Source organism: Strix uralensis, chromosome 8 (genome assembly GCF_047716275.1).
Source record: "Strix uralensis isolate ZFMK-TIS-50842 chromosome 8, bStrUra1, whole genome shotgun sequence".
In the NCBI taxonomy this organism is placed as follows: Eukaryota; Metazoa; Chordata; class Aves; order Strigiformes; family Strigidae; genus Strix; species Strix uralensis.
The window spans coordinates 184,930-471,999 of NC_133979.1; the positions used below are offsets into that span (position 1 = coordinate 184,930).

Genomic DNA, 287,070 nt, shown 5'->3' on the forward strand with positions numbered 1-287,070 from the left:
ACCACTTGCACCTGTTCCCATCATCCAGACCCGCAGGCGCTGGGCAGCCCCGGTTACAGCGAGGATTTGGAGAGCCTTTCCCGGCAAGTGGGAAGTCCTACGCGGTGCGTCCACCCGTAGGTGAGGCTTCCAAAGTCGCTGTGAGCGGGTCCAGCCTTATATACCCAAAAATCAGCAAGCCAGAATAGCTGGCACCTTTTGATTTGAGCGGAAATATCTGGTTTCAATCTCACATTAGATTCCCCCAGAGCCTGGCCAGGGCTCAGGGGAGAAGCTAAGGGAGTTCCTCGGCTTATCTAATTGCATTAGGCGCAAGGTCTCGCATCAGGCCACAGCGACAGACAACGGTCTCCATGACCCTGTTATTTTATACACACACAAAGAAAGATAAATATACATTCAAGATAGCTACGTCTTCCATACGTATCTCGCTAATGATTACATACTGAGTTAGCAGCTTCGGCTCAGGGCCTGCTGCTCAGGCTTCAACACTTCCACTTTTTACATCAGAACCGTGCAGGTGCTGAAAGAGAAGCATTCAGAACAGGGGAAACCACCTCCAAATCCCTGCTCCCGACTGCTCTTCCCCCGGCATGCCACACAGCCTCAAAGGACACTTCGGGTGGCTGCAGAGCCCTCCCTCTCCCCACAGCTGGTGCGGCCACACCAAACTAAAAAAAGGAGTTTACTGACAACTTCAGGGAGTCGAGTCAACTTCAGGTGGATTTGGAGCAGTTTCTAAAACTCTGGGGAACTGCCAAGAACCAAGTACCTGCTTGAGAGGCACAGAAAAAATCCCCAAAGGGGCAGGTATACTTGAAGACTGCTTTCTCTCGCTTCTTCGGCAGCCCGCTGCCGCTCATCCCCCCGCTCGCTCTTACCTTTGCAGGTCCTTCTGCACGCGATGGTCGTCTCTTCCTTGTTCACCACCAGCTGCTGCAACGGCAGAAGGACGCCGTCGGGTCTGAGAGGGACACCGGCCCCCGGACAGAGCTCGCCACAGCACCACCCGAATCCCAGAGGCCCTCCCACCCGCAACCCCGTATAACCTAACACCACCACTCCCCCCCCCCCCCCCCCCCCCAAAAAAAAACCTCACAGATCGGCTTTTCTCACCCAGTCGACGCTCCGGGGCTGCCACGCGTGCAGTGCCGGCCGGCGCTGGAGCTGGGCTCGGAGTTGGGAACTCTGGACAAAGGGGAGCTGGGCACACAAAAGCGGCGGCCAAGGAAGCTGCGCCCCTCCTTACGGGGGGCTCGAGCCGCTGCCGGCACTGCAGAGTGCCCGGGCCTGCAGGTCACTCACTGGCCAGCCCCGGACTTACAGGGCAGCCTCTGCTGGCTGCCCACAGCAGCCCGCCCAGCCCTGATTACAGGGCGGCCGAGCGGCTCCTGGGGACAGAGGGCTCCACGGCTCGTGGCACTCGCCCCGAGTACGGGGCGGGCACGCTGGCAGGTCGCCAGCCAGGACAGGCGGCCACCCAGGCAGAGACCCGGGCCCTGAACACAGGCGGGTCGCACGCTGGCCGCGCTACAGCCACGGGGCTTCGCTCTCTCCTTCGAAAGGAGGGGCAAGGAGGGGCAAGCCGAGACTCGCCCTCCGCTCGCGGGCTCAGAGGGGACCGACCCCCTGTTGCTGCACAGAGCCCTTCTTTCCCTCCCGGGAAGTTTAAGCTAAGTACGCTGCAGTGATTTCAACAGGGGCCTAAACGAGAAGCTCATTCGCTCGCTCACTCACACCCACAGACACACACACAGACACAGGCAGGCACACACACACAGACAGGGACAAACAAAACTTCCTGGAAGAGAGAGCGAGCTCTGTGCAGCCAGTGTCTGGGGAGCCATCCCTTCCCACGAGCAGGAGAGCAGAGCCCCAGACCTGCCCCCCAGGACGCACGCAGGCCACAGCGACTCAACGTGCCACGGGGCTTCACGGGTGGCCAAGGGACAAACGCCGTGACACGCCCCGACTCCAGGGGGTCACGCTGGCCAGGCCGCCAGCAGCCAGAAAGCCGCCGGGGCCGGGGAAACGGCCCTCCCCTGCTTACAGGGCGGGCGTGGGGTCCGGAGAGCCCCATTTCCCCCTCGGCGCGGAGACAGCGCCGCTCACTCTCCTGACAGGGCCGCCCTTCTCTCCGGGCAGCCAAACCGTGGGGCAAGGTGGCAAAAGACCAGAGACCCGAGCCCTGCTTACAGGGAGGTCACCCAGCGCAGCGCCGGCCAGGGCACCAGAAGTGCCGGCAACGGTCTCGTGCGACCGCAGCCCCGGTAACAGGGAGGTCCCCTTTGTCCAGAGCTTCCTTCTCTCGCCCCACTCCTCTCTTCAGCCCGCCGCTCCTCACGATGCCTCGCCTTTCTTCTCCAGGAGCTGCTGCTTGGAAGGGGGGCACAGTCAGGCGCCAGCTCCCCCACCCGGAGGATGGAGCAGAGGCCCCAGCCCTGCTTCCAGGGCGCTGGCCCAGCTCAAAGCACTGCCAGGCCTGCCCGGGCCGGACCTGGGCCCGGCTCGCAGGCACCGTTGCCTCCCAGCCTCCTGCCTTCCCCCGTGCCTCTCTTCCTCCCAAGCTGCTCCTGGGGCTGACAGCACACAGAAAGAGGGCTAGGGCAGGGCACGCCCAGCCCTGCACGTCTCAGCCCCACGCCTCTGAAAGGCCGGGGCCAGGGACACCGGCCTGCTCACAGGGGAGGGTCCCTCGTCCCTCCCAGCACCTCCCCTTAAGCACAGGGGATGCTCACGGCCTTCCTTACAGGGGATTCTCCCTTGGCTCGGCCCGCTCAACGAGCCCCGTGCACTTCAAGGCTCCCATCTACGCCCGAGTTACGGGCTGGCCGTCCTGACTGCAGCTCACCACCACGGTGGGCTTTAGGAGCCCCGCTTCCCGCCTCGGCTGCGGAGACGGTGCTGCTCAACCCCCTCAGACGCTTGCCACCTGCCCGGGCAGCCGAACCATGGGGCAACGTGGCAAAAGGCCGGCAAAAAAACAAAGACCCGAGCCCCGCTTACAGGGAGATCACCCGGCACAAAGCCGGCCAGGGCACAATGCCGGCCAGGGCACCAAAGGTCCTGGTGACACCCTTGCGCGACCAGAGCCCAGTGACAGGGTGGTCCTGTTGCCCAGAGCGCCCTTCTTTTGCCTCCACTTGTTGCCCAGACTTCCTCCGCTCCTCCCCCCGCTCTCTCTTGCCTTTGAAGGTCTTTCCGCACACAACGTTTGGCTCTTCCTTCTTCTCCGCCAGCTCCTGTAATGGCAGAAGGACGCCGTCGGGTCTGAGAGGGACACCGGCCCCCGGACAGAGCTCGCCACAGCACCACCCGAATCCCAGAGGCCCTCCCACCCGCAACCCCGTATAACCTAACACCACCACTCCCCCCCCCCCCCCCCCCCAAAAAAAAAACCTCACAGATCGGCTTTTCTCACCCAGTCGACGCTCCGGGGCTGCCACGCGTGCAGTGCCGGCCGGCGCTGGAGCTGGGCTCGGAGTTGGGAACTCTGGACAAAGGGGAGCTGGGCACACAAAAGCGGCGGCCAAGGAAGCTGCGCCCCTCCTTACGGGGGGCTCGAGCCGCTGCCGGCACTGCAGAGTGCCCGGGCCTGCAGGTCACTCACTGGCCAGCCCCGGACTTACAGGGCAGCCTCTGCTGGCTGCCCACAGCAGCCCGCCCAGCCCTGATTACAGGGCGGCCGAGCGGCTCCTGGGGACAGAGGGCTCCACGGCTCGTGGCACTCGCCCCGAGTACGGGGCGGGCACGCTGGCAGGTCGCCAGCCAGGACAGGCGGCCACCCAGGCAGAGACCCGGGCCCTGAACACAGGCGGGTCGCACGCTGGCCGCGCTACAGCCACGGGGCTTCGCTCTCTCCTTCGAAAGGAGGGGCAAGGAGGGGCAAGCCGGGACTCGCCCTCCGCTCGCGGGCTCAGAGGGGACCGACCCCCTGTTGCTGCACAGAGCCCTTCTTTCCCTCCCGGGAAGTTTAAGCTAAGTACGCTGCAGTGATTTCAACAGGGGCCTAAACGAGAAGCTCATTCGCTCGCTCACTCACACCCACAGACACACACACAGACACAGGCAGGCACACACACACAGACAGGGACAAACAAAACTTCCTGGAAGAGAGAGCGAGCTCTGTGCAGCCAGTGTCTGGGGAGCCATCCCTTCCCACGAGCAGGAGAGCAGAGCCCCAGACCTGCCCCCCAGGACGCACGCAGGCCACAGCGACTCAACGTGCCACGGGGCTTCACGGGTGGCCAAGGGACAAACGCCGTGACACGCCCCGACTCCAGGGGGTCACGCTGGCCAGGCCGCCAGCAGCCAGAAAGCCGCCGGGGCCGGGGAAACGGCCCTCCCCTGCTTACAGGGCGGGCGTGGGGTCCGGAGAGCCCCATTTCCCCCTCGGCGCGGAGACAGCGCCGCTCACTCTCCTGACAGGGCCGCCCTTCTCTCCGGGCAGCCAAACCGTGGGGCAAGGTGGCAAAAGACCAGAGACCCGAGCCCTGCTTACAGGGAGGTCACCCAGCGCAGCGCCGGCCAGGGCACCAGAAGTGCCGGCAACGGTCTCGTGCGACCGCAGCCCCGGTAACAGGGAGGTCCCCTTTGTCCAGAGCTTCCTTCTCTCGCCCCACTCCTCTCTTCAGCCCGCCGCTCCTCACGATGCCTCGCCTTTCTTCTCCAGGAGCTGCTGCTTGGAAGGGGGGCACAGTCAGGCGCCAGCTCCCCCACCCGGAGGATGGAGCAGAGGCCCCAGCCCTGCTTCCAGGGCGCTGGCCCAGCTCAAAGCACTGCCAGGCCTGCCCGGGCCGGACCTGGGCCCGGCTCGCAGGCACCGTTGCCTCCCAGCCTCCTGCCTTCCCCCGTGCCTCTCTTCCTCCCAAGCTGCTCCTGGGGCTGACAGCACACAGAAAGAGGGCTAGGGCAGGGCACGCCCAGCCCTGCACGTCTCAGCCCCACGCCTCTGAAAGGCCGGGGCCAGGGACACCGGCCTGCTCACAGGGGAGGGTCCCTCGTCCCTCCCAGCACCTCCCCTTAGGCACAGGGGATGCTCACGGCCTTCCTTACAGGGGATTCTCCCTTGGCTCGGCCCGCTCAACGAGCCCCGTGCACTTCAAGGCTCCCATCTACGCCCGAGTTACGGGCTGGCCGTCCTGACTGCAGCTCACCACCACGGTGGGCTTTAGGAGCCCCGCTTCCCGCCTCGGCTGCGGAGACGGTGCTGCTCAACCCCCTCAGACGCTTGCCACCTGCCCGGGCAGCCGAACCATGGGGCAACGTGGCAAAAGGCCGGCAAAAAAACAAAGACCCGAGCCCCGCTTACAGGGAGATCACCCGGCACAAAGCCGGCCAGGGCACAATGCCGGCCAGGGCACCAAAGGTCCTGGTGACACCCTTGCGCGACCAGAGCCCAGTGACAGGGTGGTCCTGTTGCCCAGAGCGCCCTTCTTTTGCCTCCACTTGTTGCCCAGACTTCCTCCGCTCCTCCCCCCGCTCTCTCTTGCCTTTGAAGGTCTTTCCGCACACAACGTTTGGCTCTTCCTTCTTCTCCGCCAGCTCCTGTAATGGCAGAAGGACGCCGTCGGGTCTGAGAGGGACACCGGCCCCCGGACAGAGCTCGCCACAGCACCACCCGAATCCCAGAGGCCCTCCCACCCGCAACCCCGTATAACCTAACACCACCACTCCCCCCCCCCCCCCCCCCCAAAAAAAAAACCTCACAGATCGGCTTTTCTCACCCAGTCGACGCTCCGGGGCTGCCACGCGTGCAGTGCCGGCCGGCGCTGGAGCTGGGCTCGGAGTTGGGAACTCTGGACAAAGGGGAGCTGGGCACACAAAAGCGGCGGCCAAGGAAGCTGCGCCCCTCCTTACGGGGGGCTCGAGCCGCTGCCGGCACTGCAGAGTGCCCGGGCCTGCAGGTCACTCACTGGCCAGCCCCGGACTTACAGGGCAGCCTCTGCTGGCTGCCCACAGCAGCCCGCCCAGCCCTGATTACAGGGCGGCCGAGCGGCTCCTGGGGACAGAGGGCTCCACGGCTCGTGGCACTCGCCCCGAGTACGGGGCGGGCACGCTGGCAGGTCGCCAGCCAGGACAGGCGGCCACCCAGGCAGAGACCCGGGCCCTGAACACAGGCGGGTCGCACGCTGGCCGCGCTACAGCCACGGGGCTTCGCTCTCTCCTTCGAAAGGAGGGGCAAGGAGGGGCAAGCCGGGACTCGCCCTCCGCTCGCGGGCTCAGAGGGGACCGACCCCCTGTTGCTGCACAGAGCCCTTCTTTCCCTCCCGGGAAGTTTAAGCTAAGTACGCTGCAGTGATTTCAACAGGGGCCTAAACGAGAAGCTCATTCGCTCGCTCACTCACACCCACAGACACACACACAGACACAGGCAGGCACACACACACAGACAGGGACAAACAAAACTTCCTGGAAGAGAGAGCGAGCTCTGTGCAGCCAGTGTCTGGGGAGCCATCCCTTCCCACGAGCAGGAGAGCAGAGCCCCAGACCTGCCCCCCAGGACGCACGCAGGCCACAGCGACTCAACGTGCCACGGGGCTTCACGGGTGGCCAAGGGACAAACGCCGTGACACGCCCCGACTCCAGGGGGTCACGCTGGCCAGGCCGCCAGCAGCCAGAAAGCCGCCGGGGCCGGGGAAACGGCCCTCCCCTGCTTACAGGGCGGGCGTGGGGTCCGGAGAGCCCCATTTCCCCCTCGGCGCGGAGACAGCGCCGCTCACTCTCCTGACAGGGCCGCCCTTCTCTCCGGGCAGCCAAACCGTGGGGCAAGGTGGCAAAAGACCAGAGACCCGAGCCCTGCTTACAGGGAGGTCACCCAGCGCAGCGCCGGCCAGGGCACCAGAAGTGCCGGCAACGGTCTCGTGCGACCGCAGCCCCGGTAACAGGGAGGTCCCCTTTGTCCAGAGCTTCCTTCTCTCGCCCCACTCCTCTCTTCAGCCCGCCGCTCCTCACGATGCCTCGCCTTTCTTCTCCAGGAGCTGCTGCTTGGAAGGGGGGCACAGTCAGGCGCCAGCTCCCCCACCCGGAGGATGGAGCAGAGGCCCCAGCCCTGCTTCCAGGGCGCTGGCCCAGCTCAAAGCACTGCCAGGCCTGCCCGGGCCGGACCTGGGCCCGGCTCGCAGGCACCGTTGCCTCCCAGCCTCCTGCCTTCCCCCGTGCCTCTCTTCCTCCCAAGCTGCTCCTGGGGCTGACAGCACACAGAAAGAGGGCTAGGGCAGGGCACGCCCAGCCCTGCACGTCTCAGCCCCACGCCTCTGAAAGGCCGGGGCCAGGGACACCGGCCTGCTCACAGGGGAGGGTCCCTCGTCCCTCCCAGCACCTCCCCTTAGGCACAGGGGATGCTCACGGCCTTCCTTACAGGGGATTCTCCCTTGGCTCGGCCCGCTCAACGAGCCCCGTGCACTTCAAGGCTCCCATCTACGCCCGAGTTACGGGCTGGCCGTCCTGACTGCAGCTCACCACCACGGTGGGCTTTAGGAGCCCCGCTTCCCGCCTCGGCTGCGGAGACGGTGCTGCTCAACCCCCTCAGACGCTTGCCACCTGCCCGGGCAGCCGAAACCATGGGGCAACGTGGCAAAAGGCCGGCAAAAAAAACAAAGACCCGAGCCCCGCTTACAGGGAGATCACCCGGCACAAAGCCGGCCAGGGCACAATGCCGGCCAGGGCACCAAAGGTCCTGGTGACACCCTTGCGCGACCAGAGCCCAGTGACAGGGTGGTCCTGTTGCCCAGAGCGCCCTTCTTTTGCCTCCACTTGTTGCCCAGACTTCCTCCGCTCCTCCCCCCGCTCTCTCTTGCCTTTGAAGGTCTTTCCGCACACAACGTTTGGCTCTTCCTTCTTCTCCGCCAGCTCCTGTAATGGCAGAAGGACGCCGTCGGGTCTGAGAGGGACACCGGCCCCCGGACAGAGCTCGCCACAGCACCACCCGAATCCCAGAGGCCCTCCCACCCGCAACCCCGTACAACCTAACACCACCACTCCCCCCCCCCAAAAAAAAAACCTCACAGATCGGCTTTTCTCACCCAGTCGACGCTCCGGGGCTGCCACGCGTGCAGTGCCGGCCGGCGCTGGAGCTGGGCTCGGAGTTGGGAACTCTGGACAAAGGGGAGCTGGGCACACAAAAGCGGCGGCCAAGGAAGCTGCGCCCCTCCTTACGGGGGGCTCGAGCCGCTGCCGGCACTGCAGAGTGCCCGGGCCTGCAGGTCACTCACTGGCCAGCCCCGGACTTACAGGGCAGCCTCTGCTGGCTGCCCACAGCAGCCCGCCCAGCCCTGATTACAGGGCGGCCGAGCGGCTCCTGGGGACAGAGGGCTCCACGGCTCGTGGCACTCGCCCCGAGTACGGGGCGGGCACGCTGGCAGGTCGCCAGCCAGGACAGGCGGCCACCCAGGCAGAGACCCGGGCCCTGAACACAGGCGGGTCGCACGCTGGCCGCGCTACAGCCACGGGGCTTCGCTCTCTCCTTCGAAAGGAGGGGCAAGGAGGGGCAAGCCGGGACTCGCCCTCCGCTCGCGGGCTCAGAGGGGACCGACCCCCTGTTGCTGCACAGAGCCCTTCTTTCCCTCCCGGGAAGTTTAAGCTAAGTACGCTGCAGTGATTTCAACAGAGGCCTAAACGAGAAGCTCATTCGCTCGCTCACTCACACCCACAGACACACACACAGACACAGGCAGGCACACACACACAGACAGGGACAAACAAAACTTCCTGGAAGAGAGAGCGAGCTCTGTGCAGCCAGTGTCTGGGGAGCCATCCCTTCCCACGAGCAGGAGAGCAGAGCCCCAGACCTGCCCCCCAGGACGCACGCAGGCCACAGCGACTCAACGTGCCACGGGGCTTCACGGGTGGCCAAGGGACAAATGCCGTGACACGCCCCGACTCCAGGGGGTCACGCTGGCCAGGCCGCCAGCAGCCAGAAAGCCGCCGGGGCCAGGGAAACGGCCCTCCCCTGCTTACAGGGCGGGCGTGGGGTCCGGAGAGCCCCATTTCCCCCTCGGCGCGGAGACAGCGCCGCTCACTCTCCTGACAGGGCCGCCCTTCTCTCCGGGCAGCCAAACCGTGGGGCAAGGTGGCAAAAGACCAGAGACCCGAGCCCTGCTTACAGGGAGGTCACCCAGCGCAGCGCCGGCCAGGGCACCAGAAGTGCCGGCAACGGTCTCGTGCGACCGCAGCCCCGGTAACAGGGAGGTCCCCTTTGTCCAGAGCTTCCTTCTCTCGCCCCACTCCTCTCTTCAGCCCGCCGCTCCTCACAATGCCTCTTTGTTCTTCAGGAGCTGCTGCTTGGAAGGAGAGTACGGTCAGATGCCAGCTTCCCCACAGGGAGGACAGAGGGAAGCCAGCCCCCCCTGCCCATACCCCAACACCCCCCTCCGCCCCCCCCCCCCCCCCCGAGAGAACCTCACAGATCAGCTTGTCTCACCCAGTTGATGCTTCAATGCTCCCTGCAGGGACGACTGCGACGGCCACTCATCTGCTCCAGGCTCCTGGCTGCATCCAGCGGGGCCTTGGACCCTCCTCAGCCCCTGCGGCGACGGTGCTCCTCCCGCTCCTGCCTCAGACGGCGATGTTGCTGCTCCCCTGTCCCAGACTGCGACCCTCCCGCATCGGACGGCGACGGCGCTCCCCCCCCCCCCCGGGCGGCGGTGCTCCCCCCACAGACGGCTCCACACCACCCCCGCCCGCCCCGCGGCGACGACGCTCTTCCCCCCCCCCCACGGCGACAGCGCTCGCCCCCGCCCCAGACTGCGACCCCGCCCCCGTCGGACGGCGACGGCGCTCTTCTCCCCCACCCCTCCCCCCCCCAGCGGCGACGGCGCTCCCCCCCCCGGGCGGCGGCTTCCCCCCACCCCATGCGGCGACGGTGCTCCCCCCCACAGACGGCTCCACACCACCCCCCCGCCCGCCCCACGGCGACGGCGCTCCCCCCCGCCCCAGACAGGTCCCACTACCCTTCCCCTCAGGTGGCCGCTCCGCCCCTCACAGCGGCGCTTTGCCCGGAGCGCCCTTCTCTTTCCTGCACTTGTTGCTCAGACTTCCTCCGCTCCTCCTGCCGCTCTCTCTTGTCTTGCGGGTCCTTCTGCACGCGATGTCTGTCTCTTCTTTCTGCTCCACCACCAGCTGTTGCAAGGGCAAGAAGACGCCGTCGGGTCTGAGAGGGTCGCCGGCCCCCGGACAGAGCTCGCCACTGCACCACCCGAATCTCAGCGCCTCCCCCCCCCCCCGCCCCGCCAAAAACTCACAGATCGGCTTTACTCACCCAGTTGCTGCTCCAGTGCTTCCCGCAGAGACGACTGCGACCGCCACTCCTCTGCTCGGACTCCTGCCCGCGTCTGGCGGGGCTGGACCCGCCCCCTTCCCCTCAGGCGGCCGCTCCGCCCCTCACAGCAGCGCGCGACTTTCCCGCCCTTCCCCTTCCCACAGGCGGGTCCCGCCCCCTTCCCCTCAGGCGGCCGCTGCGCCCCCACATGGACTTTCCCGCCCTCACAGTCTATTACCTGGGCTACAGTACTTGATCTTGTCCAGAGAGTGGCGGTGTGGTTGCCTCTTGCCTCTCTGCCTATAAGCAGCGGATGCCATAATCCAACTATAACTGAAGCGAATTTTGTGTTTTATTAGCTGCTATTAAAAAAAAAAATATTTTAGGGAAGCATACACACAGGTATACTTTTGTAACTGAGTGATCTGTTTAACCATCCTCCAAACCTTAATATACAATACTATTAGAAGTAGTAAACATAATAAAGTTAGAATTAGGAAAATCAGACCGAGTCCTGTTGGTGGTGGTGACCACCCAGATAAGCTTTCCCACCATCGATGTTCTTCAAGGAAAGAAAAGAGAACTGTCTCGGGGCGGGGGGGGGGAAGGCTGAACAGGTTACCCCTTAGGATGCAGGATAAATCCATCTCGTACTGAGTTTCTTTTACTCCATTGTTGTCACTAGCATCCCATGCTAGAGGTAGGGGGGGTGCATCGAAAATTGGTGAACGTTTAAATGGCTGCTGTAATGCTCGTGGGTCAAGTATTAATAGGCATTTGTAATTTAGATATGTTTTTAATTCGAGTATCAGAGTTTTAATCGCTTCTTCATGTTCTGAATGCCAACTCCACCGTTTTCCTTTTTGTAAAAGCGAATACAGTGGACAGGCAATGGAGAATCCAGGTACCTGTTTTCTCCAATATCCTAAAGTACCCATTACAAAGCTGTTGTAATTTTTTTTCTAGATTGGGGCATTTCTGATTGTTTCTACCCCCCTCTGGGAGTCTGGTAAAGGTATGCTGGCTACCCTCCCATGTAAATGCAAATTTTTGTTTTGCCTTCTTCCCCTAAGGGAAAAACCATGTCTTTGACATGTAGCACTGCCAGCCAAGGACGTGCAGGGACTTGCAGCCTAGTCGTTAAGGCTGCATTGTTGGGGTCTGCCGCTGACAATGGGGCTCTATTTAAGCACTTAAATGCCCATAATGGCCTGTTTAACGCCACCTCCCCCTCTGGTTTACTGACTGGCCAAACAGGAAAATTGTAGGGGGGGGGGGGGGGGCGGCGCGAGTTCTGGAAGTAATCTGTCGTTTTTCTAAATCTGCAATAGAAAGCTGCTTAGCAACTTATTTACTTACTTCTAGCAAGTTATAGTACTACTTATAGTACTTTTTAATATTGCTAAGAATCCTGCTTGCCCAGACTGTTCTGTGGAATTTTACCAAGGACTGATGTGTTCATCAAAACAAAGCGGTTTTCTGTAAAAATCTACCAAGAACTGCAGTGTTCAGCAAAATATCATGGTTTTGTCCTCGAGGAACAGGTGTGCTCTAACTAGTTGGGCCTCGGTAATGAGTAAAGATAGACATATACGGATGGTAGAAGTTTCACTGCTTCCCTTAAATAAGATAGCATGAGTAAACCAGCTGAAAAACATTTTTGTTTTTCAAGAAATTGGCTAAGAGAATCTGCGCATGCTCCGGGGAAAAAACAAGGTGAGAAAGACTACGAGCCTTCCTCCCAAAGACCCCGAAGACGCCCCCCAGGAGGCAATGCACAGGTGCAAAGATAACATAAACTGCTGACACCAGCCTCTAGAACTAACCCAGCCTTACTCATGCATATGTATGTTTGTGTTATGTAATCCAGTGAATAAGTGTATCCACACTCTGTAACGTTTTGGTAAAATGTGCTGTTGGTGTGCAAGGTTTGTGGAGAAATCCCCTTGCACCCCGGCCGGAGTAAAACATACCTGCTTTATAACTCCATTTCGAGTTGTAGAGTCTTTTTCCGCGAATCAAAGACCACTGCAGATCCACTGCAAGCAGCAGCGAAAACGACAGTACAGCGAGGCCTGTGCTGGTCATTATCAGCATCCCGTGGCGCTGCAGCTTCCAAGGTGCTGCTTGGAAGGAAAGTTCAGTCAGGCGCCAGCTCCCCCACACGGAGGACAGAGGGAAGCCGGCCTCTGGAGGGAGGTCCCCAGAGCGCTTCCCCCACCCCCACCCCCACCCCCCCCCACCCCGAAAAGAAACTCACTGATCAGCTTTTCTCACTCAATCGGCGCTCCGGGGCTGCCACGTGTGCAGTACCGGCCGGCGCTGGAGCTGGGCTCAGAGTCGGGAACTCTAGACAAATGGGAGCTGGGCACACAAAGCGGCAGCAAAGCTCCCTTCTCTCGCCCCGCTCCTCTCTTCAGCCTGCCGCGCCTCAAGATGCCTTGTCTTCCCCAGGAGCTGCTGCTTGGAAGGAGAGTACGGTCAGGTGCCAGCTCCCCCACCCGGAGGACAGAGGCAATCCGGCCGCCCACCCATACCCCAACACCCCCCTCCCTCCCCCCCCCCCAAAAAACCCTCACAGATCAGCTTTTCTCACCCAATCGGCACTCCGGGGTTGCCACGCATGCAGTCCCGACCGGCGCTGGAGCTGGGCTTGGAGTCGGGAACTCTGGACAAAGGGGAGCTGGGCACACAAAGTGGCAGCCAAACAAGCTGCGCCCCTGCTTACAGGGGTCTCCAGCTGCTGCCGGCACTGCAGAGTGCCCGGGCCTGCAGGTCACTGGCCAGCCCCGGACTTACAGGGCAGCCTCTGCTGGCTGCCCAACGCAGGCAGCCTGCCCAGCCCTGATTACAGGGCGGCCAAGCGGCTCCTGGGGACAGAGGGCTCCACGGCTCGTGGCACTCGCCCCGACTACAGGGCGGGCACGCTGGCAGGTCGTCAGCCAGGACAGGTGGCCACCCAGGCAGAGACCCAGGCCCTGAACACAGGCGGGTCGCACGTCGGCCACGCGGCTTCGCTCTCTCCTTCGAAAGGAGGGGCAAGGAGGGGCAAGCCGGGACTCGCCCTCCGCTCGCGGGCTCAGAGGGGACCGACCCCCTGTTGCTGCACAGAGCCCATCTTTCCCTCCCGGGAAGTTTAAGCTAAGTACACTGCAGCGATTTCACAGGGGCCTAAACGAGAAGCTCATTCGCTTGCTCACTCACACCCACAGACACACACACAGACACAGGCAGGCACACACACACAGACAGGGACAAACAAAACTTCCCGGAAGAGAGAGAGAGCTCTGTGCAGGCAGTGTCTGGGGAGCCATCCCTTCCCACGAGCAGGAGAGCAGAGCCCCAGACCTGCCCCCCAGGACGCACGCAGGCCGCAGGGACTCAACGTGCCGCGGGGCTTCACGGGGTGGCCAAGGGACAAATGCCGTGACACGCCCCGACCCCAGGGGGTCACGCTGGCCAGGCCGCCAGCAGCCAGAAAGCCGCCGGGGCCGGGGACACGGCCCTCCCCTGCTTACAGGGCGGGCGTGGGGGTCCGGAGAGCCCCATTTCCCCCTCGGCGCGGAGACAGCGCCGCTCACTCTCCTGACAGGGCCGCCCTTCTCTCCGGGCAGCCAAACCGTGGGGCAAGGTGGCAAAAGACCAGAGACCCGAGCCCTGCTTACAGGGAGGTCACCCAGCGCAGCGCCGGCCAGGACACCAGCAGTGCCGGTAACGGTCTCGTGCGACCGCAGCCCCGGTAACAGGGAGGTCCCCTTTGTCCAGAGCTCCCTTCTCTCGCCCCGCTCCTCTTCAGCCCGCCTCTCCTCACAATGCCTCTTCTTTCTTCTTCAGGAGCTGCTGGTTTGAAGGAGAGTACGGTCAAATGCCAGCTTCCCCACAGGGAGGACAGAGGGAAGCCGGCCCCCCCCGCCCATACCCCAACACCACCCCCCCCCCCCCCCCCCCCGAGAAAACCTCACAGATCAGCTTGTCTCACCCAGTTGGTGCTTCAATGCTCCCTGCAGGGACGACTGCGACGGCCACTCATCTGCTCCGGGCTCCTGGCTGCATCCAGCGGGGCCTTGGACCCTCCTCAGCCCCTGCAGCGACGGTGCTCGTCCCCCCAAGCGGGTCCAGTCCACCCCCCGCCCGCCCCGCGGCGACGGTGCTCCCCCCGCTCCTACCTCAGACGGCGATGTCGCTGCTCCCCTGTCCCAGACTGCGACCCCCCCGCGTCGGACGGCGACGGCGCTCGTCCCCCCCCACCCCTCCCCACCCCAGGCGGCGACGGTGCTCCCCCACACAGACGGCTCCACACCACCCCCGCCCGCCCCGCGGCGACAACGCTCTCCCCCCCCTCCACGGCGACGGCGCTCCCCCCCGCCCCAGACTGCGACCCCACCGCGTCGGACGGCGACGGCGCTTTTCCCCCCACCCCTCCCCCCTCCGGCGGCGACGGCGCTCTCCCACCCCAGGCAGCGACGGTGCTCCCCCCCACAGACGGCTCCACACCACCCCCCGCCCGCCCCACGGCGACGGCGCTCCCCCCCGCCCCAGACAGGTCCCACTACCCTTCCCCTCAGGTGGCCGCTCCGCCCCTCACAGCGGCGCTTTGCCCGGAGCGCCCTTCTCTTTCCTGCACTTGTTGCTCAGACTTCCTCCGCTCCTCCTGCCGCTCTCTCTTGTCTTGCGGGTCCTTCTGCACGCGATGTCTGTCTCTTCTTTCTGCTCCACCACCAGCTGTTGCAAGGGCAAGAAGACGCCGTCGGGTCTGAGAGGGTCGCCGGCCCCCGGACAGAGCTCGCCACAGCACCACCCGAATCTCAGCGCCTCCCCCCCCCCCCCCGCCCCGCCAAAAACTCACAGATCGGCTTTACTCACCCAGTTGCTGCTCCAGTGCTTCCCGCAGAGACGACTGCGACCGCCACTCCTCTGCTCGGACTCCTGCCCGCGTCTGGCGGGGCTGGACCCGCCCCCTTCCCCTCAGGCGGCCGCTCCGCCCCTCACAGCAGCGCGCGACTTTCCCGCCCTTCCCCTTCCACAGGCGGGTCCCGCCCCCTTCCCCTCAGGCGGCCGCTGCGCCCCCACATGGACTTTCCCGCCCTCACAGTCTATTACCTGGGCTACAGTACTTGATCTTGTCCAGAGAGTGGCAGTGTGGTTGCGTCTTGCCTCTCTGCCTATAAGCAGCGGATGCCATAATCCAACTATAACTGAAGCGAATTTTGTGTTTTATTAGCTGCTATTAAAAAAAAATTATTTTAGGGAAGCATACACACAGGTATACTTTTGTAACTGAGTGATCTGTTTAACCATCCTCCAAACCTTAATATACAATACTATTAGAAGTAGTAAACATAATAAAGTTAGAATTAGGAAAATCAGACCGAGTCCTGTTGGTGGTGGTGACCACCCAGATAAGCTTTCCCACCATCGATGTTCTTCAAGGAAAGAAAAGAGAACTGTCTCGGGGCAGGGGGGGGGGGGAAGGCTGAACAGGTTACCCCTTAGGATGCAGGATAAATCCATCTCGTACTGAGTTTCTTTTACTCCATTGTTGTCACTAGCATCCCATGCTAGAGGTAGGGGGGGTGCATCTAAAATTGGTGAACGTTTAAATGGCTGCTGTAATGCTCGTGGGTCAAGTATTAATAGGCATTTGTAATTTAGATATGTTTTTAATTCGAGTATCAGAGTTTTAATCGCTTCTTCATGTTCTGAATGCCAACTCCACCGTTTTCCTTTTTGTAAAAGCGAATACAGTGGACAGGCAATGGAGAATCCAGGTACCTGTTTTCTCCAATATCCTAAAGTACCCATTACAAAGCTGTTGTAATTTTTTTTCTAGATTGGGGCATTTCTGATTGTTTCTACCCCCCTCTGGGAGTCTGGTAAAGGTATGCTGGCTACCCTCCCATGTAAATGCAAATTTTTGTTTTGCCTTCTTCCCCTAAGGGAAAAACCATGTCTTTGACATGTAGCACTGCCAGCCAAGGACGTGCAGGGACTTGCAGCCTAGTCGTTAAGGCTGCATTGTTGGGGTCTGCCGCTGACAATGGGGCTCTATTTAAGCACTTAAATGCCCATAATGGCCTGTTCAACGCCACCTCCCCCTCTGGTTTACTGACTGGCCAAACAGGAAAATTGTAGGGGGGGGGGGGGGGGGGGGGGGGGGGGCGCGAGTTCTGGAAGTAATCTGTCGTTTTTCTAAATCTGCAATAGAAAGCTGCTTAGCAACTTATTTACTTACTTCTAGCAAGTTATAGTACTACTTATAGTACTTTTTAATATTGCTAAGAATCCTGCTTGCCCAGACTGTTCTGTGGAATTTTACCAAGGACTGATGTGTTCATCAAAACAAAGCGGTTTTCTGTAAAAATCTACCAAGAACTGCAGTGTTCAGCAAAATATCATGGTTTTGTCCTCGAGGAACAGGTGTGCTCTAACTAGTTGGGCCTCGGTAATGAGTAAAGATAGACATATACGGATGGTAGAAGTTTCACTGCTTCCCTTAAATAAGATAGCATGAGTAAACCAGCTGAAAAACATTTTTGTTTTTCAAGAAATTGGCTAAGAGAATCTGCGCATGCTCCGGGGAAAAAAACAAGGTGAGAAAGACTACGAGCCTTCCTCCCAAAGACCCCGAAGACGCCCCCCAGGAGGCAATGCACAGGTGCAAAGATAACATAAACTGCTGACACCAGCCTCTAGAACTAACCCAGCCTTACTCATGCATATGTATGTTTGTGTTATGTAATCCAGTGAATAAGTGTATCCACACTCTGTAACGTTTTGGTAAAATGTGCTGTTGGTGTGCAAGGTTTGTGGAGAAATCCCCTTGCACCCCGGCCGGAGTAAAACATACCTGCTTTATAACTCCATTTCGAGTTGTAGAGTCTTTTTCCGCGAATCAAAGACCACTGCAGATCCACTGCAAGCAGCAGCGAAAACGACAGTACAGCGAGGCCTGTGCTGGTCATTATCAGCATCCCGTGGTGCTGACGGCTGCAGTCTCTGTTGTGGCATAACTTCGTCAGCCAGAGCTTTCTGGGGGGAGGCAGAGTAAAGTCCACGACCCCCACGGCTCCCACAATGCCGACACAGCAGCTGAGGTACTGGCACCCACGGGCACACCGCCCCCCAGCCTGGGGCAGTCTCTCGCCAGCTCTAACCCCCCGGTTTCCTGCCTCCCTCCACCCTGCAAGGGCATTTCAGATGCCCTCTCGGACTGTCCCTTCAAACCACCCAACCACGCAACCCACTGAGCACGACCACTGAGCCCTAAAAGCCCTGACCACTGCAAAATTACCTTCTCCTCTTCTTCAGGAGCGCTGCAGCCGGACTAAAGCAGCAGGCGCTCGGGATGGCCTTGAAGCCTGGGGCAACCTTCTCACGCCTGTGGTAGCTCACCGCCCTGGATGTGACAGCTGTGACTCCAGAACTGCAGAACGGTTTGAGGTGGGAAGGGAACTCTTGCAGGTCATCTGGTCCAACCACGCCCTGGAACTAAAAAGTAGCCACAGCGAACAAAAGAGGGGACGATTTAAAAAGACAGAGAGGGCATTAAGGAAAGAGAAAAACTCACTAAAAAGACACTGAAGGGAAAAAGAACATTTTAAAAGCAACAGGTGTTGGTGAAATAAAGGAAAAAATGATCACACAGGGATACCGAACTAGAACAGAGGCACAGAAAAGAAAATTTAAAAAGCGGCAGCACTAAGGAAACACGAAATAGCGACAGCAAACTAAAAGACGTAGAATGAAAATTTAAAAAGCGACGACACTAAGCGCAGAGATGGAAGATGAAAAAAAGGAGGGAGAGGCAGGACAAAAGCACAGAGAGAAATGAGAAAAGGGAGCAGTAGGACAAGAGAGAGAAAGTGAGAAAGGAAGGGGGAGCAGGACAGAAGAATAAAGAAGAGGAGAGGTCTAGGAAAGGGGTGGGGGCGGCAGAAATAACAGCAGCATGGAAAAAAGAGGTCCAGGTGACGGGCAGGAAAGGACCGGGACGCACAAGACGTGTGACAGGGCCCTGAAGGCCCAGGACTCACCGCAGCTCTCGCTCTCGGCACTGCTGGGAGAATTTGACGGGTCAGATGCTTCTTTCTCCTTCCTTCCTCCTGCCCCTCTTCTTCTTCTGAAACTCCAGTCGCCTGGCTGTCCTCACCCTAAAAGAATACGCGAGTGTCTCTCACCTCTTACAAGACCAGGCTTCCGACACACGCAGCCTCGCTTGCTCGCGCACTACGCGGCCGTACCGCGCTTGGGGTGACGCACGCAGACCCTGGGTGCACGCTGGCGGTCTGACTGTGAAGAGGGCTCCTTCCTCACCCAGAGAGGCAGGCTCTCTCTTCCTGCACTGGGAGGTGGGTGCTGCGCAGATGGTCTTGATTTTCTCTTTCTTCCGCTTTCTCTGGTCTCTCCAGCTTCAGCCGCGGCAGCTCCTGTCCACTGTCCACAGCCGGGAAGGGCTCCGCCTGTCCCTTTTTGTCCCCGTGCCGTGAGAAGCGCAAGGCCAGGCAGAGACACCCCACACAAGCCCGAGGCGGGTGCAGTCAACGGCACCCCAGGGCAGGAACAGACAAGCGCAGCCTCAGCACGGCCTCTGGAAGAGGGAAAGAAACAGCACTGACCATTATTGCTGTAGATCGCACGTGGCCGGAGCCCCACCTTCCACCTCCCACCGCGCAGCAAGGCATCACAGATCCCATGGACACCTACCAAGGTGCATGCACCGTGCAGAGAGCCCACGGGGCACCACAGAGACGTGGGGAAGGCACCGCACACAAGACAGAACACAGACACCACAAATGACACGAGGACACAGACACAGGCCAGAACATGCACGTCCTGTGGGACAGACCCTGCTCTCTTCCCACAGACTTAAGGAAGCCTAAATAGCCCTCTCCACAGCCCTGATGGTAGAGCCTCTGCTGGCCCCACCCTACCCACGGCTTTTGCCCCTTGACTTACCTTTCAGAGAGCACGCTCCAGAATCCATCCTCATCAGGAGCACGTCATCTCACTGGGATGCTCCCGCATTCACCAGGTTCCTCTCCATCACCCGCAAGACAGAGCGCCGCCAGTCACCGACACGCCAGCCAGCACTGACCTCTACCGCAACAGCACCCTCCCGGGAAGTGCCGTGTTGCCCCCAAAAAGCAGGTGTTGCAGCCAGCATCTCCCGTGGAAGCCAGGAAACCACAGAGATAAAGCATCCGTTGTACTCAGAAGCAATCACTCGCTCTGTGGCTCCTGCCCGGCTGCTCCTCTCTCTCTCACCAACTCGCCTCAAATCCTGCGCTCTTTGAGGAGCCTCCGCCGTCGAGCCAAGGGGTGCTGCAGCCAGTCGACAGCCCGACTGAGCGCAGCTCCTGCTCCTCACAGCCGCAGTTCTGGCTAATGCCGGCTCCAGACAGCGGACACCCTGTCTCGTTCCAGCTCCTGCTGGCTACAGGTCTGGCTCAGTGACGCTTCAGCTCTGCACTGAAACTCCGCTTCATTTCAGCTCTTTCTCCTCACAGGCTCCAGCTACCGGCAACAGCCTGGGCTTTGACAAGGCTGTAAAACAATCACTGTCAGAGCTTGAGTATTAGGAGTAAACATCCACCTTGTACGTTCTCTAAGCATTCATTACTTTGTATTATTAATTAGGTCATAATTATTCTAAGCAGCGTACAAATAATTGCTGAACTCGAAGAAGGCACGTAGGGTCTGAAAAGCGTGTTTCCCCCCCGAGACCACCTCAGACGTGGAGTTTGGCCTGGTGCACGCCGGCCTCCCAAGCTTCGGGGTCCCATGCCACCCCGACACCCACCCCCTCCTTTCCCCCGCAGCCCCCAGGGCCTTCCCACAACCCTCCGCCTCTCACCTGCCTGCAAAACCAGCCAAACTGCATTCTGCTTTTGGCCCCCAAACCAGCTGCCTTAGTGCCTCTTTATGAGCCCAAAAACCAGCCTGCTGAGCCTCTTCTCAAGTCCAAAAAATGCACGACTTGACCTTTGTTTCTGAGCCCAAAGCCACACAACTCCGTCTGTTTCTGAGCCCCTCAATCAGCCACACGCGTCTGTTCTCAAGCCCCAGGAAGGCAAAACGTTGCCTCCATTTCAGGCCCACGGCACAGCTCACCCCGTCTGCTCTCTGACCCCCTCCGCAGTCCCCACGGGCGATGCCGAGGGGTTGGGGGGGGGGGGAATGCAGCCACCCCACAGCCCTGCACTCCCAGAGACCCACGGGCAGCTTTGGGAAGCGCTTGGGGATTGCAGCACTTCCGGGAGACGCCACCGCGCATGCGCACTGCCGGGGCACGGGCACACCGGTCCTGGGGGAGCCGCGGGCAGCCCGCGGGAAACCGCACGAACCCGCCACAAAACCGCGCCTCGCGCTGCGCCGTGGGGCCGCGCCGGTAGCGAGGACTGTGCCGTGCCGCGCGCGCGCGGGAGCGACGCAGCTGCCGGGCAGCCGAGTGCCGACAAACTACAGCTCCCGGCGTGCCCCGGGGAGCCAACATGGCCGACCGGAAACTCCGATCACGTGACTACAGCACCCGCCCGTCGCCCACGCACGCGGAAGCCCGGCCGAGCGCGGCCCCGGGAAGCGCCGTCGTCTCCGCCCGGCCCCGACCCGGAGCGGCTTCTGCCGCCGGTCCCGCCGCACCGCGTGGGCCCCCCCGCCGCGGCTTTCCCCGGCAGCTGCCATGCGACCGACCGCGCGGCCCAGCTCCCCTTCTCTCTCCTGCTCCCTCAGCTCGCACCGGCTCCTCCTCCAGCACTGCCCCGGACAGGGAGGGAGCGCTGTCCGCAGCCTCACTGCCCGCCCCGGGGGCTCCTCCAGCCCCGGCCCGCGGGTGGAGCCCAGCAGGAACAGTGGGCCATCCCCCCACCCCCACAGTGAATCATCACCCCTCCCCTGGGCTCCCTCACAGCCCCTCGCCCGGGGCAAAGGAAGCACAAAAGGCAGCCAGCAGACAGCAAGTGTTTATTCAGTCACACACATAACAAGTCCCAAAAGCGAGTCTGCTCCGGGGCTCGGGGCCCCTAATGCTCCCCCTGCACCTGGCACACCCGGGCGCTTGTTCCCAGAGCCACGCTCCTCAGGCCGGCCGGGAACACTCAGTCAGTCAGTTGGCTCCTGGAGCAACGGGCTGCTGGGCAGAGCTGGAGACTGCCAAAAATGAGGAGCAGGGTGCAGGACACTAGAAGTCAGGAGAAAAGGGGCAGCCGGATGGCCAGCGGTGGGGGGGTAGTGAGAAAACATCAGGCAGGAACAGACAGCAAGCAAAAGACAATAAAGACAGGGACAACGAAAAGGACAGAGGCACAGCAAGGTGGGAGGGGAAAGGAAAAACCAGCAGCAGGGACAGAGGATGGAGGAGGGAGTGGGAGCAAGACAGGAAAATAAGGATAGGGAGCAGCATGGAGATAAAAAACTGGGAAGGGCAGCATGACAGAGAACGATTAAAAAATTATAGGGGCAGGGAGCAGGGCAGAGGGATACAGTGAGAAACAATGGGACAGGGAGCAGCATAGAGCAACAGAATAAAAAAGGAAAAGGGAGCATAAGAGAAACTAGGGGGGCAGAGAGAAAAACAGGTAGGACAGAGCAACAAAGGGAAAGAGGGTCAGGGAGCCAGACACTGGGACAAAGGAGGACTGAGTAATACAGAGAGAGATGCAGATTGGGACAAAGATGGAGAAAGTAAAAACAGTGATGGGCTGGAGAACCTGCTTCTGACATTCTGTCACTCCTAATGTCACTTCCATGGCCTCAAGAATGCAACATGGCACAAGACAGAGGAATAGAGGAGTGAAAGAAAAGGAACAGATAACTTTTAAACAAGAAAAAACAAAGAAGAGCAAAACAGTTGTACGGAATGAGATAATGACATGGGGCAGACACAATGAGAGAGCAACGAGAGCATGAGGACACTGGACAGACAGTGGGAGACAAAAAGGGACAGAAAGCTCAATATAAGGATGGAAGAAACCCAGGAACAAAACCCAGTATTAATTACACAGTGAGGCTAATTAAAATGGAAATAATCTACCACCTTGAACAGAATGGCTCACCATAGCAGTTTAGCCTGTATCTCGTCTAAATTTAGCATCTGTTTCTTGGCAGGGTGTGCAGGACTATAAAACCCATGATAAAACATGGAGGGAGAAACATATTTACAGGAGCAAGATAAATGGATTAGCTGTACAAAATCTGATACAACTTAGTCTTAATCCTAGCTTGTGCAAAATAATACTCTGATCTCTGAACTTCCTTTCTGCAAATTCCATTTATCCATGCTTCTCCTTTAAAAAAAATAAATTGAATTATCTCAGTGTCAGATATATGGTTGTTTGAAGATGCTGTGAACATAAGGAGAGACTTCTCTTTTGCAGGTTCTTTGGAAATCCTACACTGACCTTGAAATTGAGCAAGAAGAGTGTGAGAAAACAAGAAATCTTTACCACAGATTATTTCAGCAGACGCAGCATGTTTACACAGAATTTGTCCTGAATCTGGTCCACAGTGCAGAGAAAGCCTCAACTGCTTTAGTTGTCCATATTTTTCAAGTCAACAGCAAACCTAATGTCAGTCCTGTGCCTGTGCCATGAGGACATTTCTACATTATAACAGGTTTATCTTCTATGCAAGTATTAATACATTGCCTTCCCCTGCTGTGTTTTTTGGGTATTGTGCAGTATTTTCATCGGTCATGAATAAATGCAGTTGAACAGTTGTTACTGTTACTGACTTCAGTTATTTTTGGTTTGAAAGAAAACAGCATACATGAGGTAATTCATTTTAATAGTCTCTGAATTTCCAATATTTGTAAGGAAAAATAATGGGTAAGTGCAGGAGTATGCAGCCATTACCAACAGACGCAGTATTAGTAAGCTTCTCAATATTGCTTTTTGGTATTTTATGGGGAAAAACACTGAGCCTAAGTTTTCTCCTCCGTAAGTTCTTGGGGGCTGGGGGTTGGAGGAACTTGATGCTCTTAGTAAGTTGGCTGAAAAAAATCACAGCTTACAGTTACTCAATGTCTTCTGGCCTCACAGGATGAGGCAGAGGTATGATTGATTTCTTCTCTGTATCTCTAGAAAGAGCTTTTCTCATATCTGTGGCAAAAAGAAAAAAGGCTATTACAGTAAGACAGTAATTTCACAAAGCCATATTAAGTGAATTCTGTACTACAATAAGATCATTTTAAATCAAGATTTCACAGAATATCTGGAAGGGACCCATAAGGATCATCAAGTCCCACTCCCTGCTCCTCACAGAACTACCTAAAACTAAACCATATGACTAAGAGCATCATCCAGATGCTCCTTGAACTCTGACAGGCTTTGTGCCGCGACGACCTCCCTGGGGAGCCTGTTCCAGGGACTGACCATCCTCTCAGTGAAGAGCCTTTTCCTAATGTCTGGTCTGAACTTCCCCTGACACAGTTTCATTCCATTCCCTCATGTTCTATTGCTGGTCACCAGAGAGAGGAGCTCAGCATCTCCCCCTCCATGAGGGGGAGGTTGAGGAAGTTGTAGACTGGGATGACGTCCCCCCTCAGGCTTCTCTTCTCCAAGCTGAACAAGCCAAGTGACCTCCTAAATCTTGCCCTTGAGACCTTTCACCATGTTGGTCACCCTCCTCTGGACACACTCCAATAGTTTCATAGAATCACAGAGTGGTTTCAGTTGGAAGGAATGTAAAGCCCATCCAGTCCCACCCCCCTGCCCTGGGCAGGGACACCTTCCACTAGCCCAGGTTGCCCAAAGCCCTGTCCAACCTGGCCTTGAACCCTTCCAGGGAGGGGGCAGCCACAGCTTCTCTGGGCAACCTCTGCCAGGGCCTCCCCACCCTTGCAGGGAAGAATTTCTTCCTTAATCTCATCTAAATCTCCCCTCTGTCAGTTTAAACCCGTTACCCCTCGTCCTATCCCTACACCCCCTGATCAAGAGTCCCTTCCCCCTTTCCTGCAGCCCCTTTCAGTCCTGGGAGGTCGCTCTAAGGTCTCCCCAGAGCCTTCTCTTCTCCAGCTGAACCCCCCCAACTCTCTCAGCCTGTCCTCACAGGGGGGGTGCTCCAGCCCCCCGAGCATCTTCGTGGCCTCCTCTGGCCCCGCTCGAGCAGGTCCATGTCCTTCTGCTGTTGGTGCCCCCAGAGCTGGACCCAGCACTGCAGGGGGGTCTCCCGAGAGCGGAGCAGAGGGGGAGAATCCCCCCCTCGCCCTGCTGCCCACACTGCTCTGGGTGCAGCCCAGCACACAGGTGGCTTTCTGGGCTGCCAGCACACGTTGCTGGCTCACAGTCAGTTTTCCATCCCCAACCCCCCCAAGTCCTTCTCCTTGGGGCTGCTCTCCATCCCCTCCTCGCCCAGCCTGGATTTGTGCTGGGGATTGCCCCGACCCATGGGCAGGACCTTGCCCTTGGCCTTGTTGAACTCCATGAGGTTTGCCCGTCCCACCTCTCCAGCCTGCCCAGGTCCCTCTGGATGGATCCTTCCCTCCCTCCCCTCCATCACACCACACAGCTCGGTGTCAGTGGGAACTTGCTGAGGGTGCCTCGATCCCACCGTCCATGTCCCCAACAAAGATGTTAAACAACGCCGGTCCCAACCCCGACCCCTGAGGAAAGTCACTCGTCACTGCTCTCCACTGGGACATGGAGCCATTGACCACAACTCTGAGTGCCACCATCCAGCCAATTCCTTGTCCACCGAGTGCTCCATCTGCCAAATCCATGTCTCTCCAGTTCAGAGACAGGGATGTTGTGTGGGACAGTGTCACACGCTTTGCACAAGTCCAGGGAGATGACGTCAGTGGCTCTTCTCATATCCACCAGCGCTGTAACCCCATCGTAGAAGGCCACCAAATTTGTCAGGCACAGTCTGCCCTTAGTGGAGCCATGTTGGCTGTCACCAATCACCTCCTTATTTTCCATGTGCCCCAGCATATTTTCCAGGAGGATCCACCCCATGATTTTGCCCGGCACAGAGGTGAAACTGACTGGCCTACAGCTCCCCAGGTCTTTTTTCCCTTTTTAAAAATGATGTCCTGAATGTCATTCAGCAGCAATGTTATCAATTGAAATATAACACCACATGAAACTCAACTGAATGGAAAGGAAATGCCAAGCTAAAAGGACAAATAGATGACTTAAGGCATCTGCAACAACAGTAGATGTCTGTCCATAGCTCTTGTATTTCACAGTACTCACGCATATCAAAGTAATAGTGCAAGAACAGAAAAGATATGCAGCATGGCCACGTAACCCTTCAGTGAGGATACTTAAAGAAAAGAAAGTCTAGAAAGAGGAAGCAGCTCGTATTTCAGTTTTGATAACAGAAGTAACATTAACGTAGTTTAATTTCCATGTTCCTTCCCTTTTAAATTGAAAAGGCCACCCAATTCTCTGTCACTGTTGACCACTGACACTTGTAAATTTGTAGTTAGACATCTGAGAAAAACAAAGTTTCAAGTCCCTGCTATGGGAAGAAACAAGGAAAGCACTGCAATTGCTTCCCCCAATAATATTAGCAAAAAGCCCAGCTACTGGGTGTGAGCGTTGCTCAAAAAGAAAAATTATATAAGAAACTGCATTTTTATTTTCACCTTACCTACACGATCAATGTCTTTGTACTTACTAATTTATTCTTGTTTCTTAGTTTATTTTGTCACAGATGCTACAAAACATGTAAACTGCAAGATTAAGTTTTGTAACTGATGTAATCTTCAGTAGGAAAAGCTATCTAAAGGAGTATACAAAATCCCGTTCATCAACAGCTATCTAAACTTGTTTCATATTTAAAAGAAAAAAAAAAAAATATCATTCAAACCAACCCAGGAACCCTCAACATCAGAAACTTACCATTCAACTTGAGGCAGAACAAGTACTTACCATAAGCATCTTCATCTGGCTCTCCATTGCTAGCAGAGTAGTACTCTAGTACTGTCCGGTACACACTGTAGCCCAGTTGCTTATACATATTTACTGCAACCTGATTTGATACTCTCACAAAGAGATCGACGAAAAATCCACCCTTTCTTTGAAAAAATAAAAAGCCAAAAGACCACAGTAAGTATAGCAGGTGAATGTATTTCTAAGTAATAACCCATAACTTGTAGTCAGACCCAAAGCAGGTCTGATGATGTGGTATGCTCATCAAACCTCTTTCACACTGTAATAACAGATGCACTCCTTTACCAAGGGACAAATCCAGTATAGGCACAAATTTAATTTTATTTTTGTCACATGACTATTCTTTTACACCAGCCAGTGGGTTCAGAATTATGAACAGAAGGAACAGGACAAGATAAACACCCACACAAGCCTCATATCCATGATAAATGATTTAATCCACATTTTAGATTGCATTGGTTTAGGGACTGCCTCCTTCAAAGTAGATGGCAGGGGGGAGTGGTGGAGTTAGTCACAAAATTCAGTTGCCTAATAGGAGACAGCCCTTCTCCTCACAAGGCAAGTTTTTCAAAACGGCATAATATTTTCCCATTTTACCATCTACAGTTGGGTTGCCCTACCAGCATGAGTTGAGGACACTTCCCTGTGGGTTCATCTGACACTAAATTAAATTTTCAGCAGGTACAAGCAATCAATCACAAGATAGAAAGTAAGCTAAGATACTGTCTGCCATCCAGAAGTTGTTCAAGATTGTGCCTACGGGAATCACACAAAGCCCATGATTACTGAGTGAGTACGTTGGGGGCCCTACAGGAAATAGTGTTGCTGTTTCATTAAGCACTTTTTCTGCCAAGAAAAGGACCTTTTATACAGTATTTCTACTGGAATTCAGGCTACTTCCTATGCATTCTGGCAAGCTAGCTTTCATAGAAACCTTGAGATCAAACCGCCATGCAACATTTTTAATTCTTGTTCTCTAACTATGGGGAATTTCAGCAAATCAGAACACTACTTAAAGCAAAATTCTGGGTCTGTTTCATGCAAATCAAATATCTAAGTCATGGACAGGTGGGGGTAGAAAGATTACTTTAAAAGATAAATTTAAAGATAAGTATAGTACTCACTTCTCTGAAATTTCTTCCAGTAGTTCCATCAATTTAGCAGCCAAACCCAGCCGTCGAAATTCTGGTGCAACAGAGAGAGCAGTAACGTGTCCATGCCATTCTTCCCTAGCCACAGAGCCTTCTGCTTTACCCATTACTGTGAACATACAGAGCATCAGAGCAGTAGCACCTTTGGAATAATGCACCACCCACAGCCACATGTCTTCACAAAAGAACCAAGCAGTATATAAACGAACACTGCAATGACTGTGGTAAAGGCTCAAACAGGGATGTCTATGCTATTACTCTGTGATTCAGCAACCACTAAAAATGTCATTTTGCTCAAGTATTGCAGTAGTTTCTTAACTACTGTAAAAAACAAAAAAACTTTTGCAAATTCATTGTTGAAGGCATGATTTCCAAGTGAAAATTTTAAGCAACTCTCATGAGTCTTTGAATGGAATTCAGGATCTGACTAAAATAAGGGAGGGATGAAGGCCTAGAAGTCCCAAACTAACTCACCATCCTGGCAACTACTGAAGATTTTTGGTGACTATGGGGCAAAAGAGCTTGGGAAGCTTTGCCAATCTGGCAATAGAAGGTTAAGGCCCTGCAAATACGGTATGTTTAAGGGGAGGGGGGGAAAAAAGGTTGTTTTGGGGAGGCTCCTTTGTAGTTCCTATCCTTTCTATACAGAGCCAAACCAGTGTTAGTTCACTAATGAATATTCACGCTTTCACACAGTACTCATAAACATCAGTCACTGCTAATATGCAACTGATGTGGTGAATATGGCGAAACCTTCTGTACAGCAAAAGCTTTAAGCTTTACTATATTAAATACTTTATTTTTCAAGTCTCCGCAAAGACACTTATTCTGCCCTGTTCTCCCCCCGCGCCTCTCCCAAAACAGGGGAAAAAAACACGGAAGGAATAAACAAACCAAGAGTTCTATTTGGAATGATTTCTCAAAGACACAAATATTCCACAGCAAATAAGCAAACAACATCTAGACCCAGCTCATTCGTTCCCTTACAATTCATTCCCTGTGCAAAACCCAAGCCCAGCACTTTTACTTACAGATGACTGACAGTGTGTGAGATCAGAGCTGAGTACAGGGACTTAATTCCGGGATAACAGAAATGCTTGTGCACATATATTCACCTGTATAAAACCTGGGTGGACGTTACCACAGCCAGCAGTCCTTGCCCTGCCAGGAACATCAAACTGAAAACTACTGCTGTGAGTTCTATGCAATACCCTTTGGCACCTATGAAACCGGAAGATGATACATAACGTTCCTCTCCCCTGCTGGGTGTTTGGAAAACGCAAAGAGTAAGAAAAGCTCCCGCGTTAGATTATGAACACGCACATCGCCCATTTATAGAAACACGCGATGCCGCGAGACGGTAACGCGGGGCAACCCGGTGCGGGGGCCCGGCACACTCACTGTAACCCATGAGCTCCCCGCCGGGCGCCTCGGCGACAATGAAATACTCGGGCCAGTGAGCCAGGTACTGCAGGTAGAAGGGGATCCCGTACTGCGGCCACGGGTTAAGGACCAAGCTGTCGCCGCCGCGGCCACCCGCGCCAGGCTCCGCGCCCCGCGCCAGGCTCCGCGCCCCGCGCCCGGCCTCCGCGGCAGCGGGAAGGATACGGTCTCCGTCAGCGGGTCCAGGTTGCTGCGGGGGAGAGCAACGCTCACCGCGGGCCCGGGGCTCGCCGGCCGAGGGGGCCCCGAGCGCCCCGGGGGGAAGGGGGAGCCCCTCACGTGCGCCCGCGGGCCGAGCGCGGCAGAAAGGGGGGCGAGGGGCCGGGGGGCGAGGGAGAGGCGGGCGGCACTCACATGTTGTTGAAGCGGAAGAGGTCGTCGCAGGTGAAGGCGCGGAGCGTCGTCATCCCGGTCCCGGTCCCGGTCCCTGGCGCTGCCACCGCCCCGGACGCGCTCCCGCCGCTCAAGGGCCTTTTCCGCCACCGGGACCCGGCAGCGGAAGCCGCGCGCCCCGGCCCGGCGCCTGGTCGGAGCTCCCCCCCGCAGGAAGCCACACCTCCCGGCAGGTGCCGGGGCGCAGCACGGCCGCCCCGAGGCCCGAACGCTGCGGCTCCCGCCGCCCTCCGCGGGCCCCGAGATTTGCCCCTGCGGGTCTTCGCCCCGCCGGGGCCGGGGGCTGCCCCGCGACCGGCCCCTGCCCCTCCGGCAGGGCTCCGAAGCGTCCCTTCCCCCGCTCCCCGTCACCCGCCGCCTTTCCTGCGGGTCCCCGGTCCGCTAACCCCGGCCGTCGCCGCCCCGGCCCCCCGCTGCGCCGCCAGCCACCGCCCCGTGGGTGTCGCCGCGCTCGGGACGTTCCCAGGCGCGGGGCCCGCCCGGCCCCGGCCCCGGCCCCCCGCGGCGGCTGCAGCCGCAGGGCCGTTCCCAGCGCCGGCGGCTCCGCTGCCCCACGCCGGCCCCGGCCAGCGCACCCGCCCCGCTCAGCCCCGGGACACGGGGACCCCGCCATCGGCCACCCGCCCCCTCCTGCCCTGCCCCTGGCCCAGAGCAGCAGCCCCGGGGAACACGGGGCCATGGCCGCCACCCCAAAGACACTCCGGTGTTCTGGGGCTGTGGAGGTGCCCCCCAGATCCTGTCAGCAGTTTGCTGAACGCTAAAAGAGCCTGGGGGTGCACCAAAAGGAAGAGTATTAAGGGGAGAAGAAAACAAATGCAAAGCTCTTGGGATGAAATAAAGGGAAAAACAAGAAAATACCAGGGGATGGCAAGGGTAAATGGAAGACTCTGGGTGCACAAGGCAAAGGGAGAGATACATGGAAGGAGAAACGGCTGATCCTGAAGCACACCAAAGAAACATCAGGAAAACTCGGAGACAGGAGAAAGCAGGAAACTTTGTGGTATGTTGCAAGACAAATGCACGGCTCAGGGGCAGACAGGAAGGCACGTGGAGGACTCTGGACCAACTCAAAATGTGAACTGAGGGATTCAGAGGGCAAATGCAGGGCTTTTGGGTACATCAAACTACAAATGAAGGACCAGGGCAATCCCCTGCAGCCCTGTGAACAGCACTGGGGTTCTCCCAGAAACCCCAGGGACCCAAAGGCATCTGAGACACTTGGGGACCAGCCCCCATCCCCCTCAGGCACAATGGGTACCCTCTTACCCTGCGCACTGTCCTCAGGCACTTTTTACTGAGTGCAGAGACTGCAGGAACCACAGCAAAGTGATAGAGTGCAAAGAATAAAACAACTTTTAAATTAATGCACATAACCACCACTCGGGAGTGACTGCCACAGCCCTCCAAGGGCCAGCACCCTCTCCCTTCCCCTGACACCTTCAGAGCCATTACTGCAGTAGCATTCCTCAGTTGGGTGGGTTCTTCATGTGACAAGTCACTGAGTAACTGCCAGACTCTCCTCTGCTTTTTCCTTCAGGGACAGGATTCAGTTCTGGTATTTGAGAGGAAAAAAAAAAACTCTGATCGTGCCTGTCTGCACCTCTGCCCTACCCCTAGAGCCCTGCAATAAACTTCCACAGCTCTCACCTCCCCACAACAGCCTCAGTGCACGATGCCCGCACTGCATCAAAGCGAGCCATCGGATCCAAGCTCAGAGCTGAATGCTGGGGGCACAGGGGGAGGTTACTGCCAATATTCTGACCAGAAAAGTAACATACAGTGAGGAGTTAGTGGTCAGCATAACTCTTTACCTGAAAAGGTGGAGGCTAGTGCTGTGCTATGGCCTACACTGGAAGCGCAGCAGAACAGAACACGCACACCAGGAACGGTTGCTCTTTATAGGCTTGGTTTTGGCCGCCATTCCTAAGTGACCTCACGCAGATGGCCCACGTCAAACAGACGTTGCTAGAGAGACCTATGACACAACAGCGTTTCAGAAAGCAGAGGCAGGTGCAGGCTAGTGCTGTGCACAGGTGGAAGAGGAGCAGAATGGGGCTAATGACACCGGTTTGCATTAAGAGAGAAATGTGGCTCAGTGACAGCATCACAATCACAATTCAAGATGCACTGGGTGGCAGTCCTGCCTAGGGGGACAGAGGCCCAGGAAGCTTGGCAGAGGCACGTAAAGAGAAAAAGTGATGCAGAGCTAGACAAACACAGACATGGATGAAGGGCTAGAAAAAGCTAAGAATGTATAGCCAGATGGACAGGGACACAGGTACAGAAAGAAAGGGATGGAGGGCCAGAAAGAGTAATGGAAGACCAGACAGAGGGACAGGGAGTGGAGAAGGGGAAAAGAGGGATGTAGAGGTGGACAGACAGATATAGGTCAGAAAAGATGGATGGAGAGCCGGGCAGGGGGTAAGGGAACTAGACAGACAAACTGAGTGAGACAGAGAGGTGTACAGAGAGATGGGCAGAGAAAGGAAGGGATGGGTTGCCTAATGGGGGACAGCAGGGACTGGGTGTGAAAGCAAAGCATGAAGAGCTGGACAGAGGGACAGGGAATGGAAGAGAGGAAAAGAAGGATAGTAAAGCAGAGGGATGGAGTGAGAAACAGATGAGGAGCTGAACAGAGGAATGGGAAGCATATTGTAAAATATGGAACTGAGTAGAGCTCTAGAACTGGTTTGACTGAATAAAAAGTGCAAGATTGAGTTGTGCTTGGAAGCAAAGATGGGTAAAATGTTGCTACAGAAAAAAATAACATTTATGAAATTCTTGAGAACAAGGCAAGGGAAAATAACAGAAGACTGGCAAGGAGGATTGTAAACATGCCCAAGTGACTTGCAGCTAGGGTGCAGAAAACCACATACATCGTACTAATTGTTTAGTCTTGTGTATTTGACAAGTAGAACATTTGTGTCTAGAGAACATATCCCTTGACAGACCCAGAGGCACTCTACTGACCACGCTCCAGATTCCTGCCCTGCTGTGGGAAAGGTCAAAGCACAGTGGTGAACTACGCCTGCGTGAATCCCTGGCACACAGGCAGCCCCAGCAGGGCCAGGGATCCTCTAGCAAGGACCCAGCTCCGCGGTGCCTGTGTCCCCGCTTGTGTACCTCTGCCCAGGTGCTGCTCTGGGGATCCCCTGGCCACGAGGTAACAAAAATAAATTTACTCTTTGCATTTCATCCATGGTTTTGAGGTTGTACCTGCGTCCTGCCTGTGCCAGCTCACACAGACCTGGATGGTGCTCTAGTGATTCTGAAGGAAGATTTGCTCAGTTTGAGGTTATACTGTGGGTTCGAGTTTTGTCTTTGAAAATTCTGGATGGGATGCAGTGGAAGGGGTTTGGGTACATGTTTCAGGATAGTGAAAGATGCCTCTCTTGACCTGGAATTTGAAATCAGGAGATGCTGGGAAGGTTCTGGCAGACAGTGCACGGCAATGTGAGATATGTCAGATTTGTGGTAATTTAAGGGACAAGGTTTTGGTAGGAGAAAATGGATTCAAAGTCTGTCATTGCAGTGGAACTGTGATGAGGATTTCAGAGTTGCCAGGAGCAGGAGAGACTGCTTTTCAGGATGGTGGTGGAGCTGTGATGGGGGATATGAAAGTTGTTGGGAACAGGAACAGACCACTTTCAGGCTGGTGGTTCTCGGTCCTTTGAGGTGTTAGTCAGTGGGGTATAAAGTTACACCAGTCTCCCATTTGAGATTCTTTTCCTGCAGAATCACAAGGATTATTTAATGACACACCCTTAAGAGGAGAAGCTCAACTGCTCACTTGAGTGCTGTGGTTATGACAGACTCTCCAGCCAAACTGGACTTTGGACTGTTTTGCTGCAAGATCAAGCCTTTATTTCTGAACTGCTAGACTAAAGGCACTTCTGTTACTGTGACCAAAGTTGGTTCAAAAACTGGTTATGGTTACAGTAGGCCTTACTATGTATCAGATTAATTCCCAGTATTGTAGCCTAAAGCAGTATTGTCTATTCAGTAAGGTGGGTTTTTTTAATGATTACACATCAATACATAGTTCTGTTAGTATTAAAACTGTACAGGTCAAGTCTTGGGTGGCCATCTCTGCTGACTGAAATACAGGTTGAAAATGTGTAGCCAAGTGGAAAGCAAATTTCAGAAGTAAATTTAGCCTTGGTCTTTCAGACCCAAAGGGGTGACAGTGAATTCTAGTGTCTTTTTGGTTTATGAGATTTTTGCTTTTTCTGCTTATCAATTGCCTTGTCCCTTTGCAGGCCTGTCGCTGCCAGGAATTTTGTGGAGGAAGAAATAAAGACCTAAGAAAGTGAGTGTATGTCTTTCTGTGCTGGCTTTGGATTCTCAATTCACACTCCAAATAACATTTCTTCTGTCAGGCAGCCTTGTCTCACAGACAGGTGGAGATAGCAGCCCTGGTTTTGAGGAAAGTCTGCGTTAAAAAGCTGAAGTTAGTGCAGACAGTAAATGCATTGTATACTTTTCTAGGACAAGACGTTTACAGACTATGCAAAATAGGAATCTTGTCACAGAGGTGAATGGTCTGTTCAAGTTTCAGGGGTTTATCAGACAGCGTTGCACGCCTTTTGACTTCTACTGTCAGCTGTTGACCAGGCTTAGTTTAAAAGCTTGCTCTTCGTGTTTGTCACTGAGATTGGCACCTTGAGCGAGCAACTGCAGGAGCAAGAGAAGGGCATTTAAAAAACCAGCAATCTGACTTGCTTCTCATGCAGTTGTGGAGAGGGGACAGGAAAAGACAAGCCTTCTGTTGCCCTCTGAGCCTTCCGTTTCCCTGCAATTCCCCCACTGTAAACTTCCTGAGATCCCCTTTGCTTCAACCAGCATTCTCAGATTGGCAATAAAGCTCACTGTACAGCCCTCGGAGGTACTTATTTTTTTTTACTTTCTCCATGGAGTTCTGGACAATGCTAGCAAAGACCCTAAAATTCAAGCCAATTTGTCTACTGAGGACTGTTTACAGGTGATGCAAAAATGAGTCTGAAAGTACCTGTATTATCTTTTTGTTTTCTGGTTGCTCTCCTTGGCATCCAGCTGTCTTTAAAAAAAAAAAAAAGAAAACCTCCATATTTAAAATCTGTTTCAAGAGAGCAGTATGCAGAGTATTTACACACCCAGTCCAGAAAGAGTGGAAGCAACCCAAAGTCTCTGAAATAAGGTGTGCAAAAGAGGGGAACAGTTCTGACAGGGTCAGACTACTCCAGGCTCCCTGGCACAAGCCCCTAGAAGGGTCCTGTTGGGTGCTGTGGTGGCTGACCCCAAGAGCGAGACACGCACCCTGTCCAGTCAATGCCTGAAACGTGCATCCCTTACTGCCTGGCTCCTCTTAAGAAACCTGAACGCAAAATACTTTTTTCTGCCATGATCCTCGCTGGGGTAGACAACAAATATTTTACTGATGGATATGAGTGATATAACTGGCAACATTTAAGGCCTGAAGAGAGGGGAATTGTGGTTAATAGCTTAAATCAATAAAAAAACCTTCTTAGGTAAAAAACCACAGTGCACCCACTACAAATGTTATTCTGTTGCAGTGGTATGTTTACAAAGGTAGATACATAAAAAGGAAATATATTTATAACTATATATAAAAATATATCTGTTGTTATAAAGTAGATATTGCACTGTTGCGTATTACCCATTTTAAGATACACACACAATAAATTATACACACATACAGATATATATAAAATACATATATAAGAACTCTTGGTCAAAGTTGGTTAGTAGGAAGTGAGGAAAGAATCCCTTCAAGCTGGACTACATGGCTGCAGTCACTCAATTAAGTTGTACTTAAAAAAAATAATCAAGGAAGGAGGATATTCAATTTTATTGATTTCCTGTTACTCACTTTCTAAACAAAAACTGACCAACAGTGTCAATACTACAGTAATTCGCTGTTACTGCGTTACAAAAAAAGCTCTGGCTGCCCAGTTCTGGAGAAGCAGCAGTCCTGGACTGCCTACATTATGTTGGACTAAACGTAATGTCTGAGAGAGCCAGAGCCCTCCCTGAGCAGGGAACAACAGGACTCATGGATGCACACTCCAGAGTGCAAGTAGAGCTTGCCTATGCAAGGCGAGTGGGGGGACCATCTATTTCAAGGACTGCTTTTTGTTAAGCAAGATCTTCAGTATCAGATGTAAGAGCTGTAATACTGATACACTGCATAGAAAATACTAAACATTACACAACTTTTTTGCCTCTAAAATAATGAGACATGTAGTTCATTATCAGAAAGAACTGTGTTCCTCAGACAAAGTAAATGTTTTTATTTCAGGTATGTTTTGGGGTGAAAAACCATGAAGGATGTGGTCTTTCAGTAGTGAGTATAATTTAGATTAAGAATTAAGAATTTTAAAACATCAAAAAACAGTGTTTTCTAATACTACGGAAAAAAAATAGAATAATCTTTCAGTCACAAAAATTCAAGCAACAGCCTATGTTACACATCACTGTTGCTCACCATTTTGACCGGGTGCAGGACAACTGGCTTCATACTTTTTCTTCAAGCCTTTCAAATATATACGCAAACTGTCGGGATCCAGTCGAGAATTTCTGGCAGTCTGAACCAATCTCATTGCTAAATGGTATACAGCTCTCTGTTTCATCATCTCAGGAGTACTCTTCTGCCTGTGCTGTTCTTGAAAACATACACATGCATTAAAATATTAAATCAATTATGTTCTATTACTAAAATACTATCACTAGCTATTTTCCAGCCTATTTCTGATCTCCTGATTCTTGGTTTGTACACCAACATTACACCTAATACTCCTTAACCCTAAGGAATGCTTTGTGTTGTCACCTAACTGTGACTTTCAGTATAATCTCTTATAACTGGTTCCAGAAATACAAATTTTAATTAAATCTATTTTCATAAAACCATAGGCAGTGCTTATCCTATATCCTTTCAGAAACTGAAAATACATGAGTTTTATAAAAACTGTGAATTACAACATTATAATTTTCTACTACATACCAAAATTTGTTTTGCAATACGATTTGTGATTTCCTTTGCATCCAAAATTACAGATGATGGTAGGGAGGAAACTTCTGCAGCTTTTAATCCTAAACATATAAAACACAGATCAGGATTTCTGATGTAATTTTTTTTTCCTACCTTCCACACTGTGTTTGCCAGAATTAACTTAGCCTATTTTTTTAAAGGGTGAAGTTTTAATTTTTATTAAAATAACTTTGATACAGATTTTCTCTGTGTCTTTTTTTTTTTCCTTTTCCTTTTAATAATAAACAACATGGCTTTGAGAGCTACACAATAAAATGTCTACTTTGTTGCAATGCTACATCTAAGATACACTTTCATATGAAGTTACTGCTGGTGGTAATACTGTAACTGGGCAGGATGAGACACATTAGAGGGTAAGACGAAAAAAATGGCAGTGGTGTTAACAGCTTTCTCTGTTTAGTTTTTTCATTTGGCAGGCCGGAAAATACTGAGGTTGTGCTAAACGTGCTCTCCATTAAATTCAGACATCCAGTGGGTATGGATGTCATGTTCCAACTTCCACTCTGTTGCCAGTAGCCAAGCTGCCAGATATTCAGGGTAAGAAACAGATGTAAAACATTTTTTTCTGCCCTAATACATTTTTCTTTACTTCTTCCTTTGCCTGTGGCCCTGGCTGTCCTGAGGAGATTCTGTGCTTCATCGTGTGCTTTAATGCTGTAGGGTTAAAAATGAAAAAGGGTTGAGAAAAGCCCTTGCACTCTTACTTAGAATCTAGCTTTGCTCAAGTAAAGCCAAGACACCAAGTTACTAAAGGTCTCCTCTGAGAATACTCTCTAAACATACAATTTTTCTGAGTTAATGGTGTTGTAGCATCTGAAATTGAGCTTGTGCTGCCAAAGGTAAAGAAACTTATTCTGAAATTCTGATAAAGACACATTTTAAATCCAGTTAATTGAAGCTTGACTGGAATAATTGGAGTCTTCAGTTACCACTAGCTTGCAAATGTCACGTGTAGCTAATTTCCTATTGATTAAATGTCACCTAACTCAAGGATCCAACTTCAGAATCCAGTATTTGGAAACATATGGATTTCCGTAACTCTTTAAAACATGTAGCTATGCCTTACTGTCACTCACTCATTTCTTTATTGACCCATAATCCATCAATCTGTACAGTCTTCAGTATGATTTATTCTGAAGTTAGAAGAGATGTAAACCCACTTTCCTGAGAACACCGATTCGTTAGTGCAACCTCTCAAAACAGCCTTAGTCTGATACACAGTAAAATTCCTGTCCTTTTTTAAAGAAACTTGATTCCTTTTTGCTAATCAAAAAGGACCAAGCCGCTATTTAACTGATACATCCTTACTTATGCCAGACATGTAAGAGTTTACATAACACAAACCTCAGCATTCACAGCTTTAAGTCTCTCTGAACTTTCACTCACTTCCATAAGCGGAGATTAAATCAACTCAAGAACTGTGTGCTCAGAATGGCTCATCTCCTTCAAACAGAGGTGAATCAAGTATCACTATGAAATTTCATGTAAGTTCTTCATACTACCCCAAACTACTATCCTACTACATGGTTACTTAAAACACACAAGTAATTGGAACATGTTACAGATCTGCAGTCGCTACTCTATGAGAGAGATACAAACTCAGCAGAAATCTGTCATCAGAAAAATATTGTTAGATGCCTGATAACTGAAATAGTATCTTATATAATCTTTACTAAGTTGAAGTCATAGTGGAATCCATTACCGTAGTTCTTTTCCTCTGTATATCCTCTAGAGAGTGTGTAAGTGTAAGCAATTTTCTCCTTATTTCCAGCACTGCTTCTCACATGTTGCACTTCAAAATGGTGATTTTCCACATTGGGATACAAAGCATCTATATGACACAATTCCAGGAAATGTGTAGCAAACAATGTAAATGCCTGAATAAGGAAACAAGAAAGAAAATTTATTTTGGAAATGATCCTGGAATAAATTACAATAAATAAGAAAAATTAAGTGATCTCACAGATGCCCAAGCTTTCCTCCAAAACACTGAAAAGCTGTCTTTAAATTACTAAAGCAAATTAAAATCTTTAAGTGATAAGTTCTACCATCGGCAACGCTATTTCTCCCAACTGGGGATTCTTCCACTCCTTTCTCAATAGAAGGAAAAGAATATCAGAAGTAACAGGAAATCCATGATGCTTACAAAATTTGACTAGGGTTAATTTGAATGACTGTCAAATGGTTGCATTAATACTCTCAGGGAATGTTTTGCCAAAAGTACAAGCCACAGAAAATATCTGAGCTTTTCAAACCAAACCACAGAAGTACTCTGAATAAACTCTGATGAGAAACTGAACACCTAAACACTTATCTCAAAAAGCTGACAACAACTTGAGGTTGATCACGTAACGAATAACAGAGGTGAAACTTCCAACCCATCTGAAACCATCTTCCACTCTTCTAAACAAGCCTCTAACCTCTGTGACCAATTCCTAAGTTGTGTGACACTACCACTGTACTTTGGGAAGGCAACAGCCAGGTAAAGAGGTTCACCTTCAGCATTCAGGCATACAAAGCTGTGCTAAGCAAAACTAAAGAGACTGGGTTATTCTCTTTCTAGACAGAAACACAAGCTTGCAAGCAAGTTGGAAAGAGACTGGCTGGGATAGTCTTAATTTTCGTCATAGTAGCTTGTAAGGTGCTATGTTCTGGATTTGTCACCAAAACAGTGCTGGTAACACAGGGGTGTTTCTGTTACTGCCGAGCAGCACTTGCACAGCATCAAGGGCTGTTCTGCTCCTCGCCCTGCCCTGCCAGCAAGGGCGCTGGGAGGCACAGGGAGCTGGGGGCGGGCACAGCCGGGACAGCCGACCCCAGCTGACCCCAGGGACGTCCCAGACTGTATGACGCAGCAATAAAAGCTGCGGAGAAGAAGAAAGAAGAGACACTCAGAATGACAGTGTTTGTCTTCCCAAGTAATCAGTTTGCGTGATGGAGCCCTGCTTTCATGGAAATGGCTGAACACTTGCCTGCTGATGGGAGGTAGTGAATTAATTCCTTCTTTTGCTTTGCTTGTGTGGGCAGCTTTGCTTTACCTATTAAACTGTCTTTATCTCAGCCCACACGTTTTTACACTTTTACCCTTCTAATTCTCTCCCCCATCTCACTGTGTGGGGAGTGAGTGAGCAGCCGGGTGGTGTTCAGCTGCCTACTGGGGTTAAATCACAACCACCAGTGAACAGAAGCGCAGGTTGGGCAGCATTTTTTCTCTATCACTGATTTTTGCTATTCACTAGTTAGGAAAAAATATCATATTTTGGCAAGAAATATCTACAAAACTGAAGTTAAATTATGAGAAAATACTGTATGACAAACTAATTATGAGGTTTAATTTTTTTTCAAAATAGAATTACCTTTAAATTCAACAGATATTCACAAGCAGCGTAACAAATGCCAATACCTTCTTCAGCACTGGTACCTCTACCCAGTTCATCAATTATGATGAGTGATTTGTCATTAGCATTTTGTATGATGTATGTTATCTAGGAAAATATTTAATATGTGTTATCAGTCCTATAAATGCATTCTTTAAAAACTCAAATAGGAATACTGCTACTAATAGGAATACTTTGTGTTATTAAGATGAAACAATGCAGAAATTTTTAAAAAATCTTGTCACATCCACAAATTTTACTTTTTCACAGCTTTCAAACAGCTGTCATTTCTAATCAGGCAAAGACTCACACTACAGCACTCTTTCTCTTTTCCATTGAACATATCACTTTCTCTCAAAATCATATCAGTTTGGGAGAGGCAACTGACAGGGCTTAGGCTCCTACAAATAATCATTTAAGGTCTAAGAAGTAACAAAATGTTGACACTACAGTTCAGCAGAGCACTGGTTTTCACTCGTATTGGGATATCTTTTTATATAAAATATGCCTGGTTTTCTGTGGTTTAGCATTAAGTAACAGATGAAAGCTGAATTTTTGACTGCTTTCCAAAGTACACTCTTTCAGTGGAAATATACTAGTATAATTTCTATTAACTTAGCAGTAAAAATGGGCCTTGGACCCTGGATTAGCTATGTTTAATACCTCTTTCATTTCCTTCATGAATGTTGATGCATTTGTTTCTATATCATCATCCATACCTATTCTGGTAAAAATTTGCTCTGCAATTCGAAAAGAACAATACTCTGCTGGGACATAAGAACCTACAAAACAAGTAAAATATGAGTTTTCTCATATCAGTGTGACAAATGGCAATTTGCCTGACTATGTCAGCAGGGGGAAAAAAAAAAATCAATCACTTTTACACTTGGTCTTTATGCACTGTAGAGAATGCATCTTATTCTATAAAGTTTCACAAGAATATGTTCTACCATTACTTTATAAGAAAAAATTATTATGTAGATACCATAATTAAAGAAGCTTATCAGTAAAACCTTAAGAAATCGTATGCCTGAAGCTGTGTGTCAGTCTGAAGGGATGCAAAAGTGTAAATAAACACTAGGATTAATTTACACTTCTGTAGCCACTAAATTACTAAACCCAAGGAATCTTAGTTTCCCAAAACCAAGATTATATTGCCTTTGTCCGAGTTTGAGGCGTATTAGTTTTACTGAATAGAAAAGAGCAGGAAACCTGCCAAAATAACTGTTACAGTCTCCTTTATTCATATTAAACTCATGTTTTTGAGGGCAATTCCTGAAGAACTTGCAGTTGTTGGGGACTGGACCCACAAACGCATGGTGGAAAATTTTATTCTCCACTGCTAAGTAGTTTCATTCTAGTAGAGTTAGGGTCAGCCTACTGAGGTCTTTTTCCTGTGCTACCAGACTTAATTTATCTCCAAGGTAAAAATCATGAGGAATTCCTGAGTATAGGGATGAGTCTCAGTTAGACTTTATAAACATTTGTTTTACTTTTATAATTTTAGTGACAGAACCTTGAAGTATTTATTACTACTTTTATTTTAAGTAGTTGTTTATTTATCTATTAATTCTATATGGCTGCAAGCATGTTTCTCTACATAACTGAGGTATGCTCAAGTTCATCTATTCCTTTTGGATGACTAACACATACGTAGCCCAGTGGGCATACTTCAAGGACACTCTCTATCAATCTAGCATAAGGTGCTCTAGAGAATTAAAGCATACAACTGTGCTCCTCCTAAATACAGACTGAGGAGGCTTCCAGACACGCAGACAGGGCCCCATAAGTTTCCAGTGGCAGACCCAAAACCTTGCAGTGGCCTCTGTCAGCAACACGAGAGAGCTGGTAGGAGCAAATGGACTAAAAATTGCCTGTTACTATTTAGACAGAATGTTATTCTAGAAGCCAAATCATTCAATCTCATAAATATTTTTAACTAGAAAACACTAAATGTGTTGCAGAAGATTACTAATATGGTATACTCTTACTCACCAATCTGTGCCATAATTTGACAGAGAGCTATCTGTTTTAGATATGTTGACTTTCCACTCATATTTGGTCCTGTAATAATGACAAAATTGTTACCCCCTGTCAGATACGTGTTGTTAGACACAGGTTTTTCCACAGCTATCTTTTCAAGAATGGGATGCCATCCCTGCTTGATCGCTAAAGTATCCGTAAATTCTGGACGAACTAAACGAGAAGAAGGATGTAAAACATTGCAGAGTTAGTATGAAAACCTTTACATTATTAAACTAGTGCATTCTGAAGTTAAGTAATTCTTGCAGAGTAGAAATCAAACTCTGTGGTCCTGACTCCCTGATCTTTACTTTCATGTAGTGAGCCAGACTAACATGCAGCATTTGGGAAGAATTACCAGCCACTTTCAGGCACAGATTCTGATTATATGCAAGTCTTCATGATTTATTACTACAAAAAGAATCCCATAACTAACACTTGATTTCTAAATTAACATTCTGTGCTTGTGTTCTGTAATAGGTAGGGTTGGACTCCAGTAATAAAGAAAAGTACTGAGACTGAAACTTGAGAAGTAATTAAAACAGAAAACCTGCAAGCCAGTTTCACAGTTAATATATTTTTAGTAATTTATTTTTATACTGCTATGAGTATATAAAGTACAGAGGTCATGAACCCTGTTACTACTAAATATGTACCTTATTATTTAAGCACAGGAAACAAGGAAGTAGGATTCCTTCTATTTTTGTTACATTTTATCATATTGATTATTTGGGTGTATACTATGCCTGCACAGATCCATTCCATACGGTGACTATCTGTATGTATTTCTGTCAGATTTCTGGACCTACTCTGTATGCCTCCTTTTTGTCTACCTCCATGGCAGTACCCCAGGCTAACAGAGAAGCATTGTTAAATCTGGTGGTCTGTTTAAATGGAGCAGCCTTCAAGCAAGAAATGCCAAAACAGTTTTCCAGGTTTAAACATTGGGGAACTCTTAATTACCTGGTGTAGGTTTTAGTCATTTAATGATTTCGATGAGAGAATCAAGTGGCAAAGAGGACTGAAAGCTACAAATGACAGTCCATTTCTTTTGGCGGACACACATTCATGCCTGGCTGTGCAAACTGCAGGTGTAGATTTATGGGGTAAGCTATGTGGCATTGGTCTCCTTACTGCTGAAGAAAACTTGTGCTCCGATTCATTTGGTGGTTAAAGGTTGTGATGACTCACTGTTCAGTTACATATCAATTCATGTGCTATGACTGGAACCATCAGCACGTGAAGATTCACAGGACATACTGCAAAGTGAACTGATCCTGCTCATGAACTGGAAATTACATTGCAGCATCAGTAATGATGAGCTAATGTACCCCCTGAGATGGCTTCCAGATCTACACAGTATCTACACTGTACTGTAGATAAGTATCTCATGTCAACATTAATTGAAGACAACGTGCTCATTTGTATGTTGCAGAACTGGGCTAAGGAAGCCCGGGATGAACAATATGCAGGTAAGCACATGATTCTGGACTCCTTAGAACACTCTACTTCCAAAAATGTCTAAAAGTGCAACAGAAATTGAAGCAGACAAATAAACGTAGCCACATATTTTATTTTACGGTATATACTTAATGTTGATCTGCTTATATTATCTTGTGCCCTTTAAACTCAGAATGTTCACAGACTTCATGCTTTTAAACAGAATATGCTTAAACCGGCTATCTTGAAAAAACTGGCTATGAAGGCTTACAGCAGCTGAATGTCAGAATGTAATTTCAATAAAAGGAAACAGAAAGAACATCAGCACAAAATGGGCAATGATAGAGCAGAGACACCCACCTAGAGCCTACCAAGACCCAGAAAAATAAATGACGTGGGCTTAGCAATTGGAAAAGTAGAAAAAACAGCCTGGATATTCTCCAACAGGAGGGTCTTTACCTGGCCCATGACAGAATCAAAGAAGAAACTTACCATAATCAGAAAGAGTGCAGGCATGGGCAAACGAAAGCAGCATATCCAGCATTGACACAATGTCAGACAGCTTGTACAGGCAATGGATGTGTTCATAGATCTCGTTCAGTAGTTTACACACTACTCTGAAATAAGACACTGATTTAGTTGTTGCACAGTACATACTGTCATTTTATACAACTTACAGAAATAAAGGAAGTTAATACTGTTCATAATCCATACATGAGTTTAGTCCTAAAATGCAATCACCTCTGCCAGATACAAGCAAATGAATAAATTTCTTTGAAGCAAATTAAGTTCTTATACCATCATCTCAGATCAAATTCTGCTATCAGACACGAGACACATAGCTCAAATACCAACAGCTCATAAGAAAGCTTCACAAAGAGAATTAACTAAAAATATAGCTATGGAATCAAGTACGTTTTATTAACATGTCACATGCGACTCTAATTCCCTCAGGCCTTCATGTTAATAAAAACCCCACATGGTTTCTAGAAAGAATTTCCATAAAATTGGCATGCAACATTACACTTAGTAAGTCTTCTGAAATAGAGAGCAGAGCAACATGACATGCAGTAAGGACAAAATACAGAAATAGACAGTTCTACTGTAAATGCAAGGAACTGATTGAAAGTAACGATAGCACATTACAAAACTAATGCATTCATTGTGTCATTTTGCGTAGATAATTCACCCACAAAAATCTAACAAATATGGTGGCCACCCTTATTAATAAATGCCTATATATTTGTAATCACGTTTAATACAATACACACTTTGTGGTGGTTTTTTTTTTGTTTCGGGAAGTACACTTGATCAGCGTCGCTCTGGATTATTTCTGTAAGTAGCCATAACTTAACAGAAACATAGCTTTAAGAAGACATGTAATGAGCTGTTACTTGGACAAAACAAATGTAGTTAGCAAATATTAAAGTTTTAAATAGTCTTACAAGTAGGTCATGTGATATATTTCTCTCAGAGACTCCTGACATCTCTCATTCATTTTTATTAAGTCTGCTGAAGTGAAGCTATATGTGTTTTTCATTTTAGTGATCTACAGGGAATTCAAACCAACAATAAGAACTTGTTGTATTATCAGAAACAAAAACAGTTTCTTAAAAGCTAACTGGGAACAATACAGTGGAAATAAAGTGGAAAAAACAATGCCTCATTTAATTCCTCCCATATAATTTTTTCTGAAAAATCCATATAAGAGAATGCAGTTACCAGCAAGATATACAACTTCATATTTATACACAACATAACTGCATGTAATTGCACATTTCTGACTGTATTAAGTGTAACTAGAAATAGGGCAGTTATAGAAACATACCAATTATACCTTCATTTACTTCTAGGTATCTTCACTGAAATTATTTTAATTGTTGCTTAAATTACTGTATAATGTGTACTTTTAATGTATTACACATTTTATAGACATTAAGTATACAAACATATTATGAAAAAACATCTAGTACAGATACCTTTGTAAATTCTGAAGGAAGTTGGCCATTGGGTAATGTTGCACAATCAGCATTCATCTGGATAAAAAATCCACGGGCAGAGCTGAAACTTGTTTTCATTGGTAGGTTGTACTTTTCTGCGAGCTGTGTTATCATACCTACATACCACAAATAAAGATTTGATCCAAATTACATATATTCATGTGCATACACACACATACGTGTTTGTGTTGGTACGACGATGCATACTGTTAATGTGATTTATAGGCACTGAATGCGTCAGGTAAGAGGAAACATGGCAAAAGGCCTTAGAGGTGGGTGTCCAGGGAGTTATTTAAGTAACATATTAATGTAACAAATCTGGCTGCATAAAGCTATTGGGAAAAAATTCCAGTGGGGAATCATCCCAGGTGGGCCTAACTACGGAAAGTTTGCTCAAGCACTTAGTGTCAGTAGACACAATATGAACTGTAGACTAGGGACTCAGTTTTTAACCAGTTCATGATTCTAAGCCATCTTCTTTCCCCAGACTGAGGGTAATGCTCTACATTTCTAATCTGCCCCTTAAATCCATCTTGTTCCTAGCTGAGAAGATACCGTATGCGGGTAACTGTTAGATGACAGAAGAGTATGTACTGTTAAATCATGGACATCATTCTGAATACTGCAAAGAGGGTAATAGAGTAGCACTCCTGTGATAAGAAAGGATGGAGTTACTCATTGGTGTTTCCCTGCTGCTCATTGCTCTAAGCTTGTCCACCCTCGTGTTCCAACCACTCACAATGTAGAGTAGCAACTTGGGACATTCTGGATATAGAACCACAGAATAGTTTGGGCTGGAAGGGACCTTTAAAGATCATCTAATCCAATCCCCCCTTCCACAGGCAGGGACATCTTTCACTAGATCAGGTTGCTCTAAGCCACATCCTACCTGACCTTGAATACTTGCAATGATGGGGCATCCACAACTTCTCTGGGAAACCTGTTCCAGCATCTCATCACCCGCATCACAAAACATTTCCTCCTTACGTCCAACCTAAATCTATCCTCTTTCAGTTTAAAACCATTGCCCCTTGTCTTGTCAATATGGGCCTTGGTAAAAAAAAAAAAAGTCTTTCTCCCTCCTTACGAGTCCTCCTTACATACTGAAAGACTCCCCAGAACCTTCTCTTCTCCAGGCTGAACAACATCAACTCTCTCAGCCTGTCCTTACAGCAGAGGTGCTCCTACCCCCTGACCAGTTTTGTGGCGTCTTCTGGACCCTAACAGGTCCATGTCTTTCTTGTGCTGGGGAACCCAGAGCTAGATGCAGTGCTCCAGGTGAGGTCTCAGCAGAGCAGAATAGAGGGGGAGAATCCTCTCCTTCAACCTGCTGGCCGTGCTGCTTCTTATGTAGGCCAGGACGCAATTTGCTTTCTGGGCTATGAGTACACATTGCCAGTTCATGTCCAATTTTTTTGTCCACCAGTACCCCCAAGTCCAGTATCCCCAAGACCTTCTCTTCAATCCATTCATCCCCCAGCCTATATTGATACTGGAGATTGCCCTGAACCTAGGTGCAGGGCCTTGCACTTGGCCTTGCTGGACTTTAAGAGGTTCACACAGGCCCACTCCTCAAGCCTGTCATGGCATCCCCTCCCTCTAGTGAATCAACTCCAGCACTCAGCTTGGTGTTGTCTGCAAACTTGCTGAGGGTGCACTCAATTCCACTGTCTACGTCATCGATGAAGACATGAAACAGTATTGGTCCTAGTATGGACCCTTGAGGGACACCACTCATTACTGGTTTCCACAACCATTTTCTGTAACTCTTTGCATACAGCCATCCAGCCAATTCCTTATCCATCTCATATCCATCTCTCATTCCTTACTCCATTCGTCAAACCCGTCTCTCTCCAGTTTAGCAACAAGGATGTTGTGGAGGACCGTACCAAATTTTGGAAGGTTTAGGAAATAAAAACCAGCCTCTTTACTTTTCACTGTGTACTATGTAGAATGGAAGACAAAAAAGAAACAGGAAGCTCACAACATATGACTGATGCAGCAGTTTCTGATGCTCTTTTAAGTTTCCAATTATATAGTAAACTAAGAAGATGGTCCTTTAGCTAGAAATCAACATTTTATACTAAAAAAAAAAGGAGATCCATTCCAGAAGGTAAGTTTTTTTCTTCTATTTTGACTTAATGAAAAACAGGAAGGTTACTAAAGCACAGTAACAGAGATTATGCTAAAATTATTTCTGTTCGTATTTTCCAACTCTTAATAGCTTGGCTAAAAAGTAGTCCACAGATAGATCAAGACTGCTTGAATTAAAATACCTGTTCTTTATATTTAAGAAGCTAAACCAAAGATTTACATGTTTTATATAGAATGTCTTAGTGGGCATATTTCTGTTATGTTACTTTAACTTTTTTGTACTTTCAGAGGATAAGTATAAGCAACAGAGTTTTAAATATAGGAATCAAAATATAGTTCAACTTCATTAAAATAAAACAGCTTTTATCAACAAAATGAGAATCTTAGTATGTATCTCAAAAGTACTTCAGTTACTTATCAATGACAATCAGTTTATACTACTAATAAATACTTTTTACATATGAGAAGTTTACAACATGTATGCCTATATGGCTTCTATATGCCAGGTGCAATGTACTTTGAACTCCAAATAAATAAAAATCTTGATTTAGAAATACCTGCTATGTCATCAACAATTTCTGTGTATGTTCTACGAGCTATGTCAAGGAATTCATTGATGTTAGGCTTAACAGCATAGCATTTCTGGGTCCTCATACTCAGACATCCTTTTGTGTACCTTGTATCATCATTAATTACAGTTGTAATCTTTTCAAGTATTATTCCAAATCTGCAATATTAGTTGTATTGTTAATTTGCTACATAATACTTTACGATTTTTATTTGCAATATCATCCCAAAATTACAAATAAGAGTATTACAAATAACTGAAGCAAATTATCTACTGTTAAAACCAAACACTAAATTTCATGTCTATTTTTGCCTCAAAATGAAGATGACTACACCCAAGTCTGACCAAAGATATCATTCAAATCTTCAGGAGATATAGATTATTTCTCAAATATGCACACAACAGTTGATTTCTGCATTATTATGAAGACTCTAGGAAAGCAGAATTATTTCTAATGGAGTGCAGTTCATCAGCAATTGCAGCATCATAGCTAACTTTCTGGTTTGCTTTTCTCCCTGTATTTATTTGTTAGTTGAAAATTACAATTTTTGACAAGTAAAATCAGCTTTTACACAAAAGAATTGAGCTATACCTATAACTACAAATAAGTAAAGATGCAACATCTTTAATCTTACAGACATTCTTAAGAAAGATGAGAGATTCTAGCATACTAGCTAAAGTATTATGATAAATACCTTGTATCTTCAAGAGAATTGTAATAAGCCTTTAGCAGCGGTGTGTTACAGCTACTTAAAGCAGCCTGTTGAAAAAATGGACATGAGCAGTTACTTCTTTTAGTAGCTCTTTTAAAGGACTGAAAGTTCTTAGATTCACTGAGGCTTATTAGCGGTTGCATAAGCATCTTACAGAATCTGAGCAGGTGTTTCAGTTAAATGTTTGTTATAAAACCAATTATTCAGGTAATGGTAGGAATTCAGTTCTTAAGAGTATTAGACTCAAACACGTATTTTCAATTGGCTTAAGAATTAACAGACTATGTCGGCAGTACTGTGTTCTGCAAGACATAAAATGTTTTTTTGGACTTGATGATCCTTATCGGTCCCTTCCAACTTGAGATATTCTAGTCTATAGTCTATGAAATTTAACAGACTGTACTATATAAAAATAAGGACAAAACGGTCCGTACTTTATTAAAAAAAAAAATGACAGAGACAGCTTACTTTTAGAGGCTCCACAAGTTCTAGAGTATGCTTCAGGTAGATTAAATTAGTTATTTTTGATTCAGCAGTTTTAACCTGTTGGAAAATTTAACAAATATTGGAGTGTTTGTATGTCTGCCTGTTTAAAAAAGTACTTAAGAACTAGCAGAACTCATACTGTTATCTGTAACAGGTTTATTGCTAAAATACTTTATAAGTTCACTTCAACAACTCCATGTGTAACTGCATAAAAAAATGTTTATCTGAGTTTTATGTTGCCTACTGTGATAGTTTTCCCACCAGTAGCTCATATTTTCACAGGTCTGCACTGATAACGATTGACTCTGAGAACACTCTGCTAACCCAAGCCATGAAAACTTCTTTTGGTCTTCTACATACACATAGCTCTATACAAGCTCTACATAGCTTGTAGGATCTTTGTACATGCTGCATTTTAGGGTCAAAGAGAAAAAATTAATGAATACCACCATAGTCAATAACTCTTCTATATGATGTTACTTCTTTATTATTCATTAATGACTAAAATGCAAGCCAATCCTTTACTGCATCTGCAATTAATTTGTTTGCAGTCACTCTGATACGTAAAGCATGATGATTCAGAGAAGCAGTTGACTTTGGTTTTGTGCTAGAGACTTAAGTCCTACAGATTTAAGTGCTATGTCAGTGGATCAGCCCTGGTTTAACTTTTGTACTTCCTGGAAATTAATTTAAACCAAAAATACTGGCACCTCCTCCCTCTGAGAGAAGGAATCAATCTGTCACACGTCTGGAACTTCATCAGGCACAGAATCTACTGAATTTTGTTCTTCAGATGGGTGACCAAGTAATCCAGAGCAGGTGGTCCTCATTTCCACCAGAAGTTGGATGTTCATCCAACTTCTGAGGATCTTTCATGATTGAGACAAGAGGGTCTTTACAGAAATCTGTGGAGTTTTGTTTGTCCAGATACCTTTAATTTGCTTATATATGCAGATTTCATAAGAGGAAGTGCTTGATTTTACTGATGACACAATTTTTCAAGTAACACATCTCAGCAAGATTGTTAGTTGACAGTCCTCCTTAGAATGAGAGAATACATACGTTGAACATACCACCCACACTTCTAGTGATTGAAACTGTAGACTTTCAGATGAGCGCCTCATCTGTGGACTGGTGGAACATTTTGCAATGAAAATATTTATGGATAGTGGGAGTGGAACATACTGAATAGGTTAATCTAGCATTTGATAAAAGCAACCGAGTTAGCACTTGAATGAACACGTCTGTTGCATGAATAGTAAGCTCTGCTATACTGGAGCCAGTCAAGATTGAAAACACTGCAATTAAAAGTTTGGTGTACATGGTCCTGTGTACATAAAGGCATCCAGTCTGACAGTTTTAGTCATACAGCTGATCCTTCATTCCCGTTACAGATCTCTACAAGGAAATAGAGGGCAATAAACATTCAGCTTTTTGGATATGACATTAAAGAGATTTATCTGCATTTACTACAGTCCTGCTGGAGTCTGTACCTGATTCCTTTAACTGGCATTAGACAAGGAATTTATCTAAGCAGGTTAGTCAGCAGACAAGCATAAGCCTCAGAAGCACTGGCGGAAATATCCTACTCAAGTACAGTAGGCAAATGTAACGTATGATGGAATGGTTACAATATGCTTAGTAGAAAAAAGTTGAGGTTCAGTTATCTCAAGCTCATTGTGGTTAACTGTTGTGCCTCGTCTCAACCAAGATCCAGTAGTAAGCTACATGTATTTATCCTGTTTTAATATTTGTATTACATGTGTTAACATACAGATTGATATACGAGGCAAGGTCTGATAAAAAAAAAATCTTTCTTTGAAACATGTTAATAGTCACTAGGAGGGAGAAAGCTTTTACACCACTTCAGTAATTTTTATTTACAGACTACTTAAAAAGAGCTGACCTCCAGTCTAACAAAAACACACTGGCACACTGAAGGAAGAGAAACCTTAGTTTAATTAATCACAACTATCTCCTGATTAAAAATGTTACCGTGTGATTTTCAAGGCAAAAGATTAAATCTGTCTCGAGCTCCTAAAAGACTTCAAAGGGCAAATTCGCTACAAATACTAAGGAGGAAAGAGGGGTTCTAAGGAACTTGAATCTGAAAGTATATTCAGTAATTCTCCCAAAGGTGATCTGTGATGGAAGCTTTCTCTGTTCATCGAGTTCCTGAATGCACTCTAATGGATGCAACATGAGGCATAAGGCACTCGCACAGACTGAAACCATGGCTGCCACTGTCAAGTTGGTAAGGGATAAAACACCTTCCTGCTGAAGCCTTAATATAAGCAGATAAAAGTATTGCTTGTCTTTCAACTAAACGATGTTCTTGTAAGCATTTACAGCTTTATTGTCTACTTATGCTTTTATGAATAATTGCTTTTATCTGCATTTCATTTTGGTCCACCTTGTAAGATGTGCGACTTAAGGTAACAGGTAAGAGCAGGGAACTCTCTTAATCCGCAAGACAGGACCCTGAGAAAATTCAAGAGTAATCAATTCTCCAATGCATTACTTATTCAAAGGTTAAGAGAGAAGCATGGCTCAAATTGAGAGAAGGGACTTCCAGACACCATTCATAGCCCAGGTATCCCTCTGTGTGCTCGAGAAAGGTTCTCTGCTTATGGGAACAGTCAGTGCAAGGGAAACTTCTGTCTCATTTGGTACTGCTTATGCTGTCAAGTGAGTATATTGTTTTCTGTAAGATGGTGGTTGTTCACAGGAAACAACTCCCGCATGAGAAAGTTGCCCTTAGCTCATACAATGTCTGTGTTTAACAGGTAAGTCCCATTTTCAGCTTTGTACGTTTACACAATTGACTTAACTGAATACAGATTTAAGTTGAACTGTATTATAAGCACAGCTAGCAAAGTCAGAGTGCTTCTTAAGAACCTTTTTCAAAATAATTTTTCAGGCAATAAAGACTAATTTCTATTGATTTGTATTACATGAAAACTAAGAAATTATTTCATTTCCAGTAAGAAAGACGCTCCAAAAATAAGAGAGTAAGTTTCTGTTATACACTTTTTCCTTTTACGCTGATGTGAAGAAAATCCCTCTCTCTCATCCTAGTACTGTCAAATAGGACGTACACTTATGAAGAATGAAGGTGGGGAGTGATGAAAAAGTAAACATTTTTGGAAGTCAATTTGCATAAATTAAGATGAATGTGATACTGAAGCAAACCCAAATTTTTCTAACGTTCTCCTATGAGAATCTTCTACAGCTGTAAAAGAAGATACGCTCTCAATCTACAATAACATTATTCCATGTCTTTTTAAGGTGCAGTCTTTTTCTTATCACATTATGTGTATTTATATAGATATCACATTTATATATTACATGTTATATAGCCAGATAACTGATCATCTAAGGTGTATTTCAAAACATACTGTATCCTGCTTTGGAATTTGTACCAAAACTGAAAGTAGTTGTTCTGTATCCAGGAATTTTGAGATAACTGTAAAACAAAAGCAAACAGATCAGAAATTGAACTGAAATTGAACAAAATCTATTTTATTTTAAATGCACACAATTACTTCGCAATACTTATGCTAATCTTTTTCTCTCATTCCATCTTCACAAATTACTTACCAGGGAAAAAAAAACAGGCTAAAAATAGCTGCTATCTAAATTATTTTGTCATAACTATACTTACTATACCTAAGATGTAGTGATTATTGTACAGCTGGACACACATCAATTCAGCAATATTCTTTTTGTTAGATCAAATCCTATTTCTCTTGTCATAAAGATTAAGATTACATGATCCAGCTTCAGGTGGACTAATTCATACTCTGATATTGTATTTTTTCTACATTTGTCTGGACCACTATGCTTTATGAAGCAATGGGAAAAAAAAAATAGGCATACACAACAAGTATCACATCAATGATGCCTTTGTTTTTAATGTATACATTATGTATTCTTGTATACTTCAAATGTAGTGCATATTTAGCTGTAGATGTAAAGAGAAAAACTCAAGTTCTTCAAAAAAGCTATTGACTCACTAGCTTCTATTCACTTTATCGGAGAAATTCACTTTTCTTAGAGAAATACTTGAGAAAAATACTGCTATCATAATAAAGATTATTTGAAAAAAATCGTGTCCACTATGTGTCACCTGACAAATCATTTAAAAAAACACTTTTCAAACATACTGAGTCACACTGCATACTTTCACAGATTATAAAAAATGTTTAAAAAGCAATATAATACTATGTATTAAAAGATAAACTACTACCTGATTGAAGACCAAAAAAGAGCTCCTCATCCTGGAGTAATTCCTGAACACAGTCCAGTCTTGTATTAATTGTTTCAGCATCAACTAGTGGCTCCAGGATATTGGATCTAAGTCTTCGACTTCCACCTGGAGTTTTAGTGTAATTTAGGACACCAAAAAGCGTGTGGCCATTCCTTTGAAAAGAAAACAGATGCAAAGAATACACTCACAAAAATAAAGATGGTAAATGTCAAGTGACATTTTCAGGTAAGAGTATCCTACAAATCTGAGGCATGCTTTTGGGATGCTTAGCACCTCCCTATTTGCCATATATATTATATGAACTACAGCAGTTTAGGAAGTCAGGTAATTTAATGTAATTTAATGTAATATTAGCCCTCATTATATCATTTTCCAAAGCACAGGAATACATTTGTACTCAGTATTTGCCTCATTTTTTGTAGCAGTATTCCACTCCTACTGCAGTGGTGCAGTTCACATTTTCCCTCTCAATTGAACTAATTAAAACCAAACAGACTAACCCTATGAAAGGAGACAAATTATAATCTGAGATCAAATATTAATCAGAACATTTTCATTAAAATACATTTCTGAAAATTATTTAAAATATTTAGAAGTCCAAGAGAGAAATACGCTTTGATTTTATTTTTTTAAATAACTGACAGTCAATACAGGAGCCAAATAATGGGTTTCTGCTTTATAAATACTATTTTCGTGTTCATGGCTTTTACATGTTACACATCCCAGGCTCTCACACTTAAGGGGTGATTGTATCTGTTTAAAATAAACAGTCTATAATGTTTATAACCAGTACATACCTAAACAGTTTTAGAAACCTTCAATGCTATTGGCTTGAAAGGCAGCCAGTGAAAACACTGAGGCCATGTAAGCATATTGATTGAAAACAGAACTTGAATAGGGAGAAAACTGATACAAGTATACAAAACAAACAGCATAAAAATATATGGTACAGAAACTCCTGAAATACCATGGTATTAGAGAACAAATCAAGAGTCAAGAGAATTAAAAAAGGAGGAAATTCAAGACCAGGTTTATTAAGGACTTATTCACCATAAGATGCAACTTACGACAACACTTAAAGGGAACTCTACATTTGGGGTAGTATCCACACTGCCTACCTTTAAACAACTGAGGGCTTCACAAGGCTCATTTCCCTATACAGTAAATGAAGAAAGACAAGTCCCTCCAGAATTACTATTGGCACCATAACTTGATTTAGGTGTTTCCAGTGCGTGCCTGTACTATTAACTTTTACCTGTTAATATCTGATACAAAGACATCTATAACCAGGCTTCAGGGGTAAGATCTATGCCATGGAAATAGCTGTGTGTGGCCTGATTCAAACTTGTCACTAGGTCAGCAAAAATTCTGCAGCAATAATGTTAAAAAAAAAGAGAATCTTAAAGCAGTTCACTGTTGCTCAGTTCCTCCTGTGACCTCCTTCCTCTCAAAACCACTTGTGGAATTAGGATCAGCTTTCAGAGGGTACCAATCTTACGAGTGGCTGGCTCCTGCAGTTACAGAAGCAGCAACGGAGCAAACAGGAAGGAACTGGGGGCAGAGCATGACAGATGAACAGAAAGAAACGACAGTTACCTCCCACTTCTGAAGAACAGATCTGTGTACTCTGTGATCCCCACAAAATATTAAAAAAAAAGAAAAAAAAAAAGAGCAGTGGCAGAAGGGTAAGGACAACTGATCTAGTCAAAGATGTCCCTACCCACAGCAGGGAGGTTGGAACTAGATGATCTTTAGAGGTCCTTTCCAGTTGAAGCCATTCTATGATTCTATGACATCTCTCCTAGTGGAAATACTTGGAGTGAGGAATCTCCAGAGTCCGCTTTTGATAGCAGGGCGATGAGTGGACTTCTAAACAGAGGTGGATCTCAGAACTTGGCAGGCAGCAAAGTGCAAGTTCCAAGCCTTTCTCTTTCTAACCTGAAGCGTAAGAGTAGTGAGAAGGTAAGCCTTGCAGTTTCTTCTGCCTAGAAGGCAGTGAAGGAAGTGCTGGTGAAGGAAGTGCTCCAAGCACTGTTCCCACTGGGGAGAATTACCATGCAATCAAGTACCATACTGCACATGACCATCATATTATAGAAATTACTTTGTTTGCCACTATTCCTTAGAGATAAAGGAAAACAAAACCACCTTTTGAGCCTGGTGAGTTTATCTTGTGTTAAATGAATAAAGTCTAGGCATTTTAATCCAACATAAGCAACTTCGCACAGAAACGTTGCCTCTTTCATTTCACAATCTGTGAAATTTTGCATCAGCATTATTTATAAGTTTGAATAAAATATATACATCAATGTAAAGATGACTATGTATCATCTCTTCCTGCGATTCACTTATAGGATTTCCTATGCTAGAAATTTTGTGCTGAATTGTAATGCATTTCTCTGAGTATTTCTTTTTTAAAAGCTCTGTATGGTATATAGTTCTGTCATACAGAAATAAATATAATGGTCATCTCTTTGACACAACCATTAAAGAAACTTGGTGAAATACAACTTTATAAAAGTGTAATTTGCAAACTTAAATATTCTTACCGAGAATCTCTGTTATTAATTACTAGTTCAAGATTTTGCGCTGATGATGAATCTATCATAGCTGTTTTCTCACTCCCCTGGAAACGCACCTTGAGTGATTTAGGAGCATAAACTGAATTTTGAATAAATTCCACATATTTTAGCAAAGCTGCAGCAGCTGCAAGACAGTAATACCTTGGAAAGAAACAATCTTTAATAAATGCTCAGTAGTGCTATTTAAATACCACAAAGCCAAGCGGTGCACTACAGAAATCACACTCACACTTCTACTTGACAATTACTGGAACTGATAGCACTGAAAAAGCAGTATGTTTTAAGTATGCACTAACCCATGTATAGTGTACATACATGCATGTACATCAAATAATCATGAATGTTTGAGTCTCTGTACACTTGACAGCCCACACTAAACAGCTGGTATTGTGAACACATGTATTTCAGCAGTTACATGTGACTTGAAATGAAGACCCAGGTCACCAAGTATAACTACTTAAAGTTGTTGGTGCAAGGAAAACATCTGCTGTGGCCAGAAAGGCAGGCAATCATAGCTGTTAAGTTGTATCTTTAAGGAAAGAATGAAAACGAGAAAGTGGAAAGTTGTAAAAACTCAACAAAAAACCCCATCTGTAACGGGCTTTCTATTTAAGTTTCTAGATATATCAGAAACACTGGAGAGCAAAATAAAAGAACAGCTCTGTTATGACTTTCTAATTTTTGCAACAAGCCACAGACTTGTGTACTAAGTATGTAAAAAGCTGTTAAAAACTTATCTAGACACAGTTTGGTTTTTTCCTTATTTATACATACTTTGACTGAACCTCCATGAAAATTGTGCTGAATTCAGACGCACACAATTGTTCTATGTATTCCAAACCCTTGGTTTCATTGAAGTATTTTCTTTGGACAGTTGTAAAAGTCACATTCTGTGAAGATGGGGGGAAAAGCAAACAGTTTAATGTGTTAGACAGTTTTTCATCATACAGGCTTCTCTATTTTTCTAGTGATATATGTTTCCAAGAAAATCTATCTACCGATTCAGCAATCTGTCTTTGTAGAAGTATTCACTCTAGCTTATGAGGACATGCAAGCCACACGACTCTCACTCTCACTCATCTTTCCTTCTCTCTGGTGATGAGTACATATAAAAAGACTCATACTACTGTTTTGAGCAAATTCATATAGGCTTTTTCTTGGATATTGCTTTTCCTCTCAAGAACTAGCTATTCCAAATTTTGAATTTAACCTGGATTTGGTTAAAATTGATGACTTTTCAGGAAGAGTTATTTTCATGATAGTATCGATGCTCACATTCAAACTGTAGCTTTCCCTTGCCATGGTTTAAGCCCAAGGGATTACTATCAAGTCTTCAATGGTAAACAGGGAATAAAGATATGCAGGTCAACGTAACTGAATCTGTGTGATGCGCGAGTGATTTATGCAAGAAAAAGAGGAGAGAGATCACGAAGTAGAAGATGACTTGTGAAAAAGCCATCAGCAGTGTAGACATGGAAGCAATTCAAGTAGTAATTAATATAACTTTTTAAAAGTTCTGAGGCTTTACTACTCATAAATTACATATACTAGTTAATCTCACCCTCTTTTACCCTGCCAGTGCTCTGTTTCCTATTCTGTGATACATTAGCCCCATTTATTTATCAGGTTGAGAGAAAAAAGGAGCAGCAAAAGAAAACGCTTGACTTTTTCATCTCTGAATCTCATCCTAGGTTCAGTATTGCTCAAATTACTTCAATGCCACAAATTCAAAACTTTCTCCTTTAATCAGTAATATACTTATGTCTGTAATTGTCAGGATTAGAACTAGCAGCATTGGAACTGCATTTAGGTTGTTCTCTACCATGGCAAAGTTAGGCCTGAAAATCATCGGAAACACAAAATCTGACTGCATTTAAGGTTTCAGAAGTTGTGGAAAACCCTCAAATCACCAATCGTATAGAAGTGATCAACACGAACTCTAAAATAGGGAATGAAATTTAAGAACTTACCTTGAAATGTTCCGTTATCAGACTGAACAATTTCGTTGTGTTGCCTGCATCACAAGCAGTGTTTGACATTATTATTTCTAGTGGTGTTAAAATCTTGAGTTTAGTAATAACCTGAACAAAAAATTCAAAATAATTCAGTAAAAATCCACATATAATCTAAAATATTTTACATGATAATGAAGCAGCAATGAAGAATTATAGAATCCTTGTATTTTAAAATCACAGTTCTAGCCTTGTAAATAAAGACCAAATTTTCTTCTAACTTCCACACTGAGTCAAATTTATCTGTATCTATAGATACATATATATAAATATACATGAAACAAAATTTAAACAGAGGTGTGTATTCCCTCTTACTTAAATGCAAACACATGCTTATTGTCAAAGCAAGAGATAAATATCCAAAATTATATTCCAGAGCTATGATGAAAGCAGGATTTATTTTCTACAGAAGGCAGCTTTCTGGGCTTCTGGGCTTACAGCTGAAAAGTTAATGGTGTTCTGGAAGACGAAGAAATGCAACAGGTCTGAATATTAGTAATATTTGGATTGAGACTTGTTTTAGACTCTGTTCTAACCTCCTCTTATAACATTTATCTCAGCCTTACCTTTTTCAGTATGGCTCAAAATGCACATATATAAACCAGCTTTGCTTTGATTGTTATACACACCTGCTGTAGGGATTTAAAGTACACTATATGCTTTTCTATTTGTTTACTGTACGAGAAAGGACAAACATCATTATGCATTTATATCATCGTCCACAAATTCTCAGGGAAGAAACATGAAAAAATGGGCTATATTTTAAGTGCTTAGAAGTTAAGATGTGAAAGCACAGATAACAATGGAAAGGGGAACAAGCATAAAAAAATACACAAAATAAATCATCTAAGGGTATTGGGGGTGGGAGGGAGAGCTGTTACTGCCAGTCATATCCAATAATCATCAGGAAGTTTTTTTTCAGAGGCATCATAGTTAAAGCAAACCTTGAGGAACTTAAAGAATACAAGAAAACTTTACTGAATTAATTTACAGAATATTCAAAAATAAAAGGGTGCACAAGAAAAAAAATACAATAAACTTGATATCAATCACTAGCAAAACACAGAGAGTGACACTGTAAGAAAACAGATGATCAGCAGATAGACAGTACTGTTAGAGATAAAAAGATTAAAAACTAGGCCATGTAGTGCATTTGGGAAAAAGTAGTTGTATACTAGCAGTTTGGTTTTTGTTTTTGGTTTTTTTTTTTTTTGGACTTGATGGTCAACCAGGTATGCCCACAGAATGGAGAACTCGTTATAATCTAGATGTAAAATTACAAAGATGTGTGTACATTTCTATTTGTACATCTTTTAGAATGGTAAGGGGAGGAAAACACTGAACTATCTGCCCATGCCCTGACAGGTGGTTATGAAAGATGTAAGCTTACCAAGTTACAAGCCTGAGTAACAGATAAGTCATGTTATCAGAAAGTATGAAAGACTTAAGAGAAGTAATTGCATTTTATCATTAAATTCCAGACAAAACAAAGAGGTGGGGAAGGAGTTTGGGCAGCTAAAATATTCTCAGTTTGAGAAAGAAATTTCATGGGACAATAATAGTTCTTAACCCTGAGGCAGTAGAACACGGGAGCCTCTAGACTTATAAACCCAGATACTGCTTGCTAAAAAGAAAGCCTTTTAGTCTTAGAAGTAACTGTAATCTTTATGAAACCATTAAAATTAGTAAAAAATTTCCATAAAAATAATCTGGTTTCCTTGCAGAATTCTAGTCTTCTCATTCTTTTGATTACATGGAACTTTTTTGTTCTAGGTACAAGCAAACCAATTTTTCACTTTCAAACCTTTAAGTGAACTGTTATTTAAGTTGCCGCATCATCACCTGAATGTCTACATTTTCTTATGCACCCACATTTTCAAGGTGCATGTCTCATTTTGATTTTTAGTACTGTATATTACAGAAGTATTTCTGTAGCTGCCAGGTTCAATATGTACTTAATGTGTGTTAAGATCAGGATAAGCTTTAAAGGTACTAATGATCAAAAAAAAAAAAAAAATCATAGAATGGTTTGGGTTGGAACAGACCTTAAAGATCATCCATTTCCAACCCCCCTGCCACGGGCAGGGACACCAAAATTACATTATACAACATATATTTTAGTGAATAGATTTAATAGCTGTTTATATTCTGAATCATATCTATTTATTCTCCTAATTAAATTTCATTTTTATTGCTTTGAATATTGTAAAGATGCTACAAGCTACATTATTTCCTAGCATGTGTAACTGCAACAAAACCATTAAATACGATGTTTTATTAATGCTGGTGATGCATAAACCAGAGAGCTTGCTCTCCAAATTGATGTAGAGTACGCAGTGCTGGTAGGCAGAACACCTGGATGTAAACTGAGTGAATTTCATTTCCTGAGAAGGAATATTTATGCAACCATACAAAGCCAGCCCTACAGTTACCCTAACACACATACACACACCCCCCTCCACCCACACACACCTATTTATGCAGTTCTGCTCTCAGAGTTGTTCTGCCTGATGAAAAATATTTGCAAGTTCTACCACCATGTATTGCCTGATACTCCTCAAAACAAGGCATCTCACTCCCACATAGTTCAAACACAGTATTTTTTGCAGAAAGGCTATTTTGCAAAACATTATTTCCTCTTCATCTAAAACCTGAGGCACAGTAAACAGCAGTCCTTTCAACACTGGACATTTTCTAGAACTTGTTACTTTGAATTTTGAGGAATTTCTTCTACAAACTAAAAATTTAATTTCCCATTAGTCATAAGCTTTTTAAGAAAGTCACAATAATTAGCCTGTAAGGGACACAGTAACTAAGTATGCAACAATACCTTGGCATAAGTTGTATTGTCTGCAAATTGTGATAAAATCACCTCAGGATTTTTTAAGTCAATACTGGCCATTCCTACTTCACCTCTGGCAAGGCCTCTTCCTTCTACTACGGCTACAATAACCGACGCAACAGTATGAGAAGAGACTGCAGATGAGGATGTAACTGTAAAAGAGTTGCACACATTCAGTTATGAGCCACTACTTTACATTCACAGAATCATACTTTGACATTCCAAGTGAAAAATGTGTCTATATTCCTATATCCATGAAAAGCCCTTTCAATTTACCAAACTTAGTTAAAAATGCTGGTTGTTGAACTCCTTACTTGCCATACCATACAGACAAGGCATGCTTTCCAAAGTACAAACACCATACTCTTACATTAAAAGGCTGACTGAATGCATTCATTTAAGATTGTCAGAACTAATCACATTTCTGTGAAAATACAGTTTGAGTCACTATCTTTGTACTAAACAAAAAGGATGGTTAGTACATGCCAAAAGGCAATGTATTATTAAACATATGCCATTTTAAATTCAAAATGATGCACAGCTATTACTGCTACTTAAAATCAGGTGTATTAATTGCAGAGAGATACTCTTAAGTTAATATTCCACTGAAAGCACAACTCCGAGGTGGCTTAGGTCTCATTAAGTTAGGAGAAACAAACGTCTATTTTTTTATATATATTTCATCTGATTTTACGTTAAGCTTATTAAACTACTGCAAAATATGTATCTCTGCAGTATGCTTGAGACTCAATAATTTGATTCTCATTTTGGTTGTTTTTTGAAAAACATTTTTAATATCTTAAAATTGGTTTGGCTTAAATTTTCCCAAATATCATCACAAACTCAACTAATCTCATCACCTTCTTCAAATACCCAGCTATCTCTCCAAGACACCCCTTACAAAGGTTAAGTGTGAAAATTAAGATTACAGCTCTTTAACACCTAATGTCTTTCTTTTGGAAGACCCTAAACCTCATTTTCTTATCTAGTCTCTTTGTTTTCCCATGTAGATAAAACCACCAACCCAGCTGCTCCAGCAATTTGCCCAACATAACATCAATCTACTTTGGGATTGTACTATAGACCTACAATAAACCTGATGTTTATACCTAAATTGAACTCTACAGACCTATGATTCCTAATCTTATGTCATTCAGATCCAAATAGCTAATTTTGAAAATGGGGCTATTTTGCGTGCAGCTGTGGTTTATTGCAGTATAGCTGAATGGAGATGAATTTTGACACATTCCTTCATCTCACTCCTCCCACACCACTGAACTTTAAATAGCACTGACTTAAACCCCAAGTGTCTTCTAGCACTACTGTTTTGGTGCCGAAAACCTAAGAACTGGGGGGATCTGGGGGGAAAATGAGCTGACCCTGCCACTTCCCTCTGGATGCCTGCCATCACAGATCTGTGCAACAACGTCTTAACCAACAGTAATAGAGTCCACACACAGCTAATTATGCTCCGCTATTTAAGCAGCACTGCTCTGAAGTGCTAAGTTACACTACTTCCTACATATGACATTTAACTCATGGAGTGTACTGAACTTCCTTTAATCTATGAAAGGCCAAAAATATGTATACAGTGCTTCTTTTATTATCTTGGCTAATTTTCATTTCAGCTTTGCAAATATTGTTGCATTCTTCCAAATTCTGCTGGAAAAGCTATTAATGACAGTTTGTTTGGAAAACTGCAAGCAAAGATTGTGAGACTGTGCTATTCAAATGAGCAAATGTGTAACCTGATGAGCAGTACTGAAGTAATTACCACACTGAAAAGCAGCAGCTACATACACTTTGGTATAACTTCTCAGACAAACTGGAAAAATCTTTCATGATCTCAATCTTCTTAACTTTCATCTGAAAGCCAAACTAAGCCTTAAAATAGCTGCATTGAACAGATTCTTCACTTAATCCTTCTTGAATTCACTTAAATATTCAGAAGAGATGCCATTATTAAATAACCATTAAGTCTAAAGTATTCAAAATAAGACAAAATACTTGCATATAAAAAGCATGTCCCATTTACACTTTCAAAACCATCTAAACCAGTATTGGATTTTGATAGCACAGACGTATCTACTGATCTGAAACACCAATAAACTCTACATGCTTTGTACTGATTATTTACATTCTTTTCCACCATTACCTTCCCTTGTTCCTCACAGAATTTGCTCTCAAAAAGCAATGGAGTATATTCTCAAAACAGAACGATCCTGCTGAGAAGGCACAATACACCAAACTTGCCATTTTCCTCTGAGTAAACTCAATTTGCACCCCAAGAATCAAAACTAATCCTACTAGGAATCCGGAAGGGCAAGATCAGAATTAGAGTTTATCCAAGAATTGAAGATTAAAAGGCTGTTTGAACTGCAACTGGCTACCACCTGAGCGAAATCTTTGATCCTGCACACAGCTGAATCTAAAACTTCATTTGTTTGACCTATGTTCTGTAGGCCACAGGATGTCAGCAACAGCACTCACATAAAATTTCATCTGAGCCCTGCTGAAAACCTAACTGTTATTCTGAATCTTCTACTCAGAACAACCCCTGGCCCATCATCATCAGCTGATCACAATACTAACTCTTCTTTTAAAAGCAAGTAAAAGGTAAAGATAATAATAAGTACTTTAGATTAGGTAAGGTAATTACACAAATTTTATTTGGAAGATGGTTAGTTTTTCCAGTTTGTCACACAAAAATAACCTACAGTGACCAACCAATGTTCTTCAGAAAGTGATATTCTGGATACGCTGTCTTCAGTACACATCCATGAAAGACTGATCAAGGGATGTCACATACAACATAGAACATATCAATACATAAGGATAAACAAGTATTCAGACCAGCACACACACAAACACAGAGCCATAGAATCGTTTAGGTTGGAAAAGACCTTTAAGATTATCAAGTCCAACCATTAACCTAACCCTGCCAAGCCCACCACTAACCACTTCCCTGAGCACCACGTCTACACGTCTTTTAAATACCCCCAGGGACGGCAACTCCACCACTTCCCTGGGCAGCCTGCTCCAGTGCCTGAAAACCCTTCTGGTGAAGAAATTTTTCCCAATATCCAATCTAAACCTCCCCTGGCACAACTTCAGGCCATTTCCTCTTGTCCTGTAGCTTGTTGCTTGGTAGACCAACACCCACCTCACCACAACCTCCTTTCAGATAGTTGTGGAGAGCAGTAAGGTCTCCCCTCAGCCTCCTTTTCTTCAGGCTAAACAACACACATGTAAAATCAAAGGAAACTGAAGACGTGGGTTTGTTTCATTGTTAAATTGCATAAAGTCTAGAGAAATCTGCTCTGTGGGTTTCAACATCATAGTAACTCTTGACTCCCCAATTCCTGGAGTAGTCACAAAGAAAACTGTGGATCAGCTGTAAGAAATTACAAGCTTCGTGTTACTTACATTTTGCAAAACAATAATTCAAGTCAGTGGCAAGTGGAGAGCCAATCTGTATTCTTACTGGAAATAGGTAATTTTTTTAAAATAAATTTTTAAATAATTTAATTGCTTCAGAGAATTACCATTAAATAACTTTAAGAACACTAAATACTGAACTGATAAGGATTAGTCAGACTGTGAAAGAACTTTAAACCCCATTACTTCTGCTCTACCAGAGCACAGATACACGTAACACGGCACAAGACATCATTACCCTGTAACACAATTTTGTTCATAAGAAGCACTACAAAATGTACACACAACGTGCTACTGTGTAAGTGTTCTTCTGAAGAACTAGCTTTCTACACCTCTGAAGATGCCAATGAAAAATGCATAAAACTTGCAAGAAGAAACTGGAGAATGACTTCATGATATGTGATGTACAATGCATTACAAGCTTAAAAATAAAATCCTAATTAGAAACGTGCATAAATTTGAGCTCTTCAGTCACCACACAAACCAACCCGTCCACAAAAATAATTCAATTTTGGACAACTTGAAAGAAGTCTGAACTCTAACTACATTGATAATTTATACATGAATGCAAAGTAAGCGACAAGAGGTTGCAGTGCCAGAACAATCTACCCAGTATCTAAAGCAGTATTTTCCCCCATGGGTGCATCCTCATAGGCAGGCATCCCCTGCAGTACAAAACACATTATGTTTTGTGTTTTGAATGTATTTCAGTATCTTACTGTATCACATTAAAAAATAAAAGTATGTTTAATAAAATAATGTTAGAAATGTAAGTAGGACTATTTCCTTTAAGAGCTGTTAACCTTACCTGAATACCCCATAAGAGGGGTATGGCTTCTGCAAACAGATCTACCACAAGAGACAGGTGTTTTTCCTACACATGTGCTATTCAGGCCTTGCACAGAAGAGCTCGTGACATTCAATGTGCTAGCATTCTCTACACAAGAACTTCTGTCCCCAAAATATGATTCTGAAGGGGGGGGGGGAGGAAGAGAAAAAACTTGTGAAAAACAGACACATTAAATTGTATATCATTTAGCTGAAAAAAAAAATTGAATCAGTTTTTATTCAGAAAACAATATATAAATATACAGCTTAGAAAATTTCATTTTTCTTACTAGAGATATCCAAGCAACAACCTTTAATGTCATTCTATAAAAACTCTCCCAAAGGATAAAATGAAATAAAAATCAGTCTCTTTTGAAAACAAGCTTGTATCAATATGGTTATTTTCCACAACAACATTACTTGAAGCACCAATAAAAATCTTTGATTACACTACTGAAATAATACAACGGAAGTCACTTTACAATGCATAATTTCATATTCTAATGAATTCTACATTTGTGAAAGAATGCTATACATCAGCTCTATTTCACATTTGCCTATGTTTTAAAATCCATATCTGAAACGGCACACATTTATAATTTTTTTTAAAGTTGAGCATTCTTTTTAAAAAAAGGACAATAAAGAAAATCAAGAACCATCCTCAAGAACCCCTCCAGCTGAGAATCATCTCCCTTTGCATTTATGGGGTTCAACTCTTAGAAATCATACAATAATCTGGGATGTGTGTTATCCACATATCTTACGCTTTATCTACATTTTTAAGTCCAGTAAAATTTCTTTTTCTCAAACCATTCTCTAGTTTCAATAAATTATTTAAAGTATTTTTTCTTATTTTCCATTCTCTTGACTGAAACAACATCATGTCCTTAACCTAGTTTGGATAATTGCTTTTTAAGATGAAAAATGAATTAAAATATAAACAGAGTTTTTCCACTTAAAACTTACAACATACCAGGTAATGAGTCATGCAAACCCAAAAGTTTCCCTTCTATTACATTAAAAATTGATCTACAAGACGAAATACTTCAGTATTGTTCTCAGATGATCCATTAACTGCGTGACATTTTCTCATGGTTGGTACAAAAATATTTACAGCACCGGGGTTTTGGGGGGGGGTGTGTATGGTGGTGTTTGGTTTTTTAAAATCTTACAAAACTGTGACAGCTGAAAAAAAAACCCCATTATTAGTTCAGATGGAAATATTTTTTTTTAAAGACTGGCCAAATCAGCATTGCAATGCATATAGATGATTTTTAAAAACAGCATTCACTTAGATTTTGGCTTAAGTTCATTCAGAAGTTTGGCAGAAAAGACTTTTCTATTACCTTAGAATGTACAGAACCTGGCAATAACATGGGGAAAAATGTAATTTTAAAGACCAGATGAACCAAACCATCTATATTTTTTTAAACCAACATCTAACAATAACTTATGTCCTACTCAAATTAGCATTCTATGTTTTGTTTGGTTATTGTTTGGGTTTTTTTAGGATGACTGATCACGTACGTTACCCAAAACCGTGTTACCTTCCTTCCCAATTTATACATAACGGACATGTGTGTACTTCAGAACGCATTTCTGCAAGCGTTCAAAGAATTTCCAATTCTTTTTACAGTTTTTCCCAGTGAAAAAAAATACCATTTGAATCATTTTTTTCAGCCTGCCAAGATACAGACAGTAGGATCAAGTCTGATGAACCAACAAACCAAACCCAAACCCATAACCAACTGAATGTGGTTCAGCCTCTAGCAAACCTAATACTGCGTTGCAATTCAAACCAGTTTGACTCCTGCAGGGAACTCGGATACTGCTATCTAAAAAGCTTACACAAAGACAGTAGTAGTTATTTAAAGAAGCGCGAGGAACGACTACCATTGTTCTGACGCGCTGAACGAAAAAAAAAGAAGCTGCTCTGACGAAGAGATGCTACTGCCCCTTCACCGTTTGTAACAGCTCTTTCGAAGCCCGGAGGAGGGCAGGAGGACAAAAGAAAGGGATGAAGACCCGGAGAGCGATGGCAACGCCGCACCCCACCTCCTCTTCCGGAAACCGGCGGCTGCGCCCTGCTACCACCGGCAGCCCGGCTGGGAGCGAGCCCTTCCCCGCTGGAGCTACCCGGCCTCGCCCCGCCGCTGGAGAAGTCGCCGGTGCTGTCGGCCGTGCTGCGCGGCGTCTGCAGCAGCCCAAGGGTATAGCGGGGCGTCTGCTCCGCCCGGCCGCCCAACCCCACCGTGGAGGAGCTGCGGCCCGTATAGGACTCTGAGGCGTCCGCCCGCCTCCATGCGTCCGCCCCGCTGCTCGCCCTCAGCATCGCCGCCAGCCCAGGGCAGGCACCAGCTGCGCCGCGGCGACCGCAGCCCCCCCCGCCGCCTCCCTCAAAATGGCGGCACCCGCCGCCCTCCCGCGCATGTGCGCGCCTCTCCCGCCAACACTGCGCGCGGGGCCCTGAGGCGGAGCGGGGGGCGGCGCTAAACAAAAGCAACGGTGAAGCTGCCGCTACCAGCACAGCCATGTAGGATACAATAGGAAATACAGATGCTGGGCAGGCAACAGGTTTCATTATAAATATGCAATTACAGACAATAAAGGGGTGACAGGAACACAACGACAGGGTCTGCTCTTTCAAACAGCAGTAAAGCATTTAAACATAAATTGTCCCACATTCACTCTTCAACATTCAGAAACTTCTAGCATGAGTTCACAGATGTTTTCCTCCTGCTCACGAGTTTAGATACCAAACATCCCCATTAAAGCCATAAAGCTTGTTTACATCTAGAACTGTGTCCTTCTGTGCATGTTTTATAACACTGTAACACTGCTTTATATATTACCATGTAACATACACCACTAACACTCTCAATTAATATGTTGACTAGACAACATTTTGTTTCTGGATTTTAATACATCTGCATTAGAAAACACTCCAAACCGAAGCCAGCCCTTACTAGGCCACAACTCTTTGTGGACAGGTGTAGCCTGATGGCTATTCAGCTTCACAACAGTTTTACCCCGTTGCAGCTCCTCAGCTGACATCTGGATGGCATCACCCCCGCCTCCTCATTCAGAACAGGCCTGGGCTCTCAGCAATGAGCTTTACAAATCTGAGCATCAGAAACTTTACGTTCACTGCAAACGATGGAAGACAGGAGGTGCCAATTCCAATTACCGCCACTGTCCTGAATTTCAAGTCCTACATTGAACTTCCCATATGCTGTTAGACCTGAAGCTGCTGTTAGACCTTCTCCTCTTCTCTGCCAGAAATCCAAGTGAATGGCAAGAAAAGCAGAAACAAAAGGAATGTCCATCTTCCATCTTCCTTCCTTTCTTATGGTCATGAATCATAAGGCCGAATTTGCCTAACCAAGCTATCTCAACAAAACTGAAAGGAAACAGCTTTGGAATAAAGCACGTACCTCTGGACTTAACCATGTTCTTTGAAAGTCACAGAATGGTTGTTGATTCCACCCCCCCCATTTTCTTTTAATAAACATATCCACAGACACACAATTTTATGTACCTGAATTACTCATTACTCTTTTGCACATTCTCATACAGCATCCTGCAAAATTTATTTCTGGGAATGCTGGCTACACTACAGTACTTAAGATCAAGTACTAAGATAACGTCAGTGTCCTGGTTTAGCCATGATGGGGTTAAGTTTCCCGAGCAGTGGGGGGAAGCTCTAGCCGGGTTATTCATATATCATGTTGACGTCACATCCTGGAGCGAGTGTGGGAAGAATCGGTGATCACGTGGGTTGGCGCAGATGGTTCTCTCGCTGCTGTATCAGTATATATTTTGCTCTGTTCATTGTTATCACTATTACTGTTATTGTTACTGTTTGTTGTGTTGCTGTTGCACTGTTGTATTAAACCTCTCCTTATCTCAGCCCCGGGGCTTTGTATTTCACTCCCTTTGTGGGGGAGGGGCAGCGGCTGCGTGGTCTCAGACCCGGGCAGGGGCTAAACCATCACAGTCAGGATCTTTCCATATAAAGACTTCCATGGGAAAAAAAGTTATGAAAGTACAAATTTCTGAAAGCCTTTAATAAAGGACCTGTAACTGAAGACTGAGAACAGCAGATTATTTACTGCAAAGTTTCTAACTACATAAACCAAGAAAATCTAATCAATACTTTTAACAAAATAGAGGTAGACAGTAACAATGTAATCTGCACCAAAATAATGTAAGTCTTAACATAGACACACAGGGCAACTAATTCTTTTCACAGTACATTTAACAGAAAATGTGATTTTGTTTGCATAAGAAAAATTGTGATGACTCTCCTCCTACAAATACAGTAGTTTGAAAAACTGATGTAAAGAATGGAAGAATATTCTTTAAAAGTTTTTAGTTTGTGCACATACTCACCCATTTTTTAACCTATAATCTTACAAGATCTTTACAAATCACAGCTGATGTAGGAAATGAAATTGACCAGACCTTCTTCAGAGAAAAACTCCAATAATATTAAAAGGATTTCAACCTACAGTGAAGTGTTCTACACTGTCATGCAGTGTCACCCACATATTAATTCCCAGGTGCATCAGTCTATACTAGACTAGAAATTCTGAAGAGGATTCTATTTTGTCTACACAAATTCCTATGTACTGAACAGTGCCTTCTTAGATGAACAGAAGTATCACTTGCAAAGGTAACCTGGAATGAGAAAAATTTATTTGAAAATGTTGTTAAACTTTACTGTTTAATAAAACCTGATCAGTGCTCATTCCCTCAGACTCAACACAAAGCCTACTCTAACTTTTTTCCAAACCTTGAAAAAGAAATTAATTCCAGGCGCTGACCAAAGAATTCATCAGGCAGCTGGACACCTAAAAAGAGTAGAGTTTTTACCTTATGTAAAACCCTGCTGAGAAGGGTTAAAAAAATCATTAAAAATACTTGAGCATTCAAATACACATTCTCTCTCTGAAATTCCCTACAAGTAAAGGTCTACCAAAATGTTACTTTGTCCAGTTCTAGCTTACCCTCTACTAACACAAATGGGCTGGATAAAACTAACCAGCTGGCTTTTAAAACTGTGGTTGAAACAATTTTAGACCTCCCTTAAGCATAAGTACAGAGATTATCAAAGATTTCCTCCCCTTCACAATTACCTTTTACTATATATTTCAACAGGAATATCATTCAGTCTCAGCCAGGGTGTGTAGAATGTAAATTAAGAGGCAATTTTAGGGCTTCTGTGAAGACAAATAGGACTTCAATCCTTGAGAGAACATGTATTTTCCATGGCTAGTTTTATTCTCAATTACACCACAATCATGTGTTGGCAATTATTGTCTTAAAAGCTATGAAAGCAGGATTTCAACCCAGCAACAAATTTAGGATCAACTCTATATTCAGTTATAAGTCACTGACCTACAGGGACCTTCTCTAGAATGCTTGATGTTAGCAAGTTTCACTATATGTACTCAAGGTATGCCCTACTTCAAATATCAGCGAAATTTTATCTAAGGGACTCATCAATAAATGAAGACATTTACATACTTAATGGAACCATAATTTTTGTTTTCACTGGTATCAATTACTATCAGAATGTTTCTCAGTATATAAAAGTGATGGCAAATGTCAACAAGAAGAACTAAATACACAAGTGTGTGGCATTAAGTGCATGGCTTAAGTAGGGTTCTGTTTGGGATTTTTTTTTTATATTCTTTTCAAGTGCTTTGTGTGATCCACCATCAAAACATGCTTGTGTAAAGACAGATGCTAGCATTGTTGATATCACAGGAATACAAAAATTAAGCATTCACACTATTGCTTTGACTTGAATATTAAAAAAAAATGCAAAGGCCCATATATTTAGATACAGAAATGTTTCTACATCTCTTATATACAACCAAAGAACACGTTACACTCAGATTATTACAGTCAGCCTGTTCTGATACAGTTTACAAAGTGACAAAGCCCACAGTAAAGCTATTGCTTTACTTTCGCAATGTAAACACATTTCAAAGAAGAATATGCTAACAGTTTCAGAGATGAGATTACTTAAATCAGTAAAACCAAAGCAACTGGGCATGTCAACCTTTTGTCCCTACGAGGCTTAGCTTACAAGCTCAGGTTGTACATTTATTCTTCGAAGGACATCTTCTGGCATACAAAAGACAGGGCTGACAGCCTTAATTTGTTCTTCTCCTAATAAAGATAGTCCAGCAATTCCAAATAAGGTGTGAAATGGATCCACCTGGGAGAAGAAAGAAATATTTGCATCCGTTTTCAAAAGTCAATCAGCTTTTTATCTGTACGGAATAAAGCTTTTGTTTGCTAGCAAGAGAACTGCAAATCTCCATGCTGGAAAAGACAAGGCAACTGAACAAACTTTCATTTGTGCTGACACATGTTGACAGGCAAGACAATTTCCACAGCATGCACTTACAATACTATGATTTACTCAGAGATGCTTGCTGATCGTCTGCTGCTAAGATGATTTTCAACTCTGAATTTGGCAGGAAGCACTCATGTGTCTCTATTAGCATGCAATGTCATAGGGCAGCAGAAACAAAGATTATTTTTAAAGTAAATTTGATCATTCACAAGTACCACTTCCATAAATTCCTCATGTGCTCTTTAGCAACATTATAATGCTCTTTAATGATCTCTGAATACAGAACTGTGCTGTAAAATCTTTAGAGGGGAGCAGCAACCTACTGTGCTAGAAAACTGAAAGGAAAAAATACAAGGAAGAAAAAAACCCAGAAGAGACAGGAGCAGTTATGTGGTATCCAAGTACTCCTTCACTGTATGAACCTTCCCTAAAAGCATGTATCACTGCATGCAATAGACTATGAAGTCTCATGACATAAACATCCTATCAGTGGAGTTAATTAGCCATTCTATAAAATCCTATCCAAAAGTACCTGTGCTGTCTGGTGCAGCATAGATCCTGTTTGCACTAGTGGAACTTCTGGATCTTACTGCAAAGGTCCTATACTGCAGTAAACTAAACTGGATTAGCATGTTACATACAGGATCTCCCATCACTTGATGACAGTCTAGAAGGCTCAAATGACACTGGCATCGCAAGTCTTGCTCCTCAAAGGTTTGGGGACCACATTACACGTGTGGTCAAGGCTCAGACATATGTTTACTTGCTCCTTCCCAGAATGAGTGTGTGGTCATTTAGAGGGGTAAAATAAGTAAGTATGTAGCAATATAATAATAATAAAACAGTACACTTTAGGAATAGCAAGACAGAGTTTCCCTGTACAGATGAACAGGCCCAGAAGGGAGATGGTTGCCAATGGGAAGCGTGCAAATGAAGTTACAGATTGGACCTCTCGATGAACAGTATTTATGTTCAGGGAAACCTAGATTCCCAGAAGATGTATCTACTGCTATGTTGTCTGCTCCTTTCTGCAGTTTTCTTTAAAGCAAATAAAGGAAAAAGCTACTGAATTATAACTAAGAGCTAATAAGCACAGCTACTAAGTTATTGAGAACTAGCTGCTTGCAACTTAATAAAAGATGACAGAGTTGTCTTATGGTTCAAAACCTGGAATACAGTCACAATGTCAAATCAAAAGACTAGAACCTAGAACTAATTAAAAAAAACCCCAAACTACACTCCCCCCTGAAACAAAACAAACAAACAAAAAACCCCTCACAACTCCCCCCCCCCAAAACCAAAACCAACACCCCCCCTCCCCCAAACCAGCAAACAAAAAACTGCCCAAAAAACCCCAAACCAACAGGGTCTGTTAGGAATGAATTTCTGTAGGAACAAAGCAAAAACCTGTAGGCATCAACGTTTCTATGGCAGTGCCTGCTTCAACAATGCATGACAGGTAAAAATAATACAAAATGCAAACACTCTCCCAAAGGTGCCTGCATTAGATATAGAGGAAAGGCTCTGCAAAGTTGTTCTTCTAGCAAGACAAAAATAATTCAATAGCTCAAGTTTAATCTTGAAGCCAGAAAAGCATTAAGACTAAGTGTTAGGCTTTTCTTGGAGAATTCTGAAAAGGAAAAAACTCTTTCTGTGAGCTCCTTAGAAATACAAAAATCCTCCCACTTTAGGAACACCAAAACACTTTCCAAATGACAGACAAGAATAAAGAGATTTCTCCCCCTCCCGAAAGTGGGAATAATGTATCAGCTTGCAAAGACATAGAAAGCTACTTCAGTTTTTAATGCATTGCTGGAGAAAGGAGAAGACGCAGTTAGCTAAGACTTCCCCCTGACTGTTGACAAATAAGCAGACAAGTGTTCTACAGGAATTGCATTGAGGTTTCATAATACTTTTATCTGTCCAACACCTTTGAAAGACATGAACTTTATTTGCCATTTTACCTGGACAATCTCAATTATTTCCACTTGAAACCAGAGAGAACAGACCAGCTAAACCACAATTGCTCTCTCAACCAAGCAGAAAATCCACACCACCAGCCTCTTTATAATGTTATCACAAAAGCTGCTTCCTCCCTCAGCTAAATGCCAGTGAGAGTATTTATTCAGTGGGTGGGCCGGCACATAACAGAAGTTAGCATATAAGGATTCTTAATAAAAACTTATGACTCATTTAGATCAGGCAAAACCACCAAGAGAGTTGAAGACTACTTAACCTGCGCTGGACTCTAGCTTGAGTATCATTTTACAAAACAAAACAACCCCCCAAAAAACCCACCCATTCTCCAAAAAACACCAAACACAGTATTTTTGCAGAGGTCTTCCAAGTGGACTTCTGAGAAAAGGTTTGTGCAGTCTGTGTTACGGGAACCAAACCAGAATTTGTAAGGAATGGCAACTGACTGCAGTGCGGGATACTACAGTGCAAGCGCAACACAAAACACGTGCTCCCCCAGTAAGCCTTCGAACGCGACTCTACCCTATTCTCTCCTTCAGAGTAAACTGCAGGCTCTGCAAAATGCTTGCACCTGGATCATGAGTTCAGTTACACTCAAAGGAGAAAACTTACTTTTTCAGTTGAAATTTTCACTTAAGTATATTTTATTTAATAAAGGATTATTTACCATATCTCCTGGTCTGTCAGCAAATCCTCCAGTCTCCTCATCCTGGCAAGCCAAAATAAAGCAGCGCAGTTTCTCTCTGTCAATCCAGTGTAACCTACCAATCATCTTCAAAGATGCTAGCACCCACCATGAATAACATACATCAGGTAACTGTCAAGTAGAGGAACAGATTGTTATTTGTTTTAAACATGACACTGCAAATTTTATTGGTGATTCTGCAAATTACTACGTGTGCTGTCATAATACTGTTGCAGAGAAACTACATAAAGAGTTTCTTTGGGGTAAAAGAAAACAAAGTTACTGGATGCAGTATCTTTCAGAGGACTTCCCTTTTTCAGGAAGGGAAAGTGTCTTTTTCAAATCTCTTCCCTTCTTCAACAAAACCGCAAGAATGTGATTTTGAAACAGCCTCCACCTTCTGTGGGAGAGTCTAAAAACACCCAGCGCCTTTTTCAGAAGTAAGTATGAAGAACTTCATATCAACTAGTTCCATTTTTAAAAAAAAATCTGTTGGTTGGTTATCTATTTGCCAGTGGAGATTATTCTAGGTTACACAATTTCCTAGTGTGATGTGGAACACTACTAGACCCAGGACTTATGTCCAGTAAACCAGTAATTTTTGTACAAATCCTACAGGAGTAATCATTCCCAATGTCAGAAAATATTCAAGTCCTGATTTAACAGGATACTGGTTCAAATGGTCAGCAAGATGTACTTCAGCATGTGCATTTTCCTAAACTGAGGACTCAAACTAAGCATAGCTGAGGACTGCCTAACAAGTATTAGTGACAAAATGAAGAATCAAAATGAAGGCGTGACTTCTTTGAAAAGTTTACTAATATTTCATAGAAGTCATGACATTTTCCAGAAGTACTTCAGCTTTAGAAAAAATAATCTCTATTGAGGTTTGAACAAAAGAAGCCACCTAATACCTTCTCTGGTCGTCCATTGAGGCCTCCAGAAGGTAACTGACGTTCACAAAGCCACCAACCCAGCAAGTCAACATTTATTTGATGCAACTGGTCTGTTATAGCCAGAAATCCTGTGCAACAATAGATCTAAAATTACAGACATAATTTTTTTGTGTATTTAAAAACTAAGTATAGTTTAGCAGACTAAATGCAGGAAGATCTCAAAGGAGGAATACAGTCATGCAAGCACAACACAAAATAAGCACACATTTCAACTCCTAGTTTCAAATGTGCTCTACTTTTCCATTAGAAAAGTATGTTATTGTTACAGTTGCTTTTGTATAAAAGTACCAGTTACACAATGTAATTATAGAACAGGAAGATTTTACTAGTGTAAGACACTAATGCAAGTTTTGGAAAAAGATCATAAAAGATCAGGTAGAAAGATACAGTTTTATTTTAAAAACATAGACTCTCAAGCCAGAGTACTCAAACTGATTTCTGCAGGCTGGGTACAGCCTTTATGAAAAATCTGCATCCAGCCTATGGTTTGCTCCTGTACGTGCCTCTTACCCTAAGGCTTGTGGAGAGCAAACTAAAGACCAAATGAATTCTCTAGCAGAAACAGATTAACCCTGGTCATGAACTATCCTGGCAATCCCACATATATCTAGTCATGTCAGGCTTACTTTCAATGTGCCACGTAATATGTGTGCATTGATTAATCCCTGTTTATTTTTTCCTGGACAATAACACTTATAGTGCAACAGGATATTCCAGTCACATTTCATGCAGTCACTAAGAAAGAGCTAAGCACAAACTGCAAGAAACCACAATATCAACTGAAGACTGCTCGTAATCGCCTTACAAAAAAACCCAACAAAAGCACACATCAACAGTGATGTGCCTATCCAAGAATACTGCAAAATAAATGGGCTATTCCCAGAAAACTTTTGAACTTCTGTGCAGAGGAAGGAGTTGCCCTTTACAGCATTTTAAGGAGCATGTGAATATGCACAGCAGATCTAATCCTCCCAGGAAATGCCAGCTGCAGACTGGGTTCAGCTACTTAATCTGACTTCCCTGAACACTAGAACACAGTCCAGCCATTTAGACTATATGGGCAATGCTACTGTAGATAAAACTCGTAAGATAAGGTATGTGTACCAGGTTTAATTTTTTTTTTTTTTCCTGATTTAAAAAAGGCAGGGGGACACACGACACACCCAACACTTTTTCTCAACAAAATACCTCTAGTATTTTCATGTGCTGAGGTGAATCCTGGCTATGGCATTGCTCACCATGATTATGCAAAATAAACAGGTGATTGCAACAGCATTAAAATATTCATTAGAAGTTGATTTCTATTAATAAATTCAGGTTAAGCGCAATAATCCCTCCCATGAAAAAAATAAAAATAGGAAACATAGTTTTTATCTAACTTATTTGCTGGAAGAAGTCATTGAGATTCTCTTCCTTGAGAGATCCCTTTATGTGTTCCAATTATACTACTGCATTCTCTTCTCAACTTGAGCATTTTCACAACTCACTGTCACTAGTAAAACACTCTTTAGTGCCTACAACAAAACATGATCAGTGTTCCCATGCCAGAGTTACGCATCTCATCCTAAAACTGACCTTCCTCAAAAAATTAAGCAAACCTCCCCTTGAGAAGGTTCAAGTCTTATTTTTATTTGAGTTCGTCAGCTGATAAATATCAAACATAGTATACAATTGACCTTTATGTTTCATTATGATTTGTGTCAGACACAGTGACAGATCTCGTCCAATGTCTGCATTAATATCCATTTCAAATTCTCTAAAAATCCTCATTCTACTGCAACTTCACTATGTGAAGATTGAAATACAGTCCTAAAAGTTGTTCCCTTATGATCTTTTCTTTTTTTCCCACACTACAACCTCCTGAGTCTCTACTCATCTCCTCAGATTTCTCTACCTATTTGTTCATTTGTTTTAACTAAGGTACTAAAATTAGGCATTTGGGAAACAAGAAACATTCACCAATTGACATCACTGATAAATGTTGTAAAGAAACATCTGCAGGCAGTACGCGACGCTTGGTAATTTAAATATCTCCATATAAAGAAACACTCACCTGTCCCGCATGTGATTCAGAACCCGGTCTACAACCAAATCCTCCATCAAAGTTCATACAGGACAAAACAAATTCTACTGCCTTCCCCACATCAATAGCATCCAGCTTTCCCTGCAAGTCAGAAAAGCAACTAATGCACTTTGTATTCTACCAAGCTCATTAACTACAGAAACTTCAGCAGTATTTGTGCAAGTAATACTATAGGACATACCTATATAATGATATAGGACTTACCAGAAGTGCAAGAGTTGCTGCAGCACAGAAGGAGAACCTTGTATCTATTTCTCCTAAAACACGGGGAGTAGAGAATGAAATAAGAGAATTTTAATTAACAGTAACAAAAATACATTTAAATCACCACTGAAAATACACAACAAAATGTTAAAATACTAGTTAAAAACTGCCCCCATACTGTTTCCTTTTCCAGCCCATGTATGTTTACTGCACATAAAAGTGTACAACTCATTTTGGGCTGGTGTGTAGTCAGATATATATCCAAACCAATTCAACTAGTGGTAATTTACAAATAAGTACATAATTTTAGAGTTTATCTGTAGTACTCTACTAGATAATTGCAGACAGTGGACTCAGAAATACTCAGACACAAGTCTTGATCTGCCTTAAATCCAGACAGCAGTAGAAGACATTTTTGTTTTTAGAGGAAGGCTGGTGAAAGTTGTGAGTTTTCTTTTGCATATGCACAGCTGTAAGCTAAACAGAAAACGCTACACCTACAGGAGAATGACTGCCTGGCAATTCCACACCAATACAACTCTCTTAGCACAAACTCCAAGCAATTAATACTTGAAGTCAAGATTTAAAATTGAACCCAGACACAAACATTCAGTTTTTTGGTCAAACTGATGCAAGACTTTTCTTCTTAAGAAAACCACAAGCTGAAACATATAAAACAAACACATGCTATTCTGTACTACACCAGGTATAACACTCCTTCAGCTGTGCTGTAACTGCCTTTCAGAAATAATGTAAATCCATTGTGCACTCAGTACGTTTGTTCAATACTTCAGCAAAAAGGATGCAGCAAACTATGAACCATTTTAACACATAACTGCTACCTTTACAGCAGCGTACATATACTGCCATGATCCTGATTACTGAATTCTACCAGAACAATAACATGAGTGATATGCAAGAAATTTTATTAAAATTTAAGCGTTCCATAGGGACAAGTGTTTTCAGAGTGACTAAATATTTGTGTTACAGTTTAAAAATACCATATCTGTTCATAAAGAATTTATGTGCAGAAACAAAATCAGTATTAACAGAAGTTCATGAGCACAAAACTAGTTTTTCTCATTCCCATATGATCCTTTCACAGCCAACACGGATAAAGATCATAACTGACTGACATTAAATAGCAAGTATGAAACATTCCTTATGGAATAGCACATCTAGTATATCGAAGTACTGTCAAGTTACAAATGCCCAAAAGCTTTCTTCTTTAAGAGCTGGAGAATTTATTTTTAATACAAAAATGGAAATGAAGTTTAGAATATTCATGAAAGGAATGAAATACAGCTCTGTCCTTCACAAAACCTCATTTTTCATAACTCAGAAAATAAAAGCGTTCACACGCAAAAGTGTTCATAAGCAAAAAGACCATCCAAAGAAATGTTAAGTTCACAGACTTACACATGTCAACCTAGTCACTAAATTTAGGTATCTAAAAATTACCCCATTTGTCTCCAGCAAATGATCCATCTTCTTTTTGCAAGTTCTGTATATATTCAACAATTTTATTTACATCAACAACATGGAGACTATCATATAAGATAAGAATCTGAAAAAAGAAAAAGACAGTAATAATCAAAGAGGCAAAAATTTTTAAAAATTATTTCTTTAAAAAGAAAAAATCCTGGATTTATAAAAAACTTTGTTTAATTGACTGTGAATACTATTTGGTAAGGCTTATTAAAATAAATTTTCATTCACTGCAGTTCATCTATCTCTGTCTAAAAACTTTAAGAAATTCTCAAATGAAAATACAGGCAAGTCAAGCTGAACTCTTTCATGCTTTGTTACTTTCCAACTTCCAGCTCTCCTTTCAAAACCATAATCAGGTTTATCTGTTTGCTAGCATTATGTAGAACAGTGACTTGATTATGGTTAAATTTTGTAATGAGGTAATGACATCCTAGACTTAAAAATCTGTAGTTTGTACACTGCTGCTACTTGGGCATGTGCAAGTGTAAGTCAAGCAGTTAGTCACTAATACCACTTACAGTCCAAGCGTGCAGCAATTTATTAGTTTTGAATTATAAGATTTTTATTTACATTCAATTTTTAAATGTAACAAGGAGAACCAAATTGCAGTAATTTAAGAAAAAGTATGAACAACATAGTTAGACGCAAACTGTACGGTCAATATACTCAGGAAGAAAAATAAAGGTCACAGTAGGGGATACAAAGTTTTCTGAGCTAGCACTGATTTGAACCAGTAAACCCACATGACACAACGTCATGCAAAACCAGTACTGTTTCCGAGCGCCAGCTGGCTTCCTGTTTTTACTCATAACTTGCATACTCTGTATAGACAGTAATTAAGGATTTATTATAAATAGCATAATAGAAAGAACAGTTGAAACTAAACAATATTATAGTGCAATCCTGAAAAATACCAACTATGACTTTGAACACCTAGAGTTAGCTGGAATCTTTTAACTGTTAGATAAAATTTAAGTCTTACTGAAATGCAAAAAATTTAAACTCCAACAGAAAATATATAATCATAGCATGCTCCTTAAAAAGCAAATCTGAACAAATTACTATGAACTGTGATCAAAGGAAGATGCGACCTGACCCTTTAACCATTCTGGATATGTAGATAGGACTCAGTGGTGTTTGTTCACTAAGACCATCCATGCTCACAGGACATGCTGGTTAAGTTTACCACAACAATTTTACATCAGCACTTGCTAACACTTCAACTTCACACATCTAGAGCTGCATTCAGTTAACATGAAAATATCTCCTAGTAACACCAAGTATTTAGAATCACAGAATCATCTAGGTTAGAAAGGACCTGAAGATCATCTAGTCCAACCATCAACCTCACACTGACTGTTAAGAACTAACATCTCTAATATGTAAAAGGAAACAAGCTCATAATTGTACCCCATTTTCCTTAATACTGGATTAGAACTCGTGAAAGGAGCTTGATGGGACAGTTTGGAAAAGTTCAAACCTCACAGCCTAAAGTTTTAGTTTCCGGGTTCTCAGAGTAATTCAAGAGCTAAAGCGGTGATAAATATCAACTTCAGAGCAGATAATACATGCCAACACTCCTCACTGACCCAAGAAAACAGCATTCTTCTGTTCTACCTAAGGGTTTCAAATCTAACACCTTAAATCCAACACACTTTCTTCCTAAAACAGGATGCTATCTTATTCATTTGTAACACCATTTAAATATTTCTTCCATAAGATCAGACTAGAGATATATTATGCAAGTAATTGTTTAGAAGCATTTGAGCCTTTTCGGTACTTTTTTCCAGGACGGTTCACATGAGAACAACAAAAACAAAAAACAAACAAACAACAGACACAAAAGACAGTGAGAAATTAAACCTGTAATGGTGATAGTATAAAAAAATAAGATTGAGAATTACTTTTTCTCAGGGGAAGAGTACACACCAAATAAATAAATAAAATGCTGAACAGACTGGCATCATTTTTAAGTTATATCCAAAAAAAGCAGATTGGAGGAACAGAACAAGAACTGAGTACTACAATGCTTTTTTGTACATTACTAAAGTCTAAACACACTACACATAATTATACATTTTACATATAGTTTATATAAATATTACATAATTATTAATTAATATGTTATATAGCAATCGTAATATATAGTAACATACACATTAAAAAATAAAATCCCAAACTGTACTCTTATTCTGGTCATACATATCTTTCACCTCAATGTACACTAAGAATAATTTATAAAATCCAAAATTATCTACAAAAAACTCCAGTAAAACCTGTACCTAAGAAGTATTTCAGGAAGACTGTTACTAAATTTATCAAGAATGTAGTCACCATTAAATGATCATTAAAAGCACAATGCTCCCAAATCTGACAATTTTTTAGGAAATGATACAGCTAAATCCTAAAGTTTTGTACATTAGGGGGTTTTGTTTGAATAAGGTACCAAAATAGTTTCTGTCATTGGCATCCAACAGTACCTGGTTCATAAATCAGAAGTCATCAAAATCATTCATTACAAATGTTTTTCTTCTAAAATTACCCTGTTACGTTTACCTGGACAGCACTGAGGGTATACAGAAGATGAGGATCATGACCTGTGCTGGCACTTATTCCACCACATTCATGTTGACATGATTTGATGAATGCCAGAATTTCTTCTTTGTTCATTCGGTGCAGCTGCCCCATGAGATCCATTGCTGTCAGCCCCCAGTAAACACCACTCATCCTCAAATACTCCGACATACAGTATTCCTAAATAGAGCATTATTTTAGTTCTTCATCAGATAAACACATCATCAATAGATAGCAGTGAAAACACACCAGTTAACATTTAGAAACAGCTTTCAATATGTCAACCATCTTCCATTCCATTAACAACTTACTATGATCGGCCACTCACAAGTATTCTGCACATCACGTGTGTGTACACACACGCGTACATACAGACACGCAGTACACGCATGTATCTACACATACTACACACCCTTCCTCTGCTGTATTTTCTAGTTCAAAGCATCAAGCTCAATGTCAAACACATACAAGCAGTGAGCCAGCAGTTCACTTCAGATCTCCAAACTACCACTCAAATTACCACCCCAACTAATCTCAAAAATAGCAAGTCTAACATTTAGTGAAACTTACTTCCAAGCGTCAGAACTGCCACAATCTAAAGTTGCACTAAGAAGTGACATTTCACATTGAATTCTCTTACAGTGATTACATCAGCTACACTACCCATAAACATGTTCTACATGCAGTACTTTTTAAGCACAAGAACAAATCATAAGCAGTAGTGCTTAGACGTCTTGTGGACAGTAAAGGTAACTGCAACTTTTCTTCAGACATAAGCAGTTATTGACATTTTTCACCTACTGGAGCTGGAATTCAATTATTGTGGGCTACATCTGATGACCTACGACTGTAAAACTGATGTTTGTTAAAGTTTTTATCAAACCTAGCAAGCACGAAGCAGTGCTGTGGTGAGATTCCATATGCTGTCCCATCAAAATGTATAAATGCAGCTATACTCCTCGTGCATTCTAGTACGTGAAGAAGCAACAAGCAGTTAATTTCTCAGGTCTCAGAGTAATTCTAGAGCTAAACCGATAATCTTCAAATTTATACTCAGATAATACATGCCAAAACTCATCACAGACCTAGGGAAATTAACAAAGACATCTTTCTTTTATACTTTGGATTGCAGGGCAAGGAACAATTAGCTTGTGAGCATGCATATAACCCTTAACTCTGAGCAAGTAAATAAGGGTCACTATCGCTGTTAATAAAACCACCGCTGTACTGAAACAAATCAATACCTACATAATCATCTTTCTTTGTTCCGTATGAAGCTATATAGTCCGCATGTTTCTCTGAAAGCAACGTGCTTGGGGCATCGGGTTTTATTACAACATCCTTTTGCGGCGTCCCCTGTAAAAAGCACCAACAAAACGTCAGTTTTATTGTCAGTTCAAGGGGTTTTTCCACCTCGGCATCCTTCAGCTAACGCTAGCAGCAGCCACTGGGAAACGGACGGCTCTGTCCGCTTTGAGCACGGGGCAGACCTCCTATCTCTCATCGTCACTCTTCAGTCTGGCTAAATCCTTCCCAGGAAAATGCTACGAACGAAATCTTTCTGTAAAGTTGAGAAAAAACACCCATCCGCCCGAAAAAACGGGAGCCGTTCACTGCACGCGCAGAGGACCCCGCGCCCCACCCCGCGAAGGCCCTGCCCGGACGCCGACCCCGAGGCCCCACAGCCCGGACCCAGCCCGGCGAGCGCGCTCCCGGGCCCGCTCGGAGCCGCGGTGGCCAGTGCTGCCAGTGCCGCCAGTGCTGCCGCCGCCGCGGCCGCCGCCCCGAAGGCAAAGGCACGGGCCGGGCCGGGCCGGAGCCTCTCCCGAGGCGGGCAGCGGTACCCACCATGTTGGCCGCCCGCACCGGAAGGAGCGGCGGGGCGGGGCAGGAAGTGACGCCCCGCGGGGCCTCGCAGGGGCGGCCTCCGCGCGGCTCCAGTCTCGGCGCCAGGCAGGAGCGCGCCGAGCGGCTCGGCCCGGACCCGCCCGAGGACCCCCGCCGGCCGCTGCCGTCAGTGCTGCAGGGCCGGTGCCGCACGGCGCCCGGGAGCCCGCGGAGGGGCCGCTCCGAGCCTGGGGTGCGTACGAAGGCGCTCGGGCTTGCCGCAGGGTTCTCAGGAGGGAGCAGATCCAACACGGACTCCAGCTGTGCGCTTCCCTGCACCACAGCCGACAGTCCAACGTTTAGAAACAGCTTGTTTCCTTCTGTTACCTCAGTTCTATGGAAAAGCAAATTTAGCCACAGAGTGGGTAAGGATAACTGCCCCTTTGTTCAAAAAAACCCCCTTTGCTTCCTAATTAAAACCATCTAGGATGATTATGCTATTGATTACCAGCACAATGCTGGCACATGTTCCCCACAGACCCGTGCCAGGGAGGAGCAACCATTCTGACTCTACAAGGAATATCCTGTATAATGCTGCCTCACATAGAACAGTCAACAATAAGTTTATTTTTAATATATGTCAAATACTTAGCAAGGATGTTGCATTTTTGGTCTACCTGCAGGTAAATAAGTTGGTGATTTATAGTCATTAAGCACTTTATTTGTGGCCTACCTGAGAAATAAGCACTGCAAAACTGATGCTGATGACAGTAATTGTACCATCCAGCACTAAATTCAGATGACGGATGAAAGAGGCCACAGCGAGGCAAGGGCATTTTGGTAAGAAATTGCAAATGAATTCACAGAATCGTTGAGGTTTGAAGGGCTTCTTGAGATCATTGAGTGCAACCCACCTGCCCAAGCAGGGTCAGCTGGAGCAGGTTGTCCAGGACTGTGTTCAGTTGTGTTCTGAGTGTCTCCACAGATGGGATCCCACAGCCGCTGCCAGTGTACGACATCCCTCACAATAAAAAGAAGTGTTTTCTTGTGTTCCAGCGGAATTTCACATGTTTTAATTTGTGCCCATTGCCTCTCGTCCTGACCCTCCCCCCTGCGCTGCACCCCATCAGGTATTTATGTACATACACAAGACCACCCCGAGCCTCCTCTCATCCAGGCAAGAGACGTGACAGATGCTCCAGACCCTTCATCCTCTCTGTGGCCCTAGGCTGGATTCCCTCCTGTTAAGTCTGTATCTTGTGCTGGGGATATAAAACTGGACGCAGTACTGCAGGTACGGCCTCACCAGCACAGAGTGATTCGTTCAAGGAGTCCAGGGACTGTCTCTTCTGCCAGCACAGCCAAGAAGGGGCTATCCAAGGTTAAAAAAAAATAAATCTCTCAACAATTCCTTCTTCTCAGCTGTTCTTGCTGCAAGCACAGGTAAGTAAATACACTGATGTAAAGGAGTAAGAGGTTTAAATATACTGGATTTGAAATAAACACGATCTCCTAAGTCTTTCTTAAGGAGAAGCTACAGACTCATTTGAAGTGAATCATCCTAATTGAACATTTACTTACTTAAGTGTGCAACAGTGCAAAAGGGCACATTCTCTCAAGCTGACACTGTTCTGTTGGAGCATCCAATCCTCAGAACAGACAGACGTGCAACCAACAGCAATGCTGAACGGGAAAGGCTGTTCAGCTGCTGGGGCAGCAGCACAGTGGGAACTAAAGTACAGCTATTCCCGTATTTCAGACACTGGACAGCTTACCCAAAACACAATTTAAGTGATGTGACAAGCAAAATGAATAAAAAACAAACACGGTTGTCTTAAAAAAAATTTATTAGAAGGCACCAATGACTCGGAAATAACATTCTGATATCTAATTTTATAGTGAGAAAACATTGCATTGTGAGGTTCTCATTTCTTGCCCATTTTCTATTTGAACAACCAATCACTTCGGAATTCAGAACATTTAGAAAATACCAGCTTTGTTAATGTACAGAATAAAAAGATTCTGAATGGCTTTTCTTTCCACCATACCTTTGTAATTCTATTGAGAAATGCAGTAAAATCCTCTTCTGTGAGAACAGAGAACACTACAGCAGCGCCACACTTTATACATTTCTTTAAGCCTTAAATTTGGCAACATGTTCACGAGCTATGATCATCCTTTGAATCTGAGCAGTTCCCTCATAAATCTGAAAAGAAGAATTGCAATAATGTTAGCTAATGATTTTTTAAAACGTTTTAACAGATCTACACTTTAAAACCCTCATGGCACTAATCCTGTGTGGATTAGAAAGACAGAGAAAACTGCGCAAATTCCAGGGTGACAGAGTAACTACAGTGGGCTAAACTGAATAAATGACATAAAAGATACTGGGAGACAATCTTGTTCTCTCGGGTGCTCTTATCTAAACTCAGTAAGGTTCTCATGAAAATAAACAGATATGGTGGGTGAAGAAAGATGAGGAAAATTTATCTGAGAAAGAAAATACATTATTTAGGTTTTACAAAGTAGGATTTAAAGCAATAGGTGGAGGGAAGGAGGTGACTTGTGCTGAAAGTGTATTTTCTTTGACTAGCCTTCCAAGGTCATGCCCAATGTTCGTTCCCTTTGATCCATTTATTTCCATTGCCTCTTGTTAACTAGTACTCTCTGCCATACAGTTTTGTCTGCTGTTTTGGTTTTTTAATCACTGTGGGAACACTAAGACTGGAAAGGAGGACTTGCAGCTGGGGTGTCAAAAACCACATATACCGCACTAATTGTTGTTTAGCTTTGTGTGCTTGATGGGTAGAAAGTCTGTGTACAGATAACAGAGGCCTGTGATAGACTGAGAGGCACCGTATTGAACACCCTGGAGATTCCTGCCCTGCTGTGGGAAAGATCAAAGCACAGTGGAAAAGTACACCTGCAAAAATCCCTGACATACACAGGCAAAAGCAGTGGGTTCAAGATCCTTTTCTTCCTTCTCTTTCTGGGCAGTAAGGACCGAGCTCTGCTGCACCTGTGTCCCTGCCCACGTGCCTCTGCCCGGGTGCTGCTGTGCAGATCCCCCGGTCGCAAGGTAACGAGAATAAATTTACTCTTTGCATTTCATCCGTAGTTTTGTGGTTGTTGCTGTGTCCTGCCTGTGCCAGCTCACACAATCACGTATTGCATTTTCTGCTAGAAACAGTCTGCATTATCCCTCTGTTCGGTTTGTTTCCCGGCAGCAAAGTCAAAGATAGACAACAAAGCATCTATGAAGCTCTAATGCTGAAGGAGGCCACACGCCCCACAGCTACACTGCAATGATATGTGAGGCCCTGAGGCAACATCATTTAGGGGTTTAAGTGTTTCAGCTCCCAGTTCTGCCAGAACTTGGTTTGGCAAATTGCTCAAATTCATGCAAATTCACTTTCTCATTCACTTATAGGAATAATCTTCCCAAGAACCTTACAAAGCTTTCTGAAAGTAAAGATGCTATAACCTGTGTTCACAATAGGGTTTTTGTTCAGAAGAAATTGCTCATTCCCAAAGGGAATTCTCTGACTGCTGCTGCTTACCCCATGTCAATCCAGTTCATAGAGCAGTCGGTGCCTTTTGGAGCAAACTGAAATGGAAGCTCCGCTTTATATACCAACTACCCACCAATCCCTAGTGAAGACATAATGGTCCAGGCCTACAACTGGATCCTTACAAATCCAGGTGTATGGGGGACGCACAGTTCAAGGGACCAGGGAGGCTTGCTCTGAACTCAGCCTGCCCAAACTGCTTCTGGTGTAGCTGTCGGGGCCTCAGCAGCTGTTCCTGCAACCTGCAACCTGCTCCTATTGCACTGAATTACTTGCTGATGGAGACAGCCATGGAATTCAAGTGTAAAGACATCAAAACTCACAATCTTCTTAAGTAATTACAAAAAAGGTTCTGGTTTATAAGTTGATGGAAATACTTTCAAGAATCGCTGACAATTAAAGAAGGGAAGTTTTCCAAATTTGAGAAAGGAAACTAAGTTAGAGTTTCTACCAGAGTAGCCTAGACTTGTAGCCGAACAAACCTAGCGCAGAGTAAGGACATGTAAAAATGTTACCAGTGAACACAGTATTATAAAACTGTAATACTGAAAAAGATCAAATATATGGAAGAAAAGTTGGAAACCCAAGTTTTTGTACATGAAACCTATGGCCAAAAGCATATACCATCTGGAATTGGGCAGCAATACAGTTAAGCACAGTGAAGTGTAAGGTATAATCAAGAGGCACGGACAAAATAATTGTAAAGACAAAAGCCTTTCCTGAATTATTCTGGGGATGAAGTGGAACAGAAGAACACAAAAAAAATTAATACTAAATCTGATTAATCTGAACAATTGAAAAAAAAGTCTACTTAGCCATGCATTTGTGATGGATCAGTGTAATGGAAAATCTACATAACTGGGATCCTGAAAAATCAATCTCGGCTTTCAAATAAAGTTCTAACTCTCACAGCACCTTTCTCTAGAAAAGCATGCAACCTGACAGGAAAAAAGCCCAATCATAATAAAGTCCAATTAATCATTTATTTCCTCACTCACAGAAGTGCAATTAGTTCTAAGAACCTTTAGATTCCAAAATAGTGGTTGTCTTTCCTTAAATAGAGAAAAATAAATTTTGGCTAGTGAGAACAATAGTTTTCATTTTAAAGTCAGCTGTAAGAGAAATATTAACTACCTAGAATCTTAAGAATGACAGCTGTTATAGCTAACTACACTACAGGTCATGGTCTGCATGCATCTCTTGATATCATCTATTTTGATCTGTTTTATCCAGTCACTAATAATGTCACAAAATGTCATAATGTCAATAAAGATTACTGGTTTTGCTGAACACATTTAAAATATTCTTGCTGAATAAAGAACTGTAGCATAGTATATGCTAATAGAAGAATTGTGACATGACATGGAGTAATTTCTTGGCAGTAACACTGCAGAAAAGAACCTGGGGATTACAGGTGGCTATGGGCTAAACATGAGTAAATATGAGAAGGTTTTGTTGTTAAAAAAAAGGACTAATCATTCCAGATGGTGTCACACTTCCATTAATACAACATATGCAAGATAAATCATTCCATGATACTCAATACTGGTGATATCTCAACCAAAGTATTCTACCCAGCTTATGATAACAAAGTTTCAAAGAGAAGGTTTAGAGCACAGCAACAAATGAGGAAGAGTCTGGAAACAGAAAGGAAAAAAAAAGAAAAACAACAAAAACCCTGCCAAAAACCCCAACCAAACAAAAAAACCCCACAACATAAAGAAAAGGGTGAAGAAGCTGCTTAAGTGTTCAGGCTGAAGGAAAGCTAAACTACGGGCAGGCACCAGTCCAGGATACATATGGAAGGTCAGAGAATTTCCATCACTGAAGGTTTTCAAGAACAGCATTATATATAAACTCACAGAATACCAAAGCAAGCATTGGTATTTTGATCAGGTTTTTTCTACGGTGTTTTTTTTCTGAGAGTTCAAAAGCTTCAAAACTGAGTCCAAGAACTTCAAAGAGTTACCACATTGGGGGAAAAAAAAGAAAAAACATAATTTATTTCTCTTATGTGGGTTCAGTTGTTGGTCCAGTGCAATGACACTTATATGCACGAAGATGCCCGATTTGAATAACTCTTTCTTTAAACTGAAGGATTATTGCTTTCATTCTAAAAACTTTTTTTTCATATGTGTACATCACGATTTGAAATAAGTAGCCATTAGTTTCTTTCATATAAAATTTATCCATTACTATAAAGATCACTCTCTCTTTTACTTACCTGGTAGATTTTAGCATCTCTCATTAGTTTTTCTACAGGATATTCAGTATTAAATCCATTTCCCCCAAAAATCTGTACTGCATCTGTAGCAACTTGGTTTGCAATGTCACCAGCAAATGCCTTTGCAATGGAAGCATAGTAGGTGTTCCTGCGACCAGCATCGACTTCCCATGCAGCTCTCTGGTAAGCCAACCTCGCCAGCTCCACTTTCATCGCCATTTCAGCAAGCAAGAAAGATACTGCTTGGTGCTGTCAATGATGAAAGAAACGAGGTTAACACTGCCCGCTTAAAATTCTGTGACATCTAGGAAAACCATCATCTTCTTAATACAGTGTTCTCTTCAACAAACTCCATAAATTGTGCTAGAGGAGCTCTACAGAATATAGATGAGGCTCTTGTAATTGTATGTTGAATTAGACTTTAAAGTTTTTAATTCTCAAATCCATTTAGTCACAGGGATTAAATACTGAATTATACATTTCTTCTTTACTATTTGTGAGATTGATATTTGCCTTGCTGTTTATTCATACTTCTTTAAAACTGGTAAGCGGTGTGATTGGCAATGTATTCTATTACTGTTAATACTGTGTGTCTTGTTTCACATACCTCAGAGGTTTTTTCCTTTCCTGAAAATCCCTGTTTAGTAGCACTGAAGAACTTAAGTATGTCCTGATAGTACACGGGTTTCAGGTTTTTGGGCAGAGTTTACTTTCTGCTTTTACTATTATCACCAATGATAAACTACAGAAAAATGCCTGAAGATACCACATAGATTAGCTTACTGAAATGGTGCTGACCTACATACTTGGAAACGCAAAAATGGCAGAGATATAATATAAAAATTAACGAACTAAAAAAATCAAGAAATAACCTTGAAAAAATCAGTAGTAGTACATGTGGTGTGAAAACATACCTTTTATTTATAGTCTCTCTCTCTCTACCCCCCCCAACCCCCCCCACTTACTTCAACAATTGCTTTCCCAAAGGTTTTTCTCTCCAAGGCGTATCTAGTGGCTTCATCAAGTGCTCTTTTTGCTAATCCAACAGCACCAGCTGCTACCTGAATTGAATACAGCACAAAATAAAAGATCAGAAATTCCTGCTGTATTTTATAAATTTTATTTCTGATACTTACGGGTGGTCTGGTCTTATCAAAAGCTCCCATTGCGATTTTAAAGCCAGCTCCCTCAGCTATTAATACATTTTCTTTTGGGACTCTCACATCTTCAAAGACAATACCTCTTGTATCTGAGCAGCGTTGACCCATATTCATTTCCTGAAATGGGAAATTTACAGAGGTGCAAGTACACTGGGTTATTCAAAGGTACAATACGTTTTCATTCTTTAGTTTACTCAAAGCATAAAGTATGCTTTTTCCCCCCAAACACTTCATCTAAAAATTACCACATAGCAACAAATACTAGTTTTGCACTTGCAGACCAGCATGCCCTTATTTGTCTAAGATGGGCAGTTAACCTTCTGCTTATATGAAATCAGTTCTGTAGCTGTAATCAGTCTTGTTGTCTTTCTCTAGTTCAACTCTATCCGTTGAGATGTAAGTGGAAAAAGTAAAGAATCTAATATGCAGGCAGTACAGGTGTACTACAAGTAAATAATGAAATAAATGAGCTTTACAAGTTTTCAGATTCCTTTCCAAATGTTCAAGATCCAGTTTTGCATAGTACTAAAAATAGTACTTTTAAAAAAATTATTTTTAAAGAGAGAAGTAGCAGCAGTGTCTCCAATGCCTTGTCCTCGACCAGCAATAGCTAAAATTAAAGCTCACTCTGTGTATTTGTGGTTAAAGTTGTCCAACTTGCTTCTTATCCTTCCATGGCATACTACTTCTCATTTATTGGCACTTGTCAATAAAATAGTTCTCAAAGATTCTTTTGCAGCTGTTCAAAGTCAACTTACTTTACACCATTCTGAATAATTCCTTACTGAATTAATAGCATCATAATTAAGTATGTCTTATGATCAGTTTCTGTATGTTGTGAATATGAAAAGATCATTGTACATGAGCATATGAAAATGTTCAGTTGCATAACAGTCTTTCTTCTTTAATGGTAATTTGTTCCATTATTGGTTTAGAACTGAACAGTAATTTCTGGCTTGTCAAGGGATACAGTCTTCACCTTTCTCCCAATTTGGATTCCAGGGCTATCTGCTTCCACAATGAATCCAGTAAAGGCTTTGCCTGCAGGAGCTTTTGGATCTGGATTGGAACGAGCCAGCAAAAAATACCTAATGTAAAATAAAGAAGAAGGATGCTGTTTATCCTCACAATTAACAACCAGATACTTGTTTAACTAACATTTTAGATGTTTTTATGTGCGTTTCTGCCATATACTAAATTCTATCTGTAAGTTAACAACCTTTTTTTTTTGCCCCTCCCAAAAATAAACTGAGAAGGAACGAGAGAGAGGAAGTTTCAAATATTCAAGATTTCATAAAATTTATGAATTTATCCAAGAAAACCAGCTTTTGGATAAATGTATAAAGTTTTTCCACTTGAATTAAGAAGAATTTGTGTGTTGCAAATCAGTGTGATGTAAAACACAATGAAAGAGGTATATATCGTAAAGCATGCTCCATAGACACCACAGCAATATCTGGATTCTTTGACAGCTAGAAGATGTCTTCCCTTCAGAAAATAAAATTCACAATCAACAGTGTTTCTAGCTTCACTAGAAGTGAGAGGGGCTTCTGGTACAATCAGAAGCAACTGATCTTAATCACCCCAACTACAAAGCAAGGTAGCTAGTAATGTGAGCCTCTTGAGTACTGACATCATACTGTTGCTGTCCTGCCCTGAAGAAAAAGCAGAACTAATTTTGTTTGGTAGCAGCAAGATTCGAGAGGTCTTCTTGAGTGGGGAGTTGTCATGTCATCGCTCATTTTCCTTTTTAGGCTTTGCACAGCACTGAGACTGCATTCTTATATCTATCCTGATAAACTGGTCAGAGATTAAAGTGTAGTGTGTTGAAACATGATGAACCTTCACACTTATAACAGATCTTTAAAGAATTTGACTTGGGATGGGGGACAGGGAAGCCACTATATAACATAACAACAGAAAGTATAACATGAGTTAACAGGTAACACACCAGTTTGCTTTCCCACCGTTTGTGATCCACATCTTCTGACCATTAATAACATATTCATCTCCTTTCTTCTCAGCCTTTGTTTTTATACCAGCCACATCAGAGCCTGCTCCAGGCTCTGTTACACAGTAAGCCTAAAAGAAAATAAAATGCAAAATCTTGAGGAATAAAAGTTCAATTTTTAGGCAACCACAAATTATTTCAGACTATGTGCATCAAACTGATCTGTAAAAGGAACTGAATGGTAAAACCCAAAAACATTAAATAAAAAAACCCAACAGAACAACCCAACCCAAAAACCTGGACACCAGCTGACTGAGCAAGAATCCACACATATATAGGTGAATTTTCTTTATAAATCCGTAATACAATATAAAATTGTCTTTTAATCAAACAGAACCATTCTGTAACCCTTAAGTCATTACCTTCCTCAGGCTTCACAAACTCTGATGTGAAACCTGAGGATCTTTAAAATCTGAAAATAAAAGCACTGAGTAACATTTTGTTTACTGTGTCCTTCATTTTATGAGGCTTAGTTGTTCAGATTTTAATGCACTGCACATGAATCTTCTTTCTATGTAACAAGTACTGCTTATATAATATTTAACATCACAAATAGAGTTTAACTCCCATCCAAGTTGAGTTTCTCCTTACAAACCTCGTATTTTTCTTAAACGCCTACACCCCCTCTTGAAAGGGAAATAAAAGGTATTAATTTTTGATAAGTGACTTGGGATGGGGATGACTTTGCAAGTAATATCTTCTATTTGCTTACTGAATGTATCTCATTAGCTATTCCCTGACTTTCAGTAAATGCCACTGTTTTATTTACAAACCAAAATGTGCTAAGTTTTGAGTACATGTCAGTGTTTTCCGGGCGGTGGGGGGGGCGGGACTGTGAAGAAAAAAAAAATTTTTAAGAAAAGAGTATTACTATGGTTAAGAACATTCTACAGTGTAGCAGTTATACTTACACACATCATTGGTTCCTCTGTCATTCTTCCTAAGTACTTTTTCTGCTGATGCTCATTTCCCGCAATGATTACTGGCATTTGCTGAAAGAAAATATTTCGATCTTTTAAAGTGCACAGATTCTAGTTTAAGGGACATAAGAAAAGACAACTTACCCCTAGGGAATTTGCTTCAATGGCGGTTTGAACCCCTGTACATCCATAAGCTAACTCTTCTGTAATCAGGCATGCTTCGAAACTGCCAAGGCCAAGACCACCTACAGTTGAAATATTTCACTTACTAAAATGGCTTTAAATTGTAACATATTAGTGATTTACACAAATTAATTAATAAAAACGTATTCCCCCACATACCTTTGATTGTGTACCGTGACTGATTATACATTCCCATGCAGGCTTTTTAAATAAAGTTTTGTCAGAAGAGTAACAGGTGATTTGAAAATTACATATCACAGTTCCAGGGTTTATGTGCGATTCACGTGGGACAGGTTGCACAAAGTGGCAAGAATGTACCACTCTAATTTTTCTACTACTATACTTTTGAGAATTAAGAGTTCTTAGGAAGCAGAGAAAGGGCTCCTGAGCTACCACAGCACTCAGGGGAAAAAAAAAATATCCATATTAGTCAGACAACCAACTCAGCAATCTGTTTCTAAGAGAAGCCAATGCTTTGGGAAGTACATATAAACACAGTAACAACACAACTACCTCAAAAATATTTTCCCAAGCCTTCAGGTGACTTCCTCAGCCAAAGAGATACCTCTCTTTGGTATCTTTGTTATGCTAACCCTTGACAGATATTTCTACTGTGAATTTGCCCAGTCTCTTTTTTGAATCTATGTAAAATTTTAGCATCAATATCATCCAGGGGCAATGAGTTTCACAAATTAACTACACACTGCATATGGAACCATCTCCTTTCGTTGTTCTGAACCTGCCATCTGCTGACTTAATTTGATGCTTTCTAGTTGTATTGAAAGGGACAGTGAACTATCAGTCTCTTTTCACACTCTCCATGACACCACCGTTTCAGTCATTTCTCATACAGAAGCTACATCTCACAGAGAAGATACATCTTTTATAATCTTTGTCATCCTTTTAGGAATCTCTTCTGTTTCCACAATACTCTTCTGAGATAGAAGGATCTGAGTATACAATGAATTAAAGAGGCAAGTGCAATTTGGACTCAGGCAGCACCGTAATTATGCCTTCTGCTTTTTTCTTCATTCCCTTAAAGGTCCCTACTGACCTTAAATTTTATGATTTTGACCACTTCTGAGTATTATGTTGACATTCACAGAGCTATATATTATAAACCCAAAAATAGCTTTTTTGAGAGGCAGTAACTAGTTCAGAACATACCATTTCTCTGTGAAGTTTGGATTGCTTTTTTCCCTTCATGTGTGCATCACTTTTCTGGTTTTGAATTGCATTTGCCATTTTGACAGTCACTCAGTTTCATGACCTTCTCCTTCAGCTCTTTGTACCAGCCACATCTTTTCTACACTGAATAACTCAGTATTATCAGTAAACTCTTATCCCCTCAGTATTGACCCCCTTTTCCAGTTTATTTATAGATATTCCAAATAGCACAAGACCCAGCAAGGTTGTGCTGCTAATTTTTCCACAATGAAACCTGATTATTTTTAAAACTCGTTTTGGATGTTCAAGCATTGTCTATCAACCAGGCATCCCTTACTCACACACTTACTAGCTGTTTCAGAGAACTCCAGTGATTTTATGAGGCATGACTTCCTTTCACAAAAACCCTTCTCTAGCACATCATGTTTATCTGTGTCCACTATTTCCATACTTCATCCTACTTGCTCTTAATTTAAATGCTGTATCAGGTTTACTATATGTATTTTCCCAGATCTCCCTTACAGACTTTTCAAAGCAATGGTGACCAATTTGCCACTTGTAATTTTTTATTTAATAATCAAGTGATTATACACTGCAGTAGTTCAGTTATTTCAGACTTTAGTTTTTGTAGAATTTGTGGCTGAATAAATCTAGCCCTCGCAATTGCTCCTTTGGTCTTTGTTCCTTAACCTCGTGTATTAACTTTTTGATACAAGATATACCTTCCGATTAGTCTTCCAAAAAAAAGTGTCTGCTATGGACACTTCCCTAACTTCTTTTTCAGGTAATACAAATGCAAAAAAAACCCCAAACAAAAAAAAAAAACCACTATATTTTTTCCATGGTAACTCATAGGCCTAAACACTGCCAAAGCACTGCTGTACTGCACCTACTCTAAACTGAAAAACTGTCCTTCTGGAATAAACTCTTAAATTGCTCCAGCCGGTGTCAGAGACCGGAACAAAATCTGACCTTCTAATTTCTCTGCCTAATCAGCTGACACAGTGCACTAGGGGAACATTAGGCAGTTGTAATCAGGGCAGGAAAATCTGGACATAAATTACTAAATCATAATCTGTCTAATTTGTCTCCTGATTACACCCACGCCTAGTAACACTTGTATGTATCAACCTGCCTACTGATTAAATTTAGATTATTCAAGCATGCAACTGTTTAGTTTATACAGAATCCATAATTACACATATAAATCTCATCTAATGCCTCTTCTTTGTTTCATTTTACAGACTAAAAAGAATGTTTACTTACCACAGCTTTCTGGTATGTGTGAATTCATAAGACCAAGTTCCCAGGCCCGTTTTATAAGTGGAAAAGGATACTGAAATACACAGGGAAAAAGAATCTTCTGATTCATCACAATCAACATTTTAAATTTTATGCAGGTTAACATAAAAGTCTATTTTTTTCGCTCACATTATTGTAGATTTACCTCTCCAGTTTTGTCATATTGTGCAGCAACAGGCATAATTTCCTCCACAGCAAATTTACGAGCAGTAGCTTGAAATTCTTTTTGTTCATCAGTAAGTTCTATTTAAAAAAAAAAAAAAAAAGAGGTCACAAATTCTCTACTACCTTTAATTTTGCCAGACGTCAGACTATGAGAAGAGAGAAAACAAGAGTGTCCTTTCAGGACAACCCAAACCACCACTTCCTGGGCCTCTCCAGGAAGCAAAAAAGCTCAGCTTCCTCTTCCTCCTGGGAAAAAACCTCCATTGATCTCTCATCAACACCTACAATGCATTTACTTACTTCTGATTCAATTATCCACAAAATATTGAAACTGGAGTAGAGAGGACTGTGTAACATAGAATGTATTACCAAAAGAAACAAGAAGAATGCTGTGCTAATTAAATGGAGTAAGAGAAGGAGGTAGATGTCATCTGAAGACCCTGGCTATTCAGTTTCAAACATCTAGCTGCTGACCCACTAAGTTTGCTTTATGTATATAGTATGCCAAGATGAGGATGAAATTCTTTGTAACATTTCTTTATAACCAAGTTCAACTATGACTACATTTAGTTACTTTAACATAGTGAACAGCAATGTGACATAATTATTCAAAGCTAAGAGACTCTGGCAATAAAAAAGCTTGACAGACATGACTTAAAAAAGAAGAAAATCTTATACACGCTACAGACATACCTGACTTGCCTGAGCTGAGAAAGAAAGCAATTTTGCTTTTCAAACATTTTCCTTAAAAGAACAGAAATCTATTTAGATTAAACATATTAATTTTAAATTCATGTTGAACTGCAATACAGGATTTTTTTTAACTCTGCAATTTGCCCTTCATTGCTGTATTTCTTCCAAAAACTGTAATACCTACCAAAGTTGACGCCAACTCCAGGTTTGCCTACATGTAAGTTTTGAGCAGGTTTACTAGAATGTGACCTCCATCCATGCCCTGCAATCATTGGAAGCATTTGCTAAAGAGGAAAAGAACATGAGGTGTAAGATCTTAACAGCTCAAGTCTCCTAAAGCTACTAGCCTGACTGCAGCACAACTTAAATGTAGAACTCCTCTTTAGAAACAATATCACATCAAGTATAATACAATTACTGCAGTGATAAAAGAATTCTTGGGTACCTGAAGTTTTGTTCCTGTGGCAGTCAGCGTTCAGATGAACTGACAGCTATACCAGGAATCCCAGGCTTCAACAGCACTGAGAACGAGTGAACTGCCGTATCCACTTTTAAGTACTGCACATTTGATTATTTAAAAATAATTAAGCGTAATAAAAATTTATGTTCACAGAGACATAGCAATATATATTTCCTTCATTCATACACACAGTCATCAAACCTGATTTTCTCGCCAACTAGTGAATATTCTAGCCAATGTTTACCCACATGCTGATTTAGCAAGACTTTAAAAACAACCTACCCATTAACCAATGTCTATCAGAATATTTTGATAACGTCCCAGACTCATGTCTGCTTTCCTTTAATAAGCTGGTGCCATGGTCACTTGGAGTATAATAACAGTAATCACTAAATAGGATAGAACTCAGCAGACTATCTGAAGTTTATTTTTCTTCCTAATACTTACCACAAATTTATTCTTTTCCATTGTAAGTGCTTTCTTTGCTTTTTTAAGTTTAGTGCCTGCAAAACCAGCTATTTTCAGAATGCCTAAATACTGTGCAAAAACATGTCTGAATTTGATATTAAAAGGTTGTTTTACTCTCATCCTTCAATAGTTATGAATCTCTGAAATGTTTGGAAAAAGTGAAAAATATTTAATTGGATAAATTTCTAAAAAGACCGAAATCAATACTGTGCAGAAACAAATTACACTAAACACTGAGAAAAAGCTTGTTCTTAATTTTCTTATGTGAAAATGTCGGAAGAAAAAAAAGTGCTATCAGACCAGACACTTATTTTGTAACATTAAAAAAACTGAATTAATCATAATAGTGCAAAAATACCACAGAAATTTTACTGAAAACTCTAGAAGACAAGGACATTACGGAAATTTACATAGCTGGGAAGGCAACTAGTAGCTTCAAAATAAAGTTGCAGTAGGTAACTGTGCTCTTAAAAATACGGATGCTATGCAGAGATGGTTAAAGTCACACCACACGAAGCATGAAGAACACAGGCAGTAATAAGTATCAACACTGTGAAAAAAGTATTTCCAGAGGGTATTGAAAACATCTATACAGTTGAAAGGAGAAGAAATGCAGAAAGACCACTGCTTGGCATAGCAGAGGGGGAGGCTATGACATAATTGAATACTCAACTGTTAGGCCAGTTTATTAATAGTTCAGGATTGCATTCTCCAGCAGGCAATATATAACTCAAGTTTTCACAAGCCACAGACGTTGCAAAATGGCATCTTGCTAAGGTCTATGTTACTGCTACCACTCTTATACAGAAAAGTAAAACAAACAAACAATACCAACAAACATCTAGAAAGACCCCGATCCTTCAGAACATTTTATACCTTAATCTGGAAAAAGACAAAATGAGGTTGAAAAAAAGCCAGATGATTGTAATATTTTTTTTTTTAAGGAGCAGCCCTTGATAGACACATACGTAGCTTTGCCACCAAAAAGTTTTGCCAACACTAGAAAAAGTACTGAATTCAAACTAAGAGTGACACCCTATAGGAAAGAAGCTGTCCAATTTATACTAGAGGACTTATACCTATTGTGGGTTTTGTACCAGAGTAGTATGCAAGGTCAACACTGAAGGTTACTCTGGAAAAACTCAACACTCCCCCCACAAATAGAAATATGAATTAGACAGATGGGATTCATACCTGGAAGTTGCATGAATGATCAAGTGACAAAGGATCATGAGTTGCTACGTGTAAGAATTTAGATGACCATCTGTCTACTCTGTCAACTCTTCTATTGTCTCAGAAGATCAGTTGCCAGTGACAAGCTACTGCTAGTGATGCTCAGATGCAATTCCTACTGCATTTTCTTGCACTACTGCGTAAGCTCTGTCACTATCAGAAATATGATCATTAAAGTGGCAATACTGGAATAACCTGTTGTCAGAAAAAGGGTATAAGAATACACATGGGAGTGATGCAATCTTTATTACCTTAATGCCAGAAGAACTACAGAACTTGTTCAAAAAGCTGCACATCCCAGAAGAAGTCAGGGCAACAATAAGCTGAGGTCACTAACCTTGACTGTCCCTCACAGGACACAGGACAAAACTGAAAAGAGTTGTCAAGAGGAGTTTGCTGCTGGGGTAACGTGTCAGGAGGCTGAACCCGAAATACCAGCGCCCTAGGGTAGGCATCCGCTAACTCTCTGCTTCCCTCCCTAAAGCATTACTGTGGGTCTACAGAACAGCAGCGGGCTCCAGATGGGGACCGCTCCCCCCACTGCCACGGCCACGCTCTGGACAGTCCCTCCTGGGCAAAACAAGGCGGCTGCCAGGGAGCCCTGAGGAAGGGCCCTGCAGGTGATTCGGACTCACGAATGCCTCGAGGTGCAGAGACCAGAAGAAGGCCTGTGTAAATGCAAAGCAAGGGACTACCTGAGTTTGAATAATTTTTACTTTCTAGTTTTAAGCTGGGGGTTATTGGTGGTTCAATATAGCAGAACGTTAGTACTTCAGAAAAACAATTACTATACATCACACATTTTTAAAAGTTAGCATAAGTAGTACAGCTAGGGATGTTTAAGGAAATGCATTGTGTAAAATATCCCGATGTCTTGGAGCCCTCTCCACCGTTCCCGTGGCGCAGGAGGTGCCAGACATACACAGGGTTCTCCTAACGCCTCCCCAGCCCGGCCTTCGGCACAGGAAGAGCCCCAAGGTTGTGCAACAGCTCCGGCGAAGAACAACAGATTGCAGCGCCCATTCACACCGCGAAGATTAAGGCCATAATATCGCGGACAATAGCGCGCAGACAGCGAGCGGATTTCAGCCCTGCGCGGCTCTGCCCTCCGCGGCAGCCCCTCGGCCTTCCGCTGCCAGGGCCGGGAGCGGGCCGGTCACGGTGGCGGCACCCGGGCTCGCCCCGCGGCGGCCGCCCGCGCCCCACGGCCCTGAGGCCGCCGGAGCTCCCGGCCCCTCGCCCCGCAGCGCTCCCTCGGGCTCCGGCCCTTCTTGGCCACCGGACCGCCTGCCGCCCGCCCAGCCTCCCCCCGGCCCGGCCCCCCGGGCCTCGTGTCCTCCAAGCGCTCCGGCCGCTCACCCGGGTGGCCCTCAGCGCGGACATCTTGGCGGGGGTGCCCGGCGGTCGAGGAGGCTCCCGCGGGGCGGGGCAGGGCGGGGATCCCGAGCAGCCGGGGGCGGTGCCGCGCAGGCCGCCCGTCTGGCCGAGAGCGAGGGGCGGCTGGAGGCCGGGCCCTAGGCCCTGGGCATTGAACCTTGGGCCCTGAGCCGGGAGCCGCGGGCCCTGGGCCTTGAACCTTGGGCCCTGAGCCGCGGGCCCTGGGCCTTGAACTTTGAACCGGGAGCCCCGGGCCCTGAGCCCGGTCCGGGAGCCCCGGGCCCGGTCCGATCCGCCCCCGCCAAGGCCGCGCTGCTCCCCGCGGGGGCCGGCGGGCGGCTCGTGTGCGCGGGCTCGCCCCGGCCCGCTGCAGGCGGGTTCTGGGGCTCAGCTCCGCGCGGCGCGGGCAGGCGCGGGCCCGTTGGTGGCGGGCGGGGCGCTTCGGCGCAACACAACCCTCTAGGCTTCTCAAATGGGATTTTCGTACGAATGTGAGCTTTAACACCATTCTTAATTTGAGATTTGAGACACCACAGTGATTATACTGTGTTGATGTGCTCACAAATGCTCTCGGTTCTGGCTGTATGTTAAAGCAAAAGCATGCATTTTGTAAATTACCTGCAGCGCATAAAATACATTCTTTTTAATATTACTGCTTCAGTGTCGTAAAGTGGTGTTATTGAGGCTTTCACTAAAATAACCCCTTGAAGACAAATAGCTACTTCGATTTATCCATGACTTTCTTTGATATGTAATTTTAACAGAATTACCAAAGCATAAAGCGCTTTTCTGGAAGATGGATTTTGGATAACATTTTGCATAACAATTCAAAGTAAGGTGTCCAAATATTTTTAGCACCATTATTGCCTTAGTATGTTTGGTTCTTAATTGCTTGGTTTGTTTCTGACAGTTCAACGTATTGATTTTGTACTTAATACCAAAGAAACACTTCAATAGGAAGCTATCCATTTTTCGGCATATGTATCAAGTGATTAAAAAGAAGCTGATTGTAATGTTGTGTGGGCTTTACACTGGCATGACTCCAGGTGTTTGCCGAACGGAGGCAGGTAAGCAGCTTTGACTTGGTGTACGGGCTGCTGATTTTTCACTCCAATATCAGTGGATTCCCCTGGCCTTTAAGGGTACTTGAGTAAAAGGCATAAGCATAGTTTATAACTTTATGTTACTTAAGTATTTAATGAAGATTTTTGTATGTTCGTCCTGTTCTAAATCTAGTTTCAAGTATACCATACCACTGGATTGTATGGCTGTAGGGCTTTTAAATACCAGCATTCAAGTCTGCATTATGTGTTCCTTTTTATATAGGGTTCTGTTCTGTAGGTCATGTTCTGAATATAGTGTGGGAGTTTTAATTACTGAGCAGTCCATTTTCTGTTCATATATTATTTGTCTATTATTTGTGTGGTTTGTGTATACGTAGTATCTCTGTATTCCTCAGTTTATTTATCATCACAACAGCCCGGTTTGTGATGATACATAAGGAAAAATATTAATCTCATTTTAATGTTTTAAAAGTTTAATTTTAGATCTGCAGCATGGATTTTGCTATGCATATTCTAACTAGGATGACACACATACCAAAGTCCTAAAGATGGGTAAATGGGTTCAGACTCTCACATACACTCTCACAGGTAACAAGCAACTCCAGCTGAGTCAGGTGCCTGAACACCTGTAAGGGTGTTATACACTAAGCATGTTTACTAGCTCTAGGAAGGGATTTAAATACTACAGTGCTCAGAACTGAGACATTATTTCTAGGTGCCTTTGAGATTAAGATCCCTAACCCTTCAGTAAGTAAATAAGCTCTTCTTTGCACTGAGGCAGAGAGACAGCCTGGAATGGGGCTGAGGACATCCCTAGGGCTGAGAGACTGAATAAATTGGTACACTGAGGGAACGTTGACATGAGGAAGGAATGAGGACCAATACTGCTGGATTTATAGAGTGAAATGGTTGGATTGAGACCTGATAAGCATTTTGGAGGGTTTTTGCTTTGGGCTGGATGTAATACCCCCTAGTAAGTGGTTGGAGCACATTAGGTGCACTCCTAGATCGTGTCTTCCAGTTAGTTTCATCCAAAGTTCAGTTCATGTGCTTTGAAAACTCTCTGTGAATCAAGTAAGGCGCAGTAAGGGGGGACAGTTGGGAGATTCACCCCAAAACTACACAGCTTACCTGAACTAAACTGTTCATGTAGACACAGACTGGGAAGGTGGTTGTCTGGAACTGTTCAGCTGAGGAAATTGAGTCAGGAATACACCCTAACATCTGCTGTTCTCCCAATTTGCCTTACACTAGAAGCATCTTTGTGTGTGGAATTTGCTACTTGCCCCCCGAAGACGGGTGTCTGTCTACTTTCTGGAAGCAAGCCTCTGTATTAAAAAGCTGCTAACTATCTGTGATCTCCTGCAGTGTTGTAGAGGTTAAAGAACAGTAAGAGTTCCAGAAAAAGGAAGGAAAGAGTGCAGAGGTATTCAAGGACATTTCTGCTAAATGACAGGAGCAACTGGGGTAAGGTACTAGAACCAACTCTTGATTAAGGTCACTAGCTAATGCAGCTGCAGTTATGCAGCTGTACCCTTGCTCACCTTTCTCCACTCCCTCAGATAATTTTCTCACTACTTCTCTTCACATCTCCTTCTTGGGTAGATGAATGAGAAATTTTTTGACGATGCCTTGTTAACAGAGTTTTTACCAAGCCAGCCTAGAGGGGAAGAATCAAAGCACCGGCGACCTCCACCTAGTGGTCTGTGTCTGGGATATGAAAGGTGGTGAGGTTATCTGTCAAAGCCTGAACCGCTTGAACTTGGAGGATCAAAATTATTTGCATAAGGAGTAGCATTAGATAGAAGTTTCTGTTGTTAGGTGCATCTAGCATTTTTAGCATTTCTCACAGATGCAAGAAATACAGCATCTTTCCTTCTTATATTCTCAAACCCTTACTACTCTGTCATACTTCTTATTATTCTCTGGTCATTTTTATTACTATAAAAATTGTATACTACACCATTTATTGCATTATTAACCTAGAATACTGTCTTTTATACTAACCACCAGAGTATGTGATGCTTATTGCTGAAATGTATAAATTAGCAAGTAAACATAGTAAGAATATTACATGACAAACTACAGCTCATTCCTTAAAGAACATCTGTGTTCTAGGCTTAAGTGTTATTTTTTTAGTAGTAGTTATAAATGTTTTACAGTTTATTTTTTGTTAACAACAAAATGTATTTTAGCATTTGCTAGTGAACCTTCATTTTAGAAATGGAGAGCAACTTGGATTTCCTGCAGTCATTTATGTAATGCAAGTTACCGAGGCTGCTGCAGTAGATGAACATGGTAAAATTGAGTGTGTAGGTCCTGCATTAATGATCTACAAAGTAGAATCCTTTTCAGTGTAGTACAGTGTGACAAGCATGGCAACATCTTCTTAATAAAATGATTTAAATATTTTTTTGTTTTCTGTGATCCCTGCTACAATAGTAACTTAAAACGTCTTAAGCCAAATATTTTTTTCCCTAGACTTCTGTTGCAATCTCATGTAAGTTTTTAACTTTGTCTTGGGGATTTTTTTTACAGCTTTTTCATGGACTTTAAAACAATAAATTTATTTGGGAAAAAAAGAAAGGAAAACACCTATATGGAAACCTTTGAATTATCTAAAAATGAAGATAATGTGATGCCTGAATTAAAATATTTTCAAGTATATTTTTAGCTTGTTTCATTCCTGGGTATCACAAACATTACTTAATTCCAAATTCTCAATCTTTTTTAATTACGAAGCCGTATCTGCTCAAAGTCTTGGAGGCTTTTGACTACTATATGTAAACACATCAAATAATTTTTTCTTTAATTTCATAAAAACATACTGAGTTGCATTTATGTGACTATCTGTTTTGCCGATCAAGGATGCCAATTAAACTCAGACACCAGAGTGGAAAGAGTAGGCTTATTTTACTGTTAATAATTAAAGGATGTAACTAAGTAATACAGAAAATAAGCAATAAGAAAAATACAGAAGAGTACACTTACTTATTACTACATACAGTTAAGCAAGGCAATGTACCTAATCATCACTACAGGTAGGGGAGAACAGTGATTGAGAAAGATCCCTCACCACTTGCACCCGTTACCAATGTCCTGATCCGCGGTCGCTGGGCAGCCCTGGGTGCAGCAAGGATTTGCTGAGCCTTTCCTGGCGAGTGGAAGTCCTGTGTGATGCATCCACCCGTAGCTGAGGCATCCAAAGTCGCGGCAAGTGGGTCCAGCCTTATGTACCAAAAATCAGCAAGCCAGAATAACTTACACATCTGGTTTCATCCTCCTGTTGGATTCCACCCAAAGCCTGTCCAGGGCTCGGGGGAGAACCAAGGGAGTTTCTAACAAGGCCAAACACTTGGGTTCTCAGCCCTGAACAAGGCTGAGCAAGGAAAGTTGGATACATTCTCTCAGCATTTCATCCTCACTACTGATTATATTCTGTGTAAGCTACATCTTTCACTAGTGAGCATACGTATTTTGATAATGATAACATACTAATAATACAGATTTTACTAATTAACAGATACTAATAATGGATAACGTTTAGTTGTGAGGTTCATCTAGAGGTCAACTTTGTTTCAGGGCCTATTATTCAGCCCTAGCACTACACTATCTAGCATGAACTATAAAAAGAAGGGACAGATACGCAGAGCTTGAGAACAAATAAACGTTCAGTTGCATTTTGTAATAATTTTGGCCTGTATGACTTTCTGAAGACACAGAAAGTCAGTGGAAAGCTCAGAAGATAAATTCTGAACCATGCCTTAGAGTAAAGATCACCTGTCCTGATTTTTTTCCAAAGTATGACAAAAATTCACTTTAGAATATTTCAGGACTAACTACTTTAAGAAACAAGTACTTACTTACGCAACCATGGCTTTCGCTTGTGTGAAACATAAACACGGTAGTCATTAAAAAAAATGGAGTGGGGTAAGGTCTATCTATGTGTAAAGGAAGCATTTAGGACATTTTAGCACCAAATCAATTTTAATCATCATACTGAGATACGCTGTAGCAGGCACTTTAGCAGCTAAAAATATCTTCAAGAGGTGTTGTTTGGTACACTTCTTGTCGAATCATATATTAATAAATGCCCGGTTGCAGTGAACACACCCCCCCAAACGTATTTAACACTTGTAGGTCAGATACCAGAGCGGTAAAGTCATAAAAACGGTGTTTTGTCAGGGGCATGCAGCTCCGGCGAGGCGGGAGGTGCCCTGCGGGCAGAGTAGCGGCGGGGGCTGCGGAGGGGCTGCCGTGAGCGGGGTTTTATTTCCTGAAATACCGGTGAGACTGTGCGTGACTGCACCAATGCTCACGTTAACAGCGTGCGGGAACGAGACCGTCTAAATGAGTGCTGATCTCAGATACAATGTAGGCACTAATTTTACAGCAAAATCTGTATAATTATTTTTAGCAAGTGCAGCAAGTGACAAAACACAGAGTAAATTCTGCCTTAAATCGCAAGAGTTCAGTTTCTGTAACAGCTGACAGAACTTGTGCCCGTGTACTGAAGACAGAATTCAGTGTAAGGTAGAGTTCAGAAAGACTAGCCGAGGTCACAGCCGAGGTCACAGGCACATGCAGTGAAAATGTAAAGAGAGAAATCTTGTGTTGGGATCCTGTGAGAAGAATGGGATGGAGAATACGGGCACAAGAGGGTGAAGGTTGAGATTTTCATCTAACATTCATGTGACAAACGATAGGACCTTTGAGATACTGATAGCTAAGTCATTTTGCCATTGAAGTAACAGGTCTTATCCTAGGTCAGATCAAAGGTCCGTCCAGCGTAGCATCCTGTTTGTGGCAGTGGCAACAAAGAAGGTGTAGGGAAAGGTTCAAGAACCCGAAGAGCATTTACCAATAATGTAGTGAGCAGGAAAAGGAGGAAGCCATAAACAAGAACATAGAGATGCAAAACTGACTGACAAATAGTAAGGGAGGCAGTGATGAGACATAAACCTGGTCAGTCATGCTAATTGATGAGGGAATGTTTATTTCAGTAAGATTATCTGATCAAAGGTCTTGTCAAATGGGATACCAATATAAAAGTGGGAAGCCATAAACAAAATATGGAGACACAGACTTGACAAGCAAACATAACAGCGACAAAGACAAGAAACAAACTGTCTCTCAGTAAACCGCAGGCAAACTGGGACTTTGCAACTGGTGAGGATGCAAACCTGAGGGTCCAGAATGTTGGAAAGGGACCTGTGGAGCTATACAAACTATTGAAGGAATGTGCAGGGGAAGGGCATCTGTGGGAGTGTCAGCTCTGCGCAGCTGTGGGAGATTCAATATGTTAAGAGTCAAATCATGTGTTACTGGTAAATGATTAAGAGGCAAGTGGGCATTGGCCTGTCAGCCCTGCACAGCTGTGGGAGAGTCAATACTTAAGAGCCAAATTGACATCAGCTGAGCAGCTCAGTTCAGCTCAGCCAGAGAGCTCAGTTTGGGGAGCTCGGTAAAGGTGGAGAACTTTGCTTAGCGAGCCAGGTAGGAGCTCTGTCCTGTGCTGGCTTGGGGAAGTGCCAGCTCAGCTCTACACTGGCCCGGAGAAGCAGCAAGGCTTGGAGGAGAAGCAGGCCTTGGAAGAGAGATAAGTCAGCTCGGAGAAAGTATGGAACTGTTTGTGGGAGAGAGAATTGATGACTGTCTAGTTGTTGATTTGCTTATCATGAAGTAAGAGTTAAGGTAGCGAGAGCATAAGTATGTACTATTGTAATAATTAAGGATTTTCTGTCTGCCCTTCAATGGAGAGTACGTGCTTCAGTTGCCACAGGCATCTGGAGGAACAAAGGAGGAATAAGCAGAACTGAGTATAAGACCAGACCAGTCGTGTGTAAAACAGGGCAGCCAGCACACTTGTCTGACTGAGCCCAGCACCTGATCACCACAGTCTTCTTAAATCCTGTCTTCTTATTAAATCTCTTCTTAATGATCTGTTTGTAATCTCACTATCTATCCCATGTGTATGTGTGTCATAAGGATGAAGTGCCAGCTACTGGGGGTCCCATGTGAGTGTGTGTGGTACCAACAAACGGAGTCAGACTGGGGCCGGGGGTGCCCGCTGCCGCAGCCAGTGAGGTCTGTGTCCGCTACCGGAGCAGGCAGAGGTGGGAACAGCCTGTGTCCTGAAAACCTGCTACTGGAAGGGACTGGTGTGGGTGAGGCGGGTGAGGGGCTCAGCGCCAGCAGCTGGAGCAGGACCACAGGCCATAGCTCGTGTGCCTGATGCTGACTGATGAGGGTGGTGAGCGCCAGTATCTTCCCCAAAGTAGGTGTGCATGTCCTGTTCGCTGACAAACTTCAAGCTGGACTCGCGGGTGAGTAGGAGACACCGTGTCCTTGCAGAGGTGTCAGGCAGGCAGGGGCCCATGCTGTCACCTGGGGTGACCCGGCAGTGCAGAACGCCCGTGGAATGAGTGTGGGTGCACCATCAGGCTGGACCAGCCAGCAAGTCAATGGCCCCTGAATGGTGAGAGGGCTGGGATGCGGGCAGGGGACTGGGCAGGGAGAGGGGCTGCGAATGGGCATGTGCTTGTGCGTCCTGAGGGTCTCGTGTGTGTGCCTGCACTAGTGAGCTTTTGCCTCTGCCAGCCCGGGAGGAGGAGGGGACATGGCCGCCTGTGCCACGTTAAACGTGGGTGCTGTGCGCAGGGGAGTGGAGGCAGCGCCTCGCCTGTGGCAGGGCCTGTGGCTGGCTGAGGCGGCATCCAGCGTGTCCGGGTGCACGTCTGCAGGACATGTGCTCGGCTCCGCTGCAGGAGGAACCTGAAGATGGACGGTGGCAGCCACATCCCTCCACCTGGGCAGAGACCCTGTGTCGCCCGGCAGCAGCCTGGGCTCCAGCAGTGGGGTGGGAGCGGTTCCGGGCCGGAGCTGCGAGAGGCCACGGCCATTCCCAACACCCTGTAAGCCATAAAAAGACTTTTCCTGTTCCCTCTATGGTGGCTTAATTTATGTAAGACTTTTTGATGAGGAACCTTGTGGAATGTTTTCAGAAACCCAAATAACTTGAAGATCAGCTGTATTCCCTCATCTTAATGCCTGCTAACTCCTTAGGAGGTCTCCAGTAGTTCTGTGAGCCCTGACTCCTCTTTACAAAAATCGTACTTCCCAATATATCATATATTCTGTCTGCATTATTGTAGTTTCTGCTATTTGCAACATGCAGAGGTGAGGTTTATCAATCTGCAGTGTTCTGGATTTTCATCAGAAGTATTTTCAAAAATTTCCAAAATGCTTATCACCTTCTATATATGCATAGGAGGCTTAAGGAAAAGATTGTATTGGCCCTGCATAGTCTCTTCCTGCTCTTGGCCTTTAAAATAAGGAGTAGTGTTAGCGTCCACACTTTTTGCAAATTAATGCTGAAACTCTTTTTTGGCCTGCCTTGTGCTTTCACACTTAACCTGCCAAATTTTGTGATCCTTTATAACTTACTCATTTGAACACAACTTTAACTTATCAAAAGATTCCTCCTTGTTTGTAGCAACTGCCCTTTTCATTCTGCCTAGACATGCTGGCTTCCTTTTGCCATTTCTCAGGCCCTTCTGAGAAACACAAATATACAAGGATGACCTGCTATATCTCAAATTGGTGTCCTTACATAGCCTTCTATCTACCTGAAAACCTCTTAATTCATGTAGGGTTTAGTGCTATTCTAGCTTTTAAATTCTTTTCAGCAAGTTTCCTCTTATTTGAATATATTTTTAAGTTATTCCTTGGTTCTGATAGTCAGAACCAAGTCAAAAGTTACTTCTCCTGGAGGATTCTACACTAACTTATTAATTTTATATATTATTCTTTAAAAAAAAAAAAAATCCTAATTTTCTATTGGTCTGTAACCACTAATGAAAAGACAGAAAAAACTTTGCTGAAGTGCATGTGAAGGGTTTTTTTTGCCAGAACTTGGAAGTGCTGTGTAAGTAAAAGCTTGTTTCTGGTGGTTAGCCATAGCCCAGTGTATATATATGTTCTGTTATATATAGCTTATATAGTATAGCATATGTTATATGTAGCATATATGTTAAATATAACATTTTAAATACAATACATAAATACTATATTATGTAGTATGTATACTATTATATATCCACAATAATACATATACACACGATATATGTGATCTATTGTGTAAGCTGTATATTGTATATACTATGTATAATATATGATACATATATAATATACTTTATATATTTATTTGTAGGACTTGCTGTACAAACTCCATTACCTATGTTTGTTATTGTGTAGTTTGTTGAGGTTCCAGTGCTTGTTCTTGGAAGTAGGCTGTGTATAGATAGACCCCCCTGCACAAAGGGAACAGAGCAGCACCGAGCTGTCAAACAGTACCGAAGCTTCTCTGAGAATCCTGCTTCAGCTCTGACTGGCAGATCCTGCCGTGCCCTGCTACCTCCAGGTTGCCACGCCTTATCAGGATGAGCCAGAAGACATTAACCCACCACCTTGCTTCTTACAAAGCTGCCCTAGGCAGATTTTCTCACATTTGACTCGATCTCTGACACAAGAAGCTCTTCCTTCTGTAGGTGAGATTGGCCGAATTGTTCTCCTAGTCATCAACACTGAGATGAAATAAGGATTTCTTCTTAGATAGCAAAGTATGTCATCCCTTTTCCACATCAGATGTTTACTCTTGGGAACCATTTCCTGGCAGACAGACAGGCATCTTGAGTAGCTAGACCAGGTAAGTGGCTTAAGAAGATAAGTGGACTGGGTTTAAGAAAGAACTCTCATGAACTTGGCAGACCACCAGTGGTGTACAGAATGCATAAACCTCTACTTAGGTAGTATTCTGAGGAAATGGGGTAACTGGAGGAAGCAGCTACTCATTGTAAAAGTGAGAAAGACAAATAAATCCTCACAAATGCAGATGGGGAAATAACTTCCCCAGTACTTCCACTCTTAGCAGACAAAACTGCATCTGTGAAATTCAGTAATTAGAGCAATTGGCCTGAACTGAGGCCTCTGGGAGAATGGATAAGGTGCTACATACACCCAATTTAGTTTTCTTGCAACTAGCCAAGGCAGCTAGAGCTGTGGAGGCACATTCCCTCACTGCCTCTGAAGCATATACGGTTGTTTTACATTTCAATGCAAGCACGGTAACAACTTTTATGACTTATGTGTATTAATTTACTCATAAATAAAATAAGCATGTGCTTTTGAGGGTCTTAAGCCAATTTTTGAAAGGGTGTCTTTATTTGCAATCCTTGAAAAGTACCTTTTCCTCAGATTGCTCATGTGTAAAAACATAAGCGATGGCCTACAGGTACACTTCTCTCAATTACTTAAGGTTATTTCAAAATTTTTTCAATATGAAATGTTATGTGTGTTGGAGTTAGTGACGTTTCCCTAACAACAGACTAATAGATAAATAGCAATGTGACATCTGAGTGTAGTGTCCTTTTGCTGTAGTGATGATCTGGGCTGTCACGACTGAAAAAGAATCTCAGCACTCGGACTACTTATCTTCAAGCGGCCATTGCCCCTCCAGATGGAGCGGAGAGAGGTGGGGAGCAGCTAAAGGGAAGTTTATGACCCGCGATCTGTATGTGTCAGGACCGGACTATGAGCATACCTCCCCCCCGCCCCCGCGAGGCCGGGGGCTCAGCACGGGCGGCCGGACAGCTCCGCCGGGGGCGGCGGCTCCGGGCCCGCTTCCCGCCAGCGGCAGAGCTTCCTGGCTCGGGGCAGGGGCACGGCGGGGCGGGGGGGGAGAAGCCTTCGCACCCCGGCAGCGGCACGGCCGCCCCCGCCGGAGCCGATCCGCGGGGGAGGGACCCGCGCTCCCCTCAGGCAGCGCCTGGCGGCGGGGCGAGGACGGAGACCACCCCCGCCCCCCGCCGCCGCGGACCCCCCCTGCGGTGCAGCACCCGCTGCCAAAGTTGCCGCCGGGAGCCGGGCCCGGGCGAAGTTACCGAGGCGCGTCCGGCGGGGAGGGGGGGGCCCGTCCTACCGCCCCTGCGCCGGCCCCGCTGCCCGCGGCCCCCCCGCCCCGCTCGGGCACCGCCCCCGCGGGCTCGGCGCAGGCGTCGGCCGCGGAGCCGTCGGGACGGGACGGGCGGGTCAGCGCGGGGCGCGGGCGGTGTTCGGGGCGGCGCGGAGCGGAGGGTGCCCAGAGCTGCCCGGCCGCCGCCGCCGCCTCCTCTCATGCCTTCACGGCAACAAAGGGCGCGCTGAGCGGCGGGCGCAGGCGCCGGGCCCCCGGCGGTGCCGGCGCGGAGGGCCCCGGGAGACGATGGCGAGGAAGGGAGAAGCCTCCGCGCCTCTCTACGGTGAGAGCGCGGCGGGCGCCGAGGCCTCCCCCCGGCCCATTCGCACGGCGGGGCGGGAGTTTGCCCCGCGGCGGGTGGCGGGGACAGGGCCCCCCGGTGAGGGGGAGCCCGCCGGGGCGCGCCTGGGCCGTGCTGCGGGGGGGGCCGGGGCGGGAACCGCCTCCGCGCGAGCAGGTGTGCGGTGGCCGCTTTGTCCGCGCTGCTGGGCGGGCAGGGCCGCGGGGCTGGCGGCTGCTTCCCCGGGGCTGTGGCGGCGGGCGGTACCGGGGCCGGGAGCCCGCCGAGCCGGCCGCACTGGCGGGGTACTGGCGGGGCACTGGCGGCTTTGGGCGCAGGGTCTGGGGGCTCCGCGGGCGCCGCCGGGGTGCCCGGCCGGGCCAGCCCCCGGCCCTGGGCGGATCCCGCCGGGCGGCGCGTCGGGGAAGGTCACCGGGGCAGCGCCGCATCCCGCGCTCCAGCTCCGCGCTAATTGCTCCTGGGAAGCTGATGTGGTTGCGACAGAGGACACGGGGCTTGCGAAGCTTCTTTAGCCCGTTTGAAGGTGTCGCTGCAAAAGCGATTTCCTCTTCCAACGTGCGCGAGATTTCCATGGCAAAACAAATCTGCAGAATGAGCAAACCCCCTTAGAAACAGGGGCTCTTTTCTGAGAGTCCCGAAGGCTGCTGACATTGGCTGGGTTGTACACATGGGCGAAGCCTTGGCATCGGGGCGTGCTGTGTGACATGTTCACAGCTCGAAAAACTCTATTTTATAATTCAGCTCTATGGTCTGAACCGTGGTCTGGCTAAAAGAAAATTCACAGCTTGGCTTCCTCCCAAAAGGAAAATGTAAAAAAAGCCTTTAGGGAGGGGAAAACAAGCCAGAAAGGAATTAGAGTGTTTCAAAGGTGAAATCTGAATAGGTGAGCCTGAACTTCTGAGAGAACCTGTTCCTACTCTTACGGAATTCAAATGGTTTTCCAGGTTACTGCAGAGGGAGTAGGCCTAGGACCATGGATATTCAGCACTGATGGTAGAAAGACAGGCATGGAAGTATTCTTCTGATGGAAGAGCAGGAATACGGTGTTCAGAAAGGCGAAATACCTTCTTAATAGAGTCCAATAAGTGCTAGATATCTTCCTCACTTGCCATTTGTAAGCAAGAATGCTCTGGTAAGAAAGTCATGACAGGAAGTACCGAGTGTTGTATTGTCATAATACGTTAATTTCTTCATTTTTCAAAGCATGTTACTCAGGTAAGAAGGGCTGATCCTTTAGTTATGCAACCTGAGGGAGGAGAGCAATGTATCTGTAATCAACTTGTAGTTCTGAAGAATTATTCTGACTAGAATTCTGTTTTAACTGTTTCATGTCATCAGTGTGTTTACTTCCTTTTATCTCATTTGCTTATGTGGATTTCGTTAGTGGTAGCGTGTATTGTATTACCCCATTTGCAGGAATCTTGAGTAATTAGTCTTGTATGGGGAAACAAGGTTTGAATTCAGATTTGGTTTTCCTGTTAGATCACATAATGTTAAAGACTTAGAAAAGGAAAGTGCAGCATTTCCAAATTCAGCATGCACAACGTGGTTTTCCTTTTAAATTAGGTTGCTGTTGTAATAGTTACTCTCTTGACTTTGTCTCTGCCAGTAACTGGTTATTTATTAGCCCACAGGTATATTTTTCAGAGATACAGGCATCCTAAAATTCTCTCCTTGGAATCTCAAGGATTCCTCAGAGTTCCAGCATTTATAAATGACAAAGGCAAATTCTTCTCAGAAGTTTTGGTCTTTTAACTTGTGGCATCAATCCAATTCTTTAGAAGAGATGAGTCAAGCCCATGGTTGACAGCTGACGTTAGGGTCCGTGAACAGTTCTGTAACTACCTCAGATTTCTCTTGGAGGTATCTAGTATGCTATGAGATGACTGGTTATTATCAGTTAGACTGACTGCTGGGAGCCCAAGGTATGGGACAGAATGGTTGGCTGCTCATGTGAATATGGCTCTGAAAGGTTTTGATAAGCCTGTAGGCATTTTGAAGCCTGTTCCTCTTCAGCTCTCTCAGTTTTAGCTGTGTTGTCTGTCTGCGTGCATGTGTGAGAAGGATCATAAATTCATCTTCGTAAACAAACTTCTTAGTGATTCCTTAAGTTCAATCTTCGTTGGGATAACTGTAAGCTGGCTCCAGGAATTGCATCAAGTTTTTTCTTAAAATGGGTTAAATACGAAGGTTTTGTCAAGAACAATGACATTGACTTTATGAGGGCCTCTCTCTCTAGCAGGGAACTTCCAAATGACAAAAACCAAAGTTCTTTCCCAACAGGAAGGTTTCCACTGAACCTGAGGAGGCAAAATACTCATTATTTCCTTTTCTCATTACAGCTGTTTTTTGAGGTTGTGGGATCTTTATTTTTTAACCAAAGTAGTATCTTCTTTCATGGAACTGCAATATTAAGAGCTGTCATGTGACTGTTGAAATCAATGGTAAAATTCTCTTTGACTTCATTGCAGAATCGGGCTCTTAGCAGTGATTGTACCATAAGCAATTGCATATAGCAGTGAACTGTAGTTCAGTTGTTAGCTTACAAATCACTGAGCTCCAGATGGGTGATGACTTTGTCTTTAAAGAAAGCTTTTATCACTATTTTAAGAAACATTATTGAGAGAAAGTATATGAAGTGTCAAATTGTATTACTTTCAACTCAAATTACTTGGCTTACTTTTTTGTATCTGCATATTTAGATCCTCTCTAGGAAGAACTACTTTCCTATGATTTCTTTTGCCAGTAGTGTGTGCAACCAAAGCTTGAGTATAATTAGGATTCCTAGTTACCGCTGTGAAGTGATAATGTCAGGTTTTTTACTAAAAAAAAATTTTTTTCTGGTAATATTTTACTAAAAAAAAATTATTTTCCCAAGTGGAGGAGGTCCTTCTGTTTACCTTGGAAGAGCTTTTGATGAGCTATGAAACTTTCTATCAAGATCTGTTATTTCTTGTAGCTTGGCCTGCATTTCTCTTTCTTGATTTCATCCAGTCACATACATGTACCATGCAGGAACGGCATCCTCGATCTAAGGAAAATAAGCTATTTAGCCGTAGCAGTGTCATGTGATGTGGAAGCTCTTGGCTGTGACACTGCTGCAGATAAAGCCTCCTTAGCTCCTGCTGGTAAATCCTTGTGTATCATGTTATGTAATTAATTTCACCTTCTGAGGTTCAGATTTCATACCAGTGGAGTACATTCATATTAAAGCTGAAACTTGACTTAACACTTTATTCACATTTGAATATACTCAGAAGCATTGGAAGTAGGTGGAACTCAGATTCAGACGGTTTAAACCTTTCTTCCTCTGACATAAATTTGGTCCACTTCACCTAGGATTTGCAGTGCATGTTTTAGGTGGGCTGGGCGAGGAGAGGATGGAGAGCAGCCCCAAGGAGAAGGACTTGGGGGGGTTGGGGGGTGGAAAACTGACTGTGAGCCAGCAACGTGCGCTGGCAGCCCAGAAAGCCACCTGTGTGCTGGGCTGCACCCAGAGCAGTGTGGGCAGCAGGGCGAGGGGGGGATTCTCCCCCTCTGCTCCGCTCTCGGGAGACCCCCCTGCAGTGCTGGGTCCAGCTCTGGGGGCACCAACAGCAGAAGGACATGGACCTGCTCGAGCGGGGCCAGAGGAGGCCACGAAGATGCTCGGGGGGCTGGAGCACCCCCCCTGTGAGGACAGGCTGAGAGAGTTGGGGTTGTACATTGGGGTGGAAGTGACAGAGCAATTTTAGGCCATTTATGTGGCTGCTGTTTCTCTCGTGACTTCATAAATATAAAATTAATGCAGCAGGGGACACATACAAGACCATCACGCTTTGTGTATGTGAGCTAGCTTTCTAATATCTCAAAGTATGAGGAACGTTTCTTCCCAGAGCAGAATTGGGCTCTAAATCAGGTGTCTAATGTGGAGATGCGTCTGCGTACTCTGAGCTGTATGACATATTTATTACTTGTAGTCAGGAAGTTCATGATCATGTTGAATGTTCTTATAATGAGTTTGTTTTCTTGGAATAGATAAGACATAAAGTATATATCATAATTCACTGAACATTCAGTGTGGTATCAAGAAAGAATTAGAATTGCAGTACAGATTTGTTTCATTTTACCTTTTTGTCATGACAAGGTTTTAACTCAAATTTCTCTCTAAAGAAGTCAATAGGAAGTTGCACCCCAAAACTTTAGGAAGCACAGGACTGATAATCCTGACTTTTTCTTATGCATATTAAATTATAATATTAGAGGAAAAAATGAAGATCCCTGTAGAACTGTGTGAGAGTGAACAGAAAGGTTTGTGATAGCTTTCTAGATAAATTACAGTCAATCATGTAAATATGCATTTCAGGACCATTTAAATACATATTTTCATAATCCATACTTTGAAGACTTTAAATGCACATTATTGACTGCAATAGGGTATGATATAAATATGTATCTAGACAGTGGTAAAGACATTTACTATTTTTATTGGACTGTGGTGACTATCTCTATTAATGGGTATTTTAAAAAAATGTATTTACCCAATAGACTAGAGGCTTTCTGAACAGCAGTGTGATTTATTGTGTATTATGGTAAAACCCTGATTACAAAGATGACTGGATGTTCTTAAGTTTTTTGTGCAGTTATGGTATTTCAGAAGCATCTGTACTTTGGTGATAGTGATACCTTTGTGGGATTCCTACATTGTGCTGATCTCGGAAACAGTTTAAACATCTTTTCCTCATTTGGATTATCATGGAGAATTTTATGAGATGAACTTGGATTTATAAAGCTAGGCCTATTCTAAGTTTTTGCAAGAGGTCTTCAACAGATCATTGATGAGATGCGAACAATAACTCAGTTAAATTTACAGACATCTCCTTTGATACAAGTGCTTACTTTATTAATATAAGTAGCTGAGTTGAATTCAATCTATCTTCTTAAAACATGCGAAGTACTGCATACCAGAAACGGTTAGGTCAGTAAAGTGAATGGGCAATAAAACCACCAGGGTTTAGTCAATACAAAGTGCTCATCTAGTGGTCTAGTACTTCTTTGTATTTCTTGAGCCAAATTAATTACTACACTTTCCAGTCCAATTAAGATTCTAGAGTATGTGAAACCATCCAGGCTCTGATTTATCATCCTTTAGAGCCCGAGTCTTGTCCTTCTTTCAGCTTATTGACTTAAGCTGAGCCATTCTTGGGAGTAAGGTATTGCTCAGCCATGAACAAGGATGATGCAATCAGAACATCTTTAAGTAAGGAGATTAACTTAACTGTTATGCATGGTTATACACTAATCTGTTGATTATTTACTGCTGAGCGGTATGACTGTCACTGAGCGGTATGACTGTCACTGACATTACCCAGAAAGAAATAGTTTAATAAACTAGGCTTCTTTATGACTAAATAAACTTTTTTATGTCTTTTGACAAACAGGCTATTAATATGTAGTTGAAGAAGGGAAATTCTCTCTGCCACCATACAATTTAACAGTGATGTAATGAAATCAACTCTAACCATTGCACAGTCCTCTGTCAGGTGGATTGGAGCAGTTTCTGCATGATATGAGCTCCAGGAAAGTGTGGGTGTGTAATGGAGTTGTCATGCAGGAGGAGATAAAGCTCAAACCCCCTGTTTTTAGAGGAACTCCCTGCGTTATCAAAACGAGGCTTTACATACATGTATGGGATTTTTAAAGCCTTTAGTGTTCTTATTTCCCTGGGCTATGTGCTCTGAAAAAGGAGACATTGCACAGAAACATAAAGCATAACTGTTGCAGTTAGAATTAGTACACTTACCATAACTTAGTAGTTTTGTCAGAGTTAGTGAATCCTCCTGTTTAGGAATCCATTGATATTTCTCTGCATCACGGTGCCGAGAGCACGAATAGGTCGTTGGCCTGACCAGTCTCACCTGGAGCTTCCACCCATGTCCCCTGACCAAGGGTTCCCTTGGAGCTCAGGTTGGTGCCGGCGGTTCCTGCCTGAGCTGTGTCCTGGGGGTGTCTGTCCCTCATCTTCTTTCTGTGCTGGGTGGGCCCTGGCCTGTTACCCTGTCTGGCCTGGCGGTCACTGAACTGTCAGTAGGACCCGTTGGTGTCACAGCTTCACGTGCCTGCCTCTGGTGCTGCAGGGTAAGCTCACTGCACAGCCTGTGTTTCAGGCGGGCCGGGGTCCAGGCTTGCCTTCCCTCAGGAAGCAGTCCTGCTCTCGCTGTTCCTTGACACTCTGTAGTCTGTCTCCACATCATTTTGTCTTCTCAATATGACTGTCAAACACTAAAAGCTGATCCTTTTTGAATTAATCGACATTTTGTGCATTTGCCACAAAGCGGTTGTTCTTACAAGTTGATTAAAAGAAATTAAAGAAACCTCTTTATAGCAAATGCAGAGACACTAATGGTTGTGTGAAAGTGAGACTTGGCATACCTGTTTGACATGTTTATGTTCTGGTGTGCTGGCAGTTAAATATCTTCAGGTGTTCCATCTCTCTATTTTCTCTCTTTCAAAATCAGGTACAGTCTTAAATGTAAAATAAAAGCAAAATATAGCCCTGCCTATTTTTCCCTGATGCACATACAAGTGGTATACCTGTTTACAGATTTTTAGAAGCCTAGTGGAAGTCTTGAAGACAAGAGAGGAGGCTCCTTCAATCAGAAAGCAGAGAAATACACACTACCTTCAATTTGTCCAGCTACAGCTGCATAAATAACTGATATGTTTGTGTTTCAGTGGGCAGTCCTGACAAATTAAAAGTTTAATCTTTTTAATTCTTTCTTCCCTTTTTAGTTCAGGATGGCTTACTGAATTCAGTCCCAAAACACTCAAGGTTTTGTCTGTCTTGTATTTAGAAACCCTTCCTCACTCTCATCCCCCCAAGCCATAGCTCAGCTGTTCTAGCCTTTCGTGGAAGAAGAACCAGTGTTAGGCTTTAGACTGTTGCTTAGGTTGGGGTCTGGGTTTTTCATTCTTTTCCTTTTTTAAATACTTTATATTATTAGGGTGTCTTGCTGCTTTAAAAACAGTATTGCAAGAGATGAGAGAAAGAAAGGCCTAAACATTTTTGCATGCTGAATGTAGTCATTATGCTACAAACTGTATCTCTGGTCCTAGTAGTACATTTCAGGCCTAGTTAATCAGAACTTTCTTGGAAGCCAAGGCTTTGAAGTGTATTCCAGGACGTGCTTAGGTCCCTTGCCATCACTGGACTGTCGTCTGCTGTCTGCCATCTAGAACTTCTCATGGGTTTGGGCTGGAAGAGTGTACTTCTGTACTTGGGAAGGAAGATGGGTATTTACAGACCCACGGAGTTAGTTCTTACCAGCATCGGACGGGTTGGCATTTAGGAGAAATTCTTAAAGGTGCCCATCCAAAGTGGTAGATGCATTTAGAGTGTTGTTTAGTTCTTGTAGCTTCTCTTTTGCATATTGTTTTTTATAATCTGTCATTGAACTAGTAAAATACAGTATCAACATAACTATTTTCATGCTTAAAATTCCTGGGCTAGAGTGTCATCTCAACTCTTGTTGTAGCAAATTTGTCAGTGTTTCTCAGAATGAACACTAGTGAAGGTGAGACAGTTTTCATAATTATTTGGCTCATTAGAGGTGCGGGAAGAGACAGGAAATAAAGAAAAGTTTGGTGTCTTATACTACAGTTGGTCTGTAATAAGAGAATGTGCTAATCTGAAAACCCTTTTTGTGGGCAAAGAGGAAACACACCTTATATATGAAGCCAAGAATTCTATTGTTAGAATAATTAAAATCCTAATAGTCTAATCCAGTGATTTTTATTAGTTCAAATCTAGTTATTACAGAAAAAGAGTAACTCTATGCAGAAAAAAGTCTCAGGAATAGTTACAGTTAAATAGAGTTTAAATTGTTACATTAATGCTTCTTAGTTTCTATCCCCTTTTCCTTTTTCCTAGAGATGGAAGGTTCATCCTTCCGTGGGTTACAGTAACTCACCCCCTGCCCCACCAACCTTAGGATGTGGAGCAGCGATGGAAGGTTCATCCTACACTATATCATCCTCCAATCCTGTGTTTCTACTTTTCAAGGTCTCTTCTGTCATACCAGGCCTGTATTCCTCTACACTGCATCCTTATGTTAGTCACAAATATCTCATTCTACACAAACTATTATCTGTAAAAACATGGTCGTGTTATACCGTAATAAGCAAAAATGAAACAAATTAGCCATAATCACTGGGTCAGAAGAAAAATTGCTGTTACAGTTAAACCGAATGAAAACAAACCTGGAGGTGATTTAGTAAATTCAGTAACTGATCTTCACTTGGATGTGAAAAAAATTGCTCTGCATTAGCGCCTGAAATGCAAAAGCACACAACATTCACAGTTGCTTAACTGTGTTTACCATTTATTTTTTCCTGTTGCTAGTACCTGGCTTGGAGGCAGTCAGATTTACAAAATCTGCTAGTGTGAGTACATAATTTTCCCTAGCAGCTGGGTATTATGTCAAGGAGACAGTGTCTCATTAATGACTATTAGCCTAATACAGTAGTACAGAAACATCTAGCAGGATAACGTAAATTAAGCTGACTTAGAACTATTAAAGCACATACACATAAGAGCTTTTCTGTGAGGTTAGGAGCAAGGTGTGTTGGATGAAATATGACTCTGCTTTGTTTAATATGATGAAGACAAACACATCCCCAAATTTGTTAACAACCTTGTTTTGTTACAGTGAAGGCTAAGCAAAGCATAATGGCTGTGCATTGTACAACATATATAGAAGCCTGGACAGTTAGGTTTTCATACGTAGTCTTCTGCTGAACTTGTACTGATTCCTTTGAAGAAGGTGTTTCAATCATAGGTTGAGGAAGCAGGGAAGAAGTATCAAAAAAATCCGTGAAGACAAACAGAATAACCTTTGAAAGTTCCTTCCAACTTTCTTTTCTATGTTCACTTATTTGGGAGGTGGTCAAGTCTCAGCAAGTTTGAGAGCTGGAAGCCCCAATAAAAAGCAGTGTTTGTGTGGGATACCTCTATTCCTGTCACCCTTTGCAGTGTTTGTAGCAGCTCCTGGTCAAGTTCAGACACAGTAGACAGTATTTCGCCTTGGGTCAATATTAATTGCTTAAAAATTCATTTCCTCTTTCCTCTTGGATAGAGAAAATAGGCAAGATGGGAGATCTGGCTCATAGTAGTCATTGGACTGTGCTGACCTAGATGAACTAATGGGATCTCATTCAGGTGGTGTGATACACAGGACATAAACTGGGAAAGCAGTGACAAGCCTAATAAGTAATTACTGGGAAAAAACAGGTTTATTGTAAACCAGTGTTTTACTTTTGCTAGAATGACAGGAAATAAATGCCTGGCAGCTATTAGAGTTATATAGATGTCTTAGAGATCTAAGTTTTCTTAGGCAACAAATCCCAAGAGTAACTGAGTATAATTTTGGACAGAAGACCTGTGCAACTTAAATTTTGTGATAATGTTGTTGTGTTTTTTCTTTCTTTTTTTTTCCTTTTTCCTCCATATTGCTCAGTCTGAATTTGTTGGTACCAAGCTTTTATGATCCTGGAATACCAGTCTCTGGAATTCACCTCTCTCCAGATATAGATAGAATACCTTTATACCCACCATTCTGAATAATAGAGCTGCAATCCATATGAAACATCAGGTTTGTGGGTTTGTTTTCATATCACAATAATCTGCTGTGGCATTTCACAGCATCTGGACTGCTATAGGCACCCATAAGTAAAAGTAGCCAGGAGGAAATCTCTCTAGTTTGTGGGATAATCCCACACAACCTATTGCTGATGTAGAAATTCAGTGCTGTCCGCATGCCCATACAAATTATGGGGAATTTTTACAGCCAGGGATGGGATGCTTCTGACTGTTCCTTCAAAGGAAAGGCCACACAGCAATATTTGCGCATTTCCAGCCTCAATCCACATAAGTGAAATCATCTTTTCCCTGCTAGATTGTGCTGAAGAGAGCTGCAGCAAGTGACCACGCTCCTTGAGTGTACTCTGTTGAGCAGCCACTTTGAAGTCAAAGCTCTTTTATTGTACTAAAACATGAAACCGTGCCTTTGATTGGCCTCAGACTGCTGCCAAGATGAGGAAGTTTGGCCTAAAGAGATCCTCTCCCTAAAGATGTAGGTGGGTTACTTCTCCAGCAGGAAGTCCCATGCTTGTACCTGTTTCTTAAACCAGGAGATAATCTGTTAACATACATGGTTTAGTGTGTGCTTCTGATGTGATAAGGGTGGGAACCTGTTTCTGCTTGAGGAGCATGTGTCGCCAGAAAGAGGAGCTCTAACACATGGGTGGGCCAGGACTGCTTAATTATCTCTTCTGCACCGCTGATAATACATAGAAGAAAGTAAGTGTCTTTTTCAGGTTAACAGGTTCCTGCTGGGCCAATTGCATGCAGAGCAGCTGTACTTGTACAGGCTGATGTGCCATGGAATCTGGTAGCTGAATTAGTATCCTTCATAATAAGTGTAGTTTGAAATAAATGAATATGCTGAATAATAGCTCTGTTATTTATTATTTAAGATTATCTGTACTGGATGTTACAGTAAAACTAATTGTTTTTTTAATCACTTATACTTTTCTACAAGAGTTAGAATTTCTTGGACGTGATCAGGTTGCTAAAAAACAGCTGACTAACAGTGTAGCAAAATACAGTATTTATTTTTAGATTTTTTTTTTTTCCCCAGCAGAATGGTAAATAGTTCCTATGCTGTTGCTTTGCTCTGTCTGACAAAAGGCAATGAGATTTATCTGTGAATAACCCTTTTTGTTGGTTTCAGTACAATGCAATATCTGTGCTAGCATCTAGACAACTGCTATAAACAGGAAAATGATAATAAGTGCTATGTGCCTGTGACCAATACTCTTGAACTCTTGTAATATTTACCCCATAAGTAATGTAAAGGTTTGAGTGGAATTTGTGATATAATAAAATGCTTAGATACATACATATATATGTATTTAGGAAAATATGTACAGAATATGTGCATACATATATATTTCCTTGTTAGCATTTTTCTGGCATCTGTCCAGGTCTGTACTACACCTAGACAAAACACTAGTAACAGAACTATTACAGCCATGAATTCAGAATTTCATTTAGAAAGCAAGTAACATAATATATGCCTACATTGTATTTCTGTTGGTGTAGTTCATGCTGAATAGACCCTTGCTAATTTATGCTGATGACTCTTCACAAATGACTGGGTGTTGTGGCAAGAAGAACGTAACACTAGTACAGCCTCTTGCCACAGGCTTGAGTCTGGCCACCATTTTGGGACTCCAGTCCTCCAGTCTGAGGGACAACATCCATCTCAGCAGCTCTCTTGAAGCTTATTTTGCAGTTGTAGAGAAAATAATAAAAAGAGCTCAGCTACTGGAAACTGCCAGCTTTTTTTTTCTGATTCTTTTGTACCAAAGGGCTTCCCTTTCAACTAAGGGAATAAAAAAATTGGTAGGTAGTGAGTGGTTTGGGATACTGAAAAACAAAACAGGAAGAGAAATCAATGAAGGTTTCTTAACAAAACCAACCACAAAGCAATTGAATCTGTAACTGGGGGTAGTAAACAAATAAACAAACCCAATAGAATTCTGAACCATAAACTATAAATGAAGTTGTATAGTACCCCTGGAAATGTGGCATTGCAAGCACAAGGAAATAAACCCCCCAGCTTCCAAGAGCTCTTTTCCAAGACTTTTCCCTGTTATGTGCACTGTAACCACTGCTGGAAAAAGATATATGAGAAAACCTATGAATGTTGTTTATTTATGCTCTATCTCACTCAAACGTGTAAGGAAAATATAGTAACAAAGGACGACACAGTAAAGGAGCAATTTGGAGAAGTGTTTCTTTTCTCCCCAAAGAATGACTTCTGTTGATGCTGGCAACTGCCCACAACAGCTGCATTTGCCAGTCAAGCTGGGAACTCGCATCCATGCAAGTATCAAAGTGGAATTAATACTTTCTCTCTGACAGTGTTAGAACATCTTAGCACTTGATATAATGTCAAAGTATAAACATCAGTGTTAGGAAACCTCAGTGGACTCACTGAACAATCTAAAGTGATGTTGGAATTGACCTAGAGTAAGGGCTGACAGACACACGAGCTAGTTCACAGCCTCTCCTGCCTTTCTTGTCTATGTCACAATGCATGTAAGCACATGGGTTGAGAAGAATTGGAGATAAACTGTTTTGCACATTGGTAATCCAGGAGATCTCTGGTAACAGTAGCATTTTTCTGAGATGGATCTGCCACCTATCTTGGAGGTTAACGGTATGCACCTGATTCAAATGGCCGCACCTGATCTGTGTAAAAATCCTTCATGTTTTGAGATTTTTTTAGTAAAAACTATTAAAAAAAAAAAAAAGTAAAAATATTCCAGCATTATGAATACAGTCTCTATGGCTGACTCTATGCTAGTAGAGTAAATATGGAAGTATGCAGGCTCAAGTTCTGGCGTGCAGTTGTCTGTATCATGTAGCTGTTAGGACCTTCAGTAGCAAAGTTCTATGATTCTATCATTCACTGATGGATTATTCTACAAGGAATTAAGAGATATCCCTAGATCAGCTCTTGTCCTTATGGGTGGTTTTAACTTCCCAGATGTCAGCTGGGAATATCATACAGCAGACACAAGCAGGTCCAGGAAATTCCCAAAACACGTTGGAGATAACTTCTTGGTGCAGGTACTAAGGGAGCCGACTAGGAGAGGTGCCTCCTAGATTTGCTGTGTGTAAACAGAGAGGGACTTGTGCACCAAATGGTGATTGGTGGCTGTTCTTGGTCACAGCGACTATGAAGTTGTGGAGTTTCAAAGAGTTGTTGACAGGAAGGAAACTGCCAGCAGAACTTTGGCCCTGGCCATGGGAAGAGCAGACTTGGGGCTGCTGAAAGAGCTGGTTAGTAAGGTCCTCTGGAAATCTACTTTTGAAGGCATTGGGGTCCATGATGCTGGTCACTTTTTAAGCGCTGTCTCTTAAGAGTGCAGGAGCAGGCAACTCCAAAGTGTGGGAAGTCAAGCAAGCAAGGCAGAAGGCTGGCTTGGCTGAGTAGGGATCTTCTAGAACTTGGGTAGAAAAGGAAGTGTATGGACATTGGAAGCAAGGACAGGCAATGCAGGAGGACTACAGAGATGCTGTTCACCACTGTACAGAGAAAACTTGTGCAGCCAAAGCTCACTTACCATTTAAGATGGCCAGCACTGTGGAGGACAACAAAAGGGCTTTTTAAAATATGTTAACAGCAAAAGGAGGATCAGGGATAATAGTGGTTTGTGAGGTTGGTCAGCTCACAAGTAGGGATGTAGACAAGGTGGAGACATTTAACGCCTTCTTCGTCTCTATCTTCAACACTGATGATGGGCCCTGGGACCCACGGAGCCCTGTGTTGGAAGACTGTAACTGCGGGGATGATAAACTCCCAGCTGACCCGGAACTTGTTAGAGACTTGCTGCTCCAGCTGAATGTGAATGAGGCTCTGGTGCCCAATAGGATTCATCCCAGGGTACTGAAAGAGCTGGCTGACATTATTGTGGGACCTCTCTCCATTATTTTTCAGTGGTCAAGGGAGTCTGGAGAGGTCCCAGTCAACTAGAAGCTGACAAATGGTGTCCCAATTTTCAAGAAGGGTAAAAAGGAAGACCCTGTTAATTACAGGCCTGTCAGTCTCACTTCAGTGCCTGGTAAAATTATGGAGAAGGTTATTATGAAGAAGTGTTACTGAGAAAACACTTGAGAGGCGATGCAGTCATTGGTTATAGACAGCACAGGTTCTCAAGGGAATGGCCCTGTCCAACCAACTTAATTTCCTTTTATGACAAGGTCACCCATCTAGTTGACCAGGGGAAGCCAGTAGATATGGAGTTTTTTTATTTTAGTAAAGCTTTTGATACTGTCTTTCACAGTATCCTTCCGGACTGAATGTCCGGCATGCAGCTAGACAAGTCCGTAATATGTTGGGTGAATGGCAGGTTGGGCACAAAGAGTTATAGCAAATGGGGTGACAGCAGGCTGGCAGATCTAGGAGGAGCGGCTGAGGTCACCTGGCTTGTTCAGCTTGGAGAAGAGAAGGCTGAGGGGGGACGTCATCCCAGTCTACAACTTCCTCAACCTCCCCCTCGTGGAGGAGGAGATGCTGAGCTCCTCTCTCTGGTGACCAGCAATAGAACATGAGGGAATGGAATGAAACTGTGTCAGAGGAAGTTCAGACCAGACATTAGGAAAAGGCTCTTCACTGAGAGCATGGTCAGTCCCTGGAACAGGCTCCCCAGGGAGGTCGTCACGGCACGAAGCCTGTCAGAGTTCAAGGAGCATCTGGATGATGCTCTTAGTCATATGGTTTAGTTTTAGGTAGTTCTGTGAGGAGCAGGGAGTGGGACTTGATGATCCTTATGGGTCCCTTCCAGCTGGAGATATTCTATGATCATTAAGACTCCTCACAGTAATCCAGAGCTTGATTACTTGCAGGGTCTGGTCCAAGGCCCGTAGTATGGAAAAAAAGGCGGAATAGGGAGAAATCCTCCAAAATCCAAAAGGACCTGGTGGTGATGTTCTCTTAACAGACAGTGAAGTTAGTGATGAATTTGACTTTGTGGACAGAATTTTCAAATTAAACCAAAATATCTCAAAGGTGTGTAACTACCAAACTTCATCATGCTGCCCTAGTTTATAGGGGTGTGGACGATGGAAATGTGGAGGGTCAGTTAATGTGTTTTTTTCACCTGTTTTTTGGCTTTTAAGCTGTTGGGTCAGTTCAGTTAGCAGGATCGGTTAATGGTAATATTACACTCAGTGTGAGAATGAAAACCCATTAGATCTGACTAGTCCTAACAGTCTCTAACTTGCACTAAACTATGTTGTCTTTAACCATTTTCTCTCATATTCAAGGGCAAAGTATAGTTATATGTGAGTGCCAGAGCTTTGTAATTATTCTTTAGAAGGCATCCTGCAGTGAATTTGCTATTAAGTATTTAATTTGCCTGTAAAATAATGGCTGAGTCGTAGCTGTCCAACTAAATAGGAGCAACTTAATGGCAGTGGTCCTTAATATAGGCTGCTATATATTTTAAAAGATTCAGTTTTCTCTTGTTTACAGTTAAAATTCTGCTTCTATTAAGTGAAACTGAAAGAGGAAGTGGTTTCTGTTCTTACTGTGCAAGCCATTGAGCCCCTACTTATACTTTTGTGTGCTACATTTACATTTAATGGCAAGTACATGTTATGTTATCTTCCTCTGCTGATTCAGTTGCCGTACAAAAGCAGTGGCAAATTACATTGTGGTTACTTGCAGCTTCCTCCTGCCCATTTGAGGAACCATCTCTCAACTAAATGCTGCTAATGTTACTAGTGTAGATGCTTCTAAGTAATTGTGAGGTTGCATTCCTGCAAGGATAAAGAAAGTTTATGCAAATTATTAGTATAGATGACAAGTTCTTGTCCTATAGCTGCTGTCATTACAAGCCTCTGTTTTGACATCATCTGCGACTGCTGCGCACCTTGCGTCTGGAGTGTCTGCTTTGTCTTTCAAGATTGTGTTCATCTATGTTCTATGGGTCTTTTTGTTACAAAATGACAGTTTTGCTTGAAAATACAGTTCTAGTTTTTTGCCTGCTCCTTTCCTCTGTTTTAGAGGAATTTTGTGAACTTTCCTCCCTACCCTCACTGTACTGGTTTCAACATTACGGATCTGACCTACAGCAAAATAAAAGTGAGTGAAAGGCAAGGAATTTGATGTTTTCTTCTGTGTTACATTTGCATTGTATATACGTCACCATCAGAACTATTTTTTTTTTAAAGGTAATTGCAGGTGGCCAAAATATAATCATATATAGAATACAAGATTTCTATCAGGATGAATTCGTACTTGACTTCCAGCTGTGAATTCTCTGTAATGCATGATTCTTCCCTCTAGAGAAAACTGCTGTTTTCTTTTGGCAAAACCTCAGTAGTGATAAACATTGATGAGCAAGTTGTTGGAGGTGATTTTGTTGATTTGTTTTGCGGCTTTCATAGCACTAGGTAGAAAGCAGTTTGCAGCAGATTTTCTATACAGCTGAAAGTTATTTGCAAATCTTTTCCAAATCTTCTGGTGAGTTAAGATGCTGAATCTGTAATAAAATAAACATTTTGGCTATGAGAAAAAAATCTTCCTTTGAAAGCACCGAGTGTGATGAATGTTGTCATGGATTGTCACATTAGAAAAAGATCAGGAAATATTTAATGGGTAAAGAAAGCCTCTTGTTTTCATCACTTAGCTTTTAATGACTTGTGTGTTGCTCAAGACAGGAAAACTTGTAGAATATGTGAAAAGAAGCTCACACTTCAGAACCATTTCTCCAGTCACTTTTCTTGAACAAGTAATACACTCAAAGCAATTGTAAATGTAATTGTACGGATGCAACTCTGACAAAGTATCAGAGTATCCCAGAAATAATATATCTTAATACCTAATGATACCTCTTGTTTGGCTTGATGTACTTGTTTCTGGTGATGCACTGTGCAAAACAACTGAAACACTAAGACTAGAAATATGAGTAGGATGGAATGTGAACTGTGGTACAGATTTTTGCTTGAATTTTCTAGTGAGTGGGCAGTATTTAAAGGGGGGGGGGGGGAATCCAGACATGGAGGTAAATAAAATGCCGTCTTTTTAATTCTTTAAGTCTGAATGATGGCTTTTATGCATATTGTGAAAACACATAATTGCTTCAGTGTTCCAGCATGAGTTGGATAACAGCTAAAGTAGGGCTTATCAGGGTAGGTATCAAAATCATAGTGAGGGAGATGGTGACCATGTCTTGACATAAAATAGTTGGCAAGCACATAGCTAAAAACAAAAAAATTGGAGATAGTCAGAAAGCATAATGACGCAGGCCAGTAATACCCTGATTACTTCCTTCTCTAAGGTGGCGCCTTCTATGTCATAATGGCTTTGCATGAAACTTGCTCAAATACTGTAACCTTTCTGCAACCGAAATAATTGTAGTTTTCTCAGATTAAATTGCATTTCCTAATTCCAGTAGCATTACCTGCTTTATGGGCTATTTAGCAAAGAACTATACTGTGCCTTCCTCTAAAGCCTCATCCTGGTCTTGATGTTAATTCAGCAGAATTTTATTAGTTCTTTGATAATGTTAACTGCAATTTAATATTTATTCACTGTAAGGGTAATCATTGCATGAGATTAAAATAGAGAAATGAGATTTGTATAAATTTACTTCCTCTCAAAATGATTTGGGCAAATTGCATTTCTAGACAAACATGACAAATTGCTGATATTTCAAAATACTAGGATGTGAATACTAGTTGTATAAAACATTTTTATGTCTAAGGTTGATCAGAATGAGAACCTGTCCAGGAGCAGCCCTGTTGCATAATATGGCACAGTAGAATGACAATAAAAATGTGATTAGGAAAGAGAATGGAGAAGAATTTGGAATTCAGGATGGAGGATTAACTAAGGACATGTGAAGTAGGAAAATGAGGATTGAAGGACATATGGTACAGAAGGAAAAGGATTACAGGCCCTGGAACATTGGAGGTCACAGATCACTGGAATATAAATTACGAATCCTTGCACACGTTCTGCTTATACTTTAGCCAGAGGAATTCCATGGAGATTTGCCTATTACTAAGGGATTGCTATCTTAAAAGAACAGTCATTTCTGCTGAACTGGAAAGGAAGTGTGTAGTTTGCTAGCTAAGTATAGGTGATGCAAGTGTTATCATGCAATAACACATGGACATGTCACCCTGGAGTGTTAAAATCTTGCATTTCAGGGTTGCAGTAAAAAAAGTCCTTCCAATTACAATTTTAAATCTATATACGTGTATGCTCGCAGACACACACGGAAACAAAATTGTAGGTAAAATACAATAATTGCAAAATTGCTAGTTAGTAGTATTTTTTTGGCTTCTCCACAGATTTGGAATATTTAGTGAGTGCTGATAATAAATTCATGCATTTCACACTTATATGTAGTATCGTACAGATATAGTGTCCTTCTCCTCACTCTCCTTTTTTTAAAGAGATTAGTGGATTAACAGAATGCTACAGAAAAAGTAGGGTATAAGCATGCACTGTGAAATCTCCCCTTCACACACTGACAGTTTAGTTTTGCGATACCTTTTGTTCGTATCAACCAGAGGCTCATCAGAGCGAATACTACGGTGTGGTGGTTCACTGTAGAAGGCAAATTCAGACTGCAGACCATGAAATTTATGTTGATGTGCAATTCTCTCAAGGTCGCAAGAGGCTAGATCAATGTGCTATGGTAATGCATTCTGTAAGCTCAATTCTAATGTAAGCATGGTATCTAAAGGCCTTGAAAAGAGTGCTGGGACCTGCCCTGTCTGCAAATAAATGTGTCCTGAGTGCCTTCTATCAGTGTACCATTGTGAAAGACATAGAATTCTTCATGGCACCACTAACAGAGTTACTAGCCACAGAAGCCTCTCTTACTGCTATAAACTTCAATGTAGCGAAGCAAGTTAGCAGCACTTTCATGGCTGAATGTTAGGCTTAGGTGCTTTGCAGCATTTGGCAAGAATCAAAGACAGACTGTACTTCAGTACATCTTTTTGGTAACTGTGTACTAGAACTGACGTCATACGTGGCAAAGTGTAAGTAACCTGAGTGTTAACATGTGCCACTCTAAATACATCTTTTGTTGGGACGTATAACAACAGCAATAATAATTAGTTATTGTTTATTATTATTATTATTATTCTAATCTTTCTTGACTATACTTTTCAGCACCAGATAGATACCCCTAATAGAAAAAAGCATTGCAGTGGATTCAGCAACAAAAATGAAATGCTGTAGGCTCAATTTTCAGGATTAGTTTGCTTCTAATTCCTAGGATTTCACAATTTTCACAGAATATTACAACTTCATCCTGATAGTCTTTTATAAGAGCAGGAACTCTAGTTTCCAGTTATAATCTATGCAATTATTAATATTTACTAAATAGAAGATAGCAATTTATAGGAATACATTGGAGATTAAACTAGAGACTAGCTTTCAGGCATCTGGGCCTAGTATTAACCATTTTAAGATGAGAAAATAGTACTAGAAATTCCAGTCAGCAAGTTCTTATATCCATTACAATTTTACTGTTCATTGTTGTTCCTAAAATGTTAGGGGACATCTGCAGTGCATAAAGCTGAGCCTAGGACTGTAGAATCCTCTTTGTGACTTTTTGTAAGGAGGTGAGGCATGTTTCACTTCTGAGACTGGGAAGGAATTTTCTGATCTTCCAACAGATCCTTATTTTTATGGCTTCCACTTTCTCTTACGTTTTTGCAGCTCTCCTAAAAAACTTTCTCAGTGTTGCTGAGATTAGTATGTATTCTGAGAATCTCCCCAAATCGTATTTTACCTCCTACTTTGGTCTGGTTCTGATTTATCTTTGAGGTGTTTCTTCTACACAAGTTACTTGTCAGTCTTTTAAATATTCATGTGTTAAACAGTCATGTTAAATATTCACATCCACAGTGGGCTGTGATTTTTATCCCTGCCCCCCCCCCCCCCCCCCCCCCCCAAGCTGGAATCACTTTTCATGCCATTTGTGTATAAAGTCTGGAGTTGTTACAAAGCCTGTCAGAGTACCTTTTCCCTCTTAGAGAACAGTGAGGATCTGAACCAGCATTTACATTTGACAAAATGACCAGCTTTTGGATCTTGAACATTCTCCTCGTAAGATGCTACTGAGGCCTATGCTAGCATTCCTGTAATGGAGCAGACATTGGGTTGGGTTAGCACTGAGTAGTCTTTCTGTTGAACAGCATGTTGTTTAGGCTGTAGAAAGCAGTGTAGAAATTTTCCTACAGGTTTTATCTTTTCTAATCACCTCTTCACTAATTCCACATACCTTATGGTTGATCCACATCTAATGATTCTTATATATGGGTTTTACTCCTACAATAATTTCAGTCTGGACTGAGCATTCAGGACTGTTATTTATTCCATTGTGCCGGTGAATTTGGTTCTAAATTGATACACCAACAGCAGTAGAAAATGTGTTCCTAATTGCATCACAAACTGGGAAATCTGCAAACCAGTTATAATAAACTGAGGCTTATACATTGAAGACATCATGTATTTTGCTTCTGAAATGGAGGGGAGAATCTGAGCCAGCTCAGTGTGCTCTAGAAAGGAACTTGACACCTGCTTCTGCAGGAACAGGTTGTTTCATAGAAAGACTTTTCTCATAATGCCTAGTGCTCTGTATAGAGGACTGGGGATGCATGTCTGCAGAATATCATTGCAAGTTAGCCTGTGAACCGGTTATTGAGCCACCATATATCTGTTTTTTCAGATATCTAGCTAATGTGAAGTTTTTCAAACGTAATCCTCTTACATTCAAAATCATTCAAGCAATTTTCAGATCACCATTCAAATAATGTGGGTGTTTTTTTTTTTATTGTAGCACCTAATAAATAGGTGTATGGAGACGTGATTTTCTGCATCAGTGTAGCAATATCTCATTAACTGTGTATGTTGGAAATGCTGACAAATTCCTTTCAGGTACGAAAACCTTTTAAGTAATGTTGGATTACTTTATTAACAGTCTTATTACTTAGGAATAGAATCTGGCTCAATGAATGCAGACCAGCTTGGCATAACATGTTGTGCCTTTAGGGGTCTACAGAGACAGAAAACATCAATAGTCACAGTCCCCTTCTTTTGTCTAAGAACACATTTGGCTTTGTTTAAACTGAAGCTTTTGATTCCAGAGGATTTTTAATGAAGACAAAATAGAGAATATAGTGGAAGTCTGTGTTTTATTAATAAGCGTAAAAAACTTGGAACGAAGGGTCTCTTCTGACCATTTCTAAGCAACTGTAAGGGATTTGTTTGCTCAAATAAATTCTTAAATTAAATCTGCCGGTGTTACCGTTATGTGAATAATTTTACTGTTCAGATACACAGAGCCATTGTTAACACCAGTAAGACTGCAGAGCACATACTACAGTTAATGGCAGTAGTCCCAGAAATGAAGGCAAAATAAATGAAAATGTGGCTGCCTATTAAAATACTGGATTTAATTAACATAATCTTACAAACTCTACTTGTAACTGCATATCTAATGGTTCAAAAATACCCATGGAGAGCTGGTGCTTTGTCCATTATACCAGGCAGTGTGCTGTACTTAGACGGCTTTCAGAAAGGCAGGCATTCATAATAATGCATCTTATGTACAGTGTTAGATAAATTTTAACCCCTGTTGAAGCAGCAATAGTCATGAATCACCCAATCTCCATCTGAATAGTTTTATTTATACCATTCTTTTTTTTAAAAAAGGGTATCTCTACAAAATATGTGTATCTATACAGAGAATAGCCAGTGAATTAGCAAGTGTATAATGATAAGGCTTTTTAATCATACCCGTGAGTCACTCATTTTCTGGACAAATCTATTGTTTGCCTGACGTTGTAATCAGTCTAAAGCATAATCAGTTATTTTTGTATTCAAATATCATGCCAGATACTAGTAGCCAGGTGCAAAAATTGGTCGTGCAGTTGGACAGTTAGACTTTCAGACAGAACTGTGTGTACATTGTTCAAAAAATGCCCTTTGTAAAGGGAAAATAAAACATTTTTTAGCTTTCAGAAATGCTTTAAATTATCAACATACTTGTGATATGTTAAATTCTCCAGAGCAATGTAGTGTAGTTTACCAGATACTGCTCTGCATACACCATCTATCGGTATTCAGCAATGTTCAGGTAAATCAACCCTTCAAATCATTGTGGAGGGTATTCTTTTAAGAGAAAATGTTTTACTTGAATAAGCTTGAATTTCTGATATGTTGTTCTTTTAGAAAAATTAGTGAGTCGCTCTTTATGTAATCATCCTGCTGCCAGGGCATGGTTTGCCTCGGGGAGCCGGGCCGCGCGCCCCGTGACTCGGCGGGCAGGGCCGGGACCTTGGGGCCGGGGCTGTCCCGGGGCGCCCAGGAAAGCCGGCAGGGTCGGCCGGGGGACCAGGAGCGAGCCCAGGCCGCTGGCACGGCCGTGGCGAGGAGGCAGGGCTGGCGTCAGGCCGGTGGCGCAGCTCGGCGGGCAAGGGTGAGGGCCGGCTCTGGTGGGACGAGCAGGGAGAAGGGCTCCATGGTGGCGGGCCGGGGGCGGGCAGCGCGCCCAGCACAGCCACGGCCGCGAGGCAGCGGGAGCTGCGCCTCAGGGCGGGGCCGTGGGCAGGGGACGTGGGGCTGGGCCAGGCCCCCCCAGAGGCAGCGGGTGGAGGGCAGCCCGCCGCCGCGCCATGCTGAGCTCGGCCAGGCCGCCCAGCCTGCGCGCCAGGCAGAGCTTGCAGGGCCGTCGCACTTGCGCTGCCCTTAGTCGTCTGTGGTCCGAAAAGCTGTGTGTATGGCTTAGACCTGAATTAGGGCGGAAACTGTGCTACTTTGTAAGAATGTACTTTGTAGATCTCTGTTCCCCTTCCCCCAGAATAAAGGACTGGGGGGGGTGAATATTTGTATGTTCTATTGAAAAACAAAGGCTGAGAGACAGTAGTTTGTTGAGTGAATCGGGATGTCTGCTTGAAATTTTAAGAAATTATCCTAATTTCTTAATGTTATTCAAAGAAGCGGAACTTCACGTGTTACTTCTGTCAGTAGATTACACCAAGGAATACCCTCATTCACTTCCCTGGTTTTGAACTGACCGACACTACAGAGTTCTTCTTCAAATACTTCTACTCACGTAGGAAGGAAAACATAATTTGTAATGCTACTTCCAGTACTCTATTTACATCTAAAAGAAATTCTGACTGCGTTAACTTGCTTTGTTTTAACTTGCAGGTACTGTATAGACTATATTGTTTGTTTTCTAGTGGATACTTTTTAGTATAAAAAAATGATAGGCAATAAGAGCCAATTTTAAATTACTGTTTGATCTTAGTTCTTAAGGGAACATCTGTGAACATCTGTGAATTGTCTCCATTTTGAAGTAATTAATCGCATAGGACCAAGCTTCCATCTTACAGAAAATTATAGTTGTTATTAAAGATCAGAGTCCGCTAGAGTGCTAAACATTTAGTGGAATAAATGTTGTTAGTCCTGAAAATGTATTTAGAGAAGTGTTAATAGTCTAATTTCCCCTTAACAAAAAATTACAACTTGTTCCAGAGCTGAAGGTTATCTTGCTTATTTTATGCCTTCCCTTTGATTTCAGTATCAGGCTCATTTAGATTGTAGTAATAGTGATGGGTTTTTTGTTGTTGTCTGAAAAACCAGATTATTTTCTGATTCCTGTGTTGACCTGCAGGAATACAGTTCCTCCTAAAAGTGGGGTCCTAGTTGTGAAAGTGAACTCACCAGTTGCTGAACGTGCTCAGCAGGCATGTTGTCAGAGGGCTGCTGAAATGGAAGAGTAGTACATGTGTACTACGCCAGGAACAGGGTAGTACACGCCAGGAACAGAGTCTCCAAGACGTGAAGAGCTAAAAAAGGGAGATAAAACTAAGGTAATCGTCTTTAAAATTTGGATGCCTGAAATGTTGTTTTCAAGATACAAGCTGCATTTTAAAATGTAAAAAAAAAAAAAAAAGGGTAGAACTTTACCTTACTGTTTTGCCTTCTAGAGAACTGAATAAGTAATCATAACTGAAAAATTAAACAATTGTTACATTTGGAATTATAGGGCAACATGAGACACATGATAGCTATGTACACTTTATGTTGGACATTTTAACAACATGTTACATTAGGATTTTTGATGTCTAATTTTCACAGATAATGTTAGCTCACTAGACAAATTCAGCTAACCAAAACCAGGCAACCATTGGCCATTCTTAGTTTAAATCAGCAGCCATTAGAAAAGGCCTGGTATGCGGAAGAGGAGAGATCTTCAAAACTATGCTTTGCTGTTAAGGCTCTTATTACTGCAGTTTCAAGATGGCTTTTGTGAATTAGACATTGGTTTATTCAGAAGGTTGTGGGTCTGACTGTCCTCTTGCTTGCAAAGTTATTGAATACATTTGTGCAAATGAAATAGTGGCAAATAGATGATGTACACAAAGTCCAGAATAATCCAGGTTTTGTTTCTTCCACCTGTCATTTTTATATCTGTAAAATGTGTATAATTGTACTTCCTTTCCCAGTAGAAACAGTGCAGTGGTTTAATTATTGATGGTAAACGCTGATAGATAATACCCTCCTTCTGAGGTTATGAAAGTGTTATTTTAATGATTTATAGAAAAGGTCTAGATGGTATGGTATCTGCATACAGCATTTTACAGCATAAGATAAACTAGAAAAGGTAGCAATGATATGTAATGATATAAAGCATTTGGGGCTAGAGAGTCAGCTAGGAGGAAAAAATCATTGGCTAGCATCTGTCGTCCTAGATCAACTGGAGTAAAGCAGCCTAGAAACAGAAACCTCTCGCATTTTCTGATCCTGGATAGGAAGCATTTGATTATTTCAAAACATCACTTTTTCTATTAAAGCATCATCAAAGACTATATTTTAGATGCTGTTTTTTCTAAAGCATGAGAGCATGTTTCAAGACCAAGCACCCTTCCTAGCTGGATTAATAAGTAAAAATGTTGGGAAAAGGAGATATTTAACAAAAACAGTTACATCAAACATAACTGTATCATGACAGCTTGCTTTTCTCTGGAGTTCACCCAGTCTTCTGGGCCCAATCTCACTTTAACAAAATGTCTCATAGAATCTCAGAATAGTTGAGGTTGCAGAGAAGTACTCTTCCCACACACTTTACTCCATTTTGGAAGAATCTTGGTAGCTGTGTCTTTGCTTGGAAATTCCGTGGAACGTGTGGCTGCAATAGTCCCAGACCAAGAATAAGAAATGGAATCTGGGAGACAAAAGAACAAACAGTATTTAATTTCTAAAGAAAAATTTTGGGGAACAGCTAATAAGATCATTGAAATGGGAGCCTTAATGATGCTGTGTAGGTGATCCAAACTGCTGGCAAGCTTACTGTTTGATGTTTAGAGAAATGTAAAATCTCCACTCTAGCTATCAGTATTCTTGATTGCATGGTAGAATTGCAGTTTAGTGACCAATTAAGTTGTAGTATATTAATTACACATCCCCTTTCTGTGGGTAGTTGTTTGAGAACCAGCATATTTCAAAATCTGCCTAATAACCTATGTTATCACTAGTATCAGAAGAATATTAGCTGCAGACCTTTGAAATCTGATCGTATAATGCTGGTCAAACAGATTTTGATATTTTGTCTATTCTTAAGTCAACATGGACAACATGTTAATTGTACAGGCATCAGCTCAGGAAAAAAAGGTTGCATAATTCTTGGGGAAACTGACAGTCAGCTGGGTGTCTGATGTGCTGTCATTCACTTTGTCTTGTGGCTATGACATGGAGAACATCATGCTTCTTCAGACACATGACTAATTAGGGTAATGCAATAACATTAATTTTAAAGTTTTGGATTCTTAGCGCTTAATTTAGTGCTTGGTGTTCTTACCATGGTGGAAAAAAAGGTCAGCCTTCTCCATTGGACTGTTGCTGACCTCAGGATTCCCAGGCAATTCGCTTTATGGTAGGTACGTATGTAGTGCTTGTGGCCTGGACTGCTTGGGAAGCAAAGGTTAGAAGTGACGCGGAACTACATAGTACTTTGGCCTTCTTGAAACCTCCTTAAACCCTTGTCTTTCACTGTGTTGTGTTTTTTCCCCCTCTTCTTTTATCATGTCCTTCAGTAAGACTTGTGGAGGTTTGTGAGCAGCGCTGAATGCCCTCAGCTCTGCTGTAGTCAGTGGCAGTCGTTTCTGAAACTCAGACTGAATGTGGGTGGACAACTGTGACTTGCATGTGAAGATTTGTGTCCTTGCAACTGTGTAAAGAAAAGGATGCTTATGTGATGGCCCGTTTGTCTCATCCGCCACTTCCTCTTCCTTCTTTGCCTTTCAATTTTTTGCAAGTCGTGGGCCGGTATCAGTAGTATAAAGGCAGTACTGGGTTCAAATATTGTTTGGGTTTCAACACTTTGCCTAGTTCCTGAGTGTGCCCTGGGTGACCATTGCCTCCCGAGTTAGCTCCTTGAACATTCTGAGTGGTGGCTGTCGGCGGGCAGATAACCTGAGCATCATGGTCAGCCAGCGATCACAATGTAATTCCAAAACTTCTGTATGCTTTGCCTTTCCAGAAAAACAGGGAATGTAGTGGAAAGCTGATGGAAAACTACAGGAGGGAAGGAATGTGTGGACATGGAAATGAATTGAATTGTGTGGGAGTGTTAGAGAATGTAGAAGACAGAGCATTTTGACTAGTGTCATTTGTTCTGCTGTTGCACTGCAGCTTTTCTTCCCATGTATTAATCTTTCTGAAAATTCCAGAGAGGGAATGAATTCACACCAGTCTAATACAGTAGCAAGTGCATAGCACCATGAAGAGTTGTTCCCTTGGGTGTGTAGTTTATTGGAGAATTCATTACACTGTACATTAATAAAAATTTGCCTGTTCTGGTTGCTATTTGTTACTGCAGTTCCTGATTTGTGAGTTGATCAAAAACCTCTTGCAAAATGTTTTGCTTTGAAATCTGGATGATTGTCATATGATAGAGCAAATGATTTTTCGTTACTGTTAATAACTTTCCTCTTGCAATACTGTTACCAATCTAAGTCACCAGTTAAATCTCTTTGAAGCTTTGTATTCTGGGAATTTCTAATACAATGAATGGTAAGAGTACTTTTGGCATTTGGTAGAAAAAACCTAATTGCTGGGTAATAGCATAATAAGAAATTTTCAGTTAAAACATTTAAAGGAAGGAATGATTATTTTTTCATATTGGGAAGAAAGAACTTACTGGTCTGGCTGTATATTACATACTAAATATTGGCGTAGGGGCAGGATTCTTGGTTGATCCACTCTGAGCTACCCAAACATGTACGTAATTGTGTTCTTCCTGGCAGTAACTCTTTACAGAGCTGCATGGAGTACCTTTCTGCTCACACATAAGGGGATGTCTTTCCAGCCTACTGTTCTGCACTGGATGCTCTGGTGGCTCTGGATTTAGATCTCTTGCATCTTGGGTTGGAGCAATCTATCTGTTTAGTTGCAGACAGCCACAATTATCTCTTCTGGCATCTCTGTTTTTAATGAAAGAATTCCTGGTTTGTTTTTTTGATAGAAACTCCAGGAAAGGATGCAGCAATGTGAATTTTGCCCAGAATTAGGTACCCAAGTACCTGTAGAGAACTGAGCTTAAGATGCACTTATTTATTCAGTGTTTTTCTACTGGCTAGTTAATCATCCCCCACCTCAGCGTGCGGGATGCTGCTATCCTGTTCTAATAGACTTCTATTTTGCTGTTGTTACATGGCCTAAGTGACACCGAGCTGTGGATTCCACTGTGAGAACCCAGAGTCCCTTTTTAGCCCTCACTTTAATCAGCTAATGTTGCCATTTCCTAAGTTATTTTATTGTCCCCAATAGCTTGTACCATTTTGTTCAACCTAAATTAGTTTCAGATGTGAAGGCAAATATTTTACTTAGGTTTTGGATATTTACTTTATTAGTTTGTAATGCTCAAGGTACCAGAGCTCATATGCATGTGTGGGCACATGAAGAAACAACCAAGGGGGTCTTTCCTTCCATGCAAGGTTTCCAACAAACATGACATACATCATAAGGACACGGACCTGCTCAAGCGGGGCCAGAGGAGGCCACGAAGATGCTCGGGGGGCTGGAGCACCCCCCTGTGAGGACAGGCTGAGAGATTGGGGGGGTTCAGCTGGAGAAGAGAAGGCTCCAGGGAGACCTTAGAGAGGCCTCCCAGGACTGAAAGGGGCTACAGGAAAGGGGGGAGGGACAATTTCTCAGGGAGCATAGTGATAGGACAAGGAGTAACGGTTTTAAACTGAAAGAGGGTAGATTTAGATTATATAAAGAAGAAATTCTTCCCTGTGAGGGTGGTGAGGCCCTGGCACAGGTTGCCCAGAGAAGCTGTGGCTGCCCCCTCCCTGGAAGGGTTCAAGGCCAGGTTGGATGGGGCTTTGGGCAACCTGGGCTAGTGGAAGGTGTCCCTGCCCGGGGCAGGGGGTGGCACTGGATGGGCTTTAAGGGCCCTTCCAACCCAAACCATTCTAGGATTCTGTGATTCTGTGATCTGGCCTGTGATTTAATATAGGATCAAGATAGTGAAACTCTACTACAATTATTTAATGCAGTGATATTGCTGACTCACATTTCTACGTGTGGCATCCATTCACTGAATGATGAATTCTCAACTTTTAAAAGACAAACACATTTAATTGTTCTCATGGAAAAAATCTGTCTGCATGAATGGCTAACAGGAAATAATAATAAAAGACAAACCACCCCACAACCCAAAGTCAGAAAAGTTTGTCTTCTTTGGGATTTAAAAATGGAATTCAGGGTGAGTTGTATTCATCCTCTCGTTAGCTTTTCTGGCTGAAGGAACAGCAAACAGAAAGGCTCATACTGTCATGATAAAAGATATTTCAAAGAAGGCTACCATTTATTATGATTTATTACACAAGAGAGGAATCATAAGGGTGTTTTTATTATAATTGAAATGTATGTCTGTATCAGTGGATGATCTCGTAACAAGCAAGTTATGCCTGAATCTTTCAAAGAGGAAAAGACTCCTGTATGTCTGTAAACCAGATACAAGACTTATTGGAAGAGCTATTTTTATACTAATGTTAACCTTTTGACTTAATAGATTGCTTCTACACATTTGTGTCCTGCAGTAATAAAGTATTATATTACTAGGATCATTAAGCTGTTTCTGTATAAGGAACATTAAATGTGACTTACAACATAGCTTAAGATTGACTAAAACAAAATATTTAAGTAAAATTAATTTGACTGCAGCTCAACAGCAGTATATCTCAAACATTTATTTGGATTCTTTGCAAAATTAGACTGTAAACCTTGCAAAGATTAGACTTTCAGATATGTTCAAGAATTTTAGGCTTCCTGAAAGGGATAGATGAATTGTGCAAGAGCTTGTGTTATTTTGTTTTTTCCTACTTCTGTCCAGAATAGAAGGGCAGAACCATCAAAATCTTCGTATGATTTTTTTAGAGAAACATCAACTAGGATGAATCTCTTCAATCCTAATGCACCCCGAGCATTTATTAGCAGCCTAATTTGTTGGCTTCTGCACTTGTATCTTGAGCATGGAATTGGCAGACTGCGTACCCTTGCCCTGAAGGAGGCATTACAATTGCCGAGGCATATTATAGGCACTTTTAATTATGTGAACATACCTGTTTACTCCAGTAGAGAGAAGCAGCACGTACACAGAGCTCCGACGCCTTTCTAATAAAAATACTATTCTCTTAAAAAGCCACACCTATTCTAGCCAGAGGCACATGTAATTGTTGACCAAACACCAAGGAAGAAATCTGAAGAAACTAATAGTTGTGAACGTAGAAATAGCATTTTATTAGAGTTGGATAATATATAGCTGGCCAACCGCCAGTTAGTGTACATCTGTGTTTAGCACTGTCTGTTCAGGGCCTTCTGTTACTGTACTATATTCAGATTTACTAAAGCAGCCTTTGTCAGAGGTGCAAACTTGAGTAGGAGCACAGCAGAATCATAGTCACTTGGCTTCTCTGCTTTTCTTTTCCTTTTTTTTTTTTTTTTTGTATTTGCTCAAGAATAGCAAGAAGTCTTGGGAGGTAGTTAAGTATGGGGGTTCAGTCAATGGTTAATATTTTACAGAAGATCAACCTACATCCTCATATTATTTTTACTTTTGTTTACTGATACTGGTTATGCTAAATATCTCATTTGGTAAATATTAGAACATTGCTGTTAAGTTCTGTAATAACAGAATGGGCTGTGGCTTCATATCACAGGCATCATTGTGAACGATAATATAAGATCATTCTTCTTTGTCATTGTGTACTACACTGTGAGAGGGTTGACTTAAAAATGTGATTTTTGTTGTTCCCGCATGTAGTTCAGCCCTGTCTTGTGAAATTGTCATAGGAATGCATATACAAGTGTATGTGTTTCTCATTACAGAATTCTACAACTGGTGTTTTAATCATTTTCCACAGGGAATGGAAGTTTCATGCTGATCAGGATCACCACACAAGGGTTCTGTTCCTTTGTGGCTTTTTTTTTTTTTCTTAAATGGCTTCAGGCTTTTGGATTCATACACTAACTACAATGCCTTGTACTTCCTTTCACTCTATAGGCATTACAGTATCAAAAGTAACAATGCTAACTCTTCTGTACTTTTGTGCTATGCAGAAATATGAAATGTACATTTTATTAAGAAAATAATTTAGTAAATTATGACTACTTCTACAGATGAATGTTCCACTGGACAAGAATGAAAGTTTGATATACAGCAGACAGTTTGCATTTTAGACTTAAACGTGCCAGAGTAAATCTTGGTTTTCCTACTTGCCTGACTTGTACTTTGGGGGAGCTAGTCCCATGTACAGGGGAAGAAAGACTTGGCCAGCTGTGACATGTAAAGACTGTTTTCTCTCACAGTAACACAGACTGCAAAAGCACAGTAATTACTGATGGTGTGTTATTCTCAGTTAGCAAATCTTCAGTAATTTTTCAGTTGTATTGACTTCCGTAATACTGTTTTACAAATGGTATTCAGGTGCAGACATTTCCCTTTCTGCTCATACATTGTATGTCAATACAAGCTGGTAAGAGTCATTCCTCTTCATTTGTGCTATCAGACTGGCTTGGAGTAGGCGGGCAAGGCGCTGGGTGATAACTTTCTGTTCCCAGGAAGGCCTGCCTACTTTGTGAGTTTCCATTCTGATTGGAGAAGTCCGTGACACTCAGCTTTATTTTAAAATCTATTTAAATAGTATTTTTGTGCTTGCTGGGGAAAGAGTGCTAGCAACACAGGAGTCCACAGTTAATATTTCACACAGACAGCTTGCTAAAGTGGTCCAGGTACAGTAAGTAACATGCATAGAGATGAAGAAAACTACTATGGAAAACATGGTAATTTACCTGCTTTCTTATGACAAATCATAAGCGCCTGATCTAAATCTCATTTCGTTCAACTGTGTTATTTCAATTGACTTTAATGGGCTTGGATCCAGCCCGAAATGATTTTTTTATAACTTCTTCAATTATTGGTGTATCTTAATTTTTTTCCAGCATGACATTTGCAAGCTTATTTAAATTACCTATCAAAGGTAAACTTTATATATATTATCGATTTTTATTTTAGATAAGTAATTTAGATTTATTTTTAAAAATTATTACAGTGATAAAGTGCAATAGTTAAATTCATATCCTGTTTGGAGTCAGAATTGATTAATGAAATATCTTGTAAAATATTTCTTGTAATGATACTATAATTCAATGTACAAAAGTTTCCTCTTATAAAGCAGCCTGTGAAATAGATCCGTCTCATCTGCAAAGAGTGAATACCATCTCAGTTTTTAATCTTAGCAAAAAAATGACAGTTGTTATTCCACACCACTGCTTTCTTCCTTATGCTTACCAAACTCGTAAAGCTTGAAATTTGTTTTCTAAATGTTTGGGCTTTTATAGCTAAAGAAGTAGTTTGCTTTTATCAGGAGCTATGTCAATACTAATAGCATAAATAATTCCCACCTTGTTCCTAAAGAATCTTCTCAATTTTTAAAGAATGGTAGTAATTAGGGAATTTGAAATCTAATTTGGAAAAATGAGAATGAAACAAACAGCATTTTTCTTTTTTTTGCTGTTCCATGAAGCTGTGATCACAGTTGGTGTGTCATGTGTTTTGGTAAGGAATTTTCCAGTGATGCTACAGACTAGTCCTGTCAGTGAATTTTAATGTATTTTTAACTTAGAAAATAGTTACCTTTTCCTGTGTAAACTGACATATTCTGTAATGGGTTTATATCAAGAGCTAGGTGACAGAGGAAGGCAGTTTGGGCAGTGTTGCACTGCACCGTGCCACAGTTAGCATAGCGACTGCTGGGAGCAAGGAGCAGTTCTTGGAAGAAGTTTGCAGTACTGCAATAATTTTACTGCTGTTAATGACTGTTACTATCTCACATCATCCCTCTTCTTGCCTGATGGAGATGAAAGACTCCATTTGAATCGGAGCTTGTTTTCTGGAATGCTTTGATTTTATTTTCTTGACTATTAGTTAGTGGATATTCGTTTTCATTGTAGCAGTATTATGGAGCTCACCTACTACACTTGAATATGCTCCATAAATACGCGTGTCTTTTGACATGCCTTTTCTTTGTTCCATGTCAGAAGCACACAGGTATGACATAAACATAACAAACAATGATAGACACTCTTGGGGCAAGGAAAATTCAGAAGTACACTTGGAAAACCTGTTCCAGTGTATAACTGCCCATATGTTCTGAAGGGTTTCCTAATGCCTAATCTAAACCGTCTTTGATGTAAACGAACGTAGCTTCTCTCTCTGGTAGAGGAAGCTGAGAACAACTGATCACTGTCATTTTTATATGGTATTTGAAGACTGTGGTTTTGTGCTCCTTCCCAATATCACAGTCAGTGAAGTTTGCACGCATTTACTGCTTTTTGTAAATACCTTAGTGTCTTCTTCTTAATCAGTCCTTCTACTCTCTCCAGTTGGTCTGTATCTTCTGAAATTCTAGTGCAATGATCTAGAAATAGTTTTTCAGCTGAGGTCTTATATGTCCCAGGCACAAGGAACAGTGACTTCACCAGTCATGCTCACACTTCTTGAATTTGTCCTTTTTTTTTTTTTTTTTTGCAAAGACATCGCTTTATTGATTCATTCTCTGTTTGTAGTCTGCCATAATCCTTTAGGGTTCTTCTCATCAGTGTTGCTGAAAGCAATTATTCTGCATGGATTTGTGAATGGAGTTTGTCTTTATAACTTTGGTCCGTTTATAAAAATCACTTTGAATTATTGAATTGTTTATCAAAATCCCTTTGATTCTGTCTCCAGAAGTATTTTAACCCTGGTCACCTTCACAGTTTCAAAGTGTTCATTCTACTTCATTGTTCAAATTGTTAAGGAAAATATTGAATAGCTTTGGAGAGTAGGTTTTTCTAGTAGTGGGACTGAGCTAACTAGTAACATTCAAGAGTGAGGATTTGGGGTCTTGGTGGATGATTCAGTGACAGTGTTTGCCCCCAAAAGCAAGTAGACTGTAAGAAAGAATTATTAGGAATGGACTGAGATCAAATGGAAAAAGTCATTACATGATTATATAAATCACAGCCAGTATTCGTGGTGAATATCCTGTGCAGTTCTGGCCCTTCATTTTCCAGTGATACAGTAGCACTGAAAAAGGTACAGAAAAGGAATATGTGTGACCAAAAGTATGGAATGGCTTATGTACAAGAAACAATTGAACAGACTAGGACTCTTGAAGGTAGACAAGTAAGGAGGAATATAATAACCCATCAGATTATTAGTAGCATGCCATGCTGTCATACAGGTATGAGCTGATTTATGGCAAGCTTAAAACAGAACAAAGGAGGTAGTACTTCAGTGTTTCATTAACCTCTAGTACTCTGATGTAGGGCATTGCAGATTGTTGAAGTGTATGCAAGTTAAATTGATGAAATGAATGAGAGAAATTCACCTACAACTATTAGATACAAAGTCACCACCTCTGGTTCAAAAAAGTGGATTTGCAAATCTCTGTAATCTCAATTTTAGGGAAACACCAGGATGTTTGCCTTGATTTTGCATTTCTCCTCAGGTATTCACTATGGCCCTTGTTAGATACAGGGTGTGGGTTCAGTGGATCTTTCTTGTGATCTTGTGGCTGTTCTTCATACATGCTTGGGTATGAGCAATGAACAAAGGTTCACTTCAGTATGCCTTATGGCCAGAACTTGTCAATGGGGGATAATGTTAAAGACTCTGAATTGTTCTGAAGGGAAATTATTTTGCAGGATTACTTACTTTGTAAAAACTGCTGTACAAAAAGGTTCTTCAAAATACAGGTTTTGACCCAGCATTAGCTATTGTGTATGACACACTTGCTTTCTGGACTGTGGTGGATTCCTGTAGCACCTGCGTAACAGCGTAACTTACATCTTCCACTCCCCAGCATTGCTGTCACACATCACTCCTCCACAGTTTTAGCTTTTCCAGTCTCTTCTGTGTTAAAATATGTTTGTTTTAGGAGCTTGGTAAGGTGGACCTGAACACCTCAGATGAAGGGCAAATAGAATTTTATTATTTGCTGTGTTTATTGTACTGGTCTGTGTGTATTTTGATAAGGTTTTTCTGATATAAACCAGGAACAAAGTCGGGCATTTAGTTAATAAGTAAATTCTGCTTTTTAGAAGTTGCTGAATTGTTCTCTAATTGAAGAAAATAAATATATTTTCTGCGGGTGGAGGAAATCTTAGGTTAGTAACACCCTTTAATACCAGGTATATTCAGAAGAGGAGATCCTTAAGAAGGCAGTGAGAAAGCACTCTGAAACAGTGATTTGTATTGTAGCATTGACATTTGAATGAAGAAGTAATTTTTCATTGCATAACGTTTGGTTCAGTAAATCTCCGTAATTACTGAACTTTAAAAAAACATATCCCATAAAGCTGTATAGCTACTTTCAAAAGGAAAAATCCCAATCCTGGTCTGTTGAATGAAGGACTGCTTCTTTCTCTTCATACAGTAGTTTAAAACTTGAAAATTTAAATTCTGCCATAAATTTTTGTTACTCTTTCCCAAGTGAAATCGTACTGTAATTCATCTTATTCAAGTCCACATCTGAAGCACAGATTGGTGGGTTAGTATTTGGCAGTTTCTTAATATAGTTTGCTTATGTGTAGAGCGAATCAATTGGAGCTATGCTAACCAGGATAGCCATGTGAAAAAAATGTATCACGTTCCACTCCTTCTGTCTGTAACTGGCCAGATGTTATTGCCAGTTTCTCAGAGGGACCTGGCTGGACCTTCTGGTCATTCTGAGATTCATATAAAGCAACAGCTGTGTTCAGGACTGTATGCATAGCCCAATTGAACTTTAAAAACCTGCTCTGCTTCCTACACTGGGCTATGTGGTAGGTGCATCCACTTGAGAGTTAGAGAAGATACTTGGAACACGTGCTCTTTGCCTGCCCTGCGGTGCTGCACCTCCTCTCCAGCGTGGGAGAAGCTAGTGCTATCACACTGCCTGTGCAGAGTAGTGCACCGCAGGGTCAGCACTGAATTCTGCAGTCTCCAGCCATGCTTTGTCATCTGATAAGCCCAGTGCAAAAAGGGCAAACCTGTAGCTCTGTAAAATCCTGCAACAAAAGCAGTGGGAAGTAAGAATAACTCCGCAAGACTGTAAGTATAATGTTAAATACAAACATGACTCCAAGCTGTACCTTTAGAGAAAAATCAGGAGGGCTGAGCCCATAGCTCCAGAGAGGCAGGTTCACTCACTTGCTGCCAAACACACTTAGCATATGACTGCGAGACATAATCCCTGTCTCTCAAATATCAGCAACTTTCTACTGTGAACTGTTCATAGGTGTAGTGATAGGATGTACATAAAAGGTAATTTATGTGTGGTAAATGCGAGGCCCTCAAAGTTTTAAGCTAGAAGAAAAAAGCTTTGATCTCATCTACAAAAAATAGGTATTGGTGAATTACTGATATTGCCTGCATGAAAGTATTTTAATAGAACTGTTTAAATAGGAATATATGGAAGATGTTTTTCAAAGACTGCTGTTAACACCCCTCTCTCTCTAGATTTTATTTTAAATAAGGACATATTTTTATACTGTTTTATTTTAAATGCAGGTGAACCAAGGAAATTTGACCCAAAGTTCAGAGGACCTATTCATAACAGGTAAATAACTCATTCTATTTAATACTTTCGCTTTTGCAGAGAACAGGGGATAAAAGATTTTGTTAACAAAACTGGTGAATTTGATTCTGTAATTCTTTTAAATCCAGAAGACAATCCTTACCGCCGTTGAGGTTGTATGATTACTCGGGATTATTTAACTGTGTGGTCTTGAGTTCTTTCAATTTGAATGCCAATTCTGTATGCCTCATGTGGTCTGGTACCTGCTGTCCTCCTTGTGCTGATATAAGTAGGACCATCTGAGGTGTCGTTACGTCCTGGGGTGCCATGGCCACGTGGTGCAGTCTGTCTTGTTTCCATAGAGCACAGGACCCGAACGCTGGCCCACTCTGTTCTTCAGTTTTGCAGCTGGTTTTGCTGCTCCCATAGTGACCTCCCCAAGGGCCTTGTTTCTCTCCAGAGGATGGCCTGGGTGTGCGCCGTTGCGTAGGTGCTGCGGCCTACAGGGTGGGTCCTTGGCAGAGATTCGGCAGTGCTTGAGCAGCCGCAGCAGGAAGGTTCTGTGAGCGAGGAGGCTGCTGCCGGCGTGGCTCAGCCTGCAAACCCTTGTTTGAGGGAACAGTTTTTACATGCATGAAGTGTCTCTGAAGTGAGTGAGACTACCTGTGGCGCTGTGCACTGCAGAGTTGGATCCTAAAATATTGCAATTTAATGGTATTTTTGAGAAGCCTATTACTGTGGCTTTCCCTCATGGGCATGAGGAGTGGTGAAACTCTGGCGATGGTATGTCAGGAGGACTTTTCTTGGTTTTACTGTTACTAAAACTGTTTTTGCAGTGTGGCTTGCTGTTACATCTGTGTAGCTGCTGGGACACCTTCTGCGATTCCAGGTGTATGTATATGTGCTATTCTAATTGTACGTTCCATAGCAGCTTCTTAAAATGAATACGGTGCAGTACTACTATACCCGTATGCTCAGTGCATTTTGTGATGTTTTGGTGAGATAGTATTGTCAGAAAAAATATAAAAAAGATCAGTTCCCTAAACGTGAAGGGTATAGCTTCATTGTAAATTAGACCATAAGGCAGTGATAGCTGCATTGCTGCTTACTGAGCATACTTTGCAATGAGGTGCTCTTGGACTTTGATTCAACATACTATTTCTGCGAGATATGCAAATGACTTGTCTGACCTTTTGGGGCCATCAGTGCAGCACTGTGCAGTACACTGTAGACATGCCCTTGAAGTAGTTTAAGATTATTATTAAATTTTTTTAAAGACAGTGAATGAACTGCGTTTTTTAAATTCATTTTTCCAATTACTAAGATTAAATGATTAAGAAACCTCAGTCTTTCAAGCGAATAAAGACTGTCTAGTTCCTATGAACAAAATGCCTTCTCAGAAGGTATTCCAAAGAGTTCAACAAGAGGAGAATGGACATCTTCCCTGGATTTGTTTCTGACTTTGGGGCTTCCCACTTTTCTGTAGGAGAGGAGATACTAGGAAGCTGAAAGCGTACATTTTTGTCCAGACAATGTGTGCTAGCAGTGGATATGTGGGTGAGGACATGGCCGTTTGTATGCCTTGCCATAACTGGCATAACTCTGTATACAGTGTGGGTGGGGAAACACCTGTCTTTGCTTTCTGCTGATAAAATAATTTGTCCTGCTCTTGATTTCACTGTCAGTTTTCACTGATCAGGGAAAAAGTTTGTCTTCATTTCTGAAAAATGCAGAGGATGGGTTTCTAGGGGGATAGGCTGCAAATTGTAGATATCTTCATTGAAAGATGCAGAGACAGCTGGAAAAGGTCATATCCTGTCATCATGACTGGTGAAGCATTTTGGAGGTGCTGTAGAGTAGAAATATGTTTTGAAGTTGTTGAGCACCAAGCTATCCCCCAAACCATTAAAAGCCTGAAAAACAGAAAGCCGTATCTTAGTAATGGTGTATTAATGTCTATTGAAGAATGGGTTACTCCCACAATTTTTGTCAGATGGATCATTTACAAGGAGATTCAGTTATCTGAACTTCTTTTTTTCAATTTTTTTTTTTTTTAATAGAACAGAGCTGTTGCCAGTGGTTAAAGTGTTGAACAATGGTGGGTAAAAGGAGTGTTCAACAAGGCAATGTGTACAGTGCTTTGCTAGTACCATCATTCTCAAGGGGGTTGTGTGTGGAGTTTGGTGTATTTCATGCAAACATCTTTTTATTAAAAAGGATTGAAATGCAGTGGCTGTGTTGATTAACTCTGACCCAACCAACTCATGAAAATCCAAAATGATGTTATGAAGGTGATGTCTTTTATTGGTATGACTACGTACTGCAGTCCTTTTTAGTTTTTTCCATTCTCATTCTGCACCGTTCAAGACTGTCTGCCTCTGTTCTCCATAGAAACATTAGTGTTAATATACATTCAAAAACTGGATTGTATCTAACCTAAAAGTAGTTCTGAAACATACTTCTTTGTTATAAACCTCCCATCAGAACAATCTGGCTTGACTTCACTTACTGGTCAGTGCTGCAGATGAAGGCATGTCTGTTACCTCTGGGAAGGTTCAGTAGTTTACAAGCAGAGTGAAATTGCTTAGAAAGCATCTAAGAAATCATGGGCAATTCATCAGTGTTTTTCCAGATGTAAGTGTAACACAGAGAATAAGTTCTAAACTAGCATTTACTATCCTTAGTAAGAAGAATAAATTAGAGGACCACAAGTTATTTATCAATTTTGTCTTTCTCAGCAGAGAATTTATTTCAGAGAACACTGCAGCACTGTGGTATTCTGACTTGAACACACACACTGTTATCATTTATGCAAGATCTATTTCTTCTTTTCCTGTCTGAAAGCTAATAATTTTAGAAATAAATGGAAATGTTTGTTTAGGGAGTTGATCCTAATTTGAGAAGTATCTTTATGATAGTGCCAGTGAGACTTTGTATGTACTGTGTGTAGGAATGAATTTAAGTGATAGTTTAGGCATGTTATTAAGTGTTCATCTACGTGCATTACGACTGGAAAATACTTGTAAGGTTTTGTATATTGTATCCACCAAGTGAGTAAGCTTACAGGTTGAAGCAGTAGCTCTGCAATTTCTCACCTCAAAATGATGTAGCAGGAGTTTTGGTAGACAACTTTCTAGAGGAAAATAGAAACTCCGGGTGTTTTCTGTCAGTCTGAGCTGGAGATGTATACCTTCCTCACACCAGATCTGATGATCAGTTTAACTGAATTCATGTGGGACAAAATCTAGAGCATCATATTTTAAGTCTAGGCTGTCTCTGATTCCTCAAAGGCAGAAATTTCCTCCAAGCCATCTTTCCCTGCCCCCAGAGGTTCACCCTTGAGTAAATTTTGCACCTCTCACTTTCCAAGTGTATGAACACTTGTCTAGTGGCACAGCCCTAAAGCTGTCTGTCTGTCTGTCTGTCTCCCACGGGCATTGCAATGGTCTCTGCTGCTGGACTTCAGGCAGATCTGTCCGTGAGGGGCGGGGGGCTCTGTTGAATGGTCTCAGTGCCAGATGAAGGGGGGAATGTTACAGGGAAGGCTTGTGAAGTTAAGGATTCATAAGGAATTTAGATAGAACGTGTTATGCTTCTTTAAGAATAATAATGCATTTCTTCCACCAACATTATCATAAGATATCTTAAATGTATTTATGGATAAATCAGTCAGGTACCATCATACAGGTGGAAAAACAAGCTTCTCCTCTTTCTTAATGCAATTATATTACTTTGGGTATAAAATGAACTGCCTTCCTCCATTTAGATTTTTTTCTAAATTCCAGTAATGGAATTTATACAGTCAATACAATCATATTTTTCTAAACTGCTTTGGCAAAATCAAATTAGTAAATCACACTTCTGACATCTCCAGTTTCGTGGAGTTTGTCTTAACTCTTTCCCTTGTCCCTTGTTATTTTTCTCCCTCCTGTATGTAGTTTCTTGGGTTTTTCCTCGTATTCCTCTTGCTGATTAGACACATTGTAGATTTTTTTTTTTCTTGTTATGTTTTAAAAACTTCTGACACCTCCCGGACTATCGTGAATTGTTCAACATCCTTCTAGAAATTCACTGTTCTTGTTAAGACAAAGATCATGTTTTCCTCTGTGATTAGAAAATGTAGTTAATGTGTTCTCATGCAAACTGAATATCAGTAAATTTACATAACCATTTAGCTATCTTCTTTAAGAGTTTGAAAAAATATAATAAAATTCCTGACAAACTTCACCTTCTCATAAATATAAATGTGCCACTCGCGGATATCTACATGGTACATCACTTGATACTGTGGTCAATATTGAAATAAGAAACAATTTTGACAAATTATCCTTTGTGCTTTTAAAACTAAATAACCTGCTCTAGATGTTACTTGGACTACACCAAGAGTCTACCATAGATAAATGTTGGTAGAATATAAAATTATTTTTCTTGCTATGGGTATTTTATTGATCCACATATGTTTTATTACATGTTGTTGTCTGTGTCAACATAACATGGTGTGCACTTGTTAATATGTTGGGAAACTTACCTTTTTCTTTGAGTTCGTGTTTCATGTTTCTGGTTTGGGGCATACATCGTCTGCAGGTGTTGCTCATTTGCATGTACCAAAATTGATGTTTTCCAGAACTAAACAATACTTCCTTAAGCATGGTGTCTGTAACTAAGAGATATCAACTTAATAAATCCATGCAGGTCAGTGCAGATCAGTCATACTCATTAAGAAAATGCATAACTTGAGTTGATGGAAAACAGCTTGTGTTGAAATATGGTATAAATATCTTTTTCTGTGCAGTTTTGGCCTCCACAGTAGAAGTGGCAATTCATGGGGGATTTTGAAAGGAGCTTTCTCTGCAAACATGTAGTTCATGGGCGCCTTGTACATTCATTCAGCTATGCAGGATGATGCCTTCAGTGTCACTGTGCTGACAGAATACCCATTTTGTACAGCAGATCTTGCTTCTCACTTCAGCCCCAGTGAAGAAGGGAGTCTTCAGAGTCACTCGTGGCATTGTATGGCACAGTGGAACATCACCTTTAGGGAAGTCTCGAAACACAGGCTGTTAGTCAAGCAGGGAGGAGGAGCTCGAAGCGAGGACATTAGTGGCTACCTTAGTGTGACAGCAGAGTTGAAAGTGGTAACCTGGAACTCTCACTGTGAGCATCTTGAGCCTTGTTTTGCTCTGTGGTTGCACAGTGCTGGGCTCACAATTGTTTGTAGGTGCCGATATACTGCTGGTGCTGTTTAATAAACATCATCGTTTCTTGCTAGTGCAGCATCTTCAGCAAATCGCACTTGCGACAGATTGGGCATGAAACTGCCAAACAGAGAGAGGTTCTAGTCAGTCATTAATGATTAAGTGCATGAACTGTCAGTGAATAAATGGCTTTTATGCGCTAACACTCTGTGTGGATGATTTTCTTTGCATTCGTTTATTTTCTAGGATGCCATTACACATGCATAAAGTATTGTTTGCATGCACTGACACATGTAACACAGCAAGAGAAGCCAGGAAGCCACTGTGTTTCTGAGAGATGGTGGAAAGCAAATCAGGCTCCGTAAACTAAGCTATGTGACAGCAGTCAGCAGTAAAATGTGATGTGGAAGCCTGAACTGTGCACTTAACCAAATGAAGGTCTTTTATTACGTCACCTGAAAATGATGAATCTGATGGTTTTATCAGCAGTTTATAGAAACTCCTGTGTTCAAATACATAGACTCACTGCATTTTGGTTCAGATTATGGAACTTGGTTATCTAAAAAGCATCCAAAACCATCAAAATTTCTAATACTGGCTATTAGCAAAAGCATTTTTAATGTTTTCATCATTATGCCGTAAGAAATGTAAAGTGCTTTTTCTCATTAATCTTTGAATGTTTACACATAATTATTATATAAATGTATGATAGTGCTCTCTGTAAGAAACGTTATAGAGCCTGTATGATAAGAGTGTTCTCAGTTCCTATTCTCACAATCATATTTCCATTAATCCATCTTCTTTAGGGTTCAGTTTAACAGTTCAGTCTCCTGAGTGATTTTGCTCTGCCTCATTAGCCTGAAGCAAACTGAAAAAGCAGATTTGCCATAACAGATCGCCTTCTTAGTTTGAAAAAATTCGTATCAAATCTGTTTTCAGGCAAAACATGGCTGGATAGTTTCTGATTAGGTTTCCGTAATAAGCACAGACTTCCAATATCATCTGTTTAGGAAGAGGCAATTCCCATCGTTCCAGTTCCTGCAACTTTGGAAACTCCCAGAATCTTCACAGTATAACCTTGTATCTTTACAGAGTTATTTTAATTTATTCATTTAAGACATTTTACATTTTTTTAACTCTCCTGTGGAGCCTTGTAATATGAGGTAATGTTATGATCTCGCTGTGAGCTACTTGAGCTAACAATGATGTTAAATGGAGTCAGGTTTCACCCGTAGCATCTACTAAAATAAGCAATTATTTTGCATGAACAACAATTAGTTTGTATGAACTGTTTCAAAATTTTCTGAAGCCACCCAGAAGAGAATTTATGTACCTCTTATATATTTTTTAAATATTTATATAACAGCAATACGTGGCAACAGTTGAGTTTTACTGGGTGTTGTACAGAAGTTTGTGTATTACAAAGAACAGAAAATCCTGCATTCTGGTAAAATGTTTATGGGCACTTGTTCATGGTGGCTCTACAAAACTTTAAAAGGAAGCTTTAGGACAAATGGGTGTAACCTTTAATTGCATTTAGATATCATAAAATGAGACCTGTGAGAATTGGACTGAAGAAGGTTTTTGAGGCTATAGGAGTTGTAATTAAAGTATTTATGCTGCCATATTTCTCCTGAGACATCTTGAATTAGATACTGTACCTCTTAAAAACTGCTCTGATGGGGTGAGAGCCATGAGCAGTGTCAGAACTGCTTCTGAATGGAGGCTGGGACAATGAGCAGCATTGTTTTAACATCGCTTCTACTTTAAGCAGTTGTCCTTTCTTAGATTACTGTCCTATTGAACCTGAATCCTGTACCACACTGGCCTCACTAAAAATTTATTTCAGTGAGGTGTTAAAACTGTGTCTCTCTAGAGAAGTGTACAGGATTTTTCATTCCTTTTCCACACCTGGAAACACTCTTCAAGTTCTCCAACTATTTAAAAGAGTTGCCATCTTTATTTCCTTTATGCTAAAGAGTAACGGTTCTTTGTAAGAGGAGACATAGACTGGAAAATGGAAAGAATGGTAGATGCTAAAAATGACTGTGTGTCATATGGAGTTTGGATTCTAAGATTTCTTTTATTGGCGAGATTCAGCTTGCATCCACTTGTCTTCTTGCATGGACTCGCAAGCAGAGATGAACGTCACTCACTTCATGAAGGTAGTCCTTTAACTTGAAGCATGCGTTAGCTTTCTTGGGGCAACTGTTGCTCACTCATCTATCACAGAAAAGTGGAACAGCATTTGGATCTGGTCAGAACAGCAGCAGTTTGTCAATATGGCTGTGGCAACAGCCCGGAGCAGCACCAACAGACTCTGCAGACATGAACTGTGTCCAGCTGGGGAGGTTACAGTTCATACACTTTTAGGTTATACAACCTAAAGTTCTTCACCAAAACTGTGTTAGATAAGTAGGACATGGTAAATAACAATAGCAATTGAAATCTTTCAGATAAGGAGACTCTAGGCAGCACACCCTTTTACGAGTAGTGCACTCCTTTGTCAATTAAATCCTGGTATAAGACCATTAGTTGCAACTGTTTCTTAACCAGTGAGGCCTGCAAAGGCCTGTGAGATGTAACTGTTTTGCTTCCACACATCTTTGGAAACAAGGGCTTGTGAAGTTGGCTTGTGAAGGAGAGAACTGCTCAGCCCAGCTGGAGCCCTTGGGGTGGATGGTCTCCACAAGTGCGTACTGACCTTCTCCTGCTTGTTTGGGAGTGTTGTACTTCATGTTAATTACACTCCCAGAACTGCTCTGATCAAGGTCAGACACTGGAGAAAAATTAGTCTAGTGATCCACATCTCCACTTTTCTGCCTGCCTGAACTTAATATGCAGTCCAAATAAGAAGATGACAGTAATTTAACTGAATACTCACAGTTTACTCACTGGCTCAATTCTCACACTGGAGATGCCTGTTCTTTGATTGCTTGTCTGTAATAGAGGGTATGTCTCTCCACAATATGTTGGGGTTTTTTGTCCTCTCTGTAGAGCATATTTTGGTTACATTAAATGAGGTCAAGCAGCAGAGTCAGAATTTTGTGCAGAGATCGGGGGTAGTTGCATATAGGCTTTTTTTTTCATTTCACGCTGTTATTTTTCCATTCATAAGCTATTCATAACACAGGTAAGTTGTGATGAGTCTTTCTTTCATCACATTTTTTGCAGTATTTGATACCAGCTTTAGGGACATGCTGATGCAGATGTCCTGTAGTAGCTTATATTATAAGTGATCTCTTGGATTCAGTGTTGTATTACTTTTTTAAAGAATATTTAAACCTGTTCCTCAATATGTTTTTATTGTTGTCTACAATGCAAAAGGCATACACATTTATTTGATGATTCTGCTGCAAAAGCAGGGCCTTACATCTCAAACATGATTTCTACTTCTACTAAGTGCAGATGCAGACATCTTATTCAGATGTTAAAATACGCTGTGACACTTGGTGTTTTCAAAGGGTCATTTTAGACACCTCATTTTAAAAAAGTGTTTCTTTCTGTCCCTAGGCACTGTACAGATGTAGTTTGCTGTGTGATCTTCATAGTCGTCATTCTGGGTTACATTGCGTTAGGAATTGTGGGTAAGTAAATGCAGGTGTAGTAGAGCTTTCTCATACGCAGGGGAAGCAACTTTGTGCATGTTAGAATTTTTAGCTGAGATGTCCCTTTTACTTATATCTGTGTAAAGCTCTCCAGTCAGTAAACAATGCCTTGCCTAGAAGCAAATAAAGAATTAACATTCAGTGTCTATAGCTTAGTCTGGAGAAGAGGAGGCTGAGGGGAGACCTCATCGCCCTCTACAACTACCTGAAAGGAGGTTGCAGAGAGCTGGGGATGAGCCTCTTTAACCAAGTAATAAGTGAGAGGACAAGAGGGAATGGCCTCAAGTTGCGCCAGGGAAGGTTTAGACTAGATATTAGGAAGTATTTCTTTACAGAACGGGTTGTTAGGCGTTGGAATGGGCTGCCCAGGGAGGTGGTGGAGTCCCCATCCCTGGGGGGGGTTCAAGAGGCGGGTTGACATAGCACTTAGGGATATGGTGTAGTTGGGATCTGTCAGTGCTAGGTTAACGGTTGGACTAGATGATCTTCAAGGTCCTTTCCAACCTAGATGATTCTGTGAAATTCTGTAAATTCTGTCTGTTGTAATTAGGGAGAAGTTCAAAACCATGTGTTTACTGATGTAAAACTCAAAATTAAGTGTGTTCAAGTAAAAATAATATGGTTTGATGATTTTTCTATCATAAAGTAACTGTGGTGGGAAAATTCACTTTCATTTGTAATTAATCTGACAGAAAAAGTTTGAGATAAACACTTTGGTTCTAAGAGACTTTTTGTTCTGTAAAATATTACTGAAAGAACCTATGTGAGCAGTAAGGAGAAGTAAGAGAAATTACTTCATTTATTGTGGGATCCAGAGTTGTTTGCACATCGTGATATTCATTAGGAATAGCCATTTTATTTTGTTTGTGTGAGGGATATTCAGAAGCTGTCTAGATCTGGTCCTGGGCAGCCTGCTCTAGGTGACCCTGCCTAAGCAGGGGTTTTGAACAGGGTGACCTCCAGAGGTGCTTTCCAACCCCAACCATTCTGTGAAAAGCTGCTGTCTGTAGCATGAAGATATGACTGTAAGCAAGACTGATTTAACCTATGTGATTCCAGTAACGGTCTGAGAGAATACTCTATCCTCCCACTAAATTGTATGGTAGCATAACATCCTCCAAGCCACAGTGCTGAGCTGTCTCCTCTCATCTTGCCTGTAGCAACTGAGCACTGAACACATTCTGAAAAGTCTGTTCTGTACAGCACTCAGAATTCTCTGTGTGTATTTTTTTTTGTGTATTTTTTTTCTTTCCCTTATTCACCTGCACTTACTGCCCTGTCATGAACCTTTATGTCTTCAGGAAGATGGAGAAGTGAGGAAGCAAATGGTATATACCAGGAATTGAGAGGGGCATGGAGGACCTTTGCGAGGAAGTGTGAAGCCCACACTAGGAAGTGAACATCAGGGTAACAGATGGCTGATGATGCTTGCAGGTGGAAGAAATTATTTCTTTTCAAAACTCTGTTTTTTTCTTGTCTAATCTCTCTGAGCCTCTGTTTCCCAAAAATGAATGATAACTTAGGATCTATGAATGTAAGAAAAGTGGGCAGAGCAAAAAGTGAATTCAGAAGCTGTTCAAGCTGTACTTGATTTTATGCCATACTTCCAGAGATTACAGTAGCTATAGGATTCTCTGGGGTTGGATCCAGAAAGAGAGTTCCTAACAGTACTGCATGGCATGATTGTACAGTCAGCTTCAGACTGACTTGAAATGTAGCCCTTTGACAATTTTTTCACAAGGTCAGTGTTTGTGACTGTGAGGCTTAAGTTAACATCAGTGGCATCTGTGTGGAGAAGAGTCCAGGATCTCTTTGTTTTGTAGCCACTGCTGGATTCTGTGTGTGGAAAATCATGCATGTACTCTCATCACAGTTCTGTCTGACTGCTGTTTGGATCCTGTGGGCCCTTTCCTTTGCTATGGAATGAAGCATCTCCTTGCTCTCAGGGCCTAATTGATTTATTCCCACTTTGCTTAATTCCAAATCGACACTAATGTTCATTTCATTTGTGAAAGTATTTGGAGGAGAAGTCGTCATGCGACTCCCAGTGATAGGGGATTGGAGAGGGACTTATCAGAATATGTATGCAATATATATCTCTGCTTAGTAAACCTGCTCTGGAGTAGAATGAAGAAAAGGACGTACATTATTAGTCCTAAGAAGCAACAGTAGCCAGTGGACTGTGCACAGCTGCTGCAGACCTGCCATGCCCCCCATGTGGTGCTGGGAGTACACCGTGTTTGAAGGACGTCCCTGTAATGTCTGTGCTGTTGTACTCTTCCTGCCTGATTGACTCATTTTTTCATGACTTGATGAGATGCATCCGCTGGTTCTGAGGGAACTGGCGGATGAAGTTGCTAAGCCACTATCCATCATATTTGAGAAGTTGTGGCAGTCCAGTGAAGTTCCCTTGGCATCCAGAGCAGTGTGGGCAGCAGAGCGAGGGGGGGGATTTTCCCCCTCTGCTCCGCTCTCGGGAGACCCCCCTGCAGTGCTGGGTCCACCTCTGGAGGCACCAACATCAGAAGGACACGGACCTGCTCGAGCGGGGCCAGAGGAGGCCACGAAGATGCTCAGGGGGCTGGAGCACCCCCCTGTGAGGACAGGCTGAGAGAGTTGGGGGGGTTCAGCTGGAGAAGAGAAGGCTCTGGGGAGACCTTAGAGCGACCTCCCAGGACTGAAAGGGGCTGCAGGAAAGGGGGGAGGGACTCTTGATCAGGGGTGTAGGGATAGGACGAGGGGGAACAGTTTTAAACTGGAAGAGGGTAGATTTAGATTATATAAAGAAGAAATTCTTCCCTGCAAGGGTGGTGAGGCTCTGGCAGAGGTTGCCCAGAGAAGCTGTGGCTGCCCCCTCCCTGGAAGGGTTCAAGGCCAGGTTGGATGGGGCTTTGGGCAACCTGGGCTAGTGGAAGGTGTCCCTGCCTGGGGCAGGGGGGTGGGACAGGATGGGCTTTACAGTTCCTTCCAACTGAAACCACTCTGTGATTCTGTGATTCATTGATGTTCTGCTCTCTTTTTCTGTCACTGCTCAAATGCAAAGCCAGAACTGAAGAAGCTGAACTCAGATCAGAGGAGTGTTTATTGCTTTCTTGATCATGAAAAGCTCTGGTGACTGGTGGCAGCTGCTGTGCAGACAGGCAATATTCTGAAGTGCTGCTACCTGGATAAAGGGAAAGGAGAGAGAGCACTGGCAGTTTCTAGCTCTACAGTATTCCTTGTGCTGCCAGATCTTGGCTCTCTTTCCAGCACTGTATGAATCTCCTACATTTTTTGGCTAGAGCTTTACTTCAACTTTGTATGTGCAGTTTCCAAAGAACCGCATACGCTAGATGTTGCAGCGGAAGAGGACTGACCAGTTTCTCGCTTCTTCACGTCTGTGATCTCAGACGATGTAGTTACTGTGATGTGAGACAGTGCATTGGTCGTAGTCCCTGCTCTGCACATGCAGTGGTTTCCTACTGGACACGAAGCGTCTGAACAGCCTTCTCTCGCAAACCTGATGCAATATTGGTTAGAACTAGAACCTGTTCCTGGAATCAGATACTGAATTTGTAGCTGGTGACTTTTTCTACCTTTCTTACAGAGAAGATTTGAATTGCCAGTCTAGAAACATTTAGTTCAGTTCCAATTCCAGATCCACGTGGTCCTTGCTTTTCATCATTCCTTGTATTGTGCTTCAGCTATTCTTTTTATTCTAATTTATTTCTAAGTGAAAAATGAGATCAGCTTTGGTACAGTTCTAGGGGCGAGCCCTGTACAAAATACATGAGAGTCAAAGAAGTTCACATTAAGAGAAATAGATTATAAATCTCATCATGAATTATGCCTTACGGCTTATTATAGAAAAAGAAAAAAAGTAGATTTCTGCAATTTCTTGAATATGTGTGAAGACCACTCTGGATCCCTGTTTAAATTGACTTGAGAAGCAAAGAATAGATGCAGGTTCATCACACAACTACTATGACTGAATATCTGAGTCAAATTTGGCCCTCAGTATCGTATATGTGGCTCACATAGGCTTCAGCTATATGTGTGTCTGTGTAACACTGGGGTGGAATTTTTTTATGTTTCAGAGGGGCTGAAATGTAGTCCAAGTAAAAGGTAATCAATTCTCCTTGAAAGATGAAACCAAAATCTGCTTCAGTGATGGCTGCTGTTGATTGCTGACTGTATTGAATAGAAATAGTTATTATTAATTCTATCATTCTTTTAACTTTACAGATGAATTAATAGTGCCAATTTAACAGTCCATGTAGTTTTCCTTTCTGTCAAACTGACTTAACTCTTCACGTTTATTTCAGAGACACTGGGCTTATCTGGGCAGTACTTTACAAATGTTTAGCCTCTTAATTTAAGGTCATTTTAATTCAGAAAAGTGCACATAAAAGGCAACAAATAAGTTATCATGGGAAAGAGCCTTACATTACAAAAGACAGGTTAATTCAGAGTAATAAATCTTGTTGTATTGCTCCAAGGGATGCTTATACAGTACTAGTGTTATCAACACAGGTTTACAAATTCTGTGTCATGTGTTCTATTACCTGTTTCAATACATCGGTAAATTGATTATGATAAAAGCCATAAGAACAATTTGGCAGGTCAGTTTCTCCATACACTAAAACATTTTAAAAAAACTTTAAAAAATTTACCTCTAAGGGAAGCAAAATAATGATATGAAAGACTGTCCCTTCAAAAATGCAGTAGAGGGAATGAGACGCATACTATAAACAGATTGGCAGTTCATTTTTAAGTATCACAAGATGCCATTTGTCTAATCACATTTTCTCCTTGACAGGGAGCTTTCCAGCCTTTATAACCACGTCAATAGCCCATAGAGCACAGAAAAAAGGAGCGTATCTGATAGACATTTAGTGACAGATTATTAGTTATTTTTGTTACTGTCCATGTGTATTGGCTCCACATCAATAAAAGGACTGACATAACTGCAGGCCTCCCAAAAATGCTATGGCAGTGTCATAGGATGTCACATTGCAGCTCTGAGGGTTGTCAACTGTGTACTATGGTTCAGCTGTTCTTTAGTTTTCTTTTTTAGCCCAGATGTTTGTGCCAGCACTCAGACTGAGGCCTTATGAGCATCAGAGCATGCTGCCATAAAAATTTTATGTGACTGGATTTTAGTGCTTGACAGTGAGTCACCAATAGTGCAGCAAAACATGGTGCAAAACACGGTGCTGCTCTGTCAGGCTAGTTCTTACAACCTTCTTCACTCAGGGAGAACTGTTGCATTAGGTACTTACTCTTCACTGACTAGGCCAGAAAAATTGTGTATTTATCACATGGATTCTTTCACTGTCATTGCTCTAAGTTTGTGAAGAAGGTTACAGAGGATTAAGTTTATTAATCTTGATGGTTAGTCCTGGCACAGGCAATGAAAGAAGCTGTGTATTTTCTCTTCTGTTGGTCATTCCCCTTCTCTTTCTGCTGCAGAGTTCATTAGATGCAAAATGTATATGTTGTAAATCAGACCCAATTATTTTTTGTTTCACTTTGGAATTTAGCTGAGAGGCATCTTCCTCCGCCTACCCATCAGCTGATCCCAGTGATGGAATTTTCACAAAGTGTGCTAAATCTATATTTTAAAAACAGATTATTTTTAATTCATTTTATTAAAAGCATGACTGAAGCCTTAGGCACACAGGACAACTACTGCCAAGCAGGAGTAGTTTTAGACAATTAGATCAGAGCAGGTACAGTCTGAACACAAACTCTATCCAGAAGTGAGCAGTGTGTTCCATTGTTTGTACTCTGATAATTTCTACTAATAATTGAGAAACACACTGCAAAAGGTGAGTGATTAAATGTAAGACCAAGGATTGATACAAACCCAGTGAAACCAAGGGAGCCTTTTGGAATATTTCAGCAGACTTTGTATTGGAACTAAAAAGATTGCGAGGAGAATACACTGCTCTGCCCTTTTGATGAGCTGAGTTTTATTCTTGTTGGCTGTGTTAGTCCATCCAAACAGGCTGAAGGAAGTAAGCCTGGGCCATGTGGGCCTTTCTTATGGAAAAATGCTTAATAAGACTGAGATAGCAAAAAAAAAACCAACCCACCCCAACCAACATTGTGTTGCTTGTTCCTTTCTCCCAGGTTTGTCTGAGACATGAAAAATAATTCCAGGTTTAATATGCTACTTAGGAAAGGGATACTGTTGGCAGTTACGACTACTTCCAGGTTATCTATATGAAGCAGGTATAAGTTTTGCTACAAAATTCTTGTCATACTTTGAATCTGGTATGGTGGGGCTTGTCTCTACTGCTTTCTGTTTTGCTGGTGTTAAAGAAAAAATACAGTCAAATGTGAAAAATTAGTCCCTTTAATAATGTGACAAACTAATTTAAAAAAACTAATTTTGGGGCTAGGAAAACACCAGTGTATCAGAGTCATCTAACATCATGCAAGTAAGACCTGAAAGGTCTTTCAGGTCTGTATAGGAGCTTGATCCATTTGGGACCAGGCTTTTATGTGTATGAAAAGCAAGGTCATACTAAAGTAGAAAAAAACCCTCCCTCTTGTCAAGAGTCATGTTGGAAGAAAGTGTACATGGCACAAGCTACATACTCACTGAAATCACCAGAGAGCTGTCTGCTTTCTGATGTCATGTACACATATGAGTTACCAACCGATCACAGGAATTCCGAAGAGAGAGTTGATGCCTCCTAGGTGTTCCTATTAAGTAATGCTACTGAAATGAGTAAGTGGGGGGCTAACAAATGAAAAAGTAAATGGGGTTTAACACTGGTGAAGCACTTTACCTTTCCCTGAGCTTCAGAACACCACAGTTAATCTGAAATGCGGATAATCTGAATGTTCAGAAAGTGTTTGGTACCAAGCAGCATTAATTTACAAACTCCAAAACACAGGACAGCTAACATAGGTTAAAAAGGATTAGCAGATTAATTTTGGTAACCTAAAACCATTCCAGGTGAAAGCATTACAAATTCTCTATAACTGCAAGCCATGAAGATATGTTGTGCATCTGTCCTGAAAATTTCAATAAATTTGCAGTCTGCTACTCTGAGATCTTACATAGGTTCTGTCTCTACTGCACATATTGTTGTTGTTAAGTGCTGTTATTCTTACTGAAGTGACCTTGAGGGAAATGACAGTTCCACAAATGACTAAATACAATGTCACAAAGTTGAGAGAAAATGGGGTAATTACAGAGAAGCAAGTTCAAGGTGGTTTGCATAGATCAAAGCCTAAAGTGTATGCTAAGTGGGCTCCTGACATTCAGTATATAGTGCAAGAGGGGGAAGGTTGGGACTAAAATCTTTGTAATACCTGTAATCTTTTCCACATAATACAAGCACAAGGAAATGTTTGGGAGAAGATCAATGGTCTTTTCTACAGTTCTCTAGCAACCTGATTTTAGGGTGTCAGCTCAGGGTAGTGATACAGAATTTATTTTGGCATTATATCTTACTTTCAGATGATACTTAAAAATAAATGAATTTTCCGCTATTTAGGGTCAAATAAGCAGTTAGTAGTCAGAATAGTTCAAAGGCTAGTCATTGGCTAGTCATGAAGGAAGCTTAGTCAGGTCTGCACGCTACAGCTTAGAAATAACAATTCTGATAGTAACAGCTAGTGTGTACTTGATCCTCAAAGGGAAATAATGGTGCAGGTGAAAATGGCTTGGAGAAGAAATCCTGCTTCGAAGTGGAGAAGAGAAGTTGAAAAGGTCAATATAAATCTCTCTTCCTGTTCAGTAGTATGGTTCATGCTAGCATATAATAACATAAGTTGCCAGGTGCAGACCTAATAACTGAAAAATGGGATAATTGCCAAGTGAGAGGTCAGGAAATGTTTTAGTTTACGAAGTGAGAGTTTGTTTCCATCTTAGTGCGAATGGAGTCCATTAGATTCAGTCACACTCTGTGTATTTCTGTCACACACCCAGGTAATCCCATTAATTTCAATGCCATTGTGGCTGCCTGTGAACACTCAGATTTGTCTACATAGTTAGCTCCTCTTCCATTATTTTTTAAGTCCATTATATCATATTTTGGATACAAGCCAAATATATGTGTCCTGAAGGTAAAAAGTGAACTGGTTTGCTTTCTCATCCGTATCTTAGTTCAGTTTAGTTTGGTTTATGTTTTAGTTTTTCATTAGGAAATCTGCAAATCAGTACTCTACAGTGGTGATCAACAAAGATTAAAATGGTACATTAGAGGTGATACATTTTCATGCTAGTCAGCTTCAGCTATTAGCTGTGTACACTTGACTGAAATGTTAAAAGATATGTGTATATTTGCAGCTTGGGTGCATGGAGACCCCAGGAAAGTGATTTATCCAACTGACAGCTATGGGCAGTTCTGTGGTCAGAAAGATACCCTCAACGAGTGAGTACTAAATCCATTCACATACCTTTATTACACATGCACTATGAATAAGATGTGAGGTTTCAAATCTCTCTGTCTGCTGGAGGTTCTTGTGGGAAGTTGAAGAGACAGCGACACCCTTACTGTATTTATTCCAAACAAAGTTTAGAAATAGATTGGTTGCTCAGTGCAAATCTAGACCAAATTTACTACTATAATGCAGTTGTTCTCATTATTCAGTGAATATTTTTGGTAAAGTATCAATATAACTTAAATATTGCATCACTAATTCCATAGAAAGTGACTATCTGGCACAGCTCCTAACTGCCAAAGTTTGGATAGTTAATAACCCATTGAGTAACTCTTCTGTCCACCTTGGGATCAGAGTCATCCTAAAGCATTGTAGCCTGGTTCTTAGTTTTTCTAAACATGCACCAAATAACAGAAAAGACCGTAAATGAAAGCTCTTGGCTTTTTTTTTCTGGTGCTTGTTCAGTGCCAGTAGAGAGGAGACTGAGTGGTCTGGGAGACAGGTAGCTGCAACCATACCTTCCTTGGGGATATCAGCCAACGGCTCTATTTGTCTCTGTTTCCCAGTCTTTTTAAGTTTTGAATTATGAGTGTTAAATTAATTAGTTGGTATCAACAGAGTTCTTCTACAAGAAAATAGCTGCTCAGGAAAGAAAGATGTCACACCAATGTTTTCTCTGAAAATCTGTTTTATGAAACAGAATTTAAAAAATAATTTGCTTTTTCCCCTCACCTTCTCCCTTTTTAAAAGTAAGTATTAGGCACCCTTTATGCCCTTGTCAATGTCAAGAAGCTGGATGCTATGCAGGAAGTGAAACAGAAGCTACTGTTTGATAACAGCTCTTTGATGCTTCTTTCCTTTCCCATTTAGTTTTCTGGGAAAAAACTGAGGAAGCCACTGTCCAAAGGCAGTTCAGAAGGGGAGGAGCAGGAGATAGAGAGTGGAACAGAGGTAGAGCTAGGACTTTATATCCTCTCAATTGTTTCTTTACAGAAGAAACAGACTAGATAGTGTAAGAAGACCTGTTCCACCCTCCAGCTAAGATTCTTCACAGCAGTTGTTGGAAAGTCCAACTTCCTGAAGAGAAAAACCAGGAGAAAAAGTTGTAGTGTTGTGTGTGTTCCCCTCACTGTACCCCCTCTCTGCTCCCTTCCCGCCTCGCCCCCAATTTGTCCTTGTCCCCTCTCTGGTCTGTAGGAATCAGTGGGTAAATGGGAGTCTCAGACACAGTGTGTGGCATGCAGCCAGATGCTTCTCTCCAATTCTTATCATCCACTCCCATTCCCTCTTTCTCTTTGTTACTCAAGTCTTCCCTTTAGTTATTTTTTACAATGTGATTTTCAGCTTGTATTCACAAATGTCCCTCCCTATATATGATTGTTGGAGAATAATACAGCTACTGAGACTGCATTTTGGCACTTATTTGCTACATTGAGGAGTTTCTTATAAAAATATAAGCCAAAGACACATAATACAACCTACTGGAAAAGCAGGAGTGTTTATGGCAGTAGGCCAGGAGGCCCCTCTGAACAAGTCCCTCTAGTCCCTAAAAGCAGAGGTGTGGGATGTTCTTGTCAGGCTGTCACTGATACCATTGTCAGATTTTTAGATGCCCTGAAAGTAAGCAATGTGAAAGGCTCACCCAGGTCTATGGCCCTAGGGCCTAGTCTGAGACCTCTTCCTTGGAAAGCGATCACAGTCTCTGTGTTTTGAATCTTGTGCTTAGGACAAGCATCCCCAGCTAAAAACCAAGCCAACATTCACAGCTCATGCAAAAAGTCATTTGAACTCCAATGAATTCCATGCAGTCAAATTCTACCTTGTGTTGTCATGTGAATGTCTCTTAGGCCTCTTTGTGTCTCCCTGTAATCCATCCATTAATCTCCATGTAATCTCTAAGCTTGTTTTGCCTTCTACAGAGCACAGCGTAATCATGGAATACAACACAATTTCATTATAAAGAATACAGATGTAGTTCTCAGTGGCTGTTTTCTTGGGTTATGTATATGTTTAAACTTTCTTCTCTCCTGACAATATCAGCAAGTGAGCTAAAACATGAGGGAAAAAAAAGATTACATTAATGGCTTTGAGAAGCTCACAGATTATGAATACTGTCAAGAAACTATTGAAGAGCAATGACATTTCAGTCCAAAATTTTATTCTATTGATGTGAAGAAATAACAGCTAATGATGGTGAATTGTTTTTGCCAGGGTGCGTATTTCGTTAAGCAGTGCATAGTAGAACTCAGTGAAAACAATTTAACCTTGTGAAATGTCAGGCAGTTGAGCTAATCCCAGTTTTAAAGGAAGCTTGAATGTGCAGTGATGCTACATACTGGCTTTGAAGGCACAGCCATATTCAGCGATTGCTGGGAACCACATGCTGGAGAAATGTCAGAGGCTGTGTCCTGGACTGGGGGATGCGATGGAGAGGTGTGGGAGCAGGACTTGTGCCGAGTCTGCAGAGAGAAGAGGGGCAGCCCTGTTAGCCCAAGCACAGGTCATCGTCCCTCCTGCCATCCTGCCCCCAGGAGGCCCACATCCTCCCTCTGTGCTGCACGGCCGCGGTGTGGGTCAGTGGTGGCTCAGGCACCACTTACTGTGTTCTCCTGCACATCGTAGGCCATGGAGGGGCACACGCACCATTTCTTAGAGGGACACGCATGGCTGGCAGTCCCAGCGTGGCTGGCTGACTTTGAGTTCTCGTGTAAAAAGGGCAGGACTACTGCCACGCCATCTTCACTAGAGCTATCTGATAATTTTCTGACATAGCAAAGATTAACAGCATATTTTGCTGTGTCTTCAAAACCCAGGTTAAATCTGGAGATCTTGGGGTAATAAGTTTTCAACAAATCCAAACTGAGGTGACAGCTGCCTCAAGGTCTCAAGTTCCAGAAGTGTCAAGTGTGTGGATTCTGGGGTGAAAACCGCTCAGACTGTCCCTTATTTACATCAAAGGAGGTTTATCAGCATTATTAGCAGATGCTATTATTGTTCTGTTTCCCAGCCAGATGTTTTCGGTTCCCAACCATAAAAAGCTTTTGATTGGTTTTGGTGCCACCTTCTGATCAACAGAAAATCGGCAGCTTTTACAGTGTAGCGTTTGCTGATAGTAATTCTGCATGCGGTACATACACCATATGCTCAGTGTAAGCAAAGGAACCGCAGTTCCTTTTTTTGGGTTTTTGCAGGGGTATTTTACAGGCCTCACTTCTTAGAGGCAGGACTGCAGGTACCTGTAACAGTGCCTAGGGTTGTTTCAGCTTATAACCCTGCTGTGGAACAAACTTCTCAAAATTAACATTCTTTAGAACAAATACTTCTGGTTTCAGAGATGTCTTGGCACGGAACGTTCAGGGTCTGCTTGGGTTTTGGTTTTTTTGCCTTGTGTTTGCAATATGACCATTCACAATAATAGAATTTAAATATCGATATATGCTGTAAATTTTTGAATGGTACGATGTATAAGCACCTATATATATAACATTAATTATCTTATATCCACTACCACAGGAACAAGACCATTTTGTTTTACTTTAACATTCTGAAATGTGCCAGCCCCGTAGTGTTAATAAACCTACAGTGCCCTACAACACAGGTGAGTGAAATACAGAGATAAAATATTTTCTCTGCTTCTTAGTCATGGTGCTTAAGAACTAGACATACATTTGTTTGGATTTAAAAATTGTTGTTTATACCCTTCAAAATATAGTATGATTGTTTTATAGATGGTATGTGTAGCACATGGTCTCTGTAGCCTGTGATGGTCAGAAAAAATAAACAGAAATGCACGAGATTGTGTATTTTGGATAAGAGTTGACCAAAACCAGTCTTTTAGCTGAATACAGCAACTTGTTACTTAGGAATTCATCACAGACATCTATCCAGTAGTAATTAGTGCATGCAGAAAATAGTTTTGGTTGACATCTAGGCTTTTCCAAACTAGACATGTTCAAGAAAACGTGCATGTCCCCAGTGACAGGAGTATCTGGGTGTAGTTAGAGCTATGGCGCTTTCAAAAGTGAAGATCTTGAAAGCCTGTTCTTGCCTTATGCCACAATTTGTACTCCCTTAGCTGTGCTGCAACTTCTCGTGAAGCTGTGAAATAAACTCACTGAACTTGTGTGGGTTAAAATTATCTTCCTGATCTTTTTTACATGAGACAATTTTACTGACCTGGTTTGTTGAGCAGTTGCACAAGCAGTTATGTCAGTTCATCTCATGAGGCAACAACTTATGGCATGGGGTAGGTCAGGGGAATTAGGTGCAGGACTGCTCTGATCCAACTTTGCTGCCAAAGTAATTGTACTGTGTAATTAAACTGCAGGTGACAGAGTATGGTCTCAGCAATCTTGACAACATTCAGTGAAGTCCAGTATTAACTTGGATGAGGGTTGTTATGTGGTAACCAATTTACTGATTACAAATGTTAATTGTCTATTTATTTGACTATCATTTTAAAATGTTTCCCATTCCAGCTTGCCCTTACTCCTGATCCCTATCCTTGATAGATGTTTCTGGCCTATCAGTTAGTGTGACCGTATGGACTATTTGACACAGCTGAAGAGATGGAAATCTCCAGCAAGGAAGAACAAGAACCCTCTTAACACTGACCAGTTGCTGTCAGAATGGAAACTTTCTCTGTCGGCAGCAGATTTGCTTCAGGAATCCCCATCTGTCCACACACAGACACCGACACTGTTACCCTGCAGTCTTTAGACTCTCTTACTGGAACAATTCAGCCTGTTCAGAAATACTGAGGTCATTGTGTGGGATTTGACTGGTGCTGTGGTCAAGTTGGCAGTGGTCATGAATCAAGTAAGGTGAAATACTTGTTGAAGGAGAGTTTGGGGGAGCAGAGTAGTTATTTTGTTTCTTTTCAAACATACAACGTCTCCAACATTGACAATGTTTTTGAATGCTGTTTGCTACTGCAGATGGTTAATTCTCTGGTCATTTGTGAAAATGCTGAAGAAACGTTTGTTTGATAATTCCTCTTTTGAACTGCAGACAAGGTCTTTCGTTCCTGTCTCATTCATATCAAATAGCAGAAGAAAAAACCCCAAGAACTGGCATGGGAAGAGCTTCAGTTCTTGAGTAAGATTGTGCATTTGCAAACTGTTATTACAGTTCACTGGATCCATAGACAGCACGTTTCATTGCCTGTTTCATAGATGGGAAACTGAGGTTATAGTAAAGTGTATACTTGTTAGTCACCTGTTGTCCCAGAAGGTCAAAACTTCTTTCTGTGGTCCTTGCCCTGTGAGTAGTCCATAGAACTGTAGTACTCATCTGGAAAGATCCTCTTGCAGCATCTGCCCTGTTCCAGGGATTAGTACGAGACTTTTCCCAAAACTCCTTTAGGTGAATCATATATGGCGGAATGCCCTTGAGGTGAAATACAGTTTTGTACATGATGTCTCTCTGGTACTTAGATAGAAGAGCTTTGCAAAGGGTGTTTGGATAGCACAGCTTTGGAAACAGAGAACAGGTTTCTAGAAGAGGCTGAAACGCACTAAAAAGATGGACTTTAAACTACCTCACAGTATTTAGGAACACTGCGGAGTCAGAACGGCTGTTCTGACTCAGTTGCATGATTCCAGTGACCAGCAGAGCCTTCAGAGTTTGTGTGTTGGGGCAGCTGCTTCTCCATTACGTAAATCTAAATCTTAACTTCTGAGTGGATGCATTCATCAAACCCCAGTCCTCGCTTGATTTCTTACATAGATCCCATTTATAATGTCTGTACCTTGAGTGGTGTGAATTTTATTCCTGGCACGTTCACCCCTCTTGCTGTGTAACTAGGGGAGATTCATCATTAGAGTGTAGTAAAAAGTCACCTTGGAGTCATTTACACTAATTTGACTTGAATGATATCTGTGGAGATGTATTTGACTGCAGAGACTATATAGAAGGGTGGAACAATTTTAGCTACATGAGACTTTTTTTTAATAAAGTTCTCCTCATAAATGTAATAGAAAGAAATTACATGTATCCTGTGAAAGTAGCTACTGCACCACCTTGCTGCTGATGGAAGTAGAGGAGGAACCGACAGATTTTTTTTCCTGGTGTTCAAAAAAAAATATTTTTTTTTTTCCAAGAGACTGAAAGCTCTGCTTATCTACCAGAATGTGTAGAAGCTAAGAAGATACAGAGAGTGGCTTCATATGCCAGATATGAGGAGAGACTTTGAAAGTGTATTCTATCAAAGAATTTTAGAAGTATTCATCTAGGGAATCAAAAGGAAAACATATGTCCCTTTCTAAATACTGCAGTAAACGTTACAGAAGGCAATTCCATAAAACAGTACACTTCTATAGGTGGCCTTTTTCTTGCTTTTTAATTACACTGACTTCCCTTACCCTTCTCTACCCCCAGTGTATCTTTACTCATTTTTTTTTCTTTTCTTGCAGCTTTGTGTCTCAAAGTGCCCAGACAGGTTCGCAACCTACATTGATGTTCAGGCTTCCTACAGATACAAACCAGATCAGTGGAATTACTTCAGGCAGTTCTGCAAACCTGGTTTTAACAATCCTCGCAAGGTGTGTGTGTATCAGTAGGTGATGCTATACATTTTTTTCTTCAAGCAGTATGTAATATGCATGATTTTACTGAGCTACATCAAAGCTTTGAATTATTCTGATTTTGCCATATAAGGAGTTGTCCCATATATGTGGTTTGACAGTGATTTAATTGGGGTTGAAGGTCTCGTATGCACACCAAATACCCCACTCTTGAAATGATTACTTTCTGTTTAAAAGAATATATGCAGCTACCCATGTAGTTGCAGTACTGTGGCAAGCAGTATCCTTTAGTGCTTAGGTACTCCACAACAGCAGAGCAGAGTATCTCAAACCAGTTCTTAAGGCCCTGAGTCATCTACAATTACTTTGTAATTTAGCTAGGAAAATTAATCTATCCCTCACAAAACTGATTTTTCACTCAAATGTTCTGCGTTATTTTTCCCATCTTTGAAACACCTTGCAATTCAGCTATATTAATTGTGTTAAATTCTTACTCTTCTTTAAGAGAAGAGGCCAAGAGAAGGCAAGGAACAATTGCCCAGTCAGTTCTGGCTTAGATGCTGATCGAAAGTGAACAGGTCTTTTCTTTTTTGTCACTAGAACAGGGGAAAAGAATAGTCTTTGCCCAAATCACAATGGCAGTTTGGATTCTTGCGTCATGAATGTATCTTGCAGCTCCACCAGTCAAGTTTGGGGAGGAGGCTACAAAGCCCAGTTTAGGGCATTTTCTCAGACTGGGTGAGAAACAAAAAACACGTAGTTATTCTGCTATGTATTCAGCTTTCCTATTTTTCCCCTTTTTAGTCTGTTGCTCAAGTCCTACGTGATGAAGATTGTCCTTCGATGATCATTCCAAGCAGGCCTTGTGAGTGGTTCTACTTCTTAGACACATTTTAGCAGATTATAAGCGTTCACATTAAAGCACAACTCCAGTCTGAAAAGTGTTTTGTGGCAAGGTCACTAGGAGCTGTTTGTTATCTGACAGTGACATCCATTCAATTTTAAACAGTTTGAAAGTGTAAAGATTTGTTACTACTTTTTCTAACTGCCGTCCATGAACATTCTGTGGTCAGGTCAGGCTGAGCTCTTTCTTGCCCTTGAATCATCACTGATAACAAAAACTTTACAGCTTAAGTTGTGCCTTGCAAAACATATGTGCCAGCAACCCCACTGGCCTCAAGAAAATGTCATGAATGTAGGAAGAATCCTATGGCCAGCTGTTGAAGTTCAGGTGGTACTTGAGCCCAGCTACAATGCAGCTCGCTTTCCAGTTGCTGTGCTGGCTATGCAGGGCATACAGAGGAATTAAGGGGCCAAAAAATGTTTTTTGTCACTATGGTCAGCAGGTGTTTCTGAGTAGATAACCACAGGTCTCAGAGCTCATCTCAGCTGCAGAAGTGTAATACCAAGAGTAGCTGTCACTGATCCAGAAGCTCATGCAGATAAGATATTGCTGTTTATTTTTCCATGCTTTAAAATAGACAAATGTAAACCAGGGACAGGTTATCAGAAAGAGAAAATATGGATTACATTTAAAAAAAAATACTAAGAATTTGTATGAAAACTGAAGTACTGACCCAAAAGACAGAAAATACTTTGCAAAGAAGCTATTATCTTCTTTTAGACTACACAGGGCAAAGATTACAGAGGGAGGAAGAGACATGTTACTTAATTATTTCCTCACAATAATTAGTGGGGTAGATATTCTAGACTGAATATTGAACCCTGGCATCAGTACTTATTGGAAGCTGATGGGGAAAGCACAGAACTGTTCTATAAGTTAAAGTACACCTCTGTAGAGGAGTGACCCGCTCTTCCCTTTGGAATGAAAACCAGGACTTTTTGCAGCCAAGAGCAGGGCAACATGGATGAGTATGTAAACATCTCTCCTTTTCTCTCTCTTTTATTATCTCCTCCTCCCTCTGTCTAACCAATAGTTCCTGTCTTTTTTCCATTGTTTCCTCTCCAAGAATATCTAGTAATAGTGGCTGGTACTGGAGCTCATCTGGCATATGAGGAACTGACACTTGCTGTTGTGTATTTTTTTGTGTGCTAATACTATTCGTGACCAGTCGTGTTGAGTCTGTCCCTGGAGGCTGGTTTGATTATTACCATGAAATGATATATTTGAGAAGCTGCAGTTTTTGTAAGCTGCCCAGATACTGACAGAGAGTAAGTTCTGCATTTATTACAAATTATTAAACTGCTACACGTACTACTGTTGTTATTTGGTAGCACCTGGAATCTCCAGTTGAAAGCTACGGTCCCACCATGCTTGAGCTTGAACAAAAAGCCCCAGAGCATAAAAATCATAATCTTGAATATAATGGCTCTTCCAAGATTTGTCAAAGTCAACATATCATTAGATAATCAGTTGAAAAACAGTTGACTGGGAATCTGAAATTATTTAAATATGTTACAAAAGACAAGTGATAAAAGTGGAGCTTGATGTGAAATGTAATATGCATACTTTGTTTTGATATTTTGAATAGTTCTTAAGAGATGCTTCCCAGACTTCTCCACGAAGAATGGTGTGCTAACTGTGGCAAATCAGACTACGTTCAAAGATGGAAGAGGGAAAACAAGAAATGTAACTGATCTCAGGGAAGCTGCAAAGTAGGTGTTACCCTTCTTAAGTGCTCGTTTTTAGATTCTGAGATTGTGAGATAATTTAGGAACTGAAAAAATAATCAGAATCTGTTGTAGCAAACGGCTGAGGGTACCCAGGCAAGACTTGCTAGTAAATGGTCTCTCTGTGCCTGGATTCTTGCAAAGTTCCAGTAAGAAGAACCAGCACCATGGTATGCAGAAATGAGCAAGGAGCCAAAAGTTTTAGTCTGATTGTCTCAGAGTGACTGTCAGTTTTTAAATCATTCTTGTTTTTCCTAGCAAAAATTAGTATTAAAGAAAGATAAAGGAGGTTCAAATGAAATACAAATGCTGCAGGACTCAGGCCAGCCAGTAATGGCCTTGGCTATCCCTTCCTGTGATGGCCGTTCCACTAAGATGGCCTGTCCTAGTACTGTGGGCATCTCACCTCATGGGAGTGCTCCTGGTTTTAGTACCTGTAAAGGTCAACGAGCAATGTACTGGGCGCTGATGCATGACCAGACCCCCCCTTGCAGATGGATAGCGAGCATCTCCAGTCCTGGGCGTCAGCTGCTGCAGTACCCTCCCTCTTCCAGCTGCTGTCAGTCCTCAGCCTGTCTGGAGCACAGGGGTACCTCTTCTTACCTCTCCATCCAGGGCTGCCATATTCTAGCACCTTACCAACACTGATAACACCTGCGCCTTATGCAGTTCCCTTCTTCTGGCATCTACAGCTACATTGCCTGCTCTTTGATAAGAAGATCCTTCATTTCTTCTTAGGAAAACATTAATATGGGCAAGCACTTTGTGGGATAGGAGAACAGTTCCATAAAGTCCACCTTCTGCTTCACTAAGCAGTTTTCTGCTTCTCTGCTATCTGTTTGGCTCTTGGTAAATTGCAGATCTTAATAGTATGCACTTTTCTTGTGACATAAGTGGCAATTATATCTGGCACATAGTACTCATAAAGCTTTTTTAACAAAGCATTTTCAGGAGCTCTATAGACTTTTTACACAGGTTTTTTCTTCAGCATAACTGTGGTTGATGTTGGCTTGGTTACAGAACTGGAGGAGGATAGCAATACAATGTTATCGACAGCAAAGATATTTCAAATTCTTGCACTGAGCCTATTTGTTGTTTAAATAAATTCTGCTTTTCTACCTAAAGCAACCTTTTCTGTGGTTTGTCTTTTCTCAGCGGCATCAATAATGTCTTGGATGCAAGATCAGTTGGAATGAAAATTTTTGAAGACTATGCCATTTCTTGGTATTGGATTTTAATGTAAGATTTTCATGGGTATTTTTAATGTTTCCAAACTCACTTTGGAGCACGCAGAGAGTTAAAAAATAGAACATGTGTGTGTTTGTTACCAATCCTACTTTTAAACTCAAGGAGCAACTGCCATTTCCTTTCTTCACATAATAATAATGTTGTTATGGTTCTGTACCTGAGGTAGGGAGAGCTCAGCATACGTACATGGTGTGTCAGTTGATCTGGAGTAGCTTTTTATTATCCTACCAGGCAGAAAAACAGGAGGTGCCGTCTCTGTTGCAGGACCCATCTACATGGTAGTTCCAAAACTGAAAAATCTTAATTAAGAGACTTCCAAACCAATTGCAGTTGCCAACTGTCATTAGTGTATATATAGAACACATAATTTCTAAATTCATACTAGCAATATGTAGTTAAATCCATTATAATCCATAAATCCAATATAAATCTGTAAATCCAATGCAGCAGGCAAAGCAACATCAAGAACAAAAGGTATTGAACAGCATTACCTTTATATTGCAATTAATACTCACTAATCACCAATGAGTAAAAATGCAGCACTGAAACAAAAGAAGTAGCTATTTTACTGAAGCAAATATGTAAGTATATATGCATTCTTAGCCCATTAATACTGTTTTTGATGGACCAGGGTGTTGATCAATTTAAACAGGAGCAGAAGGCTTTGCCGGGTGGGAGCCTACAATGTGCACTTATTAAGCATATATTATTCAAGCCTGAATGCAAATCCACAACAGTAAATACGTAAAATTTAGATAATAAACTTAATATGGAGAATGAGTTGAGAAACGTAAGTTGTCAGCTTTTAAAGGAGTTCACTCACCAGTGGGAAGACAGCTTTCTCATAGTCTGATACTGTGCTCACAATAGTCAGTGGGAAGAAACTCCGTGGTATTCAGCCAGCTTGGTTCTCTCTAGATCTCCTGTTGAAATCAGGTTTATGGTCTGCACCATTCCTTGAAAGGAGATACCCCTGAACAGATAGGCTGGAGAGAGAATTGAGAATTTTTTGAACAGAAGTTCTAAATACTGAAGCCAGTTTTCACATTTCAAATACAATATTTTTATAAGGAATTGTTGCTACTTTTAAAGTAGCTGGACAGAATTTTCTTCACACTTTTCACCAAATGATAGCATACATCAAATGATTACTGGACAAAGTGCCAGAGTTTGGGTGATGACAATGAATGCCTGATAGTGAGAAGAGGCTGGATAAATATGGAATTGCTCTAGTCTTTTTAGCATACCCCAAAAGAGCTGCTGCTTTCAAGCCTCAGTTTAAGGGAACCAGTGTATTGAGGACAGTTGTTACCGTGTACTCAGTTTCGGTGTTACTAGGACTTGCGTGTATCTAAAGGTAACTTTAGTTAAAGGTAGCTTACTGCTTTCAAGAATGGAGTCATAAGCTCCAAAACTACAACTTTTTTTGAGGAATACATTCTGAATTTCAAACAAGCCATTCAGAAAGGGAAAATACATCATGCTAGGAAGCCTTTAAAGGACAAGGACTTAAGACCAGCTTACAAAGGTTTAACTAAATAAGCTGATGTTCTTTTTCTTGTCCCTCTGCCCAGCTGGCTTAGTTTGCCCAAAACATCTGGTTTTGATTGTTTATGATCAGGCTCACCCATTTTTTATCTTTGGTAACTGGCTAAATAATCTGGGAATGTTCAGAAAAGAAGTTACTGAACACAGGCAAGAAGAGGTTTTAAATTTTTTTGAGACTGTACTAATACAAAATTCTGATATAACACCTACTAAAAATTCTGAGAAATGAAATGTTCTGTGAAACATCTGAGCTGGATTTTTGTTGGATGGGATTATTGTTCACGTTGCTTTAGAAGGCCTCGCTGAGTAAAAAGGCCTTGTGCAGTCATTTTTTCCTTTTTGACTTGCTTTCTGGGAGTGAAATGAAAAGAAGTATTTCCTTACCACAGACTTGGTAAAGAGAGGAGACTCCGTAGGTGTGTGGTTGGGTCAGCTGTCATGGCTGTGTCCCCTCCCAACTTCTTGTGCCCCTCCAGCCTTCCTGCTGGCAGGACGTGAGAAGCAGAAAAATCCTTGACTGAGTATAAACACTACCTAGCAACAACTAAAAATGTGAGTGTGCTGTCAACAACACGATCCCAGCTGAAACCAAGACAGTGTGTCTTTCTTAGGGGCTTCATTGATAGCTCTTAGCAGTTTCTTTTTATGCATCACAATGCCCTGATCTCTTCTGGTGGGTAGAAGGAGTCACTGGTTTTCCTCCTAAATTTAATTCTTTTTTTCTAGGAAAGCTCCTAAAATGTTGCTTTACTAACACTGTTTCTTTGCAAGTAGGTGTTCTTAATGGAGGACATAAAAGAGCAAACCCCCCTCCATAAGTTGTCCTTTAGTTTAACTTTCTGTATTGTAGACTCAACCATGGCCTGGAAAAGGCAGTGAGTTGTTCAGCTGATGTAAGTGACCAAAAAGGCATTGTACTAGTCCCTGTTCAGCCAACCTGAGAACCTGGTGTATACAGACATTTCTGGCTCTGCCCTGTGAGATCACCGTATATAAGCTATTTGTTTCTAATAGTGGTTAATAGCCACGATGATCTATTTCACAGGGAAGATTTTGAAATACATTTTTACAAATTATTCTCTTACATGAGAAGAAGCGACCCTCGTTTGAAGTAACAGACATGCAAGAAAGGGAAGATTCTCACACTTGTTTTCCCTGTGTTTCCGTTTCTTGTCTTTGCAGTGGGCTGTTCATTGCAATGATTGTGAGTCTGCTCTTCCTTGTGTTGTTGAGGTTCACGGCTGGGGTTCTCTTCTGGATTTTCATCTTTGGTGTGATTGGAATTATAGGTTATGGTAGGTGTAATCTTCTAGCCTCTGTGGCTGTTTCTCCTTATTGCTTAAATCTGGGCAAGGAAATCAGTAATTACATAAATTAAATAGTACAACTGGGAGAATTAATGCCTAGTTTTAGACACGGTTAAGTGAGAAGGGCTTAAATGGCAGTGAAATTTAGTAAGAATCCAGCTGTGCTGATACTTAGCACCAAATGTAGTAACCTGAATTATCTACCCACAGTATGCTTACTCTCTATTCACATGTACTGATATTTCTTTTCTGTATATGTGACGTTATAATTGACTCGTCTCGCAGTAATGCTTTTTTGGTTTTTGCTTACCTGACATGCTGAAGACAAAACACTTGGCTTGTAAAAGATTACTGTTAAAAGCTTGTCTTTGCACTCTTCAGAAACACTAATTTTATATTGCTTGTTTTTTAAAAGGCATCTGGCATTGTTACTGGGAGTATGATCATCTTAAAGGAATACCCGGATCTGACCTCACTGTTTACGATATCGGATTCCAGACAGACTTCAGAGTGTACCTGCAGCTGAGGCAAACATGGTTAGCATTTAGTAAGTGCCCTTTAAACTTGGTATCTGTTAATGGATATTCAGGAGAATCAATCACTGTCTTTGCTACAGTTTCTGCCTTGTTAAATCTCCTCCTCTACATACGTTGCTCAGAGAAGTAAGCAGAATTCTCTTTCTTTGTATTGTGCAAAAATGTACTTTTTTGCAAGGAGACTAGCATATTTGTAAGGGGAGATAATGCAATCACACTAGTGATGAGAATGAAAAATGTTATTTTTTTTTTATTTATTGTGTTATTAGCATTCCACTTCCTGTGTGTTCAGTCTTCATAATGGGGAAGTAAAAGGCAATAACTAAGTTAGCCCTGATGAAGGTGCATAAGGAGGGGCATTTTTCTCTCCCAATCTGTTTATTCTCCTTCTTTGAGGGCCCCAGAAATGAGATAATAACTCTACACATCTTTGTAGAACTGTTTACATTCAGGTCACTGAATTTCCTTAGAGGTTGATCTAAGACTGTGGAATGAACCTTTGCAAATTTCACACCTTTGTTTTCAAAAGTGCTTTATTGCCTTCTCTTACAAGGGCAGTGTATTTAAAACAAAAGCCTGCTGGAACAGGACATCCTGAAGCATACACATCCCTCCCCAGGGAAGAAGGGGTGGGAGAGAACAAATACCTGTCAGATATTACTTGTGCTAGTGTTACTGCTCTATTAGAAGGCACACAGACACTAATTGATGATGAATGGGACATAACTTAAAACACTGCCTCTCCCTATTGTTAGCTAAATTAATAGAGCAGTAGTTTACTGCTTCAATCTCCTTTCTCTGCTTTGTGTCTTCATTTAACTCTATGTTGGATCACTGAGCTCATGAGGCAGAGCTTTTTAGTATGCCATCCCTAGAGAATATTAGGACTTTATTATGTTTTTCTTTGTGACTCTCCAAGCTCTGATTCTTAGCAGCCAATGTATAGTTTATCTAGAGGTCAGTGTCACTTTCAGATGAGTTAAACTGAGGTACTCAGGAATTAAATTCATTTTCCAAAGTCATCCAGCAAAGCAGTTAAATATCCTTGAAGAAAACGTAGGTCATCAAATCACAGAGTGGTTTGGACTGGAAGGGACCTTAAAGCCCATCCAGTGCCACCCCCCTGGGCCTTCCACTAGCCCAGGTTGCCCAAAGCCCTGTCCAACCTGGCCTTGAACCCTTCCAGGGAGGGGGCAGCCACAGCTTCTCTGGGCAACCTGTACCAGGGCCTCACCCCCCTCACAGGGAAGAATTTCTTTTTGATATCTCATCTAAATCTACCGCTCTCCACTGGGACATGGAGCCATTGACCACAACTCTGAGTGCTACCATCCAGCCAATTCCTTGTCCACCGAGTGCTCCATCTGCCAAATCCATGTCTCTCCAGTTCAGAGACAGGGATGTTGTGTGGGACAGTGTCACACGCTTTGCACAAGTCCAGGGAGATGACGTCAGTGGCTCTTCCCATATCCAGCAGCGCTGTAACCCCATCGTAGAAGGCCACCAAATTTGTCAGACACAGTCTGCCCTTAGTGGAGCCAAGGTCCTCTTAGTCCTAGTCTAGAACTTATCATGTACTGACATTGCTTCCCTTTTTCACAGTGTTTGGGACAAGCTACATTAAGCTGAACTGGAGGGAGACCAACTTTAAGGAAACCTGATGATCTGTTCCTTCATGGGGAACCGTATCAAAAATAGGTGCTGAAATGCATGTAACAGAAACTTTGTTCTGAGCAGAGTCTGTGGCTCTGAGCACCACAGCGGGTCACTTGCCAGCTGCAGTTCTGGTGGCTGGGGGTGCTGCTAGTGCTTGGGATCACATTTTAACATCATCTGTGACTATCTGGGTCTGCATTCTGAGACTGTGTCTAAGCTGCGGGACCTGAGGTCAATTCCCATGTCCCTTTGCACACCTCCAGACAAGCCAAGGCTTAGGGATACTGTCCCTTGTGTCTTCCTCTCTGTCCACAAAACTTCTTAGTTTCAGCTGGAGGAGATGTTGGAATAGGCTGCCCAGGGAGGTGATGGAGTCCCCATCCCTGGGGGGGGTTCAAGAGGCGGGTTGACATAGCACTTAGGGATATGGTGTAGTTGGGATCTGTCAGTGCTAGGTTAACGGTTGGACTAGATGATCTTCAAGGTCCTTTCCAACCTAGATGATTCTATGATTCTGTGAGACAGGTCCTTCTGTGTGCAACCTTCCACAACTGCTGGGCTTGCATAAATGTCTAACCGTCTGAAGCACTCAGAATTAATGGATATGTCTCAGAGTCAGAGGAGATGTGCTTTAGGCATTAAAGACTGTCTTCTCTAGATGAAGTCCAGAGAATTTTACTTTCTACTGCAGAAGTAGGTTTTGAACTGATGAGAATAGAAATCAGACTGAAGCAGACTCTTTAAACCAGATCTGGGCTATGATTCAAACACTGCTCATAACTAAGAGAGGAGATCTTCTGGGACATGGTGCTCTCAGCTCTCTGACCTCAGAGCAAGTTTGTATGATTCCAGCAGCACAACTGCAAGGTGAAAATAATTCATCCAAAACTGTCCTATTTTAGCCTCTTTTTTTTTTTGTACTCAAATGAGGTGAAAGGAGCTCATGCCAGGTTAATACTCAAACAAACCTATTGCTTTAAGTACATCTAAATGTTAGAATAATATATATCAGAAAAATGCACTCGTCATTAAAAAGTTGACTCTTCATCTCCTTTTTATTTTGTTGTATCTAAATACTACAATTTAGCAGCGTTAGGGTATAAGCATGCAAAATGCTTGTTTATGAAAAGTAGAATTTGTTAAGGGTGAACTGTGTCTAAGGCCAAATAATACAGTCACATTTAAGTAAATTATTATCTTTGTCTGAGAACAGTATGTTCCATTTTTTTTCTAAAATGATAAATGCTAATGTCATGGTCCTGCACATTCTGACTAACTCTCTGCATGTAGAATTTCCCTACACTGGAACTGATGAAACTATGAAATGGGACTGAAGATCAGTGTGCAGTGAGAGAAACAGAGAACTGGTCTAGCAGAGAATTTTATGGAGTTCATGAACAGTAGTGTAAAATAGAAAGAAAAAAACAACAATTTGCAGAGGCAACAAATTGGTTTGATTCTTGATAAATCTGACTTGGTTGGTTTGTTTGTTTGCAGTGATAATGCTTTGTGTCGTTGAGGTCATAATCATACTGATGCTGATCTTCCTAAGGAATCGGATCCGGATTGCCATTGCGCTGTTGAAGGAGGGTAGTAGGTATGTTTGTCTGATTTGAATATATTCTGAATTTTGTGGAATGATCACTAGAGTACACTCTTTTTGAGCTTCACCTTGTGCTACCAAGGACAGAAAGTTGGGGTTTAAAGTACAACGCTGGGTTTGTTGGTATAAGGAATGCCAGTTCTCTGTTATTGAGGTTTCTCTTTTGCAGTCAGACATTTCTTGTCTCTCAGCTCCCTGCCTGGAGGGTACGTACACTGTTAGCAGTACTGTGTATCCTCAGTGCAAGGAGGTGTATCGGCAGAAGTGCTAAGTGTGGTACACTGTTAGTAGGAGCCCAGGACCTATAGCTGCCAGCTTTGCTCTGTCACTGAATTGTCACCAGTGACATACTAGTGGTAGAGGATTGGTGTTGTTTTGGCTGTGGCTTTTATTTAGGAAAGACCGAATTCTTCTGGCTCCAGTCAAACTTTTGTGTGGAAGTGCATAAGTCTGCAGAGAGAAAGGGAGACTTCTGTGACCAGACGTTGTAATATGGTGCAGTCCAAGATACTTCTTCCCAGCTCTGAGCAAAGATGAAAGCAGAGGAGGGTAGGAGAAGGAGACCTCTTCATTTTGTCTTACCTGCATAGACTTTGTTCACAGTGGTTCCTGTTCTACACAGTATCAACACTTAGTTCTTTTTTTTAAAAATGGGAATATAACAAAGGAGAAATGGACTTGATCAGGCCCTTGGATTTCATTGCAAATAGGCTAAGGTCTCAGATCTTGGAAGTAGAGCTCTGTTGTTAGAGCACATGGAGTTAGCTCTGAGTTTATCTGTGTGTACTTGCTTGTAGTTTTCTGCCATCTCTGTTGACATTGTGGTTCTCAGGAATCAGGATTTGGGATTTTTTTAATGGGATTAAGAAATTAAAGTTCTGCATTCAGCCAGGTACCAGTTTCCTGTCTTATGCTACTGTGCAATTAGAGCATAGCAATTAATTTTGGCAGCACTAAATTATACTCTTTAATTCCTGTTCATTAAAATCCAGGAACATTTTTAGCAGTCTGCAACACATTTGTTCACAACCTTGACAGGTAGAAGGATTTCAGAAAGTTCATAAACTTCCTGCTGAGAACTAATAACATTCCGTAGTTTTTCAGCAGCATGGGGAGGTCACTTGAGGGTGATGTTTTTACTGTCATGCATAATGCATGAGGTGAAGCACTGTATGTAATTACTGTAAACCTAACAGACCATGCCCTGTATTCAGGAAGATGAAAAATAAGCTGGTAATGGCTGGAAACCAAATTACATTTTTCAATATCTTTTAACTAGTCTTTCAGAAATATTACAGTTATAATGCTAATAACTGACTTGAAATCCATAGTTAGAAAGAACTAACAGTTGTTACTCAGTTTGTTGGAGTAACTCCATGGTTTTAGGGGTAACCAAGGCCTACCATTAACTACTGAACACTGCTAATACGTACTGATCATTTCTGAAACAGCATAAGGCTGTGTCCTCCTGTGTGACTCTTAATGGGCTGTCACATCTCTGGACTCAGACAGAAATTGATGTGTTGCTCTTACCCTCTTGATTGCACATGCCAGTTCCCTTGCATTCCCCCCTCCTCTGCCAGCACTGACCAGTTTAGCAGCAGGAACTGAGTAAATTTGTCTCCTTTTACATTCTGGAAACTGCCTCCTATGAAACAAATGGCATCAGAAGTGCCACAAGTCATAGGAGAAGTACTGTAGGAAATAATAAGAGACAAAAAGGCTTGTGATAAGCTTACAGGGTCACTGGAAAGAAAATTTAGAGTAACAGGAAGAGGTAGATGACAGGAGTGTAAAGAGAACCAACCTGCAAGCTTCAGTGAACAAAACCCATGCTCTCTGCAGACACATCCAGTGGGATACCCAAACTGAAGGTGTTTGCCCCTGAGGTGGCTGCAGTGAATTGACCCGGAGGGGCTGTGTCAGCTCAGTCGCTTACAGAGGAGGAGTCCCTGGCAGAGTAGGAACCTGCGTGCTCAAGTTCCTGCTCACTAGTTGCATTCTAGCCACAAGAAGTATTAGTAGAATGTCAGCCTCTAAAACATCAGCCTTGATGTTAAAAGGAGCTCTCTAAGCTGCCAGTAGTGGAAGGCTGTTCTTCTTTCTGCCTGCCAACAGCCAAAGGTGAGCACTACTCACTTAGGGCACATGCAGGGGAAGTCACATAGTCATGGGAAGGTGTTAGCATGTCCTGGCATAACAAAGACCAGCTGAATGGCCCTGCCCCAAAACAGTTAGTACTTAAGGCAAGAAAGGGGCTGGGAACAGGGTCCCCAAATACAAAGTAGCACAAGGTCATGTCATGTGCGTAGGAGCTGAAGGAAGAGCACCAGAGCATAGAGGGACAAGGAAATGAAGGGTAACGTCAGCAGGGAGATGTGATTGAAACGGGTCTGTGACCTGGGAAGAGCTGGGTCGGTGAAGCAGTAACAGAGAAGGAGACAGGCTTGAACATGGCAAATTGATAAAGTTGGTTATGGTGCTGCTAGTAAATGTGGAGTGGTAGAAATGACAAAGAGAAGACGTGGAGACATTTGAAGAAAGAACCTGCAGTATTCTGAGATCCCAGCACTAGATTATGCTACGACTATCAACAAGTAGCTCAAAGTAAAAACGGTGATGCTAGAAGAGGACTGATAAAAAGCTTGTTTCTTAAATTGTTGTAGCTTACTGATATGTTTTGTTTCTTTCGTAGGGCTATTGGCTATATAATGTCTACATTGTTCTACCCAATCGTCACCTTCATACTAATTGCAATTTGTATTTCCTACTGGGCTGTGACAGCTGTGTATCCTTCTGTCTGCGTGCCTCTGGAGGAGCAGTCTTCTGGACTGCGAGACCAGATAATTCTCTGCTATTTCACCTTAACCAAACCAGTGTTAAGAGGGCTGTTTGGTCACTTAGCACTTGCTGCACTGATGCACTCTTCCTCATTGCACATTTGCATGTGACGTACCAATTGGACAGTGAGTTTAATTTCATTAAAAAGAACTGGACTAAAATTCATGCCAAGGCAGGGGGATCATACAAGGCCCTGTGTACTACATAAGGTTGGCTTTAAGGGGTAAAAAAGGGCCCTCAGCAAAGAGTGAATATGGCCTTTAATGTGCTGCATGTTCTGTAGGCCTGATGTCTCTTCAGTTAGCTGGGGGTGAGTTGGCCTCCAGGTGTGTTTTGTTCAGAAAAGGATAAGAAAGGAGTAGAGAACATACAGTGCACTGAATCCTCTCTAAATTGCATAGCAGCAACCACTCTCTGTTTGTTCCCAGAACAGCAAGGGTTTGGCAACGTATCAGAAAAGGGAAAATTGTTTTTAGGAAACGGATTGTTCTTTCACATGCAGTTATTGCTGTTCAGGACAATGTTAATTTATCCTTATGCTCTGTGTCTACTTCCACCAAAATACAAACTGTCAAAGAACTGCTGCATCATCTGCCTTGTCAAAGGTAGATGTGCATGAGAGACTGAGTCAGCTTTCAAGGTTATTCCCCTTGCCCATTCTGGTCAGAGGTTATTACAGCTCTGGGGTGGAGTTTGCATTAGTTCTCTAAGTAATGAGAGTAGTCAGTCTTGCCTGTCATCAGCCCTTCCTAGAGATCTCTGCATAGAAAGAGCAGATTTTCTGTTATCTTCACAAGTTCTTTAGAGCTGGTGGTTACCCACTGCAGAATCCTAAATTGCTCAAAGCCCACAGTTCTGTGATTCCTCCTTAAAATACTTCATTCAGTTTTCTGGCTACATCAGGAGAACCTGTGTATAAAGTAATGGCTAATCAAACACTGTGCAAGTATGCAAACCTGACTTGTGACCCAGAGGTAAGTGTAACATATATTTACCTATAGTGAGAGCTATACTAATTGCATTTCTTAATCACTGTTAGATGCAATGCTAATAGAAAACGTTCGTGTTTTGAGTAGTGATTCCTCATGTCAAATCTGCGAATAGTACTTAGTGTTCAGATAACATTTTGTTCAAAGCCATTTACAGACATAAACTAATTTTTCTGCTAAACTGTCCTGTGAGGCAGGTAAATATTAACCATTCTAATTTTCAGGGAGAGAAAGGAAGACACAGAAATACACATTTACTTGTAAAGGTGTTCTTGAATTCATGAGGATTCCAATTAGTGGTCCTCAAAAGGCAATGGAAGACTTTGAAAGCTCTGCCTCAAACTGGCCTAAGAACCAGCCATGTTTTGAAGCAGAGGCTTAGCTTCTTTTGGCACAGCAATGGCCTTTATGAAGCTCCAAAAATATTTGTCTTTTTTTTAAATTTTGTCTTCAGTCAAATGTTTTGACTTGACTGTGGGGTTGAATTTAAGTATTTTTTGAAAATTAGAAGTATTTATCATACGTTATATCAGGATTATTTTCGGGTGTTTAAATTTCAGTGTACTACTGAGGTTAAGTATATCCCAAACAATTGCCCACCCTGCTGATGTCTAAACACTAAAGAAGAAAAGGATTAGAAATTGACTGGTTTTATTTCATGCCCAAACTGAGCAAATGCATGAAATGAACAATAGAAATAGGGAAAAGTAACTCAAGGTAAAGACTACTCCTTTTTTAATACTCTAAGATAGGAAGGGAAGTTGTGACCACATCCACAGCTTGTGTAAAATGGCATCGCTCAGTTGATTTCAGTTCAACTGTGGTGATTTACCTGAACTACAGATTTGGCCTTCAGTTTTCAAATAATGTTTTTCTTTTCTGTGTGAGCAGGTTTTCTTTAATGAAACTGAAACGTTTATGTATCTTAAAAGTAGATTTCTGAAATTCATATTCCATTTGTGGAGGTTTCAGGCTTGTGGTGAACAGCGCTGTTTGCTAACTGCATGGTTAAAAGCTAAGCACCTGCATAAGACATTAATATGAATCCTTAAATATGTAAACAGGTTGCATAGTACTGGAGTGCAGTGTTGAATGAGCTAATGAAACGTCAAGCAGAATTATGTTATTTGTATTAAGCTGCTAAACTTCAGAGACTCTGTACAGAGAATTCATTGCTTATCATTGTGTTGCTTAATTTTCTCTCTGTACAGACTTTTAACACAACCAATGTGACTAAACTGTGTCCGGGTGCTCAGTGTACTTTTGCTTTTTATGGAGGAGAAAGCCTGTACCATAAGTACATCTTCATCTTCCAGTTAGCCAATGCCTTTGTCTTTCTCTGGCTGGTGAACTTTGCAATTGCACTGGGTCAGTGTACCCTTGCTGGTGCCTTTGCCTCTTATTACTGGGCCTCTCGAAAACCAGCTGATATTCCACTGTGGCCGCTCTTCTCTTCATTTGGACGAGCAATACGGTAAGACTGTGGAGCTGGATGTGACCCTTTCCATGTATGCAGCAAGTGCTCTTTTTACATCTAGAGAAGCCAGACTCAGAATATCAGATGAAGATGATAAGTCAGTGTCGTGGTTTAATCCCGGTAGGCAGCCAGGCCCCCCACAGCCGCTCGCTCACTCCCCCACGGCGGGAGGGGGGAGACAAGCAGAAGGCGAAAGTGCAGAGAGGCGAGGGCTGAGATAAAGGCAGTTTAACAGGTAAAGCAAAGCTGCGTGCGCAAGCAAAGCAAACCAAGGGATTGATTCCCCCCTTCCCGCGGCAGGTGGGTGCTCAGCCATCCCCAGGACAGCCGGGCTCCCTCACGCGGAACAGTGATTTGGGAAGACAAATGCCGTAACTCCAGACATCCCCCTCCTCCTCCTCCTTCCCCCAGCTGTTATCACTGAGCGACATCACATGGTGTGGGACATCCCTTGGGGTCGGCTGTCCTGGCTGTGCCCCCCCAGCTCCCCATGCACCCCCTGCCACTCACAGGCAGGGCAGGGTGAGGAGCAGAACAGCCCTTGACACTACTCAGCAATAGCTAAAACGTGGGTGTGTTATCAGCGCTGATTTGGTCACAAATCCAAAACATAGCACCGTGCAAGCTGCCATGAAGAAAACAAACTCTATTCCATCCAAACCCAGTACAATCAGGAAAATGCAGTTGTTAGGGGGAGGCTGAATCCTGTAGCCCCACAGCGACAGGGCTGCTCAGCTCTGTGCCCCGGGCCCAGCCAGGCAGAGGCTGAGCAGGTATTCCTTCCCAGAGGGTGCAGACACCCAGGTGCGTGTTTACAACACGTACCCACACAGCTGGACAGACAGATGGACAGACAGACACACACAGCGCTCGCACAAACACCAGCAGCACCAGGGGCTTCATCCTGTTCCCCTCTGGTGGACCAGGATGAAGGTCCATTGGTGTCTGTAATGGACCTTCCTCCAGCTATCATTATCTCTCTCTCTCCATATACACACACATGCACATACGTGTATAATTGTGCATATACACACAGGTGCAACATAACAGTCATTTATTTTGTTTTAGATACCATACAGGTTCGCTGGCATTTGGAGCCTTAATTCTTGCAATTGTCCAGCTTATTAGAGTAATACTGGAATACTTGGATCACAAACTGAAAGGTGAGATTTGTGAATCTGCTCTAAGGTTATTAAAATCTTCGGTAAATTACTTCCTTACTTTCCCAAGATATCTTTTCAGCAATGAAAAGAGATTAATTCCAGATTATTTTTAGCCATTGTAGGTCCATTTGAAGCCACTCAATTTGTGCTGATTTACTTGAATTGAGCCTATGTCCTTGGGAACTTAATGCAAAGTTCATGCAGGATGTGGACCTGATCTCATTGAAAGGTAGTGAGCTAAATCTGGTTGAGAAAGAGAGTCCATGCCTAGAAGAAAAGAAATAGTGTTTTTGCTTTTGTCACAATTTCAGATTTTCTTCTGAATAGCTTTCTATGTTCTGAAGACTGTTCATGAGTTCTGTGTGTGACGTAATCTCTCCTTTTTTCCAGGTACACAGAACTCCTTCACTAGATTTCTACTCTGCTGCCTCAAATGCTGTTTCTGGTGTTTGGAAAAATTCTTAAAATTTATAAACAGAAATGCCTACATCATGGTATGTGCTGTCTCTGCATGTGGTCTCCCCTATCTGGGACACTAAAATACCCTAGCCACTACTAGTTGGTCAACAGCCAGCAGTACTAGAATCTGCTGAATAAATAATGGGATTTATGGGAGTTTTCGGGAAATGCATGTGGCCCTACCATGAAAAAGTAAGATTTTTTTTTTTCCCCTTCTTCTAAACTCAGCTTCTTTTCATGCCTGTCTTTGTCCATCCCCCTCATCCCCCAAAGTAAGTGGGAAGGGATGGCACAACTGGTTTACTCCCTCTCTGATTCAGCAATTGGAATCCTGATTTCAACAGGAATATTAGCTTGTTTCATATTGCGTGTTGATGACACTTATGTTTGGAGGCAGTATGTGAATAAGGAGGTCAGAAGGCATGTAATAGGTATTTCCTCCTGGAAGTTAAAAGCAGAAATTCTGCTAGCAGCAGCAGTGATATTTCTCTAAAATAGCCCTTCTTAGCGTCCAGAAGAGGAATTCCAGATTTTCACCTAAATAACCATTCACAGATGTCAGCCTAGGATGTTCTGACTTGAAGCAATTTCAGTGATTGAATGGTACTGTCACGGACTTCTTGTCTCAAAGGAGGTGGCTGTAATGGGTCTGTTATAACTCATGTTCATGCAATTGATGTCTCAAATTAACGCCATCCTCAAGAGGAAGGATTCTTTTCTACTATCTTGTTTACAGTTGGTAAACTGACTGAACTAAGAGCTGTTCTAGTGTATCTTACCCTTGTGGACACTATTACAGGAAGAAGAAATGGTTTTGTTCCTGAATAGCTTTGGCTGTTTTACTTTCTGCTGATGTAAATCCACTGACTTTGATACTGGTATTGCTGATGACTTCTTAAGGGAGGGCAGTGTCAGGTCCAAGGAGATACCTACAGGGGTCAACTCACTTCTGCTCTACAAGTGCCTGTCCCTTTCCACTGACTTTAAATGTAGTGCAGATAACTAGCAAAGTGAGGAAAAATCCTTTGGCAAGTACATTATTTGCTCTGCTTGGCAGAGTACTGAGTCTAATGCCTGCAGGTCACAAAGGGCGGCATGCTCATCACCAGGTGATCTGAAGGGGAAGGACAGATAATATTCTGTCCCAACCTGGTGGGAAGCATTGAGAGGTCACAGGTGACCGGGGGAAATGCTTTATGTTCATCTGAGTTTCAAGATCACATATTAGAGAGAACTACATATTACACACAGTAAGATTCTGGCATACAAGGAGGTATCCTAATTATTTAAAATACTTAACAGCTACTATTATTTTGCAGATTGCCATATATGGTAAAAACTTCTGCACCTCGGCAAAGGAAGCGTTCTTTTTGCTCATGCGGAATGTGGTGAGGTAAGGGGCCATCTCCTAGTCCTTGGAAATGTCAGGATTTCCTGCTGTTGCACTCTGAAGGCACACTTCTTGCCTCTCCCATGCCTCCTCCAAATATTACTGTAAGCTGCTCTGTCCTCAGACATGGCCCTCGCTTCTAACACTCACTGTGTAACAGCAGGCTGTCCAGCACAGCAAGCTGTGCAAAGTTGATATAATCTAACAGTTTTGTGGCGATTGCTCTTTTAAATTTGTAAACACCCATTAGATTGTAATAGTGCCTTCAAGGAACCAGTAGAGCCCTTGGGAGGAGATCTACAGATATACAGGAATGGGGTGCTCATCACCCGCTGTGTGTGTGTTTCTTGAGCTTTGGTCCACTCACTGTCTGTCAAAAGGAAAGCAGAAAGACCTCAGTCTTCAGATTAATCCAGAAATCTTATGGGCTGTCAGCGAGTGGCAGTAAAGAGGAGAGAGTGCTTTGCTTTCAAAACCAGTATCTTTAACATAACCAGATCTCCCCTGGTGCTGGGAACTCCCCTGGCCCTTTGCCCCACTACCAAGACTGCTGCCAAACTCCCTGTTCTCATCAGTACTTTTCTTCATTGCTCCTGGCCTTTCCGGTACCACCATGAGAACAAGAAATAATGGGAAAATAACTTAGGAGCAGGCCATGTTGATGCAATAGCAGACAATCTAAGCAAGAGACACAGTAAAACTGGTTGGGTGGCTTAAATTGTTGAGTGAAGGACCGGGAGGAGGAGAGTAATGGAGGGGTAGGCTGAAAGAGGAGAATGGAAATGATGCTTCAGTAAGAAGAGGGAAGAGCGGAGGTGGGGGACGGAGCGCGCTGTGTTACTGTGGGTGCAGTGGTGTCCGTGCTGTGCAGGGCCGGGAAGCAGCAGAGGAGCTGCCTTCATTTCCTGTCAGAATGTCACCTTGCTGTCGTTTGGGCTCTTAGTCAGTAAGAGCAATAGCTAAAAGCCAGGCACATAATGTTATTATTTCAAACTGAGATTTTTTTTAAGTCTTGTGTATTTTGCTAATTCTGAATTCTGACAGGTTAATGATGATTTGTTCTCTTTCTTAATGTTTATCTTTCATGGTAGTCAGTGCTGTATATTACCATATCCGTAGCCTTCAGCGCTGTCAGGAGGCTGATGATACAAAGCTCATTTTCCATCCCATTATTTACCTGCAGTTTCTGATGAGACAGGCTGGCGGGATTTCGAGCAGAAACTCCCTGCTGTTGCTTTCAATGAGGGCTGCAGATTTACTGTCAATTACCTTCATTCATGTGTCTGTGATCGTCTTCCTGCTTCGAGGCCTCCTGCCTTCCGTGTTGTACCACAGATCTGGCATGTTATGGGGTCATGAAATGTGGTCAGATAGGACCAAGTGAAAACAAGACCTACCAGCAATCTACACAAACACTACTTTCTGTTTTGGTGTGTACTTGCCTCTTCTGGGCTGGCTTATTTGTGACCCTAGAAGAAAGGCTGAAATAAAAATCTTTTGATACTTTGTTTTGTTGGGATTTTTTAACCAGCAAGAGCAATAAACAGTCTTCAAGTGCTATAGCAGTATTGCTGCATTAAGGCCTAACTCAGCAAGAAGTTCAGTGCTTTTTTGCCCCGTGGGATCAGGCTGTAACAAAGCCCATCTCAGTGTTGTGTTTCTGTGCTGTTGTACTGCCAGCCTGTGAAACCAGCAGAAGACAGCTTCTTGGTCATGTTTTGCCAAATATCCGTAGATTTAAGGAGAAAGAATACAAATGTCTGGTTTGTGATAATTATGTATCATTTGTCCTTTGCTGAACAGAGTTGCAGTTCTGGACAAAGTTACAGACTTTCTTCTATTCCTGGGGAAAATTCTTGTTGCTGGTGGTGTAGGTAAGGTAATTGATTTTTTGCAAACAGCATGTTCTATTTTCTGGTACCTACAAGTATGCCCACCATATCATGTATGCTTAGTGAACAGCTGGAGGTTCTCATTGGTCTGACTATTAAGGAGGCTGTTTTCTGTGTTTCTAGGATTTGCAAGATTGAACCAAAATATGGTTTTTTTCCTTTTTTTTCCCCTTCCACCCCTACACCTGGTGTGCTGTTGGCAGTATCCATTCCATCACTGCTTTTACTGCTCTTGCATGTGTTGCTGGTGCAAGAACTTCTGCAGCCAAAGCATCATAGCTGGATCAAACCAAATTCACATCCAATAAGTCAGCCAAAGTCGGTTCTCCTTTCATAAGAACTGAACAAAATTGCAAATAAGATTTACCTGGTAGCAGACAGCATGCAAACAAGGGGAGGTGGTGCAGGTCTGCAGGAGATGGGCCTGAAGCTTCGCTGTATTCAAGCCCATTATAGCTATAAGCTATAGTAAAAGGAGTAGAATATTTGTAACATCCTTATAGGGTTTTCTTCATTATCAGTAAATATCAAAATATATTCATGTTTTTCTGTGACAGAAAAGTGCATTTTTTTTTTTTTAATGAAGCACCTTCAGAAATTCAATTTGGCAGTATTGCCTTATGGTTTTTCTAAATTGTCACAGAGTTCCAAAACATTATTTTACAAATAACCATATTTTGTATTCTGTATACTTTAAAAGATTAGTAATGAATTATATTTTCATCAAAAGTTAAAAAATAGTACCAAAAACAGATCTAAAATGTTTTGTCATTACTGTAGAGTGACTTTCAAACCAGGGTAGCAAATTCGACTTGAAACATATTCTCTGAAATGTAAACCATGAAATACTGAAATTAATTATTGTCTTCGTCCTCTTCAAGAATGAATTCTTCAGGTAATTTTTGTAATAGATGCATTGGTCTGTTCTAATCTTATTGTCGTGCTTGTCACTAGCCACTTGCCATTTCTTCGTTTAATTTGAAATAATTAAGTATTTCTTCAAGCAATAGAATTCAAAGCAGCAGAATTTTTGTCTTTTTTATTTTAGAAAAGATCCACCCAATGGTCTTCATTATCCCCTGTCATTGTTTTGTTTATCATTATTTATTAATTTCACTATTAAATCCAGTAGAATGCTGAAGCAAAGCAATTCATTAAAGTCTTTCTGGGCCCATGAATAACTTTATGGTAATTGATTCATTTACATATCTCTTCTGTCAGAATACAGGTCCAGCAGATAATTAGTATGGAGGAATTTATTGTTTACAAACTATTATTTAAACCAACCTTGGATCTGTTGTCTGTTTTGTCTCATCCATTCTTTAGGTGTTAGGAAATCAGAGTTAGCATAGGAATCGCTAATCTTCTGTGCTTCTTGCAGGTGTTCTTGCATTCTTTTTCTTCACACAGAGAATACCAGTCTTTGCACAGGAAGCACCGACGTTAAATTACTATTGGGTACCATTGTTGGTAAGGCAACCGTCCAATCTCCCAAATGCTGAGGGCAGTTTGAGGTGCTGAGGCTGCTCCGGGATGGTCTGGGAACAGCCCCTGTTGTCAGCCTCTGAGGCACGCTGTCTGCTGAAGTGAGGGCTGCTGGCTACACTCCAGTCCTCGGGGTCCTTCAGGCCCGAGTGACACTGCAGTGACTCTGCACCTTCAGAAAAATTAGGTTTCACATCTGCTTGGCTCATAGTTCCCGGACAGGAAAGGCTGATAGTGGGGCACTGGTGACAGTGTGGCTCCTAATGGAAGGGACTGGTGATGCATCTCTTCCTACTTCCATAGCCCCCCTAGACTGCAGAACATCTCCAGGATGAGTTGTCCTTTAGAATAATCTTGAAGGAGTTTAGAATATTCTTGGCATATGTTCTCTTTTGGGGGTTGAAATGGCTCCAGTTTGGCAGCTGGAAAACTAGTGGTTACTGCACGTTAGGATACAGTGTCTTGAACCTGTGATCCCTTTCTGCAGCAGAAGTAACCCTTGGTAGAATTACAGAGCTGCCATTAAATCCTCCCAGATTTGCTTAGCAGACTAGGCTTCTGACTTGTGTTAACACTGCCACATTGGTGCTAAACTAAATTTGGGGTTTCACTGTGGTTTGGTTTTTGTAGACGGTGATTATTGGCTCCTACCTAGTTGCACATGGATTCTTCAGCGTCTATGCAATGTGTGTCGACACGCTTTTCCTCTGCTTTTGTAAGTACTACATTTTCTTTCACTAATACCTGCAAGTCACAGGAAAAGGAGTAGAAAACTACTTTGTCTGTTCCTTACAGAATTCTGGTGACATGCTAGCAGACTGTGTGAAAAACAAACTGCTTCTGCTTTTCAGACTGGCTCCTTGATGCATTCTTCAGTGCAGAAATGTTTTAGTATTCATATGTAATTAGTTTAAGTAATGGAAGGTAGCTAATTGGCTCATGGGGATATCTGGCTTTTGTTTTTCAGAAGTTCCTTAACTTTCACTAACAGTCTGCTTCAGGGTGCTTTGTAAAGCGCCCATACAGCAATGACTCGCTCAAACCTCTTGTTAATAACAAAGTTATTCTTTGGTATATAGGTAGTCCTTTGTTTTTAACTTAATAGCCCTGAACAAAGTATTATGCTGAATTAACTTCAAATGTGTGTAAAATACCATTTAAAAAAACTTACCTGTCCCTTGGGCCCCCCAATGGCAAGCAACCATGGGCATTCTCAAAGGGACTGCTGTTCAATACATCCAGTCACAAATCTGTTGGTCTCAGATTAGGACATGATTATAAGAGGAGGATGTACTTATTACAAAATACATTCCATTTACTAGATTTACTGAATTAAAGAAATAAAGATACAATTTTTCTATAACGAAAGTCATTCTGGTAGGTTCTAGTTGAAGTTACATGGCAGTGGTTGTTCTTGCAGTTGGTGAGTTATTTGATAACATTAAGGGAATACTGAAATAGCCATAGGCTTGATCTATCGTATGCACGGTGGATCACTGAGACAAGATAAACATGGTAATACTGATTCTCCTCTTGCAGTAGCATAAATTCTTTCTCTCCTTTTAAACACCTTCTTAACCCTAGGAACTAAGGTTAGTGGTGATTCTGGAAATGCTGGGTTGCCAAAGAATCACAGGAAGAAAATCAGTCAGAAAACTGAAAATTTATGTCTAGCTGAGAGTTGCGTCCTATTTATCTTGAGTTAAACAAGCGTCACAGGCAGACATATATGAAGATTTGCTTCCTCTGACTTCTTTGGCCATTCCTTACAGCTAGTGCTCTCTTTCTGGCTTTGCAGATGCCGCTGTCTGCCTCTGTCTGCAAGGTTGCAGTTGCAACTGTCGTGCTTCACTGCACACTCCCTCCCAGTTGCCCATCAGTGTGAAATTGCTCACTGGTCTGTGACTACTGCATGGCATAAACACTGGGCTGAACCCAGACCAGCAATTTAGTCATGACCTTCTGTAGGGGAAAAAGTCCTACGTCTGCCTCATTATTTTAAATTCATACTGTGTTTTGCTTCCCATGCTTCCATTCAGTAATGGACAGTAGGAGATCATATAGAATATTGTGCACTTGTGGCATCAGGTTTTCAAAAGAACTTTATTTTAGGCAGTGAAAAGGGGTCCAGTTTTAAAAAGTGCTTAAATCCACAGCTCTCTTTGTGGGAAGAAGTAGCTAAAATGCCAGGCTTTGGTGGAGGCATGAGCGTTTCTGAAAATTTTCACCTATGCTGCCAAACCAAAGAACTGGAGAATAAAAAGGATATATTGCTGTTATTGAAAAATGGCTAGATGTTGTGTCTCTGCTTTGTGTAAAAGCTCTTCTGGTTTGAGAAAATAGAAATTTTATAGTGTCCTTTATCAACTTAACAATACAGCTAAGTTGCCTTGACTGAGAATTTTTTTTTTAATATTGGGTCTTTTGCTCTCTCCTTTCTTCAATTCTCCGTGTGTGTGTGTGGTTGTACTGCTGCTTGCTCTTTTGGCTGCTTTTGCTGTGTAAATTCAGGTGAAGACCTGGAAAGAAATGATGGATCTACAGCAAAACCTTACTTCATGTCAGCTAGCCTTCACCGAATTCTAGGGAAGAAGGAACTAAGCCCTAAGAAGGCAGTGGGATAACATACACTAAACCTCAACATCAAAACAGTGTCACTTTTAAGCAAAATGTGTATAAAGTAGGCAAAAGTAAAAACTGTAAATGATGCTTCTGGTTAATGGGTGATTCTTTTTTCCTTTTGCTTATATCTAAAAAAATGAGCAACATTGGTAACATTTAACTAGTTTAAATGCTTAAACTAAGAGCTGTGAAAACAAGGCCACGTTTTAGTTTATAGAGTGCCTATGAAAAGGAAAATGTAAATTTGAAGCTTTTTTAAGTCTGTAATGATGTTTTAATAACTTTTGTAACACAAGTTGCTGCCTTAGATGACAGCAGTTTTGATAATGTTTCTTTTTATAGGTGTATATTTGTAAAAGAAATTCAGGCAATTTTTTGAAAGCACTAACATATAACCTAATTAGCCATAAAAAGATAGTTCGAGACTCTCTAGTTAACCAGGAGGTGGTACTAAATTTGTAAATATGGTGCTATGATTGTATTTTTTTGTACAAGCTGGTTCACAGCTATTTAAACTGTGATTATACATGCATTAATGATTCCCTACACTGAAAAATGTAGTGATATTTTAATCACATCCACAGCTGCGTCTTTTAAGAAATGGTGGTACCCTGCAGGTCCCGAAGAAGGTAGTCAGAGGAGACTACAGTTGATATTGCTTAAAGTGAAGTTTTCTGTGAGTTGTGCTTAAAAGGTGATATAACTGAGAGAAGGTCCCACTGCACTTGAAGTGATTTGTGGTTCACACAAATGAGGTCTCATCTGGTACAAGATGGTGAATGTATTGTTTTAGCTGATGTCGAGGAGAGATGCACTTGTGTTAATAACCCCCTCTCTCTAATAAGTCTCTGACTGTGTTCTACACAATTGTGAGGAAGTTGAGCTTCACTGAAAGGAAAACCAAATGTAGGTTTTTTTTCCTTGGAAGAAAGTCTTGGCTGTATGTGTGCACAAGGAATTCCCCTGCCTCTGCCTAGCTCAGAAGGGCTTCTTAACGAGACCCTGCAATGACCGTGCGGGTGCTGAGGGCTGGGTGAGCTCTTTCTGCGGGTCTCTTCGCTCTCAGTCACTCGCACAGTGAGGTATTAAGACACTGAACTCAAGTCTTCTCATCATACAGGATGCATTATTTATCTACTGAAAGATGCTCCAAAAGATCTAGTTTGCTTTTTGATTGTTAAATATGCTTGGTCATTAGTACAAAGTCTATTGGTAGAAAGCACATGAACATTCTGTTCAGTTTTATGACCCTCCCATGAGCAGAACTGTCACTGAGGTTGGTAACAGCTCTGCTCATGGAAAAAGTCTTACACTGGAGTATTTCTCAAGTCTGTGACTGCCGTGAGCTGAGCTGAAAAGGTTTTATTAGTCTCATGGATGCCCAAGGACCCAACCATACCGAGGCCTGCCCCTAGTTTTCATGGCTTCCACTGTACTGAATAAAGCATTCCGTTAGTGTCCGCTTTCCAGAAGCAGCACGTTCCACACCTCTGCCCCAGGCACACGTACTCTGCTCAGCGCCTGGAAGTACTTGTCTTGTCCCAGGAATCTGTTGGTGTCACAAAGACAACGGTCAATTCTCTTCCAGATGATTTGAACACAAGTTTCTGGGGAAAATTTACTGATGATCCACATCCCAAAGTGATTTTGCTCTCCAGCTTGTGGCTCCGGTCTGTGATGACTGCAGTCACCACAAAGGCAGAAATCTGTCCCTCGTGCAACAGGTCTGGGGTCGTGCTGATGCACAAGTGATGAGCACCCACGTGCTGGCAGTCGTGGGCAAGGTCAGGTCTTGAAATGCTGTGAGCTGAGGTGCAGGTGTGCATCTTCTGTGATCCAGTGGGCACTGTGGCCCTTTCCCCTGAAGCAGAAATGAGTGGTTCAGGTTAGGACTCAAATAATGTAGAATAAAGGCGTACAGTTTCAAATGTAACTACTGATTGTGGGCACCTTCAGTTTTTGGTAACATCCTGAGATACCCTAGAGTAAACCTGACTTTCAGAAAGGGCTGAGAAACCTACCTTTGGGAAAAATCACTCTTCATTGATGAAGTTTTTCATCATGGCCATCATGCCTTTCTCATTATGTGCATGGCATTGAATATACAACCCCCCCATCATTCTGATCTCTTCTGAGAATTAAGTCAGTAACTTTTTGGGGTATGAGTCACCATTCTGTGATTAAAAAAGCTGCTGGTCTGATTACAGTCCATGTGCTAAAGCTTTTTTTTTTTTTTTTTTTTAAATACTACTGTGTGATTAGTTTGCAGCTAAAGAAACTGCATTAAAAGTAATCTATATTTCTACTGGACTTGAGTGTCTTACTGGGAGCTCAACTGAAAAAGTGTATTTCTGAATACAGCGTGCTTTTTTTATCATATGAATGTAACCATAGAATTTACTAGGAATAAAACATAATAGAAATAGTATACAGTTATTTGATTAGAAGACTTTTGTAACAAACCTATGCATTTACTAAAGGAATTTCTAAAAGTGAAAGTTTTAAATGGTGGTATTATTTATATACAGTAAAAAAAAATATGTATAAATTTGCTCCACTCACTATTTTGTGAAATTATTTAGAATGTAAGTGATCATCATTTCTGAGAAGAAAATTAAAAAGCCATTTTCTTAATGATATAATTATGAGAACTGTGAAAATACAAAGCAATACCATGTAGATTTTGTAATCAATAAATTGAATAAATAAATCATAATGATTTAATATTAAAATTGGCATTTAAAAAATAAATTGCTATTAATGAATTAAGTAGAAATTAATGCAAGTATTTACTTGGGAAAGAATCACTTGAAATATTTTAAGACTAACTTATTATAATGGTTCCTAACTAATCCGGTGGGCCAGAGTCTGCAGTCTTACACCACAGAGGAGGTACTAGTAGTGACGTGTATGGATCTGGACATTTACTTTGTTGCTCGACTTAGTATAAAATTTAAAATTCCGTTCTTCAGAGAGTGGAGCGTGTGGCTAGCTGTAACACGGTAAATGTCGTGTGTGCTTTGCTCCTGAGCCCACGGGAGTGGGTGACAGTGTGCCCCCCCTCTCCGCCCCGCTCCGCCCCGCCCCGGCCGCGCGGTGCCTGCAGTGCCGGGGGGCGGGGGCGGTTCCCCGCTGGCGCAGCGGGCCGGGGGGAGGCGGAGCTGAGAACCCGGCGGGAGCCCCTGGCGCTGCCGCTGGGCGACTGCTCTCCGGGGGAGCCTTGGGAAGGGCGGGGGGCTCTGCAGAGACCCTTCACCCGAGTAGAAAGAGCTCTTGCGGAGATCTCCAACAAGCGGAATGTAGAAACCAAGAGACGGTAGAAAACACCCATGTCTGGTTTAGTTCTGGTTAGATTCATTGTGTCTCCCTACAATATACTAATGGATGGCTTTCATTTACATGTTTTATACCAAAGTTTTAATGTCAAGCCTTCAAATTTTGTAAAAAAAAAAAAAAAGAAAGAAAAAAAAAAAAAAAGAAGAAAAATGACCCCAGAAAGAAAACAAAGAAACAAGAAAGATGGGATCATTTCTTACGCTGAAGGATTTTTTTTTTTCCAAGTAGTATTCAGCAGCTGATTCTTGGGTGTTAGAAGGATGCTGAATAGTCTTTTAAACATTAGTATTTAAAAGTATGAAATATTTTACTGTTGCATGTTCTGCTGTAGAGCAGGAAAAAGATTTTGGTGGACGCAATGTCAAGCTGATTCTGGTACAGTCAGTAAGTGTTCTTCTGCAGATGGGTTGTCAGAGAAGGGATGATGAAGAATAGACTGACTGTTTTCGGTAATGCAGAATGTCTCCTGTCGGCCAGTTGCTCAGCCTGGACAGCTGCGTCCTCTCTGACAAAGTGCCTTACTGGCTATTATTTTACCTGGCTTACATTTTGAAGTTTATTCACACCATGTAGACTACAAAACAGAAGAGGCTAGATAGGAGAAGCAATGCTCTCTTTATTTCAAATTAACTGATATAAAATGAATTGTAGAAAAGATGTCAGATGTCTCTGAACTGCATGATGCAGCGCACACGATTTCCCTGTTGCTGTTGTCAGGTCATGAAAGTAGACGCTGTGGTCTGGGAGGAAACACATGACAATTGTGTTGCAAATAATTAAATAAAAGACAATGCAAGACTTCCATTTCTAGTAGTAGATATTTTTTTTTCTATAGCTTTAATTTATGGTATAGTGAACTTCTGGGTAGGGCCTGTTCTGCTTTGGGTTACAACGATCCTAGGTGTTGTACCCATGTAGCCACAGGGAGAAGAGAGGGAAGAGGCTCACAAATACCTTCTGCACCGCGGCTGTGTGCGTGTCCACGGGCCTAAGGTTCATTCTCCATTTCAAGACTGGTAACTTACGATTCTGGAAGTGTTTTATAAATTAGACTAAATTTTTTAACTTTTGATACAGGCAATTTTTGAGGTAATATGTAATTTGTACTGCACTGTAATCAAATTAGATAACTGTTTCTTCATGTTTAAGTGACACTAGTGCTACTAATATTAAAATTGTCTGTTACTCTGTGCTACAAGGAGTCCACCTGTATTTGTCGCAAATAATGAGTTGTGAAGTCGCAAAAAAAGGCTCTTTAAGGTTTAAGAAATGGAAGGGAGGTTACTGTTTCATTAATGTGATTATTGAGGTTATATTATTATCTTGCCAAAACCAAATTAACATGAGCACGACAGTTTGAGCTCTAAAACCTGTTTGCTTCTGCTATGCAGAAATAGGAACGTACTGTTTAGATATCTTTGATAACTAAAGTGTTTAATATTTAATTTTGTTGTTACTTCACTGTTTTACAGCTCTTGGGGATTGTTCTAATAAAGATTTAGATACAAAGCGCAGTACGTGTCTCTGTCCGGGCCTCGGCCCAGGCCGTGGCCTTCTCCCCGCTGGGGCCGGGGCGCGCCGGAAGGGGGGAGGCGCATCAGGGCCGGGCAGGGGGGGGCCGGGCAGGGCGCGCTGGGGTCCGATCCGGCCCGATAAGATCGATCCGTGCTGCGGGAGGTTTGTTGCGGGGTGGCCGCGTGTGACCGGGCAGAGGAGGCACCAAGACGGGCCGAGTCCGCAGCCGCGCCCCGGGGCTTGGGCCCGCTAGTCGGGGCCGAAGGGAAATCCCGCGCATGGGGAGGCCGCGCTGCCACCCCCACACGAAAGGAAATGCTTAGTTTTATTTTTAACGGCTTGAGGAGCGCTTGTTGCATCTTTTACTTAAATTTCTTGAACCACGTAATAACAAAACGGGGGGGTTTTGACTGAACCAGTTTTTGAGATCTTCCACCAGACCAGGTGTCTTTTAAATCAGCCAAATTCATACCTCGTAATTCAGTGGAAATCTCTGGCTTTAGGAGACTCACTGAAAGTCGTATTTTTCTCCTGTCTTTGTGTGAGGTCGACAAAACTTACTGCGCGCCATGGGTCGACTCGGCTTTCCTGGCTCTCCCAGGAAATGCTGCTGTAGGTGCTGCGGTGGCGCATGGAGCTGGAGCAGGCCGGGGCCCATCCAACCAAACAACCAAAACCAATGCAAAAGCTTTTCGGAGATGAGGATGGGCTTCAGCGGAGGCAGCACTGGAGCAGTTATTTGGAGGCAGGACGAAGGGAGAATTTGGGCTCGGGGTTAGTAGCGAAGGCAGGTGTTCTAAGTAAGTCGTTCTGTATGTGGGGGCCTTGTCTGAGGATGCTGCCGGCATTCGGTGATCACGGCAGTGAAACCTCAAGATAAAGGTTTTGAATTGGTGCAAACAGCTGTGATGGTGACAGTTGTGTCCAGCTGGGCACCGCTGTCACCTTGGGCAGAGTGGCAACTGCAGTGGGATGAGACACCAGCTAGAAATGCTTTAATGGAGAGAGTGTGGCTGTACGTTGGGGATTCAGTGACTGAACAGTGAATGGGGGCGTTCAAGCTCACAGGGTACACAGAAGCTTTAAATTCGGAGTTGCAACATATATCGTTTAAGGGAAAATGAGCAGTGTATTAGGTTTACACTGTAGGATAGTATTTCTTAGAGAGGGTTAAATGCTGTCAGTTCTTGGTGGGGAGGTTGGTGGGTTTGTGCTGCCCAGCCAGCCAGGAGCAGTGTCCTTGTAGAGCTCGGCTCTGCGGTGCAGGAGTCAGGAGCTGTCTGTGCCTCGGGGCTGGATGGCAGCTGCTGGGAAAGTAAAGCTGTGACAGGGCAAACGCATACGGCCCATGAGGTTTAGATGTGGGCAGATTTAGTCCAACTGACCAGTGCAAGGTGAACTGTAACAGGGATCTTCAGGGGGGTGCTGGTGTTCCCTGAGCCCAGGTTAGCTGGGCTGACCAAGGAGATGCCACACAGGGAAAGGTACAAACCTGATACAGATGAGTTGCTTGAGAGAGCTAAAAGACACTGCTGTTCTACAGTAAATCTTCATGAAAGCATACGCCTCTTCTTTTTGCAATGTTTGATCAGATGCAAATTTGGCAAACAATGCCTGCATGCTTTTTGTTCTCTAAAGCATCGCTGTAAAGCTCTGTTCTGACTGTGACACTAAGCAACAATAATAGTAAAGCACGGTGTGTGTTAAAGCAGAATATCATTGCAGAATCTATCATGGTGTACCCACACTGGAAGATATGTTTGTAATATAAAAGTTATTGTAAGGGGTTTTGGAGCATAGAGGACCTTTACTATGTGTCTCATATGTACGTAGTTATTTTAATTAACTCTGGATCCTTGTTTTTTAAACTACATCAGTATCTCCTGTTAACATACATGGTTGGAACTGACTGCAGCTATTAGTTATATTGTCCTCCTTCAGAAAATGTCAGGCTTACTAACAAAACTGCTTTCTTGCCTCCTTTTATATGTGTTTTCAGACTGATGTGTTTTATATCTCACATAGTTTTCTTGCCATTCTTATTACATTTAAATCTAACGCTGGCTGCCTGCCATAGAAATTTAATCCACATCCAGATGAATTCAAAACCCAGCCAGAGTTTTGTCTGGTGTACCAGCAGCCTGATCACCAGTCTTCTCCAGGGATCCTGCTCCTTCTGCAGGGTCTGTCCTTTCCAGGCACCCCAGGGGCCCATCACACCGCGCGGGTCTCCCCGGCAGGCCTGGGGTGTGGGTCACCGGTCCGTCACCACACGGGGGGTGCAGCAGGGCCACTCATTCTCAGTCGGTGGGTCTGTTGCGGGGAGCACCCGGGTGCTGTGCACGCTGCTCGGGAGCTGTGTGCGGGGCGAGGGGAGCAGCGGCCGAGGAGGGGCCGCCTGGCTGTCCACCCGGCTCTGCGCCGCAGCTGTGAGCGGTCACACCGGGCAGAGCATCCGCAGCCAGCGCTGGCATGGCCTGGCTGAAATTGCTGCTGAAGAAGGAAGTGACAGTGCCGCTGACCTGCTACAATGAAACAGACCTTGGCCATAAATACCGGGTGAAAATGTTTCTGCTTTTTTCTTGGCCAGTGTTTGATGTGCACCACCTGTGATGTCTCTGTGGTTTGACTTTGCAGATGAACATTGCTGTTGGTGCATTTTCTTCTGAGAACTGGCATGCTGCTTCGCAAAGCCACACATCTGCAGATGGCTTGGAGAGGAAAAGGAAGGGATTGTTTTATACAGAGCTTCATAATGTAGTTTCTGGTTGCCATCATTTTCAACACATCTGACCAACTCAATTTCCTGTCTTGAATCAACTTTCATTTCATCAAGTCCCAAGTTCTCATTTCTGTTGGTTTGGCTGGGCTCTGCGGGCGATTTATTTTAATTTTGGAGTCTGAAAGAGCCCAAGTTTGGAAAAGAATCGGAGTAGTCTCAGGAGAAGGTTGAGTGCTTAATTTGCTCCAAATGATAATGTCAAAAGCTGGGAGGTTTTTTGTAGTTTGTTTTTATTTTACTTTTTTTTTTTTTTTAAGTTTAGGCAGTTCAGTTTCTTACAGAAATACTAAGTACTTAAATAGCATCATCATATTGGTTTGATTAAGCTTAGAAGTGGGTTATTTTGTGAGAACACTAACCCTGGTCTGAAAAAGTTTAACAAATCATAGTATAATAGTTGTAGTGGTTCTGGGTCACTGGAGCTTAAAAAAGCAGATGTTATCTTTGTAACTTTACTAGTAGTGGCTTTTGGTGTCCAGCAGTCACAACTCTTTCTGAACTGATGTAATGACAAGAAACTTGTAACCACGTGTTTGAACATACCCTGTGGAGTCTGTCTTAGCATTTCAGTCCACTGCCGAGATGCCTGTACAAATTCCTGCAGAGACACTGAAGATCCAAACGCATATTGAAAGGTAACATTTCTATGAATTTAACTATGCATAACATACATACACACATTTTTTTAATATTAAAATAATGTTTTGGGTAAGTGCCTGTATCCATGTTATAGGAATGATGATAGCATTTCTGCTGATTATTTCTGAAAACAGTAAAAAAGGTGGCTGTTAGTTGTTCCCACATTCGGTAAATTACAGTTTACATCCTATTTAAATGCTATTTTTATAGTTAGCTTTCTTGGATGACCTGCTAACTCACGTGAAAAAAAATCAAACGTTTCCTTGTGTGACTTTTTAAATGGAATAGCTGTCTTTCAAATGCAACAGCTTAATTTTAAAATAAGAAAATGTGTAACTTTTTTATATAGCGGTGTACTGTTACTTGTTCTAGGTTTCCCATATTTCAGCAATAAACTGTGCTTGTAGGAGGTTTGGAGCAGGAGATGGCTTTCTCCCATGAGGTCAGCTTGGGAAATAATACTGGTGCAGCTTGTGGTGGCAGCTGTTCTATCATTCTTGGGGGGTGAGGTGGGTGGTGTTCCTGTTGAGATGTGGGAGCGCTTTAAAAAAACCCCAAAACCCCACAAAAGAACCCCACAAGACAGCAGTGTCCGAGAGAGCTGGTACGTCGTCGTGTGCATACCCAGCGGGGAAAAGGTCTGTGTGAGGGGTGGGGAGGGAGTCCAGGGAGAGTTGTGTAAAGAGAGGAATGGGCAATTTGCAGGCAGAAAAGGAAGTTGTGAGGTCTTTTCCCAGGACTACTCTTGATTTGTTGTATGCTTCTTTGTGTGGGAAAAAAAATAAATTAGTGGGAGTAGAAGAGAAAAGATGAGCCCTGGGAGGGAGACAAATAATGGATGGAGAGTCAAACATTTGACTTTGGTTACACCACCTGTGCTGCTAATCCTGGTGGTGATTAAATACTGTAAAGCTCACGTCTTACGCTGCACTTCAAACAGTCAACTGTTTCAACCAAAAAGCACTTACCTTGTTATTCTTTTTTTTTAACTTCAGGGCTTCACAGCTATAGGCAACATATGAAGTGAGTACACTTTAAAGCACAAACCAAGTGAAAAGAGAAAAAAAAACCACACACATGCACACGTGCATACACACATATATGTATAAAATTATGATGTTTTTAAAGCATTTGTCTAAAGAATAAACTGGTCTGAGCTATGCCCTGATTTTTTTTTCTCTATAGATTTTACCCTGGTCAATACCTGTTGGCCAATACACGCTGGTACAGTCCCTCCCAAGGAGGTAAATACCCTCTTATAACAATGATGTGTTGGATAGCTTTTTGTCATCTTAATATTTGCATGAATAATTGCTCCCACATAAGAACATTATATGTTGACACAAAAGCAATCGCCACGGGAGTGTAGCTGTGCTGGAGCAGGTTGCATGACACAGAGAAGCAAAATCTTTGTCCTTGTTCTATTGGATGCTTCAAAAGCACATTTCCAAAGTTGCTTTTTTGCACACACAAAGTCAACAAAACCTTCTGCCCATTTCTATTAATATGAAAGAGAAACTGAACGGGATCAGGAAAAGGTGCATCTTTATAGCTGTAACAGGTAAGCTTGGTGTACCCCAGGAAGATTTTACACATTGAAAAAGCTCTGCTAAGAGAGTTTTGTTTTGTTTTGTTTTTTTTTTTTCTCTTCCTTGGCATCCTGTTCATAGAAGATCAGATTTAAAGCCATTTGATTCTCAGAGTTTAGTTTGCCTAAATCAGGATCAAGTGTGGAATATAAAAACACCATCCTGAAAGAGAATGAGAAAGGCTGTGTTGATGGTGAGCCAGCTGGGGATGATGATGGATGCCAGGGTAGAAAGCGAATGCAGCTAAGAATTAAGATTGTTTTTCTCTTGGAGACTACTCATGATGCATAATTTCTTTAAAATAGAATGCAGAAAACATTTGATAGAGGTTTGTTTTAGCATATATGGAAGAACTAAGAATGACTCAGTAAGTCTAGTTTATAGAGCATATCAGTCCACAGTGATCCTTTTCCCCACAGGAGAGAAGAGCAGCTATCACACATTTGTATTGCAGTTATTACTATGGGACTTACTGGGAAAATCTGTAAACAGTTTTAAAGTGGTGGGTTTATAACAAATGTAGACCTCCAGAGTTTGAGATTACATTGTTGTAAGCAACATAATCCCAACCAGAACTGCTTTTTCAAATTTAAGTGGTTGATGAGAGCACACAGGAAGTACCTGTGGTATCCTGGGTTTTTAGCCTCCAGGAGTAGAGGCCACAGGAACGTCACCTTGCTCAGAACATGTTCTGGATTCAGCATCTCTTCTTGGGGTGAGCACCTGTAACTGAAAAGGCATCCCCCTTATAACTTAAAGGAAAAACTGTTCTGCTTGAAACCAGGGTAGCTCCGTAAGACGGCAGAAGGTCACTCTAAATTGCATTCCATTGCTGTGTAGGAAAGCCAGTTAAAAGTACACAGTAGTACAGTAGATACCCACTACGGTATCTTGTTCTCTCATGTTCTACCAAAGAACACGTGAGAGTTAACAGATCGGTATGTTTTCAGTAACTATTAATTTTATTTAAAAGGCAGTAAGAGAGTTAAAATGTGCAGACATACACTTCAGTGTAAATCAATGTAACAACTGGAGGCAGTTTGTGTTTCGTTGTTAAACTTGTACTATCTTTCTCTGTCCCTAGATGTCACTATTTTGGAGACTTGTCCACACATAACTAAACTGGATTTTCAGAAACTAAACCAGTTCAGGGTTTTTTTCTGCTCTTCATTTAAACTAATGACAAATGGTTTTAATTTTTTGAAAAAGCTTGGTTATCGTGCTTTTAGTGACTTGTATGACAAGTCTAGTTGCTTAATTTGTAATTGTAGAATGGGCAGGAGTTCAAAGTTAACTAGCAACAACAGTAATACACAGAATTAAATTGACAGAAGTTAAATTTTTGAACTTGCAAACTTTTTTCTGCTGCAGGTGCAGACATTTTTCCCAAGTAGTTGTCTGGGGAGTACGCATGGAGTAGCTGGATATTTGGAGTTTAGCTGCATGTTACTGTAATGATGAAAGCCAGAGGTGGAACAGGCCATATGGACTCAAGCAAACCCTCAGGCAGGGCCGGCCGGGCTGCGGGCAGCAGCCACCCCCCAGCCCTGCCCGGGGCCAGCGCAGCGCTGCCTCTGTGGATTTCTAGCTGGGGGGCTGTGTCACCGGCACAGGGGACGGTGGCCTCGGCCTGTACAGCGCCTGACACTGCGCTGGCACAGACAGCAGGCGGCTTGCAACTTCGACCTTAACAACCTCTACTTCCATCATAAAGCAGCTGTCATTCTGAATTAAGGATAGAGACAATTTTATCTATTGGAGACTACTGTGACTTTTGAATCAGTAATGATTTTAAGCGCAATGTAATTTTAAAAAAAGACAAGGGAAAGGGAGACAAAAGCACAGATGCATGCATCAAAATATTTCTGGAAATGGTGTGTTTTATGACATACATCTGTTTGACTACCCATCCTTACAACAGCATTACTTTGCATGTCCTAAGGAGTGGTGTATTGCAAGATGAAAACAGGCTCAAGGCGGCATACCACACATCCAGAGCCAGGCTGTAAAACTGCATAGGCGGGGGCGTGGGGGTGGGGGGGAGACAAGAATCATCAGTTTCTTCAGAAGTGAAAACTCTTCCTAACAGTTATCTGTACTTACAACAAATGAAAGGTGGAAGTGTAGTAAGATCAACTTGCCTAAACTTTAAGCAACTCTTCAACTTCAGATGTAATCATAGGAAGGATGCAGGAACTAGTTATGGCTCCTGTGACGCAAAAATGAAAACCAGCATGGACCTCAGCACACTACCTGCTCCTGCTGTAGCTACAGCTGCATTCTCTTCCTGCAAAGAGAGCCCACGGATCCTCAGCAGGGCCCTATCCCAGTTACTCTTAAACAGCAAGCAGCAGCGAGGATGACTCCAGGGTCAGAAGAGCTTGGCAGAAGTCACAAACGCAAGCCAGTGCACAACCAGGAGATACAGACAAATGTTCAGACTTGCCAGTCAGGCTACAGCAACAGCTTCAGCCAAGAGCAGCAGCCTAAAACCCTCCAGTTTTCCCTCTGCTTTGTCAGCCTCACACAGCCTCGCGCCAGCTGAAGCCAGCCCCTGGCACAGGTCTGACCTTCTCCAAGGGAAGACTCAGAAGTCCAGATCCTCTGCTGGAGCTTCCTGTTTTCAACTCTACATTTTCCAAGCCGCATCTACAAAGAGCTGCTCAAGCATTCACAGTAGCCAAAGATGAATTCTCCTGGTTTCTGTTTTCATAGGGAAATGGGAAACTTGCTCCCCCCTTTACTTCAGTCCTGCACTGACTTTGGAACTGAAGGGGCTGTTTCGTAAGTTTAGACTTACTTTGTTTCAGGCAACCTGAAGGTGTTTAGTCCTTCAAATTAGGGTGAATAATTACTTTTCTTTAAACAGACTTGATGTACGTCAAGTTGTATTTTAAAACAAGACAACTGGATAGTATTTTAAATTGCCAAGTTATGTTAAGATCTAAATTAGCATTATTTAGCGTTTAACTGGTAAAGCTTTAGCAGCAAGGATGTCCTACTTGCATATCAGACCCAACAAACGAACAAAAACCAGTCTGTCTGCTGATACACATGCAGTTTTGTATCACGCAGACGTGTGGAGCTAGCTCAGGTACTGAAACCAGCGCACCGAATCACTATGCCACACTGAGCATTTCACTAACAAGTTATTTATATCAGAATAAATGTAAAGTCAGTCAAGTTCCACAACACCCCACATCTTTGGTGTGTTTTGTGAAAAAAATGCAGCAGTATAATATTAGTCTAGACAAGCCACTGTGCCAGTGTAAAGAGAATGCTTTTGCTTCTCAGATGAGCTCAGACATCTGTGAGTAGCACCTGAAACAGTGCCAACATTTATGAACCTGAGTAATTCAGAGCTTGCCAGTGAAGCTGTGCTCTCAAAAGCCATTATCTTTCCCTGGTGGCAGGGAAAATACTACCTTTTCCATGTTGAAATGGTTTGAGCAGGACAGTTAAGCAATTTCAGAGACACTAACTCATAGGTGGGAGAGGAAGAAAAAAGTGACATGGATGCACACATCTTCCAAAGTATGATTTCCTTCTGATGCAAAGAAAGTTTAGGTGTGCAGATGGGATATACCCATCTTAACTCCTTGAAGGAAACTAGTCTGTGAAGACAAAAATCACTCAAATTGATAGTATGCACTAGTCTTTGTCCATCAAATCACTGTATCAAAACATGCTTTACAATTAAGTCTTAGCACATTAAGAGTTTAAAACACAGTAGACTTTTGTGCATTTTGACTGCTCTGTTCATATGCAGTTTGGTAGAGGCGAGTTAAAATACTGAACTAGATTTTACCTAAAAATGCAGACTAAGTATTGCATTAGTTACCATCCTGCTTAACAAAAATCACAAGATAATCAACAGAAGCCAAAGTAGTAAAAATTCAAAGTGTTAAAGCAGATGTGAATTCAGGGCTCTCCACTTGCTGACTTAAATCTCAGTTAAAAATCTATCAGTTTAAAAATCCACCTTTTCCCTCACCCTGCAGGTGTGCACTCTCAGGAGCAACACTGGTTTGTATGTACTTAAAGAAGTGCTTATTTGGGGCATTTCAAGACCTATCTAAGCCCATTAAAAGGTGTTTTTTAAAAAAATCAAGACAGGTATGAATACTCCTGAAGGGAGACCTTCTCTTAAAATTGAAGATTCAAGTTTATCACTTGACAAATGATCACAGTTCAGCCATAAACACTGCAACATTTTTGCTTGGCATGCTACAGCAGAAACTTTATTCAGTTCATTTTGAAAATATTTGCAACCAAAATTTATTTTTGTAAACTCACAGAAATAAGCTTTAACATATAGGCTGTGTACAACTCAAATACAGGTAATACTTTTAACAATAACTTACAGATACAAACTAATGATAAACTACAATTTCACAAAGAATTGTAAACATTTTGCACAATTGTCAGTCCTTTCTTTTAGGCAAAGTGCTCATTTGATGACAAATAAATTAACACACACATAACTAGAGCGGACTACTTCCAGACAATACAAAAAGGTGTTTAATAAGGCTTGTAAACAATGTAATAGTTATTTATGCAGAATCCATAAAAGTGTCTTGCAGGCTAAATATACTTACATACCTGGGCAGCAAAAATGATCTTGAAAATGCTTTAGATGTTAAATAAAAAGTTAACATTAATATCTTTCCAATGATATTTTTAATACACAATAAATGACTTAAGGTTACATCCTTAATAGCTTATATCCCTGACAAAGGAATTAGGTGTGACTTAGTGGCAGCTGTGTCATTGAATGGGGTAGCAAAGGCTGGAGTCCAAGAGCTGTAGGTGAATGAGCTACAAAAACAGAAATATTGACCGGTCAGCTTCATCAGAGGTAGAAAAAGATTATAAACTAGTAAATCCCACTGGGCAATAACAGTTTGCTGGTCCCAACCACCACAGCATGCTCTGTTTTCCCTAGCCCAGCATCCACACTGCTCCACTCACAGCCCACCCTACACCACTGCCCTGGAGAAAAATAACCTCAGGCCACACATGCAGCTCAGTCTAGTTCTCCCCAAGCCTTCACAGTCTCTCCTAATCACAAATAGGAGCCAAAATCGTTGACTTGCTGGGTCTTAAGACACACAGTGACTGAAACATACTTTTGGACCACCAGGCTCCCCCCACTGTGTGTTGATGTGAGGGAAGTTTAAGTTTTCAGTGAAGCTTCTGGATTGAATATACCTACAGTCCCCGGCGTAAGAGCCAGGGAGTGTGGTAAACAGCTTTCATAAAAATTACATATTGTTAAAATACTTAGCATGGATGTTTAAAAACGGTGTTTGATTCTTATTACTAGTATTCATAGTTTGGAGGAAGCACAAGAAGTGGTCTTCATACCCAGATCTTCAGCTGTGCTCTTACAGTGAAGGGCTCACTGCCTGGAGAGGCACACTTCTTAATGAGGTGTAGATAGCAAGTACAGTATTAAGATATTCTATAAAGAATACTAGAAATTAAAAATCCATTAAGTTTCTTTAATGAGTACTTGCTGAACTGTTCTTGCTACAGTCAATGATTTTACTTGGATGTGCACTTGTTGTACCTACCGTCCATGTAGCTGTGTAGAGCAGTCAGCATCGTCCCATCCTGGGGTACGTACGCAGAGTAGGCCATCTCTTCTAGCATGGGTGGAGACAGCCTGGAGGGCTGAACCGCTGTGACGGGAGCAGTGGATGAATGATTAGGACTAACATGTTTCTTATGGCGTGCTCTGCAATTCTGAAACCACACCTGAAAAGGGGGGAAATTTACATCACATTGGTAGATTGCATTGTTTCAACATCAGCCTAATGAAGACCTCAGGGGTCTTGCTTCAGCTGAATCCAGGGAGTTAAACTGGGCCTTTAACACAACGTTGACAGTCCAGATGAAGAAACATCCTTCCTAAGCCTACATGGTGCCTCAAACAAGCATGGTTGGGCCAGAAAAGCTGCTGCAGTGCCCAGCAGCCCACAGAGCCAGGCACGGGGCTGCGCAGGGCCGGGCTGAGCAGCAGCACCCGGGCGCCCCACGGGCACGGCCACCTCCGCGCCTCAACGCTGCCGACAGCGAGGTGGGTTTTTCACGGGATACCCACCACTTCCCTTTCCACACCGTAAAGCGTGCAAGCTTCCATATTTTTAAGGCTTGATTGCAGCTGCCAGATACCTTGTTTCTATAGAAACGCTTTGTCAATCTCCCAGGCTAGAATGAGCCAAGGGAACTGCAAACTTCTTTTTATTTATATAAACATATAATTTATGTTATATAAAAATCATATTTATGTATAAAAAGCATTCATATAATGTCTGCTGAGAGGCATCTTCAAAGCAAAGATTCCAAGTCTGCGTTTTGCTCAGTTTTGGATGGCACAGCTATGTATTTTAACTCTGCTCTCTAGAACATATCACTAGATATTCACGTACTCCTACTGTGGCATACCACAACCCATTTTCAAAAAAGGGTGCAGGTCTTAAGAACAGACTATTAAAGTAATAAATTTGTATTTAGAAGAGCTTAGTGCCAATTTCTATACTATTTAGGCTGAGAAGTTTCTTCCTGGAAGACTATTAATCGTCCACACAAAGTGCAAGAGGAATACAGCAAGTTTTCCAAATTAACTTTTGTTCTAGACCTATTCCTGACTAGTGATGTTGTCTGAAGGTGCATTAAAACTGCCATATTAGATCTTTTTCCATCTCAGAATAACTACATGCAGAAAATTGTTGTTAAGCATTTCCAATGGATGAGTACCAGACTGTGTTAGTCAAGTAACTTAGCTCAGTTACCTGTATAACACGCCTGCTCAAGCCTGTTCTTTCTGCCAGTTTCTGAAGTGTTTGTGCATCTGGGTTGTTGTCCTGAGCAAACTGTGCTTGCATAACCTGAAAAGGCAAGATAAGAGATTGAAGTTTTTTGTGTGCAGTCCTGACAGCAGCATTAGAGGCTCCTCTCAGACTGTGGTCCTACTCCTTGACTGGTTTTAGGAAACTTGTAATCACTAGCCCCCACATGACAGTCTCCAATACCTTAAGTAAAAAACCCAAATCCCCCAAAGCCAAAATACAAGCCCCTTATTATGCTTAACTGAGATGAGACATTTACCAGAAATGAAGGAAATGAATTCTGCTTGGCAGTAGGGAAAAAAAAAAAAAAAAAGTGGAGGAGGTGCTCTGTTATGATTGCGTTAAAAGGACTGTGGGAGAAAATTCACTGCAAAGCAATTCAAACATGCTTGATAAAGAGAACGTCTATAGCAGCAGACCACAGCGCATAGCACAGGGGAGGAATGAACTCTGATCCACCTCTCAGAACTTGCATTTGCTATCCACATCTTCTATTATATGGAGCAGCTTAACCCTCCTTTTTCAGCTGCACGGAGGATGCAAGCAGCAGGGAAGCACTCTGTGCCTCCTTTACCTTGAACCGACCTGAGGAACACAGAGGCTCCACCTTGGCTGACCTGCACTATAGGTAACTTTGGTTATACTCATCTATTTACAGAAAACTGAACACTTTCATTAGGATATGAATTACATTTTTGGGGGAAGTAGATGTCAACTTGGCCTGCGTCCTGAACAGTTTTAGAGCCTGTAACAGTTTCCCTTATTGAAGGATGTACGGCTTCACGGATTTCTGCGGGTTATCTTCAGCAACTTTGTAAACTGTAGTTTCTCATTTCTGGATTTTGACCTCTGATGGTCTGCACATTTTGCCTGGCTTCATCTTTGAAGATTCAGACTACTTCTCTCCGAATTCAGAAACACTGAAACTAATACTTTCCTACTGTTTCATACAAAGACATCAAAAAGCGTGGACATCCTTCTGTAAAGGATGTAGTTCACGAGGCACGGTACTACATGCTGCTGCTCTGACAGTCCCTTGTCCCCCTCTGATGCTTCTCTTGCTGGACATCTTACAGCAGCATCAAGGACACATACAGAGACAGAGGCGCCAAACAGACTACAAGTGTCATTAAATAACAAGAGGCCTAAGATCTCAAACACCTGCTGAAGTAGGTTACAAATTACTTAAACTGGGAAAAGAGGGGAATGTGGAGTTTCCAGTGACAGCAAACAGGAAGAAGCCCCAAATACAGTTCCTACCCTGATGGCTGGGCCACCTCCCATTCAGCTACTGCTGGAAAATAAAGTTCTCTTTTGCAGAAGCTCAAGCTTGATGTCCAGAGCCCGTGCCCTGTGCCCTTGTCACATTATTGCTAGTTGATGTGTTCTGCCTCCAGTTATGGCTGAAAGAGCAAACCAAGCTTTGAACAGCCACATGCCATGTTATATAGCACTGCTTAAATGCCTCATGTGTTATTACATATATTAGTTTTTCTCAACTGCTTTCACCATGAACAAGAAGAGGGCAGGCCAACAAAACAGAACTCAGACTGAGATGATAGAAAACAAAAAGTATAGTGGCCATGTGTGACCAGAAATTCAAACACATGTTATAAACTGAAAGCAGGGATACACAGGATTAGGTAGAAAGCCGCAGCTTCCTTCCCACTACAGGTGGAAGCCTCTGAATCTGGTCTCACCACTGCCTCTTTCACAGGGAGGTGGTCCTAGTCATGGTGTCTTTCCCTACAAAGCTAATTTAAGTGGTGACCCAGAGGGTGAAATAACTCGTATTTGTGGCAGTCCAGAGCTAACTTGCCAAGGCAGCAACAAGACAAGAAGCCCTGAAAGCAGAGCAGACAGAGGCAATCCTGCTCCCTCCCTGCCCAGCGCAGGCTTGACCTGTCAGGACGGGATTCCGTTTGGTACATCCAGACTTCCCAGCTCCCATTCCCCTTAGTCCTGACTATGGGAAGGAACAGAACTAGTGGCTGAGCTAATATACAAGGACATGGAAAAATACTTCAGAAATGCATGTTCAAGAACAAATTGGACAGTACAAGAATTGCTGCCAAGTACTTCAAATTCACTTTCCCTGTACTTCACTCTACCCAGCTCTATGGAAAAAAAAGTGGGTTTTTCCTCCCCTGAAGTGTGCAGCATTAAATACTGAAGCTTGTTCTTGAAATATGACACCCAGACTATCGTTTATTTTTAAACAGGCAAAGCTCAAATACACTTTGAGGAAATCAGCACGTGAATCATTTTGGAAGGACTGGGAGAAGGAGAACAGGAGAAGGAAGGAAAAGATACAATGCATCACTGTTGCTAGTCTCTTCCTGGTGCACACAAGTACAGCCAAGACTGTGTGATCTAAAAAGCAAGTATTGAAAACCATCTTGGAAGGAAAAAAGGCAACCAAGAAATAAATGCACAATTATTCCCCATTTTCTCTATAAACCAAAGCAAAACAAGAAACAGCCATTGACAGGAGTCAACCCTGTGTTCACATGAATATAAGCAGGAACCCACAGTACTTACCTGTTTTGAGAACACAACCTTTAGCAGCCCTTACTCTGCATTACAACAAAATTCCAACTTCCATCCTGCTAATGTCCTGAAGTCATGTACAGCACCCACCTTTGGTACAACTCTTCACATTACATAATTCTAAAAATATTTTGTCTTTATTATGTGTAGTGATGTAAATGCCTGATTAAATAGATTTCATCGAGCAATCAAAATAGAACCACCTTTTTGTTTCCACTCTGCAGAATTACCGGCTGCCCCCAGGGAAATAAAAAGCCTGAAGAGTAACTATTTCCCATTAAACTGCTGAAGCTAACAAACAGTTCCAGAAACATGCTGTGTCTTGACAGTTTATGAAATAGTTTAAAACATGCAAGCTTTTTCTTTCCCCTCATATGCATCCGATTTCCTATTGGTTTGGCACCCAAGTGCTCCATAAACCTGAACTATGCAAGTTTTTAGCACTGCCTCTACCTGGAGCTGATCTGCTGTGAAGCTGGTCCGAGCTCTTTTTGCTGGTTTTGGATGATTAACGTCTTGTTCTGTTAGCAATGCTCCTTCCACGCTAATCCCATTACCTGAGGCATTAAAAAGAAAACAACACTGTCTGCTAAACATTCAAAATTATGTTATTCGTAAGTCAGACTGTCCTCCAATAACCAATAGTACTTGGCCAGCTGAATTTCAACTTTAAAAAAGCCATATTCTGTTCAGACTGAGCTGGCACCATTACCCATTACACCCCAAATGACTCCCTTGCAAGCGAGGGAAGGAATAGCTCCAGTGTGATATTTTATCAACTACATATGCTCTTGCTTTCTTTTCCTTAGGATAGAAAACAAGTTATACAAACTTTAAAAAAATTAAAACATCAAATAATTTGCACATTATTTTAATTCAAGAACCTGTGCTTCCAGCCTTAGTAAAGATAGGTAGTTACCTCTTAAGAAGGAAGATGAAATAAAACCCAACAATTTTAATTAAAAACTAAACCACAAACATAGTTCTTAACAAAAACCGTATGTTACCATTTTCCACTTCTCTTTTCAGATTGTCCAACATGCAGTCGTAGTGTACTCTACACAGGACCTTCTCTTCAACGAGAGCAAACTCCTCCCCAGTAGAAAGCTGTCTCTTGCAGGAGAAGCAGGCAAAACACGCCAAGTGGTAGACGTTTCCTTTAGCCCTCCGGACCCAGTCGGTGGAATGGATGTGCCTGCCGCAGCGGGAGCAGCGGGTGCCGTACCGCCTGCAAGGACAGAGCCCGCGGGGGTGAGGCCGCGCAGGCACCCGCGGCTCCAGGGGTCAGAGGCCACCGGCACACGGCCACGCAGCCGAGACCCACGGCGAGCGGGCTGACCACGAGGGAGGAGGGACAGCATAATCGTGGTCGTAGCACAAAAAACCCAGCGAGTTTGATCTGATGGCTTAAGGCAAGACTACTACTGAACTGCAGACGTCAGTATTTTCATAAGGCAAAGAGTAAAATTGAAACAACTGCTAAGGAATTCACAACTCTTCATCTTTCCTTTTATGAAGATAATTACTCTTTAAAAAGCTGTGAGTGGGAGATGGAAACAGCTGACACGGTGTTCAAAATCCTCACAATTATTCAAATATATTTCACATTACTCTAGTGGTAGTCTGAATTATTGTATTTAGCTACATCACGCTTCGCTAATCATTCAGTCTCCTTCATCTGAAGGGGGAAAACCTGTACCTTCATAGTTATTTCCTTAATTACCATCACATTATGATTTTAAAAGAAATTCAAATATCTAGTATTTACATCACTACAGTAGAATATTTGTCTTTGAAGAGGAAACTAGCCAACAAGATATGTTGATTATTTAGATAAGAATTTGTCCTGAAAAAGTCTTTGCAGACTTGTAAGTTCTTCTCTTTTTTTTTTTTTTTTTTTTTTTTTTTTTTTAAGTCCCACAAAACTTTGTTTTTCCAGAAGTTCACAGTATTCAGCCTGGCTCCTCCCTCTCTTTCAGTGTCAAAACTGACTAGCTGAACATAATCCAGTCACTACACAGATGAGAATCCCATGGTTTGGTCTGGGGAAGTACTAGCAATCACACCAAAATTAACAGCAAAACTTTTGTTTTCGGACCAAAGATTTTGTATCATGAGTATTTCTGATGCCAACACAAGTAAGTAATATTCTTCCTTATAGGATTAGACCTTAATCTTGAAGAATGCTTCACGTTCAAAATCAAATTGATCACAAAAAGGCGTAACTGCTGAAAGCTTCTTTTAAAGATCATGGGATTTATTCTGGGTTGTTTCTGTAGTTCCACGTGACACCCTCAGCCTCATACCAGCGAGTGCTAGTCCAAATGGAGTATCATCTCAGCTCTGCCTCGTATTCTCCATCGGCATTACCGAAGGATGATTCTTGGCATGTACGAGGGCTTTACAACCTTACTGTGGCAGGGACTGACTTTTTTTCCTCCCCGTGCATACAGAAGCAAACTACTGTATAAACACAGTAGCCACACATAACGATGGAGAGGCAGAGGGGAAGACTTAGTAAGTAGTTACATCAGACTGACTGGGGGTTTCCCAAGTCCCTCTGCAAGAGATGTCAGAGTTTAACTCCTGAAAATAAACCCAGCAAATTAAACCAGAGTTGAGCTGTGCATTTTACTTGCAGCTTAAGTGAAAAGCAGTAAGCATGTGTAACGTGTTGTCTAACAAAATTATATTCCTGTATGATATACCTGAAATAATCAAGTTTACAGAAGATATCTTTATCTTTGATGTAACAGCTGGTATGTCTTCCTAGAGACGTTCTGCAAACACTGCACGAGAGACAGCGCACGTGCCAGCAGAGGTCGTTTACCTGCAAAAACACAAAAGGAAAATACCCCTCAATGTTTGTGCTACTAATATTATAGTTTGTATTTACAAAAGCTATTTTTTTTTCCATCCAAGGCCAAAAATTACATGTACCATGACTCACAGAAAATCTATCTTCAAGGCAAAACATTTTTCCTACAGCATGCATATTAAGTATTAATTAATTTGATAGAGGTTTTCAGAATAAGCTTTCATGGTTTTGTAATTAAAAGCACCAGAAGAGGAAGCAAGAGATTCAAGTTCCACATAGATATTTTGTGCTCAGTTCTGTTCTCAGAGTATTAGAGTAACAGAGCAAGTTTTGGCCTTGCATGACCTCGGGGAGGCAGCTAAGTTACATACTTTTATTTCCCAGTCTGTAGAAAGTCCTGCCTAACGATGAACAAACTTTGCAGAGTGATATGAAATTTTAAAATGAGAATATTGAAGGGAGAAAAAAAAAAAGTCTGTTAAATGGAAATAAACCATGAACCACATCTTGATTTACCAGGTGTCTGTTAAAGCAAAGTGAACAAAGTGCGAGTTTCAAAACATCAGCAGTTGTTTTGATAACAAATTCAACAATTCTTTAGAATTTAATATCCATAGTGAAACCAGACAGAGTCATGGAAAGCAGCAGAAATCAGCAGTTTTAAAAACTTGCATATAATTTTTCAGCAAATAAATTGGTACAGTTTTTTTTTTTTTTTCTTCTTTCCTATAAAGAGAACTCTGTCATGCAGGCATTGTACATCACACATCAACTAAATAACCGGAATACTTTGAAAACCCAAGATTCCCAGTGACCGTAAAAATTAAGTAATAACCCTCTGGATAATGGCATGCTGCATAGGAGGAATTTTGTAAACCAAACAATGACTAAGTTTAGATTTACTTTTTTTTTTTTTAATTTTATGAGCCAATTTCTCATCTCATAGCAAACAGCTCATCTATTGCCTATGGCAAAGCAGCAGATTTGAGATAATTTGGGATGTGCCATTCACCAGAACGCTGCCAAACCAACCGCAGAGAAAGTGAGGTCTGACTCCAGCCCCGATGCTGGAATCCCCCGTTTCAGTCACTCTTCAGGCTGTGACACTGTGGTTTGCAGTCGCCCAACCCTCTCCCGACTGTCACCCTGCTGGCAGCCATCTCTCGCACGCTGACAGATTTACACCGTGGCGTAACACGGCGCTGTTGGTAACAGCTGTCACAGAGCCGATCCTTCGAGCGTTTCTCCAGGGCTGCAGCGCCGGGGCCAGGCCCAGGCCGCGCGGGGTCCGCCCAGGCCCCCCCAGACCCCCGGCGCTCCACAGAGCACGAGCCGACGGCACGGCCTCACCGTGCTCATCTCGCCCCCGGCCTGCGGAAGCCAACCTTTTCTGCGGAACAGGACACCCACAGCTCTGACAGTCGCCCCCCTGATGTCACCAGTCTACGCTCTCACTAATCGCCAGGGCTCGGTCAGACAACACGCTGCTGATGGTCACAGGTGCCAGCTGACCAGCACGGATCCCTTCCTCTGCCTGCGCAGGGAGCACCAACAGCTCATTTAGGGCTAAATCGTTTAGAGGCGTTTTGCTCCGGGCCACGTTATCCCAGTTGTTGAGACAGGAGACAGCAACAATCAGTCACAAACAAGCTACCGGACGTCACAGGAGTTCATGGCACTGGCACTAAGTCCAAGTGCGCTCTCTGCCAGCCCTGTGCCCTGTCCCTGCGCCAGCCCCCCCGCTGCAGAGGATTCCCTAGAACCAACGGGATCGAGCAGCTCCCCCACCCCTGCCCCTTCCCAATGAACACTGCCCCAGCACACCCACTCCTCTGAGCTCCTCACCCAGCGCAGAGCCCAGCCAGTGCCCCAGGAACAGCACTGCGATGTTTCCAGCAGCGTCACCGCCTTCCCCTCCACAGGATGGGCCACGGCCTTGAGTAAGGCTACGACTAATGGCATCAAGGGACTTCTGGCATGGGGCTCTGTCTGGCTTTTGAAAGGACAGAGGGCAAAAGGCTGATCCAGGATAATTTTAGCAGCCCCCCTTTAAACATAAAGTGTTAATGTGGTTCGAAGTCACATGGTTTTGTTTGTTTTTTAATTATCTTACTCAGTCCTGAACACTCAGGCTAGCAAAACCACTCTACAATCACACAGCTTGTTTCCTTCACAGACAGCACCAGACCACCTTTCACAGGAATAACTTATTTCCACGTTTCTCGAGAAGCACTTTTTGCTTTGAGGTTCAGGACATCACACTAGAGACTCATTGTAGCTGATAACAAAGGGGTCACACCACCCCGCGTACCCGGGGGGGCGGGCAGGGCCAGGCAGCGATCCCTGCTCCAGCCATCTGCTGCCCTCCCCGCTCTCCCCTACGGCGCATCAAGAAAACCTAACCCCAGCGCTGGGAAAGCGCTGCCCGCAACAGGAGCAGCAGTTCGGTTCCCCCAAGGCCCCAAACTCACAGACATGGACGCAACGAACTTCGTACTTTTTCCCGCTCCCCGTCCTGCGGCACCTCCACTCGCGGCCGGCACCGAGGGCACGGACGGGGTGTGCGGCGGCACCGGCTGCCCGAGCGGGCCGTGCCGGGAGCGGGGAAAAGCTTCCCCGAGCCCGCTGAGCCCGGCTCCGAGAGCCTCGACCGGCGCCTCCGACGGCCCCAGCAGTCCCGGCGGGCTCCCCCCACCCGCCCCGGAGGCCGGAGGGGCCGCGGCCCCGGCGCGGCGGGAGCCGGTCCCGGGGCCGCCACCGCCGTCGGGGTCCGGGCGCCCCCCGCCCCGCTCCTACCTTCAGCAGGTACTTGTCCACGATCTCCAGGCCGCAGCTGCTGCAGACGCACTTGCCGGGGCCGCAGCCGGAGCCCGAGGCCATGGACCGCGGCGAGGAGGAGGGCGACAGGGCGGCGGAGGAAGAGCAGGAGTCCTCGTCGGGGCGGGCCTGCGGGGGAGAGCGCGGTCAGCGCCGGGCCCCGCCGGCCTCGCCCGGGGGCTCCGCGCCAGCCCGGGCTGCCAGCACCCGCGGGGCTCCCGCTGCGGCTCCTCCGCGGGGCCGAGCGGAGGGGCCGCGCTCGCGCCGGAGCCGAGTGGAGAGCGGCGGGAGCGCCCGCCTCCGCCCCGGGCACCGGTGCCGCGCCCGCTCCGCGCCCCGCGCACCTTCTCCGAGGGGCCGCCGAGCGCGGGCAGGTCCTTGTCCTCCAGCCTGCAGACGAACATCGGGTCGCTCTTCCAATACATGGCCCGGCCCTACCGCATCCCCGCGGGCGGCCGCGGGACCCCGCGCCGGGTCTCTGCTCTCAGCGCCTGCAGGAAAAAAGTTTTTGTTTTCAAGTGGGTGGGCCCGGCGGCGCGGGGACCTGCCTCGCTGGCCTCACCTCCCGCGCAAAACCCGCCTCCGCGCGCGGCGGGAGCGTTATCTCCGCCAGCGCCCCGCGCAGGGCTCTGCGCGGGGGGGGAGGAGGGGGGAAACACAGACAACAACAAAACTGCATCGACAAAAAAACGGGGAGCCCCCCCACGATTCGCCTTCCCCGCTTGCCACAGCTTCCCCCGCCGCCCCCGTCTAGACAAAGACCCGACCTACACCTCGGTCTCAGCAAACCCGGCGGAGGCGGGGACCCGCGGAAGCGGTTTGTCTGTCCTGCTGCCGCCCAGAGCCCGAGCGCGCCCCCCCCGGAACCGGCACCCCCCGCCCTACAGCTGCCTCGCCGCTCCCCCCCTGCGCCCCCGGGGTCCCGCCAGAAAACCTTCCTCATTCAGCTGAAAAAGGAGCATCGGAGCCGCCCGGGGCCCCTCTCCGGTGCCGAAATCGAGCCCGACACCCCCGGGCGGGGCTAATTAACCCCCGCGCCTCGGGCAGAGGGTGCTCGGCGCTGGCTGCCCTCAGCTCCCTACAGACCCGGGACAATTCCCAGCCGGGGGGGGGGCCGCAGGCTGCTGGCGCCTTCCCCCACCAGCCCAGCCCTCCCCACAGAGTTCCCTCACCCCAAACGCTGCTGCTGCTGCTCCCAGCACATTGCGGGGGAATAAAGCAACAGCGTGTTCGTCGCAGGTGAGGCAAATAACCGGGGTCTGCTTCTCTGCACCTATTTAACTCGCCAGGTGTCTTTAATTAAACTTGCCGTTGTGTTTCCATCTCTCCCCCCCCCCCCCCCCCCCCCCTTTGTTTCAGCTCTGCCTGACGAGAGATGCGAGACGCGTCGCGGAGCCCCAGGAAAGCAAACGGAGACTGGTCCGTCCGTCCCTAAATACGGTCCGTTTGAGAAAAGGGAATTCTGCTCTCGAGCAGCTGTAGGAAAGGAGAAGCCCCGTGTTCTTCTCCCCCTAAAAATAACGATCGTTGTTTCAAATCCTCGGAGCCGATTCTGCAGGACCGTAACTGAGCGAGTGGCGGGGCCGAGCCCCGGGAAATCCAGGGCGTCCTCAGCCACTCACTCGTTTGTCCCGCGCTAAACCCGATCTAAGCTTGGACGGAACCTCGCTGGAATTTAGTCCTGACGCCCCCAACAGCCACTGCCACGGCGAGGCAAGCAGGGCTTGGGGGGTTTTTCTGGCCGCGACCAGGCACGGCGGGCAGAGCGGGGGGAGGTCCCGCAGTCGCGGGAGGCGACGGGCAAAGCGCGGGTCTGCGCCCCCGGCGCCACGGGGTCCCGGCCCACGGTGTCCCCTGGGGTCGGTCTTCGCTCCCTGCCCGCCGCGGGGGGACGCGGGCCCTCACCGCCCGGGTGCGGCAGCGGCGGAGGGTCCGCGGGCGCCGGCGGGGAGGGCCGCGCCTCCGCGTCCCGCCGAGAGCTCGGCCCGGCGCCGAGGCCAGCGCGGAGCCGCCGCGACTCCCGCTCCGGGCGGGTCTCCCCGTCCGTGACCGGCGGAGCTGCGGCGCCGAAGCGGCCGTCGGTCCCCGGCGGCAGCGCGGAAGACGAACCTGGGGGAGCTCTGGAGGGAAGCGCGGCGCGGGAGCGGGGGCCAGACCTCGGTAGGTAAGTCCGCGGTGCGACGGGCGGCAGCTGCGCGGAGTTTCTGGCTCGTTGGTCCTTTTTCCGCGCTGTCAACGACTCCGGTCGGGGCGTTCGTGCGCGCTTCGTGGAGAGCTGCGTGTTCGATTTCTATAAAATAACTCCCTTTCTGTACGCACGCACCTTTCCTCTCTGAACAACACAGCAGTAGGCGCCAACGAAGTCAGTCCGCGCGTTGTTCTCCGCGGGCGCGCAGCAGTAATTCATGGAGTGGGTCTTGGAGGAAAAACAGCGTGCGGGAGGTTTCTCCGCGTTTCTTATTATTTTCGGAGCCGGGCGACGGGCGGGTGCGGCGGGCACCGCGGCTGCGCTGGCGGCCAGGGGAAGGCGGCCCCCCCGCCGCCCCCCCGCGCCCTGCGGCGGAGCCTCCGCGGCCGCGGAGCAGCTCTGGGGAAGCGCCCGCGCGGTGCGAGGGTCTCTGCGGCGGAGCGGGGGGGTGGGGGTGGGGGTGGTGTCACGCTGCGGGGGTGTGGGGCTTGGCCGGGGCCCCCCCGAGGGCTGCGCGGAGCCGAGGGCCGGGCGCGGGGGGGGCGGTTATCGCCGTGGCCGGGGGTGCTCTGCGAGAGGGGAGAGTTTTTGGGGGAGAGGCGCGTTATTCGCGGAGTGCACGCGGGGCGAGCGCGGAACGCGCAGGGGCTCGGCTCTGCGGCTGTGCCCTTCTGTCACCTCCCGCCACAGCCCGGGCTAAACGAACCCGGTTCGGTTACGCGCCCGCGGTATTTCAGCGAGCGCCCCCAGCACCGTGTTTTGGGGAGGGGAAGGAGGGCGGACACGCCGGCTGTGGGGAATTCCCGATTTCTGCGCCCCCCCCCCCCCGTCCCGCGGCCGCCGTCTCCCAGCGCACCGGAGGATGCCCCCGGCTCGGACGCCGCTTTACTCCGCGCTGGGCCCTGCGGAACGGCCCCGGGGCAGGCGGGCGGAGGGGAGGGGAAGGGGGGGGGGGGTGTGTCCCGAGGCGGGAGGGAAGGGGAGGCCGGGCTGGGCAGGGTGGCCCCGGCCTGGTCCTGTCGGGGCCGAGAGCGGAGCGGGGGGTCTCTCGCGGGACACCACCCCCCCCATGGGGGGGGGCTGCGCCTGATTCCGAGTCCTCTCTCTCACAAGTAACACAGGGATGGGTGGGGGTGCTACTCAGCTGTACGTAGGAGAGATCCCTGAAATCCCGGACGGTAAGACACAGCACGAAGAAAATGGGGAGAACTGGGGCTGTTCTAGCGAGAGGCTGTTGGCACGCAGGGCTCTTAATCCAAGACTGCGCCGTCGTGCAAGTGCGTGCGGCTGGATGTTTCTCTCTGTGGGTTGCTGTAGCAAAACTGGTTCTGCCTTAAAACACGGTCCGCCGAGGAATTAAAAACGGCATAAAATTGGCGTAGGAAAAACGGGCACTGAGAGTAGGGCCGCGGTACGCGGGGCCGCCCGTCCCCGCTGGTCCCGTCGGGCGGCGCGTCCCCCGCACCGGCGGCTTCCTGGGCGCCGGGCCCGGCCCGGGGGTGCCCCCCCCGACCCCCCCCTTCCGCGCTGACTGCGCCTCCGCGGATGCCGCGTTGCCGGTGGCACGGGCGCGGAGCCCGGCGGGCCCGGTGCTCCGCAGGGCTGTCGGGGGGCGGCCCCGCGATTCTCCCGGGCGGGACCCGCCGCGCCCCGCCGCCTGCCCCCCCTCCCCGCCCCGCCGCGCGCTCCGCGGGGTGAAGTGCGGGTGCTGCCGGCTCTGGCGGACGTCCCGTCTCGCAGTCTCACCTCCCTGCTGGCTCACGGGCCGCCGCGTCCCTCCGTGCTGCGGCGGGAGGCCGGGCCGGGAGGGGGCCCGGGGCAGGCCGCTCCCGCTCTCTGCACTTGGCTCCGTGCGAACCGCGGGGCCCTGCGGCCCCCCCGGCTCCAGCAGCCGGCTGGGACACACACACACCCAGCTCGGAGGGGAGCGCCTGGCAGCCATTGCCGCACAAAGTTCACCTCCCCCCTCGCGTCCAGCCGTCTTCTCACACGCCCTTTGGTGCCGGCGCACCTGCCCGAATCCTGCGGTTTTCCACCCGCGGGGCCCCGTGGGCTGTGGCAGACGGGCAGGAGTCGAGTCAGGGCCCTCGGGCTCGCTCCTCGCCGGTTCGCATCCCCGCCGGCCCAGCCACGGGCAGAAGCTGCAGGGTTTGCAGTAGCCCTGACTTCTTGCTTCTGGGCTGCTTTCAGGAGCACTGAACGAACCCAGTCTCTCCACAGCGACTCGTTTCCCAAAGCAGCGCATTGCCCGTCCCTCGGGCCAGGCTCTGTCTCCTCTCGTGGCTCCGGGATCTCCCGAAGCCGCACGCGTGTGGCGCTTGGTCACGGCTGCGCCAGCGCGGAGCTCTGTCCTGCTTCACTGGGAATGACCAGATCGCTCAAAAGCCAGAGTTTCTATTTCCGAGTTGGATTCCTGAGCCGGTGGTTCCCCCACCGATATCCAGAACTTGATGCAATTTGCCTTTTTTTTTTTTTTTTTCTTCTCCCTACTGGAAGAAAACCGGGGCCTGGGGCGGGGAGGCAGAGGGCAAGAAGGGAGTGATGCGACATGCAGCCCCACATCTTCTCAGAGCACTGGCCCGTGCACTGCGGGAGGAAGTGCAGGTAGTAATTTTGGCACCCTGGTGTGTAGCTGCAATAATTTTGCTTCATTGACTCGGCTCTACTTACTGCACCGCTTGGTCCCTGCGCTGCGGACAGACTGGGTGAAACCTGGCCGTGTTGGCATTAAGCGTTGCACCTCTGGGGTGGCGGCCAGCACTGTGTCTAGAAGGTGACTTTCTGAGCGCCTGCGCTAACCGTGTCACTCTGCATTCAGCTGGGGAAAGTGCTGGGGACAGGGGAGATGAAAGCTGCCACCAAATGATGTCAAAGAGCATTCTGCCTTCAGCGTACCGGAGGGCAAAACCCGAACGGAAACGGCGGCGGGTTGTTCGTACCCACCCAGCTCCAAAGCTCGCTGTGCGTTTGCAGCCGGAGGGGTGTCCTGTGGTGGGTGAGCGCGGTGACCCCGTGCGAGGGGCCCGAAGGGTTCCCCTCAGCGGTTCCCATCTGCCCGCTCAATTCCTTCCACCCCTGTCGATGCGGTGAATAAACACCGGGCAAGGGAGCGGGGCCGTCGGGCGGGAACGCGTGTGCGGAGAGGGGGGAGAAGCGCCGTGGCCGCATCAGATCGGCGGATTTTCGGCTCCTTGGGCCGCCGCCGATGAGAACAGGGACCCTTTGAGTCCCCTTCGCCCCCGCGGGCTGAGGGGGGGCCGTACCGCAGGAACCCCCGCCCGGGACGGCCTTTGGCGAGACATCCGAGGGGCTGCGGCAGCAGGAGGGGTCCCCCCCGGGAGCGATCCCCCCCGGGAGCGATCCCTGTCCCCCTCGGGAGCGATCCGTGCCCCCCCGCGGGCTGCCCAGCCGCTCCCATCCCCGCTCCGCCAGGGCCATCGGGGTGCGGCCCGGCTGGGGTCGGGGGGCCACCGGCGGCTCCTCGCAGCTCGCCCTGCGGCACGCAGCGGGGCCCGGCGGGCGGCCTGCGCCGGGACACCGGTCAGGCGGTGCGGAGACCTTAAACCCTCCCGGCTGCCCCCGCGGAGCCCGTTTCGTGGTGTCCTCGCTCCTGGTAGGGCCGGAGTTCCGCCCCGGGGGGGCGCGGTCAGCGTGTCCGCACTGCTGCACGCATCCTCCGTGCCCTGCGGTCCGCCTGGCACCGTGAGCCGACCCGCACTGCCCCCCCTCCCCTTCCCACTGCCCCCCGGCCCCCCCTGCTCCCCACCGCCATCCTCCCGCGTCCCGCTCTGCCCCCGCCGGGTTTCACACTCCCCCCAGGGCCCTCAAGCCCCGCGGGGAGCCCCCCCCCCCACCCCCGCCGGCCGCCCCGTGAGCCCGGGCGCTGGGAGGACGGGGGTGGCAGAGGCGAGACTCAACGGGACGGGGTCCCCGAGAGCGGCTCGACGGGCAGCTCCGACGGCACCGCGGGGCCGGGTCCCCGGGGGCGGTTGCGGTTCCGCCCCGCAGGGCCCCGCGCCCCTCCCCGGCAGGCGGGCAGCTCGTCCTTGGCCTCGCTGGCCAATTATTATTAACTAATAACCCCGCGGAGAGGAGCGGGGGCAGCGCTGGCCCGGGCCCCGGGGGCAGGGGCGAATGCGGGGCAGGGGGGGCTCAGCACCCCCGGCAGCGGGTCTCCGTCCGCAGCAGGACCCTCCTCCCTCCGAGTCGCCCCCCAGTGCCAGGCACAGCTCCGGGGGGGCAGGCACTGAAGTTCCCTCTTTGGGCGGATGACACCCCCCACCCCCCCACCCCCCCAGTAGAGCAAATGCTCTTTAGATCAAAATCATCTTCGCTCCCCTGGGTTCAGATCCCGCCTCTTCCCCGTGTCCCAGGCCCTGCTGGGTGAGCGGGGTGCGGGCTCACCTCTCCTGCGGGCACCGGGCACGCCGCAGCCCTCGGAACGTGCTCGCTTTCGCCTCGGATGTGTTCAGGGGTTTCCAAGGGGCCGGATTTCAGATTGTCAGAGCTCCGCCGCAGCCATGTGCAGGGGACTTGCCCTCGAGTAGCGCTTGGCTTGGTGACAGCGGGGAATCGAGGGGGTGCACTGCCTCCGGCACTTGGACGCTCCTGTCTCCCTGAGCCCTGGTCACTGCCAGAGATTCCGCTGCTGCACAGAGGTGTGAAGGACCTTGGCTGCTCCCGGACCGGGGCAGTGGCACTTCTCAGAGCACGTTGCGAGCAGCGCCTGATGGCTCGCACGGTGGTGGGACTTTCTGCGGGCGTATGGGCATGAAGGAATGTTCTCTGCCATGGGAATTAAAGATTCACTCTACTCCGAGACCTTCCCCAGCTAATTTATGATTTTGCATATTGATACAAGGTTCAGCATGTGAACTAAAATGAAAATGTCTGTTAAAAACCGAGCACATCTGGGACTGCCTAGCCAGAGATGTTTTGTTTACTAAGTGGACAGGTTGGAAAGGGAGCTGGTGAAAAAAGGAGATTCATTCCTAGCAGATCTGAACACCGCAGCCATCCTCCAGAAACAAGACCCCGGTGCGCTGCCCACAGGCTACAGTTGCCAAAATGTTTGCGTGTGTCTACAAGTAGGGAATCGGGATTTACAGTTGGTGCTACTGTAATTCTCTGCAATAGAATACATTTCTTCTGGAAGTGCGGAGGCTGCAGGTGTTCAGTGTAGTGTTTTAAGTAGAAATAGGGAATCTCACTCCTCTTTGTGTTTAGCATTTCTACACAGCTCTGGCTACGTTAACTCTTGACGGATGCTCATAGAACTCAGTGGGGAAGTTTTACCTGGTGCCAGAGCGATGTTGCTCTGGAGGGGAGTGAAGTGCCTTGGCAGTGCATGTTTCTGCCCAGATCGCTGCCTTCCCTGAAGTCAGTGCTTGAAGGCTGTCAAGAGAGGGGAAATGTCATGGAAGTTTAACATAGCTCCCTTCGTCCACCCGCTTGTTCCAAGCAGTTTTCTGAGATTAACTCGTCTGTTCACATGTGAAAGGACACCGGTCAGGATTTAAATGGAGCTTTGACCCGTGAACGCATTGTAGCTTTAGGAAAACGCGCTGTGCTGTGGTACCTTGGCTGTAACTGCTGGGGTCTGCATCTAGTCCTGCTCCTGCTGCCGTCAGCAGCACCCCTGGCTGCTGTGTCTCTGCTTCTGAAGGGCAGCAAGGAAGTGTTTCACTGAGCGTATGTAAAAAAAAAAAAAAAAAAGTAACAGAAGAGATTGATTCCTTAAGCAACACATTAAACAGCTAAAATTTCCTGGTTGCAGATACTGTAGTCTTGTTCACCTCGCTGCTCTGCACACAACTGCTTGTCCCCTTCGGGTGCCCAAGTGCCATCGCACTCTCTCTGCGATGCTCTCAGTACTCTTTGTGCTCCACAACAAAAGTTTGATGGAAGATCAATTTTTTTTACTGGTGATCTAATGTTAATCTTTTGTTTGTTGCTTCAGCTTGGGATTGCAAGAAGGGGAAGAGAGTGACAGAGGGAATCACTGGAGATTTTAAAGGCCACTGATTGTTTTAGTCTGTACAAACAAACATTCAAAAATGAGTCAGCTCTGGCTGGTTACCTGGAAAAAGCTTTACATAAAGCAGCACTTCACCGTCTGATGTTTTGCTGTTCCTGAATGTCGGTGCTTGAGCCTGAGAAAAATTATCTCACTCTTGGGAAGAGAGGGTCTAAGGAGATGGAGGAAAACTTGGAATTCAGTGGAGCACTGACTTGCCATCAGGGTTATACAGACTAGAATATTGATGCTCTTCTACTGCTGTGTTACAAATACCCAAACATTTAGATCATCAGCAACCAGCCCCTGATGGCATCAAGAGGCAGGTTTACAAAACGAGGAATCCGGTGGGCCCGTGCTCAACACGCTGTGCCAGAGGGCTCCGAAACTGCTGCCTTGGTATTGCCCTGCTCCTGACCCCTGAACGGCTCCCAGTACACGGAGCCCAGTTGGGCTGGAGTCCATGATTTTGGCAAGCAGAAAGCTGCCCCCCCGAAAGCCTGCCTGCCCTGTGCCCGCCACGGCAGTAGCTGTGCTGTCATCGAGGTCTCTTTGGTTTTGCCTCCCACATGGCTGCAAGCAGAGTAGGAGATGTGGCCCCTCTCGGTCTTGTTTACTGTTTATCATCTGCAGTGATTTTTGCTGTTTCCATGTCTCCTTTGTACTGTTAATTTGCAAACCTGTGTTTTCTTGTAAGACAAAATCATAGAGAGTTCAGAACTGGAAATTACATTTATCCTGTCTTCGCTACATTCCATTTGGTGTATCTGCAGTTCATGTCAGTGTTTTGGGGAGTTTTTCATACTAGTGGCTGATCATGGCCCACGTTCTCATGGAGGAACAGGCCAGGACACGTGATGCCGCTTTATGTCTGACTGTTGGTGTTAAATGGGATACGCAGGATCCCGTAGCAAGTGTCTCGGGCAGCTCAATCTCTGCAGAGGGGCGAGAGGAGAACAGACGGATTCTGTTCGGTGCCAGAAGCTATGAATGTACTCTTCAGCTATGAGAGGTATGGCTAGATGATAGATACAGGAAGAGTGGAGTCCGACCAGACAGCTATTGCATCTAAAGACCAAAGAAGGTGGTGTTATAATGAAGGATTCCTTCCCACAGTGAATGAGTAGTGAAGGTAAGTTTAGAATGATGATTGGTGCAGCAGATACATGGGAGGATCAAGTGTGCAGTGCCCGTCTAACCACAAGTGAGTCTTCTGGAACAGGCAGAGCACTGGCTGGGACTCATCCCGGTGGTAGGATGGTGACTGGTCTGGTCTGTGGGAACACTTCTTGAGTGGACACAGGGTTCACCCATGCACTTGCCAAATTGGCAGACAAGGTCTCTTCCTCACCGCCTGCTGCCCTGTGTAGAGTTAAAAGCTCTCCCTGCAGCGTTTCTTCCTTGATGCTGCCGTTGGCCGTCTGAAGAATTTCAGGTTATCGTTGGCTGCGTCTCTGGTGCATCCCAGCGGGGTAAGCCATGAACCGCATCAAGGTGGAGGAAGAGCAGCTGGACTACCCAACAAATACTCTGCTTCATGCTACATTTCTTTTCTGCTTTGTGGCAGGGTTACAGCTTCTAGGCCAGGACTTGCCCCACGACTGGCAACAGGCATAGGTGGGACTTGTGTGCGCCAGTGGGCAGATAGCTACAGTGTTCTCTGTGCAGGGCTGGGCTCATTTGGAAGACCTAACGAGGATTAATGACCCTCCGACCTCTAGTCGCCACGTGTGTGTGATACGGTGTGTGGTGGGAAGAGGCAGGTGAGGCTCAGCCAGCCAGAGCTGTCCCGTCCCCTCCAGCCCAGGTGTGACCACCGCTGCGGGGACGGTGCCCTTTCCGCACAGCCCCCCGTCTTGTGGAATATCATACATTGTAGTTAATGTTGCCTTGCACTGATTATTCCAGATAGCAGATCCTGTGTAATCATCTGTGTGCAGTCCCCATAGTGCTGAGCGAGTTCCTGACCAGAAATCCTAAGCAGCAGTGAAAGTCTTGACCGTGGAATCGGTGGGGACTGTGTGCTCTACACCTCTCTCAGCTCACACCAAGTAAAAAGCTTTGTTTTGTTTTTATCTAGACGTAGCAATTCATGATTAGGATTTAAAGAGAGGACTTAAAATGACTTAATTGTGTTTTGTGTACTTCTTATTTAACACTGCAAGCAAAATCAATGCTATTCATTCATTTTAATTTGTTGTTACTAATTATATGATTAAGACCTCAAATTCATAACATTTTTATTCAAGTAGAAAAAAAAAGTTTTAAAATACCTATGTAAAAGAAATAGAACTTATTCTCTCAGGATCATGCTTAAAAAACGATGTTACTTATATTCCTGGATCCTGCTTTTTCTGCTAGTTCATATCCCTAAAAAGTTCTGCTCAGTGCAACAGGAGCATCCCTTCTTTCTAGCTCTGCTATCTTTCAGGGTTTGTAGAGATGCTATGGTAAGTAGACTGTTTTTACTGTAAGTGAAAATTAAAACCAAGTGTGTTTTCACCAGTTTGATTTGGCAAATGGACTTGTTTTTATGCACTGTGTGTAAGCATCAGCTGCATTTTGATGATAAGAGCAGTTAACGTGGGGCAGCCTGCTCTGCAAGTGCATCTCTGTGGTTTCACTGACCACATCTCTCATTTTGTCACAGGGGATGGGGCAGGTAATTCCTTCTGCCCCAGTTTCAGAGAAAAGTTATACACTGGCACAGAAAATTCATAATTTTGAAGATCAGTTGAGATCAGAGGCTGCCACAAAGTGTATTCACAGGGGTTTGCGTTAGTCTGGAGCAAGGTGCACATTAAGGTGTGCAAGGAGGCTGCGTTCAGCTTGGTCCAGGGGAGAGAGGAGCTCTTATCTTTTCCAGGATTATCTGAAGCACTGTCCCCCTATGCTGGGAGCCCGTGGGCCATACTGGTGCAGGACTTGTCTGTTTATGGCTCCATTTCTGTTGTTTAGATGTGAGGTATTGCCCAGGCAAAAGCACAGGCTTGTGGATCTGATGCGAAGAGCGTTAAAGACCATGATCAGGAACGAATTGGGGAACAGAATTAGACCAGCTCAGTGAACAGAAGTGATGCTCTAAATATCTTCTGGCCTACATACGTATGCTTCCTTCCATTTACATTCCCAAATCAAAACAGTTATTTTAGGGAAGCACTGGAAGAGTAATGGATCCAGTTAGGGGTGTAATATCTTCCTCTGCAAATGGGATGCCGGAGGAGGGGTTATTTTAAGGTTATAGGCGTGCAGTTCGCAATACTAATAAACAGTCCTGGGGACAGATTATGTAAACACACGTGCATCCAAGAGTGGGTTTCATAGTTTGTCAGTGTCTGTTCAGTGCTGCCCTGCAGCCTGACACTGTGGATTCCAGCAGCAGCGTCTCTGCCCCTCATGTAAGAGTTCAGCAATCTGCCACGTGCATCTGAAAAAAAGGGATTTAGACCCCCACGGGCCACACATTAGGCTCACCCTGCTCAGGGCAAAGACAGTGCATCTGTTGACTTGGATGGGGACAGGCCTGGGCCCGCTGCCATCGGCACAGGACAGTGTCTAAACTGGCGGGTCCCTGGTGAGCAGCTCCTGGTGCCTCCCACGGTGGCTTCTGCTGCCCCAGTCCTTGACTCACGCCTGGGTGTTTGCTGATGGGAGGGAGGTTTTTTGAATGGAAAACACACTCTAAGACCCACGACACGTTGCAGTTGGAGTGTCAGAGGTGCCTGGCACCGTCCTACCAACGTGCCAGCAAGCCCCACACCTCTGCCCGCAGGGAGCCGTGCGGTGCTGTGCCGTGGGTGCTGGCGGCGGTGGGAGCTGAGGATGCCGGCTCTCGTGGTGGGGCACGAGCACCGTGTGCTTGCGTGCTGTTTTTTCCCGGGCTACTTGTGTGTGTAAGGCCGCGGTGAGCCAGTGCATGGCCCATGGACTGGCTCCCTTCACCCAGAGGAACGGGTGTGCAATACTGCAGTGTAGATCTGCGCTGCTTTTTCAGTGTACATAGACCTGTTTTGCAGAGAAATGATGCCTGTTGTACCTGGCTAGGCAGAACTTAGCCTCTGGGATATTTTGAGGCTTTTTGACTTACCCTGTACACAGCAGACCAGTTTTGAGCTAAACCATCCCTCCCGGATTTGAGTTACAGTGATTCAATTTACTGCATTTTCAGATAGTTTGTACTCCTCTTAATTTTGTCCTTCGTTTCTAAGGAAGGACACCTTAGACAAATGCCTTAGTTCATATAATGTGTTACTTACACGTTTGGACGCAAAAGCTACTTGTGTATTTAGTGATGACAAGTGTAGAAGTTCTGTGTTTAAAAATGAAATTGCAGCGCTGCTGATGTAACGATCCTGTGATCCTGCTCTGTCAGTGCCCACTGCCTTCGGGCTGAATCATGACCACAAGATTGGTCTGCTCTCTGCAGATTTTAAGTTTCTCATGGAAGTATGCATGTACACAAATGAAATGCATATGTTTGTCTGCAAAGCAATGGTTATGCTGACATTTTAGATATGCTGAGTGAAGGAGTATAATCCATAAATATTGGTAAATGTTTCAAAGTGCAGCAGTGCAGGTATAGGACTTTTAATTTTGTAGTGAAGTTTATGATTTCAGCCTTTTGTTCTGGAATAGTTTTTTGTTGTGTTTTTTTTTTTTTCCCTTCTACATTTCCTGTGATCTCAAATTCTAAAAACGAGTAAGTGAACAGTCTGATTAACAAAATCAAAACACTTTTTTGAAATATTGATCTTATATTTTGCAGTTTATTGGACGACATATTAGTTTCAAAACCTGAAAAAAAATAGATAGGAATACAATGTTTTGTTTTACTGGAAATGCTTTCTTTTCATCTTTATTTTAAAACTGATGTTCCTCAAAAGTGACCTATTTTTCCCAAAATTGTTTCACTTCTGACAAGCTGGTGTTTTCTGAGGTACATGTGTCCATCAGAAATTTTCTGACTGGTGCTGGTGTAAAGTCATAATTGCTTTTTGTTTTGAGATGAGGCCCAATTTCTTTAACCAGTTAGTCGAGTTTTGCCTGTGTCAAGTTCCACGCACGAATCTTTCTCCAGCCATGGGTGGGATCCAGCTGTGTTGCCGAGGGAGGGGTGGGATGGCGATGCTGAGGCAGGAGGGGGGCTGTGGCCAAGGTGCCGTCCCCAGGACTTCGCTGGCCTGGCAGAAGGCCCGGTCAGAGCTGCGTGTCCACCGGGCCACCACCCGCGCTGGCAGAGTGGAGACATGCACTTAAAAAATTGATCTTGCATTTTCATATTAGCTGTTTCTGGAAGGATTAGCAAGTTAAAAGCCAGTCATCCTAGCTTTATCTAATTTCAGCTGTTTTACCGTCAAAATATTTTCCTATAAAATATCAGGGATCAGGCTGCATTGCTTCTGAAAGCAAGAGTTGAGTAGGCTAAGCTTTGCTGCGGTGCTATGGACTCAGAAGAGGAGGAACTTGCACTTTTTCTCCAAATCTGCTACCAGTGTGCAGAAAAGCAACTGCAGCAGCTGCAGCCTAGAATTTGGAGAGTGTGTGTGGGACAAATGGCTGAACACCGTGGTGCACAAGGTTTATCGGGGCCGAAGCAGCTGGTGGTGGCGGGGCTGGCAGTGCTGCTGGTGCCCGGGGGCGCAGGCTGCTCACTGATGGGCAGCCCCATGTCGTGGTGCCACAGGGACTTGCTCCAGACCTGCATTTGCATGAAGGAGGGGAGAGCCGGGTGCTAGATCTGGGTGTGCCTCAGGTGCCTTGCGTGGATAACGCTGTTCATTTTTGGCACCCTTTGGTGAAGAGCTGTTGGGGACTATTCCTCTGCTGCCCATAGAATACTTGGAAAGCCTCAACTTCAAGGCATTATTGGTCTTGATCCAAAGCCAATGGAAATATGTGCATTACATTTAATGGCCTCTGGAACAAGCACTTACAGAAATGTAATGTCTTATTTATGGGCGTGCTTGATACAAGAGTGTCAATGAAGGGGAGTTGTTCAAATGCCTCCAAATTACCGGCTCTTGAGCATCAATCTGCCACCTTCTTTTGGTTTGTTTTGGGTTTTTTTTTTTGAGCGGGATATGCCTTTTGGAAGGATAGATGAGTTTTGACTCAAAAGTGAGAAGTCAGGCTTTAAGAAATAACATACACCAAACAAGGAAGCCCCAAGAGCTTTCAATCTGTGTGCCATGGGAGATGCTCCCCCACTCAGACAAACAGCCTACGGTCCTCCTTCCTGCAGAAACCGCCCCTCACCACGTTCCCCTCAGACCTTAATGAGTTTAGTCTGCAGGATTTCCTCTTCCGGTGACATTATCAGAAGAAATTACCCTGTACCATTACCTGTGGCCAATGAAGGTTGACAGGCCTCCCCCTGCTCTCCTCTCCCAGGCTGTGCGCGACTCCCTGAGACAGGAAAATAATTGTCTGGACTTGACCCTTTGAAGTTTCCCTCACCTCCACCCACCAGCTCGTGGCCGTTTCAGCGCTGTGCTCCCCCATCCTGTGTGCTCGGAGGATGCGGGTGCTGCCGCGGTTATTGCAGCTGGGTGCCGTGGGTGCACGTGGGGGGCCTGCTTTTGGCCTTTTCGAAAGAGAAGGGGTGTATGGGGTTGTTCATAAAACACTCAAATCTAACTCTTCCAAGAACGACTGCCATGACCATGCTCCTGTGTTTTTTGCAGCAGGCGGAGCAGCGCTGCTCTGGCTGTAACACGCTCCGGGCTTTGCTGCTCTGGGGTGCAGCAGCATCCTGGTCCTTCTGCGTCCAGGTGGAGGGGTCCGGCAGCACAAGTGGTGGGGACACCTTGGAATGTGCCCCCCACAGACCAGTTTGTCATGTGTGCGGCCTGGATAACCCCAGTGCTGCTCTGTCCTGCAGTGCCCTGGAATCAGACAAGCCAAAATGTCTATTTGCTTGTTTGGCAGCAACAAATTGTCCTAACCATACTCTGTGAATGCTGAATTAGTCCTTGGTGGATGAGGGTTGAAATTGGAAGCAGCTAAGTAAGCCTGATGCGTGCTGTGTATTCTGTGTTTGTGTACGTAACTATTCAATACCTTATAAACTTTCCCACAAAATCAAACAACACCCCTCTTAAGGGAGTGGTTTTCCAGCGATTATGAAAAACAAGTTGTGTGGCATCTGGGTACACAGAACTGTAGCCAAACATCGCTTTGTTATTGAGTCTTTTCCTCTCCCTCTGATTTTATTTTAAACTTCCATTTGTGTGGTTCCTCTTGAAAATTTGGAAGGGTATACCTCAGGAGTATTTTCTCTGTTTAGGACTCTGCTGGCTTCACTTTATATTTTTTGGTTATGTCCACAGCCAGGCATTGTTTAGCCTGTGTTATGTGACTCAGAATGGTTTCGGCTTACATCCACTTTATCATTCTGTATCTCCTATAGAATTACTATACACAGAAATTCAGATATCTGTCCGTACAACTAGATAAAGAAATATAACTATGCATGAGCTCCAAGGGCACTCTAAATGCCACAGCCTTCATTAAAAATGTCTGCCTAGCAAAAAATGGGGAAGCCTTTTTGCAAGATGGAGTGTCTCAATTCTTGTCTGATAATTCCGGGTAACAAAAGGTGATGTCCTGTGGCATCAGCCCTGGGAGGTGAAACAAAGTTCAGGAAAGCATCCACATTTCATGCCTTGTGGCTTCAATGCTGGGCTCGCAGGGCTGCAGGGAGCACTCTCAGGAAAGAGGCAATGTTGTCCTGCTTGGAGGGTACCTGGGAGAAATGTCTTCCTCCCTGATTGTACCTTCATCCCACTTTTCCTTTCACCCTCTGGGCGGATGCACTCTGCAGGGAAGGATTTACCACGGCTGTTAGCAGCAGTAAGTTCTGGTATTGCTTTCTTCTCTGGCCCAGAATGCTGGATTGCTGGGAAACTTTCTGTGGCTGCTTTGGAAAAGCACCACCCTCTCTGAGCCCCGTCTGCGGGGAGGTAACTTGGCCCAGCGCCCTCGCTTTAACGTGGATAAGGGAGGATGCAGGGGGGATTACTGCTTCTTGTGGAGCATTTCTCTCCATGGCTTCGGTCTCTCCAGGGGAACAAAGGGCCTTCCCTGCTCCCAGGTGGGGCAGCAAGTGTTAACCCCTGACTGGGGGACCTGCTGTGGATTTGCATTGCTATCGCTGCTTCTGATTCTGCAGCTTTTCTGGGGCTTCATTAGCCCAGTTACTTGCTTCACAGCTTGGAGAATTAGTATGGTTTTCTGTAACCGGGAGGCCTTCATGTAAAGCTTGATCTTGGTGTAATTCTCCGTCAGTTTTGTAATTTTATTGGGCCTCAAAGTATTCTGTGGCTGGAGGAAATGCTCTATGTAAAACATAGCTTCATCTGGTAGTGATTTGTCATTTACCATGTTTTGGGCTTGCTGCCAGCTCAGCTGTTGCCAAATGAAAGGAAGACAAGGGAATAAAATGATTATCAGGAAAAGGCTTAGAAATGTTGCAAATGAAATAAACGAAGAATAGCTTAAAACTAAGGTGAGGATATATATAATCAATCACAGAAATCATGGGGGCAGGCAGCAAGGGAGTTCAGGTTTCCCCTAAGCTAGAGTCCTTTTCACACTGAGAACATTTCAGTGTTACCCTTCAGATAGACGAGATCAAATGGACCACCAACACAAAGTTTCCTGTGAACCTGTAACACCATACTTAGCTCTGTTTTGTGTATCTTTATATGGGGGATCTAATATATTAGTGGTTGAAAAACCTGTTATTATTACACATTTACTCTGTGGTGGGAGCTAAAGGTCAGGGAGGTAGGCGAGCAAGCAGAAGGGGCAGTCTGACCCAAAGAGGACACAGTGCTGTTTGGGAGGAGAGGCCGTCCCCGAAAAGGGCTGTTTTGCAGGGCTCCAGGATGACAAGACTGTCTGGAAAGTGCCGGTGGGTTTACTGCCACGAGCCCCCGCAGCCGGGGGTCTGTCAGTGCTGCTGCCGCCGGGCTCGGGGACACCTTCTCCTGGCCGCGGAGCTGCAGGGCTGGGCTGCGGATCCCTGGCCCGCTGCATTCAGCACTTACTGGTCTCTTCTTGTGAGGCTGGTGCTGTGTGGGAGGTACCTGGTGATTTCAGAAGCAGTGTGCATAGACTTGGGAATCACCTGCTGTCCCTCACCTATGGAATAGGTGGAAGAATATTTTCAGATGGACTGCCTAAATCCATAGCCGCTTTGAAAAAGAGTCCTGAGTTTTAGGTAATGAAGTTTTGGTTTGAAGGACCAAGCACTACAGCTGAAAAATCTGTATTCCATACGTCAATGCTCCATGATCATATTTAGTTTCTGTAAGGAGTTGTTTCTCCACACTTCCCTACTGGGTTTTGGTTTAATATGCACATTTAGGCAGAAGTTGTGTCTTCATGTTGTCAAAAATAAAAGGTCAGAGAATAAGGGTGATTCAACAACTACTTTATCCAAATATCAGGCACTTCTAGGGCTTGTAAATTGTTTTTGGAGATGGTTCCACATCTCTGTCAGCAGCCAGCTGTGAAGGGAATTTCCCACAACTTTTTAATATGCTCCTAATTTAATAATTTATTTTAGCTATGTGAGGTAAACCAGTAAAATGTAATAGAGGCAGAAGCAGGTGTAGGGAGATTCATGACTTGCCCAAGGTCCTACAGGATCAGGTCTGCTAGCAGGTCCTGCTGTGGGCACACAGGCAGTGAGAATGCTCTCTCATGGCTTGGGACAGTTGTGCTGAACTCTGGCTAGGCAGGAGAGGGGCAGCACTGTGTGGGAGGGCTCGTGCCAGGCACTGGGTCAGGAAGGCAGGGGACAGCCGCGGAGATGTCCTTTCAGTTGCTCCTGGGGTTGGCTCAGGGGGACAGGCGTGCTGGGGTGGCAGCAGCTCCCATTTCTTCAGCCTGGTGCAGCAGTCAGAGGTTTGTGACGAGGTCTGGGCCCACAGCAGGAGCAGCAGCACTGTAACCTACAGCGTGGTGCCTGATGTGCAGGTGTGGGCTTCCTGCAGGCTTTTGATGTTTTGGCAGAAAGAAGTTGAAGAAAGCAGCAGCTATTCTGGTAAACTTGCACTCCTCCAGGCTCCAGCTCTGCTCGTGATGTCCCAGTTTTCTCAGTCCAGATACGCTCTCCACTGATGAACTGCAAGGACTGCATTTGCTCCTCTTTATCCACTGGCCTTATCAGGGTTATCCTTCCCATGGTTACCACTGCTGCTTTCGTCCCTTACTCTCCCTTCCAAATCCACTCTTCCTCTTCCTGCCTTTAATTTTTCTCCTGCTTTGAGATGCATATTGCCTTAGCTACGTTTCCCTGCTGTGCTAAATTGGTCCTTGAGGAAGGCAGTGCCTTCCATCATCACGTATCATTGCTGATTTTCCCTTACAGAAAGGAATGGCTGCTGTCGAGGGGGTCCTGGCCTTGATGATAGGCGGCTTGATGTCTGTTATGGTTGTAGTCTTCAAATACATGAGCAAGAGACATTTTCTTGTCTTGTGGTCTTTTTATTCTTTCTTGAAGGTGCACTGGTAGACGGAGAATAAGGAACTTAAATTGAGCTGGCAGTGGCTTCTTTGTGATACCAGCACGCTGGAGTAGAGGTCTGTCTTATTCAGAGGGCAGAATACTGTTGCTTTGGATGTGAAATGCACCTCTACCCCACCAGCTGTTCTCCCCACCTGAAGCCTTAGCTGATGTTGGATGCTTGTATGCTTTTAATGGTGGTGAGCAAGTGAAACTATACCTTTTTGATATAACTAAAGAAGCTATTAAATAGTGAGCCTGATGGAGGACTAAGATCAAGGAAATGTTAAGTTTTATTCCAACCTTTGAGACTGGCTTCCTTGGTAGTGTGGTATACAGTGCTATGTGCAAACAGAACTTAGGAAGTGTTAAAGGGAACTGAAGCCTGTAGGGAGAGCATACACTCAAAGAAATGTCTGTTTATTGTGCTTGAGTTGGTTAGAGAAGGAGACAGGGAAAGGAAGACTGCTGAGATGCTAAATAGACGTAGGAAGGCAATGATAATTTAGAAATGGATTTGTATTCCGTATCGGTAGGGCAATGACATACATACTGTTTGATATTTGGAAAATGTGAATTTCTTTTCCATGCTGTGCTCTAATAAAAGTATGGATCCGGCTTTCCTAACCATGAAAATATAGCTGGTCATGACACTGAAAACTCTTCTTTTTCATGTTTTGGTCACCTGTTACCCTATTTCCAGTCATTTGAGGTAATTTGCATTAAGTGTAGCCTGGAAATGCAATATACTGATGGCAGCTGTTAGAGCAGTTTGGAAGATCTGTGGAGTTCAGTCTTTGAAATGAATTTTAGTATGTCTGGGTGCATTATCTGAGACTCTGTAAGAAGCAAAGAAATTAATATGGTTCAGCCTGGTGTGTTCTACACTGTGGTTTAATCCCGGTAGGCAGCCAGGCCCCCCACAGCCGCTCGCTCACTCCCCCACGGCGGGAGGGGGGAGACAAGCAGAAGGCGAAAGTGCAGAGAGGCGAGGGCTGAGATAAAGGCAGTTTAACAGGTAAAGCAAAGCTGCGTGCGCAAGCAAAGCAAACCAAGGGATTGATTCCCCCCTTCCCGCGGCAGGTGGGTGCTCAGCCATCCCCAGGACAGCCGGGCTCCCTCACGCGGAACAGTGATTTGGGAAGACAAATGCCGTAACTCCAGACATCCCCCTCCTCCTCCTCCTTCCCCCAGCTGTTATCACTGAGCGACATCACATGGTGTGGGACATCCCTTGGGGTCGGCTGTCCTGGCTGTGCCCCCCCAGCTCCCCGTGCACTCCCTACCACTTGCTGTGGGGTGGGCTGAGGAGCAGAAGAGGCCTGGACTCTGCGTAACGAAAACACCCCTGAGTTACCAACACCATTTTCATCACAGATGAAAGAGAATTAACTCTAGCCCATGCAAAACAATGACAATGATGCATCAAAGGTCAGAGTTAAAAAGAAGAGTTAATGGGAAGTCAAGATGCCAAAAGGAAAAAGATGTGTAGTGATCTGATCCAAAAATATCAGTTGGACCTTGCTGAGAGACCAGAGTGTTCCTGATCTGCACCCGCTGGTCCCTCAGGGTCTGGCTGGTCAGCAGCTAATGGGCCATTACTGATGAGAAGGTGCCTTTACCTCTTCGGTTGTTTGTGACATTTTGCATAAATGCAGGCTGCAGAGGCTCAGGTAGTAGCTTTGTCGGGAAGATTAAGAAGTGAAGGTAAATGACCTGGGGGTTGGCTAGTCTTCATCTGCTGCCGTCAGCGGAGACATTCAAACCTGATCTACTTCCAGTGTAAAAGTTGTCAGATGGCTTTCTAAGGTTTCTTCCAAACAAAATTATTTTATGATTTCTGATAAGTGAGATGTATAAAAAAAGTTTGACTTACTCCTTTATCCTGTTCAGGTATTTCTTTCACCTATCCTTGCTTACTATTGCATTTCTGTGAGAATACCCCATTTTGATTAACTGCCTGGAAAGATTTCTGATTGTTTAATGATATGCTTATGACTAATTCATGCTCCCTCCAGATGAGTGAGTCAAAATCCAGGCTAGCTGGTGATAACTTACGCACCCAGTCTGAAAATTAATTTTCATTTATTTTCTTAATTTGAACTGCAGGATTTATCTAATATTTTTGTCTTCTCAAAAACAATGAGAATGCCATTTTTCAGCCTCTCTTAGCAGAATAATGTTAATGTGCTTTGGAAACAGGAAAAACAGAAAGAAAATATTTACATATCTAAACAAAATATCTATCCAAGCAGGTAATCGCTCTGAGAAAGACAGAGAGGGTATGTCCCAAGGCTGACAGCAGCCCCTGAAGTCACGCAAGCAGAAGGAATGGCAGGGAAGGGTAACAACTGTGTGTCTGTCTCCGAACTGAAAGAATACAGCATAATGTTTTTCACTGCACTATGAGTAGTTAATAGAATAAGTGCAAATTAAATGGGTTTCCAGTAAGACTTTCTAGGCACATCAGAGTTTTTTCACACTAATGAACAATGTTACTGCTATTTTCAGGGAATTGTAGCATAGTTATGGTTGGGAGGGGCCTCTGGAGATCACCCAGTGCATCCCACTGCTGGAGCAGGGTCAGCTACACCAGGCTGGGTTTTGAGTATCTCTGCAGATGGGGAGTGCACAGCCTCTCTGGGCAACGTCTGCCAGTGTCTGACCCTCTCACAGGAAAAAATGGTTTCCTTACGTTCAGGTGGGTTCCTGTGTTTCAGTTTGTGCCCACTGCCTCTTGACCTGTCAGTGGGCTGCCTCTTCTTCCTCCCCTCCCATCAGGTATTTAGACACATGGGTGAGACCCCCCGAGCCCTCTCTTCTCTAGACTGAAGAGTCCCAGCTCTCTCAAACTCTCCTCATTTTCCAGCCTGGCAAACCAGTTCCCCAGTGCAGAGGATGCAACAAGCTTTTCCCTGCAAGATAACTTCCAACTCTCGCCTTAGATCTCCAATCTCCTCGAAACTCAGTTTGTGGAACAGCAGGGGTTTCTCTGAGGGTCCAGTGTGCCCAGCAGACCATGCCCACCGCCCGCAGCTTTCCTGGCCAGCTGGCCCCAGGGCAGGGGCTGGGGGCTCTGGGCACAGCCCTGGCACCAGTGAGTGGCGGGGGAGTCCCCGCTTTGGGGGTATTTCTGAGGAGAGCTCCCTGCCAAGCTCCCGCCTGGGCTGGCGCCGCCGCCAGCCAGCAGAATTCACCTGCCTGGGATGTATTCAGGACTCACCTCAGGTTTCTAAGTTTTACCTGGAAGTTTGATGATCGTGGGTGAGCTGTTCCAGACTGAAACTGGGGATGTGATCCAGTTGGTTTTCTAGTGTGGTGAGCTGGGAGGGGAGAGGGCTGAGATCAATCAGTGCATGGAGCGTCTGTGGGCATATGGACATTCTCTTTGTGTATAAAACCAGTTGCGAATTAAAACTGATTAGAAAAAAGAAGAGCCACAAAAATGAGACTCTCTGATGACAGGATCAACTTCTATTAAACTATCCGCAGTTTAGAGTTTGCTGCCTTAGGAGGCAAAAAGCAATCTTGATTTAAAACAAACAAATAAATCTCCCTTTTTTCCTGTTTGCTTATGCCACTATTCCCACTATGTAATCTGAGCATAAAGGAAAGCACGCTGCTAAACTTTCTGAAGCCTTCATTTAGCATCTGCATGAAGAACTTTAAAAGAAATAATACAAACAAGTTGAATGTATATAAGGAGTCTTGGAAGATTATATCACAGATAAGGAAAATGCTTAGGATTTTCTTTTTGTATGTGTAATGCCTTTGCAACCTACTCGCAACATTATTCCCTGCATGAGGGCCCCCTAATTATTTCATCATGCAGCAGGAAATTCTGGTAGGTCATATATAAACAGCCCGAGGCAGAGACCTCTTCATCAGATAGAGCGTGACATCTGACATCTGTGCAGCCTGCCGTTCGCATGCCACAATTAGCTGGGCAGCCCAAACGCTAACGAACGCCGGAGCGGCTGGCAGCGTGGGGCTCGCCGGCAGTGGCAAAGGTCTCCCTGAATCCAAAACTGAACCTTCTGCATCCCTTCCCCTTCCTGATGGCTGTGTCCCAGCCCTCGCCCGCCCGAGCCCGCAGTGGGGTGGAATCCTGACCCTGCTCTGCACAGAGGCTCTTCCCGAGGATGGGGTGACGCAGGGACCCCTTTATCCGCAGCTGCCTCTTGGGCCCAGCTGGGCCCTGCGGTGGTGCCGAGCCTGGCAGAGGAACCGCATGGTTGCTGCTTTGGCCGGGGCTCGGCCCCGCTGCGCTCGGAGCATCGCTGGCACTGGGGTACCAGCGCCCAGGGCCGCCGGCGAGAGCCTGCGGTGCCACGGCGAGGCACGGCTGGAAGTAGGAGACGGCTGAAAATCAGGTGACTGGGACGGATTAAGGCTCTGCCTCAGACGTGACCTACGGCTGCTTATTTTTTCTTCTCGTTGTACTTATTTTTATGGTTCCTCAACAGAAAGGCATATTACTTTCCCTTAAATGAGTAATGGTCAGTGGTGTTTCCTTGGTATAGAAAATGGCTTCTTAGGGAAATTGTTGCAAGTAGCAGTCTGGGGAGGAGTTGGGAAGCGCAGGGAAAGCACATGCCAGCAATCGCCACTCTGCCCTTTGGTATTTCTTACCTGAAATTCCCTGAGTTCCCACATCCCCCTTCCCTGGCGCTTGCTCGGGCCGTGCTATGTGTCCAGGAGCACTGCAACAGCATTGCTAGCTCTGAGACTTGGTTAGTTCATCTGCCTTTCCTGAATGTAAGTAACAGACCACATGAAAAACAGGAAAATTCTCTGAAGGAACGTTTTAGGGAAACAGCAGTTCCCTAGTGTGATATGTGTTTTTCCCTCCAGTGTATATTTACACTGTCTTCAAATATACAACTCTATTTCAGTATTATTGTTATTGTTCAGACTATTGGATTCTGTTTTCATATGTCTTGGCTGTTCTGAATCAAATAAGAAAGTTTTTTTGCATATTTTTTGACTTTGGCTTTAACTTTAAGCCCAGTCCTAGAAAAATCTATGTTCAGCAGTTTTCTGCACTCTGTCCAAATCTGTTTACACAGGAAAATATTCTTTCCATTACTGCATTTAAGGACACAATAAATTCCACAAGTTCTAGAAATTGAGGATAGTAAAGTATTTTAAGACAGACTTTTAGTGTTAATACTAGACTACTGATGCTTGAGCTCTGCCGAATCTCTCACTACAAAATCCTCTTCAGACAAACAATTCATAATCAGTCTTTTGTCAAATTTCAGGCAGTCAGTAATGCTAAGGATTTCCTGAAAATTCAACTTTTTTTTTCCTTGGGTAAGTGACTGAATCAGGTTAAGTTTGTTTGCTGAAATCAGCTATTTTAAAATCAAAGTGTGTCACTGACTGAAATAGCTTCCTCTTCTGCTGTTTTCTGATGTACTTTTTACATTAGTTACATTTGTAATCAGATATTTACTCATTAACCCTTTTTTCTAACCTACCATTTCTTTATAGCATCATCTCTGAGGTGGACTTTCTACAACCTCCGTCTACATCTTTAAGACTCTTGGATAATCCTGACCTTGTGTACCTGTGCTTATTCCTAACTTGGAGGATACTCCTTATCATCCCTTTGTTTCAGGGTTAGTGAAACACCTACCGTTAAGACTTTCAGTATTTCTGGCAAATGAAAATATTATTTAAAACTGCCCTTGTCCTTATGGGTGGTTTTAGCTTCCCAGATGTCAGCTGGGAACATCATACAGCAGACACAAGCAGGTCCAGGAAATTCCCAAAACACGTTGGAGATAACTTCTTGGTGCAGGTACTAAGGGAGCCGACTAGGAGAGGTGCCTCCTAGATTTGCTGTGTGTAAACAGAGAGGGACTTGTGCGCCAAGTGGTGATTTAAACTTCCACTAAGTGCAAAAAGTGTTTTATGTTACGGTATCCCATGAAGTTCAGGCTAATATTACCAATGGCAAATGATGGTGCATTGCCAGAGTTCAAAGCATTCAGTTCATTGTTGTCTTGAAAATTACCAAGTAAATAGATTACTTCTGCCTTCAATTATTACCCAAGCATTAGTGGCCACAGAGGGGGAAAAAGCCCCTCTCAATGAAGTTTTTAATCACTTTTCAAAGCCAAGGGGACCTAGTATGCTATTCACAATGCAAAAGCTCATTTCCCCACCAAGACTCAGCTATTGGAAGATGTTACTATTAGATTCGCTGTAATCTACACTGCTGAATACAGAACACTCCTGTAGCTTCAGCACTCACCTTGTCATTTTCTGTGTTTCAAAATTTTCACAAACATTTGTGAGTTATTTTTAGAAGCTACACTAGAGTTATTCTTACGTTTCCCTCTGCTTTGCACTGTTGTACATCTGACAGGTCACGATAGGCCATTGGGGAGCTTCTGCATAAACTCCGCTAAGCGTTGTAGCACTTATTGCTGGTCCCTGTAAAATCGCTGCTCCACTCCTGCCAGGAGGGGCAAAATGGCTTCTGGATTTGGGGGTGCAACGTTACTCTTGCAACCCCTTTCACAAGCCTGGTCATGACCCAGCTAGGGATGTAGTTTGCAGTCTGCCCAAATAAAGCTGCGGTAAATACATTTACAGCCTCAGTAAGAAGCGCAGGTTAGATCACTGTTCCTGTTGCTTTCCCTTTGTGCCGATCGATATATCCCAGATACGGTGCATCATAAAATATTATCACATGATATATTACATAGGAGAATTTGCTTGTTTCCAAAGTAATCCCATCTGTAGTGCTTTTAGGTAAACTACAGTTATTCTGGCAATACTTGTCAGTTTCTCTCTAATTTTTAACAGTTTTCAGAGTCATTTTCTCCTGTCGCTGGTTCCACGCTAGGACGCTGAAGCCTCCTCCTGAGGTTTCGGGGGCTGGGAACACAGACTTGTGCCCAGGCTGTTGCCCAGTGGCATGGTGAGCTCTGTCAGAGAGCTCCTCTGCGCCTCCTCCTGAAAAGCCTTCATCTTGCCAGAAGTGGCTGAGCTGTTACCCTGGTTCCTGACCCCCAGACCTCGGCAGTATAGCACTTGGTGCCTGCCTCTGTGAGCACCGAGCTAGCCGTCAGCCTTTTCGGAAGCATCTTTTCATTGCTGGGCCTGGTCTTTGCTTGGGTACAAGTGCAGAAGCAGAGGTCGTGCTTTAGCAGGCCAGACCTCAAACATGAAACCACGTAGATGGTTTTTATCTGAGGCATGCAAATAGAAACCTTGGGGCAGGGTGAGGGCTTCGGGGTTAATTTCTATTAAAAGAATGTGTTTCTTTGGGCTTAATGTCACATGGAGAACAAGATTTAACCTGCCCCATTCGAGGCGTGAACCACGCGCCCCGTGCAGGGACTCAGGACACCGGGAGAAGAGTCTGGAGACGTGGAGGGGGCTGGGGTGGAGTGGGACACCCGCCGTGCTCAGCGGGCTGGGGTGCTCTGCTCTGCTGGGCGCCTGTGCGGGCTGCGTGGTGACCCGGGTCTGGGGCAGGGTGGCCTCTGGCCATGTGGAAGGCTGCCTGCAGCGTCGGGGGAAAGCCACCAGCCCTCGACGAGCCAGCGAGGCTGGGCAGGATGAGCTGCCTGCTCTGCCTGAGAATGCGGTGAGCAGAGGCTGCGCAAGGTGGAGCTCAAAGCTGCCATCGCAGGAAAATACTGCGGCTAGTGACACACCCTGTGGGACAGAGCATGGCCCAGGGCGAGGGGTTACGCCTGGGAACGGCTACAGGCCACATCTGGGCAGGACGGTGTGGGTGCTGGGGTGTGGGTGCTGGGGAAAGGGCATGGCGGAGGTGGAGGGGACGAGGGGAGCGCTGGAGCGGCACAGAGGTGGAGAGGGAGGGTGATGGGGGCAGGTGTGAGCCTGTGGGAGCTGGAGGCCGCTACGGGCAGCCACGTGCTTCCTGAGGAGACGGCAGCAGCTCAGTGCTTGCAGGGCTGAGAGCACTGGTGCTGGGATACAGGAGAAGACAGCTCGTAACAGATACCCACTGCTGATCAAGTCTGTGGTCAGGTACATTAAGTGAAAAGGTAGCAGTTTGTTGTGGTTTAAGCCCAGCCAGCAACTGAGCCCCACACAGCCGATCACTTGCTCCCCACAGTGGGATGGGGAGAGAATCAGAAGGGTGAAAGTGAGAAAACTCACAGGTTGAGGTAAAGACCATCACTCTGAATGTTCTTCCCTTCTTCTTCCCCCTAGTTTATGCACTGAGCATGACAGCATATGGTGTGGGATGGGTCAGCTGGGGTTGGCTGTCCCGTCTGTGTCCCCTCCCCGCTCCTCGTGCCCCCCCAGCCCCCTCGCTGTGGGGTGGGCTGAGCCCCAGAAAAGTCCTTGACGCTGTGCAAGCCCTGCTCAGCAGTAACGAAAACATCCCTGTGTTATCAGCACTGTTTTCAGCACAAATCCAAAACATAGTCCCACACCAGCTACTGTGAAGAAAATTAACTCTATCCCAGCCAAAACCAGCACACAGCTCTAGGACAGGGTTCCTAAATCATACTCGTAGAAGTTGCCTCACCCAAAGGCAAAGGCCAGACGTGGAGCTTTTTGCCTTATTGGCTGGAGATTAGGTGGTGGGCAGAAGAGCTACAGCAGGCCAGGTGCCACCCAAAGGGAAGATTCAAGAAATTGTCCAGGATACTAATTTCTAATCCATTTGTAATATGTGATGATCAGATTTTTAATGTCACTACTACAGTTACAGCAAGAGTCCAACACTTAATAGATCCCAGAGACTCTTCATAGGATTGACAGTTTCTCAGTGGCAGCACCTGAACGTGATGCTGACTTGTGCCTTAGCTAGGTACAGATTTTCATCGATGACTCCATAATCTCTCCCTCCTGTGAACCCCCAGATGTTGGAGGCATGCTTTTGTTTCACTTTCTCCATCAATAAGAATATTAATAAGATCCTTCTGCAGTTCGGCCACCTGTTTTCACTAAGAATCTGAGAGACGGCTCCACTCCTCTGCCAGAGCTAGCTGAAGTTGGTGAGGCGTTACGAGACTGTGCCTACATGAATATACACAGCTGTACTTTGCCAGCCTTATTTGTTAGGAAACTGAGCTGAATACTTGGTCCATTTTTTTCCTGAGTAACTTTGCAGAGAGAACACTTTCCATTTCCTGGCGTGGGAGAAATTCAGGAGAGATGGCCAGTGCTAAAAATTTTTTTCTCTGCTTGGTGTTTCAGGTTCTGCCAGGTGCCTTTAGAAAACCCAGTCACACATCTGTCCACACTCAGTGGTTTGTCTGGGAGATGGCTTCTGCACGCTGCTGCTCGTGCTTGGTACCTGAGGGACTTCCCCACAACATGGAACAGGCTTGTGTTGGTCTTGAGGAAGAGCCATGGCTCTGGCTAAAGCCAAGCAAATAACATGCAGCTTTCTGTAAGGGAAATAACAGACCTGGGATAGATGTGAACAGAGCGAACTCTGAGAGGGTGAGACTGCTGCTCAGTTGACTGTTGATTGTTGGTATCAATGGAGAGGAAAGGGATACCAAGATCAATGATGAAAACTGCAGGAAAACTGCTGTCTTTGATCTGGCTGCTGAGAGAACCACTGTGTGCAGCTGTCCTGGCTGAACGAAGTGTTTGAGAAGCTGGAGGAGTGCAGCACTGTGTCTGAATTAGCCGTGCTGGCAGTGCTGAATAAAGTTCCCAGAAGAGTGTTGACACAGCCAGAATGAATGTGTTTGTTGCCTGACAGCAGTGAAAAGCGAGTCTGTGCAACCGTGCAGGGTACCCTCGGCGGCCTTCTTAAGTCTGTCCTTACTGTTAATTTGCAGGTGGATTATATGTTCTTGCAATTCTGCCATGATGATTGATTGTTAATTGTTTTTATTCTTAGTTTTGCTGGGAAGTGCTGGTATGGGAAATCAGAATTAATTAACTGGAAACATACTTGTTGCTCATGGTAGGCTCTATAAGCCACTTAGAATTGAAATATTGAATGTGATTACAAGGCGATTACTTCAACAACTCTGTGGGACTCAGCAGTCTGTAAAAGTGGCTTCTCAGGCATCTGTTGGGTCTGGGCAAAAAAACAGTCAGAGGTATCTGTGGCTGCGGTTGCTAGGGAGAGGAGCACGTTACCAGAAAACCTGGCTCTGTGTTCTGGAGCTGTGGTTGTCACTGTCCAGCCTGGGGCACAAGAAGGGTGACGTCCTACCTGGTAAGGCAGAAGGGCCCTGGACTTTCCACTCTGCGAAAGGATTTCTTAGGCATGGAGTGATTCCCATAAGCTGTCCAGGAGATCAGAATCTGTGTAGTATGGGACAGTTTTTGTAGGTTGCTGGGATGTAGAAAACATGGAAAGTACTATAGTAAATTCAGTACTATAGTAAATTCAGCACTATAGTAAATTCAGCACTATAGTTGTTGAGCCTGACTTGTGTTTTTTTGTTTTTTGGGGATTTTTTTTGATCAGGCAGTGCTCGTACCCCTCTTCAGTTCTGAGAGCACCTGAACACTGATATATCCTTTAGTATGTTGGGCTGAACTACTAAGGTGGCTGTGGGGGAACTTTGCTTTTCCCATCACAAAATCTCATTTGGTTGCCTTTGGTGCCTGTGTTCTTTTTAACTTTCTCCAAGTGGGCACTAGTGCACAAGAAGCCCTTGAAGAGTTTCCCAGCTACACTGCTGTTTCATCCTGCAGAGCTGTGCTGCGCGGTGCCCGAGGCCCGTCCCTGCCCGCGAGGGATGCGGATGGGCGATGGCTGAGGCTGTGAACTCCTGCATCCCTGGGGAACGCCCGGAGCCTCCCCACTGTGGCCACATGCCTTATGGGCTGGTAAGCACGCTGGTGCCACAGCATTGCTGGAAGCTCTGCGATTGTCTGTTTGCCTCGTTCATTGACGTGGCTTATATCAACAACAAGTAGTTGAATTCTGAGATAATTACACTTCCGAGAGCAGGGATACATGAGAGTCACCACACATCTCGTTCCAGATAAGCTGAATAAACAGATTGTAACTGATCTCCGTCTGTTTTGCTCTTTTGCCCCTGCAGCTCACCTGAGGGCAGGCGCTGTGGCGTGCTGTCTGGTGGGGACGGCACACGCTATGCTGCCTGGTGTTAAGCTCTCACGGCTCCTTTCTGAGAGGCAGGAATGTGGAAATCTGATGAAACCGAGACAGGTCTGTCTGGCTCAATGAACGTTACACTTTCTGATTCCAGTTCAGAAAGCCGCTCAGGAAAGGCTCTTGCATGCATACTTCAGTAACACTGAAACCCCTGGGATTCGAGTGCCCGCTAAATCCTGGCCTGATTACGGCTCGAGTTCAGCACATGCTTGGGGTATTGAGAGCTGGCAGTTGGGCCACGTGTTTGACACATGTGGTTATTTATCAAGGGAGCCAAACATATTCTGCTCTGGGGCTTCTGCCTATTCCATTCTAGGTTCAGGGAGACGTTTTTTCTCCATAAGGCAGCACAAAACTTAAATTTCACTGGTTCTTTAAAGCACATAGGCAATCAGCTGTGCTGGCTTTCTGTGGAAAACAAAGATATCCCCCTCGGATGTTTGGCTAGCGGGTTTTGCTGCAGAGTCGTGATTCTAGCAATCGGCAGATCTGTGGTCTTTCCCAAAGCAGAACCTTTCTGCATTTTTTCACCTTCTTTCACATCCCTTGGTATGCAGCTTGGTTTCTGAAATCAGCTGTGTGAGTCTCTTGTATCGATTTCCGGAAGCGTTGCTGTGTCAGGCGGCGGTGGCACGACCGCCTTGGTCCTCTGTTAGTAGCCTGTGGGTTTGGTTTTAAGACTGAAACACTTGGCTTTGTTCATGTTATAGCACATATGGATGGTGCCTTTTTGGGCAGTAGTATGGCAGAGTGAAAAAGGATGATTATCACTCTGTCTCCAATCTCTGTGACCTTTTTAAATACAGCATCCTATGAAATCTGTGATGCCCTACGAGGATGGGGCAGGCCATCCTCCAGACTTCAGTGGTGTGCACAGGAACAGGGTTTTGTCCAGCGTTTGTGTGGAGCCTCCTAGAAATGTACAAAGAAAGCCCTGGAGAGGGTGGAGGTGAAATTTGGTGTCAGGGCATCTGGGCAGCCCCCGTGAAGATCTCAGTCTGGGCTTGATGCTGCTTACCTGTGCCTTTAAAAATCCTTCACTGATAAAAGCTGAAATTTAATCATTAGTAATTATGTCATCAGCACCATCTGTTGGAAATAGTTGAGACTCAAGATGCTGAAGATTTTTGAGTAATTTTGCCCTTCTGCACCAGAAAGTGTGTGCAATGAATACCTCCTGCGGTTGTCTTGAAGATCTTTATCTTAATATTTCTTCTTTATCTCTGCACCAAAGTCCTATAATTATTGCTGAAGAGGAATGAGAAATGTCTGGTCTTTAATAGGCATTGCATAAATTCATGCATAGAGAGAATTATTATTTGAGATGGTACAGGAGGAGAACTGTATTCCTATGTAAAAGATCTAAAGATACATATGTTGAAGGTAAAACCTAAAATAAAAATCCTTGATATGGATGGGAATTTCATGAATGAATTTCTTTTCCTTTTTCCCTCTTCTTTAATGAAGAACACAAGTAAAATTGCAGATTCAAACACTTTTGAGTGCTGGGGCAGGCAGGGGGTTGATTAGAGTTCTCTAATTATAACTAATGACAGAAATAACATAGGCTCCTGTTTTGCCTAGATGATATATATATGAATTGAGCTGCCTCATATAAATACAGCATGTCTCCCCTTATTTTCTTATGGCAGGTGATACAAAACTGACTTAGTAAACCGTGCTGCTGTTTCAGGTTCTCAAGAACCACACACCTCAGTCTGTCTCCCAACTCCTAGGCCTGCTCACCGGGTTCTTGGGGATGTGAAACGGTATCTGATGAGGATGTGGCAGCAGGTATTTGAGATTGAAGCTGTTCTCAGTGTACTTGCTCTCATTTCAGCTGCATCCTGTTACTGGGCTGAGACTGACACCTTGCTTAGGGCTCTGTGGAACTCCAGTCACTCTGACTTGGGCATTTTGGTGCTTCCGTATGTTGTGCTGCACTAGCAGTTGTAAGCAGACAGAATTCCTCTGACTGGAATTGGGAATGCTGCTTCCGTGGTGCTATTCTGAGGTGCCTTGAGTGTATTTTAATACTTACTCAAACGTCAGTCTGTGTGCAGTCCTCTAGGAAGCACAGGCCAGGAAAAGATTGCTTTTTGCTTAAACATAGAATAATATACTTAGAAATGCATTTATGACCCTGCATCTACCCTGGTAGGCTTCATTCAGTAAGTGGGGTTGTTGGGTCTTCCAGCACGGTGCCGGGGCAGGGAGTGGGGACACTGGTCTTCGCTCACCCCTCGTTCTGCTCAGAGACTCCTTGTGCGCGGGAGTCCGCGTGGTACTCCGCGTGGTACTGAGGCTGCTTTTAAATAAGGGCTTGCATCACCAATCCTATTTAAAAACATACCCTCTAATCCTGTTTGCTTTGTCTGCTAATGAACATACTCACTGAAAAAAGCACCTCGTGCCCTGAAGCAAAATCCTAACATTGAGGGAAACAAAAGGGACGTATATTTTTGTTAGATATAATTCTCTGTCAATATTTATATAACTCAGTTCCCCAGGTAGCTGCGGGTGAAATTACAGAGGAAAAAAAGAATCCCCGAACCTCCACCTGAGTCCAAAGGAAACAAGCCAGGGTGCGTTTGTAGCAAACTGAAGAGCAAGGTGCACCCACCAGCGAAATGCAAGGTGGGGAAGAGCGGTGGGTGGCGCAGGGCAGTGGCTCTTTGTCTCAGCCTGGCTGTTCCAGCGGGACCAGGACCCTTCTGGTGCGGCGGGTGCCCGAGCAGACGTCGCTTGGCTCTGCCCCGGGCTTGCAGCCCCCCTTGCCCTGGCCTGCAGCCCCGGGATGGAGCGGGGGCAGCCTGGGCGCAGGGACCCGCTGCGGGGCCCTTGCCCTTGCCCTTGGCCTTCGCGGGCAGGGTGCGGGGCCCGCCATGGGGCACGGCCGTCCCTACCCGGCTGGTGTTTGCCCCTGCTCCCCCGTATGGCCGCTGGCCTCCCTGGGCTGTGCCAGGGCCGGCTGCAGCCACAGCACTGCAGAGAGGCAGGTTTATTCCCCTGAGCACTGGGAGAGCAGCGGGATGGGTAACAGGGCAGAAGAAAAGAAACAATCTGGCATGCAGACTGCAGCGACTGATCTCTTCGTTAATTTTTAATTTCCCAAGGGAATCACATGTTTATTAAAATGTTAAAATCTATTGTCTCACACTTCCTGTAGGCTAATCCCAGAATTTGCTAGAAAAATCCCTTCTTGTAGAGCATACATTGTAAATCCTGCTTTGTTTAAATAGGGTTCACAGTGGAACTTGGTGAAATTCAACATTTAAGCTTTGCGTTCGCAGGTCTGTGCGAACAGCGTGGCTTTGCTCAGAATGAGAGTATCCACACACACATGCTGCGTACTTCCGTAAACCTCAGGAGAAAACGAATATGTGCAATACATGTGGTGAAGTGTAACTGTGGAAGTAGCCCAAAAAACTGTTTTGTAAAACATGAATGTTTTACTCCAGGACACAAAGAAGCAGAATGAATGTTTTTGCTTGACAGTGCATGCAGAACAGGAATAACCTTAGGTTGCTGCACAAGAACAATTAGAAACTTTTCAAATGAATGAAGCGTTTGCCACGCAGGTGTTTTTCTTGGTTCAGACACCTACATTTTAAAGTGCAGCCTGACCCTCCCTGCCCTGGCTGTGGAGCTCCGGGCTCCCTGTGTGGGTGTCCGCGGGCGTGGGGCCCCTCGCAGCGGTGCTCCCCAGGGCTTGGCAGCTCCCAGCACAGAAGCACAGCAAGCTCTGGGGCTGTGCTCCTGTCAGCAGGACCCCGCTGCCTCTGGGCGACAGGTTTTTGACAAGGAAAATGGAATATGGGAGAAGGAAGGAAAATAAGCAGTGGTAAATCAAAAAAGGAATGCAATCTTTCAAAAGTTAATAATCTGGTCTCCTTGTTTCTTGTTGCTGTTTGCAGACTGAGTTAGAAAGAGCTGCTTATTGCACGGAACACGAGGGGTAGCCCTTGAAAGGACAGTGTTGGAGAAGCACAGCTGTGTGTCACCTGCCGTGTATCCCTGCGCGTTCAGGGGTTTCAGGCACTGGGTCATGTCTGCAGATGCAGGTCAGTGTGGGCCCTATGTGGGGGTGCCTGCCTCCCCTTCAGAGACAGTGACTGCTAATTAATGTTGCCATTTGGCAGAGTAAATTACAGGATGTGGAAGTTATGGTGTGGCCTGACGGCTGGTTAAAGATGACATCCTCTAATAATCTGTAGTTGCCTTAGTGGTCTCATTAACTGTGATTAGTGGGTATTTTGCAAATTAAGGCGACAGTGAGGGCAGTCCAGGTAGAGGAGATACTGACAGTACAGAAGGCAACTAAAGTTTAGAGGAGTCTGATTCTTGCAAGAAACTTAAAACACGAGAAGTGCCTTTAATTTAATTGTTCAGTCTCTTTCCGATTAAACCAATACAACATGCTTACTTACTATAGTCAAATCATCTGAGCTACGTACTCTTCCTTGGTTATACCCTTGCTTGTGCCTTATGTCCAAATGATTTAGATAATAAGGGCTGTGAAATGACTCTCGTATTTGGTGAAACAGTTTTGGTTTTTTTTAAAAGTCTCCCAGTTAGGTTCTCAAAATGGGATAAATTGCATTTCTCCTTCAGTGGTCAGAGGAACTTCAGAGACACGTATCTTTAAAAGTGATGTCTTTATTAAGTTTCTATCAAATAGACATCTATTTATTTATAATACACCAGTCTATCAAATAGACTGGTGTGCCTTTGGATCTTCTTGTAATGTAAAATACACATCAGTGACACTAGGGATACGACCCATTTCGCTCCTGGTGCCACCCCTACAATTTAAATAAACGACACAACAGATGCATCTGGTCTGAAATCTTTCTATTTGCCGCCAATGAAACAACGCGTGTCTGCGGTGCTTTCACTGTCAGCATTTCCTTCCATTTCTGTAGTATGATTCTTTCATGGCTACTCTCTGCACGCATCAAAACACAATAAAATATTTCCTTAATAAGGGAACTTTGTAAATAGAAGTAATTCAGACAGGAAACTGCTTCTAAATACTGAAGAGCTCTCAGTCCTACTTACATGTCACATAAATAGGGGCCTTGAGTTTTACACATGGCCGTGACTTTGCCAGAAGCAGTGCCGCAATGCCAGCTGGTGGAAGGGACCAGCTCGGGCGGTGAGGCCCCTCTCATTCTTCCACCCGTCGGGTTCTCTCCCGGATCCTGCTGCTGAAGTTGGTGGTTTCCAGTGGCCCAAGAGTGGGTGAGTTCAAAGCAGCGAATGGGAGCAGTTGGCGTGGGACTGATGCGGGAGCCAGTTCTTGTCCCCTGGGCAGTGCCTGTGCGTGTGTTTATCTGCTGCACACTGACGACCTGGAGACTGTGAACAACAAAGAAGGGCTGATGTGTATAGAAACCAGAATTAGTCTGAGACGGAATAATTTTGGGCAAGGACAGTATAAGAGGCTTTACGGGGGTAGTGCCGGGTGTCTGCTGTAGGCCCTCAGGGTTGGATTTGGAAATGGAGAGACCTCAGCAACGTTATTAGAGAGATAAGTAGTACCAGTAATTGCATCATTATGGGAGACTCTTAACTTTCCAGATACAGATCGGCGAGCAAACGCTACTAATAATTACAGGGTCCAGCTATTTCTGCTTGTGTTGGTCTCTACATTTCCTTGCATGTGGAAGAGCTTTGGAATTTCATTAAATCAAAGCTGTAAAAACTATCCAGAATTTGTGTGGCAGACAGAGAAAAAAATGTTGTGGGGAATGACTCCAGACTGAACTAGATAAATACCTCAAAAGAACGCTATGAGTAAGTAAAGAGCCTATAATGAAAAGAAAAAATATTAATCCAACAAAAAGGTTGCTCCTTGGAGATAAAAAGTGCAAGATAAAGTGAAGATTACCAAAGGCTATGTGAGCTATATTTTTATGAGGGAAATCGAAAGTTTCATCAATCAGGTCTGCACCAAGACTAGAAAAAGAAGTAAAAGGTAATTTAAAATATATTTTAAATATATTGATCATAAACTGATATCGTAATAAACTAATGCTTTGTCCAGGTTTCCCATAACTATTGTTTCAGCCTTGTGGGCAGATGCTGGATGGCTAACGAGGCAAAAGGGTAGAGAAAAAGACCTGCACTAGAGCCAGTCTGGGGCGGGTTGGCCCCAGCCAGGAACTAAGCACCTACCAGCCTCTTGCTCACTCCTCCTCACCCTGCAGCGGGATGGAGGAGACAGTCAGAAGGGCAAAAGCCAGAAAGACTGGAGGGTATAGACAAAGTCAGTTTAAGTGAAGGGAGGAAAAAGAAAAATCAAGTGATGCAGAGGCACTCACTCACCACCTCCCTGCAGAGACCGATGCAGTGTGTTTTTGTAAGGCCGCCTGGCTGGGGCGGTACTGCGTGATCAGAGAGTCAGGTCACGTAACCCCGGGCAGGATGAGGGCAGGATGAGGAGCGGTGCAGAGGAGGAGGTTGGTGGCTGCTGGCTTGTCAACCAGACCAACAGAGCAGAAGGAGCATTACTTTGGAAAGAACGATGAAAGGTGTGGAGGTAAATGACAGATGGGATGAAATACAGCATGAATTTAGCAAAGACAGGACATCCCAGACTAACGTGGTATCTTTTGCTTGAAGAAGGATCCTATTCTTTCTTTGTGGAGTCTCCATCCTAAAAATCCAACCAGACGTGGGCCTGGGCAACTGACCTTGAGTGGCCCTGCTGGAGCAGGGGGGTTGGACCAGATGATCTCCAGAGGGACCTTCTGGCCTCAGCCTCTTCCGAAGGCTGTGGTAGTGTCCATGGAGATCTTCCAGAGGGACCGGTTGTCCCAGGAAACGCAGGACTGTCATGGTGTCGCGTAACCCAAAATGGGCAGCCAGCCTCATGCAGACTGTACTTGGGGTTATCACTGATACTAGTGATTTTTGTGGAAGGGTGTGAGGGGTAGTGCCTCAGTTCAGAAGACTGCTTTCCCAGAGGCTTTGGTGCCCCAGCTGGGGACACTGGAGCACCTGGGCAAACCCCCGCCCTGCTGCGTCAGCTTGTCCTGGCCATGCTGCGGCACACGGCACGCATGGCTCCTTCCAGCCCAGCTGCCAGGAGGTGCTGGGTGAGTCTGTATCTGAGCACTTCTATGAAAGTGGAGCAAGAAATTAGCTAAAACTGCTTGAAATTATTTGTTAAAAATATTTTTTTGGGAGGGAACATCTTTCTTCCAATGTTTTCCTCTGCTAAAGTACAAGTTTACACAGGAACTAGTCACTTACAGTTAAGTTCTGGGGGTGTTACCACTGAGTGGAAAATGGTTTCTCAAATGACTGAAAGATGGAATGTCTTCTCCTTTGGTATTTCAAAGACAACCCCAAAACTGTCAAAGAAAAACGTTCAAGAGAAATGCAAACTTTGTCACTTTTGCTGTTTCCCCTGCCCTGGGAACTGAAAACAGCCCTTGGCCAGCCACAGGCCTCTGCTGTCGCCTGCTCTGGCACAATGCTGCCACACTCTTCCCAGAAGTGCAGCCCTGAGCAGTAACGGTTACAGAATTGTCCAAAACCAGATGGTGGCATTGGAGCCTAAATGACTCACAACTGAAACGCTTTAGTCTTAAATTCCTCCCTGATGTTACTCCATCAAAGCCAATTAATTTGGCCTCCTGAGCCAGCATCCTCCTAAACTTTGCCAAACCTCTTTGGCTTGTTACTTTTGCTTGCAAATGGTTTTAGAACCAGTCCTGTTCCCATCCCCTCAAGAAGTGTGTTCAGAGAGCATGGTCAGTGGGCAAAGACTTGTTCTTAGGAAAAGAGCTGTCCCGGCCTAGAAATTTGCACTCAGCCTGAAGATATTTTTTTATTATCCATTAACAGTGAGTCTGATAAAGCTGGAAGGTTTTTAGAGACATATACCTAATTTTTACCTGTTTGAATTTGCTACTTTTTGCTTGCGTCAAATCCTGCCAGCTGTCATGAATGCTCTCATCTCCGGAGAAGGGAAAGTAATACTTACATGACTATCTTTTCCCTTTTTTTCTTTGTTTTTTTTCAGAAAATTTACTGCTAGACCATTTATCTTTTCAGTAATACCAGTGTTTTAAAAAATTAAGAATCACACTCACTGAGGTCCACAAACATTTGGCAGCAGAACTTCTGCTCAGATTAGGAAGTGCTGGATGGCTCGGCAGACACCAGCCCAAGGTCCCTTCTCTCCCGGTTGCTGGTGCAGGGCCAGATCAGATCGATAATCAGCAGCTGCTGTCTCTGGGGCAGTGTGGTGTGGCTGTCCAACGTGAGCCAAGTGCTGTTGGGGAACGAGTGGTCCTCCCACCTACAGCCTCCCCGCTGTGAAGCTAATCTTCAGTCTCAAAGGCAAGGCCGTGGGTTGGAAAGCGAGTGGGCTGAGAGAAACATGGGGAGGATTAGGCAAGTGTCAGAGCGGGGTTGGAAAGCTCTCCCTGCCAGTATCACACTTAAAATTTATTATTTCCATTGTAGATGCTTTGGTTAGTATCAGTGTCCCACTGAGAGGGTGCTGTACAACTTTGTCTTACAGGCAGGGAGAGAAACAGAGAAACTGGTTTTCCCCCCTTTCTCACTTCCCACCCAGAAGTAACTCGAGTGAATTTCCTGGAATTACTCCAGTTAAAAATTGGAGAAACAGGAGAGTCTTTGTCTCATGCAGTTCTTCAGAAACGCCATTTCTTGTGGCTTATGTCACCTTACAGTGCCACACGAATCCCTATGGAATGTGGTAATACTACATTGATGGGGAATGTTTCTAACACCGGCATGCTGATGTCGAAGTGGAGTGGAAGCAGATACGAACGGCTGAACGTTCCACTCGCCTTCAGCCAGGCGTGTCTGCGGGGTGGGGGTGTCTGTCCTTGGGCCCAGTGTTTCTTTCCTCGGGCTTCAGTTTGACTGTATTCAGGCTTTTAAGCAGCGGCAGCACCCTGCCAGGCGTTTCAGGTGCTTTTTCCCTGTGTTCCAAGAAGGAATATGGGAACACAGCACCGGTGCTGAAGCAGAGAGCAGGCTGCGGTGTTCTGGCAAGGAGTCGCCCTTCCACACAGAGAGCCTGGGCTTGAGGTGGGGGGTCAGGTCTCTGCGGATCTCGGTGCCCCTCGTGTCTGTCTGTAATGCAATGCTGCATTTCCCTTGCGGAGGGGAGAATGCCGTTACATCTGGTAATGATGTTATTCTTATTGCATTCGTGTGTTGCACTGCTGTACAGACCTTGAAAATACACATCCAGCCATCTGATCCAGCTTTTTTTTTGCTATACACATTCACTTACTCTTCAGCTCTGAGGCATATTGACTTGATTCCCTCTGTTTTCTAATGCTGTGTGTGGTTTAATCACATCCCCAGGAAGAGGTGTAATTATTAAACCACAGGAAAGTTAATGACTGGTATTTGCTCTTCAGCATAACCCATTTTGGTGTCCAGGGTTTGGCATCCAATGAGAAAAGCACCTTGGAGACATAATCCTCCAACCACACATGATTTTCCAGTGATTTATACATCTTTTTTCACATACAAGTTAGAACAATAGTTTTGCTGGTTATTTTAGAAACCTGTGTTTTCTCGATCAAGCTGTGCGGTGCTGTGCGTGCAGCAGAAGGCAGTACCTGCTGAAAATTCTTCCCTGGAATTATCCCATCTTTTATATGGGGGATGGGTATTTCACCATATGCAAACTAGATTTCACATAACATTTGCATACTTGTGTAAATGTTGCCTACAGTACTTGTCATTACACAAATGCATAATTCAGGGTTTTTTGTTAAATCAAGAGCTCCTAATGTACTTTGCTTATTATGTATAAAATCCCTAGGAAATCGGCTAACAATTGCTCAACACTTTCTTTGCTGAGGGATTTCCTGGCAGTCTCGCAATAGCAGTTGGTTATTAGTGGCACTCTGTATGTCTGATGAATTCCGTTTAACTGAAGATCCACTAAACTATACCAAATTTTATATCGGTCAAAAGGAAAGGAGTAGTACCCATTAGAAAACAGCATTTCTGCCATTTGGTTGGTATTTTATTTAGGAAATGATGATCTGAAATCAGATCTCTGCTTTTTGTCTATGAGGTTCATTAAATGATAATAACAAATGCTTAGAAAAAGGGCCAGTTTAATCATCTCTGTTAGTCCCCACATGAAGTTTGCAAACCAAACAAGAGATTCATGAGCCCCGATTCCCTGAAGAGCTGCTGCCCTGATCCCTCGCTGTGGGCACACGGCAGAGCTTTGCCCTGTTACCCAGTCAGACCAGTCAATGAGACACTGGAGAGACCTTATGGATGAGGGATGAGGGGCAGTCAGAGTTTTGCTTTAGGGGTGAAGGAGACTCGTGCACAATTTGTGCTTTATTTATGATGTCTGAAGTCCTAAGGTGGAGAGGGAAGGGTGTGCCAGTAACAGTTCAGGGAATAATTGTGTGTTATTGGGAAAAACACCCATGGAATAGGGTGCTATTCTGTGTGGTAGTCTGTGTGAGTCAAGGTATCACAACTGCAAGGAGTAAACTCGAAACAACCCTGTCTCTTTGAAGGGACTGGTTAATATTTCTGGAAATGGACGATTACCAATATTTTCTGGAGTGAAACGACCATGGTTTGCTTTGTGTTTCATGGAGCTTAATAAACTAGAATTCAACTGTAAAATTACTCAGTTGCATGCTGATAGTTCTGCTTCTTGAGCATTTGTGAGACTTCTACTCTGTGTGTGAAATTCACTTTCCCACTTTTTAAGATATTTAGTCTGAGCTTTATACAGGATTGCTCTTAAAAACTACAGAAACTTTAAAGGGCTGGTTCTGGGTTCATGCACAAATTTGACACTAGTGGTGTTTTACTACATTCACTTTAAAGACTGTTTCTGTTTTCCTATATTTCGGTTCAAGAGTGTCAGGATTCTTGATTTAAACTGGCCTTGAGGTAAAAAACAGGCTTTAAACTTTTGCTTGGGAATTTATGGTCATTTGTGCATCAAAGGGGATGTAAAGCCCTTCTGCAACACAGTGACAAAATCTGCGTGGGTGTAAAGATCACACATGATCTGGACACTGGAGAATCAGGTTTTGGGATAGAAATTCATCCTCCCTCAGCCCAAACTCCTCATCCGCCTTGTCATCCTGGCAGTTTAGTGAGGACAGGCAAAGTGTCCCCATCACCAGCAAAATTTCCCCAGCCTTTAGGTGCAGGTGAGTGGTGTCAGTGAAGGTGATCCTCCGAGAAGGCACTTCTGCACGTCCCCTTCAACACCGACGGGGCCAGGAGGGCTGACGTGGTGACGCTGGCTGCGTGCTGTCAGAGGAATGTAGCTATGCAGAATCTCAACTTGAGAAAATCAGATGATTTCTCAATGAAAATGTGCATGGCATGGGAATTGTTTCCATGTTTTAGGGAAGATGAAATCTAGGAATGTGCTTTTGGTTTTGTACAAATGGGGCTCAAAATAAAAGAATGTCATTGGGGAGTAGGAAGCAGTTGTTCAGTTAGAAAGTTTGAAACTTGTTTTTGAAGCAGGAGAGCATACTGTTTCTTTTTTTCTTTTTTTTTTTTTTTTTCCACTCTATAAATAACTCTTGGCAGGCAGAAACAACCTTGATTGCATGAGATGAAGTAGAGCAACCAGCAGGCTCTACAGCAGAATAAATGGCACTGTGCCAAGAGCTTCATCAAATGAATAATAGCTTCCACTTGACAATCAGTAAAGTGCCTCTTCTCCTGTGGATTTAGTTTTTAATGATGATTAGAGAGGATGGGCCCCTAAAATTTCTCTGGTAGAAATGACCTCCTATTAATTTCTGTTACTTGAAATGCTGAATTTCAAAGCTATTTTACAGCTGCAAAACCAAAGGCACTGACATAAAGGAACTATTATCTTTGTAATTGTAGCAACAAGTACTAAATTTGTCATTGATTAACAGAGACTTTTTAACTTTATGATCCTTCTGTTGGCTATGTCCCTTATATAATGTTCTGAGCTTTCCAGATTGCCGTCCTTTGGAAGTAAAATGTTTGTTAGAGTGTGAAAGTATATCTTGTGGACTAGAAATCCTTCCTATATTGCTGCCTTTTCTTAATTTAATTCCTTCATGTGTTTTTTCCTAACATTTGGTACTGATCACTGTGGGTAGCAAAGGGCGTGTAGCATGGGGAGTCCTTCCCAGGAGCGTGTGTTCTGGGGTGGGCAGGTGTGCTGTGTCGGTGGGTGCCACACGGCCAGCCACCACGAGTAACTAAGCCCCAGTTGTTGTTTTCCCCATGAACAAAGGGACCTTCCCTGCTCTGCAGAGTAAAGAAACGTGGGGATTTTCATACAGAAGAAGGTTAATTGCATTTAAAATCTGGACCTGCAAATATATCCCATGCCTCCCTTCCTGTCTTTTGTTTTGTTTTGTTTAAAGCAAAGTTGTAGAAGGAAACTTTCGCGAATGCTGATAGAGCTTCCGTGATGTTGTTTTAGTGGGGAGTCATAAGAAAGGCTGATTAGGTCTTACTTCTTGATTAAAATGTAGAAGCAAATTACAGCCTAGGCTTCTGTCCTTGGGCTGCTACTGCTGGTGGTTTGGGACAACACACGCTGCCCAGTGTTTAACAACACAGCGTAATTTTATAAAGCTGTAAACTGCTTTGTGCCACCCCGGTGTTTGAGATGCCCTGGAGGTGCCCATTTCCTTGCGAACATGGAGCCAAGAAGTCCCGGGGCACCACGTCGGTGTCTGCGCCGCCCCTCGCCCCGGGGAGCAGAGCCAAGCCGGGGAACGCCTTCTCCAGCCCCGCTGCGGGCTTGGGTGGGCTGCGGGGCACCCTGGCGCACCCCAGGGTCACCCCGGGAGGGACGGGTGCCCTGCGGAACCCAGCCAGCCCCCCTGCTCCCTGCAGCACCGGGAGAGAGGGCAGGCGAGAGTGCGAAGGAAGCAGTAAGTACTAATTAATGATCGCATAAGGCTGTTACTGAGTGAACAAAGTAAGTGCTCGAGAGAGGTAAAGTAAACTTCCTTTCTTACATCCAAAGGGGTTTCAGAGTGCTGCCTCCTCCGTGCCACGCTGTGATGGAGCATTAGCAGAGGATGGCGTAAGGAGCGATGTACTGGGAAATTTTTGTCAGTGCAGGTACTCAGACTTGTTACACGTGGGGGTGTGACTGCCTTGGCTGCCTGCACCGTGAGCCCTCCGTGTTTGTCTGAGCTGTGCTAATAGGAAGCTTTGACAGCTGTTGATGATGCTTAGAAGAATGCTACAGGGAAAAAAAATTGTAAGAAAATACTTAAGACCACTATCCATATTTCTGGATGTACAGTTAGGATGTGAGGAACCACTGAAAATAGAAAAAAATAAGGCAGCCAGTCATAACCACTTGCTTAGAATATTTTAAAATATTTTGTTCTGAAATTATTTTTTTGTTTTATGTTACATTTGTACTATGTGATCACATTGTCATAGTAAAGAACTGGCTTTGAATAAAAAACTGGAACTTTTCATGTAGACTGTTGAAACTGGATTTTGAATTGGATATTGAAGCTGGCAATTTGTCATAACTGACCTTTTTCCCTACATAAAAAATCAGTGTTGATGAATCAGCATGTTTTTAAAATAAACATTTCTCTAAAAAGTCTTGGCAAGCAATATAAGTATACAGAGCAGAGCATGCAAGCAGAGATAGTAATTTCTTTCTGGAACTGGTCATTTTATATGCGTACCGTGGGAGTTGGGGATTTTCTTCAGTTTTTCTATGAGTGAAAATTATTTTGCAAATCTTTTCTGTAGATACTTGTTTTGGCTGCCTTTGTGTGTTGCATGATATTGTGTTTTTTGCCACGTCAACAAAATGACTCAAACTAGCAGTTTGGAGTGAGAGCTTTGCATTCGCAAGTTCAGATGTCGGGTGGCGTGAACCTCGACTGATATTTGGGTAAGAGGTGCTGTGTCTGATACCCGCCGATGCAGAATTACACGGCATTTCTGGGAGAGGCCCACCAAAGAGAACAGCAGGAGAGGGGGGTGAGGTGCTGGCTCCCCCTGCCCGGTGAGCGGCTCTGGGGGTTGTGGCCCCGGCGGGGGCTCGCGTGTGGGGGCCAGGGCTTGGTGCCGTGGTTTTGTTGGGACACAGCAGTCCCGCAGCACCCGTGCCTGTCTGCAGCACCCAGACGTAGCGCGGAGCTGCTCAGAGCGGCGTTCGCTGCGAGGGGCCGCGATGCGACACGTATCTGGGGGACGGAGCATCATCCCAGCAGCAGCTCTGCGTTCCGGGCTGCTGCGTGTGCCTCCACCCAGCCTTTGCAATGGGATTACACTCTGGCTGCTTCTCCTTCAGCTACCGGACCTGCATGAAACACTTGCACTATTGTATTTTTATGGTTACTGGCAGAAGTTGGCTTTCATTTAGCAAGTAGTGCCCTATCACTTAATCTAGAGTTCCCTCACAAATGATGTGCGATCAGCTAACAGCGTTTAAATTACATTTCTATGCTATCTGACATGTACTCCAGGGAATTTTCACTGAAACTATTGGAGCTCTTATCAAGGTTTGGAGAATACAATGGAACATCCAATGCTGACAACACTGAATTGCTTTTGTGAGATGCCACAACACTTCAAAAATCGTTTCCTGCTTCAAATGCAGGGGAACATGGCACTGTTTTGGACCCTGCTGTGCAGTAACTGTTAGTAAATACTTCTTGTACCACAATGGCCTGTGTGTGACCAAGGTAACGCCAGGCAGCACTGAGACACTGATGTAGCCTTGGTTAGTGGTTGAGGGGCTGCGAAGGAAAGCAGGGGCAAAGAAGTGTGCAGAAAATTGGGTAACACTAGTAAGAAGGACTTGTTTTCTCAAGAGGCAGAGAATTTGTAACATACACTGCACTAGATCTGCAAAGTTCACACCCAGACGAGATGGTAGCAAGAAGAGTGCTTTTACAGAGTCCCTCCTACTGATAAATGTCCTTTGCATACTCATGCATCTTCAGGAAAATCCAGCATTTTATTTAGAAATTCATGACCCATTTGTCCTTCGTTTTTGCACCTGCCTTCATCACTGAAGGACTTCCCAGTATTTAGAGTGGGGCTTCAGTGTAAATGCTGGCGCTGTCGGGACACGCTTGGTAAGGCTGTGGCAGGCTAGTGTTTGTGCTTTTATATAAAATGACACATACCTGGGCTAGCTCGAAGGCAGTAGCATTGCCCAGGGAGCTTTAAATCGCTGTACATCTGTGAAAGCCAAATCAGGTGGTGGATAATACTCTACCAGGGATGCTGCCACGACTCTGAGTCAAATTCAACCCAAATACGTTAAAGTTTGCGTTTATTTTTTCAAGTTAATGAGTATAGCTTTAACTCAAGACAAAGACAGGAGCTGAAACCAGTTGAATATGGTTTTAAACTGCACAAGAGTTTCCCAGTTAATTTTCATGTTATAGAGCAGATTCTTCTTGAAGGTCATAGTCCTGTTTTATCAGCTGGAGATCAGACCACGGAAATTTCAGAAAATCTGAATGCAAGTGGAATTGAATCTACTGCTTTATTGTTTTGGATTTAGTATATTTCCTACAAGTTTTATAGGTCTGAGCTATATTTAGCCACTAAAGTGAGAGACTTTCTTCTCAGGGAATGAAATATGCATTAACAAAGTACAAGAAAATGCTCCAGCAGAGCCTCTGCAAGGCTCTGAAGGGCTGCTTTGTCATTTTTGATGTCTAAGACATGTATTTTCTCTTAATAGGCAGATTTCTTTTCTTTGCAATAGTCACAAGATCTTGAAATTAATAGAAATCCAACCAAGTAAAACTAAAGACAGAAATGAAGAACAGAGGGCCAGATCTTCAGATGCCGTTAATTAGCTCAGTTCATTGACTTTGGTGCAGATTTTGAGCTGAGGGAGGTGGACTCCAGTGTATCTATAACCCAGAGTGCCCGCGTCTGCCAGTGAGTTAGCTAGCAATCCTAACGGACATGAAAGCCTGATTATTTTTGCATCTGCTTTGGCGTAACACCCCCGCATCGCTGCTCCAGAAGTATTTCAGATGTGAACTAGAACCCTGGAAAACTGCCTTTGTGTTTGAGGTGGATGTGCCCTAAATTAGGAGTGTATCCTCTGACTGGCTGGAGGTGAATCCCACCCTTGCTGCTGAAAAGGTGGCAGAGATTTGGCTCCATTGAATAAATGGCAGCAAAGTCTTTGTTAACTCGAACAGACTTTTACTGGCGATGCAAAAGCTTCTTTTACAAGACTGCTTGTGAGTCTTGGCTTCTCCAGTGTCGTGTTCCTGAAAATAGTGCCTAAAAAGATGCTTAGACCTCATTGAAGATGGAGTTTAATCCTTGCTGTTCAGAAGTGATTACTTCTTGCTACAAGACAATTGGCTGCAATACTCTAATACCTTCTTGAAGTCAGTATGAATTTGTCCTGAACTGGTGAACTGCAAAGCTGTAGTATCTAGTGAGTGGGATGGAACAATAGTTATTCCAGCATTCCCGAGGAGCCCTGAGTAACAAATGAACATGTTCAGGGCTCTGCTTTGTTAATATGGGAGTAATAATAGATGTTCATTGTGAAATTTAAGATCAGAACTTGCTGCCCTTGCTCTTGCTGTGGTAATCAAAATGATTATATTTCCCTGGTATCATCATACTGATCTTCCAAAATGTGAAAGCAGTACATGATGCAGCTCTGTGACTCACCCCAAAGAAAACAATGCTTAATTATCTTTAATAAAAGCTGCATTTTTCAGGAAATTTAAGCCCCAGAACAGCCATGTTGAGGCAATCTGGTATTTATCAGTGAACAAGGCCCCTGGTGGGTGTGTAAGTGTTTGCCACAGCGTATGGGGAAGAACTGACTGTCTGCATTGGTGGGTGTGTCTCCGGAGGGTGCTCAGCCCTGGCCCACCCCTGATGCTACTATGTCCCTGATTTAAGCCCTATCCTTGCCCATGTTTTACTATGTGTTTCACTGAGAGACAGCAACAAGCTGTTAGAAAGCCCTACTTGCTATAGAAAGCTGCAACCACTTGAAGACCTGCCAAAATTTAGGCTAATTATTTGCTAATCAATTAGATGGAAGAGGTATATTTGAGGAGAAGATGCATATCCAGGACCCCCGCTAATACCAGGGCTGTAATGAGCTGAATTCTGCTGGCTGTGGCTGTGGTGAGCTAACACCTCTGTGAAAGACTAGTGTGAGCCCTACCTGTCACTTAGCCCTATTCAAAGGCTGCCCAGGTATCTAAGAAGTCTCTGCCCTCTGCTCAGCCACATATATGTGAATTGTTTGGCAGCAGCAAGACTTTACCTCTCTTTGCTACAGATGAAGCCGATGTCTCTGTCTCACTAGACACAGCTGGCTCCTCTTGGTCCTGGGACCTCCCTTTGCCTCTCCCTGCGTGGTACCATCCCCTTGCTCAGTAGTGAGCCCACTGAGTGGAAAATATAGTAAAAGTGTAGTTTTTCCAGTTAACAGAGAAGGAACTCTTCTTGTTCACTGGAAATAATATGACCCCAGTCTTTGAACAGCACATAGTCCTTGTTCCTGAGCACTTCTGAACTTCAGTGCCTCGTTACTTTTATTGTGCTTTTATCACAAACTGCGGTGGCCCAGGAAGCCTTGAGTAGTTACACCCGTGATGGTGCTTGCAGAAGAGTGTAGGTCAGGTTTTAGTCCCCTCTCTGCACTGGCAGGGCCGCACACCCTGGCTGGCCCAGCAGGATGGTTGGTGTTACTGCTGGAGCTCCCAGCAGAGCTTGCCGCACGCTCCCCTCCCTCTGGGGACTCCACCAGTCCTCGTGTCCCTGTGCAGAGAGGGAAGAGCAAAACCACAAAGTTGTTTCCCAAACCACTGAAGCCGTGCTCCTTGCTTTGGCACTGATTCTTAAGCCAGGGCATAGGCTTCCCTCTTTGCTTCAGTGGGACTTTAGAAAGTGTTTAAGGTTAAGCACATGCTTAAGTCCTTTCTTGGATTAGGAACCATTGAAAACAGATAAAATGGCTTGTATAATGGTGTGCAAGCCAAAAGGATGGTTGGCATGGCAACAGCTGAAAAATGCCCCCAGTGCAAAAAGCTGGAGTACAGTGAGGTGAGGAATGCTTCTTCCCACCTTGCTTGTCTAGCTGATAGCTTCAGGCACGCTCAGCCAGGCTCTGGATCCTCCTGACCACTGGAACGTGGCCAGCTTTCTCACCTTGCTCACTGCCGGAGAAGTGGTTACAGACATTGGAGCGTCACTTTTGCTCATCGCTGTATTACATTTATGTCATCTCCAAGTGGACCCAATTTAGCCTTCAGTCAGGTTTTTTTTGTGTAATTGTTCCTGCCTATTAAGTTAATTGTATGCATTTGATCATAGCTTTGTCTCTCGCCAGCGGAGTATCCAGAGCAGCTCCAGCAGGTTCTCAAGAAGACCACTGTATGTCCTTCTAAACTGACAAGTTTGCACGCATTTTAAACATAGTTGTGGGTACTTTGCTCTTTGCCCAAGAACATGTGTAGAATCATAGAATATCCTGAGCTGGGAGGGACCCATGAGGACCATCGAGTCCAACTCCTGACTCCACACAGGGCAGCCTAAAAGTTAAAACATATATCTAAGAGCGTTGTCCAAGACTCCTGAAACACTGACAGGCTTGGGGCCATGACCACTTCCCTGGGGAGCCTGTTCCACTAACAACGATATTTTACTTCTGGTGTTGATTTTGATGGAAGATTGTAATCCATAAAATCACTTCAGCAAAGCACTAGCTCAGCAAAGCTTTACTTAAGTCTTAGATTTATTTATTTAACTCTTGTCCCTCTGTAATATGCTTATGCTTATGCCTATTACAATAAATGCACAAAAGGAATCTTTTATCAGTTTTGTTTGCAGGGAACTTTTAAAGAGAGTGAATAAAAAGCCAAGTTTGCTTTAAAGATGGAACCCCTGGGACAGCGTTATTGACCTGGCCGAGTTCCTCCTCCAGACAGTCTGGAGTGACAGTCTGACAGCGTGAGCCGTCATCTTCTGAGAGCCCTCTGCTCTCAAACAGGGAGGGTGCAAGAGATCTGCCGGGTCCTGTGATCCATCTCTGCTGGGTTCAGGTGTGAATAGCTCCTTTTTAACATGGATTTTGTAAGGCTGAGTGTGCACTGCTGCAAATAACAACACAACCTAAACTTACTTTCTTTCCCACTGTTGATTCAATTTCTTTCTTTGTAGTGTCTTGTAGCAAAGGTAAGCTTTTACGTTTGCATTGAGGAACACACAGATAAAATCAGTGTTAGTAACTAATAAAATTGGGTTTTTGTTATAAGTAGCAAGTATGCAATGTTCTTTGTTGGTATTTAGGAAACTATTCTGTAAGTCAGGTTGCAGCACTCAGGTGTATATAGCCTAATTCCTGGGTTTTAGAACCAGTAGAAATAATTAGTGGTGATTGAGGATGAATCTTTTGTTCAGCTGTTAATATTAACTTTTAACACTGAAAAGCAAATAGGGGCCTGGCAGTCAAAAATGCTGAATAAATTGAATTTTACAGGAGATGCCATGATGAACAATGCTATCATGACCTTGCTGTTTATTGAGCTGAGTTTGCAATACCACAGTCTTTTGAAAAAATCATTTCCATATGAGTATTGGTGTGAGGTTTTACTTTCTGAACATATCTTCCTCAGTTTGTCATGGTTTTCACTGCCATGGAGCTATGAGTAGGAACCTCTCTGTTTTCAGCTGGTTGCCAGAATGCTCACATACTTAGACTGTGCAGTTAAAATTGATTTATTTTGTGGATATGAAGTTGCAGTTACAAAGTTTTATTGAATAGTCATCATTGGTAAAGAAAAAGCTCAGAACACTGCAGAGAGATGAAATACCTCTGAACCCATGGGCTTTGGTCTGAGTGATGAAAGAGCCATCTTCTGTCGTCCCAGGGAGAAGGGCCTGGGACACTCCCTTGCCAGCCTGCCAGGGGACTGCAATTTCATACTGAGTGTTGTGGTGTAGGTGGTAATGGATGTTGGATGAAATAGTCTGGATAAGGTCAAAATCGCCCTTTGCTTTTCTTGCCGTAGGCCTTCTGTAGAAGGAGCTGGGTTTGTTACCCGGGATCCCACCACACTGTGTCAGGGTAATCTGAGCCAGACCACCAATGGTTACTGCTAGTGGGTACCTTGACACATTTCTGTGCCTCTGCTTTTCTGATGTTTCTTGCTGGACTTCACGTGCCTTTGGGCACAGATGAGGCGTGGAGAATGGGCTCATGTTTGGCAAACAACCTGAAGACTTTGGACATCAAAGTTCAGCGTCCTGCTGTGGCATGATGTCCCATGTGCCCTCGGGTAGATCGTTCAGTCACTCGCTGTGGCTCAGTTCATTTTCTGCGAAATGGTGCACAACCTTACCTCTGGGGAGTTTTGTAAGGAAAAATATACCAAATACGGTGAGTCGTGCAGCATCTATGGCAATAGACACGAGTCCTGGAACCACGATCAGGCCTCCCTGGTGTCCCCTGGGCATTTTGCTTCTGCTGATCGTAGCAGGAGTTCGCAGTCCCTCAGTGCAGGGGAAAGTCCAGATTAACAACTGCGTATTTCTTACGCTCACATTCATCTGTCATCTTTGCTCAGAGTCCCAGCATGATTAAGTCATCCAGGAATGAGTTGAAAGGGCTGGGTTTGTAATTAAAACAGGAACACACGACTGAGTTTTCTTTTACCTGTTGCATAGGGCGTGTAAGACATGAACTGGGCGTAAACTTCCAAGAATGGAGTCGTCATGTCAGTGGTACTGCCTGCAGCTTGCTCGCTTGCTTTTGATGCACCTATAGGGTGTGACTGTTGGGATCCTGGGGTTTTGACAACATTTCCTTTCACTGTCTATTTCTCTTCTATTCATTTCTAAGAGTGCATCATTTTTTAGTTTGTTTAAAGGAGTCCTAGTCACGTTTTTCCCTCAGGTTCTTTCTCAAGGAATCAAAACTGAAAAGAACAGTCTTGACAGCATTTTGGCTCCAGTCTTTGGCAGGTATCAAGTAAAAATACACTGTGAAAAGTGTACGCTCACACTATTTACATCTGCAGTGAATAGCTGATAGTAGTGGATTGCAGTGTTAGGTTGGTTACCTTGGAGTATCAGTTGCCTTTTGCATCTCAAAACCCACCATTTGCAAATGTCTGACTGCTGGGTTTTTCCGGGTTAGGGTTTGTCAGCAGATGCACAGGGAGGTACCTAGAAAGCTTTTCAGAAATGTCTGTGACTCCAGCTGGTGTTTGCTTGGTGTAAGCAGCAGAAACCTCGGGGCAATTCCCTACTACATGTCTGCGTGTCGGCAGGTGCCCAGCGCCCGTGGCTGGGCGGAGGTGGTGCCGCGCTTTGTAAGGTGACAAGGCTGCCCTGTTTCCTCCTGGGTGGCCCCAGGTTCCCTGACTGGCACCCACCGTGCCCCATCTTGGCCACTGACACCAGTGACCCGTGACTCGGGCTGACCCACAGCCTGGCCTCAGAGAAGACTGTAATTAGTAAGAGCTCAGCCTACCTCAGAGACCTCCTTGAGAAGTTTTGAGAGCTGATGCTTGCAAAGCCGCCACCTGTGATGCTTGCAAAGCACGCCCTGCTGTGAAGACACCTTCACACCTTCACAGAGCACTGCGCCAGTGCAAGAGCACTGGGTAAGGATAAGGTGTCTGGTACCGTGGTTGTTGTTAGCACGTGTTTTACCTGCTGCTTTGGGTGTATCACAGCCACCCTTTGAGATGACTGCTCATGTTCAAAGGGCAACCATAGTTTGTGTATTGAAAGATGGGCAAAATACAGCACCAAAAAATGGGAAATATATTTGAAGTTGCACAGAGAATCTACATGAAGGCAAAAGATAGAAATAAAATCTCCCAAGTCCTGGGCCTCAGCTATAATCACAAACCTGTTTTACTTTCATTTACTTGTAGTGTCATCAGGGGCTGATTTATTAAAATCCCTAAAGGTCACAGTGCTCCCTATAGTAAGATTGAGACAATGCAGCAAACTATTGTCTGCTGTACTCGCCATAATCTAATTGTTTGTGTTAGCATTCAAGTTTATTTATACACCTAGGACACTCTTTTTACAGTTTACTTTTGCTTGCTGCAGTTGTACATTCTCAGTCAAATAACTAAACCTTGATATCCCACTGGAAGCCACCATCCATCCTTGGTTTACTCAAAGGATGACCTAAGCCTGAGGCGTGTTTTGGTACAGACCCCAGGCTCTGTCTCTGTGGAAGCGACTCTGCCAGCACTCCAGGCTACAGCACATCCCCTGTCAAACATCTGTGGCCGTGGATGAGTCCACGCCAGAGCAGGTACACCTCAGAGCATCTGTGGCCGTGGTTACGTCTGCGCCACAGCAGGCGCCCCCCTGGAGAGATGGTGGCTCGTGGATAAGGCTCCGCTTGCAGCAGGTGCACCCGCAGGGACTGCAGGCTCTGGTTAAGTCCAAGCTGGAGCAGGGGCAGCAGGAGGAGCTCATTGCCATGTTAAACCCTGTAACCTGGCCCAAAGGTCCAGGCATGGAGATTGTAATGGAAATCCCTTTAAACTGTTGTAACCTGGGATCTGAGTTGCGTGTTCTGGGAATTACTCTAGCGGGAACCACCCAAACAAGCGGAGGACAAGTCTTACCAGCAGCTGTGCAAGCGCAGCAGCACCCGGCCTGAACTGGCGTTGGTGCCCAACAACTCCACACAACACGCCATCCACGCAACGGAGCGGGACAGTCCTGGTCTGGGGGCTGCATCTTCGTGTTTGACAGCCCGTGATGTATCTATCCTTCCTCATCAATGGGAGTAGCTGTTCTCTGAACCTACACGGAATGCATTTGTCCTGCAGAGCCGTGGGGGCAGCAAGCTCCCCAGCAGAACTGTGTGTCATCTGAAGAGCATCTCCATCTGTGTTTTTGGAGTTTGCCCCCCAGTAATTCCATCTGGCTGCTTGCTAAGGGAGGCAGTGAGGTGCCCGGCACTCTGCATTTCACACTTGCTGGCGTGCTGCCCTGGGGCTTTGGACTCCACCTTCCAGCTCTTCAGGGAGTCCCCTGTTTCCTTACGAGTATTCTGTAAGCTCAGAGAAGAAGAGATGGGAAGAGCTGCTGGGCGCTGCCAGGTCGGGCTGTGCAAGGTTAGTCCAGGGGCTGCTCCGGACTGCGAAGCTCTAAAGAGTCAGCAGAAGGTTTGTGGCTTTTTCATTATTTCAGCCACAGCTTTCATTTTCATTGATAACAGTGGGTGACCTGTGTTCAGATGGAGGGGGAAATAATTCTACAGAAGATACAAGCGCTGCTCTTGCACCTGATCAGGAAGGAAGAGGGAAGGCTGCCAGAAACAGCGCAGAAATTAATGTGATGCCAAAGACATGAGGAATTGGCTCGTGTGCCTCCTTGGACAGCATCAGTGTCTTTAAAAGGTAGTTTGCATAAGCAAGAGCAGTTTACTCGCTACTCAGAAAAGATTTCAAAACCGACCCCAGGAAACAGCATTTCTTGTGCGCAGCTGATGCTGCTGAGGGACGGGAAGACGAGTCACGCCCCACCAACGTGGGTCAGGAGTCCGCAGAGCCAGGGTGCGAGGGATCCTGCCCCGTGGGCCTCTTACTGAGAGCTCCCATCGGGGTTTTCCCGGATCACAGCCAGAGACGGGCAGAACACGCTTCCCGGGATGCAGCAGGAAGCCAGAGGCTGGCCACGGCCACCTCGGCTGGGGCCGGTGCCCGGGGAGTGCGGAGAGGGCAGAGGAGCTCCTGCCACCGAGCACCGACGTGACGCAGTGGGTCACGCTGCCGCGAGGGAGCCGAGCGCCCCGGTGCCATGTCCCCTCCCGACGTCCCAGGGACCCGGCGGGGCTGCGGGGCCTGTGGGAAAATGGGAAAAAAAAGGAAAAAGAAAACAAAAAAATGTTTAGTTTGGGGGTTTTTTATGCTTTTGCTTAAGTACAATGGAATTTATGAACACAGACCTGAAATTATTTGGCTGAACATTTTTCACCCAGCTCTAATTTTAATATTTTAAGCTTGTATTAAAATGGAAATTGCTGAACAAACACTTCTGAAGTGCCACATCTGTAGCTGTGATCAACATCTTTTCCACAGACAGGTAGTATTGCTTGTGCCTGTCATTTCAGATTTGACTTCTGATCTTTTAAAATGCATTTTTCCAATTAATCTGTGTACAACTTTAATTTTCTATCATCCACGTACATAATAGTAATAATATTTCCAAACAGGTATTATAATAATAGTGTGAGGAACTGGTGGTTACTATCAATTGTAGGAAGAATCTGAAGCATATGTGGTATGAAACTCACTGAAAATAATATGTCTCTATATGACAACCAAATCAGAAAATGTGGCTGTGGATTTGTCTATTTGAGTAAGAACCTGTGTTCAATTTCTTGTGATTCTTAATTTTCAAATACCTAATATTTTATTTATTTTGTGAAAAATTAATTTCATAATTTTATTTTAATCCTTACTACTTCATTTCTGGTATTTAATTCTGCAGGAGAATAGCTTTTCACTTGGGTATTCATCCAGACCCCAGACTGTGCTGCCGGTGGAGGGGAGGGTCTGAGGAGGAGACTTGGGTCTGCGTGGGGACTGCTCATTTGCTATTATTAATTCACTCCAAGCTTCAGGAACTGTGGTTTTTCTGTTTTAGTTTTGTTTTCTCCCCGACCGCGGAGAGCATCAGCTCATCTTGGCAGTTACCCTGCCCATCTCCGTTTGCTGCTGCAGTTGGAAGCCCAGGAGAAGCGGTGTGGGGCTGGGAGCAGTGCTCCCAGCCACCAGTGTTTCTGCTTGCCCGGGCACTTGCCATGGTGGCCGGTGCCCGTCGGGTGGGTCGGATGCTGCTGCCGGCCGTGCTGCAGCCCATGGTGGCTGGACTCATCCTGGTGCGTGGAAGAGGCAGCCACAGCCACGCCGCCCCGTCCCCTGCGCAGCAGCACGGGGCTTATTCCTCAGATGCTCTTCTCCTGGCAGCCCCAGTGAGAGCTTCTGGGGAGCGTCGTGAGGATGGTGTGAGCTCGCTCTAAAGGCGCCTGGATCCCGTAGCTATTTCTGGGCTCTGGCGTGGCACAGCCGCAGCGGGCACTGCTGTGGCCGTGTCCAGGCAGCTCTGCCTGGGAAACACCGGCGGTCCCGCTGCGGCCGCACCAGCCCTGGGGGTCCTACGCAGCAGCCAGAGGGGTGGCTGGCCCTGGCTTTGCTTCCTCTCCTGCTGCGAGATCAGAAAGGTTCCTGAAGTGTTTGTTACCCGGTGCCAGACTCGCTTTGCTGTGCTCAGTGCTCCTCTCCAGGTGCTGAGCCGTACCTGGCAGGGCTGCATCACCAGGGTCTCCTGGTCTGGCAGTGTCCTGTGCAACTGTTGGCCAGACTGTACCATAACTCCATCCTAAACTACCCCCGGAGCGGGGGCCCGTCCGTCCTGCTCAGCACGACGTCTGCTTCCTCTACATGGCCATAGTTCCTGGGCTGTGAAGCCAGCTGTGCAGAAAGCTCAGCTGCTTTGCCTTGTACTGACTGAGGCTCTGGGGACGAGGCGTCGTGCGGGAGAGGGCCCTGCAGCCCCCAGCCTGGACACTGGCAGCTTCCCTGCGGCTGCTGCACCCTCAGCCGGGCGCTGGGCGCCCGCCTCCGCAGAGCTGCGCCTTCCCTCCCGCCGCCGGGCAGGGCAGGGAGGTTGGGTGCTGCACCGGTAGCCGTGGGCACCCCGCCTTTGGTTTTTGGTGCGCTTCAAACACTGGTGAGGGCTATAAAGACCTGCCATGGTTGAGCAGAGGCACTGGGATTTTGGAGATCAGCTCTCACTGTTGACTCCCGAGCTAGGGAGGGCTGAATGAAGACGCCTCCCGAGTTGGCAGGGTGAGGAGGCTCGCATTTGGGATACAAATCCCAGCTGCAGTTCAGTGCAGAGGCACCGAGGAGACGTCACTGGAGGGGTGTGGTGGGGTCTGCAGTCTGGAGATGGGCCTGAGCTGGCTGGGCAGCACGAGGCGAGCGCTGTACTCACCTGGTGATGCGCCGAGAGGAAGTGCTGAGCTATGGACTGCTGGGTTAGTCTTGTGAAATGACTGAAGGACCCATGTGACTGCAAAGCATGGTGAATAAACTGCTTACGATGCTAAAGCCAAGGAAGCAGCCTGAGTTCAGAACCAAACGTTTGAGGAGGGGGAAGGGGAAGGGAATGGTGGGCTAGCCACACCAGAAAAACATGCCTTGGAACTTGCCTGGCCATTAACTGTGCCTTAGTTTACAGTGTGTTACTCAACAGCAGTTACTGTTCAAAAGGAGGAATTGCAGCTAATTTCTGGAGGAGAAACACATTCACATCTAATACTGGAAAAGTAACACACACACACACACACACACACACACACAGTTCTACCAGTTTGATGCTGGGCTGTCGTTCTGGAGTTTCCTCCCTGTGGGGTGGCTTGAGTGGGAGTGCATTGATCCTCAGGGCATGATGACTGATTCACTTTCAACAAAAAGGAAAGTTAGAGTTTTATGAAGTGTTTTAATTATCATCACTAAAGGTCTTTACTGACACAGTGAAAAGTTAGCTGAGGCTGTGCTTTGGGCTGGTTCTCTTAGCCGAGATAACCGGCACAAAGGCATCACCAGCCCCAGGGAGAAGGGGAGATCTCAGCCTCTGCCTCTCCCTTCTCCTTTTTTGATGTGGAATAGTTACGCTTTCCAGAGTCGCAGTACTGTGCTGCTGCCAGGACCACTGATTTCCTTGACATCACAACTAACCAAGGTTAATAATATCGCACTTTTTGTTTAAAACTACTAACAGCATTCTCAGTGTGTGCTGGGACTCAGATGTCTGAATTACAAAGTCAGCAGCCTCAACTGCTTTACTTCTGTGGAATGAGCTCTAGTTACTGAAACCCAAATTACTCCCTCTGCTTCTGCTTTTGCTCGGATCCCTCTTGTGCTGCCTTTCTTGAAAATTAATCTGCTAGTCCTTTCTATGTTCTCTTAGAGCCCATTCCTGAAGCTACTGTGGACGTAACTGTGTGAGCTGGGGATGCTCACACAACTACTTAGTTTATTAATTAAAGTCAAATGACATAGGCTGCAGATAGTGAAGACAAATAATGATAATCATCAAGCTGTTTTTCTTTCTTTTCAACCATTTATTTCTGTCAGTATTAAGAATTTGGAATTTGGCCCTGAGACACCTTTGCTGTGCAGTGGTAGAACTAGCTGACCTGTTCAGGGCACAGTGAGGGTGTTTGCCTTTTTTTTAGCTAAGTGTTGAAGATAGGTTTTGTATCTCCATATACCACCTTGATTTATCTTCATTGTTTACCTCCTGATTTTTTAAAAAGTTTCCACCTTACTACTTTCTGACCACACACGTGCTAGAAATTTTCTATGACAGAAAGTTCAAACTCAGTACAAAGATTTCTTAGAAGATGGCTGAGGAAATAGGTTTTTCAGTGTGCCCTGAAGATCAACAAGCCTGGATCCCCATCAGTCAATGACAGAAGATAATTCCAGAGTCAGGGGGCTGAAAAACTTCATTTTCTTTCCCAGAATAGTTAAATTCAATGGCAATGAACAATTACATGGTATGGAAATCACAGGATCTCTCAATGCTTGTGCTGTGTAAGATCCTAATTAGACTAAAACAGAGTGAAGGGTGAGGGAAGATGTTTAGGGGAACTAGGCTGAAATAAGTCTGGTATTGACATACTTACTTGAAGAAGCTGTGCTGTTTGGATTAACTTCAGTGAATGATAACCTTAGCTGAGAGATTTATAAAGATACATAAGAACATGTCTGGCACTTCAGACTATCTGAAATTTCTACCCCTGAATTTTTTATTGGTTCCAGCTCTAAAACAGTGCAAACGATTTATGTAACTCTTGGAACACTCTTGATATGGAGTAGCTATACATCCTATTCCTAAACAACTCTGCATGAAAAATGTTTTTTATTTGACTCTGCAGAGGCTGGAGAACTCCACAATGATATGTTGCAGACCCTTGAAAATTAGTGAAAGTAGAAAAAGAAAGGTAATGCAACAGTAAATCACAGATTCAAGGGGAGTGAGCTAGAATAGTAAATCCAAAATTATTGAATGAGTGTTCATTACTATGTGCTGTGAGTGCTGTGCGATTAAAGAATTGGGCCAGATTTCCTGTGGTATGCTGGTATAATCATGATGATTTTATCACAGCTATGTCAATACAGTGCAAAAGAAAACATGACCATAGAAATGTTTATGATTAGGTGTTAGCAACTCAGAGGAAACCGTCAAATTGTGTGGTTTCCAGTGTCACAAAGCTCCTGGTGAATTCAGCAATTAAAACTGGAGTGTTGCTCCAAGGAGTAACTCCTGTGGATGGGAGTGTCAGGGAGCAGCGAGGGCAGCTGCTCAGGGTACCTCGTCCTGTTACATTTCTCTTGCATCAGGTCCCTGCTCCCGACCCTGACAGAGAATTATGCCTGATAATACCACAGGGTTCGGTCCTTCAGGTGCAGATGAAGAGTGAACATGAAAAGTGAGTTATTCAGAATGGCTCAAATACTGACAGCATCTGTGCAACTTCCATGGCAATCACAGAGTTTTAGGAGCTTAGTTTTCAGTTCTATCTGGTGCTTTTCTGTAAGATTGCAAAGTTGCAACAAGCTATCCAGCACTTTTGCAAGTTTTCGCATTAAACTGGATGATAATAAACCAAAAATATTTTAGGAGACTGTGAATGTCAGCACATTTTCGTAGCAATGTGCCTCCATACCTCCTGTTCCACCAGCAATGGCATTTCAGCCACTGGCTTTCAGTGATACCAGTAATTCCTTGTGTCTGTAGGAAGCCCAGTGAACAAGAATACGACATGCAGTCGTAGACACCTGTGATTAATAACATCATTGATGTTACGTGGTTGGCTGAGGCAAACATGTTCCTATTTTATATTATTTTCTCAGACCTGTGTAGGCAGTGACTGTAAGGGCACTCAGACAATGTGTTTATTAGATCAATTCAGTTAGCATCGTAAAGGTCTACTCACTAGGATACCCTATGACCATTACAAGGAATTTTCAGCCTGACTCACTGCATGTTCTTTTGGAATGATGCAGGCTAAGAAACAGTTACTTTTTGAGTCCGATATTAATCAGAAAAACTGAAACTGAAGGTGAGAGAATGGCTCTTTCGAAGCCTCAAAAGCAAAGATTCATGTTTGCTTGTTTTAACTCCCTGTGGATCGGTCAGTTTGTTGTGATCAGTAACTTCTGTTCATCTGATATCCTGAACCTTCTTGTTGAATCACTTTTCCTCTCTGATTTAGGGTTGCTAGTTCTTTTTTTAAGCTCAAGTTAACTCCAGCTGGCATTACATGCCACTATGTATTATGTTAGAAGTTTGTTTTTAACTCCACACAGAAATACGTGGTGACAGATTGAGCCTCAAAGAGCTCATTGCTTTTACCTGTTCTCCAGCTTGACACTTTGCTAGCTATTTGGAGACCTATTTTTCAACAGGGATCCTGGACGCTACCAGAAGAGTTGTTATTTGAAAGCAAGAGACATCAGTCTTATGCTTTGCCAACTATGTGTAGTGCCAAAGTAAAGCTATCATATTAAAGAAAAACACAGTCTAGACTTTTTTCACATATGATTTATTGAAGCTAGAAATGACCTATAAATTCAGTGGTGTAAAATATGGGACTGAACTCTGGTTTTACTTTCTTCTTAAAACACTTTGTGGCCCTTCTTCCCAAAGAAACTTTCTACTGTTGGGCAGGTCTCAGCTGTTTGAGCTCTGCCTCCAGGTGCTTGCGGAATCGAATGTTCAGTACCGACCCTCATTAATGCCCTGATTAATGAGTGCTGCTGGCCAAGACCCCCATTCAAAGAGGAAAACATACTCCTTTGTCTTTGAGCCTGCCAAAAGGCTGCATGGCTGAACAGGTGCTGCCACACCTAGCCTCTGTGACAGTAACCGTCTTGAGTTCAGCCCTGCGCTGTGGCGGGCTTGTCAGAGACCCGTTGGAGGCTGGGGGGCAGCCCTCACTGCACCAGGGACTGCCAGAAACATCCTGGCACAGACCTTGTCTGATCCAGCGCCATCTCTTTCCCTCTTTAGACCAGGTGCCTCAAAGCCCACATGCTGCTTTATGGCGCAGCAGTGGGGCTCGGGCAGGCCCCAGCTGTAGGGAAACGGGATTTTGTGAACCCACCGGGAGCTCACAGGCACTAAACTCCTCAGATGACGCTGTGTTTGTCTGCTGGGGATAATGGGGGAGGCTGAGGAAGGAACGCTGGTGGTCTAGAGGAAAGTGGGCTCCTGGCCTGGGCCCGCGCCAGGGAGGAGGGGGCAGCCCTGGATGAAGGGCCCCAGGTCAGCCAGGCACCGGGGGGAGCGCGGCCCGCTCGTGTGCGGCTCTGTGCCTTCCCTTTCCTCTTCTCCAGATCGTTCACCAGTGTGTGAAACTGGTATCTCAGACTGGGACGTGTGACTGTTCTCCTGCCTCTCCGAAAATAACGTTTAGGGTGCCGGCAGCTGTGGGTGGGTAAATCGTACCCCGAAGGGAGCTGAGCGTCCTGAGCCGACCCTTCGCACCAGCCCTGTGAGCGATGCCCTGGAGCCGTCTCTGGTAGCGCTTGTCTGCTCCAGCCCTTTGCTACGGTCCCTTTTTTCATCAAGGGGAATTTTCACTGTCTGGTTCGGATTTTACTCTTGTGTGAGGTTTCCAGTTTTGGGCCTTGGGTGACCTGCCTGCTCCAAGAAATTACCAGTGCTCAGTGTCTGTGGACGTGGTTGTACCCTTCCTGTGTGAGCTCTGCCTCGCTGATGTGTTAGTTATGTTGTTATGAGTTATTGCAGGCAAACTTCTTTAAATGCTAACCCTCACTGAGAGAATAGCAACCTTCCTAAGTTGTGCCAGCCAGAGGAGTCCCGCTGGAAGCTACTACGATCAAAGGCAACAGATCAGCAAATGACACCACAAATAAACGAGGGTTAAGGGAGACAACATCGGCACAGCGCACATTCTTGAGCATAGCTGACCCTGGGGGTTGCCATGATGTGGTTTGGGTGGCCACTTGAAATCCTGTAGTCCTGGAGAAAGGTGGAACCCCAGAAAGAGAGACTTGTGTTTTGTGGACCAACAGGCAGCAGCAATCATCCCAAAGTGCAGCAGAAAATGGCAACTTCATCCCAATGTGCTCCTCTGTGTGTACTCATGCAGACCTGGGATTTCTGCCTCCGTGCATAGCAGGATCAGGGCCTGTGCTCACCTTCCTGGCCTGACAACACAACGCTTAATGGGAAGAGCTGTTTGGAAAACAGATTTTCATTCTCAGGGGAGCAGAAAATTCGTTACTTAACAATTTTTTGGGGTCACTTCTCATGTCTTTGAACTTTGAATGCTTAGACACTGGCACAAGTGAATTTTCTTGTTGTGACAAAAATGAATTTTGTAATGAAAAGTTGCCTAAAAACATCTGCATTGGGCTTCCTTAATGTGTAGAACACTGTCAATGGAGAAAAAAGTGGAGGACAATAATCGATTTGGCATTTGAAGGAATGTCTTTAACAAAGAGCAGCTCAAGAACTGTAACTGGATCAGAGAAAAGTCTTAAGTCTTAAAATAGACTTCAGAAACTGGTTGGAAACAGCACAAGGACAAACCAACAAAAGACTACTGCCCTGCCTGTCTGGTAGGCTTGAGGTGACAGTCTGGTTCTTGTTGCAGGCAGGTCTCTATATCCCAGAACTTCATGTAACTTCCTTAAACTGTGGTAAACTATGATAAAAGTCAGTTAACGTATTAATAATAGCTTTAATAGAGTGATTCTGGGGTAACGTCTTTTTTCCCCCTCTGGGCTGGATCGCTGTGGATGGAAGCCCCTCTGATGGGCACCTCGCAGGGCATCTCCTTGGGATGTGGAGGCACTGCAGAGCGCAGCCTCCCACTGGGCTACCCAGTGCTACACTCCTGCCGCGTGGGTAAACGAAAGAGGCCGTTTGGCTGCCCTGGGATCTGTTCCCACTGTCCCACGCTACTCCTGTACGCTGCCTGACGTGGAATATAAAAGTTGTTTTGCAGCCAGACGCGTGAAGCGAAGATGTGGGTTTTTTCCTGGGGAAGTGCCCAGAAGTTAGAGTTTGCAGTACCTGGCTTGTCGTTACCTCGGGCTAGGTCCAGTAAAGTGTATCAGCAATATGTTGTTTGTTAAGTGAGGTTCTGCACTCTGTGCCAGACTGCAAAAGTATCTGCGTGATGTGAGTCATTCCACCAGAAATAGACCCTAAACAACCAAAAGCTTGTTGCACTGTGTCAGGAATAAAGTTTGGACAGGAAACAGAGTTTTTTTGGCTTCAGCAGACAAAGTGAACCCCTTGTGAAAAGAATTTGCAATTTCAAGTGGAAAATGTGTGAAGGAGGGAAGAATGTACAAATAATGCCAAGAAACAGACTCACTTCTCTGGCACAAAATATGAAGAAGTCTTTCCAGCTGGTGGCGGGGGACACAAAAGCGATGTAGTGGTCAAAAGTTAGTAAACTGAGTTGCCTTTTTATTCCAGTTAGTATGAGTAATTTTCAAGTAGATTTTGAGGACTCTACACTATAAAATCCCTTTTGGGTGACAAGAGCAAGAACAAAAAGCAGATTCTAAGTTTGTCAGACACATATATTCATGTTTCCCTGGTGAAAACAAACAGAACGGACAGTTCTTTTGAACTTGGGTGTAGGTGTATACAATGAGCTCATGTAGATCCAGGTGCAGCCATTAAGGACACATTTGATACTGCGAAGTTCCTTGAACTTCAAATGCTGGTACTTCTAGAGAGTGTGTTATTTAATGTAAGTGTAAATACCAGGCAAGAAAGGGAACTGCTTTTTATAGCTTGGGAAGTCATGTGCTTTCTCAGCGCTAAATACAATTAACCATTTCATACACTTTGCACACAAGGAGAGGGTTTTAACGATGTAGAACCTGTGACATTATCCCTCTATACACTGCTGATACATAAACTGTGACAACACTGCCCGCCTATAGTTTTACCAAAACCCACACTTGAACAGTCTTCTGCCTACAAAACATAACCCCCCCCACCTCTGAGGCTGTTCCCAGCTGTTTCTGTGCAGAACTCATCCTGGAGATCTTCCTGCCTTCATGCCTCTGAACTCTTTTTTAGAACCAACTTAGAAAAGTGTCGACTTCGTTGAAGGTGGCGGAGGCGGGTGCTGAGCGGGGCTGAGCAGGGCGGTGGCCGGGCAGCCCGGGGCGGAGGTGGTGCTGCCAGGGCCCAGAGCCGCGCCTGGGGAGAAGCGCAGGGCAGCTTCCCCGCCTTCGGCAGGGACTTGGCTCGTTTCTGTCAACTCTGGTTTCAGTCTGGTGCGCCCAGTACGCTCCCTGTAAGAAAAAGCTGATGGTTTGTGCTCATGAATGTGTTGTGAACCAGTCTTGGATAAGGAAACTGCTTTGGTCTGGGCTAAGCGAAATATTAGTACAGTACTAATAAGGAAGATGGGCCTCCTCCTGCACTCCAAATTCATTTGTTTCAACACTAAAGCAGGAATTAATTTTTTTCCTCACTGTTTGTTGTCTCCTTTTAAAAATAATTTCCAACTTTTAGCAGCCTCTAAATTTGGTAAAGAATTAAGGCAGTAAATGATCTACCTTTGTCACGGTGTTAAGTGTTGGGGGCATCAGCATAGTTTAATGTATCTGTGGGGGGACTTAAATGACAGATAGTTGGTCAACAAAAGTTTAGACCAAACTCTACTATTCCCAGATGCTTATCCTGTGACACAAAATCTCTTCAGATTTTAAAGGCTGTGTTTTACACTTGTTTCTAGGTTTCCAGTATTAAAAACAACTTCTCACAAATACTGCCTAAAATTCTTGTGTTCTCACCTTCATTGATGTATTTAGATCTTGAAATGTATCGATCGTATCTCTTAAGTTCCTTTGTGCAGGACTAGAAATAAATTACCCTAGGTCAAGTTCTGTTTATACAGTGGACTGTTCCTGCAGAATTACCTTCTTGACTTAATAGCTTCCTTTTGGGTGACATTTCTGCCAGAAAGAAGACAAATTGTCCAAGGTCAGCGTGCAGATCAGCTCAGAGTGTAGGAGGAAATTGTAGCAGATCAGCTAAATTGCAGCGGGTCTGGCAGCGGGGCTGGGCAGCACGCTGCCGGTGCGCGGCAGCCCCCTCCCCGCATCGCCGAGCACAGCTAGAGCCCTTCGGCTCTCCAGCGGGGCCGTGCTGCAGCTGGTCCCGTTCAGGCCGTTCTGGAGTCTGACGGGTTTAACAGGCGTGGTGACGGTGAGCCAGGTCAGCATAGCTCTCCTTTCAGCTTAGTGTTGGCGTGCTCAGTGGCCCCCCGGGCTCCCACTGTTAAGCCTGGCGTTACCTGGCCATATCCACAGCGGCCACGTCTCTGCGGATGGTGCAGTTTCCCGTGCAGCTTCCCTCTCACTCATTCCTGCAACCTGCTTTGAAATCGTTGTCTTACAAGTAGCTGGGAGCCGAAGCCTCGCAGCGATCTGCTCTCACAGTCACTCGGATGTTGAATTTGTTTCCTGATGCATGACACTGGGGGACAGGACTGAAGGACCCCAGGCAGGTCCCGTAATACTACTCTCGGTGAACTTGGTGCTGTTCTGTAGACGTACGTATGTTGTATAGAGCATGTTATGTTATGCAGAACACATTGTATATATGTTACATACATAGTGTTATTTGGTTTACATATATATAAAACCCAAGAAATACGAGCTGATGGAGACTAGTTTGGCTGAAGTTAGTGGCTTTACAGGGTAACTTTAGGGTAAGAGAACGGTCAGGGCTGCAGGCACTGGTCAGAGTGGCACCAAAACCTCTGTGTTTTGCATGTGCCTAAAAACCTGAGCTAAAACTTTCCTGCCTGCCTGTCTCATCTGGCGCTCTGCGCGCTGGGGCGGGGGTCAGCCTGTTCCGCTGCTCGTGACTGCACCTCAGTCCCTGCGTGGGGGAGCCTAAAGCACAACTGCCTCATGTTTGAAACGGTGGAGTTACCTTTTCCCTTTGCAAATTCTTCTATTTATTCTATGTTCCACAAGAGAAGAAATATAAAAGTCTCCTTTTAATTAAGCTCTTTATCCTTTGAAGTTATTTTGGATTTTTTTTCACATTGGTGATGTAATTTATGTAAATAATCATCTATCTATGAAAAGAGTGTGTCTGTCAAAAGCTAAAATAAAAAACATCCGTCATTTTGAAGTGATTAACATTCTCCAGATGTTTAAATCATCAGATTTCAGGAGTTTCCCTTTGTTGTGATAATGATATAGTATCCAGAACAAGAATGTTTACTTTTTTGTATGGGTCAAACACAGATTTTTCACAATCCTATTAAAGCATGCAGTTTATTGTAATTGTATGTGCAGATGAAAGCATACGCAGTTATTATTATTTCCCTTAATTGTAAACTGCTGCTGGTAATTTTACTGTAAAGCTGAAACAAAAGGAGCATACTTGAAAGGACCACCACTGCCCACTTATGTAATCAATTTATAGATGTCAAGTTTGCACAGAGATGGTTATCCCTCCCCGTTAGAGCACCGGTGACATGCTACCACCCTGCAGCGCGCGCTCTCCCCCTCCTGTGTTTTGGGGGAGTTGCTTGGGCGTACAGTAGATGTAGCTGATAATATTAAGTGACAGTTCTGAACCGCTGTAGTCAAACGCGTTCAGCTTTAGGCTTCGGGGAAGAAGTAAAACGTGCATTCCTCTCTAATGCGACGGACCTCATGGCTGATCAAGAGAGCTTTACCCGTCCTCCACCGGCCAGCTCGCTATGGTAACTGGAGCCACAAAGCCTTGCTGGAAGTCAAGGGGGGGTTTCGGTCGGTCGGGGGAAATGGCTACACATGTACGGAATGGATCGTTTCCTTGCCCTTCTGAGGTCCTTGCAGAGCAACACCCTGCAGTTCATACAGCTAGCTAATGTACGTGTGGCTCTTGCGAGTCGCCACGCTGGCAAACTGTTCTCGGAGCTGACAAAATACACCTGGATAAAGCTTTGAGTGGGCTGCTGGATGGTGGCAACTAGCTGACATTTTTCAGTTTTTGTTTTTAACAAAACCTCTCCTGAAACACAAATTTTGAAAAAATTCCCTAGAAAAATAATAGGTAGTTGTACCAGACAAATAACCGCTTTTTCTGCCCGAAGATTTCATTTGAGCCGAAACATTAGCCAAACGATTGTTCAAAATTTAACATTTTTTTGGTCGATAGAAGGTTCTTGTCAGATGAATAGATACCCCCTGGGGGACTGTGGCGTTCTGTGGTGAAGGCAGGGAGGGTGTGTGGATGTGACTATGGCTGATCCCTGCCCTCCAGCGCCTCCCCCTCAGGGCTTGTTTTAGCTCCCCTGCGCTCAGCAGCTCCAAGCTGACTTTTCTTAGAAAGAGCCACAAACCTGTCAGAGCGATTTCTTCCTTGTCCCACCCAGAACTTGCATTTCTCTGGAGCTGCGCTTGGCTGGGGTCCGCAAGGGGGAAGTGTAGCCGTGTGCCAATCTCCAGTGCATGCTATGAAAAACATGCCTTTTCCCCAGGATTATCTCATCCCCCTCGCTGGCCTTTACACCGCGGGAAAATGGCCGATAACTGAAAGCTGCGTTTTGTGGAAGATGAGAAACCAGAATCGCTCTCTGTTTCTCTCCAGGGGCCCGCTAAGATACTATACATCGTTAAGTCTCTAAAACGTTTGTCGATTTTTTTCTTTATCTGGCTCCTCGGATCTGATCTTGCCTCAGGCAACGTGAA

At 44.2% G+C, this 287,070-nt stretch overlaps 7 protein-coding genes and 2 non-coding genes across 26 annotated transcripts; 1 reads left to right on the plus strand and 8 right to left on the minus strand.

Annotated features, from left to right (window-relative positions):
* Positions 1 to 9,921: 9,921 nt before the first annotated feature.
* Positions 9,922 to 13,910, minus strand: LOC141946257 (uncharacterized). 5 transcript variants are annotated; one of them, XM_074875720.1, is made up of 5 exons: positions 12,855 to 13,910; positions 12,519 to 12,718; positions 12,232 to 12,384; positions 10,259 to 10,591; positions 9,922 to 10,119 (listed from the first exon to the last, which is right to left on the minus strand). In XM_074875720.1, the coding sequence occupies exons 3-5, from the start codon at positions 12,353 to 12,355 to the stop codon at positions 9,959 to 9,961; spliced, it is 618 nt and encodes a 205-aa protein (XP_074731821.1). In that variant the 5' UTR covers positions 12,356 to 12,384; positions 12,519 to 12,718; positions 12,855 to 13,910; the 3' UTR covers positions 9,922 to 9,958. The 5 variants fall into 5 exon arrangements, with proteins under 5 accessions (XP_074731821.1, XP_074731820.1, XP_074731822.1 ...); XM_074875719.1 differs by having other exon boundaries at positions 12,232 to 12,381; positions 12,855 to 13,905; XM_074875721.1 differs by having other exon boundaries at positions 10,259 to 10,558; positions 12,232 to 12,381; positions 12,855 to 13,904.
* A 9,111-nt stretch (positions 13,911 to 23,021) lies between these two features.
* On the minus strand, positions 23,022 to 29,383 carry NAA20 (N-alpha-acetyltransferase 20, NatB catalytic subunit). Its single transcript, XM_074875726.1, has 6 exons — positions 29,097 to 29,383; positions 28,908 to 28,932; positions 28,701 to 28,791; positions 27,273 to 27,408; positions 26,128 to 26,273; positions 23,022 to 23,352 (listed from the first exon to the last, which is right to left on the minus strand). Exons 1-6 carry the CDS (start codon positions 29,147 to 29,149, stop codon positions 23,267 to 23,269), a joined length of 537 nt encoding a protein of 178 aa, XP_074731827.1. The 5' UTR covers positions 29,150 to 29,383; the 3' UTR covers positions 23,022 to 23,266.
* A 5,585-nt stretch (positions 29,384 to 34,968) lies between these two features.
* MSH4 (mutS homolog 4) lies at positions 34,969 to 68,299 on the minus strand. Of its 12 annotated transcripts, XR_012629791.1 has the most exons (21): positions 66,911 to 68,299; positions 64,836 to 64,997; positions 60,578 to 60,741; positions 57,706 to 57,816; positions 56,510 to 56,625; positions 55,703 to 55,876; positions 53,133 to 53,305; positions 52,282 to 52,349; positions 48,866 to 48,940; positions 48,380 to 48,444; positions 47,674 to 47,843; positions 45,002 to 45,138; positions 44,468 to 44,571; positions 43,515 to 43,639; positions 41,556 to 41,756; positions 40,224 to 40,342; positions 39,540 to 39,668; positions 37,886 to 38,060; positions 37,528 to 37,626; positions 36,136 to 36,224; positions 35,779 to 35,796 (listed from the first exon to the last, which is right to left on the minus strand). XR_012629791.1 is itself a non-coding variant. In XM_074875729.1 (20 exons), exons 1-20 carry the CDS (start codon positions 67,515 to 67,517, stop codon positions 35,606 to 35,608), a joined length of 3,018 nt encoding a protein of 1,005 aa, XP_074731830.1. In that variant the 5' UTR covers positions 67,518 to 68,299; the 3' UTR covers positions 34,969 to 35,605. The 12 variants fall into 12 exon arrangements, 7 of the variants coding, with proteins under 7 accessions (XP_074731830.1, XP_074731828.1, XP_074731831.1 ...); XM_074875729.1 differs by lacking the exon at positions 37,528 to 37,626 and having other exon boundaries at positions 34,969 to 35,791; positions 41,556 to 41,624; XM_074875727.1 differs by lacking the exon at positions 37,528 to 37,626 and having other exon boundaries at positions 34,969 to 35,791.
* Positions 68,300 to 68,894: 595 nt separating this feature from the next.
* On the minus strand, positions 68,895 to 83,069 carry RABGGTB (Rab geranylgeranyltransferase subunit beta). Its single transcript, XM_074875736.1, has 9 exons — positions 83,044 to 83,069; positions 82,444 to 82,551; positions 81,178 to 81,375; positions 78,592 to 78,697; positions 77,131 to 77,183; positions 76,897 to 77,007; positions 74,802 to 74,927; positions 73,870 to 74,019; positions 68,895 to 71,084 (listed from the first exon to the last, which is right to left on the minus strand). The coding sequence occupies exons 1-9, from the start codon at positions 83,044 to 83,046 to the stop codon at positions 70,944 to 70,946; spliced, it is 996 nt and encodes a 331-aa protein (XP_074731837.1). The 5' UTR covers positions 83,047 to 83,069; the 3' UTR covers positions 68,895 to 70,943.
* Positions 80,127 to 80,211, minus strand: LOC141946894 (small nucleolar RNA SNORD45). Its single transcript, XR_012629966.1, has one exon. It is a non-coding gene; the product is annotated as a small nucleolar RNA SNORD45 (small nucleolar RNA).
* On the minus strand, positions 82,199 to 82,281 carry LOC141946893 (small nucleolar RNA SNORD45). Its single transcript, XR_012629965.1, has one exon. It is a non-coding gene; the product is annotated as a small nucleolar RNA SNORD45 (small nucleolar RNA).
* Positions 83,070 to 84,851: 1,782 nt separating the features above from the next.
* On the minus strand, positions 84,852 to 100,319 carry ACADM (acyl-CoA dehydrogenase medium chain). The gene is made up of 12 exons (XM_074875735.1): positions 99,937 to 100,319; positions 96,601 to 96,700; positions 95,704 to 95,801; positions 95,523 to 95,592; positions 93,051 to 93,151; positions 92,898 to 92,978; positions 91,927 to 92,057; positions 90,955 to 91,063; positions 89,952 to 90,092; positions 89,781 to 89,876; positions 88,816 to 89,064; positions 84,852 to 85,228 (listed from the first exon to the last, which is right to left on the minus strand). The coding sequence occupies exons 1-12, from the start codon at positions 99,958 to 99,960 to the stop codon at positions 85,157 to 85,159; spliced, it is 1,272 nt and encodes a 423-aa protein (XP_074731836.1). The 5' UTR covers positions 99,961 to 100,319; the 3' UTR covers positions 84,852 to 85,156.
* A 10,788-nt stretch (positions 100,320 to 111,107) lies between these two features.
* On the plus strand, positions 111,108 to 200,435 carry SLC44A5 (solute carrier family 44 member 5). Of its 2 annotated transcripts, XM_074875738.1 has the most exons (22): positions 111,108 to 111,316; positions 147,023 to 147,071; positions 155,738 to 155,811; positions 164,120 to 164,204; positions 167,728 to 167,812; positions 170,628 to 170,756; positions 171,543 to 171,603; positions 173,231 to 173,354; positions 174,525 to 174,608; positions 177,348 to 177,460; positions 177,888 to 178,019; positions 181,162 to 181,261; positions 183,963 to 184,055; positions 184,995 to 185,082; positions 186,309 to 186,571; positions 187,643 to 187,737; positions 188,128 to 188,231; positions 189,516 to 189,589; positions 191,390 to 191,460; positions 192,860 to 192,948; positions 193,594 to 193,678; positions 195,475 to 200,435. In XM_074875738.1, exons 1-22 carry the CDS (start codon positions 111,280 to 111,282, stop codon positions 195,585 to 195,587), a joined length of 2,148 nt encoding a protein of 715 aa, XP_074731839.1. In that variant the 5' UTR covers positions 111,108 to 111,279; the 3' UTR covers positions 195,588 to 200,435. The 2 variants fall into 2 exon arrangements, with proteins under 2 accessions (XP_074731839.1, XP_074731838.1); XM_074875737.1 differs by lacking the exons at positions 111,108 to 111,316; positions 147,023 to 147,071; positions 155,738 to 155,811; positions 164,120 to 164,204; positions 167,728 to 167,812 and adding an exon at positions 168,733 to 169,032.
* Positions 200,436 to 210,187: 9,752 nt separating this feature from the next.
* On the minus strand, positions 210,188 to 220,910 carry LHX8 (LIM homeobox 8). 2 transcript variants are annotated; one of them, XM_074877148.1, is made up of 8 exons: positions 220,830 to 220,910; positions 220,465 to 220,614; positions 217,559 to 217,680; positions 215,858 to 216,078; positions 215,304 to 215,407; positions 212,244 to 212,339; positions 211,023 to 211,206; positions 210,188 to 210,264 (listed from the first exon to the last, which is right to left on the minus strand). In XM_074877148.1, the coding sequence occupies exons 1-8, from the start codon at positions 220,908 to 220,910 to the stop codon at positions 210,188 to 210,190; spliced, it is 1,035 nt and encodes a 344-aa protein (XP_074733249.1). The 2 variants fall into 2 exon arrangements, with proteins under 2 accessions (XP_074733249.1, XP_074733248.1); XM_074877147.1 differs by having other exon boundaries at positions 220,821 to 220,910.
* Between the last annotated feature and the right edge of the window lie 66,160 nt (positions 220,911 to 287,070).

Coding starts and splice junctions, on each gene's coding strand:
- RABGGTB (XM_074875736.1), bottom strand. Junction 81,376..82,443: donor GAACAAAGAAAGATGATTAT/GTAGGTATTGAT, acceptor TGCTCTATTTAG/GAATACTGTATGTCGGAGTA. Junction 74,928..76,896: donor CTGAATCACATGCGGGACAG/GTGAGTGTTTCT, acceptor CTGTAATTTTAG/ATCTATTGTTGCACAGGATT.
- MSH4 (XM_074875727.1), bottom strand. CDS start 67,517: ATGCTTTACTGCTGTTTGAAAGAGCAGACCCTGTCGTTGTGTTCCTGT. Junction 55,877..56,509: donor TTCATGGAGGTTCAGTCAAA/GTATGTATAAAT, acceptor TTTCTTTCCAAG/GTATTACTGTCTTGCAGCTG. Junction 40,343..41,555: donor TCAAATTATGGCACAGATTG/GTGAGTAAGAGT, acceptor CTTGTTTTGTAG/GTTCTTATGTCCCAGCAGAG.
- SLC44A5 (XM_074875738.1), top strand. CDS start 111,280: ATGGCGAGGAAGGGAGAAGCCTCCGCGCCTCTCTACG. Junction 174,609..177,347: donor TCTTGGTATTGGATTTTAAT/GTAAGATTTTCA, acceptor TTGTCTTTGCAG/TGGGCTGTTCATTGCAATGA. Junction 177,461..177,887: donor GATTGGAATTATAGGTTATG/GTAGGTGTAATC, acceptor GTTTTTTAAAAG/GCATCTGGCATTGTTACTGG.
- LOC141946257 (XM_074875720.1), bottom strand. CDS start 12,355: ATGCTGATAATGACCAGCACAGGCCTCGCTGTACTGTCGTTTTCGCTG. Junction 10,592..12,231: donor GAAATGGAGTTATAAAGCAG/GTATGTTTTACT, acceptor AATTCGCTTCAG/TTATAGTTGGATTATGGCAT. Junction 10,120..10,258: donor AGCACTGGAGCAGCAACTGG/GTGAGTAAAGCC, acceptor CCCTTGCAACAG/CTGGTGGTGGAGCAGAAAGA.
- NAA20 (XM_074875726.1), bottom strand. CDS start 29,149: ATGACGACGCTCCGCGCCTTCACCTGCGACGACCTCTTCCGCTTCAAC. Junction 26,274..27,272: donor CTGGAAGAAATTTCAGAGAA/GTGAGTACTATA, acceptor ATTTTTTCAAAG/AAAGGGTGGATTTTTCGTCG. Junction 23,353..26,127: donor GCCAGATGAAGATGCTTATG/GTAAGTACTTGT, acceptor TTTTTGCCACAG/ATATGAGAAAAGCTCTTTCT.
- LHX8 (XM_074877147.1), bottom strand. CDS start 220,910: ATGTATTGGAAGAGCGACCCGATGTTCGTCTGCAGGCTGGAGGACAAG. Junction 212,340..215,303: donor TCACAGCAGATCAGCTCCAG/GTAGAGGCAGTG, acceptor TTGCCTTTTCAG/GTTATGCAAGCACAGTTTGC. Junction 210,265..211,022: donor TCTACACAGCTACATGGACG/GTAGGTACAACA, acceptor CTGTTTTTGTAG/CTCATTCACCTACAGCTCTT.
- ACADM (XM_074875735.1), bottom strand. CDS start 99,960: ATGTCCGCGCTGAGGGCCACCCGG. Junction 95,593..95,703: donor AATATGACAAAACTGGAGAG/GTAAATCTACAA, acceptor TGTGTATTTCAG/TATCCTTTTCCACTTATAAA. Junction 91,064..91,926: donor AACGGTGGGAAAGCAAACTG/GTGTGTTACCTG, acceptor ATTTTACATTAG/GTATTTTTTGCTGGCTCGTT.